Genomic DNA, 288358 nt, shown 5'->3' on the forward strand with positions numbered 1-288358 from the left:
ATTACCAAAATATCACGCTACCTACGAAACCCCGCAATGGGTTATCCTTGAATCTGTAGAGTGTGACCCCTTATCTACAGCTAACCTTCTCTGGTTGAGACCTATTGATCGCCATTCGGTTACAAACCCCATTACTTCTCACTTTTTGCTTCTTTGGGATAAATTGAAATCCCGCTACCTTCTTCAGTCCCCACATAACCCCAGCCTGGTCCTCACCACACACCTTTAAACACTGGTCCTCAGCAGATCTTATCCGGACCCATCACTTCGTGCTCAGGAACAAGTTTAGACCCTTTACCTCATTATGTGAAACCCACGGACTCCCAACTTCTGAAATATTTCGGTACCTACAATTGAAACATTTCTACGCTCCATACACTACAGCTACCAATCCGGTAACCACCATTTCCTTCCGCCTAACTTTGATGACTCACTTCTCAACCCATAACAAATACTTCAAGCTACGTTGGTACCACCCCCCACCAATCTCGCGTTCTTCTCCTTCTTTTGCTTTTAACCGTGGAGTCACTTACCTCTCTCGATCCCTCCCCTCCTTCTCTTCCCTTTCCTATAAGGTTTCATTTGTTATTGTTACTGATACCTAATCTTTTACCTATGCAATTTTTTGTATGAGAATTGTATACCTCCATTGTCCCGTTTATTCTTTCTTTTTTAAAACCAGTACAATATTTGAACAAGAAAACCTCCATATACACTATCCTATACCCACAGTTGATCCAGAGGATCAATATAACCATGGCCTCCCACTCTGTGGAGAGATTTCTAGTCTCTTGCAATGCGGATAGAATCCTTTCTTCCCTGAGTCTCAAAATCAACATGGATACTGGTAAGGTTACCCAACTCTTTCATTCTTAGCAGATGGACACGCCAACCCTGACAGTTGTTCTCTGGGAAGAGGGGATCCAGTAATATATTCTCCTGGTTATTTCAGCTAGGGATAGATTTGTTCAGCTAAAATTCCTCCATTGGGTAAACGACCCCCCCCTCCACCCCAGTACCTCTCTATAATTTACCAAACACATGACGCTAACTGTCCTAAGTGTACACAGGGAACTGCATGTTCTTGCATGTGGTTTGGTGCTGCCTCTTCATCCAACAATTCTGGAGTGCGGTCATGGTGGATATTAACACAGTGAGGGAGCCTGACCATAGCAGTGGACTTGCAGTGGAGGAGCAGGATCCTCCTAACCCTCTTGTATTGAATTGTATTGTTGCTGTATTGTCTCCCATTATATTGTAAAGCGCTGAGCAAACTGTTGGTGCTATATAAACCCTGTATAATAAAAATAATATTCATACATACACATACTAGGGCCAGTTTAGACAGGAGCCGATTAACCTTCCAGCATGTCTTTGGAGTGTGGGAGGAAACTGGAGTATCCAGGGGAAACCCACGCAGACAACGGGAGAACATGAAGATTCCAGGCAGGTAGTGCCTGTGCCAGAAAGGCCATTCTCTCTAAATGGAAATTACAGGACTCTCCTACTTTTAATCAGTGGAGATCATTGATGAATTTAGCTTTACCTTTGTACAAACTTACATACATGGGCCGGAAATGCCCTAAAAAAATTGACAAAATCTGAGCTGATTGGGTAGAAGCTAGAACAGGGTTCCTCCAGAGGTTGCTAGGGGTTCCTCAAGCAATAAACAATTGTATCATCTAAGATGAGTAAATACTGACACCAATGGTCTTTTTAGCTATCATAAATGGAAATTCTTCCCAATGACCACAAGGAGACCATGTATGGGGAATTTGTCACACACTGACCATCACACGAATATACTGAGAGCTGTAAATATAGAGTAATTATTAGTAGGGGTCCCTGAAAAAAATATTTCAAGGGTTCCTTTATGTTGAAAAGGTTGAGAAAGGCTGAGCTAGAGATCTAACACGATGATATTTTGTTGCTGGACTATACTGTATGCAGAGATGTAAAGTTCGGTTATTTATAGGGGTACAGATGGTTGGAGGCTGAGTAGTTACTCATATTTATGGTTCACCTTTACATGTATGACAACCCCTTCATTTTTCCCTTCTCCCATTTTCATCCCTCATAGGCTCCTTCTTACCTTGACCTCTTCCTCCCAACCCCCCCCCCCCCACATCTGTATCTACACCTTTTCTGATTATTGGGTGCCGCCATTTGATCTGATGTAGGCTCTTTCAATTTGTACTGTGGAATTATATGATATTATGAATTTGAATTTTATATGTACGTATTCTACTATGTACCAATAAGGTTTTGTGCCACAAATGTTTACTACTGTTTGTATTTTGTTTGCTCTCTAAAGATGAATAAAACTATTCTGTTAAATAAAAGGCATCAATTATAAACGTTTCTTCATTTGGGAAGTATAAACCATAAGGAAATAATAAAAAAAAAAATATCATCACTTTTGGCAATGGAACATGCACATGCTCAGACTTTCAAGGTAAAGTTATAAAGTTAACCAAGTAGACAAACAACATGTGTCTATCAGTTCAGTCTTTGATCATCAGCAGTTTATGGTCCAAAGAGAAATCAGTTCCTTTATGACCCCAGAGAAGCAATGCAATCATTTCAGAATTCTCATACCATTCTGTTCCCCCTTCTTGATGAGGCTGAAACAAATCCCAATGCCTGAACATAGTTTTACAACTTTGAAATGTGGTAGTAAAACTGTAGATATCATCATAGCAACTTCGTGTATCCAGGTGGATTATACCTTGTTATTTTTCAGGACAAATTGGGCTTTCAATTGGTGGTAAATGGTAATGAATAGCTCCTGATTTTTTTATTATCAAAGAAATACAAGCACAACAGTCAAAAAGTATATATTCACAAGTGTGTGATTTCTCGGTGGCATATACAAAGTCTGATTTATCTGCCACCACCTGATATGGATGGAAAAGGTGGTCCAATGTACATTCTAATTATGGACGGTGTCCACAGAAAAATAGATAAGAAAAGATACACCAACCATGACCTTTGATCCTGACAATGACCTTTGATCCTAACTCTAACCCTGACACTGACTTAGATCAAATCTCTATTTTTTTTTTACATACACTGCATTTTGTATTTACATTTTTCTCCTATGGCAAGAAGAAAAGATACAACATATCTTTGTCTCCGTTCAAGAGAAGAAAAAAAACTAGGGGTGGGATGTACAGTGATTGAACACTGTGATAGCCAGGCGATAGCCAGAGGCTATCATAGTGATCAGGTGATTGATAACAGAGCCTCCTGGGTCCCAATCATTAGTAGTAGACCTGGAGCTCTCGGTGAGGGACTAACAGCAGCACAAACACAATGGCGCACGCAGTATGCTGCCCCATGGAAGAAGACGCACTTCCAGAAGGCTGCATATATGTGTATGATGATCGGGAAGGGGGTGATGTATATAGCTATGGAATCTATTAGCTTGCAGAAAAGCATTACGAGTACACTTAAAGCTGAACTCCAGTCTTGCTTACTCTGATTTCACCGCACACTGTGATCTTCCCATAGTCTACATTAAAAGTTGAAGCAACTCAGATACTGTAGATCCCACGTCATTTCCTGGCTGGGGAATATCCAGTGACATCTAGTCCTTTCCTTTCTAGCCTTATTGTCCCAGATTTGTCCCTTCCATTCATTGGATTTGAGTTCTTTGACTCAAGAAGGCTCAGCATCACATCAAGACTGGACAACAAAGACCTTTTTCCTTCCTTTAGAAATTACAACACAATGGGGTTGATTTACTAACAACAAATAGACTGTGCACTTTTCAAGTGCAGTTGTAGAGCTTAGTAAATGTGGTAAAGCTCTCTTGATTTCCATCATCCAATCATGTGCAAAATGCTGTTTGTTTTATTTTCCTTGCAGCTGAATGGATAGATTTTACAAAGTAAAGCTTCACCACATTTACATTTATCAAAAAAAATGAGTGCAACTGCACTTGCAAAGTTCACAGTCTATTTGCCTTTAGTAAATCAACCCCTCTGTGTTGTAATTTCTAAATGAAGGAGAATGGTCTTTTTTGTTTAGTCCTCTCTGCAGTCAGAGCTTACAGTGGTACTCTGTGGGACCAGATACATAAGGTTTAGCCCAATAGAGGTGCATTTAGAGGGATTGTTGGTATATATAGGCACATTCAATGGGACTTGTCATCATAGCTCCCCACAACCCACCATTTCACCACAAGCCCCGTGTGCTACAGTAGTTGACTTGGTGAAATTTGAGTGCTCCCAAAGGACATCGTTCCCAGCATCAGCTTTCTTTGAACCTCTTGGCATTTGGTCACATCCCATTTCAGAGCTACAAAGGAAGTTGGTGCTGGAAGACTTCTCTCTGCCAGGGGCCATTGTCACATGTCTGGACAGGCAGTTAGCTATTGTTCAGCATGAGTTTATGGCTATGGGTCCTGCTTCAACTGATATCTGAATTGGTGACATATCTGTACTCAGGGTCACCAGCCCAACCTATCCTATCAGTACTGTCTTGGGGGAGTTGAAGCTTTCTTGTCCCGTCCTACCTTGCACCTCTCTACACTAAACAGGCCTTTAGCAGGCAAAGATCTGGGGGCATTCAAGGCAATCTGGACATTTTCCTGTACACAGAAAAATAGATTTCTCCCTAAGAGGATAGAATATTACAATGAGGTTACAATACAACAATCTTCACCTTCATCTAAAATTGTTGTGCTGCGTGTGTGATGATCCAAACCATGCAAACAATTATCAATTAACTTTAAATGCAACCAAACAGTGATCACCAAAATTGTGAAGACAATAAAGTCCACAAAAAACAAAAGCCCATGCACTTACAGTATATGTTCAATAAAAGAAAATGGAATCAGCAGTAAACAGAATCCGTACACCTATGTGTAATAAAAGGAGATAGTGTCCATCAAATCTTTATAGCCCAATACTGTGTAATCAGTGCGCCCACCACCACTAATCATGCAGCCTCTTACCAAATCATTAGACCCCAAATTATAGGTGGTCTAAATAAGCGTGGAGCTGCATGGGTCTGTTCATATGGGGGACACATGCAATTTCCTGATGCTATAGCCCACTTTAGTCTCCCTTCCTGCTCTGTATAATGGCTCAGCCAAAAAAGAAGAGACTCCAATAGTGAGATACCATTGATTGTTTAATAAAATCAAAGTAAAATACTACTTACAAAACTCCAAAATTTGTATGCACACAATCTTAAAAACGCCACTGATGCCAGCTCCAGACCTCCCCGAGGTATGCACCGTCTAAACAGAGGTTGTTAAGGGGATTGGTCTGTTATGCTGACGTGCTAAAAAAGAAAAGTAGTCCAGACCTCTGATGTGTGAAGCCTAGTACACACAATCAGAAAATCGTACGAAAAATAGCGCTTTCGAAGCTACCGTATGATAGTGTGATTGTTAGTACACAGCATTCATCCGAAATTATTCAAAGGGACAAGCACGAAAATTTTTCTGATTCAGATTGTGCAATTTTTGTTTAACCACTTGCCATCTGCCTGCTGTTTATAAACGGCAGGACAGTGGCACTCCAGGGGCGGGTTGACGTTCATAAACGGCACCCGCCATTTGTAGCTGTGCACGCTCCCTGGGAGCGCGCAGCACCACGATCCGGTGCCCGCTGTGTCCTCCGGACACAGTGAAACACCGATCGTCGGACGGGACCTCTGTACGAGGTCCCGATCATGTGATCACTGATTGGCCAATCAGTGATCAGATGCAAAGTAGTAAGCAAGATGTCACTTGTGACATCATTGCTTACTGCGTGTGAAATCTGTGAACGATCACAGAGGTCACATGGTACAGGGCTATTCACAACAGCCTTGTACCATGTGACAAGCTGTGACCAATCACAGCTCACTCAGTAGTTCTCAATGGCTGCAAGAATGCAGACAGAGAGAAAGAGAAATGATTGCTTTTACATCCTATATGGGTGTAAAAGCAATCAGTGTAAAAAAAAAAAAATCTTCATCACCCCCAACAAGTAGTACAGTGTCACCATGGTGACAGTATGTAAAAAAAACCCCCAAAAAACAAATAATAATATAAAAAATAAAATAAAAATGTAAAAACAAATGTTTAAAAATTATTATTTTTGGTTATAAACTAATTTGGCTTTTTTTTTTTTACTAAAAAGATAACGGAATAAATTTTGGACAAGATTTATGATGAAAGATTATTTATTTGCAAAATTTTATAAGAAAAACACTTTTTTTCAAAATTTTTGGACATTTTCATTTACATAGCAAAAAAAATAAAAATCCCAGCGGTGAATAAATACCAGCAAAATAAAGCTTTATCTGTCTCAAAAAAATGGTAAAAAATTCATATGGGTACAGTGTTGCATGACCGCGCAATTGTCATTCAAAGTGTGATAGCGCTGAAAGCTGAAAATTGCCCTGGACAGATAGGCGGTAAAAGTGTCCAGACTGGAAGTGGCTAATCAATACAGTTTTCGTCCAAAAATACAATACAATCACATTACATAACTTCCGAATTTTAATTCTGTCATACAAGAATTTTCGTAACTTTAGTAACCTCTTCACTTTCGATATCAGACTAGCATGCAAAAAATGGGGTCAGTAGGGGGCCCCATGAGATGCCCCTGGTACCTTTCATAGGCTTTTTTGGGAGTGGTTTGAGTGTGGGCAAGGACACAGGGGCCCCATGATCCCCTATTGTCCGGGGGCCCCATGAATTGTCAGTCCGCCCCTGCCATTGCAATCAGCATTTTCAGAAGGAGAGGTCAGCAATGACAGGCTACGTATATCTCTCATGACAGGTTTTCTTACCATGTTGACATTTGTTAAGATTGTACTGCAAGCTGTTAGGATCAATCATTTTACACGGCATTACTTTTAGTACATGATGCTTTGTCTCTTTAAGAACACTGCAAGCACAGAAATACCTATCAGAAATCTGGTGAGCTCCTAACTTCTTGTTTGAACTGATAGCACAGTGCCTTTTGCTAGCCTAAAATCCCAACCAGCATTGCCAGTCCTGCCTGCTGGAATATAGAATGCAATTTTTCCTCCTTTCTGTTTTACCCCACATGTATAGATTTTTTTCTCCAGCAAAACAATGCTGCTGCCTTGCCTACCAAGAGCCCCCAAAAAGTGTGAGGAGGAAAGAGCTCTTGGGAGATGCAGTTCTGGGGGTGTGCCTTCATTAATGTAAAGTGACCTCCTAGGAGTTGCTTCTGTTGTTAGCAAGAGATGATGTCAAATGGGAAACAATAATGCTGGGACATGCTATAGAGGGGAGTGGGAGGTTTGGGATTACATTTGGGTAATGTCTAGATGTACTAAAATTCGCTATATCAATCCTTGTAATGTACAGTATATCTCCTTGTACTACATCATTTTGATTGTGTTCCATTTACAGATACTTTGATTTATATCCTTTACAGGTCCTTTGCTATATACATGCCGACACTATAAGAATAAAAGTTAAGTTGACAGTCCCTTTATATCCGAAGTTTGATAGACCTTTGCATTGCATCATTCTGTGCCCATACATCAAGAATGGGAAGAAACAACTCAGCTTTGCTTCTGCTTGATGTTGCATTATTTATGATTGTGAAATATCGTTTAGCTGGTTGGTAACTTGAAGTTGTTGGTGCCATGGATGCTTTTATCTGTTCAGGTTTAGTAGGGGGTTTCCACCATTTCACATGCCCTGCATAGGTAAAAAGAAACTTAATTACAAATTGAAATTTTACAAATGATGGAAATGTCTGTCATCATTAACTATTTAGAGTTATCCTGCTGAAACCAAAGACATTTAAATGAACAATGATTTTATGGCACACTTTGCTCACTTCAGGTTCAGCAAAATGTAAACAAGCAATAAAATTCCCTGAACCTGATTTCAAGAGAGTAAGGCCATTGGTGTACTATTCTATTAGTAATTCAGCTCTCAAGTAACTTGTGCCCAGACTATGCACAATAAAGTATCTAAATATTCTGAGCAAGCAGTAAAATCACTTTAATAAAGGCCCTCATTCACATCTGTAGCTATTGGCAATGAGAAGAAATGAATCTTCAAAGTCAACAACAGAAGTACTGAAAGTAATTGTAAAGCTTCAAGTGTTTTTATTTATAATAAACATGTCATACTTAGCAGCCCCAATCCTTCTCCCCCCTGCCAAGTGCCTCCATAAGAAGCTGCTTCCTATGGGGACACCTATGCAGGCTTGATCTCAAGCCTCATAGTGTGTCTATTGATACACACAGTGCAGCTTGGCCCCTTCTCCCTCGTCAATGGATTTGATTGACAGCAGCAGGAGCCAGTGGCTCCCGCTGCCCTCACCGAGTACAGTGAGGGGGAGACGGAAAGCAGAGACGTTGCTCTTGGGCACAGTGCTGAATTGAGATTTGGGCTCAGGTAGGTATAGGGGGGCGGGGGGTTTACCTTAATGCAGAGAATACATTAAGATAAAAACAACCTTTACAATCACTTTATTATTATTATTATTATTATTATACAGGATTTACTGTATACTGCAACTCCCTCCTTACTGGCCTGCCCCACCGCTGGCTATCCCTGCTTCAGTCGATCATGAATACGGCTGCCAGACTCATTCACCTTTCCAACCGCTCCGTTTACGCCACCCCCCTCTGCCAATCCCTCCACTGGCTTCCGATTGCGCAATGGATCAAATTCAAAATCCTAACACTGACGTACAAAGCCGTCCACCATACTGCCCCGTACTACATCACTGACCTAATATCCAATTACCACCCAACACGCACACTCCGCTCCTCACAAGACCTCCTTCTCTCTAGTTCCCTGGTCTCCTCCTCGCATGCCCGCCTCCAGGACTCCTCCAGGGTGTCACCCATCCTCTGGAACTCCCTGCCCCAACCCATCAGATTATCACCTACTCTTCTGTCCTTTAGGCGCACCCTGAAAACCCACCTCTTCAGGGAAGCCTACCCCACCCCCTGCTAACTTGCTGACCTCCTCCACTCTTCCTACCACTCCATCCCCCACAGCTTTCTCCTCCTGTGCCACCACCCCCTCCCTCCTAGATTGTAAGCTCGAAAGAGCAGGGACCTCGATCCCCTCATGTTTTGCATTGTATTGTATTGTTATTGTTCTGTCCCCCTTTGTAATGTACAGCGCTGAGCACACTATTGGCGCTTTATAAATACTGTATAATAATAATAATAATAATAATACAGCTCCAACAGTTTGCGCAGCGCTTTACTTTAAATCTTACCTGTTTCCTATTTGTTCTGGTAGTACAAGAATCTTGGCTATCTGTCATAGTGGATAATTCTAGATCTGTTCTGGGTATCAAATACTCTAAGTAAGCCATACTCCCTATCTTTAATTTGTTATTATATCTTGCTGATCACAATAATGTACTGCAAATTCTAGATATATTTTTTATTTTAGTGGAGGTTTTTAGAGACCTGAAAATTATTCCAAGTCTTCCCTTGTGGTAATAAGGTTGAGAAAGGCTATTCTACATGGTTCTGGTCAAGGCAATCTTCTCCTGCTTTTATGAAAGTTACTGCACAACAGGTATGTACTTGTTTTTCAAACATTTTATATACAATTTTAGGCACTTTTATATAAAGGTGGGCACTTTTTGATATATTCAGGGAAAACCACAACCCAACCTAATCCCAATGAACTGTAGACCTGGATGGAATTGAATAAGAAGGAATTTTAGCAAATGAATGAAAAATGACTTGCCTTTTGCAAGCTGTCCCTGTAAGTGTGCCAAGTCTGGGAAGAAACCTGAAGAAGTCTTCTGAAGAGACTGTTGCCTTCTTGTCCTGGTCATTGTGCCATTGCCAGACAGTGGAGGTAACTGTCTCCTCTCTTTCCATCCATTCTCCTGCTTCTTTTGCATAGTAATCAGTTTGTTGCTCTTACACAAGAAGGGCTCAATTTCTCCATTCTTTAATTTCATTTCAAGTTCTTGTCTTGTAAATTGTGGGTGGGAGGCAGACAGGAGAACTGATCTGCAGACCACTGGAACCAGTTCATTAAAATATTCTGGAGGAATGGCCGGTGATGGACACGGAGATGCAGGAACACCACATACAAAACAGCTAGAACCACGTAGCCTGACAAAATTTTCCATTCTAATACACTTTTTATAAAAAAAGATTTTGTTTTAGATTCACATTTCTCAATCAGAAAATGAAAACGTTTGTAAGCCTACCTAGAGGAGCCTGCAGGAAATGTCTACAAGTTCTTGTTGCTGGGCTGGTTTGTATTTAGCACTTGCTACCTAAATAGTATCATGGCAACATAAGCTGAAAAGCTCCTTTGTAACCTGTTTACGACTATTGTGTCATCACTCAATAACAGTCACACATTCCTTTAACATTGATCCACATTTGCAGGCTTAGTGAAAACTCAGCCAACTTGAATTTTTTTTTTTGTAGATAGAATGGGAAAGGGTTAACACTGCTGTCCTTGCCTTCCCTGAGATTGTTTTTTAGTCTTTAAATGCTGTTGGTGACCCTTCCTGTGCTTACACTGGTCTCCTATATAGGAAATGAGGAGATATTGCTCTCCAGTGGACACAGACAACAATAAATCCAGAAGGAGGTTCAGAACTCTCTTCACTCTACCAGACATAATAATGTTTATTGCTGCCTGCTTGTTCCCTTCACTTTCTGTAATGTCTGATCCTGTCAAATACAGGAAGTATGAAGATTTTTCATTACATTCTGACAAATAGGACACAAAGTTGGGCAAAATGGGAACAAAGATAGCAAAAAAAAAAAACCTGGCATAAGTTATATTGCTACATGATATTCAATACTAAAAAAAATAATAATAAAGCAGTTTGATATCTAGTGATATTTATTTTGCAGTAACACATAGCGACCATTCAAATTTACATTGACCAAGGTTAATTTACCAGAAATGAAATGATGTTACTTATTAATAAATTAGCCTATAGTTTGTGTCACTGATTTGCCCTAAAGGGCACCTGTGCTTCACTAACTCAGAAAGCAATAAGTACGCTCTGACACCATCCTAAACCAGAGCTAAGGCTGGACATACATTATACCATTTTCTTGAGAATTTTGCTTTAGATTTATCAAAAACCTTATAATATGAGGTCAAACCTAAACAACACTTTCAGTTGTATCCAATTAGGCAGGCCCTTGCACTATATAGTTGAAGGTAAATCTAAGGAAAATTGTATAATGTATGGCCAGCCTTACCTAGGAAGTATTCCTGCAACTTGGACGTGGTGGAGTAAGGTGGATGGGTGAGTATGCTATCAGTGGTGGGTTGTAAGAAGACAACCCACCGCTGATAGCATTTCTCTGAAATAACTTGAAATTAACAAAAGTAGTTGCCATCCATCATTGTTTATTCTATATTTAATAAAAATATAATTTTGCTTTAAATTTCTGATTGATTAAATGATAGGACTCTTAGCCTAAATTTTTGTTGCACAACCTTTAGAGGCAATCACTGCACACAAGTGATTTCTGTAGTTCTCAAAGAAATTTCTGCACCATTCCTATTTAGCAAACTGCTCCAGCTGTCTCGGGTTTAAAGGGCGCCTTCTCCAAACTGCATGTATCAGCAATTTCCTTGGAGTTCAACAGGGTTCAGACCAGGCCTCGTAGAAGGTCACTTCAGAATTTTCCAGTGTTATGTTCCTAGTCATTCCTTGGTGCTTTCGTCAGCAGAGACAGGGGGCTTTCTGACACTGGGCAGCATGTTTTACTTCAGAAAATTGATAGTGTTGAGTTTTTATTGTGCCCTGCACAAATACAGGGCACCCTGTGCCAGTTGCAATGAAACTAGTCTCAAAATATAACTGAGCCTCCTCCATGTTTCACAGTAGGTAACACTTTTTTTGTAAAAGCTTCATTTTTTTGTCTAGAGGATAGAGAGAAAACAGGTGGCGCACACACCTAGTGCATTATCCAAAGTTTGTTGTAGGAATGAAATAATAAAAACATACTCACAGATGAAGCATGTATCTAAAAAGCATAGAAAAATGACAATGGCCACAACGGCGGGCAAGGTGTTCTCACTGTCAGTGCGGTCAAATGGCTGACGCGTTTCGGGGACGAATCCCTTTCCTCAGAGCTGATGACCAACCTCTGATGCTGATGTATGATGTATGGACACTATGCACACTATGATACCAAACAGCAGGGTCACTACCTTCCTCCATTTAAAAAGGCTCACTGACTGAAGACACATCTTATACTAATTTTACAGAACATTGTTTGAAATATCACTATGCTCCAGTTATTTATAAACCTTTCTTGGAGTACCAACAAGAGCTGCGAAGTCCAGACGTCACGCCGCCGAGTCCCATGTGGGCCGGCGGCTATCTTTGACACTTCTCATGGTCAGTTGTTTTGTTTTTACTATATCTATCTTTTTGGATCAATAAATTATCCTTTAAACGGTATTACACCATTCTGGCATCCTTTCTTGGGACTCGTGCTGAGCCCACCACCCGCAGAGCCACCAGGGAAGGTAGTTGAGAGGTGCTTTATCCTATCAGATGATCCAAAGGGAACCCCAGACGGACTGAGGTGCCCAGAGGGAAGCCCAGAGATGTTAGACAAGTCCTTAAGAGGATTCCATTTGAGACCAATATGCATATTGGAATTATGCATCTGGTGAGTGTATAATTCGAATATTTGCTCACCGGAAGACACACGAAGGATCACTATATCATATATTTAATATATAGACTTTGGCACTTTTTTCTAACACTAATCAGTCACTCATATTACTGTTGTCTTGTTTATCTGATATCATTTATTCTATAGGTTTATGCTCATATTTACCTTCTTGAATATATTAGTTTGATAACATTTTCTTTTAGCGCTGCGCCTTTTTGATCTATTAGTCGTTGAAGGTTTATTGGTACCTTTCAGTATACAGCAGCTTTAATCTAGCGCTCACTTTTATCCTTTGCATTATTGTTACCAACACAACTGGTTATATTAGAATATTTTCGTAGAATAAGCAAAAATGTATATCTTTGCACACTTCTTTATTTTAAACATATCAAAGGCATTCAGGTATACATGAGAAAATTGGTTTTAATTTCATCACTTTTCAAGAGCAATTAATTTTTGTTTCAACGAGGTGCAGAGGAGACAATAAGTTGTCCATGGCTGTATATTACATACTGTATATCACAATGTTCAGAGTAGAGCAGTACAAAGTATATAACAGGGGTCTCCAAACTTTCTAAATAAAGGCCCAGTTTACTGTTCTTAAGAATTTGAGGGGGCCGGACTTTGGCCAGTGTGGGTAGACAATGCCCTGGCGTCAATGGGAGTAATCAGTGCCACATCATTGGTATTAGAGGGAGAAATACTGCCCCATTGTTGGTATCAGGGGAAGGAATCATGCCCCATTGTTGGTGTCAGTGGGAGGAATAGCGCCCTATTGTTGGTGTCAGTGGAAAAAATAGTGCCTCCGGGTAGGAAAAGAACCCTATTCTCAGTATCAGTGACAGGAATTATGTGCCATTGTTGGTGTCAGTGGGAAGAATAATGCCACATTGTTGGGGTCATTGGTAGAAATAGTGCCCCTATTGTTGGTATCAGTGATAGGAATTATGCCCCATCACTAGTGTCAGTGGGAGAAATAGTGCCCCAAGGGCCGGATCTGGTCCCCAGGCCACAGTTTGGAGACCACTGGTATATAACACACAGCACACCAGGTTCAGCAAGTCATCAAGCCACCTCAGAGGGGCGGCATTCAATTTTGTCAATGCCTGGCTGTTTTTTTTTTCTTTGTTTGTAGTCTGTTATTAATGCTTGAAAAAAATACTACACTATGTGGTTCCTTCTGCCTCATTCCATATGTGAGACCCAAGTTTTAGTGTATGCAGTATCCTGCCATCCATCCTTCTGTGAGATATTTAAAGTGGTTTAAGACCTCCTGTCCAAGGAGGTCTTGGGCTCTCGTAAGCAATTTTATGTGGTGGTGGCTGGAACACTGAAGTTGGTGAAGGTGATTCAAAATGCTGAGCTTCACAGTGGATGCACTTTCTGAGATTATTTTGGGACTTTTATTGTGGACGTTTTTCAAATTTTGAGTTTGTTATAATGTTAATTAGGGATATATAACAGCACAACACACTGTATGTAGTATTTCTGTAGTATTTCTGATATCACAGTATTATGATAACTGTGAATGCTGCTGTTATTTTTCAAATTTTACACTGATTGGCTAAGTGCAGTTTTTGTTTTTTTGTTTTGTATGTGGAAAAACTAGAAATGTCTCCAATAGTGTGGATAATACTGCAGAGAAAAATGTTGAGATTCTTGTATTTATTACAGGTACTTTTATAGCACAGGCAATTTATGCAGCTCTTTACTTACATTATATTGTCAAAAGTATTAGGACGCCTGCCTTTGTGCCTGCATGCATCTGAACTTTAATGGCATCCCAGTCTTAGTCCATAGGGTTCAATGTTGAGTTGGCCCCGCCCTTTGCTGCTATAACAGCTTCAATTCTTCTGGGAAGGCTGTCCACAAGGTTTAGGAGGGTGTCTATGGGAATGTTTGACCATTCTTCCAGAAGCGCATTTGTGAGGTCAGGCACTGATGTCAGACAAGAAGGCCTGGCTCACAGTCTCTGCTCTAATTCATCCCATAGGTGTTCTATTGGGTCTTATATGTCCATATGGGCCTTGCTTTGTGCACTGTTGCATAGTCATGTTGGTACAGGAAGGGGCCATCCCCAAACTGTTCCCACAAAGTTGGGAGCATGAAATTGTCCAAAATGTCTTGGTATGCTGATGCCTTAAGAGTTCCCTTCACTGAAACTAAGGGGCCAAACCCAACCCCTGAAAAGCAACCCCACTCCATAATCCCCCCTCCACCAAACTTTGCACTTGGCACAATGCACTCAGGCAAGTACCGTTCTTCTGGCAACCGCCGAAACTCAGACAAATCCATCAGATTGCCAGACAGAGAAGCATGATTTGTCACTCCAGAAAATGCATCTCCACTGCTCTAGAGTCCAGTGGTGGCATGCTTTACACTACTGCATCCAACACTTTGCATTGCACTTGGTGATGTAAGGCTTGGATGCAGCTGCTTGGCCATGGAAACCCATTCCATGAAGCTCTCTACATACTGTTGTTGTGCTAATCTTAAGGCCACATGAAGTTACATAGTCTAGCTGAAAAAAAAACAAAGGTCCACCCAGTTCTACCATAAAAAAAGTTATAATCCTACACCCACAGTTGATCCAGAGGAAGGCAAAAGAACAAATGAGGCTTAATGTTGATAAATGTAAAGTTCTGCACTTGGGGGGGGCTAAGAATATGCATGCATCATACATACTAGGGGGGTATAACTGGGGGAATCAATGGTGGAGAAGGATCTGGGAGTTCTGGTAGATCACAAGCTTAACAATGGCATGCAATGGCAAGTTTCTAAAGTGAGCAAAATCCTCTCTTGCAGTAAAAGAGGTATAGACTCCAGTGAGAGAGATTTCATTTCCCCCGTACAAATCATTAGTAATACCTCATCTGGAATATGCAGTTCAGTTTTGGGCATCAATTCACAAAAAGAACATTGGGGAACTGGAGAAAGTACAGAGAAGGGCAACCAAACTGATAAGAGGCATGGAGGAGCTCAGCTATGAGGAAAGATTAGAGGAACTGAATTTATTCTCTCTTGAGAAGAGGAGATTAAGGAGGATATAATCACCATGTATAAATACATCAGTGGCTCATATAGTGAACTCGGTGTATAGTTATTCACCCTGAGGTCATCACAGAGGACAAGGGGGTGCTCTTTACATCTGGAGAATAAGAAATTTAATCTCCAAACACGGAAAGGTTTCTTCACAGTGAGAGCTGTGAAAATGTGGAATAGACTCCCTCAAGAGTTGGTTCTGGCCAGCTCAGTGGATTGCTTTAAAAAAAGTCCTGGATGCTTTCTTGGATACACAGAATATACAGTGGGGCAAAAAAGTATTTAGTCAGCCACCAATTGTGCAAGTTCTTCCACTTAAAAAGATGAGAGACGCCTGTAATTGGCATCATAGGTAGACCTCAACTATGAGAGACAAAATGAGAAAATAAATCCAGGCAATCACATTGGCTGATTTGGAAAGAATTTATTTGCAAATAATGGTGGAAAATAATTATTATTATGAAACACTCATCTCAATACTTTGTTATATATCCTTTGTTGGCAATGACAGAGGTCAAACGTTTCCTGTAAGTCTTCACAAGGTTGGCACACACTGTTGCTGGTATGTTGGCCCATTCCTCTATGCAGATCTCCTCTAGAACAGTGATGTTTTGGGGCTGTCGCTGGGCAACACGGACTTTCAACTCCCTCCAAAGGTTTTCTATGGGGTTGAGATCTGGAGACTGGCTAGGCCACTCCAGGACCTTGAAATGCTTCTTACGAAGCCACTCCTTCTTTGCCCGGGTGGTATGTTTGGGATCATTGTCATGTTGGAAGACCCAGCCATGTTTCATCTTCAATGCCCTTGCTGATAGAAGGAGGTTTGCACTCAAAATCTCACGATACATGGCCCCATTCATTCTGTCCTGTACATGGATCAGTCGTCCTGGTCCCTTTGTGCAGAAACAGCCCCAAAGCATGATGTTGCCACCCCCATGCTTCACAGTAGGTATGGTGATCTTTGGATGCAACTCAGCATTCTCTCTCCTCCAAACACGACGAGTTGTGTTTCTACCAAATAGTTCTATTTTGGTTTCATCTGACCATATGACATTCTCCCAATCCTCTTCTGGATCATCCAAATGCTCTCTAGCAAACTTCAGACGGGCCCGGACATGTACTGGCTTAAGCAGGGGAACATGTCTAGCACTGCAGGATCTGAGTCCCTGGCGGCGTAGTGTGATACTGATGTTAGCCTTTGTTACGTTGGTCCCAGCTCTCTGCAGGTCATTCACTAGGTCCCCCGTGTGGTCCTGGGATTTTTGCTCACCATTCTTGTGATCATTTTGACCCCACGGGGTGAGATCTTGCGTGGAGCCCCAGATCGAGGGAGATTATCAGTGGTCTTGTATGTCTTCCATTTTCTAATTATTGCTCCCACAGTTGATTTGTTCACACTAAGCTGCTTGCCTATTGCAGATTCAGTCTTCCCAGCCTGGTGCAGGTCTACAATTTTGTTTCTGGTGTCCTTTGACAGCTCTTTGGTCTTCACCATAGTGGAGTTTCGAGTGTTTGAGGTTGTGGACAGGTGTCTTTTATACTGATAACAAGTTCAAACAGGTGCCATTGATACAGGTAATGAGTGCAGGACAGAGGAGCCTCTTAAAGTAGAAGGTACAGGTCTGTGAGAGCCAGAAATCTTGCTTGTTTGTAGGTGACCAAATACTTATTTTCCACCATAATTTGCAAATAAATTCTTTCCAAATCAGCCAATGTGATTGTCTGGATTTTTTTTCTCATTTTGTCTCTCATAGTTGAGGTCTACCTATGATGCCAATTACAGGCCTCTCTCATCTTTTTAAGTGGGAGAACATGCACAATTGGTGGCTGACTAAATACTTTTTTGCCCCACTGTAACTGGATACTAACATTTATAGGCAACGTTGATCCAGGGAATATCCGATTGCCTGTCAGGGGATCAGGCAGGAATTTTTTCCCTGCAGGAGCAAATTAGATCATGCTTTGTTGGGTTTTGTTTACCTTACTCTGGATCAACTGTGGGTGTAGGATTATAACTTTTTTTTTTTTAATGGTTGAACTGGATGGACGTTTGTCTTTTTTCAGCCAGAGTAACTATGTAACAATTCTGAGTTTGAAAGTCAAAATTCTGAGATCAGAAGTCAGAATTCTGTTTGAAAGTCAAAATTCTGAGTTTAACGTCAGAATTCTGGGATTAAAAGTCAGAATTCTGAGATTATAAATAGAGTAGAATGGTTATAGAAAAATACCAACCTACTTAAAAAGTTAAATAGTTATTTTCTTACACTTGTGAAACTTGTAAATCATCCTGCACTATAACCTCATTTAGCCCTTCTATACACAACTGTGGAGTGATCTCTATCACACATGTAGTTTTAATAACTAATAGTACTCATCAACAAACAGGAACTGGAAAAAAACATGCAAAACAATTTGACAGCAGCCATGCAAATCTGAAATATCAGCGTTGGTGGGTTTTGTTGGTACATAATAACATAAGTATTCAGGCACCTTTAAGCCTTCTAATAAAAATAGTTTTTTTTTGTCATTGGGGACATTGTAGGGCACCAGATATGTACACAGAAATACAAACTCTGCTCAGCAGCATATAAGCAAGCTCAGACTATATTTTAAGCAATATTTGAGCATTACTATTCTTCAGTACTACATGACATGAAAGCCACTGATGATATCTCATCAACAAGAGCTTTGCTAGTAAGTTGACATCACAAAGAAGGATGTTGTGGTTTAGCTGCGGCTCCTTGGGGTACAGTCATGTGATAGCTGCCCCTGATACTGAGCTGGGTTTGTGATGTTCCCCTGCGTGGTTAGAACACAGCGTCTGGAGAACAAATGTCTGCAATCACATAAAAGTACAGCTTGTGTCTTATGTCTCTGCTACAAAGAGAAAAATACATAGTTCTGGTCAATAACCCTTGTTCTGATACGGAAAACACAAGTTTAATATAGAGTAGCTGTTACCTGCTCAGCCTCACTACTTAATTGTTGTCATGTCTGCATTCAACAGAAAGACACATAGGAAGCAATTTCTGAAAACTGGAGCAAGAAAGGCTTTTGTCCAGAGCAGCCAGATTCCAGATGTCAATATTCTAACATAGGTTAGAAATAGAAAAGCCTACATATGATTGGTTGGAGTTGTTAACACAGATTTATTTCAGAATTAACAAAAAGAAATAAATTCTAGCACACTTACCAGCTAGTCAGAAAACAATTGTACACTTTGTCATAAATTTGTAGGTTTGGTTGCGTATTTTTGCACATGTACTGTATGTGGAGGTCACCTGGCTTCCAATTCCATTTTGACCCGTCTCTATCTCTTTACCCCTCAGCTCACTCCATCAGTCTCCACATGCATCACTAATTTATTAAGGGACATATCAGTCTGGATGTCACAGCACTTCCTCAAACTCAATCTACCCAAAACTGAGCTCATAATATTAACTCCTCAACATGCCCCTTCTCCTGACTTCTCTGTCAAGTTGGATGGCTCAACTATCAACCCGTCCCAGCATGCCAGGGTGCTAGGTGTTATCCTGGACTTCGAACATTCTTTTTGGGTCCATGTTCAAAGTCCAAAGTTTGCCGCTTCAACCTCCGCAATGGCCGGCCCTGTATATTCTCCAGCAGCCCACGAGAGGAAGTAGAGGGCTTTGCCGTCCACTCTCCTCTCTTATGGTTTATTTCCATCTTACTCTGTTGCTGGCATTTGCCAGTCTGCTGGAATTGTGCACTGACAGGGCGGCGATGCGTGACGTCATCTCGTCTGTAGGTGCAGGGGGGCACCGCGCAATCTACGCCTTGGGGGGGTCGCCATGACAGTGAAATTGTGCATGCGCAGTGTGTAGGACATACTGCGCAAGTGCGGGCATCTAGATACCATGTTTAAACCGCTACTAATGCAATAAATAGTGGACCCTTTGATACACAGGCTGCTACACCATGACAGGCTTGGTTATTGATATTTACTCTGGGATTTAGTAAGAACGGGCTGCTTTTCTCTTGTCTTCCATTTTGCAATATGAATAACTAGTTAATTTGTTCAATATTATCTATCTACAGTTTTGACCTTTTTGATTAATAGGGAACATGATGTAGTAAATGTCTATGTTCCTCCTTTAGATTTGTTTCCGGGTTTATAGCCTCTTATCTGGTTCCGATGTCTCATTTTGTAGTGATCCCAGTGTGAGAGATCCTCCTGGGGGGTGTACCTTCCCCCTCTCCCCTAAGTCAATTGAGCCCTGGTGTATCAAGGAGTCATTGGTGAGCACATTAATAGGAGACTACTCTTCTCCTTTCATATAATTGTGGCAAGTCAAATTATAAAAGAAAATTGCATGCTATGTAGTGTGGATATCATTTTTCTGTTTTTGCTGTTAACAATGATGTTATTGTAAATTCTTATCAATGTCCACTATATTCTATAGAATGTTTCTCGGCCATCCTTCCTCTTCCGCTTACCCCTGAAGAAAGACTTTGATCTGAAACGCTTTGGGTTTTTCAGCTGAAGTTTACTCGCCCCTTTCTCTTGGCTCACAGAAAAGGGTGAAAAACATTTCTCAACCTACAGCAAGTTTACTGGCTTTTTTGCCTTCATTTCTATGTATGATTTCTGTATTTAATGCTTGCACAATGTGTTAAATCAATGATGTTGTACAATGTTTTTGTAATAAAATTATTCATATGTTTATACTACTGTTTGAGTTGCCTTAAAAATCCCAGTACAAATTGCAGGGGAACATATCTTTTGGTATTCTTTGTCAAGTTGGACGGCTCAACTATCAACCCGTCCCCGCATGCCACGGTGCTAGGTGTTATCCTGGACTCTGAATTCTCTTTTTGGGCTCACGTTCAAAATCCAAGGTTTGCAGCTTCAGCCTCTGCAACAGCTCTAAAACGTGCCCCTTCTTAACCAATGACACCACAAATCTCCTAATTGACTTCCAGGTCATCTCTCGCCTTGACTACTGCAACACCCTCCTCGTTGACTTACCTTTACATAGGCTCTCCCCCCTTTAGTCCATCATGAATGCTGCTGCCAGACCACCTTACCAACCGCTCAGCGTCTGCTACCCCTCTCATCCCTCCATTGGCTGCCACTCAAACAAGAAATTAAATTCAAAATACTAACAACAACTTACAAAGTCATCCACAACTCACCAGGACTTCTCCCATCCTCTAGAACTCCTTACCTCATTCTGTCCGACTATCTCCTTCACTGTTACCTTTTAGACATTCCCTAAAAACCCTTAGAGGCTACCCTGCCCCCACCTAACCACTGTACTTTTATTTTCTTCATCAGCTCACCCCCCCACAGCTATTACCTTTTGTATCTCTTGACCCTCCCTCTTAGATTGTAAGCTCTAATGAGCAGGGTCCTCCAATTCCCACTGTATTCAATTGTAATGTAATTGTACTGTCTGCCCTTATATTGTAAAGCGCTGTGTAAACTGTTGGCGCTATATAAATCCTGTATAATAATAATAATTCTTCTGTATAATGTGTTCTCTAACTCTAATCTAACAGAGCTTCCATCTTGGGACATATATTGCAATTAATAAATTGAGTCCACCATTCTAACCATGTTTCATGTTACAATATTTAGACGCTAATATGAAACATGGCACAGTCAGCAGACCCCCCACCCCAAAACTGCCCCCTTCCTTATGGAATGAAGGGGATCTTTTCCTTGAGGGGGATTCTGTTATTTTTTAAATTCAGTGTGGCTCTGCCCACCCAGCTGTGTCATCCATACACAGAGCTTAGTGAATGGAGAGACTATGGTGTCCGTTTATGAACCAGCAGTAATAGATCGCTGCTCAGTTCTCCGGCATTCTCAGGAGAACACAGTTCACCTGTGAATGCAGTTTATGAAGCATATGTAGATCAGTTCTCCAAACGAAGGGAGAACGGTCTACAAACGCTGGAAAATGGCTGATTTTACTATAATCTCGCGAGATTACAGTAAAAGATCAGTTTACTAAACAGAGGTAAATTATCTCTGCTTAGTTTGCGGTCCCTCCGATTCTCCAGCTCTGGGCTGGAGAATCTGGAGGGAGAACACAGATCTCCAGCGAAGAGCTGAACATGTTCTCCTGGGTGTCATAAACTGTGAATGACCATAGAATAGCTGTGATCCTCTGAATCGCAGCTATTCTGTGTGTCATAAACGGACACCTATAAGTCCAATCTTGCATAATTAAAAAGTGGTCAAGATCAGGTTTAACTCAATGTGCACTTTAGAGCAGCCAAAGGAGGAATTTATGACTTAGTCTGTAACCTTGTAATAAATCAGTTTCACAATGCGTCTCATTACTCCTGTTTAGCCTTGCCTTGCCTTTCCACAAGATTTAGGCCACTTTACATCTGGCATTTTGTGATCTCGGGCAGAATCGCTGTGATTCTGCTCGTGATCCCAAATAGCACTGCAATAATGATAGAATGCACCATGCATGTTCAGGTGCCATTCATTTTCAAAGTTCCACCACAGTAGAGGAACTCTTAGATCTCAGCAGAGCACAGGTGCAGTGATGTCATCACACTTGCAGTCAATTGATATTTCCTCCAGTCCTGTAACCTAACCAAAGTACGGAACAGCAGCTGGAGGAATAGACTGCAATTGATTGTGGTTATAATGCTTTCCAGGCTCTGTCAGGGCTCCCGGGTATGACCAGAGGTATGTGACTACGCAGGGAAACGCAGACTTCAGATATGTTATAAACAATATAATTTATTAACACTAACAATACAAACATAAACGCAGTGCAATACTAAAACATAACACAGTGCAAACAAACCAAACCAAACCACCCACAGATAACAGTACATACAATGCAAGCGTCGTCAGGCAGGCCGGGTCAATATCAATCGGGCAGGTAGGTACAGGGGGAGCAAGCGGAGAATGGTCGGGGTCACAAGCCAGGTTCAGCAGGTAGCGGGCAGCGTGGTACAGAGGGTCAGGCAGAGGGATGGTCAGGAACGAGCCGGGGTCAGAGCAGGAGAGGGTCAGCGTAATCAGAACAGGCAGAGTTTGGCAACAAGGAAACATACTAGCAGGAACACAGGAACAGGAACAAGAATGCAGGATTACAAGATACAGGGCCCAGGAAAAACACACACACCAAGGCAAGGCCTGCAGGTCTGGCCATCACTTAAATACACCTGCCTAAGCAGTTTCAGGTGTTTGGCTGGCTGCAGGGTTGAGTCTCTGATTGCTGGGAGCACCCGCTGGCCAGCCTTGGTACTGCAGCCCACAAGGCAGGTGAGTCCCACCACTACTGGCAAGTCCATTCCTAACAGGTTCCATGCAATAAATGATAGAATGCATCATGCATGTTAAGGTGCCATTCATTTTCAAAGTTCCACCACAGTAGAGGAACTCGTAGATCTCAACAGAGCACAGGTGCAGTAATGACAACACCGTAGACAATTGACACTGCAGCTTAACCAAGGTACAGACCTGGGGCTGGAGGGGTATACTTTGATAGTGACTGCAATGCTTTGCAGGCTCCATACATTTTTTAAATCAATATGTATACATTTATTAAATGTTTTTTGAAAAAGTTGGAATTAGCCTTTAACCACTTGAGCTCCAGAGGGTTTACCCCCCTTAATGACCAGGCCTCTTTTTGCTACTCGGCGCTGCACTAATTCAACTGATAATTGCGCGGTCATGCAATGCTGCACCCAAACAAAATTTACATCCTTTTTTTCACACAAATAGAGCTTTCTTTTGGTGTAATTTGATCACCTGTGCGCTTTTTATTTTTCACGCTATAAACAAAAAAAGGCCAAACATTTTGAAGAAAAACAATATTTTTTACTTTCAGCTATAAAAAATATATAGTAAACTCAAAGTTGGTTATAAATTTAGGCCAAAATGTATTCTGCTACATGTTTTTGGTAAAAAAATCCCAATAAGTGTATATTGATTGCTTTGTGTGGAAGTTATAGCGTCTACAAACTATGGTATAAATACTGCAACTTACGCCATTTTTCTGCTATACAGCACTGTGCTAGTTTAACGGACAATTGCGCGGTCATGCAATACGGTACATAAATTAAATTTACATCCTTTTTTTCCCCACAAATTGAGCTTTCTTTTGGTGGTATTTGATTGCCTGTGCGGTTTTTATTTTTTGCGCTATAAAAAAAAAGGCTGACAATTGTGAGGAAAAAAAAAACAATATTTTGGACTTTTTGTTATAAAACATGTCCAGTAAAATAAAAATGCAAAAATCAAATTAATCATAAATTTCTGCCAAAATGCATTCTGCGACATCTTTGCTAAAAAAAAACACCCAATACGTGTAAATTAATTGGTTTTACGTGAAAGTTATAGCGTTTACAAATGGCGGGAAAGATACTGGGATTTTTAGGGTTTTTTTATACTAATAATGGCGGCGATCAGCGAATTATGGCGGCGATCAGGGACTTATGGCAGCGACCAGCGACTTATGGCGGGACTGCGGGACTGCGGCGGACATTCTGACATTGGGGGGTACTGACTTGGGGTCACTGACATCCCCAAAAACACTAATACAGTGATCAGTGCAAAAAAAAAACACTGACACTGTACTAATGGCAATGGGGAGGAAGGGGTTAACTTTATTTTGCAGGGAAGGGTTATCTGAGTGAGGGGAGTGTTTTACTAGGGGGCGGGGGGGTGTGCTGTACGGGACAAGGCTGATCGAGAAAGAGAAACTGTTCTTTCTCGATCAGCTCATCCTCGAGCTGACAGGGAAGTGACAGACAGCACAGCTACTGCAGCTGTGCTGTCTGTCACTGTTTGCCGTTGATCGCCGGGAAACAGCTGCTAAGGAGCGGCTGTGACCCGGCGACTCACATCTGCGGCGGTGATCGGTGGGACAGATAGGGCGGCGGCGCGCCTTGCGCGCGCCCCCTATTTGTTTACAAAACACACGCTTTAAAACGTGGTTTTGCCTGCGAGTGCCGCCCTGCCGCCGTATTTCTACAGTGGCTGGGCGGCATGCGGTTAAAGGTGCAGGGATCTACCAGAAGCCAGCTCAGTACAATGGCAGCTTCAGACTTCCAGCTTATCTCTACACCAAATCCAGCCACTAACAACACTGGCAACTGCTCCAATCAATTCATTACCAGACTTTTAAAGCAGTGTGCACATGGACAGAGTATTTCACAGAATGACATAAAGCAGATATTTCCCAGCACACTTACCAGCTAGTCAGCAAAAAAATATGAATTGCTACACTTTTTCAGCAATTTGCATTAAAAACAGAGATTTTGGTTGCATCATACATCTGCAACTGAAACCTGTTTTAAATGCAGATTGCTAAAACGGTGTAGGATTTTTTTTTTTGCTGACTAGCTGATACAGAGCCTTGAAAGAGTACTCATACCCCTTGAAATTGTCAACATTTTGTCATGTTACAACCAAAAATGTAAATGTATTTTATTTGGCTTTTATAGTGCATCCAGAAAGTATTTACAACGCTTAACTTTTGCCACATTTTATGATACAGCCTTATTCCAAAATGGATTAAATTAATTTTTTCCTCAACATTCTACAAACAATACCCCATAATGACAACATGAAATAAATCTTTTCAATTTATTAAAAATAAAAAAAAACATGTACATAAGTATTCACAGCCTTTGCTTAATACTTTGTTGAAGCACCTTTAGCACCAATTGCAGCCTCAAGTCGTTTTGAGTATGATGCTACAAGCTTGGCACACCTATCTTTGGACAATTTCTCACATTCTTCTTTGCAGTACCTCTCAAGCTCCATCAGGTTGGATGGGGAGTTTTGGTGCACAGCCATTTTCAGATCTCTCTAGAGATGTTCAATCCACTTCAAGTCTGGGTTCTGGCTGGGCCACTCCAGAACGTTCACAGAGTTGGCCCGTAGCCACTCCTTTGTTATGTGGGCTGTGTGCTTAGGGTCGTTGTCCTGTTGAGAGATGAACCGTCGCCTCAGTCTAAGGTCCAGAGCGCTCTGGAACAGGTTTTCATCAAGGATGACTCTGTACATTGCTGCATTCGTTTTTCCCTTTATCCTGACCAGTCTCCCAGTTCCTGCCACTGAAAAACATCCCCACAGCATGATGCTGCCACCACCATGCTTCACTCTAGGGATGGTATTGGCCAGGTGGTGAGCGGTGCCTGGTTTCCTCCAGACATGATGCTTGGCATTCAGGCCAAAGAGTTCAATCTTTGTTTCATCAGACCAGAGAGTTTTGTTTCTCGTGGTCTGAGAGTCCCTCAGGTGCCTTTTGGCAAACTCCAGGCGGGCTGCCATTTGCCTTTGAGGAGTGGCTTCCGTCTGGCCAGTCAACCATACAGGCCTGTTTGGTGGAGGGCTGCAGACATGGTTGTTCTTCTGGAAGGTTCTCCTCTCTCCACAGAGAAATGCTGGAGCTCTTTCAGAGTGACCATCGGGTGCTTGTTTATCTCCCTGGCTAAGGCTTTTCTCTCTCGATCGCTCATTTTGGCCGGGCGGCCTGCTTTAAGAAGATTTCTGGTGGTTCAAAATTCTACCATTTATGGATGATGGAGGCCACTGTGCTCATTGGGACCTTCAATGCTGCAGACATTTTTCTGTACCCTTCTCGAGATCTGTGCCTTGATACAATCCTGTCTCGGAGGTCTATGGACAATTCCTTGGACTTCATGGCTTGGTTTGTGCTCTGACATGCACTGTTAACTGTGGGACCTTATATAGACAGGTTTATGCCTTTTCTAATCATGTCCAATCAACAGAATTTCCTACAGGTGGACTCCAATCAAGTTGTGGAAGCATCTCAAGGATGATCAGTGGGAAACGGATGCACCAGAGCTAAAGTTTGAGTGTCATGGCAAAGGCTGTGAATACTTATGTACATGTGGTTTTTTATTTTTAATAAATTGCAAAGATTTCAAAACGAACTTCTTTCATGTTGTCATTATGGGGTATTGTTTGTAGAATGTTGAGGAAAAAAAATTTATTTAATCCATTTTGGAATAAGGCTGTAACTAGAGATGAGCGAATTATTCAAAAATTCGATTCGGCTGATTCGCCGAATTTCAGGAAGAAATTCGATTCGATGCGAATTAATTCGCTACGAAGTTAACTTATAAAAAGGGTTTCTAGGCTTCAGAGAGCCTTTAAATTAGTGCAGAACACTATACCTTTAATTTAAATGCCCTTGGAGATGAGGAAGGAGAAGGATGAGAAGAAGGAGAAGGATGAGAAGAAGGAGAAGGATGAGAAGAAGGAGAAGGATGAGAAGAAGGAGAAGGATGAGAAGAAGGAGAAGGATGAGAAGAAGGAGAAGGATGAGAAGAAAGAGAAGGATGAGAAGAAAGAGAAGGATGAGAAGAAGGAGAAGGAGAAGGATGAGAAGAAGGAGAAGGAGAAGGATGAGAAGAAGGAGAAGGAGAAGGATGAGAAGAAGGAGAAGGAGAAGGATGAGAAGAAGGATGAGAAGAAGGAGAAGGATGAGAAGAAGGAGAAGGATGAGAAGAAGGAGAAGGAGAAGGATGAGAAGATGGAGAAGGAGAAGGATGAGAAGAAGGAGAAGGAGAAGGATGAGAAGAAGGAGAAGGATGAGAAGAAGGAGAAGGATGAGAAGAAGGAGAAGGAGAAGGATGAGAAGAAGGAGAAGGATGAGAAGAAGGAGAAGGATGAGAAGAAGGATGAGAAGAAGGATGAGAAGAAGGAGAAGGATGAGAAGAAGGATGAGAAGAAGGAGAAGGATGAGAAGAAGGAGAAGGATGAGAAGAAGGAGAAGGATGAGAAGAAGGATGAGAAGAAGGAGAAGGATGAGAAGAAGGAGAAGGAGAAGGATGAGAAGAAGGAGAAGGAGAAGGATGAGAAGAAGGAGAAGGAGAAGGATGAGAAGAAGGAGAAGGAGAAGGATGAGAAGAAGGAGAAGGATGAGAAGAAGGAGAAGGATGAGAAGAAGGAGAAGGAGAAGGATGAGAAGAAGGATGAGAAGAAGGATGAGAAGAAGGAGAAGGATGAGAAGAAGGAGAAGGATGAGAAGAAGGAGAAGGAGAAGGATGAGAAGAAGGAGAAGGATGAGAAGAAGGAGAAGGATGAGAAGAAGGATGAGAAGAAGGAGAAGGATGAGAAGAAGGACAGTTCTGTGACAGTTTCTGTCTATTTCTGACAGTTCTGTGACATTCACTCCATACAGCGGTTTCAACCGCTGTATGGAGTGAATGTCACAGAACTGTCAGAAATAGGCTATTTCTGACAGTTCTGGGACATTCACTCCATACAGCGGTTGAAACATTGTATCTATTTGTTTCCATAAATGGATCCATTTATGGAAACAAATAGATACAATGTTTCAACCGCTGTATGGAGTGAATGTCACAGAACTGTCAGAAATAGCGGAGCTCTGCAGATACACTTAGAGGAGCTCTGCAGATACACTTTTTGCCGGCTTGGAATTATTCTTATTTTCATCCTACTTCTTCTTCTTCTTCTTCATCCTCATCCTCTTCTTCTTCTTCTGAGGATGAAGAAGAAGAACAAGTAGGATGAAAATAAGATTAATTCCAAGCCGGCAAAAAGTGTATCTGCAGAGCTCCTCTAAGTGTATCTGCAGAATAGAGGAGCTCTGCAGATACACTTTTTGCCGGCTTGGAATTATTCTTATTTTCATCCTACTTCTTCTTCTTCTTCTTCTTTATCCTCATCCTCTTCTTCTGAGGATGAGGATGAGGATGAAGAAGAAGAAGTAGGATGAAAATAAGATTAATTCCAAGCCGGCAAAAAGTGTATCTGCAGAGCTCCTCTAAGTGTATCTGCAGAGCTCCTCTAAGTGTATCTGCAGAATAGAGGAGCTCTGCAGATACACTTTTTGCCGGCTTGGAATTATTCTTATTTTCATCCTACTTCTTCTTCTTCTTCTTCTTCATCCTCATCCTCTTCTTCTTCTTCTGAGGATGAGGATGAAGAAGAAGAAGAAGAAGAAGAAGTAGGATGAAAATAAGATTAATTCCAAGCCGGCAAAAAGTGTATCTGCAGAGCTCCTCTAAGTGTATCTGCAGAGCTCCTCTAAGTGTATCTGCAGAATAGAGGAGCTCTGCAGATACACTTTTTGCCGGCTTGGAATTATTCTTATTTTCATCCTACTTCTTCTTCTTCTTCTTCTTCCTCATCCTCATCCTCTTCTTCTTCTTCTGAGGATGAGGATGAAGAAGAAGAAGAAGAAGAAGTAGGATGAAAATAAGATTAATTCCAAGCCGGCAAAAAGTGTATCTGCAGAGCTCCTCTAAGTGTATCTGCAGAGCTCCTCTAAGTGTATCTGCAGAATAGAGGAGCTCTGCAGATACACTTTTTGCCGGCTTGGAATTCTTCTTATTTTCACCCTACTTCTTCTTCTTCTTCTTCTTCCTCCTCATCCTCATCCTCTTCTTCTTCTTCTGAGGATGAGGATGAAGAAGAAGAAGAAGAAGAAGTAGGATGAAAATAAGAATTCCAAACCGGCAAAAAGTGTATGTGCAGAGTTCCTCTATTTCTGACAGTTCTCTGACAGCTTCTTCACATGTACAGCGGTTGAAACATCTGTATCCTAAATGGAAACTAATAGATACAATGTTTCAACCGCTGTACATGTGAAGGAACTGTCAGAGAAATGTCAGAAATAGCGGAGCTCTCTGCAGGGACACTTTTGCCGGCTGATCGGGAAAAATCCGATTCGCGCACCCGAAGTAGGCAAATATTCGGATTCGACGCGAATCGAATTTTTCCTGAAATTCGTATCGAATTCCGGTTCGCTTGGTTCGATTCGCTCATCTCTAGCTGTAACATAAGAAAATGTGGCAAAACTTAAGCGCTGTGAATACTTTCTGGATGCACTGTATGTGATAGACCAACACAAAGTGGTATATAATTGTGAAGTGGAAGGAAAATTATAAATGGTTTTCAACTTTTTACAACTAAATATGTGAAAAGTGTGGCGTGCATTTGTATTCGGCCCTCCTGAGTCAGTATTATTATTATACATTATTTATATAGCGCCAAAAGGTTTGCTCACAATACAGTAACTAGACAAAACACGAGGGGTTCCTACTCTTTTGAGCTTACAATCTAGGAGGGAGGGGATAGTGGTACAGGAGGAAGTGGCTGTGGGGGATGGAGTAGTAGGAGGAGTGTAGAGTGTAGATCAGCAATTAGGTGAGGGTGGGGTAGGCTTCCCTGAAGAGATGGGTTTTCAGGGTGCACCTAAAGGTGAGGAGGGCAGGTGACAGTCTGATGGATTGGGATAGAGAGTTCCAGAGGATGGGGGAAGTCCTGGAGAAGTCCTGCAGTTGGGCGTGGGAGGTGGAGACCAGGGAGCTAGAAAGTAGGTCTTGCGAAGAGCGAAGATTATGGGTAGGGTGGTATTTGCGTATCAGGTCGGTGAGGTAGTTTGGGGCAGCGTTATGAATGGCTTTGTATGTCAGTGTTAGTAGTTTGAATTTAATGCATTGGGCAATCGGAAGCCAGTGGAGGGAATGACAGAGGGGGTGGCAGAAGAGGAGCGGTTGGTGAGGTGTGAGTCTGGCCGCTGAGTTCAGGATAGACTGAAGCGGGGATAGTCTTTGATGAGGTAAGCCGGTGAGGAGGGAGTTGCAGTAGTTGAGTCGTGAGATAATAAGGATGTTTAGTAGTGTCTGGGGTTAGGAACGTGCGTATTTTGGAGATGTTGCGGAGGTGGAGCCTGCATGAGTTTGCCAACGATTGGACATGGGGTTGGAAGGACAGGTTTGAGTCAAGAGTGACACCTAGGACTTTGGCTTGCGGGCTGGGACTGATGGTGGTGTTGTTGGTCATGGAGAGGGTGGGGCATGGGCTGGGGGGAAAATTAGGAGCTCAGTTTTGGAAAGGTTCAATTTGAGGAAATGGAGCGACATCCAGTCTGATATGTCGTTCAGTAGGTGGGTGATACGGGCAGAGACTGAGGGGGTGAGGTGAGGGGTGGAGAGGTAAATTTGCGTGTCATCGGCGTAGAAGTGGTAGTTGAAGCCATGGGAGTGTATCAGTTTGCAGAGGGAGGAGGTGTAGATGGAGAAGAGAAGGGGCCCAAGGACAGAGCCTTGGGGGACCCCAACAGAGAGGGGGAGGTGGTGGCATTATAGGTAAAGCTGAAGGAGCGTTGGGATAGATAGGAGGAGAGCCAGGAGAGAGCAGAGTCTCTGATGCCGAGGGAATGTAGTTTATTAAGGAGGAGGGGGTGGTCAACTGTGTCGAAGGCTGCGGAAAGGTCAAGGAGTAAGAGGACTGAGTAGTGGCCATTAGCTTTGGCGGTTAGCAGGTCATTGGTGATTTTGAGTAGGGCAGTTTCGGTGGAGTGTAGGGGACAGAAGCCAGATTGTAGTGGATCAAGGAGGTTGTTGTCAGTGAGGTGGGCGCTTAGGCGATTGTAGACCAAGCGCTCAAGGAGCTTGGAAGTAAATGGCAGCAGGGAGATGGGTCTAAGGTTGTTCAGGTCGGTGGGGTCCAGGGAGGGTTTTTTGAGTATAGGAGTGATGTGCGTGTGCTTTAGGGGGGAGGGGAATGCGCCAGTGGAGAGGGAGAGATTGAAGATGTGGGTGAGGGAACGTAGGATGGAGGAGGAGGGAGACCGGAGGAGTTCTGTGGGGACAGGGTCAAGGGGGCAAGTGGTGAGGCGGGCTTCTGAGAAGACCTTAGTGACCTCCTCAGTGGTAGCAGTGCTGAAGGAGCGGAGTGTTGGGGAGGATAAGGTGTGCGGAATGTTAGGTGTGGTGGGGGGCAGGGCGGTTGCGAGGTCAGAGGAGGAGAGAGTTGATGGGGTTATAGTGGGAGGGAGGCTAGATGGGGGGGTAGGTTGAGCATTGGCGATGTCCTTACGAATTGCATCAATCTTGTTTTGTAAGTGATTGGCAATCTCATGAGCGGTGAGCGAGGTACTGGGTGGGGGAGGGGGGAGAGAGTAGGGAGTTGAAAGTGGAGAAGAGCCGGCGTGGAGAGGGTGTTGATGAGAGTAACGAAGTAGGCTTGCTTGGCGGCATGGAGGGAGGAGGTGTAGGTGAGGAAGGTGGATTTGTAGAGGGAGAAAGCTCGAGGGGATCTGGTTTTACGCCATAATCGCTCCAGCACACGACTGCGTCGTTTAAGATTTTTAGTGTGTTCGTTCTGCCAGGGTTGAAGTGGTCGGGGTCTAATGCTACGTGTGGTCAGGGGTGCTAAGGAGTCTAGGGCAGCTGATAGCGAATCGTTGTACGCAGTAGTGGCCAGGTCAGGACATGACAGTGGGAGGATACTGTCGTACAGATGGTCAGCTGTAGAGTGGAGAGGGGCTGGGTTCAGGTTGCAGAGGTTACGGCTGGTGATGGTTTGAGGTTCGGGGGGGGGGTGTTAGAGGACAGGGAGATGGAGAACGTAATGAGGTTGTGGTCAGAGAGAGGGAAAGGGGTGTTTGTGAGGTCGTGGAGGGTGCAGAGATGGAAGAAAACAAGGTCCAGGGTGTTCCCGTCGGTGTGGGTGGAGGACTGTGTGCACTGAGTGAGTGAAAAAGAAGAGGTTAGGTGGAGTAGTTGGGATGTAGCCAGGTTGTTGACATTGATAGGGATATTGAAGTCTCCAAGGATGATGGTGGGTAGCTCAGAGGAGAGGAAGAAGGGTAGCCAGGCGGAAAAGTGGTCAAGGAAGCGGGATACGGGTCCAGGAGGCCGATAGATTACTGCAATCCTCAGAGGGGTGGGGGAGAAGAGTCGGATGCAGTGGGCCTCGAAGGAGGAGAAGGATAGAGGGGGGGGTTTGGGAGGACCTGGAAGGTGCTCAGCGGTGACAAGAGCATGCCGACCCCACCACTTCTACGGCCGCTTGGTTTGGGTGAATGGGACCAGATGAGACCTCCATAGGAGAGTGCAGCAGGGGAGGTGGAGTCAGTGGCTTGGATCCAGGTTTCGGTGACTGCTAGGAGGTTCAGGGAGTGGGAGATAAAGAGGTCGTGGATGGCGGTGAGCTTGTTGCAAACCGATCGGACGTTCAGGAGTGCAACTGAGAGTGGAGGGGTGGATGCGGGGAGTACTTTGTAGAACCACCTTTCTCTGCAATTACAGCTGCAAGTCTTTTTGGGGATGTCTCTACCAGCTTTGCACATCTAGAGAGTGAAATGTTTGCCCATTCTTCTTTGCAAAATTGCTTCCGCTCTGTCAGATTGGATTGGATTGCAATTTTCAAGTCTTGCCACAGATTCTCAGTTGGATTTAGGTATGGACTTTGACTTGGCCATTCTAACACATGAATATACTTTGATCTAAACCATTCCATTATAGCTCTTGCTGTATGTATAGAGTCGTTGTCCTGCTGGAAGGTGAACCTCCGCCCCAGTCTCAACAGGCTTTATTCTAAGATTGCCCTGTATTTGGCTCCATCCATCTTTCCATCAACTCTGATTAGCTTTCCTGTCCCTGATGAGGAAAAGCATCCGCACATGATTTAGCCACCACCATGTATCACGGTGGGGATGGTGTGTTCAGGGTGATGTGCAGTGTTAGTTTTTGGCCACAGTGTTTTGCTTTTAGGCCAAAAAGTTAAATTCTGGTCTCCTCTGACCAGAGCACCTTCTTCCACGTTTGCTGTGTCCCCCACATGGCTTCTCGCAAACTGCAAATGGGACTTCTTAAGGCCTTCTTTCAACAATGGCTTTCTTCTTGCCACTCCATTCCATAAAGGCCAGGTTTGTGGAGTGCACAACTAATAGTTATCCTAGATTCTCCCACCTGAGCTGTGGATCTCTGCAGCTCATCCAGAGCTCCATGGGCCTCTTGACTGCTTCTCTGAATAATGCTCTCCTTGCTGGGCCTGTCAGATTTAGGTGGACGGACATGTCTTGGTAGGTTTTCAGTTGTGCCATACTCTTTCCATTTTCGGAGGATGGATTGAACAGTGCTCAATAAGTTGTTCAAAGTTTATGATATTTGTTATAACCTAACCCTGCTTTAAACTTCTCCACAACTTTATCCCTGACCTGTCCAGTGTGTTCCTTGGCCTTCATGATGTTGTTTGTTCACTAATGTTCTCTAACAAACCTCTGAAGGTTTCACAGAACAGCTGTATTTATACTGAGATTAAATTACACACAGGTGGACTCTATCTACAAATTAGGTGACTTCCGAAGGCAATTAATTCCACTAGATTTTAGTTAGAGATATCAGAGTAAAGGGGGCTGAATAGAAATAGAAAACTTTTCAGATATTTATTTGTAAAAAAAAATGTGAAAACCATTTATCATTTTCCTTCCACTTTACAATTATATGCCACTTTGTGTTGGTCTATCACAGTGGTCGGCAAGCCGCGGCTCGCGAGCCACATGCGGCTCTTTACACATTTTAATGCGGCTCTTCTGTGTGCTGGGCGCCCGTTCCCCTCCCTCCTCTCAGGCGGCCGCCCCAAAAGTCAGGACTCTGCAGCTAGCCCAGCAATGGGCAAACTACGGCCCGGCGGACCTTTTAATCTGGCCCGCGGAGCGTGGCAAACATTGGCTGTCAGGGTGTAGGCGGAGCAGCGTGACGAACTCCTCTCCTCTCACAGTCCGCCCTGAAGACCGGAACAGCGCGGGAACACGGCGAGAGGAACGCGCGGAGCAAAGGTAAGTGAATTGACACAATATGGGGAATTAATTACTATATGGGGGATTAATTACTATGGGGGATGAATTACTATATGGGGGATTAATTACTATATTAGGGATTAATTACTATGCGGGATGAATTACTATATGGGGGATGAATTACTATGGGGGATGAATTACTATGGGGGATGAATTACTATGGGGGATGAATTACTATATGGGGGATGAATTACTATGGGGGATGAATTACTATATGGGGGATGAATTACTATATGGGGGATGAATTACTATGGGGGATGAATTACTATATGGGGGATGAATTACTATGGGGGATGAATTACTATATGGGGGATGAATTACTATATGGGGGATGAATTACTATATGGGGGATGAATTACTATGGGGGATGAATTACTATAGGGGATGAATTACTATATGGGGGATGTATTTTCAGTTTTAAAAATGTGGCTCTCAAAATAAATTTCAATCGTGGTTTTGGCAAGATTTGGCTTAGTTGAAAAAAAAGGTTGCCCACCACTGGTCTATCACATACAATCCCAAAAATACACATTTACGTTTTACGTTGGTTGTAACACGACAAAATGTGGAAAATTTCAAGTGGTATGATTACTTTTCAAGGCACTGTAACATAATACAAACCATAACACATAATTAAGGTGTTTGATGCTGCCCCCCCCCCCCCCACAAAAAAAAAGAAATAAATGTCAGGTTTAAATTATAAAAAAAATGCAAGCTTTCAAGCTGCTGATACTACATTTCTATAAAGTCTGAAGAAGGGATCTAGGTTTTAACCTTAACAGTAGACTAGAATGTTTACTAACTTAAAGAGTAACTCCATTCAACACTGCGCTACTTTAACTGGCAATTGCTCAGTTGTGCAACACTGTATGCAAATTCAATTTTTATCACTTTTCTCACACAAACACAGCTTCCTTTTGGTGGTATTTGATCATCATGGGTTATTTTTTGCTATCTAAACAAAAAATGACTGAAGATGTTGACAAAAAAAAAAAGATATTTTCTACTTTCTGTTATAAAACATATCCAATAAAATCAAACTTCACCATAAATTTAGGCCAAAATGTATTCTGCTTAAAGTCTTTCGGAAACAGTATCCCGATAAGTATACACTGCTCAAAAAAATTAAAGGAACACTTTGAAAACACATCAGATGTCAATGGGGAAAAATATCATGCTGGATATCTAAACTGATATGGACTGGGTAATGTGTTAGGAATGTAAGAACACCCCATTGTTTGATGGAAATGAAAATTATCCACCTACAGAGCACTGAATTCAAAGACACCCCAAAAATCAAAGTCAAAAACTGATGCAGCAGGCTAGTCCACTTTGCTGAAATTTCATTGCAACAACTCAAAATGGTACTCAGTAGTTTGTATGGCCCCCACGTGCTTGTATGCATGCCTGACAACATTGGGGCATGCTCCTAATGAGACAACGGATGGTGCCCTGGGGTATTTCCTCCCAGATCTGGACCAGGGCATCACTGAGCTCCTGTACAGTCTGAGGTGCAACCTGGTGGCGGCGGATGGACCGAAACATGATATCCTAGAGGTGTTCTATTTGATTTAGGTCAGGTAAGCATGGGGGCCATTCAGTGGTATCAATTCCTTCATCCACCAGGAACTGCCTGCATACTCTCACCATATGAGGCCGGGCATTGTTGTGCACGAGAAGGAACCCAGGACCCACTGCACCAGCAGAGGGTCTGACAATAGGTCCAAGGATTTTATCCTGATACCTAATGGCAGTCAGGGTGCCGCTGTCTAGCCTGTAGAGGTCTGTGCATCCCTCCATGGATATGCCTCCCCAGACCATCACTGACCCACCACCAAAACAGTCATGCTGAACAATATTACAGGCAGCATAACATTCTCCACGGCTTCTCCAGACCCTTTCATGTCTGTCACATGTACTCAGGGAAAACCTGCTCTCATCTGTGAAAAACACAGGGCGCCAGTGGCGGATCTGCCAATTCTGGTGTTCAATGGCAAATGCCAACTGGGCTCTATGGTGCCGGGCACTGAGCACAGGGCCCACTAGAGGACGTCGGGCCCTCAGATGAAGTCTGTTTCGGATTGTTTGGTCAGAGACATTCACACCAGTGGCCTGCTGGAGGTCATTTTGTAGGGCTCTGGCAGTGCTCATCCTGTTGCTCTCTGCACAAAGAAGCACATATCGGTCCTGCTGATGGGTTAAGGACCTTCTACAGCCCTGTCCAGCTCTCCTAGAGGAACTGCCTGTTTCCTGGAATCTCCTCCATGCTCTTGAGACTGTGCTGGGAGACACTGCAAACCTTCTGGCAATGGCACGTATTGATGTACCATCCTGGAGGAGTTGGACTGCCTGCGCAACCTCTGTAGGGTCCAGGTATCACCTCATGCTACCTGTAGTGACACTGACCCGAGCCAAATGCAAAACTAGTGAAAAAGTCAGAAAAGATGAATAGGGAAAAAAATATCAGTGGCTTCCACCTGTAAAACCATTCCTGTTTTGGGGATCGTCTCATTGTTGCCCATCTATTGCACCTGTTGTTAATTTCATTAACATCAAAGCAGCTGAAACTGATTAACAACCCCCTCTGCTACTTAACTGACCAGATCAATATCCCAGGAGTTTAATTGACTCTGATTAAAAAGTGTTTTTATTTTTTTGAGCAGTGTATATTATTAATTGGTTTGTATGAAAGGTATAGCGTCTACAAATTATGGTAAATATATTTGAAATTGATTAATTCTAATGTATTGATGGACGATCTCATTTCTTAAGTCCCTAAAATGCCAGGACAGTAAAAATACCTCCGAAATGACCTCTTTTTGGAAAGTAGAAAGTCTGAGGTGTTTAGTAAGAAGCATGACAAGGTATTTGAAGTTGTAATTTTTTGTCACAATTTTTTGAAAATAGAGAAATTACATTTTTTAATTATTTCTTTAACATTTTTTTAACATACTGTCACCAGTGCAGTACAGCATCATCATGTGACTGATGTGGTGGTGATCAGGGAAACTGACTTGTGACAATTTGTTAAAAAAATAAAATAAAAAAAATAATAATTTGTTATTCAATTTCTGCAAACTTTTGTTTCCATGGTTTGGATTTGTAAATTTTTTTTACATGCTTTCATCAAAGTAGTTAAGTGCCACCATAGTAACACTGTACTACTCTGGGGGGTTGTGATCAAGGATTTTTTTTTACACTTTGCTGTTACAATGAATATCATTGTAACAGCAAATTTTTCAACTGTCACGAATGGGTTAATCATTCATGACAGCTAAGATCGCTAGTGATCTGTGATTGGTTACAGGTAATCACATGACACAGGGTGCTGCGTGATCACATGATCATTGGTTTCCAAGTAACGGAATCTGCAATCTGCAGTGCGCTCCTAAACCCGGAGCAGACACAAGATGTACTTTATGATGCCTGCATATGCCACTCCGTCACAGTATATGTATGTGGCAGGAGGATATTTACTAACTCATATACATGCGGAGACATTTATTAAGTAAATTGGCGACACAATTAGATGCAAATCATCTTTGCCACAGGTTTATAGGTTTGTGTGTCTGTATTCCTGGGCAGTCAACGCAACAATTTTATTACTGAAGGTAAGAAAGATTTCCACTCTAAAGAAGTGCATAATTAAAAGGTGGTCAGGGTCAAGTTTAACTAAATTTGCACTTTAGAGCAGCAAAAGGAGGAATTTATGACTCAATTTGTAACCTTGTAATAAATCTGTCCTTAGCTGGCCATACACGGTTAGAAAATTGTTCAAAAAAGCATTTGATACACTCGATCGTTCTACTTTCGAAACATTAGTGGGGTCATTTCTATTAGTAGTGGAATTGATTGAAAATTGTTCAAAAAAATCTACAGTGCATACAAGTGTTGTAACCCCATAAATGTAATCGATAACCAAAGAATTTACCATTTATGTTGATATCGATCGATAATATGTCAATAATTGGGGGATATATATTGATACAATGATGAGTTATTGCATGCACATTCGGCAGATCTTTGTAAATCCGACCATTTTTTTTTCGATGATGCATCTCGTTACTCCTGTTTAGCATTGCCTTGCCTTGCAACAAGCAGCTTAATAAATGTCCCCATTGATCAAAGATGGGCAAATTATGTTTATCTTGTAAAGAACATTATACACCTCATAACTGTAAGGTTTCATGCAGACTGAAGTTACTGTCAAACATTGCCCTTTACATTTGAACGTAGTGCTGCTTAAAGGCATGCATTTGAACGCACACAGGAAAAGACTATTTGCTTGCTTAGCCTACAATGAAAATGTATCTCAATAGGACCTACTACATCCAAAAAACACAAGGCAAAGTAGGTTGAACGCAGCCTCAGAACTATCATCCACAATGTAGCGTTGAATTCTCACACATATCAAATGTAGGACCTATGTGCATGAGTCCTAATGGTCATTAGACCTCACAACCATAAAACACTTACACTTTTATAAGGGCTCATGGATACGTGAAATATGCATGTATCAAAAGACTTTATTTTCCTCTATTTGACTTCACCTGTCCTGATCCTTATTCGTAACCACTGTTCACCACCAACAAAGATAGCACTGACAGAAAATAATTCAAACTGACCAGTATTATCTGTTAAATGTATCTCTGGCTCTTTATTTTAGTTTTGGATAGGGTAGGGAAAGGGTAACCGTGACCTTTTTTTTAAAGCCTGGATGCCCAGACCAAGCTTAGCTGGGTCAGTATGCTTTGATCAACTTGGCAACTCTGTGACTAATTTTTCAGTTGCACATTGGGCCTGAGAGCTAGGAACACATACAGCTGTGCACTCCTAGTTCTCTGCTTAGAGCTTTAATAACGTTCTCACAGCAAGGGAAATGTTTCATGTAGTCTAAAAAACACATCTCTACTTGTCATAGAATGGAAAATGATGATGAATACAAAACTTTACAGTGTCCCTAGAACGGGAGATAAATTACATTTTTCAATGAGGACACCTATTCCAGTGACAACCAAGAGGTTTGCTTTCACGTTTTTTTTGTTTAGAACAGGAATGGAAGAGAATTGCCCAAACAGGACACCGACAGCATAAAAAACTGGCATGAGTCTTAACCATTCCCTGCTCTATCCAAAACAATGAAAACACTTTTATGCTTAGGTGAGTGGTGATTTGCTCTAATGTGTACATGTCTAGTTGGGAACGCTTAATTTATAAGATACTGTTTAAAGTTACAAATTCAGACACATATTTTTTAAATATTTTATTGAAGAGAACCAAAAGGATCAGCCTGTCTAAACTGAGGTTTACATCTGGATCTGGAGTCTGCTACATTCCCACTACCAGGACCAGCTATGGCCCCAGTGCAGAGCACGCCTGCACATTACTGTACCAGGACTAGCACTGCTGCCAAGAGTCAGATATTGGCAACTCCTAACACAGGATAGAAGTTTTGGCTTAGGTAAGAGGCTGATATGACAATCCTAGAAAATCCAAATACATTTTCAGATAGAATTATGAAAATAAATTTCAGCACTAAGAAATATTGTTGCTGGTAAAATCCTTGAAGAAAGTGTTTATATATTTTATGCATTGTGTATTATACTCCAGTGAAGCTGGATGTTAAGTTGTCTCCTTCACTTGAGTGTGTCACTTTGGATTTCTGTAGTATGGTCTGGATGTCCTGTAACACAATAAAGACAAACTTCTGGGTATTGGTTTCTATAAAAGGAAACACAGGATATGCTTGAACAGAAATTGTCTTAAACCTAAAAGAAAAAAATTGCTGTAGGAACAATGTGGAGGTATCTAGAGGTGCCTGTGTGTGAAAGTCACCCAAACCCTTCAGTCATGGCACAATCCCATACTGTTTTGACAGGCAAAGCTCTTGCTTGCCCCTTCCTGCTTCCAGAACATTCCTACTGGTCATTGTCCATCATGGTAAAGGGTCTGTAGGAATGCATGGGGGTAGGGCTTAGCAACAAATGCCAACACTACCCAGAAATGTTCGAGCTCTAGGTGCCTGCAGTTTTACCTGGGAAGTGATAGCAAACTGACCCTGTTTGACAGTTAGGTCTTAGGCAGGCCGTAGGCAGTGCAAATTTCTTTCCTGCAACCATTGTGTTCTGCCAGGGGAGGGGTGGGGGCAGCAGTCCCTGCCAGTAGAAGACAATGATTATTGCTAGTGATAATTGCTTTTAAAATCCAGCAGGCTGGTTGTACCTGAGTTAATCAATCAACTTGGGTACATTCAGCCTGCCCATATATGGTTCGAATTTTGGTTGGTTCCTGCTGAACTGGCCGAGATTCAAACCGTCTATGGCTTTAGTATGGACTGAGATGCCCTTGGGTTACCACAAGCAAAAGACTCCTCTTTCCAACTGATCTCAGGATGAAAAGACTATTAGGTGGGATGAATTTCTGAGTGATAGCTCATTGTTCATGAGTCTGTTGTTTAAAGGAAACATCTTCTACTAGTTGCATCATTTGTAAATATCGATGTAATGTCTAAAGCAGGCCATACATGAGTCAGTGGGTTGAAAAAAAATTACTTGATTCCCCCATCCACACATTCGCGGTGGATGGTGGAATCCTCTCTGCTGACTTCCCTGTCTTCAGAATACACTGATCAGCACTGCTGGCTATAGCTAACATGTTGATCGCACGGGGAAAATCCAACTGACTGATTGTACAGAAGTCGATCTGTATACTGAATACTGTACAGCCAGCCTGCCCATGCAGGGATTGAAATTCGCCCAGTCCCTGCTGAACTGCCAAATTACAATCCATGTATGGCTGGCTTAAAGCGGAGTTTCACTCACACTATAAAAAAATAAAAGACTTTTAAAAAAACAGCCACTCACCTGTCCCACGATCCTGTGGTGTCCTCCCCGTAGCCTGTTTCACCAGCCGTCTGGTGTTCCAGGCGCCGGCATCTTCAGTGTGGGCACCCGGCTGTGACAGCTTGTGGCTTCACAGCCGGGTGCCCTCTGCGCATGCGCGAGTAGCGCTGCGCTTCCTGAATACCGTGTCGTCTTCTGGGGCCTGTCACGTGTACCAGAAGACTACGGGGAGGGAGGGTAGGAGGACAACTTCCACTTCCAATCACCTAGGCAATCGCAGCGGAAGTGGGAGCGGGTACCTGTCAATTTCGATTATCCGCTCCCCCCCCTGCTCCCCAAAGTTGCCAATCCTTAATGGGCAGTGGGGAACCAGTCTTTAAAGTGGAACTTCCCTTTTTGGGTGGAGCTCCACTTTAAGGATACCCTTAAAGAACTACTATACCTTTTAAATTATAGCTTAAAAATCTTTTATGGATATTCAATACAATAGCATTGAGAAGTCGAAAGGTTACATATGCATCTTTATAACTTACAAATGTTGTCAAGATTTGTGACAAGAACACCTTCTCAGTGTCCTCAAGGTGTGTGACAAGATGGCTGTTTTCTTAACATTGAGGGTTTAGGTATCCCCATATCTTTTTGTTTTAATAACACACTTGGGCACAGGAAGGAAATGTAGAAACACTATTCACTTTAGGTAGCTTCAAATTGATTAGACAATCCTTCATCCCCTCACTAGGAAAGAAAGGAATTTCTTTCTCAGTCCACTGTGATAATTAACTGACAACTGTCTAGCAATGCTTTTGCTTTGCCTTCTTCTTCATTAAATAGGATCTTTATTGCATGGGCAAAGTGACAGGTACTGTTGTTAGGACACTTTTCCTCCCTCCCACTGAAACTTATCTTTCCTGTAGTGCCCCAACACTCTTTTAGCCTGCAGAGACCTAAAATGATTTCATGCCATAGGTGACCCTGTACTGAGCTGGGTGGAAAATTATTGGTTGAACAGTGACTGGAACCCCTGAGTGGTTCTTCCCATTGACCCCTTCTGCAGTGATGCCTGGCAGAAGGAACCACAACCATTGGGCGAGACCAGGAATCCACCTCGCTTGGAGGGTGATGAATGAAGCTTTTAAAAAGAGAGAAGATCTGCAACATAGGCGTGGCACGGGTTCGTCTCTTCTGTACAGGTGAATATTTGTATCAACCCCTTAATTGTATGACAGGGTCACTGTAACAACCCCACATGACAGTGATCATAATTGGCTGCTCTTTCCTAAGCACTGCATTCTGGGAAAAAAAGGGGAAACGGAGTACCAGGAATTTTTAAGACTACTGACAGATGAAGAGAGCTGTGGGAAAGCAAAGGAAAGTTATTAGCAGTTGGGGGTGCCCTATCAAGACAAACTGAATGGGCAAAGTGACAGATGTCTTGTGGTAAGAATACAACTGAACTGAAGGAAAACAGCTACATACACAGTCCATTCAGTTCTTAGATTTACAAAGCTGTCTCAAAAAGCAGCACTGTCTGGAATGGCAGGAGGTCTAATTTTATTCTGTTGCAGTCCAGTAAGACTTACAAGTCTTGTCCCTCTGTCAGCCTGTGAATGCACAGTGAAGGAGAAGCAGCATGCTGATGAGCTCATTCCTCTGTGACTCTCTGAAAACAGAGCTGCATTAAATTGCGTCTTGTATACCTACCTGGAGTTTAAGCTTTAAAGCATTTGCAAAGTCCGCTTTTTTCATTTGTACCTACAGGTACCCCGATAATATGCCTTACCTATAGGTAAAGCAAATGTCTCCCAAACGTGCACCATTTAGGAGATATTTACATTTATAGCAGCCTGTGATGTTACCAAGGCATGCGCACTTTGCTTTGAATGGGTGGCACACCCAAAGCGCTGCACTGCAGTCGTGAATCCTGTGCGCATACATAGGAGTGATGTCATTGCGGCCAGGCTATGAACCTGGAAGGAAAACCCTATCAGCATGCCGCTGGAGGAATCCGCTGTCCGTAGTGCACATTAGCACATTATGACATTCACCTGCATTTTATAGTAAAAGAGACTTTACTACGGATTCATAAGAATATCAAAAACATAGAATCGTTTAGCTCTGAGGGGGAAAAAAGCAAAATCCATATCTAGAAAATGTACTTACAGAAAGTTTATAGTGTTGACAGCTTTCAACAAGATCACAAAAAGCAGGGTGTTTCAGGAGAGACGTGACAGACACTGTGCCTCCATCTGGGTTTATTTCACTGAAAATGCGATGGATACTCTGTAGAGGAAAGCAAATGAATTAGTGATGCTGAGACCAGTCACATACACTGCTATACTGATTAGAAGGGTTTATCTTCTCTGGCTGTGTTCCTTTGCTTAGTTAACATTTAACAAGTAATTACACTCTTGTTTTAATTAAGATTGGGCAAAATGACCTGCCCTTTGAAATATACCTAAGAATTTTTTCAGCTTTTGGAGTATTGTTTACTTTTCACCTTTTTTTTGTGATTTGAATAAAAACTCTTAACCTTTTTGCTGCCAGGTCTGTACAGCATACGGATTTACAGCACTGCTTCCAGCTGGCCAGGTCCATCCGCCCCTTTGGACCTGAACTCTTCCTCTGCTATAAGCTGATGGTTGAACTTATACCAAAACTGTTCAGCAGACACTTCTGAACAAAATAATAGATTTGATCAGCAGATAACCTAAAATGTGGTGAATCCACTCCCATCACCCCCCCCAATTGCTCTGAAATTTCTCCATCCCCCCTCACTGTCACCTACAATTCACGATTTCTACTTTCTTTTTCCCCTTCCCCACCTAACTAAACCCTGCAGCATTGGTTCACATCAGTGGAGAGATGAGTATTGTAGCCAGAGCTTCTTTTTTATAACACTGGCTGGTGTTTTTTTTAAGTGTCCACTGTTGAGCTTTATAGTAATTAAATAACAATATTGCCAGCACTGTACCCATAAAACATAATCATTTTACCAACCAGGTAATTACTGCTTGCTTCTTTTTCACGTGAGTAAAATCTATGGCTTTCCCCATCATCTCCAGATCCATGCTCAAACACCTGCAGGATTTCCTGCAGTGTAACAATGACCTCTTCCGTGTTCTGCAGCATGTCGTCCTCGTTACCCATAATCCCATCTTTACCATCTTCAAAAATACCCATATTTGGAACAGACTGCAGATGAAAAAAATTACATAATACTAATACTCAAAACATACATGCATATTTCTAGGAAATACCTAATTACTAAAAATAACATTAAAATGAAATATACAGTGGGGCAAAAAAGTATTTAGTCAGCCACCAATTGTTCAAGTTCTCCCACTTAAAAAGATGAGAGAGGCCTGTAATTGGCATCATAGGTAGACCTCAACTATGAGAGACAAAATGAGAAAAAAATCCAGACAATCACATTGGCTGATTTGGAAAGAATTTATTTGCAAATTATGGTGGAAAATAAGTATTTGGTCAATATCAAAAGTTCATCTCAATACTTTGTTATATATCCTTTGCTGGCAATGACAGAGGTCAAACGTTTCCTGTAAGTCTTCACAAGGTTGGCACACACTGTTGCTGGTATGTTGGCCCATTCCTCCATGCAGATCTCCGCTAGAGCAGTGATGCTTTGGGGCTGTCGCTGGGCAACACGGACTTTCAACTCCCTCCAAAGGTTTTCTATGGGGTTGAGATCTGGAGACTGGCTGGGCCACTCCAGGACCTTGAAATGCTTCTTACAAAGCCACTCCTTCGTTGCCTGGACAGTATGTTTGGGATCATTGTCATGTTGGAAGACCCAGCCACATTTCATCTTCAATGCCCTTGCTGATGGAAGGAGGTTTGCACTCCAGGTTTGCAATTACAGGCCTCTCTCATCTTTTTAAGTGGAAGAACTTGCACAATTGGTGGCTGACTAAATACTTTTTTGCCCCACTGTAATGAATGATATAAAATGCAGAGTAGTTCACTGACCATATAAATGCATCAGTTCACAAATATTTATAAAGGGCAAAGGACTCCAAGGGGAATCCTACTAACTTCACAAATATATTGCAGGGGGTACAAAGATTATTGTAACGTGTCAAAAATAACACCCACCCATAAACATTGGCACACATAGACTGTGAAAGGAGAATGCAGACATTTATTCCCAACATGTGGGAATTTGATTGTATAGGGCAGGGCTTACCATTATATCCAAAGCCAAACATTTGTTTTTTGGTGGACAGTATAGGGTTAAAATCTGATCTGTGTTCCACTGAGAAAATTTCTCTTCAGTTCCTGTCCTGGAGACACAACTGGAAGTTATAGGAAATGTGGAGAAATTGCTGGGACAAATGTCGCCATCAGAAGATTTACCCTCCATTTCCATCTGGGTAATGAATAAGCGCTGTCCTTAGTGTGAAATGCGTTTACCTGTTACTCCCCCACTGTATTTCCACTATCTGTATTGGTTTTATCCTGTTCAATAAAGTGGAGTTTTTAGAGTGGAGCTGATTGGACCTTTCTTGTCTTCATTTCTTGTCCTCATGCACTTTAACCACTTGAGCTCCGGAAGTTTTTACCCCGTTCATGACCAGAGTATTTTTTTTTTCTGCTATTCAGCACTGCACTACTTTAACTGTGCGGTTATGCAATACTTTACGCAAATTAAGTTTTTATAATTTTTTTTACACAAATAGAGCTTTCTTTTGGTGGTATTTGATCACCACTGGGTTTTTTCTATTTTTTGCGAAAAATCAAAAATTTTGAAAGAAAAAAAAAACATGCTTTCTATTTTCTGCCATAAAACATATTTAATAAAATCAAATTTCTTCATAAATGTAGGCCAAAATGTATTGTGCTACATGTCTTTAGTTAAAAAATCCCAATAATTGCATATTAATTGTTTTGTGTTAGAGTGTCTACAAACTATGGTATATACTGTATATTTGAAAATTGATCAATCCGGATGGAGGCCTATCTCATTTTTTGAGGCCCTAAAATGCCAGGAAAGTACAGATACCCCCCTTTTTTGGAAAGCAGACAGTCTGAGGCATTTAGTAAGAGGCATGGTGAGTTTTTTGAAGTTGTAATTTTCTTGTCACAATATTTTTGAAAATGAAGAAATTGAATAAAAATGTTTTTTCACACTGTCACTAGTGCAGTACAGTGTCATCATATGACTGATGTGACAGTGATAAGGAATACTGACTGGTGACAGTATGTTAAAAAATGTTAATGTAATATCCTGGGAAATGCTGGTTACAATCAATATCAATATAATAAACAGCAATTAATTAAGAACAAACTATCAATGACAAGATGCATAATAAGAACTTCATACAGGGGTATATTAAGAAAGGTGAAAGGCTCTCTACCTTCACAAGCGAGGGGTCTTCTGTTTTAACCACTATTGGTTTTCCTGCGACTACACTGAGTGCTCTATAGAATCCCTCTGTGGGATCTGGATGGGAAGCGAAGTATAACAACATATCCACATAGCGAAGCTGAGCAGGTTGTGTTTCCTGGTTGGCGAACAAGTCAAAGAAAAACTGAAAACAGAAAACATGGAAAAATTAGAAAGTAGGTTAATTGGTTTATCTACAAAATTGGTTCTAGTATTGCAAAAACTGGATATGTACTCTATAACACTGGGGTATGCTGTATGTATCTGTATGGTCCTCTTTGTAAAGAGGGGAGTATGGAAGAAAGCTCATAGGATCACAGTTTAGCAATCAACGTAGACTTTGATTTGAATTGTTTTATTAGTAATTTTTAGTTTAGTTTTATATGGTAATATCTGGCTTTTTTACAAACTGTATATTTTACATCTAATTATTTATTTATATATTGTATTTATCCAATGTCGTGTAATATATTTATCAGAATAGTTTTTAACTTTAGTGATCTGTTTGAGTATTTATGAGTTTGTTTTATATGGTATATATGATTGTAAACTCATGCTATCGGTGGTTATATGGGTATTTATTTATTCACATTGAGATTATTCTTATTAATTAATATTATGTATCTCCCTTTAATTTAATTTGCCTATGGGTTTCATTTGGTATAACTGGGTATTTCATTTTATTCTAGTAATTAAATAATTATTATGGAGGGTATTGGGTATTGTGGGTGGTGATTAGGATAATAGGGGGTATGGGTGATTTATGTATTTATTTATTTGTTTATTTAGTTATGCCCACCGTTAAGGGATATATATGTGGGTGCCCCTACTTGTTATTTATTGATTTATTTATTTATACTTGGGGACCAGAGTTATTAATACTGTTAATGGAGAGTTATTCAGGGGACACAGTAGTGGTTAGGTCCGTGAGTGAGGCCCGTTGCTTTACCCGTTTGTTGTATTATTGTCACCGCGGTATTTGATATTATCCCGGATAAGGGAGCGGACTCCAAGAAAATGGCCGCTCGGGTCCGCCTCTTGTCTGTGATTGGTGCCAGGGATCTATTTATTGGGTCCCTGCCTCCGTAGGCGTTTACCCTGAGGATGTCACGTGTCCAGCATGACGCAATGCGTCGGTATGCGAGGAGGATTTCCGGGTGCGTGGTGACGTCACTTCCGGCGTGGGGGCCATATTTGAAATCCCTGTATTAATACCCATGCAATGCATTTATAGCATGAGGTATAGAGCCATGTGAAAGGAGAATATACATGTGAGTGGGCACATTTTATATTGGTTTTATTCAAATAAATTGCGGTTTTACACTGTGGAGGCTCTTTATTTGTATATGATCCGGAGAGGAGGTTGCTGACAGAGTGGTACATGCAAGGGTTGGAGGACTCTGGAGAGGATCCTGTTACCTATCAGAGGGGTTTACATCCTAAGCGAGCTGACCCTGTAGGGTCGATTTAAGGAGGTGAGGGGCCACTTTAGCCACCTAAGGATTTGCACAGTGTGAACACCTAGCATCACCTGCATGAATATTGTGTTTGGATCACCGTATATGGACATTTTATATTGTGCGTTTGCATATATCACATTTGAGCGACTTTAGATTTATTGAGTTTTGGCATACCACTTTGGCACTTTTATTATTCCCGCAGGGAATACACGTGTTGCACTTTATAGGAGTTTTACCCCTTTGCACATTGGGGGGTTGTTTGCACTAATTTATATTATTTATTCTAATGTTTATGCATTTATATTATTTTTAGCGCTGCACTGTTTATATATATATATATATATAGTTTAGCAGATTGGTTGTTTTCAGTGTTGACACTTACTGAAGTTCTGCTGATTGTCCTCTTCACCCCCTCCTTTGCCTTTATTGGATTTTTTCTTTTTTTAGGGAGCAGGTAGCTCTTTCTGACAGGTACCTGCTCCTCACTGCCTACAATCTCCTGGGACACGTCACAGGTCCCAGGAGACTGCAGGATCATTCAAAAAATGCAGCGCTGCTCACACATGCACAGTGGGAAGCTGGTTGTAAAATCGCAGCTAGATTTCTACAGTTAACCTGGTGCTGCCCTGGATCTGAAGATAGGTGAATAACAGCGCTGGATCCCTGGGCTGCTAAGTGTCTTTTTATTAAAAGTCAGCAGCTACAGTGTTTGTAGCTGCTGACAATTAATATTTTTCTTTTTTTTTAATGAAATTCCTCTTTGGGCACACTAGTTCAAAAAATTGCTTCTCCTAGAGGAGTTTAGCATTGTGCTTGTAGCAGTAACTAATGTTGTCCTATGTGTTCATGTACATTAGGTAGTCTAGAGGCATTTTTTATGCTCAGAGTTTAGAGGCAGAAAAAAAAACACTTCTGTGTTGCGTTTTGAATGCGTTTTTCTGGCAGAAAAAAAAAGCTAAACGTTCCTAAATGCTAGTACAAAGAAATGCACATTTTTTTTCTGCCAAAAGCACTAGCATTTTTTAAGCTAGTGCGCATGAGCCTAAATGTATGATCTGTCAGTGACAAGCATTTGTTTAACAGAATAGTTTAGGAACATTTAATATTGGCACAAATATTAACACCAATAAGAGGAATTTTCACTGTAATTATTAGCAGCAAGAGGATTTTACTTAAGCAATTTTTAGGCATTTTGCCGAGATACCATTGGAGAACCCAGAAGGCACTTTAGGGTACCACAGCACCCTGGTTGAAAAAGGCTGGGATAGACATCAAGGCTGAGTGTTAGGTTTAGGTGTCAGGTTAAAGTTTATGAAGAGGGGTTAGCATAAGGTTATTAGTTAGAGTTAGGAATTACCGTATTTTTCGCTCCATAAGACGCACAAAAAAAGGGGGGAAAATGTCAGTGCGTCTTATGGAGCGAATATAAAGTGGCCGGTCCGGTATTTTTGCGGCCACCATGTCAGAATACCGGGCCGGCCGCTCAGCTGTTGTCTCCTGCAGGGCCTTACCTGTTCCTCGCTCCAGCGCTGCACAGTCTTCCCGCGCTGGCTTCTGTGACAGCCGGGTGCCCACTGCGCATGTGCTGCACTTTGTGAATGATTCGGTGTCTTCTGGGACACATGAAAGGTCCCAGAAGGCGCCGGGCCATTCACAAAGCGCAGCGCTTCTCGCACATGCGCAGTAGGCACCCGGCTGTCACAGAAGCCGGCCCGGGAAGAAGAGGGAAGGACAACTCCGCGGAAGTGGGAGCGGGTACCTGTCAAATTCAGGTACCCGCTCCCCCTCCCTCCCCAAAGGTCAGCAGTCTCTGGTCATTCCCTTCACTGTCTGCAGTCTCTGGTCATTCCCTGTACTGTCTGCAGTCTCTGGTCATTCCCTGCACTGTGTCCGCAGTCTCTGGTCATCTCCTGCACTGTGTCCGCAGTCTCTGGTCATCTCTGTACTGTGTCCGCAGTCTCTGGTCATCTCCTGCACTGTGTCCGCAGTCTCTGGTCATCTCCTGTACTGTGTCCGCAGTCTCTGGTCATCTCCTGTACTGTGTCCGCAGTCTCTGGTCATCTCCTGCACTGTGTCCGCAGTCTCTGGTCATCCCCTGTACTGTATCTGCAGTCCATTGGTTCAGAATATTTTTTTTTCTTGTTTTTCACCTCTAAAACCTAGGTTCGTCTTATGGTCAGGTGCGTCTTATGGAGCGAAAAATACGGTAGGTTTAAGTTAATGGCTAGGGGTCAGAGTCAGTAGTTGAGTCCAAGTGCTTAGGCTGCGGCTGAGTGTTAGGTTAAGGGGTTAAAGCGTTATTAAACTCTTTCAACTATTAAATAAAAAGACTTCTCCCTGAAAGTTAAAAGGAATAATGTGCTGGTGTGCATCACATACTAATACATTATGAAATACTTAGTGTAAAAAGAGGCCCTCCATCAACACACTATCACAGCTGACAGGGCTTCCATTTTCACTCTGAGTTTGTAGGCTCCAACCATTTGAACGGCCGAGCCGTGATGACGTCACTCCAACTCATGGGTACGGGAGTCCCGGCCATGGCACAAAGCTCTGAAGGGGTGTGTGCACGTTTAGGAGATATTCCTTCTACCTATAGGTAAGCTGTATTATACGCTTACCTGTAGGTATAAGTGTCCCAATGGTGTTTAATTTCTAAAATCAATTGCCTTCCATAGACTATATTTTTCCTACATGCACAAAATATGGTTTCCCTCACACACCAGCAACTAATCAATATTGCTAGTCCACAACTGGCTTTAAAAGCTTTAGAACAGACCATGGTAGGAAACGGAGGTGGACATATACAATATTGCAGGTATCAAATGCTGCTTAAAGCTTCTCTTTTTTAAAACATATATGCAGTATTATAATGTGTTCATTATGTCACATCTGTATTTTAAAAGAAAACAAAAAAAAGGTGAACTCTCACATCAAAGTGCGTCTAGATTCAGACACGGGAGGATTTTTAAGCTGATACAGTAAATGCAGGCACCTTAGGGAATCTTCTCTCCAGCAGGACATTTAATTTGAAATGTTTTAATGGCCAACAAATTCACTGTTTGGAATGGCTTCTCATACACCACTGAGTTAGAGAAAACCTTTTATATCTCTTGTGCATTAAAATAGTGAAGCGCTCCCAAATTATCTAAAAAAATTATTCAATAAGTGAAGAATAACATAGACACTTCTCATAAATACCCATATACTATTAACTCTTAATAGATCTGTGATAAAAAATACCAAAATATACAATTCATAATATATGCCCAAATAACAGTGATAAAACCAATTGACATGATACTACTAATTCATAATAATGTGACAAATCGTGATACTTGTGACACAACTGAATATCAAAAAAAGGTATATATAGTGATACTACGATAGGTAAATACATATATCTGTGGTGAATCCTATAACAAATTAGAAAAAATTGCTTCTTAAATCCAAAAATATATAAATAAATAAATAAATAAACTCGGTGTTTCAAAAAAAACTCAGATAATCCATGCAAAAAAATTGTGAAACACTCTGTGATCTTCACTTCTAGTGCTCAAGAAAGGAATCCTCCAACGGCAGAAATGCCTGCTCACCTCCCCTCCTCGACCCACACAGGGCCAAAAGGCAAAAAGGCTCTCCTTAAAGGCAATCTTTTCCTCCAAGCACCTCAGGCAGGAACCTCAGGACTTCCACTCCACCTCCTCTCACCACGTCATATAGGGCACAAACAGAAACTTCCCATAGTATAACACCGTTTTATTGTGAATAATAAAGCATAACAAACTTTCCAACTCACATGGTAACTTTGGATACAGCGCTTTTTCACCTCACATCATGGGTGTACTCTCATGCAGGGAGGGAAACCAATATGGCCGCTGCGTCCGGACAAAAACGTCCCCACGTGACCGGAAGTGACGTAATAACGTGCTGGGAACGGCGTTCCCAGCACGTTATTACGTCACTTCCGGTCACGTGGGGACGTTTTTGTCCGGACGCAGCGGCCATATTGGTTTCCCTCCCTGCATGAGAGTACACCCATGATGTGAGGTGAAAAAGCGCTGTATCCAAAGTTACCATGTGAGTTGGAAAGTTTGTTATGCTTTATTATTCACAATAAAACGGTGTTATACTATGGGAAGTTTCTGTTTGTGCCCTATATGACGTGGTGAGAGGAGGTGGAGTGGAAGTCCTGAGGTTCCTGCCTGAGGTGCTTGGAGGAAAAGATTGCCTTTAAGGAGAGCCTTTTTGCCTTTTGGCCCTGTGTGGGTCGAGGAGGGGAGGTGAGCAGGCATTTCTGCCGTTGGAGGATTCCTTTCTTGAGCACTAGAAGTGAAGATCACAGAGTGTTTCACAATTTTTTTGCATGGATTATCTGAGTTTTTTTTGAAACACCGAGTTTATTTATTTATTTATTTATATATTTTTGGATTTAAGAAGCAATTTTTTCTAATTTGTTATAGGATTCACCACAGATATATGTATTTACCTATCGTAGTATCACTATATATACCTTTTTTTGATATTCAGTTGTGTCACAAGTATCACGATTTGTCACATTATTATGAATTAGTAGTATCATGTCAATTGGTTTTATCACTGTTATTTGGGCATATATTATGAATTGTATATTTTGGTATTTTTTATCACAGATCTATTAAGAGTTAATAGTATATGGGTATTTATGAGAAGTGTCTATGTTATTCTTCACTTATTGAATAATTTTTTTAGATAATTTGGGAGCGCTTCACTATTTTAATGCACGGGATTTTTGACTTGTTGGTTGAGTTTGAGTGATTGCAGCTAGTAGATAGGGTCCTACCCATATTAAGCGCAGGAGGATATCCCCCCCTTTTTTTCTTTTATATCTCTTGCTGCAGGAGAAGACTTAGCTCAGACATACTGCCATCAATGTATTTATAAGTACATCTCCAATGAATTAACTGAGAAGTATAGCCAAAGCTCTTTTCGCTATACTTCTCCTATGGATCACAGGAGTTCACTCCTGTGACCGAGTTTTCTGCCAATAGCGGGCTAAAGCCTGCTGTCGACTGACATCATCAGCAGGTCCAGCCTCTGGAAAGTTCCTGACTTTAAAGTCGGAATCCACTGCTGAGAGCCTGAGCCAGCCACTCCCACCCCCTCTTCAACCTGGCACTGCAGTGAGCGCTGGAGGGGCAGAGCAGAGAGCCAGTGACTGACAATCACTGGCTCTCTACAAACTGAAGACAGAGAATTGAGCGATCAGTGGTGTTTGATCGCTCAGTTTTCAGTCTTAGAGGTGTTGAGAGACTGATGCAGCATCATGCCGATGCTGCATCCACCTAGGTGAGTATGAATGTTTGCTTTTTTTGAGGCCCAAGTTTCTCTTTAACATACCTTTATAAGATGTTCCAGCCTATTAAAAGGCAGAGGTTCTGTTGGGTCTTCAGGAACCATTTCTTCAGCTTTGCCTGTAAACCACAGTTCTACCTTTTGGGAAAAAGTAAAATTATAACCATATGCATAGATGACTTCAAGAGAAAATATTATTAATGCACCCATGATGTATCTTCACAACAACGCAGATACTGGTTACAGTGACGGAAACCAAATTGATTGGTTACTATTGGTTACTATGCACAACTGCACTAGATTCTGTGTGCAACAATGTTAGTAAATCTCCCCCTATGTGTACTATATGCTTCATTTTTTTGGATGGATCAAAAATACAAGACTGCTTTGATAAAACACTTTGCTGAAATAATACCAAAATGTAAATAAAAAGGTCTGTATTGACACAGTACACTGAAGTCCCAGGTACTAGAAGTGTATTTCCAAAACTCAGTACACTAAAAGCAACAGTTTTTGAGTGGAAAATGTATTTAGTTCCAGAAGCTCTGTTTACAAAAAGCTGCCCTTTTGGAAACACGGGCTGGTCTCTACAAAACAGATTGCTGTTTTAGGACCACTTCCCACTACATGTGTTTCAGTTGCTTTTTTTCTGCATCCAAAACGCACAGAAAGTAGGTTATATGGTTGTCAATGACACAGTTCACAGTGCATTCTGGTTACAGAAAAAAAGTAGAACAGGCTGCATTTACTGTAGAACTGTACTGGAATGTGGTAAAACACATCAAAAACACACCGGAACATACAAAAAAATGCATTGGAATGCACATGTCCCTATTTAAATTGAAGAAAAAGACGGGAAAAAATGAACCGGAATACATCAAAAACACGCCAGAACACTTAAAAAACGCATCAAAAATGCACTGGAACTCACCAAAAACGCGTATACAGAAATGCATCTGGAACGCATTTAGATTGCATTTCTATGGTGTGACCGGCCCTAAAACCTACTTTCTGTGCATTTTGGATGCAGAAAAAAAGCACACCGAAACGCATGTAGTGGGAACTAGCCCACTAAAAAAAAAAAAAAAAAAATAGCTGTTTCAGTTCCAGGAGCTCAATACGCTAAACCTTCTTTTCTGAGGAAAATGAAAGTTCTACTTGATAATATTTTTACATTGAAATGGCTAATAGTTCATTTCTTAGATATGCCAATAGCAGGGTGGAGTTGTTCTGCTGGAGCGAGTCTTGGACATAAAATCTGCGAAATTGCCAGTGGAGTTCGTTTTGCAAGACTTGCTCATCTTTAAACCCTAACATGTAACCTAAGACAAATGATCCCTGACTCCTTGAACCTAACTCTGAAAGCTGAATTCAGGTATGCTTTTATTGCATAGTCACATTAGTCCAGGGTGGACCAATGTGAGCATATATAGGACTGCTGTGGAAGCAGAGAATAGGTGACTACTACAGTGATTGTTTACTTCGACAACAATTGTTCAGGTATGAAATATGTATACTTATATTGGTCCAAGCTGGACTAATGTAACTGTGATAAAAACCATACCTTAGTCCAGCTTTAACCAAAGTAAAGAAGTAAAGGCTCAAGGTTTTTTACCTTCATGCATTCTATGTAAAAAACCTTCAATGTGCAGCTGTGCCCCCCTCCCCCCAAAACTTACCTGAGCCCCCTCTCGCTCTAGCGATGTGCAAGAAAGCAGAGGACTCTTCCTCCTCACTGGCTGAGACCGCAGCACGAACCATTGGTTCCCGCTACTGTCAATCACAACAAGTGAGCCAATTATAAGAAAGTGGGAGGTGAAGCCCAGCCACGCTAGTGTGTGAATGGACACACAGAGCACTGGCTCAGGAGCGAGCCTACTCAGATGCCCCTATAGCAAACAGATTGCTATGGGGGCACTCAGCAGAAAGGAGGAGCCAGGAGTGCCGTTCAGGGATCCAAGAAGAGGAAGATCAGGACTGCTCTCTGCAAAACCTTGACGTATGACATATTTGCTATTAAAAAAAAATCTGCCTTTAATATCACTTTAAAATTTAACCTTGAAAATTAAATATTAGCCAGAATTGTAAAACTTAACCTATCACTTAACATGGAAAAAAATTATATTAAGGATAGGCAAATCCTTCCATGTTTTGCTGGCTTATCAAGGCTCCAACAGTCTCATCAGTAGTTCAGGAATGTACCATGAAACTGATCATGCAAATAATACAATTAAAAGAAAATGCAGTCATAGTGTTTGAACTAAAAGTTGCATAATATGGAGGATACTATGAACACAATAAGGTCACTTATTGCGGATCGGTCTGCTCAGTGGGGGATATGTCCGCTGATCCCCGCTGAGCAGGTGGATGACAGGTCCGTATCCGTTCTGCTTATGCAGAGCGGACACAAATACAGTCCGCTCTTCTCAGTCGGAAGTCAGATGCAAATGGACTGCCCGTTTGTTTACATCAGACTGTCACCACTCTGCTAGATGGATGGGGAACAGATCCCCATCTGTCTGTTTTTAGTGGACCGGATCAAAACGGATGCAGATGGGTGGAAACTGACACATGTCCGTTCACATTCGCCACTCTATAGAGGGCAATGGATGATCCGATCGTATCCGCCTGAAAAACGAACAGTGTGAAAGGGGCCTAAAACGTCTAAGTAGACAAAAATGCATATAAAAGTATTTTTTTCTTAAATTCTCAAAGATATATTTCATTTTTTGTGACTAGAGTTACCGTACTTTTTAAACATAAACTGCATCCGTCCATCAAACCATTCTATGAATTAACACCAAAGAGCTCCTCCCATAATATCTAAATTTTATAAGAAAGCCTCTTATAAATCTATAAAACTATCAGTACCACCATCATAAATGCAACTGAAATCAATAACCATAAATGTGAATTACCTGACTGTAAGTTTCTTCATCAACTATGCCACACATATCAGGATCTGTAGCCTGAAATCTCTGCAGTGTCTCCAGAAGTTGGAGCAATGAGGGGTACGGCCAAGGCAAGGATGCAGATAACAGGAACCTACGCCAGTTCATCATGTCCGAGCCCAGGGACAAGGATGAGGTTATTTCTTGTATCTAGAATGTAAAGTTTTCAAGTAACAATAAACTGTAAATATACTGTATACAAGACATATGTTACAATTTTTATATATACACACACGCTTTTTATTTTTAATTTATTAAACATTTAATATATGAAAATGATTTACAGGGATATGGGTTATCTAAAGAGACTCCACAGCAATCATTATCTCCTTTTAGGCATGATGACTCCTGGAAAGCTGTACGGAGTAAGGAGGTAGAGTCACTATTTAGCTTGAGCTGTTTAGCTCTGTAAATAACAGGAGGTAGTGGGAGGATAGAAGAACAACAATTACTCATTTGTAATTTGTCAGATTTATCTTACTAAAACATTTTTGTAATCCGGATTATATATAAAAAGAAAATATATACCAAACCACAAAAACATTGAAATAAATTAACGTAGAACTATAGGCAAAACTTTTTTTTTTTCGTTTTGGATAGAGTAAGGAAGTGTTATAACCCCTATCGGTTCATTTTTTGCCATCTGTGCCCCATTGGGGAGATTTCCCTTCACTTCCTGTCTCATAGCCAAAACAGGAAGTGAGAGGAAATCCCTGCAAATTAGGGACCCCCAGACCAACAGAACCGGTACCCCAAGAAGATTTCCCCTCTATTACTTTTCTGGGGACAACCCAAAATTTGTGATTTTCTTTTACTTTCACTTTCCATGCTAATGATAAACAGAGCACAAAAAGAGGGTGAATCTGCCCAATGGGGACACAGACAGCAATAAAAACTGATAGGTGTTCTAATCCATCTCGACTCTGTCCAAAACAAAAGAAAACGTTTGCCTTTAGTTATACTTTAATTTTCTTTACTTTTACATGTGCTCACTGTACAATATCTCCTTTACTATGCTTTATAAACAGATTTTTAAATTGACTTTTTTTTTTACTTGCAAACACATCTGATTTAGTTGTGGAAATAAATGTTAGAAATGAAGGGCATTATTTCAATAAGTAAGGTCCTAATGGTAGAAGTTTAGAGAAGAACTGTAAAGCATCACCACTGTGTATCACTACTAAGGAAGAAGCAGAGCCTGCATATGTAATGTCCAAATTTGAATTCCCCCATGTACATATACTATATACAGAAACAAGCTCTTTAAAGTGATTGGGCCAGCACTGTCATGTGATGGGGGTGGGTGCAGTCCTAAGCCTTGTGTAACAACTCTAAATCCATACAAACTGTCCTTTCTTGTGCCAAACTGTCTCACTTAGTGTAGTAGGCAGCACTGTGGCTAAGTGGTTAGCACTTCCGCCTAGCAGCACTAAGGTCACTGGTTCAAATTCCAACCACGACACTACCTGCACAGAGTTTGCATGTTCTCCCTGTGCCTGTGTGGGTTTCCTCTGGGTACTGCAGCTTCCTCCCACACTCCAAATACATGCTGGTAGGTTAATTGGCTCCTGTCCAAACTGATGGAACTGAATGTAGTATTTGGCCTCAGTTGAGATAAACAGAGAATATACAGGAGGAGAAGTTCAGAGGCACATGAGGAAATTTTGGTTGCCACAAGCTAGATTACAACAAATCTTAACATACCTCAGGCAGAGTAAGATGCATCCATACATCTGGAAGAGTATCATCTCCAAGATTCATTGTAGTGAGATCCATGAGGATTTCTGTAAATTTCTTACTCGATATTATACCTACAAAAGGGAGACAGTCATTTCAGTCCTTTTAAACAACATACTGTATGTATCTACGAGGGGAGTTCAAGTCAAACCAGGACTTTTAATTTTACAGGTATAAAAAGGGATGCTAGCGTGGCAATAATACACACAATAGTAAGTGATAAGTGTGTCTTATTACTGATAGGTGGACAAAAGGGTTAGTGTGTGAATGGAACAGCGTGTGGTGAGGAGGTTTCTTGTGAATGAAGGCGTAAAACCAGTGGATATCTACAGAAACTTCAAGCACAGTATGCTCAGCCATAGTAAAACATTTGAATGGTGTAAACATTTCAAAGATGGCCATATGTCCGTCAGTGATGATCCCGGCCATGGTGGTTCCCAGCCCACAGCGGTCATCCTGAACATAGAGTGCCTGGAATGCCTGATCCTGGATAATCAACGCATAACCTGTCATGAAATTACACAAGAGACAAATCTTTCTATGGGGTGAACACAATGATGACGAAGTGAAGCCGGTTGTCCTGGGATGGTTCAAGCATACTGACCAAACTTTAAATGCTGAAGCTTTCCAGACATTGGTTAAACGCTGGGATAAGTGTATAAATGTAGCAGGGGAGTATGTAAAAAAATAAATTCAGTTTCAACGTCTTGAAATTTGCTCTTTTATTATATATTATTATTTATTTCTGGTACTTATATAGCGCCATCAATTTACGCAGCGCTTTACATATATATTATACATTCACATCAGTCCCTAACCCTCAAGGGGTGTACAATATAAACGCAAAAGTCCTGGTTTGACTTGAACACCCCTCATACATGAACAGATAAGCAGGCTGATATTCCAAATATGTAAGATCTTTTCCATAAAATGTAGAGTCTTCCCTATTTGAAATGAGTTAGACTTGTCTCTCTGTAGTACTCTACAGTAAACAAACTTCAGCAGATAAATCCAAGAGTCGTTTCACATTGCTGCGCTGAGGTTCAGCTGCATCGCGGTTGGTCCCACAGTTCTCTTGCAGGTTACCAGCGGTTGCCCATGGACTTATGTCAGCCATTTTTGGTACGTTATCTGAAAGCGCACTAAAAGTCCTACGTGCTGCATCTTTGCTGTGCCCTCAGAAAATGTGCCAAAAATGTGAGAAAAATAGAATGTCTATGTGAAACTGCAGATAACCAGCAAGAAAACCACGGGTACATCTGTGCTGCAGCCAAACCACAGCACAGCAGTGTGAAACAGCAAAACTAAATATTATTTATTAAAGGATTACTGAAGTATGACATTTAGTGGTTTAATTATGTTTTCAACCAATATTCAATCAAATTTCATCCAAGATTTATCCATTTTGTTACAATGGAATCTTATGTGAAAATGGATGAATTTTGTGTTAAAGTTGTGTGAATCTTGGGTGAAATCATTGATTAAAAGACCCCTTAAAATGAAACTAGAAGTCTGTAGATTGTGTGCAATATAACAGCATCTACTTTAACAAATGTACTTGCCTCTCACATTTTACTTACTTGTTACTGTTACACTTCTATTTCAGTAATTTATATACAGATATACAGATCTATAAATGTTCCCACTAGTTGTCATCTGTATGTCACTGATTGTGATTAGTATCCCTGGCTAAAGTCAAAATTGTTTTTTGCATTTGAAAAATGGTTAAATCCCCTGTTTTTCTTTTCTTTCTCCCATTGGGGAGATTTTCTCACATTTCCTGTCCTGGAGGCACAACAGGATGCAAGAGAATACCCCATCTCAGACAGCTGTTACCAGAACAGATGTCACCATTGGAGAATTTCTCTCATTTACTGTTGCGATGACAACTGTAAAACTTTGCATTCCTATCACTACTGCCCCATTGACAATGGTCATCAGAACAAACAGAGAGAGAGGAATCTCCCCAGTAAGGACACGGAGCATAAAAAAACCCCTAAGATTTCAATACATCTTCATTCTGTGCATAACTAAAAAACTTTTGGCTTTAGATATATTTTAAGAATTGTAGAGATAAGCTCAGTTAGTTTTACAAGTATATTTCCTTCTGTATAGGTGTACAATTCCATTGAAATGTAACAGATGGTTGCAGTGTTGTTTTTACATCTCTCAAATTGCTTAATTATTTACATTTATTAGTCTTGCTAACTTGCCCACTAGCTCTGTGCATTACTGCTATTTTGTAAATTAGCAAAGAGCTTAGCTATACCTTCAGGAGCCATCTGCAGAAACTGACGATGTAATCTGTGAAGCTGGGATATGGTCAGTGTGCTGTTGCTGGACGCTTCCACTGGAGGAGGTCTGGGAGGTGGGACAGGATCTGGGAAGACTTTGACATCAGAGCTGATATAGAAATCAGTTTGCTCCAGGACTAGTTCATACTGTATCTTGGTGCTTGTTTCAATGTGGTAACGAGCAGTCTGAATCAACTTGTCAATACTGCAAAAAGATATAAAGAAAGGCAATCCTCACTGAAATATTTGGTTTATGACTATAGTGTTACTAAACCCAGGACCCTGCATTCACTATATCTGGTCTCCCCGGACCCTGCATTCACTATATCTGGTCTCCTTGGACCCTGCATTCACTATGTCTGGTCTCCTTGGACCCTGCATTCACTATATCTGGTCTCCCAGGATCCTGCATTCACTATATCTGGTCTCCCCGGACCCTGCATTCACTATATCTGGTTTCCCAGGACCCTGCATTCACTATGTCTGGTCTCCCCGGACCCTGCATTCACTGTATCTGGTCTCCTCGGACCCTGCATTCACTATATCTGGTCTCCCAGGACCCTGCATTCACTATATCTGGTCTCCCCGGACCCTGCATTCACTATATCTGGTCTCCCCGGACCCTGCATTCACTATATCTGGTCTCCACGGACCCTGCATTCATTATATCTGGTCTCCCAGGACCCTGCATTCACTATATCTGGTCTCCCCGGACCCTGCATTCACTATATCTGATCTCCCCGGACCCTGCATTCACTATATCAGTGTTCAGAAGAGCACTAGTTAAAGCTTGTAGGTGGAGTTTTCATTCTCCTCTGACTGTCCTATGAGGCTGCATAACCCCTGGCCCTCTGTCTGGACAGCGCTGGTTGGCCCTGTGCTGATCACATGCATCCTTCCAAAAAAAACCTATCTAGCCATACACACCAAACTGAGCATGTGCAGAGAGACACCTACGGCACTGTACTATCAGCAGATGCATTGGGGACAGTAGAAGAAGAGGAGGATCAGAGAAGATAGGATCAAACAGCCTTTTAACACAATCTGGAGGATTAAGCCCTTAGGTTCCACAGTGAGTAAAACAAGCATGCTTTGCTGCATATACAAACCAATTTTACTGTTTTGGGTTTAGTAACACTTTAAGTTATAATTTAGCTGGAAGCTTTATTGTGATAAAAGAAGAAAAGTAGAAGTAAAGTGCCCTTTGTGCCCCTTTTGATCAATATGTACTGTAGTACCCTGTATGAACTAAAATATACTGCAACTAGAAAAGCTACAATTTCTGGGGAAATTGTGTGAAGTGTTCTTGCCTCCACCAGTAGTCTACAACTGGAGTGGGCGGAGTAACTGGGTGGAGTAACTGTTGTGTGGTTGGAGTGGCTGGAGTAACTGTGAAAAGGTTGGACTGGGCAGAGTAACTTTATGGAGTGGGCAGAGTAACTGTGTGGAGTGTCTGGAGTAAAGATAGTAAACATTACCCTAACCAATTGATTGATCAAATTTAAAAAGTGCACATGGCAAGCGTGATAGAGTGAGAAATGCATTTCAACTTTTAATTATTTATATAGCACATTTAATTGCAATGTTGTTGCCCAAAGTGCTTCAGAGTTACATTAAAACATTTTTCCTCAAAAATTTAGGCCACAACCTATTCTGCTACATCCCAACAAGTGTATATTAATGGATTTGCATGATAATTATAGTGTCTACAAACGATGTTATAGATACTGTAATTTTTTTTTTCTTCTAGTAATGGTGGCGATCAGCGACTTATAATGGGACTGTGATAGTACGGCAGGCATTCACTGGGTGGGAACTGACTAACTGCTACTGACATCTCCAGTGACACTAATATTGTGATCAGTGCTAATAAAAAACACTGTTACTGTACTAGTGACACTGGGTGCCAGGGATTGTTATTGCTTGTGCTGTTTTATTAGGGGATGTGCTGGTTTTTATTCCCTACTTTGCAGGGAGATAAAAGCCAACACATTACTGCTGACAGGAGACAGATCTGTGTTGTTTACATACGCAGATCTCTCTCCTGTCACTCGCTCTGCCGATCACCAGCCAGGACTCAGTGATTGACATGTAAAGGAGCCAATGACGATGCGGGTAGGTGGGTGCACGTGCATGCGCCCACTACACGGAAGAGCAGAATCATGTATATATATATACATATACACATTTGATTTTAAAGCTACAGTAAAGCTACAGTGTGTTGTCAGGAAATAGTTGAAGTGTTCTGGGCAATGCTCCCCAAGAGATAAGGGACACTGGGCTCCATTCACTAAAGCAGATCGCATGCGGTATTTAGGTGTCTGGACACATTTTCCCTAAATATTGCATGCAATCCTGAAATTTTCAATTCACTATGCTGCTTTGTGATACTAGCCGCAAAACGCTCAAAACGATCAGTAAATACTGCATAAAAAGGGGTTAAAGTCAATGTACAGAAGGAAATAAATATTTAAATGCATGCGGTATTCAAGAAGTGGTCCAGGCATGTGGTATGTAACATAAACATAAAATAAAAATATAATAACCAATTTGGAGCAGTTTATGCTTTTTTAGATCAGTTCTCTCAAATGTTCAAGAATATAGAAAACTAAATAAGGAAAGATGGAAATCATTGGGGTTGATTTACACAGGGCACACCACATGTGTCCTGTGAAAGCAGCTACCCTTTCACTGGTATTCTAGTCACCTTTTTCTTTTGTATTAATACATACACTGCAGGGACTTCACTGAGTTGGCATATTTCTATGATTTAAACCATTTTACCTCTTTATTAGTAATAAAAACTGACATGGGTTTTAATTCTTCCCAACTGTATCCATCCCATTGGATATCGCATGAGATAAAATACAGCATGGTTTCATGAGATAAATACCGCATATTTTAAAAAAAATACAGCATGCGATTTTTAATTCATTCTAAAAAAATTATTTAAAAACGTTAAGCGGTATTTTAACACATTTCTAAAAGTGGTAGATACCGCTTCGTGAATGGAGCTCACTATGTTGCTCATGTGGATCTGGAAAGAACACAGTACTATGGTTACTTACCTTGACATCTCAGCAAGGAAGCGAGCCCCCAGCCACATGTTCATATCTTTATAAGCCTGCTGTGCTTTTGATAACACGTCCTGGTACACTGCCAAGGCTTTTGTTTTTATCAGTTCAAGCCGAGCATTCACAGCTGCCTCTGGAGGAAAAAACAGTTTAATCACAATGTATGAAGAAATGTGTAATTGTACACAATGGCTCCTGCTGCTGTCAATCACAGCGTTTGAGATGGGGGGGGGGGGGGACTGAACTGTGCTGTGTGTGTCAAAGGACTCAGGGCTCAGTAGCGAACCCAAATGAGTGCCCCCGTAGCAAGCAACTTGCTATGGGGGCACTCAGAAGGGAAGAGGAGCCAAGAGCACTGGAGGGGGACCAGAGAAGAGGAGGTTTGGGGCTGCTCTGTGCAAAACCACTGCACAGAGCAGGTAAGTATAACATGTTTGTTATTTTAAAAAAATACTTTTACAATCACTTTAAGTATTATCATGACGATTCACAGAAAAATACTTTATATTAAGCTCCTTACTCTGCAGAATTTTGTGAACAATTTTTTAGAGAAAAATACAGAAAAACATAGGAAAATATTTTTTGATCAGACCAAATACATTGTTTTATGTGAATCAAAACTATCAGAATGGTAAAATTGAACAAGCCATAGCAATAAACAAAATAATACAATGGTCCTGTTCAAAAGTTAGTATATCCTTAATTCTTAAAGTGGTTTTAAAGTCTATTTTTTTTTTTTTACCTTATAGTATTCTCTGCATTAAGGTAAAAAAAAAAACACCCACTACCTATCCTACCCAGCCCCATCGCTAAACACTTACCTGACTCCTCTGCCCTGGCTACAGCACCCGTCCGCTCACTTCCTTGATTCACAGGAAACACTGACAGCAGCGGGAGCCGTGGGCTCCCACTGCTGTCAGTCAAACCCCTGTGAGGACAGAGTGGAGCTATGGTTTGATGGTGTGGTGTATGAGATTGTAATGGCCACTCCGGAACTCACTAAAGGCTTGGGTTTTCATTTTGAATCATTGTCATCTTGAAAAATCCCATTTATGGCTTTAAGGATAATAAATACAATTTTCCTTGTTTCTCAAACTATGCTCCATTCATCTTACTATCAATTTTGATTATGGTAGTGATGGTGTGATTCTCTTCACAGACTTTGTTGACTGTTCTCCAATATGGCATTTATGGTTCTGAAATAAAGTTCAAATGATTTCATTCCATACATTATGAGGCTTCTCTAGTTGCTATTTAGCATACTGTATGCCAGTTAAAAATGGCTAACACTTTACAAATATGACAGGGGTATAAAAACATATGAACACAATTGTATATGGGAGGAAAGAGGTATCTTCCAGTGAAAACCACCTTCAGGATTATTGCCAATAAAAAATATTTTTTTATTTAAAGTCCATATATGGTAGAATAAGCTTTGCCACCTGCTGTAACAATGAATGTATGTTTGCACACAAACTTGGCTGGTGTTATTTTATAATGCACATGGCTCATTCTATACTTTATGGATTTGAAGTAAAAGTTGGGTTATAAATGTCAACAACCCTAGAAGGGGTGTTTACTGGGGGGATCCTTTTGTATTTACATTTATGCTGGCAGAAATAGTGGAGCTGGCTTTCATTTAAGGATTACATACCGTATTTTTATGTGACCTTAAAGTGGAAGAAACCCTAATTATATTGTAACTATCCTGCAGCTCTGATGTAAGGGAGGACTCAGCAATAGCTGTTTATTCTGAAAGTGGTGATATCACCCATAAGTTGCCATAGCCCAGAAGTTGTCAGCACTCCCTCCTTTCCGCTGCAGCAGCTGCTCACTGACACAAGGGAGCTGGAGCAGAGGGAATCAGGTGACTGGACCAGAGTGGAATGAAAATAGAAAGTACACATATCTTTTTTATAGAGGTTAGGCAAGACAGGCAGGAGGATAAGGGAGGGAACATTTTTAAGAATAGGTATAGTTAGGCTTTTCTTACACTTTAATATTTTATCTGTTTGCTATTCCATACTAATTAGATTTGCACTCTAGTGGATACCTCTATGTCTAATTAGGAACTCCAGGCTGAACTACTGACATAAAACCAATTACATAATGCGTTACCTTGAGATTTTACTGTTTTCAGCGAGTCTGAGCTGAGCTATAATAGATTGCACTAAGAAAAACGTTGCACTAAAGAAAGATTGATGTATTGCACTACTAAATAAAATTTATAGTGTGTAAATGTAGTTATGTATACTTTACAATAAACATGTGGGTCTATCTTAGCTTTTAAGGTGGTACTAGGTTCTTACAGCAGTCATTTAACGCCCTTTATGGATCTTCGATCACCTACTGTAAGAAGGTTAAGTAAGCCTATTACTTAAACTGTTGTCTGTGGATTTGCCCTTTAACATGTTCTCTGTATTGATTAAAGCAGATCTGCACATTTCACATACTCACCCACCCAGTGGATCCAGCGTAGTCCTGCTGAGATCCTCTTCTCCTCTGTCCTCACTGCACCACCATCTTTTTATGTAATGTCATTGGGAGGTTGCTGCCTCTTCCAGGTTTAGCAGGCGGGCATACTCTTCCTTTATCAATGAAGGACTATGCCTCCTGAGATATGTGACATGCATATCCCAGGAGGTACAGCGGGCATAGTGCACATAATTCACCTAGGGGAGCGACATGCAAGGATAGGAGCAAAAGTCTTTTATTTAAATGAAAAAAGTGGCCTATTTGTCTAGTGGAGGGGAGGATAGGGGTGAACTTTCATTTCAGGGAGAAGATCAACTTTAAAGTGTTACTAAGCCCAGGACCCTGCATTCACTATATCTGGTCTCCCACAGTACACAGAACATGGAAATACAATTATTTTGCTAAATACCTTTTCTCATCAGCAGTTAGAGCAGTCTTGTGACTTCTATCAGTGTCCAGCCGAGCACTGGTTAAAGCTTGTAAGAGGAGTTTTCTTTCTACTCTAGGAGGATGCAGAACCCCTAACCTCTGTCTGGACAGTGCTGATTGGCCCTGTGCTGATCACATGCACTCTCGCAAGAAAAAAAATACCTCTCTAGCAATATACACCAAACTGAGCATGTGTAGAGTGTCTCCACACGATATGTCTTATCAGGGATAAGAAGGGTCAATGGAATAAGGGAAGGATCAAACGGCCTTTTTACACAATGCAGAGGATTAACCCCTTAGGTTCCACAGTGAGTATAACAAGCATGCTTTACTGCATATACAGACTGATTTTACTGTTGTGGGTTTAGTAACATTTAAATATCAAAGTTTGCAATGACACATTGTAACTGGATTATAATTGCAACACAATAATACCTTCACATTCCAGTGCAGTGAAATATTCTTGCTTCATTTTCATTTGCATTTCCTGTTGTCCTTGCAGCTCTGTGTTGTCCTCAGGAGCTGAAGGGGGAGGTGAAGGGGCTGAAGGTCCAGGAGATTTTCCTCCTGTAAGAAAAGTAAAATGCTCAGAATTTCCTTTATTTTATATCTGGACATGTACAATTTATCTCAGTGTGAGTTTGCAGTACTTAGCTGATGTGTTCCCTTTAGAGGTACTGCTTTTTCTCATTTAGCGATCTGGTGAACGGCTGGCTGGATCCTATTTACCACTACATCTTCAATCTGGCCTATGGTTTGCAGGCCTATCGGCTGGCCAGAGTATGGTAACAAAGGGGTTGGAGATGGAAATTGATGATACTGCTAATGCTTTCAGAAACGTCAGTATTTACATACAATAGCATTTCATGGGGCTGTAATGGCAGACTGGGGTAATGGCGGCTGCAGCGTCACTTTACTGTGAGAAACACAAGGTTTACTTTAACCTCCCTAGCGGTCTGATTATGTCCATATTTCTGTGCTCAAAGCGGTACATTTTTTTGCATGGAGATATGTATTTTTTTTATTGTAGGCTTGTAATTTTTAGGAATAACTCACTGAAATCTGTCCGAACAAGAGTCTAGTAAACATCCCGGGTATGATAAAATTTGAAACACGAAATCATAAATTATAATTTAATAAATAATCATAAAAAATAATAATATAATAATAATACATTTAATTCAATAATATAATCAAACCAAAAAACCTGAAATTTTAAATATAGCGCCAAGTTCGCACATCACTGAGCAAAGTTGCAAAATTGTTTTCAGTGTCTGATGACGAATTTCCCCCACGAATCATTATCACTCAATTCTGCAAGTAGTTCTAATTTACTATCGCTGTTCTCTAGCTGATCTAAAGCCGCTTTTGACCTAAAGGGACGCTTTTTGGACGCCATGGACATTTCTCAGTTTCCAGGCAGAAAGAACAGTAAAAATGCAGGCAGGGCGCAGGACAAAGCACTCGGGACAAAATGTATGTGAAATGGTTTGATACAGGAATGTTTTACTATGTGATTTTAGTGTATTTAGTGAATGTCACTTTTTGTCATTTTCAAATTTCCCGCCGTTCCATCTCCGTACGTCCCGACGTCACAGGGGATGGAACCCAGAAGACAGATGCCGGCATCCGCCGGAGCACATTACAGGGGACACTGCAGGAGGGACATCACGGGAGCGCAGGACAAGGTAAGAGAAGAACAGATCCCGGAGCAGCGCCGCATGGTAAGCCGAGTGTAGCTCGGGGTTACCGCTTGTGGTACTGAAAGTTTACCCCAAGCTACACTCGGGAAACCGCCAGGGAGGCTACCTGCTAACTCAAAAACCATAAAAACCTGCAATATTTTCCCTAGTGAAATATTACTTTAACTGCTAAGCCAGTAACATTTTATTCCAATGGCCAAAAGGGTACTTATCTTTGCCCAGAATGAGTGAAGGGGGGTGCAAACTATTACATCATGATAATGGGTACTTAAAGCGGAACTGTGTTCAGACTGTGGATATTCAACTATTTACATCAGGGGTGTCCAACCTTTTGACTCTCCTGGGCCACATTGGAAGAAGAGGAATTGTCTTGGGCCACACATAAAATACACTAACAATAAGGATAGCTGATGAGCAGAAAAGGTCGGGCACATCACAAGTTAATGGTCACTGATATAGATAATTTACCTATCTAATATGATATGATAATAGAGTAATAAAACTTTATTTTTTTGTAATATTTATTATTATAAAAGAAGAAGTGGTCAACATAAAATTAGTGCGATATATGACCCTGTTTTTGATAAACTAACTCATCAATATATGGTTGGATGGATGGATGGAGAAGCAATTCTCCATGCATTCTCAAGGTGGTTGTCAGATACTTTGGTTCTAATTCTGCCCTTCGAATGCTTCCTCCTTGAAAACAGTTGCTAACAAATATAGGTGCGGCTGAAAACTGATGACATGAATAAGACGTTACTGTGAAGAGTGGGAGATTTTTCTTTGGGAAGATAAAACTTAGAAAAGTCCAGTAACAAGACTATCAAATTTTTTCTTCGGCCGTGTGTGTTCACTAACAGTAAACACATATTTTACAAAAAATTAACTAAATTTTTTTAAGTAAGTTTACGTTTTTGTGTTGGGCCGCATTCATAGCTGTCTTGGGTTGGACAAGCCTAATTAACAGGTTCTTAATAAAAAGTAAAACTGCTTAAAATAAGCACTCACTGACCTGAGTCTGTTAGCCTTTTACTCTGTAATCTAAACGTGGAGTATAAGCACAGGAGGAGGACAGAGCAGGGTGCTCAGACCCCACTAAAACTACTTCACTTGATTTATTGTGAATTATGATGAATTTCTTAACAGTGCTGCAGTTACAGAGGTCAGTGAGGGAATGTATTAGAGCTTATTTTTTGCTTGTTATGAATTTGTAATTTTCCAAATATCCATAGCCTAGCCTCAGTTCTACTTTAAAACCGAGAAAAAAAACTCCTTCTTTTAAAAGGAAAGCCAAATGCTGAGTCCACATTACAGAGCATTTTTATTACATAACAAATAAATATCTTATGTGCAGGGCCTTATTAACCCTCTTGTTTTGATTGTATTGTAGCTGTACTGTCTCCCTTTATATTGTAAAACGCTGCGTAAACTGTTGCCACTATATAAGTCCTGTATAATATTAATAATAATAACTACACTAGACCTTAAAGCTGAACTCCATGCACAAAAACATTAATTGAAATAAATTTAATAAATAATAGCCATAGAAGATATAAACCTATTTTGTATGCAGCATATGCAAACCCAGATTTTATAAAAGTTAATGACATTTTCACCATGCTATATATGGCCTGTGAAGACATCAGACCAGTCTGGTTCAGGATGTCACATATAATACAAGTTTCTCTTAGAGAACATGTACGCATTAATAGTACCTTTTTTTCTGTTAGGTGATTTTGGAGGCTTCTTTTTTGCCCCTTTCACGCTTTCTCTGGAAGCTGCCTGGGAGGCTTTAGCACGTTCCCTTTCCCTAGCTTCCATCATTTGTTGTTCCTTCTCCTCTTCTGCTTCTATTGATTCTTTTTCAAGAGTCATCTGCAGTCATGACAGGACAGTTATTAAATATTACTTACTGCATTAGTCGTCAACTATAGAAATAAGAGCTATCTACAAATGCAGATACTACAGGCGAGCCATTCTCAACAATAACTTGGAGGATCCCTAGGTTTGCTCTAGAACGGGGGTCAGCAACCCGTAGATCATGATCTACCAGTAGATCGCGGTCAGGTGACTGGTAGATCACGATCTGGGCTTGCTGACCCGCCAATACAGAGCATCAAACAGAGTGCAATGCAGAGGGAATGCTTGTAAAGTTGGAGCTGCAACAGAACCGTATAAGCCGATGCCTCCCCTGTACTGCTGGCTCCTGTTCCATGTCGAGTGATACCAACTGCATTCCACCTCATTCACAAGTGTAGCAGACACTGCTACTCCTCTGAAAAGTGATCAGAGTGTGTTTGACAGGTGGTAGGAAGGTGATACTCTATGGTGCAGCATGGTAGTACAACAATTAGAGGTTTTAATCAGGTGTGAGGAGACAACGCTGTGCCCAGTGATCTTTGACTTTACTCATATTGTTCAGGTAGATCTCCACTTGCCTACACCTGATCTAGAATATGCCAGAGGGTTCCTTGAGCAGTGACAGACTGACCTCCTATCTAATGGTCAGCACATAGTTCCAGGGCCCACATGACCCACATGACTTGAGAGAACCAGTGAAATAACAACTATGATCTTTAAAAGGGTGGCATTCTTCCGCCAACCACTACTGTCGAAGAGGAAAAGAAATTTAATCTCCAAACACAGAAAGGTAAGAGCTGTGAAAATGTGGAATAGACTCCCTCAAGAGTTGGTTCTGGCCAGCTCAGTGGATTGCTTTAAAAAAGGCCTGGATTATTTCCTAGATATACAGAATTTAACTGGATACTAACATTTATAGGTAAAGTTGATCCAGGGAATATCTGAAAGCCTCTCGGGGGATCAGGAAGGAATGGTTTCCCCTGCAGGAGCAAACTGGATCATGCTTTGCTGGGTTTGTTTGCCTTCCTCTGGATCAACTGTGGGTATAGGATAACTTTTTTTTTTTTGGCTGAACTGGATGGACTTTTGTCTTTTTCAGCTAGACTAACTATGTAACTATATGCAATATTTGTTATTCTTTTATTTATTATTATATCTAAACTTACTGATCTTGCTAATTTACCGTGAGCAGTAGATATAATTTAAAGTTCCTGACACCCAAAAATGATTGCCTTTGGGGTAAAAAATTTTGGAAATGCTGCCTTGGGCTCCATCCACTAAACTGTTTTTTTTCTTGTGTATTTTCTTGATACCATGCCCTAGAGAGCTCTAAATGCTTAGGGTGTATAATATTCTTTATTTAAAAAGTATGTAAACCTCAATAATTAACATCTCTCTTTTGATCTGTTGTTTATTTGTTCTTGTGTTTAGATATGCTTTTAGTTTAACCACATGTATAAAATAAACTCACTGAATTCTGCACTCATTGTCTGTATTTCCCCTGTCTGAAAACAGCTGTATAAATATCCCAAAAAGGTATTAGCAAGATTTCATGTATGAAATACAGCATGCACATGAAATTGTGTTAATACCCTTCTGAAATATTTATACACATTGGTGCTGTATTTCATACATGAAATCTTATCCACATACTGTATATCTTTACCAGCCTTACGCTTGCCATATTCTGAGCTGAACAAAAAACCCTAAATGATTCCTCCATCCATCCAGTGTCAATAGAGAAATCCAGGTACAGATAAAAGGATCTCTCACTGCGGTTATTATATTCTGTAATCTTCCTCTATGCCTATTGTATTCTTACAGCCGCTGTTGATGGATGTCACAATAACTGAACATCTGCTGAACCTGATTGGATGCAGATGCTCTTCTTGAAATTTTCTGTTTGGCTCCTTTCGACTTTTCAATCATAGGATGTCATACATGAGGATGGCGACAGGACCACCCACAGATTGAATTTTGACCGGTTCATTAGGAACCAGCCAAAAATCACATAGTGTATGGCCAGCTTAGGTTGGCTACACACTCTTAGAATACTCTTGTTCAGCGATGCGGGCTAAACTGTTGATTTCCCCATGCAAGCTAAACAGTGTAGATAGAGGTATCTTCCTTACTGGCTTTTGTATTCTGACCTGCAGATCTCAGAATCCCTGAACACTGGCTACAGATGATTGACTGCAGTCACTATTCAGTCAACAATTTTTCACTCAGCTCCTGCAATTTTCAGAACAAAGGATGTTGGGTGGAGGGTTGCTGACAGGGTCACCCACAGCTTGCATTTTTTGTCACTTCATCAGGAGCCAGCCGAAATGAGTTGTGGTATGACCAAATGTAATATACAGTATTTACAGCTCAACTATCAATCATGTTGTCTATACTATTTATTGATCATAACCAATGTATGCTTGCTTTTGACTTGTCTTGACTTGGAGATGAAGATGTTCAACAGTGTGCTATGAAGTGAAATTACCATATTTGTGATAGCAGATAATGCTGTTTGCAATGTGTCGTAAATAATTTTCTGATCAGTTTCAGAGATGTGCCCACTGCTCTCCATGGAGGGATCATATTTTCCTTTTGTTGCAGCATGCTTATTTCTCTGTTTGGCAGAACTCTGCTCCGGGGACTGAGTTCTTCGATGAACAAGTGGAATCCTTCAAGCAGGAAACATATTTATCAAGCACAATCATCAAAGTAGAATAACATTCCTATAATAATGTAAGCCTTGCAATCTCTCCAGTATAAGTAAAGAAATCACAATAGCACTGCTCTTAATAACTATAATACAGACACATTACAGAGGAACTATCGTACAAGCTGAAGTTTATGTATGGCAATTTTTACATAGTTACATTGGTCCAGCTTGGAAAAATGAAGTATATATGTGCCATACCTATGGGATCCCCATGGAAGCTGGAAAACACTCTCATCACTATAACAGTGATCTCCACTAGCTTTCGGGTCCCAAGCCAAGGGGTTTCCCTGCTGTATTGTGAGGTCCCTTGCTCAGCTTGAGAGCCGTTCAAGGGACATGTTGCATTTTTATCAATGATTGCAAAGTGTTCGCTGGTTTGATGAGGTGGGGAGGCGGGTGACCAGGTGACCTCCACCTCCAGCTACTACTGATATCTGAAGAAGTCAGTAAAAGTTTTTGCTGCTGATTTCCCAGAAAAAATGGCCAACTTTGATTAGAAAAGGTGTAGTTGGTAGGGTGCTAAGATGAAAATGAAGAGTGTCACTTCATACACAAGGCTCATTCTATGGGAATGTATAGAAACTTTTTGTACCTTTTGGGCTGTTCAGGTTCCTCCTGTACAGTGGATTTAATGATATCAAGCAAAGGAATACGGGAGAATTCCTGGATGTTTTCAGATGGAATTTTGTTCTCCATTCCTTGATAATAATCATGAAGAAATCTCATTGTATCTTGAAATCGGTCAACTTCTGCCTGTGTATAAACATCCCAATGATATACCAAGAACAACAAATATATAGAACATTCAAGCCTATAAATATCAAATGTGCATTAGCTGCCCTTCCATAGGGGGAACCATAAATGGCAAATGGTATCAGGCTGATGTATATATAATGTGTGTTTGCCTCAATATCCAACCATGACTAAATACATAAAATCCCAAAAATATTTTGGATGACACAGCTGGAAATGCTACTGGATCTCCTTTGTCCCAGCAAACAACAAGCTGACTGAAGGCTTCCTGTCTTGACCATTAACTGAATTGACAGAGCTGTCATTAAAAATGTCTAGGGGGTGCGACTACTTGCATATAAATAATAGTGATGGGTCAGGATCATCACCTGTATTTTAAAAATAGTGATGGTTCAGGATTTCTACAGCCAGTGTGTAAACTGTAGGGAGAGGAGAAATGTAATATTTATTTATTTATTTCAGGTACTTATATACCACTGTCAATTTACTCTTTACATATGTATTATACACATCAGTCCCTTCCCTCAAGGAGCTTACAATCTAAGGTCCCTAACTCACATTTATACATAAATATAATAGGGCCAATTTAGACAGGAGCCATTTAACCTACCAGTATGGTTTACAGTGAAGTGAAGTTGCTTGAAGTGGCATTTAAAACTTGCTGCTTTATCCTTTGCACAGTTCTCACTTAAAGAAGATACAGGTTATACTGGAGCAAATTACTGCACTCCACAGACAAACCTCAGTATGCTGGGCATGCTTGGTATTAATTATATTAGCATACAGGGGTATTTTTTTGCAATGAGAATAAGCCCCATTGACTCAAGACAGCCCATCAGAATTTGTTTTTCCATCATCTGACTTCAGGAAATAGCTATATAGCTCGCAGAGTTAATGCCCTGAAATTCAGCATTGCTCCTTGCATTGTCTTAAGTGAATAAGCTTAGTAATAGGAATAGCAGCACCTGCCATAAAGATTTATGAAGGCAGCAATGAAAATAGTAACTGACAAAACGACAGCGCCTAAGCCTGGGAACATGAGAAAAACCACATTCACAAGCAGCCCACACTAGGAAATACAATGCACAAAAGGCACACTAGTTCCTTTTCATGTTGGGAAGACTGTCACCTGCACAGTCAGAGTTTCTTGGCGGCCTTGGTATTGGAATACACCGATCAGCCAAAACATTATGACAATCCACCCTAATATTATGATCACCCTCCATAACATTATGACCACCCACTTAATATTGTGTAGGTTCTCCCCCTTTTGCCAACAAAACAGCCCTGACCCATCAAGACATGGACTCCAGTAGACAAAGTATCACACGGCCTCCATCAGCTTGCCTTCTTCCCATAGTGCATCCTGATGCTATCTCATCCCCAGGTAAGTGCCAAATATGCACCCGGCCGTTCTCTTGATGTAAAAGAAAACATGATTCTTCACACCAGGCCACATTCTTCCATTGTTCTGTGGTCCAGTTCTGATGCTCACGTGCCCATTGTAGGTGCTTGGCTGTGGACCCGGGTCAACATGGGCACCCTGACCAGTCTGCAGCTACGCAACCCTATTTGTAACAAACTGTAATGCACTGTGTGTTTGAACAGCTTTCTATCCAAACCAGTATTAACTTTTCAAGCAATTTGAGCTACAGTAGCTCTATTGGATTGGACTACATGGGCCAGCCTTAACTCCCTATGAGCATCAATAAGCCTTGGCCACCCATAATGCTGTCGCCAGTTCTCCTTCCTTGGACCACTTTTGGTAGGTTCTTACTACTATAGACTGAAAACATTCTGCAAGAACTTTGGAGTTCCTCTGACCCAGTCATCTAGACATTACAATTTATCCCTAGTCACAGTCGCTCAAATCCTTACACTTGCCCATTTTTTATGCTTTCAACACCATGTTCAATAGCTGCCTAATTTATCCCACCAACTCTCAACCAACGAACGCTATTACCCTCTATTCACTAAAGCAGATTGCATGCAGTATTTAGGTGATCTGTCATGTTTTTCCCAAATATCGCATGCAATGCTGAAAATGTCAATCCACTATCCCTTTATGCGGTATTTACCTTAAAAAGCGAAAACACTTAGTGGTCCAGGCATGCAATAGTTAAGGTATCTGTTTCATTTTAGCCAGGGGCCGCTGGCATCCTTAACAATCAGTAAATATCATGGTTGTTAAGGAGCGGTGTCCGCCGCATCCTTAACAACCATGACTCGTCTTTAAACAAAATAATTACTGGCATTTAAAAATAAAACAGCAGAGAGGCCCCACCACTCCTTTATGCTGCCAAATGTATCTAAACCCAAGAAGGAAATGTAATATGTTGCCAGTCCTTAGATGTGGTGGGTGCATTCCTTTTTCATTTTTATAATTCTCCCTTATTTTCACCTGGTGATCTTGCTATTAACAAACTTCTTATCTTGGGTTGACTATTCTCAATGAACGATATCTATGGAGGTGAAGCATTGTCATACTAGGCAGCTCTTTTGGTTTGGACTACAAACACCTCCACCTCTTCTCCACTCCACGACATTGGTGATGGTGGTAGTGGGGTGTTATAGCTTAAAGAAGATAATTGGGAAGGATGATAACATTGCCTGAGATTTCAGTACAGTCCATGGAATTTACAAGGACACAGGATTTCTGGCAGGATCAGAGGGTATTTTCTCTACCTGTGGAAAATTAACTTAGCCTACAAAAGAAATCAGGGGCGGAGCTCAGACGTGCTGTCTGTGTCTACAAAGCCAACACAAGTGCCCCCATAAGAAGAGGCTTCCTATGGGACACTCACCTCGTCATGTCATGAGCACCAGAGGGGGACCCCAGAAAAGGAGGTTCGAGGCCGCTTTGTGCAAACCCATCGCGAAGAGCAGGTAAGTATAACATGTTTAACTTATACTGGTCCTGTAAAGATTCCTCATATCTTTCACTAGAATATAAAAATAAAAAAGTCTTCCTTCCTCCATTTACCTGCATCAAAGAAAAGAAGTGGTTCATGAGGATTCCTAGGTGATCCTGCAGCCAGCCTTCATTCATGATGTCCGCTTGCTCCTGCTCAGCTTCCTCTTTTCTATTGTCACATATGTCCCACAGGCAATCTCTTAGATCCTGTTAACAAACAATACATCAGAATTTTATGCATACAGTTCATTCATTTTAATATCAGTTGTTTTGTATCACAAGATAGGATGACTGAGGCTAGATAACGTAATAATACTTTTTTTAAAGAGGTTCTCTAGTCTGACGAAAAAAATATAAAAGTCAGCAACTACAATAACCATTCGAGCTCTGGAAGGTTTCACCCTCTTCATGACCAGGCAATTTTTTGCTATTTAGCACTGTGTTACTAACTGATGTGTGGTGATACAATGCTGTAAACAAACAAAATTTATATAATTCTTTCTACTTTCTGAGTAAAACATACTCAATAAAAAAAATTAAAAAAATACTAGTAACTATACTATTACAAGTAATGGTGGTGATCAGCGACTTATAGTGGGACTGTGATAGTATGGGGGGCAATCTGACACTGATGCTGAGGAGAAACTGACTAACTGACACTGACATCACCAGTGACACTAATAAAGTGATCATTGCTAATAATATATACTTTACTAAAAGTAAATATACTGTGCACTGCAAGTGCAATTCAAGTGTACTGCAAGTGCAGCTGCTTTAGATCTGAGGGGAAGCTCCAAAATGAGGCTCTGCTGTTTTCTTTCATCCAATCATGTGCAAGCAAAAATGCTGCTTATTTACCTTGCATGTTCCCTTCAGATCTAGAGCAACTGCATTTTCAGAGCACTTGCAGTGCACAGCCTATTTGCCTTTAGTAAACCAACCCCTATGTGTAATGTGTGCTGATTTTACTAAGCAATGTGCCAGTTTTTATTGCCTGTTTTGCAGGGATAAATTTAATGGCACATCATTTCTGTCTGTAAAAATCCCTGTGCTGTTTACCAACAAAGGGCTATCGTCTGTCATTTGCTCAGTTGATCAGTGGGTCTTAGCCATAAATCATTGGCTGGGACCTGCTGATCAGCTTGTGCTACAGCAAATGGCAGCTCAAGTGTTGGGGTACGCACGCACATGCGCGAGCGGACCTGGAAGAAAGCCACAATGTACAGGTATGGTGCCCGTAAGAGCTCACCTGTCACAGTACATACAATGTGGCTGGTCAGCACACAGATAATGTTGAAAATACTGAGAAAAAAAAGGTTTTTTTGCTTTACATAAAACCTGGAAGCTGATTGTGTTCTATGCAGAAGTGCACCTGATTTTGCACTCTTCAGCTTTAGTAAATATACTGGAGAGTGTCAATTAGCAGCCCTGAACTCAGGCAGGAGACAAGCAAGCATCTCTGGATAGCTTACAGCTTGTAACTAAGTTATTCCATTCAACAGATTTTACCTTCTGGCATTTAAAAAGCACTTGGGAGCTAAAATAAATGTCTTCCTTTTTTCTTATACATAACAAAGGTGTTTTTAAGATTAAATGAAATAAAATATTGGCTTTTCTGTTTGACAGTTTACTCCACTGTGGTAGTTAAGACAGAAGAGAAGATTTACTAAAACTGATTTACTCAGAATCTGGCACACCTCTGCATGGTAGCCAATCAGCTTCTAACTTCAGCTTGTTCAATTAAACTTTGGCAATAAAACCTGGAAGCTGATTGGTTTCTATGCAGTGCCTGTATGGTATGGTGCCTGTAAGAGCTCACCTGTCACAGTACATATAATGCGGCTGGTCAGCACACAGATAATGTTGAACATACTGAGAAAAAAAAGTTTTTTTGCTTTACATAAAACCTGGAAGCTGATTGTTTTCTATGCAGAAGTGCAACTGATTTTGCACTCCAGCTTTAGTAAATACACCTGAGAGTGTCAATTAGCAGCCCCAAACTCAGGAAAGAGACAAGCAAACCTCTCTGGATAGCTTACAGCTTGTTAGTGAATTGATATCTCTCTGACAGGGAGAGTATACAACCGAATAACAGTACACAAAGCTGTTCCTGAGTGGTAAGGCTGCACTATTATAACAATTTATGTGGAGATTCAACTTCTTACAAGTTCCTTCTCTTAATTATAAATACATAAAAGTGCAGTGCTTAAAAAGTTACAAATAAACCATTCAAGATAAGGCTTGGACTCTTAGTGGAGTTTTCCACTAGGAGTCCAAGCCTTATCCTGAATGGTTTAGCTATCCTAATTAAGATCCATTATTTGGAAGATCCTTATCTGCTGTTCTGGTGATCTGGAGGAGGATTCCAGTGACTGGCTTTCTGGATTGTTTAACAAAGTGTGATTGACCACTCTTAACAGGGGGTCATGCCTTTCTGGTAAGCCTTCTGTAGTAGTGGTTGGTGACAAGACAATCGTCCTTGGATTTCTTATTTATTTTTGGAAGGACTATTTTTTTGACACATTTTTCACTGTTTTATTATGATTATTTGTAACTCAAGAGCTGCACTTTTATGTAGTTATTGTTGATTACCTAGTATCAGGGTTTTGTGTTCAGCTGCTGTTTTACACCTCATTTTTGATTATTGATTATCTATTATGGTTTTTATTAGCGCAGGTTTATATATATATATATATATATATATATATATATATATATCTCCAAATTCCTACTCCTGACTGGTTATCTTTAAAGTGGAGCTCCAGTCTCCTTGGCTATCTTTTTAAAAAATCACCCCATGATTGTCTTTGCTGTTACCATCTAAAAAGCATACTTTTATATTTCTATTAATTTATGTGGCTTTGAATCTTGACATACTCACTGCATCCCGGGTCCCACGGCCATTGAAACTGTGGGCATCTGAGGCCTGGGAGTAGTTATTTCCAGGACTAGATGCAGCTGGCTACCCAGCATGCACAGTGGCTGGCTACCGATCCAGCATGCACAGTGGGAACACATTGCGGAGTACTGTGTTGATTGCAGGTTGCCATAGCAATGGCAACTTCGGTGGAAGTTCCATCCCTGTTGTTATGGCAACCTGTCAATCAATCATTCAACCTGGAAGGAAGGCAGGTGCAGGCGGGCAAAGCAACAAGCCTCACACAATACAGTAATAATAATCGGCAAATGTTTATTCAAATGAGATTCAGAGGTGGTTTAAAAAAGTATGAATTTTTTTGTGACTTTACAAATAAAATAGCAAAGACAGGCACCTAACTCCACCTGACATTGCATCATTTCCGCTTCTGAAATAACGCGATGCCAGAAACAGAGGCTGCCCATTGATTCATGGGATTGGTGACAATTCTATCCCAGGAGCTAACGGGAGAGTGGAAATGAAGTACCTTGCCATGGCGAGGTGGGCTGGAAGTGGCAAGATTTTTGAACAAAAAAGGTAGTGCGCCCCCTACTCAGAAATGCAAATCATGTACTGTATATATATGTGATTTTTGTGCAGCCCTGCCGCCCTGTAGCAGTACTTCTACTATAGGGCGGTGGACAAGCAGCTAAACAACACCGAAAAAACCCAAAACAAAACAAAGATTAATGGCACAGGGATCAGCTACCGGTGGGACCGTGGTTGCTAAATAGGGTGGAACTCTGCTTTAAGGGAACCTGTCACAATAAAAAATTGGAGTTGCAATTGCTGGACATGTGTTTAAAATACTTCGCTATGCGATCACTTGATCCACGGTCCACTCAAAGCAGCACGGTCACATGAGCTGCAATCCTCTGTGTCCGGTGGGGAGGGCGCGCTGTGTGCCCATCGCATTCCTAAGCCCATGCAGGTACAATGTACGTGATTGTGCCTGTAGGTGCCGATCGCCCGCAGTAAATGTACTGTGGGTGGTTGGCAAGTGGTTAAAACATTTTTTAGACAGGTGTTCAACTAAAGTAAGCAAATAAACAGCAGCAGTTAAAGGCAGGGACTCATGGAAAGTTTTTAAAAAACAAATGAATTTCTAATCAATCATGGGAGAATTGTGTGAAAAATGTAACTGAAGAAGAAATGAGCATGAGCTGTGACTTGCAAAGAAGAGAAAATTCTTGTCCACGAAAATTCTTTTCTGTAGCAACATGAGGTAAAATGAAAGGCTTGGTTGGTCGAATTTAGATATCAATGGTGGCACCATCAGACTACAAAACGCACAACATTTCTGATTTTCTAAAGAAATTTGATCCATGTATGGCCTTCATTATCCTTGATTTACTACTTTTAAGGAGAAGGCACCTGTACATACAGAGGTTTATTTACTAAAGCTGGTTCACTCAGAATCTTGTGCACTTATGCAAGGAAATCAATCAGCTTCCAGGTTTTATTGTTTAATGGAACAAGCTGTGGTAAGAAGCTGATTGGCTACCATACACAGGTGCACAAGATTCTGAGTGAACAGGCTTTAGTACATTTCCCCAAGTCTTAGGTGGCTGGGCTGCTCCAAGAGCCACAAAACCTGAAGCTCTATTGTGCAAATATCAACTTCACCTCCTGAAGTCACACCTGGGCCAGCACTCACCCACAACCCACCGAAGAACATTTATTTTCTTGCTATGTGTGGGGATATTGCAGAAAATATCCCAATTATGAAAATGAAATAACTTTCTAGAGTGTTTTTTGACTGTTACTTACATCCAGCCTTTGATGCAGTTCTGCTTTTGTCTCCTCGTCTTCCCACAGATCTTCTGGTATAGAATTAAAGTCAGATTGCCACTGGGAGACAAACTCCTGTTTATGGTCTGGACGTTTTAAATAATATTTAAATTTATTCCTAAAAAGAACAATATTTTTAATTAATAACTTTGTCAATTGCAATAAATAATAATTTCATTACTCATTTATCTAGCTCAATGAGGCACTGTTACCTTGCCAATGAAGAGCCAAGTCACAGTGGGGTTGATTTACTAAAATTGGAGAGTGCAAAATCTGGTGCAGCTGTGCATCTTAGCAATCAACTTCTGACTTCAGCTTGTTCAATTAAAGAATAAGTTCACCTTTTGACAAAAAATAAATGCACATTTGTTGCAAGTAAAAAAAAAGTGCATTTGTTCATTTTTGCTGCATGAGCCTGTAAAGCACTAGACCAGTGATCAGCAGATTACTAGTGCCATGCAGGTCACCTGAAGACCATTCAGTATATTTGCTTGCTCGTAGCAGATATACTGACAGGAAGAATCAATAAACTACCATGACACTCCACAATGCCATGGTAGTTAATTGAGAATGACAAGCAGGCAGCTGCTAAGGCTGTCAGGACTTGTAGTTCATTTATTCACAGAACTCTGTGAATTAACGATGCGGCCGTGTGGGCGGAGCCCCACACAGCTGCGCTGTTTTTAAAATGTGACAGCTAGTACATGAAACTTCTTCCTGTATTGCTGTCATGGGGAAGGGGGGCCACGGGGATTGGGCAGTGGCTGCAGCACTGGGAACATGTTACATATTCCACCCTAAAAACGGATGGAACATGTTCCCAAAGGTGAACTTATCCTTTAAGCTTTGAGAAAAAAAAAATGGAAGCTGATTGGTTTCTATGCAGAGCTGCACCGGATTTTACACTCTCCAGTTTTAATAAATCAATCCCAATGTCTCTGGAAAGGCATCCCAAGACCCCTATATATCTACCTTACCCGCAAACCCTTGCAGCTCATTTTTCCACCATAGTCAGCAACCCTACTTTATTCTACCCAGTATGGCAATGCATAAGACCTGCTCCCCTGTGATGTTGCCTAGGCCTTGCATGGGATTAGGTTGTAGGGAGGGGCCTATATAGAGGGGCCTATATAAGCAAAACTTTGCTTTTAAGCACTTCAGCATGCTTTCTCGGCACACTCTGGCTGTGCCAGAATGACTGACTCCAGTGTGCATGTGTGGGATGGTGTCATTCCCCACCAGCCAATCAACAGACCAAAAACCCAGGAACCCAGAAGCATCCAAGGAAAAAGATGAGAGCAGCTGCTGAGTGATGTACGTGTTGCATCGCTGGAAGGCGGAGGTAACTATTTTCATGAGATTAGTCCCGCTCTAAGTGTAAATTAAAAAAAAAACCTTTTCTAACATTTTGGCTTTTATTAACCCTCACTGAACCCAAAATTAGTTTTTATTAACTTCCGTTCTTCCCTTAATATATTATTTTGATATTTTTTTGTGTATGTAAACTTTCCAAATTTGTGTGCTTTCGTTGGCAGCTGTACTAGAAACATGACTCTTGCCTTTATGACAAGCACAAGTTGCAGAATAACATTTGTTAGTTTTTAACCCTATAATTTGAAATGAAAAATGTCAACCATCATTATTTTTATTGATTCTTTATTTCCCTTTATCTTTTTTTTTTAATTTGTGTTATTTTTTGCTGCACTGAATTAAAAAGCCAGGGAAGTGTACTAGGGCAGCCTTGCCACCCTATTAAAAAAAAATTGCCTGGAGTTGGGCTTTAAACATGTTTGTGGGCAGTGGTTTTCCAAACTAAATCCTCAAGAACACTCAAAAGGACCTGTGTTTGGAATTTCGCTTTGATAAAATAGCTGTCATGAATACCAAAATCTCATTATTCTGATGAAGATATAAACCAAGGTATACAGTGCTCACATAAAAAGTGCAAAACAAATAAAGTGCAAAACAATAAATGTCCACATGTGATTCCTAAAAATATGGTGCAAACCAACAAATGTCCACATGTGATTCCTATTATTATAATACAATAACATTTATGGGAAACTACATATATTATAAATATGTCCATCATCCATAAAGTGCAACCATTCTTCCACAACGGATTGAAATAATATAAAACTTCTGAAAAATAAAGTGCTTCATTCAAAATCAACCACTTCCAGATTCTTGTGTTCCACTCAACCTGCGTGTACCACCACCAGCACAGAGAACGCACCAGAGAGCCATGACCTTCTCAATTAGGAATCACATGTGGACATTTATTGTTTTGCACTTTTTATCTAAGCGCTGTATATCTTGGTTTATATTTATTTTTGCACATTATTGTGTATATCACAGCAGTTATAGTGTAACGGGGTCAATAGAGGTGTTTTGGTTATATCTATTCTGATGAAGATATTCTGCTTTTGGGAAACTAAGGGGCTTTCAGTTTAGTGAGCTAGAGGATATAGCCTATTTACATTCCTTTTCCCCATTGACACAAAACAAATTTACAGTACATAAAACTTTCACTTGTGAATGTCTATAGAAATTCTTTATAAATCTACCCCTTAGTATCGGATCAGTTATTTATAGCCACAACCTGATAGCATTTATAGTAACTGTATAGTTTAGTCATAACAGTTTATTCTGAAGCTACAGTTCCTTGATAATAGATTGTGAAGAGCTAGAAAAGTGTTAATGGAAATAATATATTGTACTTAAAGCAAAACTAAACCCTCCCATCTTTTTCAGCCAAGGAAGTGGCCATCTTAGCCTGTTTGATCTGTAACTGCCATAGTGCTGCACATGTGATCAAGTATGACACCAGCCATTTGATGGTTTGACAGTCTGGCTGAGAGCACAACCAACTGTGACAGTTAGCATCCCTGGCATGCCTGGAGTCTAACTCTTCTTTGAAACCATTAAATTGATGGGTTCAGTTCCGCTTTAATACTGGCAGTGTAACTTTGGACAAAATTTAAAACCAAATATATGGTGCAGACTGCCAGTAGGATTAACAGAGCAGTTTATATTCTCCCTGTAACATTGTTTTATTACCTGTTGATCCTAACAGTAGGTCCATTAATATTAAATAGAAGAATACTAATGTTCCATAATGATAATTAATTAATAGTAGAAAAAAGAATAAACTGCTGTGCTAATACTATTAACAAACTGCATCATATCATTTATAATGTTGCCCATAATCCCACGTTAGTATAACAAAAGCCAAAACTTCTTTTTTTTGGGATTTTGGATAGAGAGGGATTGGGTTAGAGTCTTTCTTAAAGTGGTAGCAAAGCATAAAAAACCAAACAAATAAAACAAACATTTTCCCTCTGTATTGCATACTAGCACATTATGAAAAATGTACCTTAAAACGAAGCCCCTTCTTGAACTAGCGATCTGCAGAAGAGCCTCTGCTGTCCCGGGACACACACTCCTCATTGGCTGAGACAGCAGCAGAAGCCATTGGCTCCCACTACTGTCAATCATAGCCAGTGAGCCAATGAGGAGAGAGCAAGGGGGGTTGCTGTGGGCTCTTGGCAGGAGCGAGGGGCAAGGAGCATCAGCAGGGGACTTGAGAAGAAGAGGATAAGGGCTGCTCTGTGCAAAACCACTGCACAGAGGAGGTAAGTATGACATGTTTATTTTGAAAAAAAAAAATCTGTCTTTACAATCACTTTAAGGCCCATCTTTGTAGATTTATTCTCTCTGTTTGTCCTGGTAACCATTTTTACTGGAAAATTTGAGTTTTCACAAGAACAGGGGATTGGGTGACATATTCTAGTAAAGATTTGTATTCTTACTTTGGAGATATATCTCCTTACTTCCTGTTGTGTGTACAAGACAGGAAGTGAAGGGAAATAAGACAAAGATTATAAAAGAAACCTGCCAGGGGTTTTAACTCTTCCCTACCCTTTTCAAAATGAAAAACAATAAAAGCTTTGCTTTGGATATAATTTAATCATTTAGGTTTCATAATATATAACGGGGTTCGGCAAAAAATGGAAACACTACATGATTTGCAGGTGTGAAAGTGACGACATATTTCATGTTGAAAGCGGAAGTGATGTGACATTCTTTTGCTTACGCTGAGTGATGAGACACCTAGCTAACAGGTGGGAAGCCTCACTTTCGTCGTTCACTCCGTGTGCTGCTAGTAATAGAGTCATGTCAGAGCTTACTGAGCTTCAAAGATGGAGAATTGTTGGTGCCGCTTAGCTGGTGCCTCTGTGTCTGAAGTTGCCAATTTATTTGCCGTGTCGTGAGGTACAGTATCAAAGGTTATGATGGCATATACAGTTTCTGGGAAAAACTTCATCAGATAGGCATAAGTGCGGTCGACATGTTCAACTGACCGAAAGAGACAAAAGGACATTGCCAGGATTGTGACCTGGAATAAGAAAACAACTGCTGCAAAACTGACTGCAGAGCTCAATCTCAGTCTTCACGGGACTGAGATCGAGCTCTGCAGTCAGTTGTTTTCTTATTCCGGGTCACAATCCTGGCAATGTCCTTTTGTCTCTTTCGGTCAGTTGAACATGTCGACCATGCTTATGCTGACCAGACGACGTTTTCCCAAAAACTGTGTATGCCCTCATAACCTTTGATACTGTACCACCCAACACATCAAATAAATTGGCAACATCAGACACAGAGGAACTAACAATTTGCCCTCTTTAAAGCTCAGTAAGCTCTGACATGACTCCGTATTACTAGTAGTGAAGCTTCCTGCCTGTTAGCTAGGTGTCTCATAACACATCGGCAGCAAAAGAATGTTACATCACTTCCACTTTCAACGCGAATCATGTTGTCACATTCGAACCTGCAAATCATGTAGTGTTTCCATTTTTTGTGTCACCGCTGTATATAGTAAGTGATATATAAATATTACCACTTACCTTATATCATAAAGATAATGAATTACAATGAAGCGTTCTTGTCTCATACTCTTTAATCCAGCTTTGATAGCAATCTCGTACGTCTTTTCTATAGTCTCCCAGTATGGTACCAGGAACTCTGGAACGTCCTAATGAGTAGAGGTTGAGAAGATTAACATTCAAAACGATTTCCATTTTCTGTGGAGGCCACATAACCTTTCGGGCATTTCACATTTTAGAAAGTAAACAACTGTATTTGTACAGAGTGATAACATAAAACTATCCAACCCAAGAATTAGCTGCCAATACTATATTTAGTTGGCAGGTGTACTTTAACTGACTTAAGTACTGTACTTGTGCATTTAAATACTATATCTGAAAATTATTTACATTATTATTTTTATACATTTACTAAACAACAGGTATTGAAAAATAAGCATCCTTTATGAGGCAGTTGTTTTAATTACAGGTCTGGCCACTAATAGATCATGCTTCGGACTGTGGGCCCTCAAGCCTTTCAGAGGACTGGTGTGAATGCTATGAACTTATTCTATTCGTAAAGGCTCATTCACAGATGCAGCTAACATAGCCGCTCCTCTGAAAAATGATACATGGTGGATCGTTTTTTAGAGGACATTTGACAGGCAGCAAGGAGGCAATATGTCACCTATTCACTGCCTGTTTAACATACATGTAATCCCTCACCTTGTAAAACAACCTATTCAGTTTAAAATAGAAATGAAAGGCAAAACATTTGTGTAGTAATAACATTTTAAACACCTTGTTTCCCCTTTTTTTTATAAGCAATCACATACCCTCTGTTCTCAGCTGCATAAGGAGATTAGAGAGGTGAGGGTGGAGAAACAGCAGAACATTGAACTTCCCAGTGAATAGCTGAGGGGGTGCATGTCAGCACAAGCCTGTTCATTGGAGGAGAACAGGCTGAGTTCCCACCACAGCTAGAAAACTGACTACGCTGTGCTCTCATTCCTAGTGTGGTGAGTTTTTAATAGGAAAGCAGAGGTACTGTCAGAAACACCAGGGATTTCACACAAAAGAAACAATACACAGAGAACAGGATACTTTTTGATACATGGTACAGCAGGCACATATCAGGAATAAGAAATGTTGGGTTTACATATTCTTTAACATTCAACATGCCGCAGCACAACGCCACAGCTATTGCTAGGCAGGTATGGCATGACCCCATTCGTTTTAATGGGCCACGTTTGTGGCAATCCTGATGTCTGCTATCAACATTGCTGGACTGAAGTTCATGAAAGACACTAAATGTGAGCTGAACCCCACACTTTCCATGTAAGATTGTCATGCAGTACAGTATCCCAGTCATTGTGTATGTTTATAATACTCCTTTAATGGTGGCAATGCACGCTTTGATAAATGATCGATTTTGTTTACTGACTGATCTCTTTTTAGGAATGGAATCATCAATATATAGTTGACAACCCAAATCCAAAGAGACAGGAAGTGATGTCAGATACTGACAGGAAGTGATGTTAGGTACAGACAGGAAGTCCCATGTGGTATGAAGTAGAGAGGAGACATTGCTGGAAGTGGCAGCAGGGGAGCTGTTTCCTCCTATGAAGTGTGGTGATCATATGACTATCACATTGCCTCCACCACTCTCCCTAATAGAACAGAGACATAAAAAGAAGATTCTAGAAGTCACCAGAGAGATCACTGAGCTGCTTACAGGAGAGATTTTATATACCGTATAATCAGGATCGTCTGAGGAGTGACTTAGAGTCTATGTGGTCTGGTTTGACGATATGAATTCCGGACTGGGTCTATGTTATAAAGCAGATGCTGACCTCTCTTAATTAGAGGTCAGCATATATGGAAGGATCTGGTGAATGGTGGACTTTATATTTTGAAGTTGAAATCGAAGGAAGTGAAGTGTGTGGAATCAGATCCCCAACCTCCCATGAGATATTATTGGATCTGTTCTTTGCAGAGCCATATGCAATTTATTTATAGAGCCCTTCATGATCAAGCCAACCTTAAACATCCAGAGAAGGGAGTTCCTTAAAGCAGGCTTCTACACCCGTCCATCCCTTAAAGGGATCTCTGGCCAGCTGGATCCTGTTGCTACCTGTGAGCTCCTGACAAGCACCACCATACCAAGAAGGAGGATTAGCCCGGATTAGGATTTTATCCAATTCCTAAAGGGGACCTCTGCAGTGTTATCTAATGTTTATTTACATTACGCATCTGGTGAGTGCGTAATTTTACCACACGTTTTGGAGCACTATTTGCGGATTCTACAGCCTATTTGCACCTAAACCTGCACAGACTGTCACTTTATTGGCATACTCACGAACATTATTATAGTATTTCTGTAGCGCTGCACCTATTTATTTACTAATACTTGACAACCCATTTGCTTGATATGCCACATATGGGGAGGTGGATTTCATTCAATAGCTAAGATATAATTGTAACTTGTGATTGTAAGTTATCAATCACACTGCTGTTACCACCATGTAATCTCATGATCTGAACGAACAAATTGCGATCATATCATATCATACCTCTTCATGCCGGCCGCACACAAATGTGCAGCCTCCCGGCGTCTGGGCCTAGACACCGAGCGGCCGCATATCTGCGTTCTATTAAAAAGGACATATGTGCCAAAAGCGCGCAAGCTGCACACGTCTGTACTCATGGAAAGGTCCGATCTCCTCTTTCGATAGGGACCTTTCCCGATCATGTGACCGCCGTGACGGCGCATCACGGCGGTCACATGACTCTAAACCCCCCCCCCCGGCTTCTGGAACCCTTAAAGGGCCGGGAGGCGCCAGCGTGAAGGGGTTAATAAACCAAGTATCTCGATGCTGCCAAATCATTATACATTTTTTACCCTAGCCAATCATCTTTGATCTAATGCGATCTAAATGTAATCTAAATTGATAAGAAGGGAAGTTCTGGCTATTCGTTTGTTTGCAGATTTGATCATTTTGATCTAAACTAATATTAAAATTGAAGCTTGTATGGTCACCATTAAACTCCAAAAATAAAATAAAAAAAGTCAATAGGTCCCAGCACATACCTTAGAAAGCGGCTCGTTTACATACACCCATTCCGCAGATCCAGGCTGAATGGGTGGAGGACCCACAGGTGTGGGGGCTGAAGGCTCAGGAGTAGTTGGGACTGACTTGTTTTTCTTTCCAGGTGAACGACCCCTTGGGGATCCTTACAGATGCACAAAAGAAAAGTAAGAAATGAATTGGAAAACAAGTCTATATTTCTGATGAAACTAAAATGTGATTATGGATTTTTGACTATAGAGTTGTTAAGCTAACAACATTTTCAATGTGTGTATGTTTGGAGGAGCTATTTTGATCCAAATTTTAATTTGATTTGGTGTTCTGCATGTATTCTACTAGTATTTATGGGGTATTCCAAGGTCTTTCCAGGACAACAATTACTTAAACATCTCTCTAGCATACCAGGCCAACTTTCCAGCTGCAAGTGCCAGGAACAGCTCCTGTTTCCAGTGTAAGTCTCCATGCACACTGTTTTTTTTTTTTTTAAGCTCACAAAACGCTGGTAATCGCGTTTTTAGTAGCATTTTAGTAGCTTTTAGGAGCGTTAGCATTTTATTAGCGTTTTTCCAGTACATGTAGAGGAAATTTAAAAAAAAGAAAAGAAAGAAAAAAGCTAATTTAGTAACATTTAGCGTTTTTTTCTGCTGGAAAAACGTTCCAAAAAAAACTCTACAGAAACCATATTTTTTAGGCTCTGAAGCTAAAAAAATGCGAATAGCTTAAACTAGTGTACCTGGACACATAGGATAACACTTCTAGGAGCAGAAAGAAATATGCTAACTAGCTTCTTGGAGCTTAAAAAAATGCTAGTGTGCATGGAGCCTTATAAAAGCATTTTTTGGGCTTGGAATAGGGCACTAGAGACAGCCTCTTTAACAAGAGTGTCAGGTATCACAGGGTCCAGGATAATAAATATGCAAGACAAAGGGTCTACAGAAAGCTCTGAAATGCCTTGTTAAGAGTATGGATATCGGTATCCCATTATCTTTGCAGCTTGGGACAATACCACCAACCTATGGATCATGTCCCGATGATCTCTGCTGCATTTAGGACATAGTAGGGTAGATTTACTAGAACTGTAGCACTCAGAATCCGGCGCAGCTGCTGTGCAAGGCAGCCAATCAACTTCTAACTTCAGCTTGTTCAGTTAAGTTTTGGCAATAAAACCTGGAAGCTGATTGGTTTCTATGAAGAGTTGCACCAGATTTTGCACTCTCCAGTTTTAGTAAATAACCCCCATAGGGTTTGTCACTAAGCCCATTTTATACAGTTTGAAAGGGATCATTCTTTGTTGCTATCATTGAATCAACTAATTTCCTTCAAAAGCCCTTAAAGTTTCATCCAGACCTGCGATTTGAATGGAATCCCAGATGTATTAAAAAGCTTTCATTACAATTTTTTTTCCCCAAACCAAAACCACATTCACAGTTAGAATTTCATTTGAGAAAAATTTTCCATCCTGCTCCTTTAAATTTTCACATCATTATGGTCAAGAACAAACCCCAATTTGACTCCACCAACCATTATAAAATTGAATGAGCGTTCCAAAATGAAAATTGTCAAACAAAATTCTACTAATGAATCCGGATTTGCTATGCCGATGATCGTGTTCAGCTCGCAGACTTATTTTCACCAAAATATGTTCTAACAAGTAATTTTGAAGTTAGTTAACACAGATATGATTCGTGTTTTAGTAAAAAAGAATGAGTGTGTGACCTGTGTGGTAGATGACAGAATAAGAATACCGCTTACATAAGCACTTTCATGGGAATTCAAAAAAGTTTATGCTTATGCTAGAGGAAATTGTAAGTATTACATAGGTAAAGGTTCACTAAACAATATCCTTGTTCTTCAACAATAATCCATACACATCGACTACTTAATGGTCATGTAAACTGTTTTTCATGAAATCCATTCTTACTGTTTCTTTATCGTACATCACAGGACACAGAGCAGACTATAATAATGACTATGTGGGTTATATGCCGCCTACAGGTGAATGGACACTGGCCGACCAATCAGAGAGGAAGTCCTCCCCTATATAACTCCTCCTACACAGGAAGTACCTCAGTTTTTTTGCTAGTGTCTGTAATTTGGATGGTCACTGAATCAGGGACTTTAATCGGATCTACTCGGAAAGTTGTTAGCCAAAATGGATGGTACCCGAGCCTCACTGGATAAGAATCTTCGGGGTTTTGCCTGTAATGCAGCCTTACGGCGCTGGGCCCTGCATAACGAAACTCTGTGCAGTATAATACTGACCAAGGGTGCTCTACAGGTCTCTGGCAGTGGCCCCACATTATTGGGACCAAGTCCTTGAAGGTCTGCATGACAAAGCTCGCCGTGATGGGTGAAGGTTGGACTTCTGTTATGATTCAGAGTCCTGTGGTCGGGAATGGTAAGTTTACATTTGCAGCATTTCTTTGAAAAATCTGACTGTCTGGTCATTCTCCCAGTGGCCACTGGGGGCAGTGTGCTGTTGGTCTGGCCAGGCCATACTCTGTGTGTCTCTAAAGGAGTAGTGGGCTGCAGTTTCTCCTCCAGCCACAAGACGTCTTGGGTCCGCTCTCTCTTGTGTAGTGGAGGCGGGAAGTAGATTGGTGGCCTTTTTAGCTTGTGTTTTTAGTCCCATGTGGCTGCTAGTTTCAATCTATGGCTGGATGACTCATTTGGGGAGTCGCATGACCAGACAGGACATGATTTTACATTGCAATATCCTGCATAATCCTGGAGGGTTTGTACAACTGTTTCTTGATACACCCCTGCTAGGGTATCGGTGCACTTAAAGGAGTTGAGTCTCCAGAGTAGCTTGGTATTGATCGGCAAGAGCTTACATTTAGCTGCACTGAAGTAGCATGGAGGCTGCATTCAGGCCTAGTTTGATACAAGCATGTTTTCCTAGTATGGAACCAAGTGCAGTTAATTTTGACACCGTTCATTAAAACAATATGCTTCAAGAAAGCGGGACAGGAGCAGCATTGTATTACATTATTGCATGCATACCTGCATAATTTGTTTAACTGTATATTGCATAAACTTTATTTGTACATGCATACTTAATTCATAAATTACATTTGTACATATACATAAACTGCATTTGTACATGCATGCTTAATACATGGACTACATTCGTACATGCATACTTAATGCATGGGCTGCATTTCATACATACATAATACATAAGCAGCATTTGTACATGCATACTTAATGCATGGGTTGCATTTCGTACATGCATCCTTATTGCATGGGCTGAATTCATACATATATACTTCACAATTCACAGGCTGCATTCGTGCATGCATACTTGATGCCTAAAACTTGCATACTTGATGTTTAAATTGCATACTTAATGCATAAATTGCGTACATACATGCATAACTAAGGCATAAATTACAGACATGCATAAATTACAAGGCATAAATTACAGACCTGCATACCTAAAGCATAAATTAAGTACATACATACAGTACATATGCATAAACTGCATACATACATGCATACCTAAAGCATAAAATATGTACATACATGCATACTTAATGCACTAAACTGTGTATATACAGTGGATATATAAAGTCTACACACCCCTATTAAAATGTCAGGTTTCTGTGATGTAAAAAAATGAGACAAAGATAAATCATTGCAGAACTTTTTCCACCTTTAATGTAACCTATAAACTGTACAACTCAGTTGTCCACCATGCTTCACTGTGGGTATGGTGTTCTTTTGGTGATGTGTTGTTTTTGCACCAAACATATCTTTTGGAATTATGGCCAAAACGTTCAACCTTGATTTCATCAGACCATAACACAGTTTCCCACATGCTTTTGGGAGACTTCAGATGTGTTTTTGCAAAATTTAACCGGGCTTGGATGTTTTTCTTCATAAGAAAAGGATTCCGTCTTGTCACTCTACCCCATAGCCCAGACATATGAAGAATACGGGAGATTGTTGTCACATGTACCACACAGTCAGTACTTGCCGGATATTCCTGCAGCTCCTTTAATGTTGCTGTAGGCCTGTTGGCAGCCTCCCAGACCAGTTTTCTTCTTGTCTTTTCATCAATTTTGAAGGGATGTCCAGTTCTTGGTAAAGTCACTGTTGCGCCATATTTTCTCCACTTGATGACTGTCTTCACTGTGTTCCATGGTATATCTAATGCCTTGAAAATTCTTTTGTATCCTTCTCCAGACTGATACCTTTTAACAATGAGATCCCTCTGATGCTTTGGAAGCTCTCTGCGGACCATGGCTTTTACTGTAGGATGCAACTAAGAAAATGTCAGGAAAGACCTGCTAGAACAGCTGAACTTTATTTGGGTTTAATCAGAGGCACTTTAAATGATGGCAGGTGTGTACTGACTCCTATTTAACATGATTTTGACACTGATTTCTTAATTCTGAACACAACTACATCCCCAGTTATAAGAGGGTGTGCACACTTATGCAACCACATTATTTTAGTTTTTTTATGTTTACTCCCCCCCTACCATAAAACTGCATATGTACATGCATACATAAGCTGCATACTTAAATGCATAAACTACATACATGCATACTTGCATGAACTGCATACTTACATAAACTGCATATTTGTACTCGCTTAAGATTGCGTACTTACATGTGTACTTGTGTAAACTATGTATTGTATAATCTGCATATTTACATACCTGAGGACCTGCATGGCTGCAGGCTTGCATGCCTGTGTGATTACATAACTGTAGACCAACATGGCTATGAACCTGCTTCCCTGTGGGACTGCAGTTAGGTGACAATTTAGTTGCTACATTATTAACCTAGAGGGGGGAGGCAGCCGTGAAGCAGGTGCACCGCCCTCAGTCCAATGGACCCGGGGGTTTGATCTTGCAAAATTTGCATTTCATGGTAGACCAAGTGATGTCAGGTCTATCTGGGTTTTATCAGCTATTCCTGCTGGTGGGGCTGCAATGGACTGTGGCTGCATCATCATAAACGTGCCTGATCTCATCTGAACTTGGAAGCTAAGCAGGGTCAGCCCTGATTAGTACTTGGAGGAGAGACTACTTGGAAATACTAGGTGTTGTAAGCTTTTCCCCTCCAGAATCTGAGATGGCTGTGTTTTGAGAAGTATCTCGGGCAGAGGATGCTAGGGTCTCTGAGGTGATTCGAGACACTCGACAGGTTTGCAGGCCCAAAACCAAATTGGGTCGTGAGGTCTATCTTAGATCTCAAGGCACTAGACATACATCTAGCCATCCTATTTCTGATGGAATCAGTCCATCAGTGGTGGCTTCTCTGCAAAAGTTAGATTTCGGGTGTCCATTTTTTTTGTTTTGGGGCTCTGCCCTATGGGCTGGCCGCAGCCTCCCGAGTTTTCACAAAACTTCTATTCCTGGTGTTGTGCTTGTTGAGGATGCAGGGGAGTCTCGGTCTCAGAATACCTCAATGTTCCTTGCTCAGGGAGCAGTTGGTTCCAAGTTTAAAGTGGAATATAAGTAGCAAAGGGGTATCCTTCGATATGTATCTGCATGAGAAAATGGTATCTATGTTGAAGTGCTTTCCTGCATGTGGTTCCACTCCAGGTCTTTGTAGAGGAACATTCTGTCATGAAGATCCAAGCAGTGGGTGTTGTAGGGCTTTGTTCCCAGGGTATTGCAGAGTCTGAATTGGTGTTTTTTTTTGTTCGAAACCTGGAGCATAGGTAATTTTCCTTCCAGTGATATGGAAAATAGTAATCACTGGTGCCAGTCTCTCTGGGTAGGGGTTAGTGTAAAGGTGGCTGCAGTTCAGGGAACTTTTTATCCACAGGATTGAATAATGCCCATCAATATCTTGGAATTCTGGTAAGTACAACTTGCTCTGGATTACTGGACGAACAAGTTACACAGGTTTTTTTTTTTTTCTTGTAATGCTTGTCTATCCACTTTCGGCATATTAATATCTAAGATCTCAGATTTTGTAAGATTTATTTTAAAATTGATAATTCTTCATACCATTTTAACGTTTGTATTAAATTTGGCAGCGTTGTTTTAGGATTAACCACATAAAATAGCATATCGTTTGCATACGCTGACACTTTATGTTCTACCTCCCCTATCCGGATCTCTTTTAAGTCTACACTTTTCCTTATCGTTACTAACAGTGGTTCCAAAGTTAACACAAACAAAAAAGAGGTGAAAGTGGACAATCCTACCTTGTTCCGTTGTACATTTCGAAAACGTCCGACAATGTACCACTGACCTTTACTGCTGCTGACGGGTGACAATACAAACATTTTATCCATTGAAACATTTTGGGCCCAAACCCTATTGCCTCTAGGGTACTCATCATAAATCCCCAATCCACCCTGTTGAAAGCTTTTTCAGCATCTATCGACAGGAATACCACTGGGGACTTCTATTTCTTGCTTTTTTGTAAGAGTAATAACTATCTCAGTCTATTATCTCTACCTTCCCTCCCCGGTATAAACCCAACTTGATCTAAATGTATCAGTTCTGGCATTAAACCCTTCAGCCTATTAGCAATAATTTTAGCATATAATTTCATATCTACATTTAATAATGAGATTGGTCTGTAGCTGGCGTTTTGCTACAGATCTTTACCTTCTTTTGGTAAAATTGTAATATGTGCCATCAATGACTCTTTCCTCATTTGTCCTCCTTCTCCCAGTGCGTTCATATAAATACCCATTTTTGGTACTAATGGTTCTTTAAATTTCCTATAATATCTCACTATGAATCCATCTGGTCCCAAGCTCTTTCCTGCTGCTGTACTCCTTAGTGCAACTTGCATTTCCTCTTGTGTTATCGGTCTCTCTAACCTTTCCCAACCTCCTTTATCTAATCTAGGTATTCCTGCCTCTTTTAAACATGTCTGGATTTGTTTAATTTCTTTCTCCTTCCAGCTCATTCTTTTTGGGTTTAACTGTATATAGGGAATTATAATATTTTTGAAATACACTAGCAATTATTTTAATTGGGTACACCAATTCTCCTGTTTCATTTCTGATTTTCTGATTTATTATTGATTTCTTTTTTCTCACTAACCTTGCCAAGAATTTTTCCAGTCTATTTCCCATTGATATCTTTCTCTAAGCACCCTATTATAGACCTTATTTGTTTCTTGTTCTAGTAAATGACTTAATTCTTCTCTTTTTATAACAATCTTATGTTGTACATCTATTTCTGTTCTTTTTTTTTTATGCGATTGCACCAGTGTAAATAATTTCTCTATTAAACTATTTATGCTTTCTGACCTCTTTTTCTTATTTTCTGCTCCTATAGCAATCAGAATGCCCCTTATTTATGCCTTATGTGCCTCCCATACGGTGGCTCCATTTCATTTGCTAGGATAAATTGTTCTATCTCCTCTCGTATACTCTTTTCTGTCTCTTGATCTTGAATGAGTGTCTCATTTAATTTCAATGCATATGCTTTATTTTGCACCCCACTCACTTTCAATCTAATCGTGACAACAGCATGATCAGATAAAGATACAATTTCTATATTGCAATCCATAACCGACTCCAGCAATCGATGTTCTACCATTATATAATCCAACCTAGAATATGTTGCATGTGCAGAGGAATAGAATATATAATCTCTCACTCCTGCGTGCTTAATTCTTCATACATCCACCAATTGATATTGGTACAGTTTCTTTTTAATAGCTCTCAGGCCTCTACCGTCCCTCTGCCCACGCGATGATGTATCAATCTGAGGGTTCATATAAAAATTAAAATCTGCTACAATCAGTACCTCTTTCTTAGAATCCATCAGTTCCCTCAGGGTTTCTTCTAGGTAAATCACTGGATTCTTATTAGGCAATATATATTAGCAAGAGTACATTATATTTCATACAGTTTGCCCCTTAAGAATAAGAACCGACCCTCTGGATCCACCCTCCTATGTTCTATTGTGAATCTGACATTTTTCGCCAATCCTATTGCTACTCCTTTAGCCCATTTTATTGGGTAATCGGCATAATACCAAACTGGATAATTTCTTGATTGTAACATAATTCTTAAATCCTGGGCTAAATGTGTCTCTTGTACAAAGACTACATCTGCTGATTATTGATACATTTCCCTGAGAACTTGTGTCTTTTTACTGGGGTATTCAGACCCTTTACATTATATGTCATTAAATTTACAGCATTTCCATCAACCATCCTATACTTTTACTCTCCACCCAATTTCCTTCCTTCCTCCGTCAGCTCCTTGTATCTGGAGATCTAAATATAATACATCTGAAACACTAGAGTTCTCCCAGGTGGTCCATTTTCCTTTCCCCTCCCATCCCACTCTCCCCCTTTCCAAACCTCCCTTCTTCCCTCACCCCTACCTACACTAAAAACCCTTTGGCCTATTTCTAGTCCTGGAATCAAATGTGGTTCAATTCCCACTGTCGATTCCTCTTTAAAGGTGGGTCTCACAACATGTACACTGACAGAACCCCCATTCCTTTTTCTAGGTCACAAAATCGGTCCCTGATACTCCTCTTAGTACCCCATCATTATTCTATTTAACACCTCTCTACTTATTTTCCACATAGCACTCCCCCCACCCAACACACCTGTCCGCAGTCCCTGTATTCATTCCTTATCTCATTCTCTTATTTTTGGGAACTGACTGCCACCTCTCTTTTCTTAACTCTATACAGTCCTTTGCTCCTTCAGACCATGCTGATATTTCTATCATCTGTAAATCTAGTCTTTCACAGAAGTCCCGCATATCCTCTGGGAATCTCAATTTCACAGGATGGCCATATTTCCAACCTATCAGACATGAAGGAAACCCCCAGTTATATCAGATGTTTTTATTACGCATCTGCTCCATCATATGACATCATCCCAGAACGAGAGAACCACCTTGCACCCATCATTGTACTATATGGCGGGCGGCAGGTGGTTAAAGAATTGAGCTCTGTCATTTCAAAGCCATTGTTTCTAATTTTTAGGGACTCTTTAATGACTGGCATAGTACCACTGGATTGGCGTAAGGCCAATGTGGTGCCAATATTTAAAAAGGGATCAAAATCTTTACCAAGTAATTATAGACCTGTTAGTGTAACTTCTATAGTTGGGAAGATTCTGGAGAGTTTAATAAAAGACCACATCGATGAGTTCTTGCTGGAAAAAAATATTTGAAGCAACAGACAGCATGGATTCATGAAAGACAAAAGTTGTCAAACAAATCTCATTTCTTTTTATGAGGAGGTGAGCAAAACCTTGGACAGAGGGGTGGCAATGGATGTGGTATACTTGGACAGAGGGGTGGCAGTGGACATGGTATACTTGGACAGAGGGGTGGCTGTGGACGTGGTATACTTGGATTTTGCAAAAGCATTTGACACAGTTCCCCACACACGTCTAATGTGTAAGGTAAAGTCTGCAGACTTGGAAAAATCTGTATGTAAATGGACAGAAAACTGGCTAAAAGACTGAATTCAGAGAGTAGTGGTTAATGATTCATACTCTGAATGGTCTAGAATTGTCAGTGGTGTACCCCAAGGTTCAGTGTTGGGACCCTTACTTTTTAATATATTTATAAACAATATAGGGTCTGGGATTATAAATCCCATTTCAGTCTTTGCAGATGACACCAAGCTGTGCAGTGGAATAACGTCCCTACAGGATGTCTTCAATTTACAAGCCGACCTCAATGCACTGTTTAATTGGGCAATTATGTGGCAAATGAGGTTTAATATTGATAAATGTAAGGTTATGCACTTGGGGGCTAAGAATATGCATGCATCATACATACTAGGGGGAGTACAACTGGGGGAATCAATGGTGGAGAAGGATCTGGGAGTTCTTGTAGATCACAAGCTTAATAATGGCATGCAATGCCAAGCTGCGGTTTCTAAAGCGAGCAAAATCCTCTCTTGTATTAAAAGAGGTATAGACTCGAGAGAGAGAGATATCATTTCCCCCGGTACATATCATTAGTAAGACCTCATCTGGAATATGCAGTTCAGTTTTGGGCACCATTTCACAAAAAAAACATTGGGGAACTGGAGAAAGTACAGAGAAGGGCAACCAAACTGATAAGAGGAATGGAGGAGCTCAGCTATGAGGAAAGATTAGAGGAACTGAATTTATTCTCTCTTGAGAAGAGGAGATTAAGGGGGCATATGATCTCCATGTATAAATACATCAGTGGTTAATATAGTGAACTCGGTGTAGAGCTATTCACCCTGAGGTCATCACAGAGGACAAGGGGGCACTCTTTACGTCTGGAGGAAAAGAAATTTAATCTCCAAATACAGAAAGGTTTCTTCGCAGTGAGAGCTGTGAAAATGTGGAATAGACTCCCCCAAGAGTTGGTTCTGGCCAGCTCAGTGGATTGCTTTAAAAAAGCACTATGTTGTCAGCTCTATATTGTTTCTGTGCTGTCATCTTTCTCCTGTGTGTTTGTCTTCCTATGCTTCCTCTCCTCCTTCAGACTGAGATCACACTGATGCAGTGTGGAATTCGCAGCGGTCTCTGTGAGAATTCTGCACCACATCACAATTGCACCCCTTTCATGCGAACTGCTATGGGTGTGTATATTAAGTGAACAACACCCTGAAATCAGTCCGCAAAATGTGGTGCAATGTGCAGAATCGTATCACATAAGTGAGAATACCCATGTGATCCGATTATAGTGCGGACCAAAAAAAGGGTCCTGCACCTTTTTGGTGCGGATACGGTGCGATTTGAGGCATATAAAATGTATGGCTCAAATTGCACTCCACAGAATTCGCATGTGATTTGTACAGAAATGCGGGGAGGTTCCTGTACGAATCAAATGCGATATGCCGCACCGCACAACTGTGAACCCAGGCTCAATGTGTCCACCCCTGGCTGCATCTACTACAGGCTTACACTATACCACTGCTTTAGGTGATGAATGAATTAGTCACATTGCTTAAAATGATCTAATGTATTGCCATCCTTATGACTAAAAATTCTGGATGAAACCTCTGCACATTGATATTTACCCTTTCTAACAAACCTTGCAATAAAATACATGGATTTTTAGTTGCAATACATGTTTAACCACTTGCCAACTGTGCTATAGCCAAGTGACAGCTACAGTGTGGTTGTCTAGTTCTGGGAGGGCGTCATATGACGTCCTCCCAGAATGCGCCCTCCACGCACCTGGTGATCTCCGTGATCGCTGTGTCCTATGGACACAGCTGATCATGTGATGAGGTAAAAGGCCTATCACAGTGGCCTTTTACCACGCAAATGCTACAGTGGATACAATGCCAATATATGGCAGATAGACACAAGTCGTAGGAGAGCTACAAGCTCCAGGTATGGCCACTGACCTACAATGCAACAGAAGTAAGATACACCTGTGCTCAAATCCCTAAAGCTTCTATGTGCATATATTACATGTAGAAGCTCTTGGGATATGAGCACAAGTATATCTTACTTCTATTGTCATCCTCATGGTCTCACAAAACACAAAGTTTTCAGCTTGCCTTAAGACTTTTTTTTAAAGCAGATGCAATAGAATTTTGTTATTTGGAAACTCTTACTGAGAGCCTTTCGTATAACACACAGAAACATTGTCACTACAAAAAAAGAACTATCGTTAAATGCGTTTTCACTGTTCTGTTCCCTGTGGGACAAAGTGCACGTAGTACTTTGTCCTGTGATGCTAGGTACTTCCTAACCCTAACTATGAGCTTAGGCTGGGCTCTTGAATCCCCCAAAAGCCCAGAACATAGCTAGGAAGGAGATAAGAGTTTTATAACAATAGCTCTGAGTACTTTCCTGATACAAGTTTCAGCAGGAGGAATACAGATGAAGGGGGGGGGGCATGTCAATCTCCTTTCCCTCCTTGCCATTGCTGCTCAGCCGAAGATGTTCCACAGAGAACAGAATAGTGAGAAAATAATTCATTGTACACAATACCTGATGTCAAAGAAGCACTTAGCCTCCAAGTAGTGTTGTCACCAGTATTCAATAGCCTGGGAAAACAGGAGTCCAACGTATCTCTAGGTGTATGGCTAGATATACAGTAAATACAACCACTCACATAAGTGAATAAAAAAGACAAAATCTGTACGACTATAGAGCATGTAGTCCATAACTTAAACATGATCAACTGCTGCCAATAGGTATGCTGCTGCCTGTCATGGAGGAGAAACTCCACCTGTACATAAAACACAAAAGGAGGAAGGAGGAGAGACACAACGCAAAGACCATAGTGCAGTGTCACCGTAAAACAATCTTTATTAGGTATTGATGGTACTACTTCCAATGTGTGAACATCAAGGAGCATGAAAAGATATAGGGACAAGGAGCTGCTGAATCACCTATGTATGCCAAGACTGCAGGAATAAGGAAGGCTCCTTAAAAAGTGTCCTGCTACAGTGCATGATCCATTGCTGACGTCATCAGGGGGACAAGAACAATTGGGGTTGAGCATATCAAGCAGCTCATCCGCCACCATACTTGGCCGGTTTGCATAACAGCTGTCTGGACACTGTTCATCTGTCTTATCCATTCCTGCAGTCTTGGCAATCAGTAGAGATTCATCGGGTCCCTGCCCCTGTATCTTTCCATGCTCCTTGATGGTCAAACATTGTGAGTAGTACCAATGATACTAAATAAAAATTGTTTTATGGTGACACTGCACTATGGTCTTTGCACTGTCTCTCCCCTTCCTCCTTTTGTATTTTAGGAAAAGAATTAATGACAGTTCTTTAATTTAAAAATTGTATTCTACCTGCTTTTGGTGATTTCGGTGCCGAGTCTTTTCCTCGAGGTGTATCTGCCTTCTTTTCTTTTTTATCTAGTGAACTATCTATGAGGATAAACAAGACAAATTAGCTCACAACTGGCATTTTTACAAAAATACAGTCTTACAACAACTTTAGCTCAGAAAAAAAAAGAATGGATAAATTAATATATAAGCAACAATAAAGGAAAGACGATGCAATCAGAAGCTGCCTTGTGAGACTTACATAAATCTATCTATACATAAACAAACTACACACATAGTATGTATTGAACAAATACATTAATTAATACATTTATTATTATTTTTATTATTATTATTATTATTCATATAAGATCAGCGAGAGATTGTCAGATCTTGCAATATCATAAAATAGTTATTTATTATCTGTGTTGTCCAAGAGTTTAATATAGAACTTCACCTAAACGTTTTCCCTAGTGTTGGATAGAGTTTGAAATAGCAAAAATCTCTTCAGGTGTATATTGACAGTGTTAGGGAAATGTCCCCTCATTTACTGACCAGGTACACAACAGCAAGTAAAGAAAGAAATCCCATTTTTGACAGTTGCCACCGAAACAAGGGTTCACACTGGGAAACCTCTTTTCTACTTCTGTTTCAGTGACAACAGTAACACTGTACATTTCACCTCTCTTTTTGTCCCAGGGACTACGGTCATCAGGGAATTTACGGAGGGTGGATATCAGAAATGGGGCCACAGACAGAGATAAAATCCTGACAGATTATTATTATTATTATACAGGATGTATATCGCTCCAACACTTTGCACTGTGCTTTACAATATAAAGGGCGACAGTAGTTACAATACAGTAAAAACAATAGAATGAAGCGGGCCCTACTCATAAGATTCTAACACTTCAGCAATCTACTCAAAACTACAGATATAAGCTTTGGCTTGAATTCTGCTTGAAACCACAAACATATCCATGCCTATGTACAACTATTTACATTTTTTGCATCATGAGAGAATATGCTATATATAATGCAAACAACATTTTTAGAAAACACGTTAATATTAATAGGACCATATACAGTTGATTTCATTTTTAAAAAATCCCTTAAAACATACATTAACTCTCTATCAAGCAAACCCTGTCACTGCACTTCATTATTAATAAAATAAAGCTTTTTAATTCTGGGTAATGAAAGGCTTTGAATTGTGGAGAGTTATTAACATGTTCTCTTTATCACTTATGATCAGGACTTTTTTTCTCAGAAAATAAGTGCAGAAACTCAATTATAACACCCCAACCAACCCCTCTCCCCACCACCACACACAAACACACACACGCACGCACACACACACAAACACCCCCTCCAAACCGCATCTAATAATGGGTGTGCATTAAGCACCAAGTGCAGAGTTGGGGGGTAGTTACACACAGAGTGCAGAGTTCAGCCCTCTTCCACAGCTGCTTACCTCTGCATCCCCCATCCATATCTCACTTTCATCCCTCTTCAGCTCTGACCTCTGCATACAACCCCCTTCCATTGCCCCTACCCCCCCCCCCTCCTTAAAATCTCCACCACCATATTCCACATATCTTACTTTTGTTTCTGTATCTCCCCACACATTGTAGGTGGCTCCATCCATTTGGGGTGTCAGCATCTGCGCTGCACCCCAGACACCGGTATCACCCTTGTCTCCATCCTGCACTCAGTGGGAACTGCTCAGGAGATCAGATCTGTGGGAGCCATTGGGAGAAAAGCTATCACTTCTAAACACACAAGTCAGACTCCTGTGTTTACAAGTGATAGTGGTGAGCAGGGAGCAGAAGGCCTGAGCTTGAGGTGGTGGAACTCAGTTCCACAAAGTACCAGCTGAAAAAAAGCCCGGTTTATCATAGGGATTAAAAATAGTCACTGTTGATTAAAAGAATGAAGTTCCGCTTTAAGTCTATTTAACGGGTGAGATGTGTGAGAGGTGAAGTTGAGACCGGTGGGGATCGCCATTTGCATTTTCCATAAATAGTTTGCATAACAACACTGGCAACAGTCGCGCTGTTCACTACTTCCTTACTGTGCATAGATGAGAGAGAAATGGAACGCTGCAGGCATGGCACCTGGAGCAGCAGTTGCAGCTACAAAGCAGTGAGCAGTGGCTCACTCCCTTCTCAATGGCTCAGAGACATTAGCTCCTGCCAATACAGCCAGTGAAGAGGGAGCTGGACATGGGGCCAAGCCGTGCTTAGTGTGTCAATCGACACACAGTCAGCATGAGTGCCCCCATAGCAAGTGGCTTGCTATGGGGGAACTCAACAGAGGGGAGGAGCCAGGAGCACCATCAGGGGTCCCGAGAGGAGGAGGATCGGGGCTGTCCTTTGCAAAACCATTACAGAACAGGTAAGTATGACATGTTTGTTATTAAAAAAAAAAAAGGGTTACAATCACTTTAAGGTATAACAAAAAAACCCCAATGAGCCTTCATAAGTGAAAGAAGACTATTTTCTCAATGGTTTGGTCCAAACAAATTTTATATTCTGCAATACCCCCTATGCTGTAGCACTTCTTCTAAATCCTTGTGCAAGCACTGTATTCAGCCACAAAGATCAATAAACCATGCTATATGCAGTTCAAGCACTCTTCTTTATTGGCTAACACCTCATAAAGACTTTGGGCTTTAGATATAGGAGTTTAATGTTAAAAAAGGCAGGGATTTTAGGTAAAACATGGTTGACACTTAACTAAAAAAGCATCCCCCCCTTCCTCTGCAATACCATTGGTATGAGATAAATTATGTCTGTATGATGATTTCCATGGAAAAAAATATTTCTACATTTCCCTGCCAGCTTACTTCATAGCCTATTGTCGTTTTCCAAAGCTACAGGTTCTCTTGTGCATAATATGACCTCAAATAAAGCCATTTACACTGTTCCAGCAAAAGTACATTGTGCAGAAAGGTATTTTATTTTACAATGTAGGAAATCAGTCAGCTTTTAGAAAACTGAGCACATCACTAAATACAGCATTGCCAACTGTTGTAAACACTGAACAAGACATGACAATGTGTACGCTCAAACGACTGTTGCTTTCAAAAGTGCAATTAGTCCAATTAACAAAATTAATACTTCTGATCCTTAAGCTCATTTTCCTTATCAGATAAACGTTTCTAAAAGCCTAAAATGCTGCACCCCTGTCTTCCCAAGACTTGATCCTGTGCAATCTTCTTTGAGCGAAGCTTCTTTTCCATTCCTGCCTATATAGGGTTTAAAAGGTTTTTATCGATTTTTCGCAAATATAGCACAGTATACGCCTCCTAACATGATTTCATCTATCTATTTCTTACTTAATTACTAACAGTTATTTTTAACTTCCAATTAAAGTCACAGGACAGGTTATCTACATATATACACTATATTCAAGTTAACATATAATCATAAATAAAAACATAAAAGCCGTACAAAAAATCACTTGCAGAAGTTTTTAGTATAAGGCAACAGGCAATATAATTTAAAGTGGTTGTAATCCTCAGCCATGAAATCCAGAGCACTAAGTGTCATTTCTGCCTGCTACCTCATTCCTGTACACCAAGAGAAAAATGATGACAGGGAGGAACCTCCAGCCTCAGAGCCTCAGCTCTGTTCCTGTGAGCTGTGTAAAGTGTGTGTGTGTGTGTGTGTGTGGGGGGGGGGGGTCGATTTCCTCCTATCACCTCTCAGAGCTCTTCTCACTGAGCTGTGCAGAGTAGTTTCAGCTCTCCACCCCCTTTTTCTGAACTCTCAGCCAGGCTTTATAACTTCAGTACTTTGAACAGATGTAGAGAAGAGAACACCGCAGATAAAGGGGTACAACTTATGTAGGATATGTTCCATCTCTATGTATCATCTGAGGCCAGTCACTTCACTGGGTTTACAACCACTTTAGTAGATACAAGACCTCTATAAATGCAAAAGTCTTATAAAAACTGACTAGGAGAGTGGAAATAAGTCTGCCATGGTAGAGAATTCTGTAGTAGAGCTGCAGCAGAAAATAGATGTGAAAATAAATTAGAAAAGAAAAAGATATTTTTTGATCTCTCAGGCTATACAGGAGAACACAGAAGTAATATTAGCAATGTAAAGCAGTTTCATTATACAGTCATTTTCTGAAGAATATCAGGACCCAGTGTGTAGAGAAGTACAGAGAAGAGCATAGATGATGCACCTGTAGGTGGATTTCAGGAAAGAATGAGAAGGATAGGAAATTCCCCAATAGTCTTTTTGGAAAGAAATACAGTTCTTAGGAAGTGTCCCATGTTCTACTGGGTAAATCACAACCCCAGTAAGTTATGATATATTGCATGAAAAATAAACCACTATGCTGAACTTCAAACTTTGACAAGACAGCAGCAGACGTGGTAATGTGAAGTTGTTAATTTTAAAAAGAAGGTCGGAAAGAAAAACATTTCCAGAGATAAATCTTCAATTAATTAAGAGAAGTTGTAAATTGATGGCGTTATATAAGTACCTGAAATAAATAAATAAAATAAATAAGTCACATGACCTTTTGGGTGACTTAGATCTCCCCTTTCCTTTGAAAGGGGAAGTCTGCCATGGCAGAGAGTTCTGTAGTAGAGCTGCAGCAGAAAATAGATGTAAAAATAAATTAGACAAGAAAGATATTTTTTGATCTCTGAGGTTATACAGGAGAACACAGAAGTAATATTAGCAATGTAAAGCAGTTTCATTAAACAGTCATTTTCTGAAGAATATCAGTATGTAGAGAAGTATAGAGAGAAGCATGGATGGTGCACCTATAGGTGGATTTTAGGAAAGAATGGAAAGGATAGGAAATTCAAAAATAGTCTTTTAGAAAGTAAAGAAATACAGTTCTTAGGGAGTATCCCATGTTCTACTGGAAATATCACAACCCCAGTAAGTTATGATATATTGCATGAAAAATAAACCACTATGCTGAGCTTGAAACTTTGTTAAGACAGCAGCAGATGTGGTAATGTGAAATTGTTAATTTTAAAAGGAAGGTTTGGAAGGAAAAACATTTCCAGAGATAAATCTTCAATTATTTAAGAGAAATCACAGGACCTTTGGGTGACTTAGATCTTCCCTTTCCTTTTTTTGCAGATTTCTGTTTTTCAGAAGACGAAGGATGTAGTTCTTTGGTAGTCTCTGGAGGAGGAGTGGGAGGTGGAGGTGGAGAGGGAGCTGGTGGTGTGACTGGTAATGGCGGAATCTCTTCCTTCTTCTCAGCCTCTTTATCTGTAGATCACATGCAATAAATAAAAACAGGATAACACAAATAAAATTGAATTAGATTGCTAAAGAGAGGAGACAATAAATGCCCTGACATGTGCAGTGGGTCTCCTAAAAGGAGAGCCTACGGGCCTGTTCCAATCATGAATTTGTGGTGCACATCCGCTAAACTGCAACACTGCTACAGGTGCCATATGGGCCATGGGCTAGGTAAACGTACAATATAGTTATACATGACATTGGTTTATGTGATTGACAGTTGACAGTTGTCAATTCATAACGTTAATGTGACTTTCAGCAAATGTTATCAAAGGTATTATAACACATGGGCAACAAGCGGAGAAGCTGGGAGTAAAATAGGAATTATGTACTCACTGGAATTATACTCACTCATTGACCACGTTTTGTGCCAAGGTTTTGGCTATTACCTAATAACATTATCCTTGTGTCACCCAGATGCACATATTTTTATATGTAATGTTATCTGTAACTGTATTCAGCTTAAAAACCTAATAAAAGTAATCGAAACAGGAATATGCTCACCGTAAATTCTAATCTTGCAGTGCACAGGACTTCTGTGTCTCATGATGTACTCCAAGAAATGGATTTTACAGGAAAGTATGTAGAAAAAAATCCAAATTTCTTTATCGTACATTATGGGACACAGAGCAGGATATTCATGATTATTTGAGATGTCCCAAAGCAATAAGAAATTTGCGGGGAGGTGACACCATGATAGCCACCATCAATAATCCCTCAGGGACTACTCAGCCATCTATAAAACACTGCAGCTAAAGGCAGAATCCTCTGTGGCTCTGACATCCACCTGGTAGAATCTTGTGAATGTTTAAACCAAACACCATGTAGTGGCCTTGCAAACCTGAGCCACGGACGCCTGATGGTGGATTGCCCAAGATGCCCTCACAATCCTGGTGAAGTGTGCCTTCACCAGAAAGTGTGGGACTTTTCCGTTTAAATTATAGGCTTGCATGATCAATTGGCGGATCCAATGAGAAATAATCACCTTGGATGCCACCTGCCCTTTCCTAGGGCCCTTTGGCAGCACAAATAGAGCATCTGACCTCCTGACCTGTGCTGTCGCCTTTGAGAAGACCCTTACAGCATGAACCACATACAAGGTATGGAGAGATCTTTCTCTTGCTGACTGAGGCCTAGGATAGAATGAATGGAGAACTATGTCCTGATTGAGATGAAAACCAGAAACCACCTTTGGTAAAAAGCAAGGATGAGGTCGCAACACTACCCTATCATGATGCAAAACCAGAAATGGTTCTCTGCAAGATAGAGCGGCCAGCTCCGAAACCCTTCTCGCAGAAGTGATTGCCACTAGAAACAACACCTTACGAGTCAATATGATCAGTGGAATGTCTCTAATAAGTTCAAATGGTGGCTTTTGCAAAACCTCCAAAACCAAGTTCAGGTCACAAGGAGACAAAGGCAACCTGACGCTAGAAGCCATATGCATCAATCATTGTAAAAAAGTGTGGACCAAAGAGTGAGATGCAATGGGCCTCTGGAAAAAAATAGCTAATGCTGAAACTTGGCTCTTAATTGTACCGGCATCCAAATTGTTCTGCAACCCTGTTTGAAGAAATAACAGAATCCTGCCAATCACATACTTTCATGGGTGCCATTTGTGAACCTCACACCAGGCAATGTAAGCCTTCCAGGTTCTGTAATAAATGTTCCTAGAAACTTCCTTTCTAGCACCCAACATAATGGAGATGATAGAATCCGACACTCCCTTATCATTCTGGGTTTCAATAGCCACACCATTAAATTTAGTGACCGTAAAGCAGGGTGCAATATAGGACCTTGAGACAACAGGTCTGGCTGATATGGCAGGGCCCACGGCCCGTCTACTGCCATCTTCACTATGTCCACGTACCAGGCCCTCTTGGGCCAGGCCGGAGCAATCAGACTCCTTCCGAATCCTGCGTAAGAGACACGGCAGCAGCTGGATCGGAGGAAAGGCATAAATCAGTGACAACTGGTTCCAAGGAATCACTAAGGCGTCTACCCCTGCCATGCAAGGGTCCGATCTTGTTGTTAAACCTGGATGCCAATAGATCCACATCCAGGTAACAACATCGCTGGCAGATTTCCTTGAAAACATCGGGATGCAAAACCCATTCCCCTGAGATAATCCGCCTGCCAATTTTCCCCCCTTAAATCTTTTGGATATATTTGTCCAAATCTTCCCCACACAGCCATTTCCCATGAAAGGGAAAATCTGTCAACAATTTTTGCATGGTAGTTCTGCTGACTAATTCTTCAGCCACAAAACCCTGTGCATGTGCACTGATCAGAGGGCCATGTAAGAAATTTGTTGAATTAAATCCTTAAGAGCAAGCTAATAGCTACCACAGCTGGCTGTGAAGCAGAACCTGCTAGGGAGAAGGAGGCCTTAAGAAGAGATTCCAGCTTTTTTATCTTCTGGGTCCTTGAAAACCTGTACATTATCTACAGGACATGTTAAAGATTTATTCAGGGATGAAACAGCTGCATCCACTAATGGCAACCCCCATTTCTTGAACTTTTGTTCCATGGGGTACAAAATAGAAAACCTCTTTGGTGGAACAAAAACCCTGTCTGGGTGGTCCCAGTCAATATACATAATTTGCTTCAGAAGAGGATGCACTGGAAAGGCCTGAGTACTCTATGAAGGCTTCAAAGAGCCCAGGGAAGAATAAATAACCTCAGAGGTTTCTATCAGAGGTAGCCTGAATCCAGACTGTACCAGATCAGTGAGGTCTAAAATCTTTGAGACTGGGAGGCAGAGAGCTCCTGCATCTCCTCAGGCTGTGACTCCTGAAACAAAAATTCTACTGCCTGACCTTCCTCATCCTCATGCTCCACCCATTCCTGCTCCAGGATTGGTGGTTCTAGTAATGGGGATCTACCCTGCTTCTTAGTCCGCTGAGAAACTGATGCAATCATCCCAGCGATCTTATCTTCTAAACTTCAGCTAAGGCTGAAGCAAGATCATCTTTGGTTACATATGCTGAGGCAGAAGCCCCAGTAGAAGCTACAAGGCCAGATAGACGCAGCGGCTCAGACTGCCCAGTCATGTCTGGCCTGTTAGGAGAGGATATCACAATGGACCTTAAGCTAGGTTCCTCAGGACCTGGCGGTGATACATTAGTGTCCTTTCCTGCTGCACCTCGCCCGCTCCACTTTCTGGAAGACATCACTTCAGATAGCGCAAACCTGTGCACTAGTAACACAGATCACAATGATATGGCTATGCAAGCAGAGTGCTGAAATAAAAACAGTCAATGTAAATGCTGCCGTATGAGCTACCTAGGGTGGCTCCTGAATGACTGGTCCATGCTTCCCCCACAGGGTAGTACTTGCGTGCCCCTACTGAATAGCCTGCAGAACCCATATAGCACCCCGCTGAAAGTGCCTTGGTCAGATTTAAAACTGCATGGGGTTCCATCTGCGTGAAGTCCAGCGCCAGAAAGGCAAAACCTCAAGAATTCTTCTCCTTATCCAGCGAGGCTAGGGAACCATCCATTTTAGCTCATAGCCTGTTAAATGGATTAAAGTCCATGATTCTCTACTGGAACCATTCTGGTCTTTCAGGTATGCTCCAAGAGCACAGTAACACTTTCAGTGACCATCCACCTTACTGACATTGGTGAAAAAACAGAGGTATTTCCTGTATAGGAGGGATTATATAGAGGAGGACCTCCTCTCTGATTGGTCGGCCAATGTCCATTCACCTATAGGTGGCCTATAACCCACAATAGTCATGAACAGCCTGCTCTGTGTCCCGTGATGTACGATAAAGAAAACTGTAGCTGCTAACTTTTAAAAAACAGCCACTCACCTGTCCCAGGATGCAGTGGTGTACTCACTGCAGCCGGTTTCACCAGCCATGCTCCCTCCCCGGCACCAGCATCTTAAGTGTGGGCACCTGGCTGTGAATGCTTGTGGCTTTACAGCCAGGTGTCCACTGTGCATGCACGAGTAGCATTGCGCCTTTTGAATGGTCCCGTAATCTTCTGTAACACGTGACAGGTCCAAGAAGACTACAAAGAGGGAGGGGTGGAGGACAACTTCCAATTGCCTAGGTGATAACAGTGGAAGTGGGAGCAGGCACCTGTCAAAATCAGGTACCCACTCACCAAAGGTGCCAATTTCTCACGCGAGCGGGGAACCAGTACTTAAAGTGGAACTTACCTTATCAGGCTCTTCCTTTCCCCCTCATCAGTATGCTAAAGAAAATTGTAAATATAACCTTCCCAATTTCATTAAATACCCATGGCATCACTAGGTCTCTGTGCTTCTCTATGCACTGCATGCAGATCAAAATTGATGGAAGGGACTGGCAGGATGTTTGTACATAGTTTCCTAAAAAAAAAAAAAATCACAGCACCCTGCCTTAGTGCCCCTATCAAGAGTCCTTATTCCTGGTGCAAGCAGGAGGAGTAGTCATGCAAAAATGAAAACACCTTGATGGATAGATACCAGTCTGGAGGAGTGGATATACTAGGCAGGCTGAATTTGCATGTAATGTGAGGTTAAGTATCCATGATTGAAAGAACAAAAACTGAACACATGAAAAAAAAGTGGCAGGCCAGGGACAGAAAGATTGTGGAGGAAAGCTCTAGGTGATGCTAGATGTCCCTCAGCTAGGAAATGAGGTGAGCTGTATCTGACTGTACACTCTGAGAAAATACTGTTTTCATGAAAGAGTAAACAGTTTTAGTACATGAGAGGAGCCTATATAATGGTGCAAGACTGAAGGTAATGCTGGAGTTCAGCTTTAAACATTGTACCTTTATTCTGCTTATTGTAGAGAGCCGTTAAAAACACATTCTCCATGGTCTGGTATAAAGTGTCCTCCTCCACTTCTCCATCTACTTTGACTAAGATATTCTGCAGTGAAAACCATGCCTCCAGTTTCTGCCAGTTGTCAAGGAATCCTGTAATTCTAAAAAATTAATAACAATATTTCAGTTTGCTGCCACAAAAAGACATAACTGTAATCATCTCCCTATGGCACACCTGTATGTATTATTATGTAGGGCAAAATATAGAAACATATTAAAATGGATTATGTACAAAACAGTAGGGGTCCATTCACACCAGCCACCGCTTTAAAATGCAGAGGCTGGTGGGCGGTGCGGTCTGACGGGTATCACCGCTCTGTACTGCGCCGTTTCTTCTTTTTATTTATTTTTTTTATGCAAACGAACTGAAAAAAAGTAGTGCATGCACTGCTCTTTTTCTGTTTCAGTACACCAAAAAAAACACACAAACAAAAAAACAAAAACAAAACAAAACAAAAAAAAAACGGGAGGACTCGATGGACCACTGGGTCTTTTTCTGCCATCACTTTTCTATGTTTCTATGTTTTACTTTTCTATCTGGTGTGAATGGGCCCTATGGTGTAGTCAACCAAAAGCTGGGCTTTTCAATCTTTTTAAAATAACCAAGTAAATGTCCTTACCATTGACAGCTAAGAACTGCCTGCTATGGGCTGGGGGACCAGAGCATTTCTGGGATCTAAACAACAGTCACAGAGTTTTACAGATATCAACAGTGGTAGGTGTGGGAACCTGAGCAGTGAAGTGCCTGGTTTTTTACTTGAAATTCAACAAGGAGGTTTGGGTTTCACTTCAAGACACTCCCAGATTGAAAAGCTCAGGTTTGCTTTATCAGCAAACATTGGAGAGGTGATAGACCAGAGAAGAGGAACTACAGAATTGTAAGGCTCCTTTCACATGGGGCAGACTCCAATTAGATCAGCAGAGGATCTAACTGCTGATCCCCTTCTGATCAGAGCAGAGTGGGCAGATGACATGGACCAAGCCCACCCTGCTCTATGGACTGTCCGTTCACACCCAACTGCCCACCGATCTGATCCCAGGTGGGGGGGGACAAATCCCCTTCCATTTTTTTTATTGGATTGGAGGTAGGCACAAATCTGCTTACACTCACTGGTCCATAGGAGTGAATGCAGAGTCCGATCAGGTCCACCTGAAAAACTGACAGGCAGACCTGATTGGACCCTTCGTGTGAAAGGGGCCTAAGTCAACAACATATACCACAAAAAAGGTCAGGGCAGGTGCCATTCAGGTAGAGGGGTAACACAAGTGCAAAATGGGTAGCAGACACATGAACAACAGGACCCTTGACAGAATTTGTTTGGATTATTGTACTTACCAGAAATTTTTTTTCTTGGAGACCATAGAGGGAAGTCTAAAAATTCTAAGAAGTCCTGTGTCCCTCAGTTGTATTTATTTATTACAGGTACATATATAGCACCATCAATTTACGCATCACTTTACATATATATTGTACATTCACATCATCCTCCTAGATTGTAAGCTCGAAAGAGCAGGGCCCTCAATCCCCTCATGTTTTGCATTGTTTTGGTATTGTTCTGTCACATGTTCTGTCCCCCTTTGTAATGTACAGCGCTGAGCGAACTATTGGCGCTTTATAAATACTGTATAATAATAATAATAATAACATCAACCCCTGCCCTCAAGGAGCTTACAATCTAAGGTCCCTAACTCACATTCATACATACACATACTAGGGCCAATTTACACAAGAGCCAATTAACCTACCAGCATGTCTTTGGACTGTGTGGGGAAACCAGAGTACCTAGAGGAAACCAACACAGGCACAGGGAGAACATGCAAACGTGCAGATAGTGTCGTGTTTGGGATTTGGACGAACAACCCTAGTGCCAATGGACAATAAAGAAAATAATTGGATTCAGGATAGAAAGCAGAATCCAAAAATGAGGCTGTAGGCGCCACTGTGGGCAGTTTTTTATTTTTTATATATTCCATTTGCACTGGAGCATAACTAAGCTGTAATGTGCTCTCTGCCTGGATGAACTATAAACATATGGGGCAGAAAACTGAGCACCCTTCCAATACCCCCCTGCCTTCACCAAAAAGAAAAAATGTTTGGAGGTGTGGGAGAGTATCTACAGCAGAGGGTATATAACATACTCTATAACATACTCTCAGCTACAGTCAGGTCCATAAATATTGGGACATCGACGCAATTCTAACATTTTTGGCTCTATACACCACCACAATGGATTGGAAATGAAACCAACAAGATGTGCTTTAACTGCAGACTGTCAGCTTTAATTTGAGGGTATTTACATCCAAATCAGGTAAACGGTGTAGGAATTACAACAGCTTGCATATGTGCCTCCCACTTGTTAAGGGACCAAAAGTAATGGGACAATTGGCTTCTGAGCTGTTCCATGGCCAGGTGTGTGTTATTCCCTCATTATCCCAATTACAATGAGCAGATAAAAGGTCCAGAGTTCATTTCAAGTGTGCTATTTGCATTTGGAATCTGTTGCTGTGAACTCTCAAGATGAGATCCAAAGAGCTGTCACTATCAGTGAAGCAAGCCATCATTAGGCTGAAAAAACAAAACAAACCCATCAGAGAGATAGCAAAAACATTAGGTGTGGCCAAAACAACTGTTTGGAACATTCTTAAAAAGAAGGAACGCACCGTTGAGCTCAGCAACACCAAAAGACCTGGAAGACCACGGAAAACAACTGTGGTGGATGACCAAAGAATTCTTTCCCTGGTGAAGAAAACACCCTTCACAACAGTTGGCCAGATCAAGAACACTCTCCAGGAGGTAGGTGTATGTGTGTCAAAGTCAACAATCAAGAGAAGACTTCAACAGAGTGAATGCAGAGGGTTCATCACAAGATGTAAACCATTGGTGAGCCTCAAAAGCAGGAAGGCCAGATTAGAGTTTGCCAAAGGACATCTAAAAAAGCCTTCACAGTTCTGGAACAACATCCTATGGACAGATGAGTCCAAGATCAACTTGTACCAGAGTGATGGGAAGAGAAGAGTATGGAGAAGGAAAGGAACTGCTCATGATCCTAAGCATACCACCTCATCAGCATGGTGGTGGTAGTGTCATGGCGTGGGCATGTATGGCTGCCAATGGAACTGGTTCTCTTGTATTTATTGATGATGTGACTGCTGACAAAAGCAGCAGGATGAATTCTGAAGTGTTTCAGGCAATATTATCTGCTCATATTCAGCCAAATGCTTCAGAACTCATTGGACGCCGCTTCACAGTGCAGATGGACAATGACCCAAAGCATACTGCAAAAGCAACCAAAGAGTTTTTTAAGGGAAAGAAGTGGAATGTTATGCAATGGCCAAGTCAATCACCTGACCTGAATCGGATTGAGCATGCATTTCACTTGCTGAAGACAAAACTGAAGGGAAAATGCCCAAGAACAAGCAGGAACTGAAGACATTTGCAGTAGAGGCCTGGCAGAGCATCACCAGGGATGAAACCCAGCGTCTGGTGATGTCTATGCGTTCCAGACTTCAGGCTGTAATTGACTGCAAAGGATTTGCAACCAAGTATTAAAAAGTGAAAGTTTGATTTATGATTATTATTCTGTCCCATTACTCTTGGTCCCTTAACAAGTGGGAGGCACATATGCAAACCGTTGTAATTCCTACACCGTTCACCTGATTTGGATGTAAATACCCTCAAATTAAAGCTGACAGTCTGCAGTTAAAGCACATCTTGTTCGTTTCATTTCAAATCCATTGTGGTGGTGTATAGAGCCAAAAGTGTTAGAATTGTGTCGATGTCCCAATATTTATGGACCTGACTGTACCTGCTGTTAGCATTGCACTTTTACTTTAGAGAAGGGTTGTACACTTGTGCATCATCTTACCCCGGGTTCACATCTGTGAGGGTGATGCCTCTGAGGATCTGCAGAAAAAAAGATCTGCGCACAGAGGAATGTGGACCCGCGGGTGGGTGCCATTAATTCTAATGGCACGCCGCCCGCACTGGAAATTGTAGCTGTACTGAGAACTGAGGTTCCCATGCAGGCTACGTTTTCCGAAGAAGTGCAGGGACTTCTTCCCTGCGTGTCCCTGGGCACGGGAGTCAATTCAAATGAATGGGTTCTCGTGCCTGTGCAAAACGCGTCCCGCAGGAACGAGGAGATGTGAACCTAGCCTAAATGCTTTCAGGCCCAGCTTGAGTGTCCTTTCCATAGAGTCTGCGTTCCCGGGGGATGGGAAGGATCAGTGACCATGTGACCACTGTGATTGGCTGTCACATGATTGGGAGCCACTCCTGCCAGCTATTGATTGTTAATGGGGACCAACAGTTGTCTTTGTCAGCTGGGCCTCTGTGCCAGAAGCTCGCTCTGAACACTGAAACATTGGCTGCCCAGTGATGTATATATGCGGTGTGTGGGCATTAAAGTGGTTGTAAACCCCTGCATATACCCAGTGAAGTGAGTAGCCTCAGGTGATACACAGAGATGAAACAAATCCTCCTACATACGTTGTCCCTGTTTATCTGCAGTCTTCTTTTCTCTACATCCACTCAAATTACAGAATTTATAAAGTTTGTCTGAACTGTCAGAAAAAAGGGGGGCAAAGAGCTGAAATTACCCACTGCAGAGCTCAGTGAGGGGATATCTGTTTGGAGGGAAGAGACACACCCCTTCCACACAGCTCACAGGAACAGAGATGAGGCTGTCAATCACAAGCTGTGCTCTCCCGTTACCATTTTTCTCTTGGTGTCAGAAAAACTTGTCAGAAGTGACTCGTGCACATAGCACAGAAAGAAATGACACAGTGCTTTGGACTAAGACAAGTACACTCTGTAGAGGTTTATGCTTTGTTTCATATTTCATGTCTGAGGTTTACAACCATTTTGAAGCCGATCTTTTGCTGCCGTACATATATGGTACATGGATGGCAAAAGGTTAACCTTCCCCATCTTCAAAGGTGTACGCTTTATTGTTCTTTACTGCCATATGGAGGCACATAAGTCTGACTACGGGGGGGGGGGGGGGGGGGGGGAGTGTCTTCTTACCTGTGCTGGATCTGATCCAGTTTCTGATCATGGTCATCCCCTTTAGAACCTTCTGCATTGCGTGGGTCATCTCTTTGACCTGTGGAGATGTTATCAAATCTAAATTAAAAAATACTAAGAAAGAAGATAAATCAATCACAAGCTCTCCAGAAAGCTACAAAAATATTTGTGGAAGGGCAAGCTGGAACTCACAAATTCTCTTTCTTCCGCAATATACAAAAACAGTCTGTTAGAACCTCATACAGTTTTGCTCTTTTTTCAGTCCTACGTAGAATCTACTCAAGACTGGTGACCATAACACTGGCTCCCTAGACAAGTATCCACAGAATTATAAGCAGTTTGCAAACCAGAGAAGAGAGATCATGAAGTTCATCCCATGGTATTGCCTTGCTGGTTACCAGGACAGAGATACATCCATATAAATTGAGTTCATGAGTGGGATGAGAACCTGGAGGTTTACTGAAGAAAGTGCAAAATTGGAATCAAAAGCGGTACAGAGAAAAGTCTTAAGCCCTTGTGACCAAGCGCCAAAGCACAAAACCCATTACGGTACTATTAATTACTGTTATATGCTTTCTTCAATAACCCTCTTCAATCTCATCTCTGCTCATGGTCTCCTTTTGTATGCATGTATTAGCTTGGAAAATCTATGGAGTCTATGGAGTGTTTCTACATATTGGTCTTCATAAAACAAAAGCTAAGGACACATTTACATGGACTCAGAGGCCTGTACAGCAAACAACAGCCATTTGTTTATGTTTCTGGAGCATTGTGCAGGCATTCTATGTTAGTCCATGGATTCCCAGAAGTTGTACAGACTGACCCGCACATCAGACTTTGACAAGCGTGCAAAGACGGTAAATTTAGTTTGTCTCACTGTAATCAGTGCAGTTGCATGTGATTGTTTAGGTCTGTTCTGTAATTCACAGGCTGCAGGTTTAATTGTTCTCCCTGCAATTCAGAATCCTCTGGGTGATTCTGGAACATAGGTGTGGAGTAAGGCAAATAGGCAGCATGAATATTCACAGCGGGTATAGAAAATAACCCCCCCCTCCTTTAAAATAATCATTTTGTTGCCAGAAATGAAGACAGATACCATTTTGTTTTAGCAAGCTATATTTACTCAGTGCAACGTATAACATCCAAGTGAAAGATATAACACCAGCATGTCAGAAAAAAAAAGTACAAAAAAAGGCACTGGACCACCTTTTGCTTTCATTACAGCTTTTAGTCTGTTGGGATCTGTCTCTACTGACTTCGCACATCAAGACTGCAATATTTGCCCACTCTTCTTTGCAGAACTGCTCAAGTTCATTTAAATTTGATAATGACCGTTTGTGGACTGCAGTTTTCAAGTCATTACACAGAATTTTTAACGGGGTTTAAATCTGGGCTCTAACTTGGCCATGCAAGTACATTCACCTTTTTCTCCTTCAACCACTGCATTGCCATTTTTGCTCTGTGCTTTGGGTCACTGTCATGTTGGAAAGTAAACCTTCTTCCCATTGACAAAATTCTTCAAGAATTTGATGGTGTTTTGCCCCATCCATTTTCCTTCTATCTTGACAAGTGCTCTGGTCCCTGCTGCAGAGAAACCCCCCATAACCGGATATTATCATTTCCATGCTTTACTGTAGGAATGGTGTTATTTGGATGGTGAGCTGTATTGGATTTCCGCCAGACATACCGTATAGTGTTGAGGCCAAATCATTCAATTTCAGTCTCATCTGACCAGAACACATTTTTCCATTTGGCCTCAAAATCTTCAAGGTGCGTTTTGGCAAAGCTTAGTCGTGACTGTATGTGGCCTTTCTTGAGGAGTGCTTTTTTTCTTGTAAACCTCCCATACAAGCCACATTTTTGAGGATTTGTGATATTGTTGTCACACAATGACCACTTTTTGCTATAAATTGCTGCTTCTGTGTTGCTGTAGGCCTCTTGGTAGCCTCTCTAATCAGTTTTCTGCTGGCTCTTTAATCCAGTTTGGAGTGACGTTCTCATCCAAGGAGGGTCTATGTTGTTTTAAATACCTTCCACTTCCTGATAATAGACTTCACTGTGCTTCTAGGCATTGATAAAGCCTTTGAAATTTTTTGGTATCCATCTCCTGACTTGTGCCTGTCTGACATGTTGTTGTATCTTTCACTTGGATGCTATAAGTTGCAGCAAATACAGCTGGTTAAAACAAAAACTGAATCTGTTTTTATTTCATGCTGCAAAGCAACAAATTGTGATTATTTTAAAGGGGGTGTTTATTTTCTATACACATTGTATATTGTGTCAGCCAATCCCTGTGGGAGACTGCACAGATGGTTGCTGGGAAGGTGTACAAATAGTCTGAAACCTGGAACAGAGTTGTCTTGTTCCTAAGGAGGAGATCACAGCCTAGGGGGGGCTGATTGCCTCCTAGGCAATTTTGACATGTGATTGCGGTTTGCTGACACCTCAGTTGGCCTGATTGAGGGGCCTAGTTGCTAAAAGTGTCTGGAGCTGACCGAGGGGCTTTTCATCGGAGGATCTAGTCTGATGTCACTGGGAGAAGGTGTCTGGAAGATACTGGCAGGAGGCAACCAACATCTGAAGAAATATGTGAGTACAGACTGGCGAGAAAGATCCTATAGACTGTCCACGGTTGCACCCCTCTAGTGCTAAAAAGTCAGCTGTGTGTAAAGGAGACATAGTTTCTGATGTTCTGAAGAGCTCAGTATTTAATTCTTAGTAATAGGACTTTGCCCGAGTGGAAGATCTATATATCCTCAAGTTACTACTACAAAGCTCAGTCAGTCTACTTTTACAAGGACTTTGCTCACAGTTCTAAAGAGGGAAGCTTACTGTTCTCAAAACTGCCACTATAGGTTACTGGAGTATCCCACAGTTACCCTACCTCTATCCAAGTTCAAGTTCTTCTTTAGAACATCAGAAAAGCATACCCCTAGACCAGGGGTATCAAACTGGCGGCCCTCCAGCTGTTGCAAAACTACAAGTCCCATCATGCCTCAGCCTTTGGGAGTCATGCTTGTATCTGTCAATCTTGCAATGCCTCTTGGGACTTGTAGCTTGACGACAGCTGTAGGGCCGCCAGTTTGACACCCGTGCACTAGACTGTTCATTGAGCCAATGGAGTGACTGTGTGCCTGGCTGTGGGGCAATTTCAGGAAAATATCTAAGGGACGTTTAAATACAGCTGGCTTCTACAGGGAGTATCGCTACATAGAGATGAGGAGAGGCGGTTGTTTTTTTAGTTCAAACACAGTTCCTTTCCTAGGATGGCAGAGTTGATACAATACAGTTTAGTGAGTTAGGAAATGTATTATTGGCCGGATCACCAAGGAAAATTAGCAAAAAAGCCTGCAATAAATGAATGCAGCCACCACATTTAAGGATAGATTAGTTGCAATATATATATATATATTTTTCTTGGTTTTAGATATACAGTAAAATTGCATGGGACCCCTGCACCACAGATACATTAAAGACCTCAGGTAGAGATTTTACCACCTATCAGTTTTGGTTAGACATCTGCCCATTGTGCCCAATCTTATTTTTATTCTTACCAGCCATCTTACCATATAATGCTGCAGCACGCTCTAATACTACATTATCTGAAATCTCTATTAAGGCAACAAAGTCTAATGCTGGAGGAGGTGCTGGAGGATCCTGTGGGGCATTTGGATCTTTCACTAGAGTTGACGTCTTCTTCTTGTTTCTTGTTTCCATTTTGTCTGGGTCGCATCCTGTGAGAGCTTTCTCTACCAGTTTTGCCTGACTCAAAGTAGCTGGAAAGCTGTCTATGACCCATCCAGAGTTTGCTGGAATATTACTAAAACAAAAAGCAACAATTTACATACTTAAAGTGAACCTGTAAGCCATTTTACACATTCAAAAGTAAAATGCAGTCTAAAAAAGTAAAATAGTGCTACCAACTGTCAAACAAGAAGCCATCTTTTCTGTGCCTCCCTGACCTTGCCTTCTCTTAGTGGCTAATGCCTACTGGCAGGCTTTGGCAATGGCCAGACCAGATTCATACCAAATCTTTCAAAAGGGACCTCAGTTATAGGCAAAGGTACCAGGGGATTTCGAAAATGTGGTTGGGATGCATTAATTTGACACACAGGGCAATATTTACAATACTGCTAAAAGGTTTTGTAAATTGTGGGACAAAAAAACACTGCTCAATCCACACTTTTGTTTTTCTACCCCAAATAACCACCCAACATACGAGAATGGGCCATATCCAACATCATCTTCATGTGAGATTACTTGCTCCCATTATTTCTTTGCCAAATATATTAAGTTAAGGTATATACTGCAAAATATGGATATACATGACCAACCTCTGGTTCATAGGATACCCAGAATAACATTTCCATTTTTTCCATGCACTTGCCAAATTCTGACCCATTAATTGTGTGGTTCCAGAATTTTCCCCTGGCCACAAGTATATCTGTTAAATCCGATACTGATGCCTGTTGATCTGACTCCCCAACCATAACTGCTAGAGGGACATTTTCACATACCTTTGAAGTAGGATAATCAAAATTCCCTCTTACGTTCAACCAAAATATTAATCTTATTTACTTCAGATGCACTTTCAGAACTGGCGACCTATTGTTTCCCCCACAGTTCCAAAACAGCAAAAAATCAGATCCCATTATTACACTGTGTAACTGTAGTAGTTCCTAACCAAACCCATGACATGTTTTACAGTTCCACTAGGTATTCTACTGTGAGCACCCCAGTAGGAATGTCTTTAGCATCACCGTGTGTACAGAGTACTCCCATACTGCCTGAGCCAAGCTTGGCAGAGTACTTTTTTAGTGTAGTCAGCAGTCAACCCAGCAGCAGGCTCTAACATCAAAGAAAATGAAAGAGAGCCTCTAGCATCAGTAAACTCAGATACAAAAAGGCCCATGGATGGCTGAAACTAATTAGCATGGTCTGGCAAACAGGTTAGATATGGACCTGGAGGCTTTATCCTACCAAAACATCTACAGCCCCTCCGGCCTCCAGGATCCAAACAAGAACTTAATAACTGCTAAGAAAACAACAGTTTGTTTCCTCCATAGCAGATAACATACATGGATCCTCTCACCATATGTGGTTGGAAACCTAGGTGATGCATAAATAACAATATTACTTAGTCTAACAATAATCGTTCTTTCAGATACAGCAGTAAAAAAAACAATAATTTTGGTTCCTAATCATGCAATCACTATGATTTTATAGTAACAACATAAAGTTGTAAGTTATATTGAAGCCAGAGCCAGCCAAATGAATTGTTACTGTGCCTCTCACAAAAAAGAGGCACTTTGGCAGAAGCAGTTGACAGGCTGCAGCTGTTAAAAGTGAAAGGCAAACCATAAAAAAAAGAAAAGAAAAGAAAAATACATTAATTCATCCTAAAAAGATTACTATAAGCTTTTAAAATAAAAAAAAAATAAAATCCACATTTTTGTCCATAGGTTAATACTGATCCTCAGCTTTTAGTTAAGTTTAAAGTGGTTCTAAAGGCTTAAGGTTTTTAACTTTTATGCATTAAAGTATAAAACCTTTAGTGTGCAAGTCCTGCCCGATCTCGATCCGGTGCTACGCATGAGAGCAGTGGCTCTCTCAGCTCACTCTATCTTCAAAGGGCCACTAAAAGAAGGGGATCTGGGCTGCTTTGTGCAAAACCATTGCAAAGAGCAGATAAGTATAACATGTTTGGTATTAAACAAGATAAAAAAAGGTTTAAAATCACTTTAAATAGTTCACATGGACAAAGCTGATCCAGACGAACTGTTTACTTCACTAAGCCTAGAATTACACTGATGCAGTGCAATTTCGATCTGTTTTTCAGTGCAATTTCAAGGAGACGTTTCAGTGTGAATTTATGTAGTTCCAAAGCAGTTCTGATGTAATTTGGATGTGATTTGGACGCATTTTGAATACACTGCGTTTTCTATGCTGTGTGAGGAGAGCAAAGACTAGAGGGGAAAAAAACGGGCTTGAGTTCAGATAAGTGATCTGAAAGCATTTCCATTGATGTCTATGGACCTCAGAATCGGACTGCAATGCGCCAAACTTGAACAGGACCCTTCAAAATCAGATTGCAGCTGCACTGCATGTATGTGAATGGGCTCCATGCAAACTCATGTTATTTCACTTGTCATACAGTTTAATGTGATCTGAATCACATTAGAAAATGCATCAGTGTGAACCAGGGCTAAGACATGAAGAGGCTTTCAGAGCTGTATGGACTGTGTGTAGCCTCAGCTACATACAGTCCCACACCTGGAACAAATTTGAGTTAGGCTTAGCTTTGCTCAGTTCTACACAGGGAGCTTTCAATTTTCTGAATAAATACAAAGTTTCCTCTGACTGGCTGAGATGGAGATCGTTATGTCATCGTTTTTTTTATTAAAGTGAGTATTATAGCGATAACAGAAGAGCGGGCAGCACAGTGGCTAAATGGTTAGCACTTCCGCCTGGCAGTAGTAGGGTCGTTGGTTTGAATCTCAGCCACGGCACCACCTGCCTGGAGTTTGCATGTTCTCCCTGTGCCTGTGTGGGTTTCCTCCGGGTACTCTGGTTTCCTCCTACACTCCAAAGACATGCTGGTAGGTGAATTGGCTCCTGTCTAAATTGGCCATAGTATGTGTATGTATGAATGCAAGTTAGGGACCTTAGATTGTACGCACCTTGAGGGTTAGGGACTGATGTGAATGTACAATATATATGTAAATTGATGGCGCTATATAAGTACCTGAAATAAATAAATGTCATCAACCCGCCTCTCTGCCTTGACCAAGGAAGAGGCAGCTTTGTATTCATTCAGAAAATTCAAAGCTCCCTGTGAATTCAAAACAGCCTATTTTGTTCTGGGTGTTGGAAGGGAAGTCTTCATTCCACTGCCAGAACACAGCGCTGTATACTGTAGGAAGCTGAGGCTGCTGCATGTCTTAGTGAAGTAAATAGTTTGGACATGCTTGGTTCAAATAAACTATTTAAATATAACTAAAAGCTGGAGATCGGCTTTAACATATAAAACAAATTGAATCAGGTATTTATTAAAACAATGTACCAACTAAAAGTTGTTAAACAAAGTATACATTTTTAGGTATGCCAATTAATCAGCGTTTTAGTTAACTTCTGCATATGGACCTAGATAATTTTCGCTTGGATGTTTAGGTACCGATGACCCTCACTCACAAAATGGTCAACAATAGGAAACCTTTTCATAGGAGAAGACTCCACTGCTGACACCTCCCTATGAAGATACAAGCTTGGTGGCTGTCATGCTGATCTGTTGTGCAAGTATGTAGTATGAGAAGCTCCAAACAGGCATGCTTGTCCTTGGTTCTGACCAAGGACCAAGTATTGAAGCCAAAAACAGCCAGGCAATTATTATTCTCAAAGTAGGTAGCAATGGAAGCCCCCATATTTTTTTCAAAACAGGTTTCCTTTAAAATTAGAAATAGTATACACGTAAAAGACCAATATGGAGCCCATAACTGTTTACTTGCCACTTAAATAAGCAACTTAAGGAATATACAATAGACAGAGTGTCCTGATTAGGGAAAAAGAGAGAAAATATATTTCCTTACTTGATGGCTGTGACAAGGATATCAACAAGTAACTCATCTGGCACAGCTTTCCCCTTCTTCAGATACGTCTCCATCAATCTGCCCAGCTGGGCCCTGGCTGACAGCTGTATAAGTAGTAAGCCAGAAGGATTAAACTTGTATGACTTTGTACGAAATGAAACTTGTATTGCATGAACAGAATACAGATGGTTGTCTCATTGAAAAGATTATATATATATACACACACAGTTGTGTTCAAAAGTTTGCATATCCTGGCAGACATCATGACATTTTGGCAATTGATACTGAAAATATGACTGATCATGGAAAAAAACTGTCTTTTATTTAGGAATAGTGATCATATGAAGCCATTTATTATCCTATAGTGCCAATGCCTGCCACAAAAAAGACCAGTTACAGTATGCCCAACAACACCTTGACATGCCTTCCTAGGTTTTTGTGTCATTGGTGCAGTAAAGATTTCTTTCTGGCAACTCAACCATGCAGCTCATTTCTGTTCAAGTATCTTATTGTGCTCCTTGAAACAACCATACAGTCTTTTTCCACAGCAGGCTGTATTTCTCCTGAGGTTATCTGTGGGTTTTTCTTTTTATCATGAACAATTCTTCTGGCAGTTGTGGCTGTAATCTTTGCTTGGTCTACTTGACCTTGCTTGGTATCAAGAGATCCCAGAATTTTCCACTTCTTAATAAGTGATTGAATAGTACTCACTGGCATATTCAAGAGTTTGGATATCTTTTTATATCCTTTTTCCATCTTTATGGAATTCCATTACCTTGTTATGCATGTCTTTTGACAGTTCTTTTCTGCTTTTGGCTCAGTATCTAGCCTGCTCAGTGCATCCAAGTAAGAGCTAACAAACACATTGACTATTTAAATACAGATTTGAATTGCAATTTAAAATGCCACAGATGTGGGAAATTAACCTTTATTGCCAGTTTAACCTGTGTGTGTCACCTTGTGTGTCTGTGCCAAGACCAAACATTCCAGGGTATGTAAACTTTTGATCAGGGCCATTTGGGTGACTTCTGTTCACATTATGATTTAAAAAGGAGTAAAACAACTATGTGATAATTAATGGCTTCATATGATCACTATCCTTAAATAAAAGACAGTTTTTGGGCATATTTTCAATATCAATTCCACGATTTCTGCCACGGTATGCAAACTTTTGAGCACAAATGTACAGTTGTGTTCAAAATAATTGCAGCTGTGTTGAAAAAAGTGAATAAAACTCAAAATCCTTCTAATAGCTTTTATTTCCATACACACAAATGCATTGGGAACACTACACATTCTATTCCAAATCAAAACATGAAGAAAAATATATCAAATTTGTGTTGTTCCTCTAAAAAAATTGAAGAAAAGTGAATATTAGACTGTTCAAAAAAAATAGCAGTGTTTGTATTCTTCTTTACAAATTCAAACATTCACTATATAAACTGAAAAATGTTTGAAGATTTTGCTTTCCTTTGAATCACTTAATGAATATTTGGTTGTAGTCGCACTGTTTCTGAGAACTGCTGTACATCTGTGTTGCATGGAGTCAACCAACTTCTGGCCCCTGTGAACAGGTATTCCAGCCCAGGATGATTGGACTACATTCCACAGTTCTTCTCTATTTCTTGGTTTTGCCTCAGAAACTGCATTTTTGATGTCACCCCACAAGTTTTCTATTGGATTAAGATCCGGGGATTGGGCTGGCCACTCCATAACGTCAATCTTGTTGGTCTGGAACCAAGATGTTGCATGTTTACTGGTGTGTTTGGGGTCGTTGTTTTGTTGGAACATCCATTTGAAGGGCATTTCCTCTTCAGCATAAGGCAGCATGACCTCTTCAAGTATTCTGATGTATTCAAACTGATCCATGATCCCTGGTATGTGATAAATAGGCCCAACACCGTAGTATGAGAAACATCCCCATATCATGATGCTTGCACCACCATGCTTCACTGTCTTCACAGTGTACTGTGGCTTGAATTCAGTGTTTGGGGGTCATCTGACAAACTGTCTCCGGCCACTAGACCCAAAAAGAACAATCTTACTTTCATCAGTCCACAAAATGTTGCGCCATTTCTCTTTAGGCCAGTCAATATGCTCTTTGGCAAATTGTAACCTCTTCAGCACATGTCTTTTTTTCAACCGTGGGACTTTGCGGGGGCTTCTTGCAGATAGCTTGGCTTCACATAGGCGTCTTCTAATTGTAACAGTACTCACAGGGAACTTTACACCTTCTTTGATCTTCCTGGAGCTGATTGTTGGCTGAGTCCTTGCCATTTTGGCTATCTTCTATCCATTTGAATGGTAGTTTTTTGCTTTCTTCCACGTCTTTCAGGTTTTGGTTGCCATTTTAAAGCATTTGCGATCATTTTAGCTGAGCAGCCTATCATTTTCTGCACTTCTTTATATGTTTTCCCCTCTCCAATCAACTTTTTAATCAAGGTACGCTGTTCTTCTGAACAATGTCTGGAACGACCCATTTTCTCAGAATTTCAGAGAGAAATGCACTGTAACCAGCATGTACAACATTTGCTGCCTTCCTTCCTTAAATAAGGGCAATAATTGCCACCTGTTTTTCAAAGAATGAATGACCTCACTAATAGAACTCCACACTGCTATTATTTTGAACATGCCCCTTTCAATTAGTGATTCAATTACACAGAATCAGCAGCATGCATGTCATGACTGTTGGGTCTGTTGGATTTCTATTACTCTACTACACCTGCTAGTAAATTATTTGCCATGTAGAAATATCACTTCTACCAAAAACAGTGATTGATCAGGTTAGTGATGTCTGACTGCTATTATTTTGAACACAACTGTATATTCCTATAGAGAATTCACTATAAGCACAGACAACAGAAATAATGTCCCAAAGTAGTCCCAGGTTGTGATACAGGTATCTCCAATTTTTAAAGAGCTTGTTACAATCATGATAGGGATAAGGAAAATCATCACTTTTTAGGGGTGGCAAATCATGTGCATCCCTATCCAAAATCATAAATCTGTCCTGAAGATATTATGAAGTGTTTGCCAATTGGTAGTTAGCTACAGTATGCGGTCGATTTACTAAAAGTGAGTAGACTGTGCATTTTACACCCCAACCCCCGATCCACTGATGCTCCCACTGAGCTACCACTAGCACCTGACATCAGCCAACACAGAAAATTTTAGTGCTGGCTGCTAAGGAGGAAGGAGTGATGGAGGAACACTGGCAAGGTGAAGATCGGTGGGTTAGGGGGGGCACTATTGCAAGGGTTCTATGACATTTCCCTGAATGGGAAAGGTGACCACTTTTTTTTAAGAAATGCAGAGCTGTCACTTCTGCCTCAGTCTGCTGATTGAACAGTGAAGGAGTAACAGCACACTAATGAGTCATAAATATGAACTCCCCTCTTGGAAGCATGGTGCCTTTGTTAGATTGACATCACTGTGCAATGCCAAATAGCCTGTATGACTGACATGGCTGGCCATCAGTCTTTGAGTTTCATAGAGTTCTGTTGTGTTGGAAATTAGGGAAATAAAAAACACAGCTAGGTCAGGCAGTTACACAAACTGTTAATATGTTATGATTTACAAAAAATATGCAAACACCTTAAAGTGACACAAAAACAATATTCTTGTTCTAAAATAATCCAGACACAGCCATTACTTAATGATCCTGTATACTAATTTTCATGATATTGTTTCTTACTGTGTTTTCTGAATCCTTGTAATGTGAGCTTCCAAACATCTCATTTTCCCTGTCACTTCTGCTTTTTGAACAAGCTGTGTACATTAATTGCGGTCATGTGCACTGCTCTATGCACACTACAAATCACATAGGTGTCCGTTTATGACACACAGAATAGCTGAGATTCAGAGGATCACAGCTATTCTCTTGTCATTCACAGTTTATGACACCCAGGAGAACATGTTCAGCTCTTTGCTGGAGATCTGTGTTCTCCCTCCAGATGCTCCAGCCCAGAGCTGGAGAATTGGAGGGACCGAAAACTAAGCAGAGATAATTTACCTCTGCTTAGTAAACTGATCTTTTACTGTAATCTCGCGAGATTATAATAAAATCAGCCGTTTTCCAGCGTTTGTAGACCGTTCTCCCTTCGTTTGGAGAACTGATCTACATATGCTTCATAAACGGCATTCACAGGAGAACTGTGTTCTACGAGAATGCCGGAGAACTGAGCAGCGATCTATTACTGCTGGTTCATAAACGGACACCATAGTCCTTAATTCACAGTCCACCTTGGGAGTGAGCAAGAGAAGGTGGCTATGTTCCTAAATACACTGGGACCATGGAGAACCAATGCAGAAACTCTTTAACAGGAAGTCAGATCACAGCTTCAAGCAAAAGGAAATAGGACGTTTGTGGGAGGCGGAGAGTAATAGAAGGGGCTTTTTTTTTTAGATAGGCCCCTTTAAGATTTGAGATCTGATGAGGTCCGCCTATCAGTTTTTCAGGCGGACCTAATTGGAAGGTCCATTCATCCCTATGGACAGATGGGTGTAAACCTTAGATTGTACGCCCCTTGAGGATTAGGGACTGATGTGAATGTACAATATATATGTAAAGCGCTGCATAAATTGATATAAGTACCTGAAATAAATAATAATAAATAAATAAATAAACGGACTAGTGTCTGTTTACACCTGCCTACCTCTGGGTCAGGCATGCTAAGAAAAACAGGAGAGTACTCTTGTCTTCCGTTTAGGCGAAGTGGATTGGAGGTAGCTGGGTGTAAAGGGACAGCAGAGTCCATTTACTCCCGGCCACCTATAAAGCAGCGCAGGCTTTGTTGGTGTTTGCTCTGCAGATATTGAGAGGACACAGAAGTGTCATCCGCCTGCTTTGCTCTGATCAGCAGGGGATCAGTTCATAGATTCCCTGCTAATTGAAACAGAATGTGCCCCGTGTGAAAGGGCCTTGAAAATACATACCTGAATTGAATTTTATTTTTTAAACCAGAATTTTGTGTCAATTTAGCTGTGTGTGCATGTGCATGAAGTTTGGCCTTAAAGGTAGAAAAACTCAAAAAAGCATACCACCTTCAAAAGTTAAAGTGATTGTAAACCTCAGACAAGAAATATGAACAAAGTATATTCCTCTATAGTGTGTACTTGTCTCAATCCAGAGTGTTAACTGTAATTTTTGTTTGCTGCTTCATTCCTCTGCTATCAGAATTAAACACTTCTGATGAGTTTTCCTGACACCAAGAGAAAAAATGGTTACAGGGGAGGGCCCAGCCTGTGATTGACAGCCTCAGCTCTGTTCCTATGTGCTGTGTGATATGTTAATTCCTTCCAATCAGCTATCAGAGCTCTTCTCACTGAGCGTAACTTCAGCTCTCTGCCCCCTGCTTTTCAGAGCTGACAGATTCTGTGTAATTTCTGCATTTTAAATGGGTGTAGGCAGTGGTGTATTTTGTTTTTGTGCTTTCCTAGGCAACACACACACTCTAAAAAAGGAGAGAGAGAGGAGAAAGAAATGATCCTCCAGCTCCTCTGGATTGAAAGCAGCCAGCCATCCCCAGAGACATGGTCAGGAAAGCCCAGTGTTTTCCTTGCGTGGGAACAAGAGTCAGCCTCTACCTACACAATGCAGTAGCCCACAGCCTCTCTCAGATTCCAAGGCACAGCTCAGGCAGTCTCACATGGTCCCCATCCTCTGTCACCTGCCAAGTGTGTCCCTTCTTTCGGGGGGTGGAGCTGCCCCCTTGAAAAATGCTGCCCAAGGCAAACGCCTTGTTTGTCTCGCGGTAAATACGCCCCTGGGTGTAGAGGAAAGACTGTAGATAAACAGGTACAACTTTATTTAGGATGATTTGTTTCATCTCTGTGTATCACCCGAGGCTAATCACTTCACTGGGTATATGTAAAGGTTTACAAACACTTTAAAAACAATAATGAAAAAATATGTCATTTTGATGTATGCTTGGAAAGATGATTAATACTAGTAGCAGAGGGTTTGCAAACCACTAATGGTCAAGTGGCGAGTGGTTTAGAGCCTCTGTATGTGAGAAGTCCAAGAAAGAATTCAAGTGAAAGTCACAATTATAAATGCAAAACCAAGAGTGGTTTATAGATGGAGTGACGATAAACCATTTTTAGTCAGTGGTTGCAGGACTTACAGTCATATACACTATAAGTCACTGGGAAGACACTATCTTCATTTCCTGTGCTACACCTTTCTATTTTAAGTAAACCAAACCTAATCATAATGACTTAAGGTCATTGAGGGTCATGTTATCTCAAAATTGTATTTGCAGAAGTAAAAAGCTTAAGATGTGCTTAAAGCGGAACTTCAGCCAAAAGGAGAAATTGCATTTTTCCTCCTCCTCCCCCCTCCACATTTGGAAGAATTTTTTTTTGTGGGGGGAACGGGTACCTGGTTTTGACAGGCACCTGCCCCCACTTCCGGTCGGATCACAGGGGTGGATCCACCAGACGTTTTGCTCCTTCCAGCCTGCAACCATTTAGAACCTGTGATGTGTCCTGCTGGACCATTCATGAGGCTTGCGCAGGGGCAGTGGCAAGCTGGCTGTGAAGCCATAAGGAGTCACAGCTGGCTTCCCACAGTTAACATGTCCAATGGGGAAAGAACAAAGAGAGGGCGCACAGGCCTAGTGCATTACCATAAAAAATGTTTAATAAAAAATAAAATAGGTGTTGTACTCACAAACGACAATATAGTCAAGGCACATCATAAAAGAACAGCTGGGTCAACACCGCGCTGAGTAACTGTCCGCAATAGGGAGTTTAGACATCCAAACCTGACGCGTTTCGAGGACTTGCCTCTTCCTCGGTCAACACCGCGCTGAGTACCAGTCCGCAATAGGGAGTTTAGACATCCAAAAGGTTGACGCGTTTCGAGGACTTGCCTCTTCCTCTTCGAGGAAGAGGCAAGTCCTCGAAACGCGTCAGCCTTTTGGATGTCTAAACTCCCTATTGCGGACTGTTACTCAGCGCGGTGTTGACCCAGCTGTTCTTTTATGATGTGCCTTGACTATATTGTCGTTTGTGAGTACAACACCTACTTTATTTATTATTAAACATTTTTTATGGTAATGCACTAGGCCTGTGCGCCCTCTCTTTGTTCTTTCCCCATTCAGTATATTTGGATTCCCCCGGTCCATTTGAGGGCAGCAAGGTGTGCATGTTCCAGGACATTCTTAATGTGGTTGTAGCCTGCATCGAGTCCATCCCCAAGCGCAGGAGCATTTGTGTTTGCTGGTTCTTAGTTAACATGTCCGCCTGGGGACCCAAAGGTTATTAACCGCACCTGCACTGCTCCTGTCCGGCCATTTATGTACATGGGCCGGACGGGAGCAGTGCAGGAGCAGCTGCCGTTTATAAACGGCCTCCGCATTCCCTGCCCTGGAACACAGATCGCTGTACGGGATCTCTGTGCGAGGTCCCGATCATGTGATCACCGATTGGCCAATCAGTGATCACATGAATAGTAGTAAGCAAGATGTCACTTGCTGATATTTTTGCTTATTACTAGTGAAATCTGTGAAAGATCACAGAGGTCACATGGTACAAAGCTATTCACAACAGCCTTGTACCATGTGACAAGCTGTGACCAATCACAGCTCTCATAGTATTTCTCAATGGATGCAAGAATGCAGCCAGAGAGAATGAGAAATGATTGCTTTTACAGCCTTTATGGGTGTAAAAGCAATCAGTGTAAAAAAAAAAAAAATCTTCATCACCCCCCACAAGTATTAGTGTCACTATGGTGACACTGTACTGCTAGGGTGACAGTATGTTAAAAAATAAATAAATAAATAATAATATAAAAAAATAAAATAAAAATGTAAAAAAAAATGTTTGAAGAATTATAATTTTTGGTTATAAACTAATCTGGGTTATTTTTTTTTTTACCAAAAAGATAGCTGAATACATTTTGGCCAAGATTTATTTGCAAAACTTTTTTTTCAAAATGTTTGGACTTTTTCATTTATATAGCAAAAAAATAAAACTCCCAGTGGTGAATAAATACCACCAAAATAAAGTTTTATCTGTCTCAAAAAAATGCTAAAAAATTCATATGGGTACAGTGTTGCATGACCGCGCAATTGTCATTCAAAATGTGATAGCACTGAAAGCTGAAAATTGGCCTGGACAGAAAGGGGAAAAAGTGTCCGGACTTGAAGTGGTTAAATAACCGGCCCAGGTGAGGATAGCGCTGGATCCTTGGACAGATGAATGTCTGTTTATTAAAAGTCTGCAGCTACAGTTTTTTTAGCTGCTGACTTTTAATTTTTGCACAAGGAACTAAAGCTCCTCTTTATAGTACCTCTAAAGACTCCTAAGTGACAATCTAAACAGGTTCCAAATCCAAGTACTATGTACAACCCTCTTAAATCCTACATGCAGCCAAAATCATATTTAGAAAAATCAGCACAAGGGACATAACTTAGTCAGTAGGATGTGTCCCCTGCTGATATCACTTCTGTTCCTAAACATCTTCCTCCATCCTGCTCCCCACTCCTGCTGCCAAAATCTTCCAGTGGGGGAGGGTTAATACAAATAAGGGTCTGTCACAGGCTGTCATCAAGAGCGTCTGGCAATAACTGCCCTTTCTGTCCAGATCCACCATTCATAGAAGCCGTGCTACAGCTTCTAAGAATGAAAAACGATCTAAGAGTGGAGGACAGGCAGATTATGGATAACTCCATTCACAATACCTGTAGTACAGCTTCTGTGAATGATGGATCTGGGCAGAAAAGGCAGGTATAGTCAGGCTCTCTTGATGACAGCCTTTGACAGCCCCTTGGTTGTAATAACCCCCGCTGAACCAGAAGTCTACAGGAGCAGGGGTTGGGATCAGGACGGACAAATATTTTCACTAACAGAAGAGCAATCAGCACAAGGGGCACATTCTGACATAGGTTATGTCCCTTGTGCTGATTTTTCTGTTTGTGGTTTTGGCTGCACTTAGCCTTTAGGCCTCATACAAAATGGATGTTTTGGCCATCTCTTTTTAGGTGCGCATTAAGGTGCGTCAAGCACTTGGGAGTCAATTAATTTCATTGGTCGTAATAATGACCATTTGAAGCTCAAGCACTCAAGGTGGTTAGTGTTCTGGGGGGGGGGGTGTTAAAGGTATTTGGTTTAGCCATGGTTTTACCACCCCCAACAAATTAGGGCATGCAGCCATTAAGGCAAAAATGAAACAGCATGTAGCAGGAATTACCGCCGCCAAATGCAATCAAGTAAATGGAGCCATGCTGCAAATGCAAGCAATGCAGATGGTTGTGTTACTGTGGGCCAGCATTTTGAGTTTTAAAACAGGAGGTGAGAAAGTGACATAAGTCACTGCCTGAAAAGCGATCCACCACAAGTTGCTTTTAAGGGTGGCAGCAGTAATAGCAGCACATGTGAAAAAGCCTTTAATAAACTCCAAGAAGTAGATTTCACAGTAATTAAAAAAATACTGTTTTCTTTCTTGTTCATTAAGGGACACAGAAATCAGTTATTGTGAGACCACTGAGACATCCAAAAGCAGTCGAATAGGATGGTGGGCAAAAGTAACAAATAACTAACAGGCCCACATAACAAAACAGTAAAACAGGGGAGCAGCCTGCAGCATAAAGCGTTGCCTGAAGGACCTTACTCCTGAAGATGGCATCAGATGAGACCTGAACATCCACCTGGTAAGTCTTAGAAGACATGTGAACAGAAGACCAGGTTGCATTCTTGTGAATCTGGCAAACAGTTGCCTCATGCCCATGAATCACTCACAGATCTAATAGAGTGCACTTTGAGAGGAAAAGGTGTAATCTTGTTCTTAAGACCATATGCTTGAACACTTTGCCTAAGCCACAGAGAAATGATGGAGTGAGAAGCTAGTTCCCCTTTCCGGAAACCATCAGGAAAGACAAAAAGTAAGTCAGACTTTTTAATGGAAGCAGTGGATGAGAGGTAAACCCACAGAGCACAAACTACATCTGGGAAGTGAAAGGAAATTTCCTTCTGATGTACTGGAGCAGGAGGGAGAGACGGAGGAACAATGTCCTGGTTGAGGTGAAAGGCCAAAACCACCTTAGGAAAGAAGGCTCTAAGCCTCAATACTACCTTGTCCTTGTGTAGGGTCAAGTAGGGTTCTTACATTATAAACAAAATAGAGATAGTGAGCGCTCCTAAAAAAAAAGCTGCTAAAACACCAAAAGGCACCAATAAAACCTTCAAAATAGACCAGAAATAAAATAATGAGGTGTAGCGCTATGAATGATGGTATTATAGTATATAATGATAAGCCATAATAGGTATGCAATAATGTCCTCTAATAAAGTTCAAATACAGATGGATATGAGAACAGCTCCTTAAGATGGTAAAACGACAGCAGACAAGCTTGTGACACCGACCAATAGATAAAGTGCGCACTCACCGGAGGCGCATAAGGAAAGCGCATGTGATATAACCATCAAGGTATCTGTAGATGGGCAGGTCAATCCAGGTGAGCTTATCCCCATCAAGCTGCGGTGAGTTGTCTGTTGAATCCAGAGGTCCCCTTAAAAGGTAGGTATGGTGCTCAGCCTATATGCTCCTGTTCCTCTAGAGATGATGAGTCGCTGGGGTAACCTGCAGGCTTAATAGCTCCATATAGGAGCCAAAAAACAGGTACCCATAGTGTAGTAGGTTCAAAGCTTTATTCACATAAAGTGCAGTATGCAGAGTGTAATGACATCCAGTAATGTATCACACTGACCAGAGTTAAGATGGGCTTCCTCCAGGCTCCGGCGGCAGTGTCACGTACTGTCTGGTTCCTCCTGAGGCCTTTCGTGCAATGGCACTTCATCAGAGGCTTATCATTATATACTATAATACCATCATTCATAGCGCTACACCTCATTATATTATTGCTGGTCTATTTTGAAGGGTTCTTACATAACAAGGCTGCTAGCTCAGATACACGGCTCGAAAAGGCAATGCAAACAAAGAAAGCAACATTGTGTGTGAGAATGCAAAGGGGAATATCTTTAAGGGGATCAAAAGGATGTTTAGCATGCCTAAACAAAGATGGCTCCATCCTTTGGAGAAAAAAAAAGCAGATTAAAAGAGAAGGTCAGGGTTACAAAAAAAACAAACATTTATACTCAGCTAAGTAGATTCAGTATTGATCCAATGCTGTGTCTGTCTCGCCCCGTCTCTACACGTCTCTGAGTGTAGAAAGACTGTTGATTGCCGGTTCTCAGTCTTCAGTAAGCAGAAAGCTGGTGACTGTCCTTACCCGCTCTCTGCTCTGCCCCTCCAGCTCTCACTGGAGTGCTGGGCTGTGGAGGGGGCAGGAGCAGCTGGATCAGGCTCTCAGCAGCTTGCTGAGAGGCTGAGCCAGCTGCTGATCCAGACATCTCGGTGGATCCCGATATTAAAGTCAGGATCTCTCTAGAGTCTGGACGAGTTATGTCAGCTGACAGTAGGCTTTAGCTGAATATGGGTCACAGTGCAGAACGAAGTGCACTCCCATGATCCCCAGGAGAAATAGAGCCACATGGGCTTTGTAGTCTGGCTGGTTGTACTGAAGTCGAGTACAACCAGCCTGATTTTTTGTATGCAATTACTGCCGATGGCTATAGCCACTAGCCATAGTCGTGTTCTGCTAGCATGGAAGTTTCCCCGTTACCAAAACACAAAAGCGCTGCAGGAGGGATTATCCCATCAACATTGACTATGTGGTTGCAGGAAAGAAAATCACATCATCTATGGCCTGCCAATAGACACAACATAGTTCAGCCTCTTTCCAAACTGCATATTTAACAGGCTCAAAACATATAGCAGCTTTACCTTATTTTCCTTCTGAACAGAATTTTCTTTAGTCAAGCTTTGCACTGTATGATGAGATGTTTCAATTATAGGTTCATCATTTTCTAAAAATGGCAGGAAAAGAAATATATTAACAATGGAAAACTTTACTAGACTGAGAAACAAATCACAGTTTATATGTTTCCCTTTAAAGTATGTCTAAACCCAACAACAAATGAAATATATATATATATATGTGTATACACACACCTACCAGTCCTTAGATGTGGAGGCTGCCTTAGTTTTTTCTCTTTTCCCTTTATTTTCACCTGGTGATCCTGCCAGTAACATCTTTTCTGCCCTGGGGGGCCACTACTTAGTCCCTGTAGTGTATGTATGAAGGAGCAGTGTTGTCGCCATAGCCTGCACTCTTGATTTGGACCACAGACACCTCTTCCTCTCCTCAATCAACATAGGGGAAGGTGTTCTTAAAGTGGAACTTTAGTTAGAATATTAAGTCCTGCTAGATCACTTCAGGCTGGCCCCTTTTGCAGGTATCGCTATGTAAAACATTAAAAATAAATCCCTCTACTGTTTAAAATCCAGTAATACACTGTCTCACCCTGCTCTACACATGCTCAGTTGCTCTCTATCTTTGGCACAGTGACCAAAATGTAGAGGTTGATCTGTAGACAGATTTACTGCTGCTCAGGGGCTCTGGGCTTCAGCAAAATGGCAGCCTCCAGCAAAAAGAAATAGGAGCAAAGCTGGAGGCAATTTGCAGGACACACTTTTGGTAGCATAATTATTAATGTGGAATGTATATTTTTTGCTAAAGAACATTTTTTTGATCAAGTTGTTATGGGTAAAGTTCCACTTTAAGTTTAAATTATTTATTTCAGGTACTTATATAGTGCCGTCAATTTACGCAGCGCTTTACATACATTTATTGTACATTCACCTCAATCCTTAACCCTCAAGGGGCATACAATCTAAAGTCCCTAGCTCACATTCATACATACACATACTAGGGACAATTTAGACAGGAGCCAATTAACCTACCAGCATGTCTTTGGAGTGTGGGAGGAAACCAGAGTACCTGTAGGAAACCCACGCAGTCACAGGGAGAACATGCCAACTCCGGCCAGGTGGTGCCGTGGGTGGGATTCAAACCAATGACCCTAGTACTGCCAGGTGGAAGTGCTAACCATTTAGCCACTGTGCTGCCCATTTAACTGAGAGTGCTGATAACATTGTATGAGTTTTCAGTTCTGTGCACAGAAAGTTACAATGACACTAGATTTCTGGCAGAATCAACAGGTATTACAAAATATACTTAAAATAAAAAAAGAAACCTAATGCGGCAACCAAATCTAAAGGTTGGTAAGCTACAATATTACATTTATTTCCTTAGGTTAAGATATACTTAAAAATAGATTTTATGATAACAAGTGAATATCACTGTGATATTGTGAAACTGTTGCAATCAAAGGAGCTGTGACTGATGCAGTAAAGCCCTTGAGGCCTATGGCTACATTTTTTAAATACTGAAAGAAAGTTGGGGAATCTGATCTTTGGAGTCCTAGCCAGGTATCCTACAGTACATGCTTTTCAGAAATGAGATTTGTCAGGACTTACTTTCTTAAGCCTGAGTTCACATATGTGTGGGCCGGTTTTGACAACGCGATTTCAGCCCCGTCCAGTGTGGCTTTGTTCAGCGGTTCAGGTGGAAATCGCACCTGAACCAGGCTGAAAATCACACCTTTTTTTTAACTCACACATATGTGAACCAGCTCCATGGAAAAGGCTGCAGGTTCCCATGTTATGCGAATCAGATTTTGTCCAAAGCACATCCAATTCGCATATATGTGAACCGGGTCTATGACTTCCACAGACATAATGGCAGAGGAAGATGCAACTACTAGATTGTTCTTAAAAGCTGAACTCTGGGTATTTTTATTTGTTTGGGGGAATCGAAAGGGCACAGTACTTACTTTATTCCTTGCCACCTGACACTCTATTCCATATTCCAATGCTCTTGGGATGTGGATGGGCCCTCGTCATTCTAAGGTACAATGCTGCTGGTCCTTCATTTTACATGATGACTGACAGGTGCGACCAGTTGAACACTAGAGAAGAGCAGCTTCGAGGAACTGATCATACACAACGGAAACTTATGGGAGTGAGGAAGAAGGTGAGTATACCTCCTTATTCCTGATCCCCCTACATAAAACAAGCATTTGACCTTTACGTGTATGGGAGAGGTCTACTAGGTGAAATTTTAGAGATACCTGGAGTTCAGCTTTAAAAAGAACCAGTGTGTCAGCCAAACATACATAGTTATTCACAGTACAGGCAACTCTAAGGCTAGGCTATTCGGAAAAGAAAATGAACAAAATTAGGGAGGGGGAGTGCTAGGCTGCCAAGAACACAGCCTAGATACGGCCATCTCCCAGTCCGGTTACCTGGACTGTGCTACGCCCTTTCATGTTCCTCTAATGTAAACATAAAACAGGCCAAATTTCGATCCATGTATAGCCGTTTCTGTTCATGAAAAATTGATCTATCAATCAACTTCTCCTGAATGGGACTGCTGGGAAAATTTCAGTTTGATCAGCACTGCAGCCAGAAGGCTGCGACGCTGATCAGTGTATTCTGACAGCAGGGTGGCGGGGGAGTCTCCCTGCTGTCAGAATACAATGACACAGTGGGGAAGATTCCCACATCCACACCAAACGTGTGGATGGGGGAATCAGTTCAGTACATCGGACAGTTTTTTCATTCAGCCAGCCGAACGAAAACACTGACCCATGTACGGGCAGCTTAAGCAAAACCAACTGAAGCCCAACTTTAGAGTCTTTGTTGTGATCTTTGAGGAAATAACTTCATAATAAAAGCAGCTAGAGAGGTCAGGGATAACTTGTGTTTAAGGAGCTTTGCTATGTGTCAAAATGTGTAAATAGTTTAAAGTGGTTGTAAACCATTACATATGCCCAGTGAAGGGACTAGCCTCAGATAAGACACAGATATGAAACAAATCATCCTACATACGTTGTACCTGTTTATCTGCAGTCTTCTCTTTTCTACATCTGTTCAAAGTTCAGATTTTATAAAGCTTGCCTGAGATGTCATAAAAAAGAGAATAGGGAGCTCTGAGAGCTGATTGGAAAGAAGGGACATGCCTCCCCTTCACACAGCACACAGGACAGAGCTGAGGATGTCATTCTGCTGGAGGTCCCTCCCTGTCACCTTTTTTTCTCTTGATGTCAGGAAAACCTGTCAGAAGTGATTGATGCTGATAGCAGAGAAATGAAGCAGCAGACAGAAATTATGCTTAGTGTTCTTAAAGCAGTAAAAAAAGTCTTGTTTGTTTATACCTACAGGTAAGTCTATAATAAGGTTTATCTATAGGTACAGTAAGAATCTCCTAAACATGAACCATTTAGGAGATATTTACTTCAGTAGCACCGGTGACATCACTGGCGCATGCGTACTGAGCGACCAGAGGATGGCATGCCGTCTATAGAGAGAGATGTGCAATGACTGGTAGGCTTTGTTTTATGGTAAGTTTTTCATAATGTGCTTGTATGTAATAACTTAAAGTGTTACTAAACGCAGGACCTGCATTCACTATATCTGGTCTCCCAGGACCCTGCATTCACTCTATCTGGTCTCCCACAGAACTACATGGAAATGCAATTATTTTAGTAAATATAAACTGCGAAATACCTTTTCTCATCAGCAGTTAGAGCAGTCTTGTGACTTCTATCAGTGTCCAGCAGAGCACATGTTAAAGCTTGTAGAAGGAGTTTTCTTTCTGCTCTAGAAGCATGCAAAACCCCTGACCTCTGTCTGGACATTGCTGATTGGCCGTGTGGTGATCACATGCACTCTCTCAAGCTAAAAAAACACCCTCTCTAGTAATACACACCAAACTGAGTATGTGCAGAGTGTCTCCACACGATGTCTTATTAGGAGATAGAGGAAGACATTGGAAGAAGGGGAGGATCAGAGAAGTTAGGATCAAACAGCATTTTTACACAATGCAGAGGATTAACCCCTTAGGTTCCACAGTGAGTATAACAAGCATGCTTTACTGCATACACAGACTTATTTTACTGTTGTGGGTTTAGTAACACTATACCTTGCAAGGTGAAGAATTTTTTTGTGGTTTACCACCGCTTTAATTGAGACAAGGACACAAATTTCTTCATATTTGTTATGTTTTGTTCATATTTCATGTCTGAGGTTTACAACCACTTTAATGTCTATAATCGGGCACAAATGCATAGTCTGGGCACAGAGAGATATCCTCACCATCCGACACATCTGCTACCTCTCATCACTGGGTCAATGACCAAACTACAGGGGTTAGGCAAAAAAATGGAAATACTACATGATTTGCAGGTGTGAAAGTGACAAAATATTTGAAAGCCCATGAAGACTGAGATTGAGCTCTGCAGTCACTTTTGCAGCAGTTGTTTTCTTATTTTAGGACAGAATCCTATGCAATGTCCTTTTGGCTCTTTATGTCAGTTGACCATGTTGACCGTGCTTATGCTTATCAGACGACATTCTCCTGGACAACAAACACTTTACTCCTGCACTAGGAAAGGACTCAGTAGACCCAATAGGAATGTTCTGGAATTTTCTGGAATATGCACTGCTTGCTGCCCTCAACAGACCGGGGTGGTCCAAATACACTGGATACAAATGGAGAAGCAGAAAAAGGGCAAAGAGGTTGTGTCCTCGAAACGCGTTAGAAGTTGGTCATCCAGGGTTCCATCGTATGGACTCAGATGTTGTTTGGATCATACATCTTGTTCAGTTTGACATGCCTGTGTTAATATGTCCATTGTGAGTATGATACCTATTTTGTTTCTTCAATAAATTATTTTAAACGATAATGCACTAGGTCGGTGTGCCCTTTTTCTGCTTTTCCATTTGACATTCTCCTGGAAACTGTATATGCCGTCATAACCTTTGATACTGTACCTTGCAACACGGCAAATAAATTAACAACTTCGGTCACAGAGGCACCAGCTAAGCTGCACCAGCAATGTGCCCTCTCTGAACCTCCGTAAGCTCTGACATGATTCTGTATTACTAGCAGCGCACGCAGTGAATGACGGAAGTGAGGCTTCCCACCTGTTAGCTAGGTGTCTCATCACACAGCAGAAGCATAGGAATGTTACATCACTTCTGCTTTCAATGCAAAACATGCTGTCACTTTCACACATGTAGTGTTTCCATTTTTTTGGCCAACCCCTGTATAATTTTTAACTGCAGATGAGAAAGCCAAGGTGACTGATCTGATTATGCTGTCTTGCAGAGGTGCCTGGATCACAAGGCTAGCTGAAGAAAATACAACATTTCTTTAGCAGGTAACGCAGGTCACACCAACGTATTTTATGAGTGTTCAGGTTGTTTGCCCGTGTTCAACTTTGAAGGAAAAAGCACTGCACCACTTTGTATGCATATATTACCGCCATCCACGACCTCTTTGTTTCCCGTTCCCTCAACCTCCTAGCGATCACGGAAACCTGGATCCAGCCCACTGACTCTACCTCCCCTGCTGCACTCTCCTATGGAGGTCTCACCTGGACCCACTCACCCAGGCCTAACGGTCGTAAAGGTGGTGGGGTTGGTCTGCTCCTGTCACCGCAGAGCACCTTCCGAGTCCTCCCAAACCCCCCCTCCCTATCCTTCTCCTCCTTCGAGGCCCACTGCGTCCGACTATTCTCCCCAACCCCCATGAAGATTGCTGTGATATACCGGCCTCCTAGATCCATACCCCACTTCCTGGATGACTTCTCCTCCTGGCTACCCTTCTTCCTCTCCTCTGAGCTACCCACCATCATCCTTGGGGATTTCAACATCCCTGTCAACCTCGACAACCCAGACACAGCCCGTCTCCTCCACTTAACCTCCTCCTTTACACTTGCACAGTGCATACAATCCACCACCCACTCCAACGGTAATATCCTTGATCTTGTCTTCTCCAACCACTGCGCTCCCCACAACCTCACTAACACCCCCTTCCCTCTCTCTGACCACAACCTGATTACCTTCTCTATCTCCTCGTCCTCCAATGCCTACCCCTCCAAATGTCACACTACTACCAGCCGTAACCTCCGCAACCTTAACCCTGCCCCCCTCCACTCTGCAGCTGATCATCTCTATGACAGCATCCTCCCCCTGTTCTGCCCCGACTTGGCTACGACCGCCTACAACAACGCGCTCTCAACAGCCCTTGACTCACTAGCGCCTTTAACCACACGCAACATCAGACCCCGGCCGCTCCAGCCCTGGCAGACTGATCACACCAAAACCCTCAAACGACACAGTCGTGCCCTGGAGCGACTATGGCGCAAAACCAAATCCCAACAAGCCTTCACCCGTTACAAATCTTCCTTCCACACCTACACCTCCTCCCTCCGTGCTGCCAAACAAGCCTACTTCTTGACCCTCATCAAGGCCCTCTCCTCCAATCCTCGCCGACTCTTCTCCACCTTCAACTCTCTACTCTCTCCACCCCCACCTCCACCCAGCACCTCACTCACTGCCCTTGAGATTGCCAATCACTTCAAAAACAAGATTGACACAATTCGCAAGGACATTGCCGCAACTCACACGCCCTCTCAACCCGTCCCCTCTCACACAGCTACCCCCTTATCCCCTCGACATAACCCGCAGGGACTTCGTCGCTGCTCAAACTCTCTCCAACCCCCTTCACCCTCACTCAGCTACCCCCTCATCACCCCTCTCCCACGGCCCCACCACTGCTCTGACCTCCTCTTCCACCCCACCCTACATTCCTCATACTGAAGCTCCCCCAACACTCCGCACCTTTGACCTTACTACCATCGAGGAAGTCTCCAAGATCCTCTCTGATGCCCGCCTCACCACCTGCCCCCTCGACCCTATCCCCTCACAACTCCTACGACCTCCTTCCCCCTCCATCCTACGCTCCCTCACCCACATCTTCAATCTCTCCCTCTCCTCCGGCACTTTCCCCTCCCCTCTGAAACATGCACACATCACCCCCATACTTAAAAAGCCCTCCCTGGACCCCAATGACCCGAACAACCTCAGACCCATCTCCCTGCTCCCATTTACATCTAAACTCCTCGAGCGCCTAGTCTACACCCGCCTATGCTCTCACCTCAACGACAACAACCTCCTCGATCCCCTACAGTCCGGCTTCCGTCCACTACACTCCACCGAAACTGCCTTATTCAAACTCTCCAACGACCTGCTAACCGCCAAAGCTAATGGCCACTATTCAGTGCTCCTTCTCCTTGACCTCTCTGCGGCCTTCGACACAGTCGACCACCCCCTCCTCCTCAAAAAACTACACTCCCTCGGCCTCAGAGATTCTGCTCTCTCCTGGCTCTCATCCTACCTGTCACAACGCTCCTTCAGCGTTACCTATAATGCTACCACCTCCCCCTCACTCCCCCTCTCTGTTGGGGTCCCTCAAGGCTCTGTCCTTGGGCCCCTTCTCTTCTCCATCTATGCCTCCTCCCTTGGCCAACTCATACACTCTCATGGCTTCAACTACCACCTCTATGCCGACGACACACAAATCTATCTCTCAACCCCCCACCTACCCCCTTGGTCTCAGCCCGAATCACACACCTACTGAGCGACATATCAGACTGGATGTCACTCCACTTCCTTAAATTGAACCTCTCCAAAACCAAGTTTCTTGTCTTCCCCCCAGCCCGGACACCACCCCCCATTGACTTCTCCGTCACATCCAACAATGCTACCATCAAACCCGCCCTGCAGGCCAGAGTACTTGGTGTCATTCTGGACTCCAACCTATCCTTTCAACCCCAAGTCCAATCTTTAACAAACTCGTGCAGACTCCACCTCCGCAACATCACCAAACTCCGCACGTTCCTAACCCCAGAAACCACTAAACAACTCATCCACTCCCTCATCATATCACGACTCGACTACTGCAACTCCCTCCTCACTGGCCTGCCTCGCCGCTGGCTATCCCCGCTTCAGTCCATCCTGAATACGGCTGCCAGACTCATTCACCTTTCCAACCGCTCTGTATCCGCCACCCCCCTCTGCCAATCCCTCCACTGGCTTCCGATTGCGCAACGGATCAAATTCAAAATCCTAACGCTGACGTACAAAGCTGTCCACCATACTGCCCCGAACTACATCACCGACCTAATATCCAAGTACCGCCCAGCACGCACACTCCGCTCCTCACAAGACCTCCTTCTCTCTAGTTCCCTGGTCTCCTCCTCCCATGCCCGCCTCCAGGACTTCTCCAGGGTGTCACCCATCCTCTGGAACTCCCTGCCCCAACCCATCAGATTATCACCTACTCTCCTCTCCTTTAGGCGCACCCTGAAAACCCATCTCTTCAGGGAAGCCTACCCCACCCTCTGCTAACTTGCCGACCTCCTCCACTCTTTCTACCACTCCATCCCCCACAGCTATCTCCTCCTGTGCCACCATCCCCTCCCTCCTAGATTGTAAGCTCGAAAGAGCAGGGCCCTCGATCCCCTCATGTTTTGCATTGTATTGGTATTGTTCTGTCACATGTTCTGTCCCCCTTTGTAATGTACAGCGCTGAGCGAACTATTGGCGCTTTATAATTACTGTATAATAATAATAATAATAAATAATGTAGTGTTTCCATTTTTTTGGCCAACCCCTGTATAATTTTTAACTGCAGAGGAGAAAGCCAAGGTGACTGATCTGATTATGCTGTCTTGCAGAGGTGCCTGGATCACAAGGCTAGCTGAAGAAAATGCTAAATTTCTTTAGCAGGTAACACAGGTCACACCAACGTATTTTAAGAGTGTACAGGTTGTTTGCCTGTGTTCAACTTTGAAGGAAAAAGCACTGGACTACTTTGTATGCATATATTATAATAGGTGAAAACTCACCTGTAATTGCAGGAATACTTTCAGCAGATTGTACCTCTGGGCCATTCGATTCAGCAGGAACATTATCAGTCGTTTGCTTTCAGAAAAGAAAGAAAACATATTTTGAAATCTTTGAAGTAAAACACCAGTTCTCTCCAGATTCACAACACAGTCAGTAACTAATTCAAAGATCTAAATTATGATCCTACCATCCACAGTTTTCTCAAGACAGAACTTCTCCTAGTACAGGCCAGCAATTGTGATGGCGACATGGGAAGCTAAAAAACTACTAACTAGGGTGTCTCTCCTCAATGTGAGATAGCAGAATTACACATATAGTATTTGGCAGGTAAAACATTTCAATGGATGTACGGTATGTCAACTGTTAGGATGTTAACCTTGGAATCTGTTGGATGCATTAGTTTTCTTTTTTTCCAGGCCAAGAACATTTTCAGTAAGTGCAGAAAATTATTACTCATCTTGGCAGAAATGCAAGGTCCTTGGTATGTCATGTGAACTGAGCTGGTATAAAAATTAATGTTATCCTTCGTCTGTATTATGGCTTGTTTACACTTGAGGTTGGCAGCCCCCCCCCCCCCCACTGCTTCCCCTTAACCCTTTGACACCGACGGCACACAAATATGCGGCCTCACAGAACTGGGCTTTTTTCCGTGGGGCCTCATATTTGCGTACCTGTCTTTGTGCTGGGAGCGCGCTGCTCGGTGCACTCCCAGCACAGAGACTGCAGTGTCACTGAGAGCCCCGGGTCCCGTTCTAACAATCGGGACACGGGACTCCTGATTCCGGGTCATGTGATCTCTGTGATAGCCTCTGATTGGCTATCGCAGTGATCAGTCACTGTGCAGTCCGGCCCCCTTGTTTTTTCTCTCTCTATGAATGGAGACATAGAGAGATAAAAAAAATGTTTGTAAAAAAAAGAAAGAAAAAAAAAAAGAAGATAAATAAATATTAGAAAAGAAAAAATAAAGCAAAATACCTAGATCAAGGTTTGATCTAGTTAAGTACCAGGGTTAGTGTTTGGGTCAAGGTCAGGTCCAAAGGTCAGGATTTAAAAAAATGGTATCAGTGTCAGTTAGCGTTAATGTCAGTGTCAGTGTGTTTTAGGTAAAAAAAAAGACAAAAACAAAATGCGCACTATTGATTCTGGGCTGTACTATGGGTACAAACAACAAATAACATACACATATATGGTATCGCTGCGATCGTCAAGAGCTGGAGAATTTATTTTGGGTTGTTCTGTGGAGGTAGGTTATGGTCGTAACAAGAAACACACAGCAAAATAAAAAAAATGATTTTTTTTTTACTATTTTGGGCCAGTTTTCCTTTGATAATAAAAAAAAATTAGGAGATATCCATTACTATTTACCACCAATTTGTCCTGAAAAAAACGTGGTATAATCCCCCTGGATGTACAAAGTAGTTGTGATGATATGTACGGTTTTACTAACACATGTCAACATTGCAGAATTGTGCTTAGGCATTTAGATTTGTTTTACCCTTAGGCATGAAGGGGTTAAGCTGCAAAGGCAGCCATGATGCTTTGCAGCAGGAATTAAATCCCCCCTCGCATTCGATAGGCACTATCACCAGGTAAGCACGACCCATTCACATAAGCGTGGTTGTGGTAATTAGAGGGTCGAAGCAAGCGATGAGGAAGCAACCTTTCTTATCGCTTGTTTTGACTCTCTGAAAACTCATCCCAGTGTGAATTGCTTTTTAGAGAAACTGATCTCTTTTCAGAGGAGCGGCAGACCTTGCTGCATGTATAAACAAGCTCCTAATCTGGTTTCAGGCTTTGCTGTGAATACAATCATTATGCAAAGTTCAACCAGGTTTAGTACCTTATTTTCCTGAGGTTCCTCTTGATCTATAGCAGCAGATGTAATGACCTCTTGCTCCATCTCATCGTTTTCATAGGCTTGTAAGGCTTCTTTCACTAAGGTATCCACACACAGCACCTGAATGCTGAGAGCTAAGTATAATAATAAAAAAAGCTTTAAATAGAGTCCATGGGGTACAAAAGTCTACAATGAAGAACAAGTAATTTCACAAGACTAAAAAACAACTACAATATGTAAATCTTAAAGCTGAAATCTGGCCTAAACACAGATTGTATAAGGCCTCATGCACACTAGGCTCTTCGGAACATCCTTCTCATGATAGGAGAAAGCAGCATGAAAAACACACCAAAAGCTGCATTTTTCAAATGCATTTAGGTGCATTTAGACATGTTCAGATGCATCATGTGTTTGAGCATTCAATCAGTTCATTGACCAGAATATTAATTTAGTCTGACCAGTGAAATGAATGACTACTCAAATACTAAATGCACGGTTAGGCGCATTTAGACGTGTTTCCATGTGTTTAGGCACATCAGGTGTTTTTTTTTTACCCAAAAAGCTCCTCTTCTGAATGCGAGTTTGGTGTGATTGGATTTTCTGCCCCTAAACACCACAGCCTTTAAACGCCTCCATATCCACATAGGCTGATAGAATGGCATTTAGGAGCAGCAAAAAAAAAAGTAAAATGCCTGTGAAACATCTGAAATGCGCATGAGGCCATATATATATATATATATATATATATATATATATATATATATATATATATAAATATTTATATATATATATATATATATATATATATACACACATATATACACAGTTGTGTTCAAAATAATAGCAGTCAGACATCACTAACCTGATCAATCACTGTTTTTGGTAGAAGTGATATTTCTACATGGCAAATAATTTACTAGCAGGTGTAGTAGAGTAATAGAAATCCAACAGACCCAACAGTCATGACATGCATGCTGCTGATTCTGTGTAATTGAATCACTAATTGAAAGGGGCATGTTCAAAATAATAGCAGTGTGGAGTTCTATTAGTGAGGTCATTCATTCTTTGAAAAACAGGTGGAAATTATTGCCCTTATTTAAGAAAGGAAGGCAGCAAATGTTGTACATGCTGGATACAGTGCATTTCTCTCTGAAATTCTGAGGAAAATGGGTCGTTCCAGACATTGTTCAGAAGAACAGCGTACCTTGATTGAAAAGTTGATTGGAGAGGGGAAAACATATAAAGAAGTGCAGAAAATGATAGGCTGCTCAGCTAAAATGATCGCAAATGCTTTAAAATGGCAACCAAAACCTGAAAGACGTGGAAGAAAGCGAAAAACTACCATTCAAATGGATAGAAGAATAGCCAAAATGGCAAGGACTCAGCCAACAATCAGCTCCAGGAAGATCAAAGAAAGTCTAAAGTTACCTGTGAGGACTGTTACAATTAGAAGACGCCTATGTGAAGCCAAGCTATCTGCAAGAAGCCCCCGCAAAGTCCCACTGTTGGGAAAAAGACATGTGCTGAAGAGGTTACAATTTGCCAAAGAGCACATTGACTGGCCTAAAGAGAAATGGCAGAACATTTTGTGGACTGATGAAAGTAAGATTGTTCTTTTTGGGTCTAGTGGCCGGAGACAGTTTGTCAGACGACCCCCAAACACTGAATTCAAGCCACAGTACACTGTGAAGACAGTGAAGCATGGTTGCTCAAGCATCATGATATGGGGATGTTTCTCATACTACGGTGTTGGGCCTATTTATCACGTGCAACATCTTGGTTCCAGACCAACAAGATTGACGTTATGGAGTGGCCAGCCCAATCCCCGGATCTTAATCCAATAGAAAACTTGTGGGGTGACATCAAAAATGCAGTTTCTGAAGCAAAACCAAGAAATAGAGAAGAACTGTGGAATGTAGTCCAATCATCCTGGGCTGGAATACCTGTTCACAGGTGCCAGAAGTTGGTTGACTCCATGCAACACAGATGTACAGCAGTTCTCAGAACAGTGCTTATACAACGAAAAATATTAATTAAGTGATTCAAAGGAAAGCAAAATCTTCAAACATTTTTCAGTTTATATAGTGAATGTTTGAGTTTGTAAAGAAGAATACAAACACTGCTATATTTTTTGAACCGTCTAATATTCACTTTTCTTCAAATTTTTTAGAGGAACAACACAAATTTGATATATTTTTCTTCATGTTTTGATTTGGAATAGAATGTGTCGTGTTCCCAATGCATTTGTGTGTATGGAAATAAAAGCTATTAGAAGGATTTTGAGCTTTATTCACTTTTTTCAACACACTGCTATTATTTTGAACACAACTGTGTATACATAATATATATATCTTGTAGAGGGAGGACCTGAGTCCCCCCAGAGCTCTACTCTTTTGCACAGGCTATGTGCAGCCCAGTGATGATGTCACCACCGCTGTTACAAGCTAATATGTATGTGGTGCATTCCAAATTACTTTATACCTTTTGTGGCAGTGATGAACACAGTGCCCGATGTCTGCCCTTCTCACCAACTTGTAACAAAGGACTGGCCAATCCAACATGGCGCTGTTACTTACGTAACAATGACACTCTCAGCTGCACCCTGCACAAAGGTTTTCCACCTTTAATAATGAAAAGTTCAAAATAGTGCAAATAAAATCTTTACAGAAAAAGGGTGTTACGCAGAAACAAAAAGGAGCAGCAACACCAAAACAAAGAGGTGAAACAGGTAAATAGTTGCCAACTCTTTTTTTAGCAGAGTCCATTCGATCAAGCAAAAAAAAAGTACAATGGCTCCCTTAAGTCCAGTTAGGTGTGCCTTGGTTTGATGTTAAAACAAGAGCTGTCAAAGGGTCCTGGCATTCCCCTTATCTGTGGTATCAAAAAGGTGTTGACAGAGGCCATCCGACCAATCATCTGGTGTAAGGGGTGGTTTCTGGGAGGTCACCACGTGTATGACCAAGTCCCAACTACGGTTTTCTGTAAGTATTCATATTTCTGAATACCTACCTAACATGCAGATTATTGTCCAGCATGAAATAACCTTCGCAATGGATATAAATATGACAGGTCTCTGATAACTATTTCTCTATTTCTCATAGGAGGGGTGTGGAGGCGTGTGTGTTTATTAAAAGTCAGCAGCTACAGTTTTTGTATCTGCTGACTTTTAAAAAACACAAAACTGACTGGAACTTCCCTTTAAGGTATTTATGACCCAATGTCTGTTTAACTTTCTAGTCACTGAATCAGCCAAGTCAGACACTTTTATGGGCCCTGTGAAGTTTATTGGGGGTTAGATCCTGCTAGTCCTTTTAACAGACTGATAAGGGTTGTCTGGCAGCAGCTAAGAGTTTGTGGGTTGTATGAGCTGAAAGGAGAAGGGAATGTCACTGTGCTATGCCTTATTATGACAAAATGGCATAGGTGAATTGTGACATGAACAAATGGCTGCTACCAGGGGCGGACTGACAACTCATGGGGCCCCCCGAGCAATAGGGGATCATGGGGCCCCTGTGTCCTTGCCCAAACTCAAAAAAGCCTATGAAAAAGGTACCAGGGGCATCTCATGGGGCCCCTACTGACCCCGGGCCGAAGGGCAGTGCCCAAGTTTCCAAATGGTCAGTCCGCCCCTGGCTGCTACTCACACAGCTATTTGGGTGCCCAGTACGCACAACCATTACAGTGGCTATTGACTCAAACTAGGCATGTCGTGAAAAATGCATAAGCAGAGGTTACCCTCAGTGAAACACATATTGACTAGCAGTCAGTTCATAGATTAGCAGCTGAAATTGTCAGCAAATTTTTACTTTTTTCTTGTAAAAGTCAGAATTGCACTAGACCCCTCCTACTTATTGAACCCCTTAATCCATCAGGGAGATCACCTATCACTTGCCGCCTGGTCACAGTAGATTTAATGTGACCGGGTGGCAATGTAAAAAAGGTTGCGTGCCTGCTTCCGGGTTTGGTGCGTGCGCACCCCCTGCTGCTGTCAGCCAATGATTTAAAGTTGACACCTGCTGATCGGCTGTGTCCAATCACAGCACAGAGTCCTGTGTCTACAAACACACAAGGGTTTGTACACAGAGCACCAATCTGGCTGTTTTCTCTTCCTACAAAGCATGGGGAAAAAAAGTCAGATTAATTAGCAAAAGCAGCATATACAGTATTATACACATTACACTTGTTAGACACATATTTAATCCCTTGATTGCCCTAGAAGTTAATCCCTTCCCAGACAGTGTGATTGGTACAGTGACAGTGTACAGTATTATATCTGATCACTGTATTATGGTCCCTATACACTAGACAAAAAAAAATTGTTCAAAAATCTGTCATTTGGACCATTCATTCATTTTTTGTCCAGTTAATAGACACAAATAGAAAATCGTTTTTTGACTTTTCAGAGCCAAAAAAATTAAATGGTACAGGTTCAAAAACTTAAGCCAAATGAACAATAAATTGAAAGGTTAATGTGTTTCTCCCCCTTTAAAAATCAAACTGTTCATACTGCACATATGTGACAAAACGAACAAAAACTGATTCATTTATATCTATTGAATGATTTACCATTCAAAATTCAGTCATGATGGCATTATCGTTTGCTCTTACAACTGAGTATTCGAAAATGAGTTTGAACGATTTTTTGGCTAGTGATGGTTAGCATTGGTGTCACTATTGATGCCAGCATCAGTTAGTGTACCTCCCAGCAAGGGTCTGTTAGAGCTAGATTGTCCGCCACACTATCACAGTCTCACTATAAGTCCCTGATCACCTCCATTACCAGTATAGTTGCATAAATTCCAGTATACTGTATATACCATAGTTTTAAAACGCTATAACTTTTGCACAAACCAAATAATATACATGTAATGTTTCTTTTTCTTTACCAAAAACATGTATTAAAATACACTTTAGCCTAAATTTACGAAGAAATATGATTTTTGATTGTTTATATTTATACATATTTTTCAAAATGTTTGGTCTTTTTTTTATTTATATAATACAAAATAAAAAACCCAATGGTGATCCAATGCCACCAATAGAAAGCAATTTGTGTGAAAAAAATAATATAAAGGTCAGGATTTGCATACAACTAGATAAATGACCTATTTAACAAAAACAATAAAACAAAAAGAAAGTAGGAAAAAAAATTGAAGAGGGGGAAATAGAAAGCAGGGTTAAGGTAAGGAGACATCACTGTAGTAAGACATTGGAAAGTAAAAAGACATGTATTCACAGGTGCCTGCCCCTCTTAGACATCTTGGGCTTATTCTCATAGTAAAGCCTATAGTAAAATAACCAGAAACTAAAGATTAATTGCTGCATCTGTAATGTTTCATCCTATGCCTAGCTTGTAGCTTGGTAGGTTACTCTGTCATACACAGAGGAATGTTTTCTGTTAAAGCAGAACTTTACTCACAGCAATTTATAAAAAATAATGTTCTCTAGCAGGGAATTCTTGCTGAAGGCTGCCATTTTGTTGAAGCCCACAACCCTGAACGGCAGTTAAAGAACTAAACCCTCCTATCCATTTCAGCCAATGAAGCTGCATCTGTTTGATCTGCAACTGCCATGCTGCTGCACATATGATCAGTTATAACACCGGTCATATGATGGTTTGACAGTTTGGTTGAGAATACAAGCAAATGTGACAGTTTGCATTCCTGGCATTACAGGAATGTAACTGTTTTTTGAAATTGTTAAATCAATTTATTTCAGCTTTAACCTTTAAACTGTCAGCAGATCGACCTCTACAAATTCGACCAGTGCCTAAAAATGGAGAGCAACTGAGCATGAGCAGAGCAGGGTGAGACAGTGTATTACTGAATTTTATGTACAGTATAGGCACTTATTTTTAATGTTTTACATAGCTATACCTGCAAAAGGGGCCAGCCTGAAGTAATCTAGCAGGACTTAATTTTCTGACTAACGTTCCAATTTAATTTGGCAGTAAACTGGAATAAAAAAAAAAGCAGGCCTGGTGAATAGAGCCAGAATGGCATGGCAAACTTATTCTTATTGTAGGCACTTAGGTGCCCTGTATAATTCAGAAAATACAGACCACATGGCCTTGGAGCAAACAGACCTTTCTCAGCACCTGGCGGTGTCAACTGTGACAATACCTGCCACTGATCTCAGCATAAAGTATACCTTAAAGTGTATCTAAACCCAAAACCAAAAATGTAATATACTGTAGATTACTAGTCCTTAGTGTGGTGACTTCATGTGTTTTCTTTTTTTTCAAGCCTCTTTTGCTTTAGTTGTACCTAGTAATCCTGAAATTAATACTCTTCTTGTGGGATTTGTAGTCTCTCCATTCCCACATCTCTGTGACAAGTTTACGTGGTTGTGTGGAGCGGAGCCACTCACAGCAGAATCACATTCAAGATTTAACAGAATCTTGCAGGAAGAAGCACCCCACAATTCAGGTAAGTGGGGGGTGGTTTGAGGATGGTGGCTTAGTAACGGCACCATGTTACACCCCAGGGGCGGACTGACAACTCATGGGGCCCCCGGGCAATAGGGGATCATGGGGCCCGTGTCCTAGCCCACACCCAAAAATGCCTATGAAAAAGCCAATGAAAGGTACCAGGGGCATCTCATGGGGCCCCCTACTGACCCCGGGCCCTCGGGCAGTGCCCGAGTTTCCAAATGGTCAGTCCGCCTCTGTTACACCCTAAACATGGGCATAACATAAAACACAATGTGAAAGGTGAACGAGACTTTAAATAAAACATGTACCACTTTGTGGGTAAGATTCCTAGCTTTGTCCGTAAGATCACCTGTCAGGAAAGACCTGCCCATAGTGCAGCTGAAGTTCCACGGCACACAAATATGCGCAGAGTCCTTGCAAGCCGAACAGATGTGTAGACACTTGGACATAGGCGCGCACACGCGCATGCGCACTCGCGCATACAGGCACGCGCCTGTCACTGATGCTGGCGTCAAAGGGGCTATTTAAACTGGCTGCAGTAGTTGTCCCATTGCCGTATGGTCTTTTCCCTGCTTGTGTTCCCTGATTCCTGTGATTGTCTCCTGATACCGAACCTGCCCTGACCTCTGGCTTGTCTTGGATTATTTTTCTGTCGCCACTCCTGTCTGATTGATCCTCTATTGCTGACCTGGCCTGTAACCTGACTACTCTTCCTCCTGCCGCTTTAAGCCTGATCTGCCTGACCGATACCGAACCCGGCTCGTCTGACCCTGCATCGTCAGCACACAGCTCTTGAGTATCCATCCATCCAGCACGCCTACATCAGAACCCTGCTCCCTGCCTACAACTCATCAGCTATTACTGGACTGATCACAGGCACTCATACCCCACTGTGCCACTCCGACCGCTGTCCTATCATCAGCGGTCCTTGAGCTGGAGTTGTACGGGAGGCCTGCCTCTTCACGTCAGGCTCACTATCCAGGTACGTGACATCACCAGGCCATGAAAGGCACAAAAATCCTAAACACTTCTACTACAGAAGGAGATGATATTTTATTTACCGTTTGCTAAATGCTTGAGGCAGTTGGTCTTTCCAGAGAAGATCTTTCCAAGAACGCAGCCTTTGATTGGAAACGAAGGAAATGCAGGTGGTGGTGTGTTGGCTGGGGGTGGATTGACAATATCCAACAGTCTATGAACCACATGGCCTAGGATGTTGTTGTTGGGTGCAGGTGTCTTCACCTCAGAGTCATCAGATAAAATCCACTCTCCTGACATGGTCTGTGAAGAATCAGGGAAAATGTTATACCACATGGACCCACCAAGACAAGGTGTACATGCAGTGCTTCTTAAATGTATACAGATATTAATCTGTGGGAGGAAAACAATGCACTAACCATAATCACAGATGTGGTAGACTTATTTTTAGAGTAGAGCAGATCTTTTATTTAACCCCTTGCCCTCCAGAGAATTTCCCCCCCCCCCCCTCCTTCCTGACCAGGCCATTTTTTTGCATTATGGCACTGCGTTACTTTAACTGACAATTGCACGGTCATGCATTATTATTATTATACAGCATGCTGTACAGATATGAAATTTATGTCCTTTTTTCCCACAAATAGAGCTTTATTTTGGTGGTATTTGGTCACCTCTGCGGTTTTTTATTTTTTGCGCTATAAACCAAAAAAGACCAACAATTTTGAAAAAAAAACAATATTTTTGACTTTTTGCTATAAAACATACTCTGTAAAAAAAATGTTAACAATAAAATTCCTTCATCAATTTAGGTTAAAATGTATTCTGCGACATGTCTTTGCTAAAAAAAAAATCCCAATACGTGTAAATTAATGATTTACGTGAAAGTTATAGTGTCTACAAATGGCGGTATATATACTGGAATTTTTATTTTTTTTACTAGTAATGACGGCGATCAGCAACCTATTGCGGGACTGCGCTGGGCCTTCTGACACTGGGTGGGAACTGACTGAATGCCACTGACATCCACAGTGACACTAATACAGTGATCAGTGCTAATAAGAAGCACTGTGACTGTACTAATGACACTGGGTAGGAAGGGATTAACATCTGGGGCGATCAAAGGGTTAACAGTGTGTTGTGTTTTACATAGTGTGCTGTGTGTGTTTTACTATGTAGACATGCTGCTTTGTATTGCTCTGCCTTGCAGAGCAATACAAAGCAGCATGTTCATGTTGACAGGGTAGAGATCTGTGTTGTTTACACACAGACTTCTCCCGTCAGCTCCACCGACCATCACCAAGTCCCGGTCGAGAATCAATGGCTGGGACCTGGTGATTGACATGCTGAGGAGCCAATAGTGGCACGGGTAGGGAGCGCACACACACGCCCCCTACCTGGAAATGCGAATCACCTATATATACATGATTTTGTACATCCCTGCTGCCCTGTAGCAGTACTTCTGCTTTAGGGTGGTCGGGAAGCTGTTAAAATACTTATGATGGCTGCACTAAGGAGGTTAAGTATATGTAAACCCAAAACTTTTTGATTTGAATAGCCACTTGCTGATCAGCGACGAACCTGTAAATCACTGGACTTCAAGTGGTTATACTGGGATGATGCCTGCAGGCATCATCGCAGTACCGTTTTTTATAGCTGATGGTCGGCTATCTTCTCAAAACAATATGAACGTCTAACTAGATACTGGATTGCTATTACAGGCAGTGTGAGGGAACGTCCCCTTCCACCACCTCCTGTGGCTTTAACAAGCTGTTCCATCCAACCGGAGTCTGCCGGCTGAATATAGAGACGAACAAAGAACGGAGCTGCTCCATTCGGCACTATGATATAGTGATGCCCTTACATGATGACCTTACATCACTTCTGGTTTAGCCAGATGTAAACGGCGCCACTTTTAAAAAATTAAAAGCATTTGATCACACCGATCTTGGTATAATCAAATGCTTTTAAGGGCAGAGGAGGAATTTGGGGTCTTATCGACCCCAGCTCTCACCATTAAAAATAACTGGCACATGCCTATTGCTTTCCTAAGGGATGATTACATTGCTTGTGACAGCAATAAGAGTGATATAAAAAAAAAATGTAAGCAATGGTGTAAAAAAAAAAAAAGTTGTGCCCCCGTCCTCCCACGCAAAGGCGAATGCATATGTCGGTCTTGCACACATGCAAGCAGTGATCGGCCCAGACTTGTGAGGTATCACCACGAATGTCAGGTCATGGGCAGTAATTCTAGCACCAGACCTCCCCTGTAAATCTAAAAGTGGTAACCAAAAATGGGTTATATATCGTGTTTTTTTGCATTAAAATGCAAAAAAAATGTATTTAAAAAAAAGTGAAAAAACGCTGCAAATACCGTGTGCAACACCCACCAAATTATTCTCTAGGGCCTCTGCTTTAAAAAAAAAAATATAATGTTTGGGGATTCTAAAAAATTGTCTAGCAAAAAGTACTGATTGTTACATATAAATAAAAAGTGCCAGGAATGGCTTAGTCTTCAAGTGGATAGAGCAGTGTTTCTCAACCTTTTTTTTCAGTCAAGACAACCTTTAAAATGATGCACAATCTTAAGGCACTCCAATCTAAAATGTAAAAAACTAAGCTTAAAGTCTTTCATAATGCAGCAGCATCTACACATGAAGGCAAACGTACATATTCACCAGCACACCATGGATCTCCATACGGTCCAAAAAGATTGCATCACAAAGAAAAGTGTAAAGTTTCGGAGCCGCGCAGGACCCCTTCGTCAGGCATATTATGAACACACACACATCACCTGCCTGACGAAGGGGCCCTGCGCGGCTCTGAAACGTAGCACTTTTCTTTGTGATGCAATCTTTTTGGAATAAAACCTTTTTTTGGACCATATCGAGATCCGTGGTGTGCTGGTGAATATGTATGTTTGCCTATGATGTTTCCAGTCTCAGCTGGTAGTTGCTACAGCACCCTCTATTTATTTATTTATTTCAGGTACTTATATAGCGCCCTCAATTTACGCAGCGCTTTACATATATATTGTATATTCACATCAGTCCCTAACCCTCAAGGGGCGTACAATCTAAGGTCCCTAACTCACAGTCATACATATACTACGGCCAATTTAGACAGGAGCCAATTCACCTACCAGCATGTCTTTGGAGTGTGGGGGGAAACTGGAGTACCCGGAGGAAACCCATGCAGGCACAGGGGGAGCATGCAAACTCCAGGCAGATGGTGCCGTGGTTGGGATTCGAACCAATGACCCTAGTACTGCCAGGCGGAAGTGCTAACCATTTAGCCACTGTGCTGCCCCCTCTATTGATAAGAGATCAGAAATATTATTTTATTTTTGTGTTGTTTTGTTGAAATCAACAAGTGTGTCAAGCAGTCAGCTTGTCTGCTTAATTAAATCTTGGAGCCCCTGTGCCCCGCAGGGGGTGGGAGATAAGGTTGATCTCAGCGGGAAGCACAGACACTTGCCCTACATCTGGGAAAAGCACCAGGTAAAGACGTATCAGCACCAGGTGTTTGGTTTGTTAGAATTGAAAGGACAATATAATGTCCCTATTCTGGGAGAAAACTCTCAGAATGTGCAGAGCTTGAGTCAGTATGGACAGAGCAGCTCATGGCTGCAGGTCTCGCTAGCAAATGCACTGAACTGTGCTTTGCTTTTTGCAAAACTAGGACTTGTAGTTCTAGACTATCTGTGTGGCTGTCCAGACACCGGGACTTTATTCTACCCTCTGTTTTGCCTGTGTGGTCTGGAAGCTGTGGCCAGGACACACAGCCCTCCAAAGACCCATGAAGAGTTGTTGAAGGACCTCTGCCCGGAACCTTTTGCCCTTGTGTGCTGGACTTAACCTCATTCTGATTAGCTTCTGATCATTAAACTACTCATGACGAAGCCCAAGCCCATACACATCAGTCTCAACCCCATTCAAAACTGATTTTAAATTTTAAACAGAATAGGGAAGGCTCTGTGTGAGGTTTCTCCAACTTCTCATCACCCTATTATATCAGCTGGCTGACTGGGCAGCTGTAATCATTTCTAGCAGAAAGTGGACAATCACTTCCACACATCTTCAGGCCTAAAATGTGAATCTTAACATGTGTGGAAAAAAAATCTGTTAGTGAAAGGGTTAAATCACAGCAGCCAGGGCAAGCCAGAATAGGCCACAAGCAGAGCCTGAACCATAGCCCATGGACTATTGGTTATCCAGACTGTACAACTGGCTTGCACAGTAGCCGATGGAACTTGCCCTGCAGCCAGTGTGCGGCCTTAGAGGGCCTTCAGTACAGCAGCAGATTTTTTACAGAGAGATAAATCCACCTATCCCCTGACAGGGTGGACTGGATCACTTTTGTTAAATGAACTAAAAGAACTTCCAGTGATTTTTAATACCCTCTCTTGCTAATTTCAAAATAAAACCTGCCTCCTCTTTCCCCCTTTTATTTCTTACAGTAGCAAGCTGCTTACATACCAGCCACAGAACAATATTTATGGTTAGTGTCTCTCAGATAATACATTTTGATATCTATGTCAAGATAAAACCAGCCCCATCTTTCCCTCTCACATTGCAGCTATTACAAGGTACTTACATTATGTGCAGCCACTGTGCAATATTTGTTGCTATTTTTTCTCAAATAATACACGTTAATATCTATTTCAAGATAAAGCATGCCTTGTATGTACCTCTTATTTTCTCAGATCTGCAGCTTTGCTGCTCATCTGGCACCTCAATTGCCCATGTGATTTCATAGCGTTAAACTGATTGTCAAGGTAAAAGTTTTTTTTTACCTTAATGCATTCTCAGTCCAATCTCAGTCCAGCACTGTTCACATCTGCAACAGCTCTTCTACCCTCTCCCAGCTCTCACAGGCTTCGCTGAGAGCAGCTGGAGCCATTGGCTCCTGCTGCTGTCAGTCAAAACCTGTGAGCAGAGATCAGGGGGCGGGACTGAACTGGGCTGTATGTTTGAATAGCGACTTCCTATGTTGGGTACTTGGCAGGCGACTCAAGAGGAGGAGGATTGAGGCTGCTCTGTGCAAAACCATTGCACAGAGCAAGTAAGTATGACATGTTTGTTATTTTAACGAAAAAAGTATCCTTTAACAGCACTTTAATTTGCAAAGTCCTGTTGTTACTTGTTATCCCAATAGAATTGTGTTCAAGGCCTTCACCTGCTGTGGATTCAGTTAGCTACATGCCCAGCCCAGCCTGGTATTCTTCCTTTCTTTTGAAGTTGGGCTCATTCCCTCATGCATGGCCTGGACAAACTGTGACATTTGGTTGGTGATTATGTACCTTCTGCGCAGCCTGCACGATGGATGGCGGTGTGCTCAGGAAGCTCAGCCATGCAAGCTGCAGCCGATTAGGTACAGGAAGGAAAAAAAGATGAGGCTCTGGGAAAGAATGGAATACTGACTCGAAAGAAGGAAAGCACTGGGATGCCAGATTAAAAAGGGAGTCAGCCTGGTTGGGCTGGGTGTATATCTAACTAAATCAACAGCAGGTGAATATCAGTCTTAAACACAAGTCCTTTGAGATAACAGGCATCAATAGTACCTTGCGAGTTAAAGGTATGAAACTACATGTGCCAGTATGTCTGCAGGTTTTGGGTAATAGAGGGGACAAATCAGCAGCAAACCTGCACATTTGTGAAACTTATATTAGTAACCAAGCTACTTATATTGTGTCCAATCACTGAACAATTATTATGGCTAGTGTCTCTTAGACAATACACATTCATTTTAATTGCAAGATAAACCTACCCTGCCTCTTTCTACTTCCATGCCAAGTAATGTTCTGTCAATGCGCTAGCTTATTTTTACTATTTTTTTACTATAGTTACTATATTTTAGCATAATTTTACCATATTTTGATTTTTTTTTTTTGGTGAAGAACTGGGGATACAGGGAAGGGGTTCAGGGGAATGTGGGTTTGTGGTACTGATTTGTTTTTGTGCAGTCAGATATTGCAGTCAAAACTACCTATGAAAGCCTTTTTCTCAAGTTGAAAAATTGGATTGGGATGCTGCTGTATTTAATCCAAGATACATACTAGAGTTAAAAAATTAAATGCACATCCAAAATATTTGATACCAGAACATGGTGTTGCTGACACTGTGAAAATCGTACTGTTTAATAACTTGATGTACAGCTTAAGCCCATCTCCCAATCATGTAATTTAAAGGATTGTTTTTTTTACCATGTTTCACTTCAAGTTGCATTAAAAGGACTTGTACAGTATTTATCACAATTTTTGCTATCTTGATGCCCCCCATGACAGTGTCAAGCTACCCTGTCTTTTTTGATAGTATCTCACTTATTATCCTTGAAAATGGCCAGAATTTATTATCAAGATTTTCCCCCAAAAAATTCAGGGTTTGATGCTCAATTGGAAATTAAGGTTTCACAGACTTCAAGCATTCGATGATGCCCCCCATGAATCATAATTGGGCAGATTTACTCATGCCTTTTTATATCAGAACAAAAACCTTCATAACTTCTTAATTTTTTCGTTAATTTCTTTTTATCATAAGCATAGTTAAACAAGAAGAAGATTTACCTGTTTAGAAAAAAAATCAGAAAGAAAGTAAGATGTCTTTGATGACAGTCCCGTACTACCTCCAGCCTGAGTAAGTTAATTTAGTGGCTTCCTGCTAGAAGAGTTGCAGACCTGCAATGTCAGGAAGTGGGCCTCATAGCACGATTGTTGTGGTAAGTATTTTCCAAACCAGACAAAAAAAACCCCCCAAAAAACAAAAATGGTGAAATGAGGTACGAATGTCAAATTAAGAATACAAGCCCTCAATACGTGTAGAGATACTTCCTTGCTTATATTCTATAATAGTCAGTGAACTACCCACCATCACCGCAAAAGTCTGTCAGTCTCTATACACTTCAGTATTAAACTACGATACAGCTGTGCATTGATAACACCTACAGAATGCAGACTAAAGCCTAAGCAGAAACAGTTCATTGAGAAGAATGGCTCAGCAACAGGGGCTCTCTACTTGGCCTAATAAAATTCTAAGGTAACAATTCTGCTGAAGAGCAAGCAGGTCATGGTTCATAGAAACACCTTTGTTGGTCTGAAAACTTATCCTTGCATTACTGTGTAGCCTCTTGGATTCTAGGCCCAGGCTGTTCACTGAGGCCTTTAACTTCAAACTTTAACATTAACTTCACCCAAGTCAAAATGTAACCCCCCCCCCCAGCTAAGTTTCATCCTGACACTTCAACTGGCAAATGCCAGAACGTCTGCTGACCACTAGGAGCCTGGCTTTTATGAGCTGAATAAAGCAGCATTTCCACTGGCACTGTCAGGTAGTAAAATCAGGTCTATGGGACACAGTTTTAATTCACTATAGCTGCCTGTCAAACCCAGGCAATGGTTACTGGACAGCCCCATACACATTGTAGCTGTGCTTTGTTGTGCAAAAATACTGCTCACCATCGCACCCCATAGAGATGAATAGAGATGTGCCGCAACCATGTCCAATGGACGCAGTTGCAGCATGGTGAAGAGGGATTTACATGTAAAACAGGTGAGTGTGAGGTGGCATATCCCCTCCTAATTGCATGCAGGCCAGCCACTCCTGACAACACGATCCACAGCGATTGCAAGTCAGCAGCTAGACTTATGCACAAGAGGCCTAAGAGGGTCAGGGCTTAGCACTAGGGGTGGCGGGATTCAACTTCAACTTGTAGAGCAGCCCTGTGGCCAGTCCTCTTCAACAGTTAGGAATCAAGTAAATGAAAGCTCTCCTTTTAGCAAACAATCCTGTTGGGTACAATCACTGCACACCACACTATCTTCCACAGATTTTAGTAGATAAGTGGAAATACATCCTTTTTCTGGAACTGATAAACAATAATAGAAAGGCTGAAATACAGTGCCTTGAAAAAGTATTCATACCCCTGGAAATTTTCCACATTTTGTCATGTTACAATCAAAAACATCAATGTATTTTATTGGGACTTTATGTGATAGACCAACGCAAAGTGGCACATAATTGTGAAGTGGAGGGAAAATAATAAATGGTTTTCAAAATGTTTTAGAAATAAATATCTGAAAAGTGTGGCGTGCATTTGTATTCAGCCCCCTTTACTCTGATACTCCTAACTAAAATCTAGTGGAACCAATTGCTTTCAGAAGTCACCTAATTAGTAAATAGAGTCCACCTGTGTGTACTTTAATCTCAGTACAAATACAGCTGTTCTATGAAGCCCTCAGAGGTTTGTTGGAGAACGTTAGTGAACAAACAGCATCACGAAGGCCAAGGAACACAACAGACAGGTCAGGGATAAAGTTGTGGAGAAGTTTAAAGCAGGGTTAGGTTATAAAAAAAATAACAAGTCTTAAAAATCTCACGGAGCACTGTTCAATCCATCATCCGAAAATGTAAAGAGTATGGCACAACTGCAAACCTATCAAGACATGGACTTTATTGTGACCTGTCTGGTGTGTTCTTTGGCCTTCATGATGCTGTTTGTTCACTAATGTTCTCTAACAAACTTCTGAGGGCTTCACAGAACAACTGTATTTATACTGAGATTAAATTACACACAGGTGGACTCTATTTACTACTTAGGTGACTTAGGCCCATGGTAACTCTGGAGGAGCTGCAGAGATCCACAGCTCAGGTGTGAGAATCTGTCCACAGGACAACTATTAGCCATGCACTCCACAAATCTGGCCTTTATGGAAGAGTGGCAAGAAGAAAGCCATTGTTGAAATAAAGCCATAAGAGGACCCGTTTGCAGTTTGCGAGAAGCCATGTGGGGGACACAGCAAATATGTGGAAGAAGGTGCTCTGGTCAGATGAGACCAAAATTGAACTTTTGGGCCTAAAAGCAAAACGCTATGTGTGTGGTGGAAGACTAACACTGCACATCACCCTGAACACACCATCCCCACCATGAAACATGGTGGTGGCAGCATCCTGTTGTGGGGATGCTTTTCTTCAGCAGGGACAGGGAAGCTGGTCAGAGTTGATGGGAAGATGGATGGAGCCAAATACAGGGCAATCTTAGAAGAAAACCTGTTAGAGCCTGCAAAAGACTTGAGACTGGGGCGGAGGTTCCCCTTCCAGCAGGACAACGACCCGAAACATCCAGCCAGAGCTACAATGGAATGGTTTAGATCAAATCATATTCATGTGTTAGAATGGCCCAGTCAAAGTCCAGACCTAAATCCAACTGAAAATCTGTTGCAAGGCTTGAAAATTGCTGTTCCCAGACACTCTCCATCCAAGCTGACAGAGCTTGAGCTATTTTGCAAAGAAGAATGGGCAAAAATGTAACTCTCTAGATATGCAAAGCTAATAGACATACCCGAAAAGACTTGCAGCTGTGATTGCAGCGAAAGATGGTTCTACAAAGTTTTGACTCGGGGGGGCTGAATACAAATGCACGCCACACTTTTCAGATATTTATTTGTAAAAAAATTTGAAGACCATTTATCATTTTCCTTCCACTTCTCAATTATGTTCCACTTGTTGTGTTGGTCTATCACATAAAAATCCAATAAAATACATTTACGTTTTTGGTTGTAACATGGCAAAATGTCAAAACTTTCAAGGGGTATAAATACTTCTTCAAGGCACTGACATAGGAGTCTAACCCACAGGAAAGCTGCAGGTGCACTGCACCCACAGATCATTGTAAAAGCAGTCTAACAGTTGTTTACCATTTTATAGGTGCTAATTTGCCCATTGCAAAAGCACAGTGCATGTGTTGTTTAATACACTGACCTTCTTTTCCTCTTCCAGATTCTGCTGGCATTGCTCTCTAGGCCACTAGAAAGGTCCCAGGAGAAGTGCACTTCGCCTGGGACAGGAGCCAGCTCTACAGAGCAAGCATCAGCTTATGCGGCTCCTGCTCCCTCTGTGGCCAGTGCACTCTGATGATCTGGGATGGTGGGCCAGCAAGTCCAGATAACTATCGAGAGTTTGCTGACCCCGTGCATATGCTTCCAAGGTTCCACATCAGAGGACTCCGGGTGTGCCTCGGGTTGAGCACCTCTCCAGCCAAACAAATGAGGTGGATAGTGGAATCCCCCCTGCTGGGGCATTGCATTCTGACAGCGACAGAATACACTGATCAGCGGCTGCAGCTGATTGGCTGTAGCTGTGTATCGAGGAAAATTTTCCACATCCATCCCTTACACAGAATTCAATCAAATTTCTGTCATGCAGGCACTGCCACACAGTGATTGAAATTCAGCTGATTCCTGCTGAACCAGTTGAATTTTTAACAGTTTATAGCCAGCTTGGAGCTCCATTGCACATAGCAGGCAAGTATACCATGTTTGTTATTTTAATTAAAAAAATTAAAGGTTAAATGTCACTTTCACCAACCTTCTTTACTAACAAACACACAGATCTATTAGGTGTCCTAGTCTAACCTCAGTTACGTGTGTTACTTTTCCTGTGCAAGGTGTCTCAAGGTACAACATCAAAGATTACAATCAAGCTAGATTTATGAATGTGATAAATGAGCCATATGAGCTAGGTATAATCCTGCAAATTGTCTGCTTCTTTTCACAACACAACCAGCTCAATTTTATTTTGTAAAAGAAAAAAAAAAAAAAGAACTGTATAGAAGCAAGGTCCAGGAAAAGAGAAGAAAGAGTAGAAAAAGTAAATTTAGTTCAAGGGTAACTCCACTATCATAGTGATGGAAGAACAAATGCCCTTTAGGCTTACTCACTACAAAGCAAAGCTGCCAGGAGGTGGTGCCTCTCTCATCTACTGCTGGATCATTTGCATTGGCTGATAATATAGCGCAGTTAATGAGACAGAATTTGTACTTCTGTTTATTGGTTCTTGTTACTCAAGCATTCCTGCCAGACAGCACAATCAGGTTCTCCACAGCAGCAGCCTGCTGATTGGACAGAAATGAAGTAGCAGGAGAGTGATGAGTCACTGGTACTAGTAATTGTGTACTTTCTCCTGTTAGCATTTAAAGTATATGTAAACCCTTACCTTGTAAAACCACCTATTCTGTTTAACCGCTTCCCGCCCACCATATAAAGAAAATGACGGGCACTGATGATTAGTGTAGCCCCATCATTGCCACCTGTCAGTGCCCATCAATGCCATATACCAGTACACATCAATGCCACATATCAGTGCCCATCAGAACTGCCTTTCAGTGCCACCTATCAGTGCCAGTCAGTGCCGACAATCAGTGCCACCTATCAGTGCCCATCAGTGCCGCCTAACAGTTCCAATCAGTGCTTCCTATCAGTGCTGCCTATCAGTGCCCATCAGTGCCACCTATCAGTGCCATATATGAGTGCTGCCTTTCAGTGCCCATCAGTGCAGCCTCATTAGCGCACATCAGTGAAGGCGAAAAATAACCTATTTACAAAATTTTAGAACAGAAACTAAGAAAAAAATGTTAAGTCTTTTTAGTTTGTTTAGCAAAAAATAAAAAACCCCAGTGGTGAACAAATACCAGCAAACGAAAGCTCTGTCTAAAAAAAATGATAACATTTTTGTTTTGAGTACAGTGTTGCATGACCGCATAATTTCATTTAAAGTGCGACAGCACTGAAAGGTGAAAATTGGCCTGGGCAGGAAGGGCCTAAAAGTGCCCAGTAGGCAAGTGGTTAAAATAGAAATGAAAGTCAAAACGTTTTTGTATACACATAAAAAAATGTTATAAATCCCATGTTTTCCCTTTTTTATAAGAGATCACATACCCTCTGTTCTCAGCTGCATAAGGAGCTAGGGGAGGAGAAACAGCATCACACTGATCTTACCAATGAAGAATGGCTGTGTGGGTGGGGGGAGGCATGTCAGCACAATCCTGATCATTGGATTAGTTCCCAGCACAGCCAAAAAACTGACCACGTTTTGCTCTCATGCTTAGTGTGGTCAGATTTTATTAGGAAAGCAGGGGAACAGGGATTTCACACAAAGGAAGAAATACAAAGAGAACAGGATACTTTTTTTATACAAGCACACAGTACAGCAGGCACATATCAGGAATGTGAAATGTTGGGTTTCCATATTCTCTAAAGGATTGGCATATGAGCACTAAAAACAGATTTTATTGTCTCTTAGTGCTAGCCCTCTTTACTCCAGCCTGCCGCTGAGCAAGAGCTTAGTGCGGTGTCTTTTTTACAGTGAAAAATAAAAACAAGAAGTCAATGATCTGATGGTATAAAAGGAAAAACATTAATGCAGTGCGTTTCTAATTCTGTATGCTCACCCTCCTGCCACACTAGCTGCTTGGTAAAAAAGAGCCACAAAAACACTCTAAAGAAGAAAATTCTGGTTTAATCTTCAGTCGATCCTGAATACTGCGGCCAGACTCATCCACCTTACCAACCGCTCCGTATCCGCCACCCCCCTCTGCCAATCCCTCCACTGGCTTCCAATTGCCCAATGGATCAAATTCAAAATGCTAACACTGACGTACAAAGCTGTCCATAATACTGCCCCAAGCTACATCACAGACCTAATATCCAAATACCACCCAAAACGCACTCTCCATTCCTCACAAGACCTCCTTCTCTCTAGTTCTCTGGTTTCCTCCTCCCATGCCCGCCTCCAGGACTTCTCCAGGGCTTCCCCCATCCTCTGGAACTCCCTACCCCAATCCATCAGACTTTCACCTACTCTCCTCTCGGTGCACCCTGAAAACCCACCTCTTCAGGGAAGCCTACCCCGCCCTCAGCTAATTGCCGATCTCCTCCACTCTTCCTACCACTCCATCCCCCACAGCTATTTCCTCCTGTACCACTATCCCCTCCCTCCTAGATTGTAAGCTCCAAGGAGCAGGGCCCTTGAACCCCTCGTGTATCGCATTGTATTGTTATTGTACTGTCTCGTGTATTGTCTCCCATTGTAATGTACAGCGCTGAGCGAACTGTTGGCGCTATATAAATACTGTATAATAATAATAATAATAATCCTCCTTTGACAGTTATGTCTCCAAATGCCAAATCATAGATCATGTGATCTCTCTTAGCCGACAGAGAGGATCAGACAGAACTTTTGGCTGACATGCTCTGTCAGATTATGAGTGCAAAATATGCTGCTACTCTGCATAGAAAGCAATCTGCATCCAGAGTTTATTGCAAAAGTTTAAATGAACAAGTTGAGGTTAGAAGCTGATTGACTACCATGCAAAGCTGCACCAGATTCTGAGTGCTCCAGTTTTAGTAAATCTCACTCTATGTGTCTCAGAAGTATTTTGCTCTTCTTTTATCATGTGTGTATTTGGTGTGATAAGACGGGCAGGTCAGAGAGAGAGGGCCTTGTAATATGTCAACTGTAATCTGCCTAAATCTCATCAAATTATTTGGCACAGTGTAATAAATAGGAGGAGATCCAGGGCCTGGATCAGTAAAAATCTGTATCTGAATCACTCTTCACTCACAGGACTGGACTGCGGGATTGTTTTACCATATATTCAAAGCATGCTGATGCTGAAACAAAATTTAATTTAATGATCAGATTGTTTAGCTTCATGCAGTGTGTGAGGAAAGCCCAAATCTGTATTTAAAAGTGAACATCAGGCAAAAAAAAAAAAAACTAAATTAAATTAAAAAAAATTTCCTTAATGGCCACAAAGGGTATAAATCTACCTTCTCTGCTTCATATACCTTTGCAAACCCAGATATTCCACCTTGTAAATGTAGTGGTGACATCATTGCCATATTTGTTTAGCCTGGACTTAAAGTAGTTGTAAAGGCTGAAGGATTATTTACTTTAATACATTCTCTGCTTTAAAGGATAAGTTCACCCTTGGGAACATGTTACATGTTCCACCTATTTTTATGGTGGAAAATATAACATGTTCTTAGTGTTGCAGCTGCTGCCCAATCCCCCCCCCCATGACAGCAGTACAGGGAGAAGTTCCTCATACTAGTTGTCACTTTTTAAAAACAGTGCAGCTGCACAGGGCTCCGTCCCACACGATCTCATCTTCATTTACAGTGTTCTGAATGAACTACAAGTCCTGGCAGCCTTAGCAGCTGTTGGCTTGTAGTACATCCTGTACAGGCAAGCAGATATACTGACAGGTCTGCAGGAGACCTGCATGGCACCAGTGATCTGCTGATCACTGGTGAAATGCCTTACAGGCTCCTGCAACCAAAATAATAAATGCACACTTTTTTACCTGCAAAAAAATGTGCATTTATTATTTTGGGTCAAAAGGTGAACTTATCCTTTTATGGTAAAAAACCTTACAGCAGCTATGCCCCCAGCCCCCTCCCTAATACTTACCTGAGTCTGTATAGATCTAGCGCTGTGCCCAGCTTCAGTTCTTCTCTCCCCTCTCATTGCTTTCACAAGGTTGACTGGGAACAGCAGAAGTCATTGCCTCCTGATGCTGTCAGTCAAATCATGGGGGGGGGGGGGGGACACAGGGGGCGGAGTTGAGCCATGCTGCATGTGTCAATAGATGCAAACAGCCAGCTCAGGATCGAAACTGCACATTTTCCACCATAGGAAGCAGCTTCCTATGGTGGCACAAGGAGAAAAGGAGGAGCCAGCAGCACTGGTGGGGGATCCCAGAAGAGGAGGTTTGAGGCTGCTCTGTGCAAAACCATTGCACAGAGCAGGTACATGATATAACATTTGTGTAACCTTGAATTAGTGAAGCGCTAAAATAATAAATCTATATACATATTAAAGTGCCATCAATAAATAATAGTGCTTAGTAAACAATAATAATTAGACCTTTCTAAAGATCAATGAAACACTATAAACAATATATAACTGATTGGCATTAAAAGCTCCCAGCGATGTAAATTAAACGAATCCTTCCATATAAATTAGTGATACATAATATAATCCGTGATAAAAAATATATATATCTCCAATTAATTCATACTTCAAATCAAAAGAGTGATGAATAATTTAAGTGAAAAATATATATCCTAATTAATTCATAAAAAATCATTAGATATATTAATCTTTGTGATTAATACACGTATACTTTCAATGTGCATATACAAAAAATATATAACCAAAAGTCCATGCAGGTGTAACTTGTGACAAAACGAACAGTGATCTTCACTTCTAGTGCTCAAAAGAATCCTCAAATGGCAGCAATGCCTGCTCACCTCCCCACCTTGACCCACACAGGGCCACAAGGCTATAGCTCTCCTCAAAGGCAATCCTTTAATCCAGGCAGCTCAGCAAGGGATCACAGGACTTCCACTCCACCTCTTCTCAAACGTCATATAGGACACAAACAGAACTTCCCATAGTGTAATACTGTTTAATTGGACACTTAGTACAACATATTGTTTCCACTCACATTTGTTTCCTGTTACAAAACGCTTTCCACCTCATTCCATAAGTGTATTCACATGCAGGAAGGGAAACCAATATGGCCGCTGCGTCCGGACATGCGTCCCCACGTGACCGGAAGTGACGTATCTCTAAACTGGGAATGGCGTTCCGACGCGTTGCGTCACGTGCGTCGTGACTTCATTAGGGTTAACCCTGATATATATATATTTTTTGTATATGCACATTGAAAGTATACGTGTATTAATCACAAAGATTAGTATATCTAATGATTTTTTATGAATTAATTAGGATATATATTTTTCACTTAAATTATTCATCACTCTTTTGATTTGAAGTATGAATTAATTGGAGATATATATATTTTTTATCACGGATTATATTATGTATCACTAATTTATATGGAAGGATTAGTTTAATTTACATCACTGGGAGCTTTTAATGCCAATCAGTTATATATTGTTTATAGTGTTTCATTGATCTTTAGAAAGGTCTAATTATTATTGTTTACTAAGCACTATCATTTATTGATGGCACTTTAATATGTATATAGATTTATTATTTTAGCGCTTCACTAATTCAAGGTTACACAATTGGTAACTTAATGGTTTAAGGCAGAGTGACAGCAGCTGTTAGTTTAGGGACCTTACCTGTATTAAGCGCAGGAGGATACTTCCATTTTACATGATATAACATGTTTGTTATTAAAAAAAACAAACAATCACTTTTAGATTTAGAAGAAACCACAAGAAAGACTGACTAAACCGTAGACGGTAGCGGACCAACTACAAGGGTCAAGGTCTCTTAATTCAAAATGATGTAGAAATCATAACACAACAATTATAACTGAACCTATTAAAGTTGCCATTTTCTTCACAAACCTGTTACAAGAGAAAGTGAATTATTTCAGAGCTCGGGAACTGTCAGCAGTACCTTGTACTCTTCAAAGTCTTTGTCATTGAGTATATTCTCTTTCTCCAGTTCCACAAGTTGTTCAGGAGTTGGTTCAGTAGGTAAAGGATCTACTGAAGCTTCTTCATACAGGGGGAGTCCAGAAATAAAAATCTCTTTCCACTCTCGCATAACTTTGTTGGGTATCAACCTGAAGAAGACAAGTCTTTTAGTGTTTATACACACCGAGCAGTCACTGAACACTTCTAGGGAATATCTTTATTATCTTTTGCGCCAGACTTTTCAAAGAACATGCTGACATTATTGTAATATCTTACTTTATAATACTACTAAGCTGAGTATTTATAAATCAAAGACACCAAAAGCCAAAAAAGCACACATTCACTGAGAAAAAGCTCTCACCTGTTCGTTAATTCTCTGTATTCTCCATTCTTTGTCACCAGATCCACAATCTGGTTCACTATTTCCTGGCAAATGTCATAGTGCTTCTTGTATCGTGCTTGCGCTCGTTCTGCTGCTATCTGGTCATGTAGTTCCTGAACCTTCCGCCTTTGTTCCTCGGCATCCAGCTTGGCTTGATGCAGCAAGGCCTGTAACAGTACACAGGTATACACTATAATTATACAACATTTAATTATTATACAACAAGCTTGGCTGAGTTGCTCATTCTTACTTTACTGATAGAAAAGTAGATTTCTTATTATGAATAGCAGGTGATGGGAGATTTTGAATTAGCGAATTAATCAGAAATTTTCTTTTTTTTTTTTTTAGATAATGAGAACTTCAAACTCTTTTTTCTTCTCAATATCACTTGGTTGGTATCTCCTACATTGTCAGATTATTGAATGAATGCTTAGATTGGACAACATTGCTTCTGACATCTGTCATTGAGTGTCCATACAGGTATCAATGCTCTTTTCATTAAACAGGTATCAGATATTAGAGCTATGACGGTCACTGCTAGGACCTGTGTTGAGCTTTTGTTTGCTTCAAGCGGGTTTTGCATTCCTATACAAATCTAAGGGAAAGCAATACCCCACTTGAAGAATGTCAAATGCAGATCAGAATGAGGCCAAATGCATGTCAAATGCACCTGTCATGAAATTCTGAAAAATTCCAGAGCTGGCTGAAACTGATGTCAAACTAGTGCTTATAACTATTGACAGCCAGCATTAAAAGTGGCTTAATAAGGCAGAAATGTATAGGAAAATATATATGTCTAGAAACAGAAAGAAGGCTAGAACAGTGAAGCAAAACTTGGTGACCTAGGGATCCCTTGAAAAAAAGAAGAAAATACTTCATATTACTACTTTCTTGTATGACACCCACATTTTCTTTAAAGAAGAACTCTGGGAAAGGCAAAACAATCTCCCATTAGTACACCCCCCTACACAAAACACTAAACAGTTAAAAAAAAATTGAAAATCCTTACCATTTAGAAGAAAAATCTAATTGAATTTTCATGACCTCATCTCTGTAATTCAAAAGATAACAGCATTTGCTCTGCTGAGGAGGAGGTGTAACAGCAGGAATTACATCGTATCCTCTCCTCTCTCTGCAGTAAAAGGAAACTACAGTTCCCATCAACACAGGGAATTGTAGTGAATGTGGGCGAGTACACTAGGCCTGTACATGTTGAATGCATCTGAGAGCCTCGGTCTGCCAACCACTGCAAGTGGGATTGAATTACATCACTTCTTCCTGGAGAAGGAACTACAGAAGGGGTTAGCTAGGCTAGGGGAATAGGAGACATAGCAGCCACTGGTCTTACAAACAGGAAACCAAAAAGAATTATCGGGTTGATATGAAAATGAATAGGCTATTTCAGAGCAAGTACTGAGTGAACCAGAAGATGGATGACATATTCAGTGAAGGTAAGAAATCAGCAACAAGAACATGTAAAGAAGTTTTTGCCCGGAGTTATGCTTTAAAATGAGATGGAGAATTTTAGAACCTTTAACTACTTCCCGGCCAGAGAAATACCCATACGCTGCTGGACTTTCGTGCTTATACTGGGCTGATGCCTGCAACCGCAGGCATCACTCCGTTATTGTTTTTTAGAGCCAGTGTTTGGCTTTCTTGTAATAGCAATCGGAGTGGCTAACTAGCTGCTCACTTGCTTTTAGAAGCAGCGGTAGGGGATGTCCCCCCCTCCTGCTGCCTTCCGTGGCTTACTCGGAAGTAAACGGCGCATTTTATTAAAAAATAAAAGCATTCAAAACACATATCTTGGTGTTTTTAATGCTTTTAAGTGCAGAAGATGGATCTCTCTCTAAAGAGTACCTGTCACAAGGATGTTTACATTTCTTGTGACAGCAATAAAAGTGTTAAAAAAAATGAAAGTGTGCAAATAAAAATAAAAATAAACAAATAATAAAAAAAAATTTTGAGAGCCCCCATCCTCCCGAACAGAGGTGAATGAATGCGCAGGTCAAGCAAGCACGCAAACAGCAATCGCCCCACATGTGTGAGGTATCAATGCGAAGATCAGATCATGAGCGGTATTTCTAGCACAAGAACTCCTCTGTAAATCTAAAGTAGTAACCTGTAAAGGCTTTTAAAGTGTCATGTATGGATAGTAAAATTTACATAGATTGTCACCGTTGCACGGGCACACGCAGTTTTAAAGCATGACATGTTTGGTATCTATTTACGCTGCGTAACATCATCTTTTATATTTTACAAATAAATTGTATTATGTATTGTGTTTGTTTGCAATAGAATTTGAAAAGTGTATTTTTTCCCAAAAAATTAGTTTAAAAAACCACTGCGCATATACTGTGTGACATAAAAAATTGCAAAACCCACCAACTTATTCTCAAGGGCCTCTGCCTTAAAAAAATATATGTTTTGGGGTACTGATTGTTATATGTGAACAAAAAGTGCCAGAACGGACTGGCTGGAAAAAGCCCGGACTGGAGGTGGTTAATAGTGGTGCTTTGTACACAGCTGTTTAGTCTTACTGCACAAATTAACTGCAGTTTAGCCACTAGTTACATTAAAATAATCCTTTTCATGGTTTCTGTATTGATAAGCAAACTGAAACAATATTAGGGGTCAACTTTTGATGTCTTCAAAAGTAAACCGCAAAGCACAGCTATGCTACCAAGAGACCAAATTGATGTACAGTGAGGAACAGAAGTATTTGAACACCCTGCGATTTTGCAAGTTCTCCCACTTAGAAATCATGGAGGGGTCTGAAATTCACATTGTAGGTGCCATCCGACTCTGAGAGTCAGAATTTAAAAAACATTCAGGAAATCACATTGTATGATTTTTAAAGAATTTATTTGTCTTGCACTGCTGAACATAAGTATTTGAACACCTGAGAAAATCAGTGTTAATATTTGGTACAGACGCCTTTGTTTGCAATTACAGAGGTCAAACGTTTCCTGTAGTTCTTGACCAGGTTTGCACACACTGCAACAGGGATTTTGGCCCACTCCTCCACACAGATCTCCTCTAGATCTGCCAGGTTTCGGTGCTGTCACTGAGCAACACAGAGTTTCAGCTCCCTCCAAAGATGTTCTATTGGATTTAGGTCTGGAGACTGGCTAGGCCACTCCAGAACCTTGATATGCTTCTTACGGAGCCACTTCTTGGTTATCCTGGCTGTGTGCTTCGGGTCGTTGTCATGTTGGAAGACCCAGCCACGATCCATCTTCAATGCTCTGACTGAGGGAAGGAGGTTGTTGCTCAAAATCTCACAATAAATGGCCCCATTCATCTTCTCCTTAATACAGTGCAGTCGTCCTGTCCCCTTCACAGAAAAGCACCCCCAAAGCATCATGTTGCCACCCACATGCTTCACAGTAGGGATGGTGTTCTTGGGATGCAACTCATCCTTCTTTTTCCTCCAAACACAACGAGTGAAGTTTAGACCAAAAAGTTCTACTTTGGTCTCATCTGACCACATGACTTTCTCCCATGTCTCCTCTGGATGATCCAGATGGTCATTGGCAAACTTCAGACGGGCCTGGACATGTGATGACTTGAGCAGGGGAACCTTCCGTGCAATGCATGATTTGAAACCATGACGGCGTAGTGTTCTACCGACAGTGACCTTTGAAACTGTGGTCCCAGCTCTCTTCATGTCATTGGTCAGCTCCTCCCTTGTAGTTCTGGGCTGATTCCTCACCTTTCTTATCATCAGTGATATCCCACGAACTGAGATCTTGCATGGAGCCCCAGTCCGAGGGAGACTGACAGTCGTCTTTAGCCTCTTCCATTTTCTAACAATTGCTCCAACAGTTGATCTATTTTCACCAAGCTGCTTGGCAATTGCCCCGTAGCCCTTTCCAGCCTTGTGGAGGTCCACAATTTTGTCTCTGGTGTCTTTTGACAGCTCTTTGGTCTTGCCCATGGTAGTAGTTGGCGTCTGACTGACTGTGGAATGGACAGGTGTCTTTAAAGAGCTCAGACAGGTGCTACTAAGTTAGATTAATGAGTGGAGTAGAAGTGGACTTTTTAAAGGCACAGTAACAGGTCTTTGAGAGCCAGAATTCTTTCTGTTTCTTAGGTGTTCAAATACTTATGTTCAGCAGTGCAAGACAAATAAATTCTTTAAAAATCATACAATATGATTTCCTGATTTTTTTTTTTAATTCTGTCTCTCAGAGTGGGAATGCACCTACAATGTGAATTTCAGACAACTCCATGATTTTTAAGTGGGAGAACTTACAAAATCGCAGGGTCTTCAAATGCTTCTGTTCCTCACTGTATAGTAGGCACACTATGAATCTTTATTGTACCTTCGTGTTTCTGGTCAACACAATCTTTGCTGTAACAGTTTCCCCCCCCCAAAATCATAGAAACATATCAACTTTCTGAACTCGATAATTGCAAATGGCTAGGCAGACCCCTCATCCCCATCAAATATAAGCCAATATTATTATTATTATTATTATACAGTATTTATAAAGCGCCGATAGTTCGCTCAGCGCTGTACATTACAAAGGGGGACAGAACATGTGACAGAACAATAACAATACAATGCAAAACATGAGGGGATTGAGGGCCCTGCTCTTTCGAGCTTACAATCTAGGAGGGAGGGGATAGTGGTACAGGAGGAGATAGCTGTGGGGGATGGAGTGGTAGGAAGAGTGGAGGGGGTCGGCAAGTTAGCAGGGGGTGGGGTAGGCTTTCCTGAAGAGATGGGTTTTCAGGGTACGCCTAAAGGAGAGGAGAATAAGTGATAATCTGATGCGTTGGGGCAGGGAGTTCCAGAGGATGGGTGACACCCTGGAGAAGTCCTGGAGGCGGGCATGGGAGGAGGAGACCAGGGAACTAAAGGGAAGGAGGTCTTGTGAAGAGTGGAGTGTGCCTGCTGGGCGGTACTTGGATATTAGGTCAGTGATGTAGTTCGGGGCAGTGTGGTGGACGGCTTTGTACGTCAGTGTTAGGATTTTGAATTTGATCCGTTGCGCAATCGGAAGCCAGTGGAGGGATTGGCAGGGGGGTGGCGGAGATGGAGCGGTTGGAAAGGTGAATGAGTCTGGCTGCCGTATTCAGGATCGACTGAAGCAGGGATAGCCAGCGGTGAGGAAGGCCAGTAAGGAGGGAGTTGCAGTAATCGAGTCGTGATATGATGAGGGAGTGGATGAGCTGTTTAGTGGTTTCTGGGGTTAGGAACGTGCTGAATTTGGCGATGTTGCGGAGGTGGAGTCTGCACGAGCTTGGTAAAGATTGGACTTGGGGCTGGAAGGATAGGTTGGAGTACAGAATGACACCAAGTACTCTGGCCTGCGGGGCGGGTTTGATGGTGGCGTTGTTGGACATGATGGAGAAGTCAATGGGGGGTGGTGTCGGGGCTGGGGGGAAGACAAGAAACTCGGTCTTGGAGAGGTTCAGTTTAAGAAAGTGGAGCGACATCCAGTCTGATATGTCGCTCAGTAGGTGTGTGATTCGGGCAGAGACTGAGGGGGTGAGGTGGGGAGTTGAGAGATAGATTTGTGTGTCGTCGGCATATAGGTGGTAGTTGAAGCCATGAGAGTGTATGAGTTGGCCAAGGGAGGAGGTGTAGATGGAGAAGAGAAGGGACCCGAGGAAGGAGCCTTGAGGGATCCCAACAGAGAGTGGGAGTGAGGGGGAGGTGGTAGCATTATAGGTAACGCTGAAAGAGCGTTGTGACAGGTAGGAGGAGAGCCAGGAGAGAGCAAAATCTCTGAGGCCGAGGGAGTGTAGTTTTTTGAGGAGGAGGGGGTGGTCGACTGTGTCGAAGGCCGCAGAGAGGTCAAGGAGTAGGAGCACTGAAAAGTGGCCATTAGCTTTGGTGGTTAGCAGGTCGTTGGAGAGTTTGAGTAAGGCAGTTTCGGTGGAGTGTAGGGGACGGAAGCCGGACTGTAGGGGGTCGAGGAGGTTGTTGTCGTTGAGGTGAGAGCATAGGCGGGTGTAGACTAGGCGCTCGAGGAGTTTGGATGTAAATGGGAGCAGGGAGATGGGTCTGAGGTTGTTCGGGTCATTGGGGTCCAGGGAGGGCTTTTTAAGTATGGGGGTGACGTGTGCATGTTTCAGAGGGGAGGGGAAAGTGCCGGAGGAGAGGGAGAGATTAAAGTGGAGCGACATCCAGTCAGATATGTTGTTTAGTAGGTGTGTGATTCGGGCAGAGACTGAGGGGGTGAGGTGGGGAGTTGAGAGATAGATTTGTGTGTCGTCGGCATATAGGTGGTAGTTGAAGCCATGAGAGTGTATGAGTTGGCCAAGGGAGGAGGTGTAGATGGAGAAGAGAAGGGACCCGAGGAAGGAGCCTTGAGGGATCCCAACAGAGAGGGGGAGTGAGGGGGAGGTGGTAGCATTATAGGTAACGCTGAAAGAGCGTTGTGACAGGTAGGAGGAGAGCCAGGAGAGAGCAAAATCTCTGAGGCCGAGGGAGTGTAGTTTTTTGAGGAGGAGGGGGTGGTCGACTGTGTCGAAGGCCGCAGAGAGGTCAAGGAGTAGGAGCACTGAATAGTGGCCATTAGCTTTGGTGGTTAGCAGGTCGTTGGAGAGTTTGAGTAAGGCAGTTTCGGTGGAGTGTAGGGGACGGAAGCCGGACTGTAGGGGGTCGAGGAGGTTGTTGTCGTTGAGGTGAGAGCATAGGCGGGTGTAGACTAGGCGCTCGAGGAGTTTGGATGTAAATGGGAGCAGGGAGATGGGTCTGAGGTTGTTCGGGTCATTGGGGTCCAGGGAGGGCTTTTTAAGTATGGGGGTGACGTGTGCATGTTTCAGAGGGGAGGGGAAAGTGCCGGAGGAGAGGGAGAGATTAAAGATGTGGGTGAGGGAGCGTAGGATGGAGGGGGAGGGAGGTCGTAGGAGTTGTGAGGGGATAGGGCCAATAAGGAAATATGAGTCACTTTCATACCGCTTCTCTATCAAGCGCCTCCTGGAAATCCTTCTCACAGCGTTCCTGATACTGCTTCTCTCTAAAGATTCTGTTCTGTCTTATAATTTCCTTTTCATGGCGATTGTGCATGAGCTGGACAGCGATTCTCCGCTCCTGCTGAGATTGTCTCATCAAACGGTTAATAAGTTGTTCCTCCCGAAATGCTTCCTGTAAAGAGGACAACATCATGACTATACTGGCAGCAATGTGCTTATTTGATTTTCCAGTACACGCCATTGCATGCTGCTCAACATGATAGACTACAATGTGCTATGGAGGCAGTATTGTAACATCCCTAACAGCAAACCTGGTGTGAGGTATAAACGTTGAACTTAGTTTGTCTAATGAAGAAGAGTTTAGTTTAATTTGAAATTATCACATTTAAAGCACAACTCCATGAAAATGTTTTTGTTCCCATGCAGTAGGGCTGTGCCCTCACTGCATACTGCAGGTTGACTGCACAGCCCTGACTGCATACTGCAGGTTGACTGCACAGCCCTGACTGCATACTGCAGGTTGACTGCACAGCCCTGACTGCATACTGCAGGTTGACTGCACAGCCCTGACTGCATACTGCAGGTTGACTGCTTGTTTTGTCCAGGGGCGCACAGAAAAGCTATACTTACCCAGTCTTTCGATCCTCTCAAAAAAAACCCCACATCCAGCAGTGGAGTGTTCCTGCCATCCTCACATCTAGAGCCAGTCTATGGGTGTGATAACATCAGGAACAGTCCATGCACAACACCGCTAGTGAGCGGGGGAGGGTCCAGAAACGGCAGGGACCGGTCTTGCACTCGGAGGATCAGCAGATTAGGTGAGTATATCTCTGGTTTGCAAACCCCTAGACAAAAACAAGCAGTTAGCCCATGCAGCGCAGACACAGCCCCACTGCATGGGGAATTCTTTTTTCCCCGGAGTTCAGCTTTAAGGTGTACATTAGTTTTGTGGGCATCAATACTGTTAGTCTTTTACAATTGCACTGCTATAAGGTCTGGCTGAGTAAGTCCTCATGCACACGGGGTGTTTTGATAACGCTGGTAACGTTAACTGTGTAAAATCACGTTAGAAATGTGAGTTTTTCAGCTTTTTTAGCGTTTTTGCATTAGCGTTTAGCAGGGTTTTGCCGCGATTAGAGGCATCTTCCAGCATTTTTCCACGTTTGCCTTTTTTAGCGTTTTTTTGCAAAAAAAAATGGGGGGGGTCAATAAAAGTCCAAAAATGCTGGTTTGCGGCGTTTTACCACATTTTTCAGCGTTAGAGTGTTTTTACAGCTAAAAAACTCCTCTAGATACCCACTAGTTCTGGGTTTTTTCTCCAGCCAAAAAATGTCCCAGCCATAAAATGTTGATTACAGTCTATGTGTGCATGGTCACATGGGATAACATGCTGGGGGTTTACTGGCTTTAGAAAAATGTCAAAAGCGAAAAACAGCCGCTGTAAAAACGTCAAGCGTACATGAGGACTAAAAGCTCTGAGATGTATCATGCTCAGCTGATTTTCAGTATTATAGCGCATTCAATTGAAAATGTTAAGAAGGCTTAAGGGCCCGGTGTAAAATAAACCTGTGAAAGACTCAAAAGCAGATAGCTGATGTCAGTTGATCCCAAATTCAATCCTCAAGTATTCAACTCATGTTTTCAGGATTTCCTACACCATGTGCAGGTGCTTTAAATCAATGTTAAAGGCTTGATATTTTGGATAGCTACTTTATCAAAGGGAAATTCCCAAAACATGACTTGTTGGTACTATGTTGGTTCCATGTTGGGGTACCTAAGAACTAAAACTGGGAACCACTGGACTACACAAAACTAAACTTTGATTTGATTGTCAATGACTGCGCTTCCACTCAGAGAAGTTATTATTTGCATAAGCACTGGAACACATCTCCCCCATTTGTTTTCCGTACACACACACACGTGCACACACGCACGGACACACACGCACGTACACACACACACGTACACATACACACAACATGGCAGTGTCCGAGTCGGGAGACAGGTCCAGGCAGCAGATTTGAATGTTATGAGTGTGGGGGACGTGCCTATTCACAGCACTTCATAGAAGAGAAGATGTTTCAGGGGTGCTCTAGACTGAGTTGAAATGGCTGATCAACAAATGTCTTGAAAGCTTATTTCCTTAGCTGTCTGTTTACATTTCTAATCTAGATGCGGTTTCCAGAGCTTTACTTCAAGTCCGCAAACTCGTGTTACGAGTCTGGAAATTTAAAAAAAAAACCTGACCCCAGAGGAATGGATATGTTGTATAGGTACAATATTATGCTATGAGCATCTAATTTATCAGGATTAAGTGTACCCAACCAAATTTGAGAGAATCTAGGATGGTTGGCTGCAATCCCTGGTCTCACCCCAATTAATGTAGTATTATATAGTCTTATGTAAAGAGTCTTCTATTTGGATTTTCAATATTATTGCTCCTGTTGTGGTATGATTATGGCTGCAGAATTTTTTGATACTGTACTCTTTTTGTACCACTGTATTATGCTGAAATCGGGCCTTGAGGCTGACCTACGTGAATATTGTGATAAGTATTCTTTAAATAATGAACACAGTGAAGTGAAATGATGTTCCTTTTGGGTGACTGTATACACTTTACTTCCTTGTTTTTCTTTTTTGTTCAATAAACTTCTTTCTGATTTAACAAAAAAAATGTTTACTCTACTAATCATCAAGCAAGATGATGGCTGTTTGGTCGTTGCATGTCTCTACCCCCTGTGCAATGCTATTTGTCCAACTGAATAAGGACCCTTGTTGCAGTTGGAATATAATATGTCATTACCTCCTGTGACCCATGAGCGACAAGTTGCTCTATTAGGACTCTGCGCCTTCTTTTTTCTCGCTGCTCACGTGCCATGGTATCCTCTTCAAGCCGTTTCTGAATTTTTCTTACATAATCATCAGTAGATTCTATTTTGACAACACCACTGCCAATGCTGCCGTTTGACTTTATTCTTTGCAATGTGGGACTCCTAAAAGAAAGTTTAATATTTTACCACCTGGATATTTTTTTCAGTCAATTCAGAGTCTCTTTTAAAGTCCACCTCCATGTTAGGCCCCCTTGCCCCCCAAAACCCCCTTGGCCTTAGAGCAACAAGATCCTCCCCTTCTTCCACGGTCCTCATTTCATCTCCTGATAGAACAGAGCCTCGGGGCAAGCTGGACACGCTCAGTTTGGTGTGTATTGCTAGAGAGTTTTTTTGTTTTCTTAGGAGAGTGCATGTGATCAGTACAGCGCCAAACATTGCTGTCCAAACAGAGGGTCAGGGGTTATGCAATCTCATAGGGCAGTGAGAGGAGAATGAAAACTCCTACTACAAGCTTTAACCAGTGCTCAGCTGAACACTGATAGAAATCACAAGACTGCTATAATTGCTGATGATAAAAGGTATTTAGCAGTTTAATTTTACTAAAATATTAGCATTTCCATGTTATGTGTTCTGTGGAAGACCAGATATAGTGAATGCAGGGCCCTGGGTTTAGTAGCACTTTAATTTGATTGTAAAGGCACAGTTTTATTTTTCAAAAAGAGGAAACATGTTACACTTACCTACTCTGTGTAATGGTTTTACACAAAGCAACCCTGATCCTTCTCTTCTTGGATCCCCAGCCATTGATCCTGGCTCCTCCCTCCTGCCAAGTGCCCTCATAGCAAGGTATGGGGGTTCTCATGTGGGCTCACCCCGGAGCTGGCCCTGTGTGTCTTATGGCTTGGTCACTGGCTGTGACTGACAGCAGCAGGAGCCAATGGCTTCCACTGCTGTGTCTGAGCCAATAAGGACAGAGAGAGCCAAGAGAGCCTCTGGTGTTGTGCACATTGCTGCATCGAGATTGGGCTCAGATGAGTATGAGGGGGTTGCTTGTAGGTTTTTTACCTTAATGCATTAAATGCATTAAGGGAAAAAAACCTTCTGCCCTTAGAACCACTTTGAAAGGGAAGGGAAAGAGAGAATACATGGAAGTCTACTGAGGGGAATAGAAGTTAACTGCAACCAGTATAAAAAAGAGGTAGTGACATTTGTTGGAGTGAGCAATCCCCACTCACTCAACTCCAGATACCAGAAGTTTCCCTTCCTGAGAGTTTAAGAACAGGCGTCAGAGTGGCCATATTTTATGGAAGATATCCAAGATATTTTTTGTGATAGAATTAATTTTTCCATCCTCTGTATGTTTTCCACATTATTAAGCCACATATGGATGTAGGGAGTCTTTTCACCAGCAGGCAGGGATGCGTTTATAAGCTGTCTAATTATCAACTTTCGAAATATATTTTTGCAGGAGTGGAATTGTGGTGGAGGAGAAAAAAGGAAGGATCCAACGGAATCTAGAAATCTGTGAGTTTCTGGGAGATTAGTCTAACATTCTCCAGAGCTCTGAGAGTTTGGGCCATTTCCAGAAAATATGAATCAGAGACCTAGTTCACTTCTATGGATGAGTCTACACTCTTAACCCAAATGGAGTACATAGTAATCCATATTAATCTATAGTAGTGCATGGGTGTCACAACTGGTCCTTCCACTGACACCAGTATTGGGGAAAATTTTCTTTCATTAACCAGTGTTGGGGAATCATTCCTTCCACTGACACCAATGTTGGGGCACTATTCCTCTCAATGATACCAACAATAGGGCGCTATTTCTTCTACTGACACCAATGATTGGGCACAATTTCTGCAGCATTTTCCACTCCAACTGGTTACAGTCCAGCCCCCCTAAAGTCAGAAGACCAGAAAACTGGCCCTTTATTCACAAAGTTTGGAGACCCCTCTTTTAAATGCCCCCAATATGTGAAATTAAAAGTGAACAAAATGCAACTGTAAACAAAGTATCTAAGAAAAAACCTTTCAATTAGTCCCAAATCATAAAATAAGAGTCTACCACATATATACATCTTAGTATATAACTTAGGACTAATTTAAAGCTTTTTTAAAGATAATTTTTTTATGGTTTCATTTTTTTCACTATTAATTTCACATATTGGGTGCATTTGTTTTATTTTAATCTTTATTTATCCTTAATCCATATACAAACAGGAAGTACCCTACACAGTTACAAATCCTCATACAATCATTAACCTAAATCACAAAACATATAACAATTAATATATTGGGTGCATTTAAAACCTATGCACTTTTAGAGAGTAGTGCCACCTTGAGTTTGTATATTTTTGTCCTTTTCAGACACCGTTTGGAATTGATTAATTTTTTTAAAGGGGCATTTTGTATGACCACTTATTGTATATATATTTTCACAACTGATATGACAGTTTGAGTTTATTTCACATTTTGGGTGTGGTGTAATTGGTTGTTAGACATCTCAAACGCTGTTGGAGATCAAGGAGTGCTGCCACAGAACTGATTGCTATGCATTTTATAAAAACGCAGCCTTTTACCAACTATAATGTCAGGAAGAGGAGGTATTGACATTGTACACACATATATTAATAACTGTGATACTATTAACTAAAGTAGTGTTTATTCAATTATATTCATATAATAAATGTTTAGGGGTTGATGAACAATCTGAAACTTCACAAAGGAGTCAATGAGATAAAGAGTTTTGGGACCCTTGCTACACAGCTTATTCATTTTCAGAACATCTTGTTTATAACAGTCAATGAAACTAAAGGCAGCCATAGATGGATCAAAATTCTTCCTGTCCGGGCCAGACAAATTTCAATCCATGTGTGGGCAGGCTGGTTGTACGTAAGTGGATCTATCAATCTGTCAGGTTTCTGCCAAATAAACAGTTTGGCCGGCTATAGCCAGGAACACTGATCACTGTATTCTGATGGCGGGGAAGAAAAAAAAGAATCATGTATGGCCAGCTTAAAGCTTTCCATAGAAAAAAGTCTACTAAATGGACAGTAATGTTTATATATTTCCACAGGTACAGTGCAGTACAGAATGTCGGTATACACTGATGTGAACTCTGTTATCACTGCTTGGTACAACAATCTCAGACTAGCTCACATTCACTTTTCAGACACATCAGGACTTATAAAAAAGAGCCAGCTCTGTCAATCTAGATCAGGATGGTTAGAAATGCTGGACAGTAGAACAGTACAACATCCAGACATACCTTCCATTTGGTGTGATGCTGTTAATCATTGCATCTTTCTTCACTGATTTTTCAAATCTTGCTAGTTCTTGGTAAACCTCCTGAAGAAAAACAAAGTGCTTGTGCTGTTTTATAGTGCCATCTTGTGTTCATATTACCATTGTACATATAATAAAATGATCAGATCACAGGATTAAACAAGGCATGTATTAGAGAAAAAAAAGCTAAAGAAAGGTTGTGTTGCTGAATCGAAAATTTTCTTTTTTATTTGACATTATAGCTACATCATTTTCAGATTATTTTATCGATGCTGAAGAAGAACTGCATTGATCCTTGGTTAAATGTGAATGTTTAATATATATATGTGTAAAGCGCTGCGTAAATTGGCAGCGCTATATAAGTACCTGAAATAAAATAAAAAATAAATAAAATGCTTTTCACTAGAAAGAGATGCCCTTGCAAGCGGCTTACTGTAAGTAAATGAGGGTAAAAAAGCAACACAAACTCACACAGATGCAAGAATGTTATAAACATGTGATCTATGGGGTTCACATATTTGCATTACTGTAAAGCACACAGTAACACATGAACTGCAGCACACTGCTTTATGGTGGAATTTGTTTGGAATGGTACCCCAACAAACCTATCATTTGGGCACCACAATGCATAAATGTGAACCAACCATGTATTTCGGTGCACTAGAATAAAAGCACAAGTACCTATTTTGGGCAGTGGTGATGCTTTAACAGGCCATTCAACATGAATGGTTATAAAAATATATTTATAGTGCCGCGCTCCTATTTGTGTATATATATAACTAGATCCAATCTACTCTCATTCTAATAAATACATATATTGATAACTGAATGAAATACATAAATCACTGTAACTAGTGAATAAAAAATAAATCAATTGTAAATCACTGTGACTTGAGAATCAATAAAAAATGGATAATTATAAATAAATCAAAAACCTTAATTAATGTGACTGATATCAATCAAAAAAACCTTAATTAGATGTGACTAATAAAAAAATAGGGTATATAAATACCTGGTGCCACTCAAATCATATGTGATCAGTCCATCAATTTTGTGCAAAAACATATATAAATGTGCAAGTGCAATCAATATAATACATAAATAAATAAAGCCTTTCAAAATAAGTGCAATGTGCAGGTGAATTCCTTATTCCCTCTCGCCAGGTGCCTTGTGGTCTCCCTATGCGCTCACATTAGTATTTGCCTAAATAAATTCAGGCAAATAGACTTTTAATCCTTCCAGGATTGATGGGATAATAGTCATGTATAAGATGTTCCAAGAGGTGGGTGTAGATCTATTGGGATCCTCCTGTGCTCTCCTCTTTCTCCTTGTGCAGCTGCTCCTAGATGGGTGTTTAGACCAGCTCTATAGGAATCACCTAGTTCCCCTCCTGGGGTCACCTCCTTCTCATATCCTCCTTTCACCAGTGTGGGGAATGTGGGTCAAATGAAGAAAAGAAGAAAAAAGACCTTGCACAAAATTGATGGACTGATCACATATGATTAGAGTGGCACCAGGTATTTATATACCCTATTTTTTTATTAGTCACATCTAATTAAGGTTTTTTTGATTGATATCAGTCACATTAATTAAGGTTTTTGATTTATTTATAATTATCCATTTTTTATTGATTCTCAAGTCACAGTGATTTACAATTGATTTATTTTTTATTCACTAGTTACAGTGATTTATGTATTTCATTCAGTTATCAATATATGTATTTATTAGAATGAGAGTAGATTGGATCTAGTTATATATATACACAAATAGGAGCGCGGCACTATAAATATATTTTTATTACTGAATAAACACTAGTAAGTGAGTCTGTGTAAGTGCCAGCGCACCAAGCACATTATATCAGGAGATAATTATTTATAACCCACTGAATGCCTCATTCATAATAGCTCACAAGTATTCACTATTTACAACATGAATGGTTACTGCACTGTGCATTGATCCATAACATAACATACAGTAAAGCCAGCCATATATGGTTCCAATCTCGGCCAGTTCAGCAGGAACCGGCCGAGATTCAAACCATGTATAGGCAGGCTGAATGTATCCAAGTGTTCGACCGATCAACTTGGGTACAACCAGCCTGCCGGTTTTTACATGCGATTATCCCTAGCGGCTGTTATAGCCGCTAGCAATAATAACTGTTTTCTCCTGGCGAGAGGGCGGGGGGAGCCCCCAACCGGAAGAACACAATGGCTTGACGGGAGGGATTCCCCTCTCAACACTATCTGTGTTTAAGGGGGAGTCGAGTGAATTTCTTTCTTGCAACCCATGGTTGCAGGAGAGAAATTTGCACCACCTATGGCCTGCCTAACAGACTTAAATATGCACCTCTTTTTTGTTTCTACTGCACCAAAACAGTAACATGTGTGTGGTTTTGTAGCACAAATAGATGGAACGGGCCTTAGACTTTTTGTAGAATCAGGATAAAACAGTAATACTGGCCTAGACTACTTGCTGCTACTACAGTGATTGCATGAGTTTTCTGGTCCAGTTCCAAGTGGCAGCCCTTCAACAAAATAACCATGGGGATTTGCTCATTTGGCACTGCCACCATACACAGAACACCTAGTATTTTTTCATTGAATACAAGGTGTTTTCTGATTGGATCAGTTGGCGAGGCAACGAAGGATAGTCTTTTGGCACTGGACTGAGAAGACTGCTGCTATCACTGCAGTAGAGGAGAAAACTAGTGGATAGTACACCTTCCAGAAGGATCACTCAGGTATCAGATATGCTTACTTACATTGATTCAAGCTGGACCAATGTTACTATGCAAAACAAAAAACAAATCATACCTACACTTCAACTTGAATAACAATAAATGTACCTCTGCTTCTTTCTTCTTCCTGAGGATCTTCTGTGCTTCTATGGCTCTTAATGTTCGGTTTGCTGGAGGTTTAGGAATCTGCACGATTGCAGCCTGAATTCTGGCCATTATTTCATTTTGTTTCCTTCTTGCTCGGCGAAGCTAGTGAAGGAAAACATAAGCAAACTTATATTACTTTATTTAATTGAAAGTGTATTTCATGGCATTACTCAACTTTAATTCCAAACCTCCCTTTCCCTCAACCAGGGCATTTCTCAGCATTATTCTTTTCTTTCAACCTGTTACTGTAGAGAGAATTAGCTTTTGTTACCTCCCCTAACAACATCACCTGGCTTATACAATTAAGAAAAATAAACCTATGAATGGAAAGGTCAGATCTTTCAATTATCTGCCTGTCTTTCATTATTAGATCCTATTTCATTTATAGAAGCTGTAGTACCGCCTTCTATGAATGTAAAAGCTATGCAGAAAAGGAGGACATAGTCAGCACTCTTGATGATAGCCTGTGACAGCTTCCACATTTCAATTAACCCCCCCCAAAAAAACACATGATCGTGGTGGTGGGGATGGGGTGGGGCATGGATGGAGAAGGATTTCACCTAACAGAAAAGGCATCAGCAGAAGGGACACATCCTACTAATTGTGAGTTATGTTCCTTGTGCTAGTTTGTGTGTTTTTAATTTTGGTGGCACTTAGGCTTTTAAGGATAAGTTCACCTTTTGTAAAACACATCTTTTTGTATGTGCATTTCTTATTTTGTCATTATTGCAGCCTGTAAAACCATTGCACCAATGATCAGAAGATCATGGGTGCAGTGCCAGGATCCTGCTGACTCTCAGTTAGCTGAGTTATTGAACTGCAGGAAGAATCAATGAACTATGAGTGTTCACCAGCACCCTCACAGTTCATTGAGAACTACAAACCATCTGCTGCAATGGCAGACAGTAGTTATACTTCATTCATTCATTCACAGAAATCTGTGAATGAATGACACGGATGTGTGGGTGGGGTCCCGCACGGCTGCACTGTTTCTGAACCAGCTGTCACAATGGAGGATCGGGAGGATGTGGGCAAGCGCTCTTTGGTAACATGTTACATCCTAAACATGGGTGTAACATGTAACATGCTACCAAAGGTGACCTTATCTTTTAGGTAAAAATATATGTATCACAATACGGCAGTTCTGACATATTTGTCTCATTTAAAAGAATAACAGTATTAACTGAAATTCCATCACTGTGAACTATAAAACCTATTAACCTCATCCACATTCATGCTACCTTTTCAATATCCTGCATTCTTAGTTCCTCTTGTATCTTCTGGATTTTCTTCAATTCATCATTTTGTATTTGGGCCGTCTTCTCATCCATCTCTTTTGCTTTTAGATCAAACTGTTCGGTCAGTTGCTGTAAATTTAAATCTGTCTGTCGAGGGACCAATGTTTTAAGTCGCTAGAGGAGAACACATAAAGCAAAATTACACAAATTCTAAAAGGTGTCAAGGTGATCAAATAGAGGACTAGCGTATAGCGTATAGTACTACAGTATAGAGTACTAGCCTCATGAAGTACACTGCCAATTAAATTTTGAAATGCATTCTAGATTCTGGCAGCAGTAGACAACACAAATTTCAGATTTAGGCAAACTGAGTGAACTGATTTTAGCAGCTTTAGTAATGGTAAATAGCAGTGGTGCATGCATTCAGGTACAGTATTTGTAAAAAATTTTGAAAACCATTTATCATTTTCCTTCCACTTCACAATTACTGTATGTGCCACTTGGTGTTGGTCTATCACATAAAATCCCACTAAAATACATTTACATGTTTGGTTGTAACATGACAAAATGTGGAAAATTTCAAGGGGTATGAAGACTTTTTAAGGCCCTGTAATGTGACCTCAGTGCAGATGGAAAGGAGCAGGAGAGGGGCAAGCAAATATGCTGTACATTGGCCTGATGCCCTTTTTATCAACTGATGACATCATTGCACAATGGGTAGAAAGACACTGAAAATTGCACACGTGCAGTAGCTGCCAACACTGCTCTGAAAAATACCCAACTGCATCGGGGACATGGACAAAAGGGGAAGATAGAGAATAGCACGAGCAATCAGTTTTTTTTGCAGAATACAGAGTGAGTATGAACAGCATGTAATACAGCATTTATTGACAGCTTTTAATGATGTTGGTTTAGTGAAACTTTAAGAATCAGCACCCATTGGTGAATAAAGTCACACATCACTGTAACTGTCACACAGGGATCTTGGAGGTGTAGAATTGCAATTAAGTATTAGGTTTAATAAGTGACATCAGATTTCCTTAAATCTATACTTGTTCAAGGACATCAATTTAGAAAGTATTGGAGTCCAAGCGTGAGCAAGCAGCTAAACTACTAACATTCATACAGAACGGTGAGCAATGGCAGCCTGTACACTTTTCTAATGCCAGGTTTGCTTTATTGTTACAAGTGAACTTGTAGCATCAAAATAAATAAATAAATATAACCTAATAAAATGAGGCATTAAAAGGTGCTTGTATGTGCAATAGGATTTAAGTAAACAGTTTTTTCTTCTGCAAACACAGGCCCACTATAAACAAGATCTGAAACAGGTGGAGCTCTAGCAAGCCAACATCTCAGAATGTAATACTGTTTCCTCATAGGACAACAGAGGGGCACCTACATTGCACTGGAGGATTCCTGGGGTTGTATTAGAGTTCTGATCTCACTACTTTCCATGGCAGCTAAGCAAATCAGCTGACTGGTTGGATAATGAAGCAGCAGAACACTGCTGAGGTCATCATTCTGCTCTTTAAGCAAGTACCCAGCAGTGTGGAATGGCAGAGTACCTAACTGACTAATATGGCTATCCCTTAGCTTTTTAGGTCATATGTGCTGCAGTGCATGACATTACATGAAGCTAATATAAAGACAAATTCATGCACTTCTACTATTTGTATGTACAACAATTTCAACTATTTGTATGTGTAATAAAAAATAAGTAAAATAATAAAAATGCAATTATGTTGTATATTTAATACATGACAGAGATTCGGCTGTAATTGCTCTTAATATGTAATGGTAATCGTTACTAGCTTACCTCTCTATACATTTCTGTGCCAATACTCTGCAGCTTTGCTGGGGCGGCTGGTCTTAAGGTCTCCAGAGCAACTCCTGTTAGACCAGCTTTCTTCTTCTTCTGCAAAGCAATGTATAACTGGTAGAGAAGTCTTGTGGCAGCTCCATATTGCTCCGAGATGATATTCTGGGCCACATTCTGGTCAAATGGGATGCCTAATAGTTGCAAAGTGGGCTCCACTCTGGTAAAGTTGTTTAGCTTGGCACTGGCTGCTCTGAGGTGAACAGAAATGTGCAAGTGAATACAACCATACATATGTAGATACTGTGAAAAATGGGGAAGATTTACTAAAACTGGTGCACTCATAATCTGGTGCACTGTGCATGGTAGCCAATCCGCTTCTACCTTTAGCTTGTTCAATTAAGCTTTGACAGTAAAACCCAAAGCTGATTGGTTTCTGTGCAGAGTTACACCAGATTTTCCACCATGCAGTTTTAGTAAACAACCTTCAATATATTTTAGAACAAGATAATGCTAATGATAATTATTGAATTGATTTACAAAAATGTACAGTTACAAAATGTACAGAAAAATGAAGCAAATTCGAAGTGATTACCCATAAAATCAATCTAACAAGCAATATGGTTCCTATCACAAACAGTTTTATTTGCTACAAGTCTTATAAAATTAGCCATATGAAAAAATAACAGGAAAATATTGAAAACCTGGTATGGCCTATAAAAATACTACTAAATTGCAAGTGCCATGGCTGCCAATTCTTGTGCCAATGGAACCCAATGGCAGCAAAAAATTTGTTTAGTATTCAGTAGGATGATAAAGGAAACTGTTGACAGAGTACTCGTTTGGGAGATTTTCCCTCTCATTTGTTTAAAGGTATGGTGGAATGTCATAAAGCAATGAAATGAGGGAAATTCTACCCAATGGCAACGCATACAGTAATTATGGTTATAACCTTTCTGTATTTCAGACATATACAGAACACAATGATACAAGGAAGCCTTATGTTAATTAATGAGAATATTTCTCACCCCCCTTAACCATACCCTATCATTGTGATCAAGCCAGGATGGGCTTCTTTGAGCTAGCACCCTGTTTTTCTGTGGAGACATGAGAAGAGCTACGGGTTTGGGATGTTTCAACTACACGGAAGCCTTGTTTAATTTTTATGTACAGATAAAATGGAACTGAGCTCAAAAAGTGAAGGTTTTGCTATGTTATAAGGGTACTTGTCTGTTAATTCACCGGATTTATTTATATATATATATATATATATATATTTTTTTTTTATATATATATATGATATATATATATATATATATATATATATATATATATATATATATAAATAAATCCGGTTAATTAACAGACAAGTACCGCTATAAGTATGCTGTCCTACTAATGGATAGCCAACAGCTAGCTAACAAAACTGACAGAAGCAGCGTTGTGTTTTATTCCAAAACTGAATTTACTTCTGTGAATAGTTCTTCACTGAGTTTCTCTTTCTGGCTAGAGTCCCAGTCACATTGATCTATTGAGAGCTCTCTAACTAAGGCTTTGCCTTGCATAGTGATCAGGGCTGCAAACCTGAGAGGATTGTAAAGACTGTTTACTGTGGTTAGGATACCTCTCCGAGTGTTTGACTTGACCTCTCAGGACACTTGAAAAGGTAAAACTGTCCGTCTGGAGATTCCAACTTACTCCTAAACTCCATTGAAGGGGCAGAGGATCGACACCTAGAACAAGGTCTTTTAACTCTTTAGCTCTGTCATCTGCAGGAAAAGCTTTCATTACTGAGCTTCTATTGGACGCCACCTTGTGTAGCTTGAGATTCGATCCTGCAAGCATCTCCCTAGCTCTCTGCAGGAGACTGACTGCTTTGGCTTCAGTACGACAGCATAATAAGACATACTGAAAGATGTTAAATGTGCCTAATCACTACCCTAAAAAAAAAAATCAACTTTTTGTTTTAAATCCATTTTGAAAAATGGCAGTGTACTTCCTGTACAGCCTCAAATCTGTATATCAGCAACTTTAGATAACCTAAGGAACTGACACTTCTCACTGCTAGCCTCACTGGTAGCTTTGATATGAGAGCAAATCCCTGTTCCTCAAGATAGCTGCCTCCAGACGGAGAAACGGTGCAGAACAAGGCATGGTGTGTCAGTACTGGGGAAAAGCTCTGCTGCAGGGAGCCTACATACAATACTAATGACTAATTATTGGCCTTCCACTTGTCTTTTTTTTCTGCACAGCTTCCACAGTTTAGATCCTCTTTAAAGTGGTGTCAAGCTAAAACCAGTTAAAATTTTACAGTTCTCTTGAATATTTCCTTCCACATACTGTCATTGTAACGAATTTCACCAAACAAGAAGTGAGATAAAATCTGCACAGGCAGCAAATAAAAATGTTCCTTTCCTGGCACCAATCTGCACCAATCCATGGCAGCATAAATGTGGCGATACGTACCACATGTATAATGCCATGTTGGCACCAGGAAAACAATTTAATTCCTGTCTGTGTTGACTATGGTCTGAACACAATCAGGGACCCCAAGTTAGTAGACTGATAACAGAACTACCATTATGACAATTAATAGGCTGATATCATTTCATTCGTACAGAAAACAAAACTCACTTGCTCTGTGAAAATTGGTCAAAGTCATCTTGTAACTGATATTTGTGCAACACTTCTCCAATAAGATATCCCGTAGCAAACTCTTTGGCAAAACCCTTAGGTTCTAGAAAAAAAACAAATTAAAGACCAATTAAAGAGAACAGGTACAAGCAATTAGTGAGGTGCAAGGACTATCTACCAAACAGTGCAAACTCTGTAACTGTGCTAAACTAAAATGGTCCACTCACCTATTCCACGTCACCCACTACATCTAGATTTCACAGAGCTTAGAAGATGTGGCCTGGAGTGTCTGCATCGTGAAGTTTGCATAGTCTTTCTCTTATCACCTACAGTCATGGCCGAAATTGTTGGCACCCTTGATATTTTTCCTGAAAATCAAGTATTTCACACAAAAAAGGTATTGCATTAACACATGTTTTGCTATACACATGTTTATTCCCTTTGTATGTATTGGAACAAATATAAAACAGAGGCAGAAAAGCAAATATGACATAATGTCACACAAAACCCCAAAAATGGGCTGGACAAAAGTATTGGCACCCTTAACTTAATATTTGGTTGCACACCCTTTGGAAAACATAACTGAAATCAGTCGCTTCCTATAACCATCAATAAGCTTCTGACACCTCTCACCCGGAATTTTGGACCACTCTTCCTTTGCAAACAGCTCCAGGTCTCTCTTATTGGAAGGACACCTTTTCCCAACAGCAATTTTAAGATCTCTCCACAGGTGTTCAATGGGATTTAGATCTGGGCTCATTGCTGGCCACTTCAGAACTCTCCAGCGCTTCTTTGCCATCCATTTCTGAGTGCTTTTTGACGTATGTTTGGGGTCATTGTCCTGCTGGAAGACCCAGGATCTTGGACGCAAACCCAGCTTTCTGACACTGGGCCCTACAGTGCGACCCAAAATCCTTTGGTAATCCTCAGATTTCATGATGCCTTGCACACAGTCAAGGCACCCAGTGCCAGAGGCAGCAAAACAACCCCAAAACATCATTGAACCTCCACCATATTTTACCGTAGGTACTGTGTTTTGTTCTTTGTAGGCCTCATTCCGTTTTCGGTAAACAGTAGAATGATGTGCTTTACCGAAAAGCTCTATCTTGGTCTCATCTGTCCACAAGACGTTTTCCCAGAAGGCTTTTGGCTTACTCAAGTACATTTTGGCAAACTGTAGTCTTGCTTTTTTATGTCTCTGTGTCAGCAGTGGGGTCCTCCTGGGTCTCCTGCCATAGCGTTTCATTTCATTTAAATGTCGACGGATAGTTCGCGCTGACACTGATGCTCCCTGAGCCTGCAGGACAGCTTGAATGTCTTTGGAACATGTTTGGGGCTGCTTATCCACCATCCGGACTATTCTGCGTTGCAATCTTTCATCAATTTTCCTCATCCGTCCACGACCAGGGAGATTAGCTACAGTGCCATGGGTTGCAAACTTCTTGATAATGTTGCGCACTGTGGACAAAGGCAAATCTAGTTCTCTGGAGATGGACTTGTAACCTTGAGATTGTTGATATTTTGCCACAATTTTGGTTCTCAGGTCCTCAGACAGTTCTCGTCTCCTCTTTCTGTTGTCCATGCTTAGTGTGGCACAGACAGACACACAATGCAAAGGTTAAGTGAACGTCTCTCCTTTTTATCTGCTTTCAGGTGTGATTTCTATATTGCCCACACCTGTTACTTGCCCCAGGTGAGTTTACAGGAGCATCACATGCTTGTAACATTCTTATTTATCCGCAGTTGTGAAAGGGTGCCAATACTTTTGTCCAGCCCATTTTTGGAGGTTTGTGTGACATTATGTCGAATTTGCTTTCTTTCCTCCCTTTTTTTGTTTTGTCCCAATACACACAAAGGGAATAAACATGTGTATAGCAAAACATGTGTTAATGCAATACGTTTCGTGAGAAATACATGATTTCCTGGAGAAATATCAAGGGTGCCAACAATTTCGGCCATGACTGTATATCATATCATACCGAATCTGACTAATAGTTGTAAAATATATCATGGATCAGGCTTTCTGTATATGAAACACAACAAGGAACAAGCAGTAAAAGGGGTTCTCGGTTTACCACATGAGCTGCAGCACAGGGAATAACCTGACCTACAGCACACTGGAGTAAGAAAGTGGAAGTTTGGTGTTCATGGTTTGAGTTGAATTTGAAGAATGCCCATGTGCATCTAATCACCAGATTAGATTGGTATACCACATCCATGCCTGGATGAACGACTGCAGCCCTGATTAGGTAGACTGTGCTCCCTGTATGCATCTCAATACAATTTCATATAGCAAGGAATTGTGTGCTTTTACAGGGGGGCATGTTGAGGGCATGTGGCCTGGTATGGTTCAGGGGGCACTTGCTTGTCTCCCCTCCCCCTTTACTGGCCTGCTGGGCTGCATGCTTGAATAAGTGTCTGGTGTTGATTTTGGTGGGGGGCCCATAGAATTCTTTTTTCGTGTGGGGTTCCCCTTTAAATTCACACCAGGCCGAAGGGTTTTACATGGATTTTGGGGGGAACCCCACAAATTTTTTTTTTGCATTAGGTCCCCCCTTAAAATTCCTACTGGACCCAAAGGGCCTGGAATGGATTGGGGAGAAGACTCACACGCTGTTTGACTTCTGGCTGGCAGTCACAGAAGCAGAAAACGCATTTAAAAATGTAGAAAAAATGTAGAAAGTCTGCACTACAAAGGCGCATTGAAAATTGGATCAAAATCACATTGCACTAATGTGAACCTAGCCTTCAGGAATAGATGAATGAGAGCTGCACTCCAATCTCCGGAAGGAGGCAACTAATGATCCTGTGGCATTGTGAGCACTGGCCTAAATTCTGTGTCTGGGTGACTGTATGCGAACTCCCTTATCCTCAGAGGATTTTAATAATTGCTCGGTCTGCAACAGTCCTTTTGAGAATTCAGTTCTGCCCTTATGCTCAGAGACTGTTAAGTAGTGAAGTGTCCTCTGGTTGTTCAGTGCTCTTGGAGTATCCCATGCTTCCATTCACCGCATCCAAGTTTTCTACAAGCAATAAAATGCACAAAAGACGTTCCCTAGACTGTTTAATGAACCAAAGAGAGAAAATACTGTGTGCCTGACCACGTCTGTACTAAAATAGGGGAAGGAACCAGCAATTGCAGCAATTCCCTTTTGGAGGGGATGAGCTACATTTAATTTCATTATCAATATTGAAAATTATTTTATCTGTTGGTACCTATAATACTCTAAACACAGCACATTCCTTGTTCTTTTATTTATTTTAATATCTACCACCTACGGTTTAGGCCAGGGCAAGCTGTAGATGTAGAAGCTGTAGGTATAGTAATTATTAGCAAGAGACCTCTCAGGTCTGAAAGTTATTTCCAGGGTTTCTCTATTCTAAAATGGTTTGGAAAAGTATGTTTAGATGGAGTTAAAAGATATGTTTTTTTTTCTTTTAAGAAATCATACTTTTACCTATGTGGATGCAGTATCAGTGTGATGCTGCACCTGTCCCTCGCCGGCTCTAAGACACCGCTGATCGCTCAGTTCCCAGTGCTCCGTGAGCAGAGAGCTGGAGACTGTCAGTAACTGCTCCCTGCTTTGCCTCCTGCCCCCCGCGCTCACTGGAGCGCTGGGCTGTGAAGGGAGGGAAGTTGCTGGCTCAGGCTGTCAGTGGATCGCTGAGAGGCTGAACCAGCTGCCGGACCAGACATCTGGGTGGATCTTGAATTTAACCCGACTTTAGCCCGCTGTTGGCTGAAAACAAGTCACAGGAGTGCAAATGTATGGATATTCACACCTATGCGATCCGATTCTGCACATTGCATCGCATTTTGCAAACCGATTTCGCAGTGTTGTTAACATATACACCCGCAGCAGTTCGCATGAACGGGGTGTGACTGTGATGTGGTGCGGAATTAGCGCAGAAACTGGTGCGAATTCCGCACCGCATCAGTGTGAACCCATGCTTAATGTACTTTTCCTTCAAGCCATGTCCATGCTTCACCAACAATCAGCTAATCAATCAGCTTTCAGTTAGTCTGACACTGGCAATTGTGCTAAATAAATTTGCTTCAGCCAAAAAAAAATCAGTTTGGCAAAGAAAAAAAAAAAAAACCCCAAAGTTGATTTTTTACCTGCATGTACCGGTATTTACCATTGTCACTGCCCCAATATGGGTTTGTTGTAGTAGTATAGGGTTAAATCACTATAGAACAAATTACAGGGCTTCATTTCCGTCTGGCATTATGAGCAGAACATAAACAGCGCAAGCATGTGAAGAGCAAGTCTTCTGGGACAGAAATGTTTGTTCTCCCTCGCAACTCAATCTTGTTTGTTGGCTGCAGGTGAATCAGAACATTGCTGAGTGCGTTCCAAGATCACATACAGGATGGTGCGTTAGAAACCAGACCGTCTTCAGATGAAGAAAGCTTGCCACAGAAAAAGGGAAGAGCAATTATTTTTTTATATATATATATGTAAAAAACATATACTATATTTATTTTTTATTTTTATATATTTCAGGTATTTATATAGCGCCGCCAATTACGCAACGCTTTGCATATATTGTGTACATTCATATCAGTCCCTAATCCTCAAGGGGAATACAATCTGAGGTCCCTAACATACATTCATTCATATGCATACTAGGGCCAATTTAGACAGGATCCAATTAACCTACCAGCATGTCTTTGGAGTGTAGGAGGAAACCGGAGTACCCGGAGGAAACCCACGGAGGCACAGAGAGAATAAGAAAACTCCAGGCAGGAGGTGCCGTGTTTGGGATTCGAACCAACGACCCCAGTACTGCCAGGTGGAAGTGCTAACCATTTACCCACTGTGTATAAATTATATTATCTATAAACTAATCATTTTTATCACAACAGTTTTTTTTAGTGCAGCTTTAATACACTGGCACAAAAATTTTCTGTGCGTCAAATAATAGTTTCTGCAATGACGATGGTTAGGTTTATGTTTAGGGTTATTGGGACAGGTTGCATTCAAATCATATCTAAACCCAACATGTTGTAGCTTACCACTATTTCTTTTTCTCTTTTTTAGGGTTTTTTGTGCACATATCCAACAGATATAATAAAACACTTTTGAAAGTTTGCGGTTAGGCTGGATTCATACAATTCAGTCCATAGTGGATTGATTTACAGAGCAATTTTGCATTGAGCTAATGTGCCGCAACCACAAGCCAAGTGTTTGGCCCATGATTCCTGCATGTTTTCATTGATTTTAAATGGGCAAGTCTGACAGATGATGTCCCCTATCAAACTCAACAAACCGAGTTAAACTTGTCCTGCAGCATGGGTATGATCCCTTCCTGCTGCCTTCCTGCTACCTTCATAGGCTTTTGGTTGGTGGTGAAAAAAAAAACAAGGCTAAATTACCTGCTTCACCTATCTAAACAAGGTCTACACTTCAAAAATCAATTTAAAAACGTTTTATTCTCAAGTTTAAATAAAGTTAGGAAGAGTTAGAACAGCCTTTCTCGGGTTTTTTACTTGAGAGGAACCCTTAAAACAATTTTCAGCTCTCAGGGAACCCTTACTGAGATTACTTTTTCCAAGGAAAATAAAGTCTCCTTACATTGGTGGCCATGGGAAGAATGACCCTGACTGCCGGTTCACATATATGCAGATTGGATATGGTTTGAACTGCACCCAATCCACATGACATGTGAAATACCATTGCTTCCTATGGTGCCTGTTTATATATGTCCAGTGCACTAGTGGTGCTGAGGCTTTAAAAAGAGTCCTGTACGATGTACGATGAGCAGTGCCTCCAGGTTCAGGTGCAGATTATAGGCTATTGACTTCCTTGGGAACTGTTTCTAAACTGCACATGTGTGAACAGGATAAAATCCTGAGCTAATCCTGTCCTGAACCTGATGTAAACCTGACATGAACCGCTGAACAACTCGTGTGTCAATTAGCTGTGAAACCTGAGCTTCAATCCACACCGCACATGTGTGAACCAGATCTTACAGTGGTGGTCAGAATACCATCCTAAACTAATTCACACATGTGCGGTGCAGATTGAAGCTCAGGTTTCACAACTAATTGACACAGGAGTTGTTCAGCAGTTCATGTCAGGTTTACATCAGGTTCAGGACAGGATTAGCTCAGGATTGTATCCTGTTCACACATATGTGGTTTAGAAACTGTTCCCATAGAAGTCAATAGCCTGTAATCCGCACCTGAACCTGACGGCACTGCTCAGAAATTGTACAGGACTCTTTCATATCACACAAATCTGCACCGCCAGTGCACCAGACATACTGTATGTGAACAAGCACCACAGGAAGCAATGTTATTTCACATGTCATGCAGATTGGATGCTTTTCAGACTGCTTCCAATCTTTATATATGTGAACTGGCACTTACAGACAGCTAAAAAGATCACTGGTGCCATGCTGGTGGCTTTGCTAAGCGGTACTGGACCTGAAAGTATCAGGCACCATCAGATGGAAGGTCAATCATCCACAGATCAAAGAACCCCCAGCAACCTCTGGAGGAACTCTAGTTGAGTTAGAATTTTTACTTATCTGTGTGTTTTTGTTTGTGACTCCATCTGGGAGATGCCCTTCTCATTCCGTTTGGCACCAGTATGAGAAATGAGTGGAATAAGATTCACCAGGCCAGGAAGGCAAAAGAACAGGAATTTAAATGAAGATCTAGCCATTCCCAAACAAACTATAAGAATATAAATATGGCAGTTGTTATTACTTTAAGGCTTCTTACACTGCAGCTTGAAAAATCTCAATAAAGTGTTTTGGTTTTTTTTGCTAAGGTAAAATGTTGCCCATTATTTACAATGTGTCCTTGCACACAGGCCAGTAATTACATATTGCTCAGTTTAAAAAAAAAAAAGAAAATTCTACATTTTGGTCCATAATTTATGTCTTACGTTTACGTGAATACGGGCATATGAGCATAAATATCAATTAGCTTTGACCTAAGAATATAGCTCTTCTCAACATTTTCAATACAAAGGAAACCTTCAAATAACTTTCCAGTCCCAGGGAACCTCTGCTAAAAGTTACTATATCTACAACTCTTGATACAAAGTCTAAAAGAGTCTTAACGCAGAACTCAAGGCAAAAAACTTCTTTACATGTCCTTGTTGCTAATTTCCAACCTACACTGAATATGCCATTCATCTACTGCTTCTTTCAGTTGTTGCTCTGAAAAAGCCAATTCATTTTCAAATCAAACTGGTAATTCTCTTTGGTTTCCTGTTTCTAAGACCAGTGGCTGCTATGCCTCCTATTCTCCCAATGTTTCTTTATTAAAAGTCTTACAATAAAAAAACATAATATCCATATACAGAATATACATAAGTAAATGATTATATACATATTTACACAAAAAGGAAAATAAATAGCGCAAAATCTGCTGTCAATCAAAAGATGTCTTTATAGCAAAACCAAAACTCTCATAAATGAACATGTTGGTACTGGGTAAAATAAATCTTACTAAGACTCACACTACCACAACACACATCAAACCTGTGAGTTCAAGAAACCAACCCGTACCCATTATGCAAGCAGTCCTTCTTCAAAAAGAAGATCTTAACCAACAAAAACTAAAGGAGTGAAAAGAACAGTATAAGAAAAGAGCCCCACTCCGAGAGATGGACAGTTCACCAAAGGCAGGTCTGATATTTCTCCACGCCCTTATCCAGACCACCTGAGGCCCCCTGCCCTTCTCAAGACCCTGAAATCTTCCCAACTTCACCCAGAATATCGTGCACCACCACCTCAACAGGGAGGACTTTCTTCTGTAGGGTAATCTGGCACTGTGCATTCCATGTGAAGTAAAGAACAACTATACTAACTAGAAAAAGTGTATCCAAATCAAAATCCCAGCGAGCCGGGAATGCCCTGTACACCCACTCCACATAACTCATGCGATAGAGAAAGGGGATGTCTACAGCCCTCCTCACCCTTTTATACACCTTTCTGTTAAAGCGACACTGGAGCAGAAAGTGGTCCATAGACTCTACTGTACCAACACACTCCGCTTTAGGACAGCTCATAAATGAACATGTTGGTACTGGGTAAAATAAATCTTACTAAGACTCACACTACCACAACACACATCAAACCTGTGAGTTCAAGAAACCAACCCGTACCCATTATGCAAGCAGTCCTTCTTCAAAAAGAAGATCTTAACCATCAAAAACTAAAGGAGTGAAAAGAACAGTATAAGAAAAGAGCCCTACTCCGAGAGATGGACAGTTCACCAAAGGCAGGTCTGATATTTCTCCACGCCCTTATCCAGACCACCTGAGGCCCCCTGCCCTTCTCAAGACCCTGAAATCTTCCCAACTTCACCCAGAATATCGTGCACCACCATAGGTCTGATATTTCTCCACGCCCTTATCCAGACCACCTGAGGCCCCCTGCCCTTCTCAAGACCCTGAAATCTTCCCAACTTCACCCAGAATATCGTGCACCACCACCTCAACAGGGAGGACTTTCTTCCGTAGGGTAATCTGGCACCGTGCATTCCATGTGAAGTAAAGGACAACTATACTAACTAGAAAAAGTGTATCCAAATCAAAATCCCAGCAAGCCGGGAATGCCCTTTGCACCCACTCCACATAACTCATGCGATAGAGAAAGGGAATATCTACAGCCCTCCTCACCCTTTTATACACCTTTCTGTTAAAGGGACACCGGCGCAGAAAGTGGTCCATAGACTCCACTGTACCAACACACTCCGCTCTAGGACAATCCCGATCATCTACAGGGTGATGCTTCAGGTTCTCTTTCACATAGAGTCTTCCATGGAAACCGAGACAGGCTTGATCCCTAAACTTCAAAGGGATTCTCTCCAAGTTAATTAAACGCAAGCCCTCCTTCATTACAGAGCCTGAGCAATCCTTTAAGGCCAGTGACACACTGAAAGCAAAAGCCAAAATCTTCTCCTCCAAAAGCTTTCTAGGAAGGGATCTGATATCCTCCACTGTCACCTGCTACTGCTGAAGTATTTTCACACATAGCGCAACATAAGCCATGTCAGACTCTCAGACTTTCCACTGGCCTGCCATCTTCCCAGCATCGCAGGAAAGGCTTAAACCAAGATTGAAGAATACCCATCCATCCTGGCGGGGTCTCTGTTAACATATTACCAAGATTATAATTTAAAAAGAGCAGAGAAAACTATCGGATTGACCATTTCTAGGCCACCTTCCCCCCTGCACAGGTAAGTTACATTTGATCAGGATCCGCCTATTTCCCGATAATTGTTGGAAAAAACAGCTGTAGACGCTTGCATAGAGAGATTTCAGCAAGATACAGACAAAGCTGACATATAAAAAGATCGAGATCAGGTAAGTTTTGATCAAGTCAACCCTCTCCCTCAAGGAAAACCTCCATTTCTTCCAGCTTGCTACTTTGGCATGGCACCCACCAACCTGCTTTCCCAATTTCAATGGCCATAGTCACAAGGACCAAATTTGATGCCCAGCACTTTAATTTCCTGCTAGGGCTCTGGGAAGGCATGCGGAAGTTTGAAGCTTTCATCCTCCTCACCAATCCAGAAAACTTCACTCTTTTCATGATTGACTTTAAAGCCAGAAGGCTCCATGTACTGCTCTTTCACAGGAACCACCTCCTGCAGATCCTCTGCCTCCTATTCTCCTAGCTGCTGGTCTTGGCATCCCTTCTGTAGTTCTTTCTTCAGGAAGCAGTGATATAATTTGCCCCATTTGCAGTGGTGGGTGGACCGAGACTCTCAAGCACATTCAACATGTACAGGCCTATTGTACCCGCCCACATTCACTTCAATTCCAAGAGGTTGATGGGAACTGCAGTTTCTTTTTATTGCAGAGAGAGATGAGAGGATATGATGATCCCTCCTCCTTGGCAGAGCAGATGTTATCATCTTTTGAACTACAGAGATGAGGTCATGAAAATTCAATTAGACTTTTTTCCTTTAGACTTTTGTGTAGGGGGTGTACTTATGGGTGATTTTTTTTTTGCCTACCCAGAGCTCTTCTTTAATGCCTGTCCTGTGTACTTGTTCTCACTAACTTGCTAAATAGTGAAGCCAAAGTCAAAATAACAGCTTCGGAGTCTGAACTTTCAGAAATGAAGTCAACAATCGCTGCCTCCATACTTATGTTACCACGGGTTTTCTATAAGTGGTACTTTGAGGGCTCATTCATACTAGAATGTGGTAATGGTCCGCCTTTCCGCACCGCATTCCAATCGTAATGCCCTTGTGATCTGCTGTTGAAGTTAACGACATCCCAAGTACCATGTGATGCCGTGCATGCACTACTTTTAGTGCGGTGCAATTTCAGCCCATTCCAATGAATGGGCTTTAAATCTCACCGCAGAGACCCGCATATGAATCACACAGCAATGTACAGTGTGTTCCTGTGCAATTCAGATCAGGACATAGTGTGAACCGGCCTTTAGGGATTAATTAACGTTAGATTAAAGCTGAACTCCAGACTTGCCTTCAGCTTTGCACAGTTGTACAGGCTCCTTTCTAGTACTGAACTTGCTTATTCTGATTTTACTGCACATTATAAGCTTCTCACAGTCTGCATTAGAAACTGCAGCAAGTCTCACAGGGCCCACCTCATTTCCTGGCTGGAGTACACCAAGCATCATCTAGCCTTTTCCTCCCCAGCCTTATTGCCCCTTTCACTCCTTGGATTTCAGTTCTTTCAAACATGGAGGCTCAGCATTACATTTTGGTGATACCTAGGGCAGCGTGGATGCAAATGAAGCCTGTCCAGGTATACTTACACCTCACACTAATGCCCACACATGAAGGCATTTTGATATTTGCATAACTCCACCAAAACAAGAATAAGGATACTGCCTGCATCAGGGCTGGAGGTTCTTGTGATGTTTTCAGGAAGCTATGTACAGCATCCTGCTGGCCCTTCCTTCCAGTCATGATCTGCCTGCATTGCAAATAGAAGCACAGAGACCCAATGATATCATTGAGTATAAAAAAGATTATGTAATGAAAATGGGAAGGTTGTAATAAAATTAAAAAAAACATGTGGATAAGAGGGGAAGGAGGAACCAGGGAAGATGAAATATAAGTAGACTAAACTTCAACTTTCAGGGTAACTTGTTTCAGGCATATCAGATTTTAGACTAAAAATGTACATATTTGGATGTCTACTAGCTACTTCAAAAGAAAATAATGAAGAAGCATCAACACACATCAAAGTCATACTTCTGCTCAATTTGCTGTTTTCTCCTGTCAGCAAGCACCCAATGTTAAACTGACAGCGCTGTGCAATGTAACTTGGCTAACTCACACTGCTGGCCCAGCCTCCCTAAGTTTTGGCCTTGCTGCTCAAGGAATTAAAAAAAACAAAGCTAAAGACAATTATCGGTGCATATACTAATTGCATTTAACAGTATAAATAATATGACAATATAAAAACAATTTAAATTGTACTTAATGATACATTTTTAATAAACACATAACTAAATTAAATGGTGCTTTTGTCATCAATCGACCTTCTATCTATTCCACAATAACACAGTTCCTATGACGTGCCTCTGGTAATAACCGAGTCTTGCTCTTGTGTACAGGAAAGTCTCTTCCACATATTCTCTGGGGATCCATTAGGGAAACACACAAGGTCCACTAAGGTAAAACACATCTGTAACTAAAGCAAAGGTACAGAGGCTGCCAAAAGTGCGGTACTTTGAACAAAATGTGAATGTGTGGGTTGTAAAGGGATGTGAACTAAAGCAGTGGTCCTCGTTTACACTTGCGGTTGGGGGCGGTAAAAATATTGGCTGAGCTGAGTTGGCTGAGCCTCCTAAACAATCAGGTTTATACTTACCTGCTTTGTGCCAACCACCTTTTCCCGGGTACCCCCGCTGCTACCTATGGGGGACACTTATCCAGGCTCGCTCCCGGACCCCGCTGCCTGCATTATAGAGTGGGGGCTCCTTCGTCACTGGCTTTGATTGACATTGGCTCCTGCTGCCTCAGAAAAGCCTGTGAGACCAGGAAGTGAAGAGAGAGAGTGCTGGATTGAATGAAGACTCAAGTAAGTATAAAGGGGTGAGGGGGAATACTACTACCAAAACATATGTAGCTCAGCCAATATTTTTACCGCCCCCAACCGCAAGTGTAAATGAGGCCCACTGCTTTTGGCAGCCTCTGTACCTTTGCTTTAGTTACAGATGTGTTTTACCTTAGTGCAAGGAATGTGCTAAAGTGATATTAAAGGCAGATCTAAAAAAAAAACCCAAACATGTCATATTTACCTGCTCTGTGCAGTAGTTTTGCACAATGCGGCCCCGATCCTCCTTTTCTTGGGTCTCCTATTGGCGCTCCTGGCCCCTCCCTCCTGCCTAGTACCCCAAAGCAAGCAGATTACTATGGGGGGCACCCGAACAGGCTCACTGTCGAGCCACTGCTCTGCATATCTACTCACACACTAGCGTGGCTTGGCCCCGCCCTCCTGTCTCTCATCTTTGGCTCACTGGCTGTGATTGACAGTAGTGGGAGCCAATGGCTCCTGCTTCTGACTAAGACAATGAGGAGGAAGAGTCCCAGTAGAGATGCTGCTCTTGTGCACATCTGGATTGCAGTAGGGCTCAGGTAAGTATTGGGGAGGGGGGGCTGCTGCACACAGAATGTTTTGTACCTTCACTTTGAGCCTTTATAACTAATTTAAGGTAAAAAAATATTCAGGCTTTATAAACACTTTAAGCTGCAAAGCGGATGTACATATGCCACAGCCATGATGCTATACTCCATGGCAGTGACAACAATTTGGCGGGCAGTACCATCAGCTGGACATGACCCAGTCAAATTAGACTCATTTAAATATGTGACAGTCCTTGCCTCCCCTCTGAAAATCGATCTACAGTGGACTACTTTTCAGAAAATGGTTGACAGATGATGAAGAGGTGACATGTCAATGTTAATGCTCCACCACCGTGCTGCAATCGTAAGCACTGCACATGGTCGTGGGACAGTTGTGGCGAAGCCACACAAATTTGCATTGGTCACGTTTGGCAAGGGTAACGCCTGCCAAATGTAACATGCTGTTTATTGTTGCTGCGTTCGTGAAGTACTGTATCGCATATGTACAGCCCCAGTGCTCACCTATGTACAAGGACCTTATGATGACTAAAGCCTTGTCCAGTGAAGGGACATAGTTCACATTCATGCTCTGAGGATAAATATACGTCAAAGGATACCAACCTACGTGTAGACAAAACCTCAAGGGAGATGTGGAAGGAAAACTGTAATTCTTTCAAAAATGGTGAAGAAGAAATCTGTTTCTAGCTTGTCTATTGGTCATGGAGACTGAAGATGTAGGTGAACACCATCAGTCACCCAAGTCTGCTGCATGTATATATCCAAAATACTACGCAGGAGATCCAGAGCATATCCAGGCCTGGTGTTACCCTCGCTAGTGTGGGGTATTCAGAAAGTACACAAGACTACAAAACAATTATTGAGCAGCATTTAAATTTTAATAAAAAGTACAGCTCATTCTTTCTAGAAAACCTCCATGACACCTCCTCAGTCTGCAGGTCTTCTAGCTGAAGGGTGGTAGCTGCTTCATCTGCAGGGCACAATGAGCCTCTTGTATCTGGGTGAACCCATCCAAATACCAAGTTTGATTTGTCAGATCAAAACAATTTACCAACAACTATGCAGTGCTGGGGCCTACCTAAACAGTCCATTCAAAATAAGTCCAATGAAGTATGACGTATATCCGTCCTTCTGATACAACCTGTTCATCTGAGGTAAGCCATAGATGATATGATTTTCCACAAATTGCAGGAAAGAAAATCGCTCGATTCCCTCATCAACACACTCAATATTGATGGAGGAATGCCTCCCACAGCGCTATTGTGTTCTGCCGGTGGGGAGCGGTACCGGCTGGCAGAACACGCTTGCTGCCTGCACCTATAGCCACCGGCACTAATAACATGCAAGAAAAAATCCAACAGGCTGGTTGAACCCAAGTCAATCATTGGATTAATTTCAGTACAACCAGCCTGCCCATAGATGGATCGAATCTTGGCTGGTCCCTGCTGACGCGGCCCAGATTCTATCCATTTATGGCAGTTTAACAACAGCAGTATGTGATTTGTGGCTACCCTATGTGACAACATCCCAAAATATCACAGGCATGTGGAACGTTTAGCCCCCGTTCACACCAATGCGATTTGGCATGCAATTTCACAGTTCAAAAATCGCATGACGAGTAACACCCTATTTGTGCCTCTGGAACAGTTTAATTCGGTGCGACTCTGACTTGCACCGATTTTGAATAAGGTTCATGCACTATTTTTGTCAATTTCATGTGCAACTTGCATTGACATCTTTGGATGGGAATCTGCTGCTCTTGCCCCCCTGCACGCTAGCGGTCTTGTGCATGGACTGTTCCTGATGTCATCATGCCCAAAGACTGGGTCTGAACACAAGGATGGTGGGAACAGTCTACCACTGGATATGGGGGAGTGCTATTTTCCAAAGGATCAAAGGATTGGGTAAGTAATCTCTCCAGTGGCGTATTCATTGAAGAAGAGAGATGGCCGACCACGGCTGCAAATACCTGTGCGGTGACGTCACACATAGGCTTATTATGGGGCGTTCATTGCTGACTGCCCCTCCTCTAAACTGAAGTTGATCATGTGACTGTAGCACAGCGCTTTCAGAATAGAAGAGTATACAGATCTTTCCTGTAGTTAAAATAGACTTAGAATGGGGTAGGAGTAGATTTCACTCCTTGGTGTCGGCTGCATATATGCGGCCTCTTGGCAGGTTGTCCTTATTACCGAGGCTGCATATACCTGATGTTGTCATGGAGGAGTGGAAGAGGACTCCAGTTGGAACCTGTGAAGCTCTGGTGAACTCCATGCCCAACAGGGTTAAGGCAGTGCTGGGAAATAATGGTGTCCACACAAAATATTGACACTTTGGGCCCAATTTGGACATTTTCACTTAGGGATTTACTCACTTTTGTTGCCAGAGGTTTAGACATTAATGGCTGTGTGTTGAGTTATTTTGAGGGGACAGCAAATTTACATGTTATACAAGCTGTACACTCACTACGTCACATTGTAGCAAAGTGCTATTTCTCCAGTGTTGTCACATGAAAAGATAGAATAAAATATTTACAAAAATGTGAGATACTGTATATATATATATATATATACAGTTGCAAGAAAAAGTATGTGAACCCCTTGGGATTACGTGGAGTTTTGCATGAATTGGGCATAAAATGTGCTCTGAACGTCATCTAAGTCACAACAATAGGAGAACACAGTCTGCTGAACATAATACTACACAAATATTAGATGTTGCCATGGTTTAATTGCACATAACAAATAAACATTCACAGTGCAGGGAGGAAAAAGTATGTGAACCTTTGGACTTAATAACTGGTTGACCCTCCTTTGGCAGCAATAACCTCAACCAAACGTTTCCTGTAGTTGCAGATCAGACCTGCACAACGATCTGGAGTAATTTTGGACCACTCCTCCTCACAAAACTGTTTCAGTGTAGCAATATTCTTCGGATGTCTGGTGTGAATCGCTCTCTTAAGGTCATGCCACAGCATTTCAATCGGGTTGAGGTCAGGACTCTGACTGGGCCACTCAAGAAGGCGTATTCTGTGCTGTTGCAGCCATTGTTTTGTTGAATTACTTGTATGCTTTGGGTCATTGTCCTGTTGCATCACCCATCCTCTGCGGAGCTTCAGTTGGCGGACAGATGGTCGTATGTTTTCCTGCAAAATGTCTTGATAAACTCTGGAATTCATTTTCCCATCAATGACAACAACCCGTCCAGGCCCTGAGGCAGCAAAGCAGCCCCAAACCATGATGCTCCCTCCGCCATGTTTCACAGTGGGGATGAGGTTTTTATGTTGGTGTGCTGTGCCTTTTTTTCTCCACACATCGTGTTGTGTGTTCTTCCCAAACAACTCAATCTTGGTTTCATCTGTCCACAGTATATTTTGCCAGTAGTGCTGTGGAACATCCAGGTGCTCTTTTGCAAACTTCAAGCATGCTGCAATATTCTTTTTGGACAGCAATGGCTTCCTCCGTGGTGTCCTCTCATGTACTCCATTCTTGTTTAATGTTTTCCTTATTGTAGATGTGTCAACAAAAATGTTAGCATGTGCCAGAGATTTCTGTAGGTCTTTAGCTGACACTCTGGGATTCTTCTTTACCTCATGCAGCATTCTGCGCTGTGCTCTTGCAGTCATTTTTACAGGACGACCACGCCTAGGGAGAGTAGCAACAGTGCTAAACTTTCTCCATTTGTAGACAGTCTGTCTTACCGTGGACACATGAACATCAAGGCTTTTGGAGATACTTTTGTAACCCTTTCCAGCTTCATGCAAGTCAACAATTCTTGATTGTAGGTCTTCTGAGAGCTCTTTTCTGCGAGGCATGGTTCACATCAGACAGTGCTTCTTGAAACCAGTAAACCCAAAACAGGTGTGTGTTTTTTAAGGGCAGGACAGCTGTCAGCAACACATCCAATATCATCACACTGATTGGAGTCAAGGTTGGCTCCCTCCTGTCTCCAATTAGCTCTGGGAGAAGTCATTAAGCTAGGGCTTCACATACTTTTTCCTCCCTGCACTGTGAATGTTTACATGTTATGTGCAATTAAACCATGGCAACATCTAATGTTTGTGTAGTATTATGTTCAGCAGACTGTGTTCTTCTATTGTTGTGACTTAGATGACGTTCAGAGCACATTTTATGCCCAATTCATGCAAAACTCCACGTAATCCCAAGGGGTTCACATACTTTTTCTTGCAACTGTATATATATATATATATATACAGTGGGGATTGAAAGTTTGGGCACCCCAGCTAAAAATTTGTATTAATGTGCATAAAGAAGCCAAGGAAAGATGGAAAAATCTCCAAAAGGCATCAAATTACAGATTAGACATTCTTATAATATATATAATATATTATAATATATATACAAAAGTTCGATTTTATTTCCATCATTTACACTTTCAAAATAACAGAAAACAAAAAAATGGCGTCTGCAAAAGTTTGGGCACCCTGCAGAATTTATAGCATGCACTGCCCCCTTTGCAAAGCTGAGACCTGCCAGTGTCATGGATTGTTCTCAATCATTGTCTGGGAAGACCAGGTGATGTCAAGCTCAAAGGTTTTAAATGTCCAGACTCATCTGACCTTGCCCCAACAATCAGCACCATGGGTTCTTCTAAGCAGTTGTCTAGAAAACTGAAACTGAAAATAGTTGACGCTCACAAAGCTGGAGAAGGCTATAAGAAGATAGCAAAGCGTTTTCAGATGTCAATATCCTCTGTTCGGAATGTAATTAAGAAATGGCAGTCATCAGGAACAGTGGAAGTTAAAGCAAGATCTGGAAGACCAAGAAAAATATCAGACAGAACAGCTCGCAGGATTGTGAGAAAAACAATTCAAAACCCACGTTTGACTGCACGATCCCTCCAGAAAGATCTGGCAGACACTGGAGTTGTGGTACACTATTCCACTATAAAGAGATACTTGTACAAATATGGTCTTCATGGAAGAGTCATCAGAAGAAAACCTCTTCTACGTCCTCACCACAAAAATCATCGTTTGAACTTTGCAAACGAACATATAGACAAGCCTGATGCATTTTGGAAACAAGTTCTGTGGACCGATGAGGTTAAAATGGAACTTTTTGGCTGGAATGAGCAAAGGTACGTTTGGAGAAGAAGGGGCACAGAATTGAATGAAAAGAACCTCTGTCCAACTGTTAAGCATGGGGTTGGATCAATCATGCTTTGGGGTTGTGTTGCAGCCAGTGGCACAGGGAACATCTCACGAGTAGAAGGAAAAATGGATTCAATAAAATTTCAGCAAATTTTGGATGGTAACTTGATGCCATCTGTGACAAAGCTGAAGTTAAAGAGAGGATGGCTTCAACAAATGGATAATGATCCTAAACACACCTCGAAATCCACGGGGGATTACATCAAGAGGCATAAACTGAAGGTTTTGCCATGGCCTTCACAATCTCCTGACCTCAACATAATTGAAAATCTATGGATAGACCTTAAAAGAGCAGTGCGTGACAGACAGCCCAGAAATCTCAAAGAACTGGAAGACTTTTGTAAGGCAGAATGGGCAAAGATACCTCAAACAAGAATTGAAAGACTCTTGGCTGGCTACAAAAAGCGTTTACAAGCTGTGATACTTGCCAAAGGGGGCAGTACAAGATATTAACTCTGCAGGGTGCCCAAACTTTTGCAGATGCCATTTTTTTGTTTTCTGTTATTTTGAAAGTGTAAATGATGGAAATAAAATCTAACTTTTGTTGACATATTATAAGAATGTCTAATCTGTAATTTGATGCCTTTTAGAGATTTTTCCATCTTTCCTTGGCTTCTTTATGCACATTAATACAAATTTTTAGCTGGGGTGCCCAAACTTTCGATCCCCACTGTATATATATACACATACATACACACACTATATTGCCAAAAGTATTGGGACACCTGTCTTTACACGCACATGAACTTTAATGGCATCCCAGTCTTAGTCCAATATTGGCTGTCCTTTGCAGCTATAACAGCTTCAGCTCTTATGGGAAGGCTGTCCACAAGGTCTAGGAAGGTGTCTATGGGAATGTTTGACCATTCTTCCAGAAGCGCATTTGTGAGGTCAGGCACTGATGTCGGATGAGAAGGCCTGGCTCGCAGTCTCCACTCTAATTCATCCCAAAGGTGTTCTATCGGGTTGAGGTCAGGACTCTATGCAGGCCAGTCAAGTTCTTCCACCCCAAACTCGCTCATCCATGTCTTTATGGCCCTTGCTTTGTGCACTGGTGCGCAGTCATGTTGGAACAGGAAGGGGCCATCTCCAAACTGTTCCCACAAAGTTGGGAGCATGAAATTGGCCAAAATGTCTTGGTATGCTGACACATTAAGAGTTCCCTTGACTGGAACTAAGGGGCCAAGCCCAACAACTGAAAGACAACCCCACACCATAATCCCCCCTCCACCAAACTTTGCACATGGCACAATGCACTCAGGCAAGTACCGTTCTCCTGGGAACCACCAAACCCAGATTAACAGAGAAGCGTGATTCGTCACTCCAGAGAACATGTCTCCACTGCTCTAGAGTCCAGTGGTGGTGTGCTCTACACCACTGCATCTGATGCTTTGCATTGCACTTGGTGATGTAAGGCTTGGATGCAGCTACTCGGGCATGGAAACCCATTCCATGAAGCTCTCTATGCACTGTTGTGCTAATCTGAAGGCCACATGAAGTTTGGAGGTCTTTAGCTATTGACTCTGCAGACAGTTGGCGACTTCTGCGCTCTGTGCTCTTCAGCATGCACTGGCCCCACTCTGTCATTTTACATTGCTGTTGTTCCCAGTTGCTTCCACTTATTGTTATAATACCACTAACAGTTGATCGTGGAATATTTAACCCATCACAATATCATGCTTGAATTCACTGAGCTCCTGAGAGCGACCCATTCTTTCACAAATGTTTGTAGAAGCAGTCTGCATGCCTAGGTGCTTGATTGTATACATCTGTGGCCATGGAGGTGATTAGAACACCTGAATCCAATGATTTGGAGGGCTGGCCCAATACTTTTGGAAATAGTGTGTGTGTGTGTGTGGTGTGTGTATACAGTATCTCACAGAAGTGAGTACACCCCTCACATTTTTGTAAATATTTTATTCTATCTTTTCATGTGACAACACTGGAGAAATAGCACTTTGCTACAATGTGACATAGTGAGTGTACAGCTTGTATAACATGTAAATTTGCTGTCCCCTCAAAATAACTCAACACACAGCCATTAATGTCTAAACCGCTGGCAACAAAAGTGAGTACACCCCTAAGTGACAATGTCCAAATTGGGCCCAAAGTGTCAATATTTTGTGTGGCCACCATAATTTTCCAGCACTGCCTTAACCCTGTTGGGCATGGAGTTCACCAGAGCTTCACAGGTTCCAACTGGAGTCCTGTTCCACTCCTCCATGATGACATCACAGAGCTGGTGGATGTTAGAGACCTTGCGCTCCTCCAACTTCCATTTGAGGATGCCCCACAGATGCTCATTAGGGTTTAGGTCTGGAGACATGCTTGACCAGTCCATCACCTTTACCCTCAGCTTCTTTAGCAAGGCAGTGGTCTTGGAGGTGTGTTTGGGGTAAAGTCTCCAAAGGGAGGGTATCATGCTCTGCTTCAGTATGTCACAGGACATTTTGGATTTCATGGTTCCCTCAATGAACTGTAGCTCCCCAGTGCCGGCAGCACTCATGCAGCCCCAGACCATGACACTCCCACCACCATGATTGACTGTAGGCAAGAAACGCTTGTCTTTGTAATCCTCACCTGGTTGCCACCAAACACGCTTGACACCATCTGAACCAAATAAGTTTATCTTGGTCTCATCAGACCACAAGACATGGTTCCAGTAATCCATGTCCTTAGTCTGCATGTCTTCAGCAAACTGTTTGCGGGCTTTCTAGTGCATCATCTTTAGAAGGGGCTTCCTTCTGGGGCGACAGCCATGTTGACCAATTTGATGCAGTGTGCGGCGTATGGTCTGAGCACTGATAGGCTGACCCCCCACCTCTTTACCTCTGCATCAATGCTGGCAGCACTCATACATCTATTTTCCAAAGACAACCTCTGGATATGACGCTGAGCATTTGCACTCAACTCCTTTGGTCGTCCATGGCGAGGCCTGTTCTGAGTGGAACCTGTCCTGTTAAACCGCTGTATGGTCTTGACCACCATGCTGCACCTCAGTTTCAGGGTCTTGGCAATCTTCTTATACCCTAGGCCATCTTTATGTAGAGCAACAATTCTTTTTTTCAGGTCCTCAGAGGGTTCTTTGCCATGAGGTGCCATGTTAAAATTCCAGTGACCAGTATGAGAGAGTGAGAGCGATAACACCAAATTTAACACATCTGCTCCTCATTCACACTTTTTGTCCCATATGTGATTTAAAAAAAAAAGATTTTTTTTTTAAATGGAAGTTACACACAATCATATAATACCCCCAACATTTTTAGGGCCCCCACCCCCACATATGTACGCATGCACAAACGTAAAAGCACATCATCGGGTGCCTACACATGAAAACGTGGCTTGAGATACACGTTACATATCGCCGCGCATGTCAGAATGAGAGCAATAATTGTAGCACTAGACCTCCTCCATACACTATACTGATGACTTATAAGGGGCTTTAAAAGCGTCGCCTATAGAAAATATAGGGTACTAAAGTTTGTTGCCGTTTCACAAGTGTATGCAAATTTAAGGTTTGACATGTTGGATATCTATTTACTCGATGCAACCTCGTCTTTTATATTTTTCAAAAAAATTGGATAATATATTGCTTTATGTGCCCTAAAATTAACTTAAGTGTATTATTTACTGAAATTTTGTGTTTCCTAGACTTTTGTGATAATATCATGTGACATAAAAAATTGGAACTACCACTATTTTATTCTCTAGGATCTCTGATTTCACAAAATATATAATTTTTGGGGGGGTTTGTGTAATCTTCAGCCCTAAAACGATTTTTTAAACGTGTGCAAATAATGCAAAAACAGCTTTGGCAGCAAAATGGGTAAAGGATAAGCCGGACACTTCCCTTTCCTGACAAGCAGCCAGTCGGTGCTCACTACACTGCAAGGGGAGGATGAGATATACAGCGCGATGCTAAAAATATTAAACGTTTAAGTCGCCATAAAACCCCTTTTTTTTTTTAAAAGCCCCAGAAATTACTTAAAATTTATTTAAATAAAGTTTTGGTTAAAATTTGTTTTTTTATCAGGACAAGTAGATTGGGACAACGATTTAGTCCCCGGACAAGTAGTTTTTTCAAAAATTTCTACACCCCTTGGGTGTACTCACTTTTGTTGGCAGCGGTTTAGACATTAATCACTTGCCGATAGCCAAATGATGGCTTCACCGCGGACGAATGATGGCTTCATATGACGTCCTCCCAGAACGCACCTTCCCGTACGCCCCCAGGGGTGTGCACCTGGCGATCTCTGTGATCGCTGTGTCCTACAGACACAGGTGATAACATGATGTGGTAAAAGGCCAATCACAGCGGCCTTTTACCACGTGATCAGCTGTGTCCAATGACACAGCAGATCACTGGTAAATGCAGTTGCCAGTTATCGGCTGCACTTTCCTCACGCTGTCACAGTGTAAGGAAAGTACTGCCGATAACTGGCAATTGCCAGAGGACAGATCGGCACCGATCATCAGGGCACTGATGATCAGTGCCCAGCAGTGCCACCCACCAGTGCCGCCCACCTGTGCCCAGCAGTGCCGCCCACACGTGCCGAGCAGTGCCACCCACCTGTGCCCAGCAGTGCCACCCACCTGTGCCCAGCAGTGCCTAGTGCCACCCACCTGTGCCCTGCAGTGCCACCCACCAGTGCCCAGTGTCGCCCATCAGTGCCACCAATCAGTTCCCCGCAGTGTCACCTATCAGTGCTGCCCATCAGTGCCCATCATTGCAGCATCATCAGTGTCAGCTCAGCAATGCCACCTATCAATGCTGCCTATCCGTGCCACCTTATCAGTGCCGCCTATTAGTGCAGCCTCATCAACGCACATCAGTGAAGGAGAAAAATTACCTGTTTGCAAAATTTTATAATAGAAACAAAGGACTGAATTCAAAGACACCCCGAAAATCAAAGTGAAAAAATTATGCAGCAGGCTAGTGCATTTTGCTGAAATTTCATTGCAGCAACTCAAAATGGTACTCAGTAGTTTGTATGGCCCCCACGTGCTTGTATGTATGCCTGACAATGTCGGGGCATGCTCCTAATGAGACGACGGATGGTGTCCTGGGGTATTTCCTCCCAGATCTGGACCAGGGTGTCACTGAGCTTCTGGACAGTCTGAGGTGCAACCTGGTGGCATTGGATGGACCGAAACATGATATCCCAGAGGTGTTCTATTGGATTTAGGTCAGGCGAGCGTGGGGGCCATTCAATGGTATCAATTCCTTCATCCTCCAGGAACTGCCTACATACTCACGCCGCATGAGGCCAGGCATTGTAGTGCACCAGGAGGAACCCAGGACCCACTGCACCAGGGTAGGGTCTGACAATGGGTCCAAGGATTTCATCCCAATATCTAATGGCAGTCAGGATGCCATTGTCTAGCCTGTAGATGTCTGTGCGTCCCTCCATGGATATGCCTCCCCAGACCATCACTGACCCACCACCAAAACGGTCTTGCTGAACGATGTTACAAAAATGTCATTGATCTCCACCTGTAAAGCCATTCCTGTTTTGGGGGTTGTCTCATTGTTGCCCATCTAGTGCACCTGTTGTTAATTTCATTAATACCAAATAAGCTGAAACTGATTAACAACCCCCTCTGCTACTTAACTGACCAGATCAATATCCCAGGAATGTCATTGACTTGATGCTGCACTCTGATTAAAAAGTGTTCCTATAATTTTTTGAAGTGCGTGTGATAATTTTTTAGAGGGGGGGGGGGGGCACACCTATGGTCTATAGGTATTTGCAATATATATGATGGAAGCTAGATTGTATTGTATCATTGGTCCCTATTTCCAGCATGCAGCCAGTGTTGCTTTGTACACACTCCATGCAGATCACTCACCCACACGCCTGGACAGCCCCAGCTCGTCGTTGAGCCACTGGCAGATAATATCTGACATGCTGGCGGTATCAGAGACCCTCTCTCCCCGGAATCATCACGGTGACCAGCTCTCTTCTCTCCCTTCACATATACAGCACCCTTGCCAGGCCGCGTCCCGTCTCCATGGCAACCGGTAGTCAGGCAGCTGTTACCAGGGCCGCGCTTTGCACTATAGAGATGGGCGCTCTGCCGAACGGGACCCGCTGCGCTGGAGCGCCACCTGGCGAGGGACTGTAGAAACGACCAAGCCTGCAGTTGTAGGGAAATGCATTGCTAAGGAGTTCTGAGTGTCATGTTCTTTCCTTCTTCTTCAATAAAGTTTATCTAAACCCAAGAGCAAAACATTGCAATGTATCACAGCTCAGCAGTTGTTAGGCTACATTCACGTGCTGTGTGTGTGTGTTGGGAAAGCATACAAAATGGCGCACTTTCACAAACCGCACTTTAGCAGATGCGCAGCCGTGCCACCCACGCATCTCTCCACGCATGCAGGATTTAGCAGAAGGGTCAAGGACTGTGTCTCTCACACGTAGGGCAGCCCATTTTGGGCGGCTATTCCAGCACAGTCCCACCGCAAGGGATGACACAATGCTTTGTCTCCTACATGCAGGCCTGGTGCTAGATGATTCTGCATCCTAGGCAAGACCAGCTACTTGCAGCTCCCCCCCCCCCAAAAAAAAATGTTTTCTTAAAACAGTACAAAATATTAAATCAACAAAACATGAAACTGCTAAATTTCTTTTAACCGCTTAAGGACTGCCATATAGCAGATATACCGCTACAGGGAGGCATTTGTGCACAGAATCACGTATATATACGTGATTTAGCATTTCTGAGTAGGGGGCGTGCATGAGCTGCGCATGCGCTGTACCCATGCTGCCATTTGCGGTCGAGGATGCCAATCCCCGGGTCCCGGACACTAATTACTTGCTGACGCCCGGTAATTATCGAGCATCTCCAACAGGGAGGAAGATTGTTTTGTTTACAAACAATCTTCCTCCCTGTCAGCTCAGTACAGCCATCCCGATCAGTGTGCTTATAGTGAAGCACACACCCCCACCCCCTAGTAAAACACACACAGCACACAGTTAACCCTTTGATCGCCCTTCACATTAACCCCTTCCTGCCCAGTGTCATCAGTACAGTGTCAGTGCTTTTTTTTTTAGCACTGATCATTGTATTGGTGTTACTGGGGGTGTCAGTGATACCAAGTTAGTTCCCCCCCAGTGTCAGAATCACTGCAATTAGTAGTAGAGAAAAAAATCCCAGTATCTATACCGCCATTTGTTAACGCTATAACTTTCACGTAAACCAATTAATTTACACGTATTGGGAGTTGTTTAGCAAAGACATGGAGCAGAATACATTTTGGCCGAAATTTATGATGAAATTTGATTTTCTAATTTTTTTTACTGGACATGTTTAATAGCAAAAAGTCCAAAATATTGTTTTTTTTCTGAAAATTGTCGGTCATTTTTTGCTGATAGCGCGCATGCAAGCAAATACCACCAAAAGAAAGCTCAATTCGTGGGAAAAAAGGACATAAATTTCATTTGGGTGCAGCGTTGCATGACCATGCAGTTGTCAAAGTAATGCAGCGCCGTAACGCAAAAAATGGCCTGGTCAGGAAGGGGGGGAAATCCTCAGGAGGGCAGGTGGTTAATTTGCAAAAATAAGTGCCATAAGATGCCACCAATACCAATATTAAAGACACAATCAGTGTCACGGACGGACTGTATCTGTGGCTGGCAGTGGCAGGGTGACAGCTGCAGTGAGTGGAAGATGATGGATCCACACTCTGACAGATCCCAGGCTGGAATTCTCCAGGCAATGGGGGGAGATAAAATGCTGGGACAGCAGGCAGCTGAACTGAGCGATCCCACACAGTGACAGATTCGACACAACACACCAACACTGACTGTGACGGGAGTGACTTTTGGGGGTGAGGCTCCTCATGTTTCTCTTATGTGTAGGCACCCTGTGCCTGTTAGGGGTGCAGGGTGATCTGTCCTAATATTGTGTGTTTTGGTTTGGTGGGGTGTGGGGGTTGTTCATTGTTTAATGCCATGTGGTTGTCCCCAGGGGCAGACTGACCATTTGGAAACTCGGGCACTGCCCGAATGCCCGGGCTCAGTAGGGGGCCCCATGAGATACCCTTAGTACCTTTTTCATAGGCGTTTTTGAGTTTAGGCAAGGACACAGGGGCCCCATGATCCCCTATTACCCGGGGGCCCCATGAGTTGTCAGTCCGCCCCTGGTTGTCCCATTGTTCTATTGTGTGTCTGGCTTGGAAGCAAACTATTATGGGTTGTATGTGTTTGTGTATTGGTTTGGTGGGGGTTGTCTGCTGATGTCTCTGGTTGCTAGATTTGGTTTGCCCCGCCCTGTGTCCATATGCAGGGAGGTGGGTTGTTCCCTTGAATGTATATAGTTTTTGTTAAAATAAAGCAGTTGTTTTCCTGTCTTAAGAAAGAATCTGGACCTGTCTTATTTCCTGCATGATCGGCGGTGGTGTCCGTGGATTTGATTTCGGACAGGAAAGCGGGAGTCTAACGGAAATACCCTAGTGCAGTCGGGGTTTGGTTCCGTTACACTGACACAGATCATCAAGCCCAGCAGGCGCTAGAAGAGCAGGCTGTGGGATCGTGATGATGTCATCACTCACTGACACATTGCACATGTGATGGATGTCTGGATGACAGGTCACACTCACGCAGACACGAGACATCAGAGTCAAACAACACCTTCTCCCATAGGCACAGCTCCGCCTCCACTGATGAATGGGAAGAGAAGGGCTGGAACTCCACAGTGATCAGCAGCAGTCAGCCGGCTTTCAATAAGGGACTGATTCTGAGTGGAACACTGGAAGGATCGGCAGCTCAGCTGCTGCACTGGCCCCAGACACTAGGCATCTTCCTTTGTCCTTTCTTCCTCCACTCTGCTGCCCCTCCCCTCAGCTGAAGAATCATTCATGGTGTGGTGGCATCCCACACACAGAGAGTGCTAGCCTGTGCTGTGCCCAGGTGCCCCTAGGTGGCAGTGTGCCCTAGGCGGCTGCCTAGTTTGCCTAGTGGAAGCACCAGCCCTGCCTACATGGCTGGTTTACACCACATTGTCGTGGTTGTGCACACTACAAAAAAGTACAGCCGGCCTTATTTTTTTCCAGCGCAGAGCCTTACAATAAAACTTAATGTCACAGTGTGACATTTCAATAAGGTTTGTTTTAAAAACACGGAAAAGTGCACTGCGCTGTGATTGGCACTGCAGTCATCCCGCTTCGTCACACCACAGCCAGAGGCTGGCGTGAATAGAAGCTGCATGGGACGCATGTAAACATGCACATTCCAATTATACCTGCGTGGGGTGAATGGAGTTGTCCAGTTCCCACTCTGATACATCACGTTTGTGTGCGTTTTCTGATGCATCACGTTTGTGCGCATTTTCTGATACATCACGTTTGTGTGCGTTTTCTGATGCATCACGTTTGTGCGCGTTTTCTGATGCATCACATTTGTGCGCATTTTCTGATACATCAAGTTTGTGCACGTTTTCTGATGCATCACGTTTGTGCGCATTTTCTGATGCATCGCGTTTGTGCGCATTTTCTGATGCATCACGTTTGTGCGCATTTTCTGATACATCATGTTTGTGTGCATTTTCTGATGCTTCACATTTGTGCGCATTTTTTGATGCATCACGCTCGTGCACTTTTTCTGATGCATCACGTTTGTGCGCATTTTCTGATGCATCACATTTGTGCGCATTTTCTGATACATCACATTTGTGCGCATATGTCACGTTCGTGTGCGTTTTCTGATGCATCACGTTCGTGTGCGTTTTCTGATGCATCACGTTCGTATGCGTTTTCTGATGCATCATGTTTGTGCGCATTTTCTGATACATCACGTTTGTGCGTGTTTTCTGATACATCACGTTTGTGCACATTTTCTGATGCATCACGTTTGTGCGCATTTTCTGATACATCACGCTTGTGCGCATTTTCTGATGCATCACGTTTGTGCGCATTTTCTGATGCATCACGTTTGTGAAATCAGAAAGAGAGACCCCGATTCTTCTGTACGCTGCCCGTGTGTACCTGGCTGCAGGGCGAACAAGGGGAGACTTGGGCAAAAATACAAGCTAAGTTTTGGTTGAACTGGATGGACTTTTGTCTTTTTTCAGCCAGACAATGTAACTATGAAATTAAAAAAAACATGCAATAGTATGAATAAAAAAACTAAAGCAAATGTTTCCTTCCACCGAACATTGCCGATTCATTGCTTCTTCCTTGACATTTCCTAATCCCCAATTGTGGCTATCCAATATGTCATGCTGTACATTGATATGGTCTTGAGAGTCTTTACTCCCTCCTAGAAGTCACACGTTCTCTTTTCCCTTCTTCTATTCCTTCTTCAGTCTCTCTACCTCCCCCCCCATCCTACTCCCTCTTGTCCCATTTTTACTGCCTCATATGGAACCCTCATATGGTTACTGGGAGCAGAGCCCCCTATCTGATGCATATCCGGATCCTGCCTTCCTTTATAACTTTGTATCTCTCCATGTTTTTCTGTGGTTCCATGTAACATGGTTTTATATGTTTACCCCCCATTTCTATAGGACAACATTTTTGCCTGTTCTCATTTATATCTGTATACGTATATGGATTGTCCTAAACCTGTCTTTCTTTGCCTTTGAAAAACAATAAAATGTTTGAACAAGAAAAAACGCAAACACAAAAAGATGATATCCTCTCCAATCAGCAAATCAATAAATACCCAGTGTTGCGCTAAATAAATGCTAAACTATGTGAACAAACATATAAATTTTAAAATAATCTAATTAATATACCACTAAGAATCAAGTCATGTTAAGTAAATTACATAAAAGTGCAAAATATGTGAACCAAACACCCAATAAAGGTGCACAAATAATTTTTAAAATATATAACAGTCCCCATCAAATCCTATAACAATCCCATTCATGTGAATGATGCAAATTCTTCATCTCAATATTCGTGGAGACCAAGGTGATTAAACACCATGTGAAAGCAAGTTGGGTGTTTACCAGATGTGCCAACCCCTTAATTACAGGAGGTCAGAGAACGCTTTAGTGTGAATCCAAGCTCCAGACTCTTAGGCATCTATTCAGACCACACATATCTTAATTGCTCCACAGACCCTCAAGATATGTTCACATGTGAAGATTAAAAAGTGCCTCTCATAGTGCAAATTGTATAAAAGCAATTTATTAAAAAGAGAAATCGTACTTACAAACGAGAGAAGTGTCACAGCGTTATACAAGTCATCTAACCGCTATATGCTGATGACACCCAGATCTATCTCTCCACTCCCCAGCTCATCCCCTCAATCTCCTCACGTATCACAAATCTACTAAGCGACATATCAGCATGGATGTCACATCACTACCTCAAACTCAATCTTTCCAAAACTGAGCTTGTAATATTCCCTCCTCCCTGATCCCCCACTCATGACTTTACCATTAAGATCAACAACACAACCATTGGTCCTTCCCCTCATGCCAAGGTGCTAGGCGTAATCCTAGACTCTGACCTCTCCTTTGGGCCCCACATCCATTCACTGGCTAAATCCTGCCACCTCAACCTCCGGAACATTTCCAAAATCCGCCCCTTCCTGACCAATGACACCACAAAACAACTTATCCACGCCTTGGTTATATCCCGCCTCAGTTACTGCAACTCTCTCCTCACTGGTCTACCGTGACACAGGCTATCCCCCCTTCAGTCTATTATGAATGCTGCTGCTAGACTCATACACCTTACCAACTGATCAGCGACTGCTGCCCCTCTCTGCCAATCCCTTCATTGGTTTCCACTAACCCAACATATAAAATTCACAGTACTAGCCACAGCTTACAAAGCCATCCACAACACTGCCCCTAGCTACATCACCGACCTCATCCACGGATATTGTCCAAATCGCCCACTCTGCTCCTCCCAGCTCCCTCGTCACCTCCTCCCATGCTCGCCTCCACGACTTTTCCAGAGCCTCTCCCATCCTCTGTAACTCCATACCACAGTATGTCCGGTCAGCCCCCACCCTGTCTTCCTTTAGGCGATCTTTGAAAACTCACTTCTTCAGGGAAGCCTACCCCCTCTCCGCCTAAGAACTGTACTTGAATCACCTCCACCAGATCATCCCCCGCAGCTATAACCTTTTGTATCACCTCCCCCTTCCTTTAGGTTGTATGCTCCCCAAGCAGGGCCCTCCTATTCCTTCTGTATGTATTGTAATTGTACTGTCCCCCTTACATTGTAAAGCGCTGAACAAACTGTTGGCACTATATAAATCCTGTATAATAATAATAAGGATAGTAGTTCTGGATAATCTTTACGCGATGATGTCACAAGGGAGGCTCCACCCTTTAGTATTTATTTAGTGCAACACTGGGTATTTATAAAAAATACAAGCGGCTCCTACAGGGGAAGTGCTACACAAGGAGCACATTGAGGTGAAAAAAGTTTCGCTTTTATAACCACTTTATTCCTGAAATAGACTGCAAAAAAAATATTTGCTTACTTTTACACCAGTGGCTGTTTTCACCTTCAAAGTAGTCCCCTTCTGAATCAATGCACTTGTCTAGGTGACTGTGCCACTGCTGGAAATAGTCGTGGAATTTGTTATCTGGAACACTGCAGTATCTTTGTTGTGAGGAACTGAATGTCCAGAATGTCATCAAATTTGTGTCCTTTCAATACATTTTTTAGTTTTGGAAACCAGGGTTCTAATTCAGGAGATTAAGGTGATTGGTGGAGTTTCAGAATTGATTTTTGAGCCAGGAACTCATAAACACTTAATGCATCATGTGCAGGAGCATTGTCATGCTGGAGAATTTAGCTTACAGGCCAGAGTTTCAGTGCTTTCTTCCTAACAAATCCCCATAACCTTTTCAGAATTGCCAATTAGCAATATTGGTTGACTTGTACAATGTTCTTTGAACTAGTAGTGATCAAAAAAACATACCAGCATGGTTTTGAACTGAGAACGAGACGTGTGCTTTCTTCTGGCGAGCTGCATTCTTTGTTTACCATTGCATGCTTTGACGTTTTGTTTCCATATCATACTGGACATACCATATTTCATCACCGGTAATAACCCTATCAAACACCTCTGCATTCTTCAAAAGATCAGATGAAATCTGAAGACGGTGGTCATTCTGACCTTCTGTGAAAATTCTAGGCACCATCTTTGCGGAAATCTTTCCCATTCCCAAATCCTCCATTAGAATTTGCCTCACTGTTTCCCTGTTCATGTTCAATTCTTCTGCCATCATTCGCACACTCAATCTTTGTTCCGAGCTTACGAGGGTTCATACACATTTCTATCCGTCCTGTACGTTTTTGGTTGCCCACTTTTTGTACCATGGTGGCCATGCCCCCCGCATAAAACCGCATATGTCATCCAAAAACATTTGATTTCTTCATGGAATATCATGATAAGCCTGTTGTAACAGAGTCATAGCTTCTTTCACACTTTTGTCAAATTTCACCCAAAATTTGATGTTAATCCCCTGCTCCAGAGTCACTCATTTTCCACCAATGCACACATGTATTATTTCTTCTACTACTCCATAAAGTCAACTTGTCTGTGACGCAGGCTAGTGCAAGTTAGAACATATCAGAACACGCTCAAGTGCGAATGGCTGTGTGACCAGGGGCGTATTTATCACAAGGCAAATAAGGCATTTGCCTAGGGTAGCATTTTTCAGGGGGGCAGCACCTCCCTCTGGAAAAAGGGATGGAAGAAGGGACACACATGCCATGGGAACCAGGTGGGATGCGAAAGAAGCTGCAGTCTGCTTGATGGTGTATGCAGAACTTGACTCTCATTCCTGGGGATGTCTGCTGTTGGTCAATGTCAGGCTCTCTCCACGGGAGGGGAGGGGGGGCAGATGATTTTTCTGTTGCCTAGGGCAGCACAAAACCTAAATACACCACTGTGTGTGACTCACCACCATAGTGCTACACCACAGCCAGGAATTAAATTGTCACACAACAGTATTAAAAACAATTCACAAAAGGATATAAGTAAATGCACAAGTTAAATAAGTTGTGGTCCAGGCATGAGGTATTTAAGGAATGTAAAAATATAATAGACAATTTGGGGTAGTCTCTACCTTTTTGGAGCAGTTCTCTCAAAAGTAATGCACAGAAACCTAAATATGGAAAAACACAGAATCATTGGGGCTGATTTACTTAAAGCATAACTATAGGCAAATTTTTTTTATTTCATTTTGTCTAGAGTGCAGAAGAGATAGACCCCCTGTCCAATTTTTATTGCTGACTGTGCCCCCATTGCAGAAATTCACTCTCCATCTGTCCTGTTTACCATTATCATTGACTGTAAAACTAAACGAAAATCCATAATTTTGGGTTGTCCCCAGAAAAGTACTAGAGGGGAAATCTTCCAATGGGGACACTAATTCTGGTGACCTGGGGGTCCCCAAGGGATTCTTTTAATTCTTGGGATTTCCTCTCACTTTCTGTTTTGGCTATGGGACAGGGGGTACAATTCACTAAAGGGTATCACATTCAATCTGTCAGTCACGTGACCACATAACGCATGTGATACTGAAAATGTCAAGACACTATTACTACTATGCGGTATTTACCGTAAATAGCAATAATGCTCAGTAAGTACCTCATAAAAAGATGTTAAAGTCAATTTACAGAAGGAATAAATACTTTAATTAAATGCGAGCAGTGATTAAGTAGTGGTCGATGCATGTGGTGTTAAGGAGTGGGCTGCTGCTAGTGTACCTAACAACCAGTAATTGTCATGGTTGTTAAGGAGCAGGCAGCTGCTGTGTCCTTAACAACCGATGAGTCATAAGCTGGCAGCTGAATATAGAAAAAAGATTTCCCGGCAATTAAAAATTAAGAAAAAAAAGGCGTGGGGTCCCCCCTCAATCTATACCAGGCCCTTCCGGGGGGGAGGGCGCTTGCTCGTTTCTCCCCTTTTCTGACCTGCCGGGCTACATGCTCGGATAAGGGTCTGCTATGGATTTTGGGGGGGGCCCCATGCCTTTTTTTTATTTTGGTGTAGGGGTTCCCCTGAAAATCCCTACCAGACACGAAGGGTCTGGTATGGATTTGGACCCCACGCTGTTTTTTTTTTAATTGCCAGCAATTTATATTTAACTGTCAGCGGGGAACCTGCTGACAGCTGATAACTCATTACATTGCCACATGTTTTCACTACTAAAATACCACATGACTTCATAAAATAACGCAGGCGTTTTTTTAGTGAATGCCAACAAACCTTTTTTCAAAACACTGTGCGGTATCTCAATGCATACTTGGATGCGGTAAGATACCACTTTGTGAATTGTTCCCAGGAAGTGAAGGGAAATCTCAATGACAACGTTGTCTTTTTTTATTGGTGGAAGAAAGGCATGTATATGTGTGTGATTTTTGATACTATTTTCATTCAATATTTGACATTTATAAAACTATTTGTTGTTTTGATACACTGCGTGTGTCCTGCAAATGCAGCTTCCCTTTGACTGGTATTCCAGTCTCTTTTTTCTTTCGTATTAATACTATACATATGCTGCAGGGATCGCACTGAATTAGTAAATTGGCACATTTGCATGATTTAAACCATTTTACCTCTTTATTAGTAAAAAAAACTGCCAGGGGTCTTAATCCTTCTCTGTATCCATTTCAGTGGATATCACATGAGATAAAATACTGCATGATTTCAGGAGTAAAAAACCCTAAATTTTGATGAAATATTATTTTTAAACTTTACTGTATTTTAGTAGTGTTTTTTTGTGAATTGCAAAAAAAATTTTGAAAAATGCTTTGATGTATTTTATCTCAGATTTTATTAGGAAAATAACTCTTTGTGAAATGAGCCCACAGTCCCCTGCCTTTGCTCACCCGGTTAGGTGTTGGTAAACTGAACAAGAACCCAGCAGTGTTCAGGAATGAGCACTTTCAGGTTCAACGAACAAAGGAGATCAATGAATGGGAATTTACTACTCGCCTCCATGCTGTCTTCCAACTCTGCTCTCAACCCTGATCCGGGCTGAGGATGGCAGCTGCAGAGTTGTCAGTGAGAACAGCAGCAGCAGGACAGCAGCAAGCCAAAGCAGGGGGATGCATCCAGAGCACGTACCGCTGGAAAGGTAAGGTGATCAGGCTCTGGAGAGTTTTCAGACATGTTATGGAGGCATTTTTGTTACAGGCTAGGCTCCTGGGACCTTACGATGTGCATTTATGGTTGCTGAATTGACTATGGACTTACACTTTGAGAAAATCCAGCTGACATACATTTTACTGACTTGGCATCCTGCAAAAAATCCTCTTCCAACGTTATGTAGAGGTATCAGCCAAATGAGCAGACAAACAAACAATCATGAGCAACTTGAAGTTTACTGTTAGGGTTCCTTTACACGTGGCGTTGGACACACTTTTTTTTTTAAGTGCTCTGAATGCCAGTCAAAGCCCCCATCACTAAATAAAATGGTTAGCTTACAGTCCTGTTTACACATTGTGTTTGCTTTGCTTCAAAAATTATACCCTGTGTTGCTTTCTTGGTGCTTCAAAGTGTCTGCAAAGCCTATTTGTCTATGACAAAGCTCACTTACGGCATTTGACAGGCTTCAATTGGCTTTAGCTTCACTCTGTTTTGGAGGTATTGCAGGTATGAGATATCCCAGGATGCACTGGGAAACAGACAAATGAACCAGAAAGATGTCATCAGCAGTCACTTCCAGTTCATATGTATGCATTCTGAGAGTGTCTGGTGCAGATGTCACATCTGGTGTGCAGTGTGGAGCAGCAGGAAGGTGAGCGGGGTCCAGACTGGAGCGGAGAAACTAGCTGATGGCACATGTGAGTGGAGACAAGGTGAGTGGGGACTGGGGAGAGAGGACTGAGTGGCTGAAAATCAGCAGAGCTGGGGGACCGGAGCAGGAGAAACTAGCAGATGCCACACATGGTGCACAGCAATATAGTGGGAGGTGAGCAGGGACTGGAGAGAGAAGAGGATCAGCCACCCAGAGGATCAACAGAGTTGGGGGTTACCACTGAGTGTAGGATCAGCAGAGCTGGGGGTACTACTGAGCAGGGGATCTGCTGCACGAGGGTACTAATAAGCTGGGGATCTGCTGAATGAGCATACAAATAAGCCTGGGATCTGCTGAGCGATGGTACCAATGAGCTGGGGATCTGCTGAGCAAGGGTACCAATGAGCTGGGGATCTGCTGATTAGGGGTACTAATGAGCTGGGGATCTGCTGAGTGGGGGTACTACTAAACAGGGGATCTACTGGGCCCCTTAAAAAAATCGAAAATCAACACATGCACAGGGCATTTGCCAAACTTCATTAAAGCTTTAAAAAGCATAATCGAAGCACTGCCAAAGCATCACTGAAGCATCACAGAAGCATCAAAAACACATAAAAAGCATGTTGAAATGGTAGGAGCTTTAATGTGTGTTAAAGCTGAAGCAAGTCTAAATGAGCCCTTACTGTAAAATGGTAAAGAGTATAAAGGTAACAAGCATAACACATAATACAGGTGAAACTCAAAAAATTAGAATATCGTGCAAAAGTTAATTTATTTCAGTAATGCAACTTAAAAGGTGAAACTAATATATGAGATAGACTCATTACATGCAAAGCAAGATAGTTCAAGCCGTGATTTGTCATAATTGTGATGATTATGGCTTACAGCTCATGAAAACCCCAAATCCACAATCTCAGAAAATGAGAATATTACATGCAATCAATAAAACAAGGATTGTACATAGAACAATATCGGACCTCTGAAAAGTATAAGCATGCATATGTACTCAGTACTTGGTTTGGGCCCCTTTTGCAGCAATTACTGCCTCAATGCGGCGTTGCATGGAAGCTATCAGCCTGTGGCACTGCTGAGGTGTTATGGAAGACCAGGATGCTTCAATAGCGGCCTTCAGCTCTTCTGCGTTGTTTTGTCTCATGACTCTCATTTTTTTCTTGGCAATGCCAAGTAATCCCACGGTCATTGAACCAGGTTTTGGTGCTTTTGGCAGTGTGGGCAGGTGCCAAGTCCTGCTGGAAAATTATGTCAGCATCTCCATAAAGTTCATCTGCAGAAGGAAGCATGAAGTGCTCCAAAATCTCCTGGTAGACGGCTGCGTTGACCCTGGACTTAATGAAGCACAGTGGACCAACACCAGCAGATGACATGGCTCCCCAAATCAACACAGACTGTGGAAACTTCACACTGGACTTCAAGCATCTTGCAGTGTGTGCCTCTCCATTCTTCCTCCATACTCTGGGTTCTTGGTTTTCAAATGAGATGCAAAAGTTGCTCTCATCAGAAAAGAGGACTTTGGACCAATGAGCAACAGACCAGGTCTGGTTTTCTTTAGCCCAGGTAAGACACTTCTGACGTTGTTTGTTGTTCAGGAGCGGCTTGACAAGAGGAATATGACATTTGAAGCCCATGTCCAGGATCAGTCTGTGTGTGGTGGCTCTTGATGCACTGACTTCAGCCTCAGTCCACACCTTGTGAAAGTCCCCAACACTTTTGAATGGCCTTTTCCTGACAATCCTCTCCAGCCTGCGGTCATCCCTGCTGCTTGTGCACCTTTTCTTCCACACTTTTCCCTTCCACATAACTTTCTATTAATGTGCTTTGATACAGCACTTTGTGAACATCCAACTTCTTTTACAATTACCTTTTGAGGCTTTCCCTCCTTATGGAGGGTGTCAATGATGGTTTTCTGCACAACTGTCAGGTCAGCAGTCTTTCCCATGATTGTGATTCCTACTGAACCAGACTGAGAGGCCATTTAAAGGCTCAGGAACCCTTTGCAGGTGTTATGGCTTAATTAGCTGATTAGAGTGGGACACTTTGAGCGGAGAATATTGCACCTTTTCACAATATTCAAATTTTCTGAGATTGGGGTTTTCATGAGCTGTAAGCCATAATCATCACAATTATGACAAATCACGGCTTGAACTATCTTGCTTTGCATGTAATGAGTCTATCTCATATATTAGTTTCACCTTTTAAGTTGCATTACTGAAATAAATGAACTTTTGCACAATATTCAAATTTTTTGAGTTTCACCTGTATACCAGGCAGTAGAGCAATGGTAGTACAGGGCTGCCTAGAGGTAGTTCCCACAAAGGCCACTAGGGGAAGCACAATACAGAATAACAAAATCTAAGAGAATCGAGTATATGAAGAAATCACTAATCACTAATAAACAACACAATACAGTTCAGCCCAGTAAACACAGTAACGTGCGGTTCCTGGGAGTAACCCCTCTCAGAAGGAGGCTGGCTGTAACTGATAACCCAGGTGGTTGACCACAGAATTCTCCATGCAGGCCTTCAGGGAGGTAGGGAAGGTAGAAGTAGTCTCTGGTCTGGATGTCCAGATAGTGGCAAAAGTCCCAGGGACAGGAGTACAAGGAGGTGCCTGAAGATACAGGGCCACCCCACTGGAAAGGCATTTCCATGTTGTGTGTACTGTGGGAGACCAGATATAGTGAATGCAGGGTCCTTGGAGACCAGATATAGTGAATGCAGGGTCTGGGGTTTAGTAAGTCCTTAAGAAGAAGTTATGTTCTCTTGCACTCTCATTCAGCAGCCCACATGCTGGGAACAAGGAAGGAGGACCCCCCACCTAGTGACAGCTACCATGCCCAGTCACTGCTGTCCCATCAGATGCAATCTCTCTGAGCACCTGAGGGCGGAATATGGAATTTATATCCCCCGAGCATGTCCGAGGTCCTGGGAATCATAGGGACCCATGGGTTTGTTGGAAAAGGAATTAAAGGGGCCCGCCCCCACACTGCTTAAAAAGGAATTTCAGTCTGCTTGATTGTGGCTCCACCCCCTCCAACGATGCTGCCATCTTTGATTGTCGGGCATGTGAGCAGTTGTACCGAAGGGCTATTGCTGGCCTTCATGACTTGTTAGAGCCCTGCGGTACATCTGCAAATGGAAACCTATGTGTGCACAGATGTATTCAAAGTCTCTGCCGGATCCCGAAACCCGGCAGACCCTTCAGCACATTTATTTATTTGAATAAAAAAGTGCAGCGCTAAAATCACAATGAAAAAGTAAATGTATCAAGTGGAACGGTAAAGTGCAACACATAAATGTGACCTCTCCATCACGACCAACAACGCCACCATCAGTCCCACCCCGCAAGCCAAAGTCCTATGTGTCACTCTAGACTCAAACCCCATGTCCAATCGTTGGCAAACTCATGCAGGCTCCACCTCCGCAACATCTCCAAAATACGTTCGTTCATAACCCCAGACACTACTAAACAACTCGTTCACTCCCTTATTATCTCACGTCTGGACTACTGCAACTCCCTCCTCACCGGCCTACCCCATCACAGACTATCCCCGCTTCAGTCTATCCTGAACTCAGCGGCCAGACTCATCCACCTTACCAACCGCTCCGTATCCGCCACTCCCCTCTGTCATTACCTCCACTGGCTCCCTATTGCCCAACGCATTAAATTCAAACTACTAACACTGACGTACAAAGCTATTCATAACGCTGCCCCAAACTATCTCACCGACCTGATACCCAAATACCACCCTACCCGTAATCTTTGCTCCTCACAAGATCTCCTACTTTCTAGCTCCCTGGTCTCCACCTCCCACGCCCGACTGCAGGACTTATCCAGGACTTCCCCCATCCTCTGGAACTCACTACCCCAATCCATCAGACTGTCACCTACCCTCCTCACCGTTAGGCGCACCCTGAAAACCCATCTCTTTAGGGAAGCTTACTCCGCCCTCACCTAACAGCCGATCTCCTCCACTCCTCCTACCACTCCATTCCCCACAGCCACTTCCTCCTGTACCACTATCCCCTCTCTCCTAGATTGTAAGTTCGAAAGAGCAGGGCCCTTGACCCCCTCGTGTTTTGTTTTGTTATTGTATTGTCTCATGTTCTGTCGCTCACTATAATGTACAGCGCTGAGCAAACCTTTCTGGCGCTATATAAACACTGTATAATAATAATAATAAGAATAAATATATGTAAAACTTGTATATAATAGACAGGAAATCAGCAAACGGTAAGGAAATTATGTCCATGAGCAAAGGTGATGATAAGTGCACTACAAGTGCAATTAAAATAATCAATAAATAGTAATATTACTGATATTCACGATTGCATGTATGTAATTCGTGCAATATTAAAATTATAAGTCCACAAAGAAACTGAGTTTAAACAGTGTCCATAGATTCATAAAGTGCAGTATTCTAAAGTGCAGGATGTGAAATGAATCACACAGGGGAATCCACCAACTCGGACGGATGTACACTCACCAGAACGTTACTGATAACAGGCATATAGGTATATCACATCTGGAAGTGAAGAGGGAGCCAGGGGGTTAAACAAACTGCTCCATCAGAGGCATAGGTGGAAGAGGAACCCTTGTCCATTCCTTGTGGTGTCTGCATTTGTTTTCTTTAAGGCTGTTTTTATTTTCACCTGGTGATCAGGCCAGTAACACACTTCCTGTTTTAGGGTGGCTTCACTCGACAGATGAACAATGGAGACAACATTGGACAGCAGAAATATCAACCTGGTGTGGTCAGTATTGCTGGCTGGTTGATGCTTTGCCCACACACAGAAGCAAATTGTACTACCACATGACTGCTCTGTACAACCTTTATTTATTTATTGATTGATTGATTTCAGGTACTTATAAATAAATAATAAGCACATCTGCGCAATATCATTTTCGCCTAGGTGAGAAAGGAGGAAGTGCTGCCCTACCGCACAAAAAAATCAACGGGCAACATCCACTTCTGGGAGAGGACTGGAGCCAGGTACATACACATTCCGGGGAATGAACTAAGCTTCCTGCGCCAATAGAATGGCTCCAAAAATTGTCAGATGAGGCGTGCACCACATTAACTAAGCAGAAAGATTTGTTCAGGTCTATGTGCTCCAATTTCTATTTCAAAGTGAAACAGAACCTAGCGCAGGGTGTGCACATGATAAACAGAGGAAATGCAGCAGTTTTCCATATAGAAAACTGCCGCAGATCCCCCCCAGGTGTGACTTTGTCAGCTCAGTAGCAAGCTCACATAACTCTCTCTGCCCAAGCAGAACAGAGAACTGATTGCAATTTACTCAGATTAACAAAGGAGTTTGCACTGCTTTTGTGAACTAGGAGCAGCATCTGCTTCAATGTTATGTGCTTTCACGGCTCTTTGTTAATTGCCCCCATTGTCACCTAGAAGATCACAGCGGAAGTGGGAGTGGGTACCTGTCAAATTCAGATGCCCGCTCCCCAAAGGTGCCAATCCTTTATGGGGAGCGGGGGACAAAGGCTTAAAGCAGAACATCCCCTATTGAGTGGAGCTCCGCTTAAGGCCCCATGTACACGGGACACTTCTGAACGATGGAAACTGACTGCCGGAAAACGTAGGTTATAAAACGTCTGTTTAGCCATGTTTGCATACCGCGTTTAGAAGCGTTTTTTAAAGATAAGCACAGGAGAACCTCCCAAATGCCCAGAATGCACTGAAAAGCGGTAAATTATTAACTATTTCAGACTGTTTCAGAGAAATACAGAGAGTAGAAGCAGAGACACCAATATTTGTTGAGATTAGCTTAGGTGTGAGTTGATCATTAATATTTCTTTTGTTTCCAAGGGTGGGAAGGTATCTGGTTGAGTGAGTCAGTAAGGTCACCTGGCAGGGGGTCATCATGAGGAATGTGAGGTGTGAATGGTCATTAACATATCTTGTTTCCAAGGGTGGGAGAGGTGTGAATTGGTTATTACAATGTGTGACAAGCTTGGAAGGAACATCCTGTGTTCAGTGTTTTGTCCATCTGAGTTCCTTGAAAATGCTTTGCATGCATTTTTCATGCTGGAAAAAGGCTCTGAGAGCATCTGGAACTGGAAGAGTTAAAAAAAAAATGCAGACACAAACACTTATAAACGTGATTTGCCGCATTTACAAGCGTTTTGCGTTTGAAATACTGATAAAATCGACTACTCAACACAAGTTAAAAAAAACAACTGTAAATTCAAATGCCTGTAAATGAAGATGTGTACATGGACACATAGGAAAACATTAGGGTGAGTTCAGGGGCTGCTGAAAAAAACGCTAAACAGCTCCTAAATGTGAGTTTATCAGCTGCAGTGTACATGAGCCCTTAAAGAGATGAGCCCTTAAAGAGATTAATGTTTGTATCATCTGCTCCATCTAATGGCCATGATACAGTATACTTTTCTAAAATAACTTGGAGAAAACTACACTGCACTTTGTCCACTAGATGGAGATGAAAATACAGGCATTAATCTCTTGGAAAAAAATGCAGGACATATCATTATTATTATAATACAGGATTTATATAGCGCCAGCAGTTTGCTCAGCGCTTTACAATATAACGGGAGACAATACAGCAACAATACAGTTCAATACAAGAGGGATTTGAGGGCCTGATCCTTGGAGCTTACATTTACTTATACAAATGCTTCTAACATTTGTGCAAATAATATTTTAGAAATAGACCCCTTATAGTGTCTAATAAAAAAAAACCCTCACATGGGTGTGCAGTTAAAGCAAAATATGCTCTTTTGTAAAATGGACATTTGTTTTTATCAAACTGTTATGGATACAGTTCCGCTTTAAATACTCCTGTGTGAACAAGGCTCAGTTCTATTTTTATTATACAATAAATATGCTGTTATTTATAGTTTACATACAGCATCCTCTGGAGTTTTTTTCATTTTCTTTTTTATAAACTCTCATCTTTCATACTGAGGGCTTTTAGATCCATTCTTTCCTCTGAAGTAGGTGTTGGTGATGGTGTATTCATTTTCATATTTATTGGCTAATGGCAGTCAAATATTTTGAAAGCTTTGCATAGAATTTAAAAGAAGTGTTTTCTCAGGATAATATAGAAGTGTCTTCTTCATCATTATAGGTCCCATCCATTCTCTCTTCAGACTCAGATCTCAGCTAATTATGTATTTTGCTGGAAGAATGGAATGATTCCATTTCATTCACTTGCGGTGATAATGCTTTGAAAGGACTTTATTTCCTTACTAATTATCTGTATATTTCTTAGATAGGCAAAATGTATAAAATGAGACGATTAGAAATAATTATTTATCCTAAAACAGCATCATGCAAAAGCTGAAATACCTACAGTATTGTGAACTTTTTACCTGATTAAATATTTGCAGTTCTTTAATTCCATGACACTTAGGTACATGTAGAAGCAAGAGGATGGCACTAACATCAGGGGACATAGAAGTTTATATGGCTGGCATGGATCCATGAAGAATCGAGAACCCAGTCAGACATTCCATTTTCTGAATTTCTTTTCTGCATCCAAGGCATCCATTAATTCCAGATTCCTCATTAGCTGTTCCCTGTGTGTGGATTTGGCTCCTGACCGCCCTTTCATCACTAAGTCTATACTGATTATTCTATTTCATCACATGTCATATAGCACAGAGAAGAGGACAGTAAGGAAGAAAAGTATGTTTCTAATTGCTTCTGAGAGGTAATGGTGCTGTTACATATACAGATCCTGTAGTAGAGAACAAAAATACAAAGCGCACCAACCTTGCGCATTACCTCAGTAAACAATTCGTACATTTATTGATGAATTATACTCACAAGAGTAGCATTAAAAAAGGCATATAACATCAAAAACCAACACAGGGTTAGAAGACACATGCACGTTCCATCTGGAAGGGAGATAAACTCTTGGTCAAGCTGATGCGTTTCTAAGGGGGGGTCCTCAGAGCTGAGCTTGACCAGGAGTTTATCTCCCTTCCAGATGGAACTTGCACATGTCTTCTAACCCTGTGTTGGTTTTGGATGTTATATGCCTTTTTTAATGCTACTCTTGTGAGTATAATATATCAATAAATTTACAAATTGTTTACAGAGGTAATGCGCAAGGTTGGTGCACTTTGTATTTTGTTCTCTACTACAGTCTATATCGAGCTTCCTGCCAGCTTCCTGTTAGAGCTGCATAACCTTTGAGTATTGGATGAACATTTATCATTTTATTCGATTGTCCTTCCTCTGATCTGAGTCCCTGAGCGCAGCAGGTGGTGGATGTATATACAGATCCTGTCCTTTGGTAAAGTACTAGTTTCTTGCAACAACCAAGCCTGAGCAATTATTCTGCAAATTCAGACAATCAAGCAGTACATTTTATTTAACTTGGAGAACTAAATTTCATTGATGAATGGCTTAATTTTCATTAAAAATACGCTGCAGCTTTTTTGAGAATTGTTTGCCATATATTTCCAAGTGTATTCAGAATCAGAAAACAATTAACCCATGTAATGAGAACAAAAGAGGTCCAATCAACTGCACTCCAAGCAATCCAGTTTATTCAACCAGGATAAAACCAATACAGACAGTGGAAATACAGTGGGGGACTAGCAGGTAAACGTGTTTCACGCTAAGGACAGCTCTTATTCATTACCCAGTGGACCCATGTACAAAGTGCTGGTTTTAAACATTGACAACAGCTGTTCCACCTAATCAACACTGGGTCCACCTCCTGCTGCACCAGACCAAATTGAGGGTAAAGACGACTCTGGAACTAATAACAACCCATCGTACAACCAGGGGCGGACTGATCATTTGGAAACTCGGGCACTGCCCGAGGGCCCGGGGTCAGTAGGGGGACCTATGAGATGCCCCTGGTACCTTTTTCATAGGCTTTTTTGAGTTTGGGCAGGGACATAGGGGCCCCATGATCCCCTATTGCCCGGGGGCCCCATGAGTTGTCAGTCCGCCCCTGCGTACAACACACAAAATCCAATAAACTAACCCAAGGGGTAAGTGTAAGAATTACTGCGTCGCATAATGGGGATGACAGATGTAAACATAAAAATAAAACTATAAAACAAAAATGTATAGAAAAACAACATACCATGAAGAAAAAACACCACATCGTGTATAAATGTATACATTCTTGATCCACCCCAAATAAGAAAATATGCAAGTTTTAAAATTAAATGTATCTCAGATCAATAATCTCTAAAAAAAAACAGAAAACATGGCGGAGTTTTAAGAGTAACTACAAGTGCAGTATAGACTGCTGTCCCTGCTGTTCTTGTATAAGAAAAGGGGATGAATTTAAATCCACAGTTAGTGGGAAGGTTTACAAGATCAAACAAACTTTATTAATTATAATACCAAGCTTCTAATATATTTGATCAACTGTAGAATCTTTCAAGTGTAATATGTTGGTAGAACGACTAGGAGCTGATTGGAGTTGTGCTTGGAGACTGGGAGCCTCTCTACCTTGAGCAGCGGTAAAAATATGAATTAACCCATGTAAGTTACCATCAAACATTCTTTTTAAATCTATCAGTAATCTATAAAATCTATGTCAATAAGCAATCATTTCTACAATGTTACAAACTGCTGCTTGTATGACCTAAATAATCATTAACTCCTAACTGACTGCTTTTTTCACTGACTGCTATAACTACGTATCTGACTGCTGGCTATCACTATCTGACTGCTGGCTATCACTTCCTGATGGCTGACTATCACTATGTAACTGATTGCTATCACTATCCGGCTGCTGGCTATCACTGTCTGACTGACTGCTATTACTATCTGACTACTGACTGTCACTATCTGACTGACTGCTATTACTATCTGACTACTGACTGTCACTATCTGACTGACTGCTATTACTATCTGACTACTGACTGTCACTATCTGACTGACTGCTATTACTATCTGACTACTGACTGTCACTATCTGACTGACTGCTATTACTATCTGACTACTGACTGTCACTATCTGACTGACTGCTATTACTATCTGACTACTGACTGTCACTATCTGACTGACTGCTATTACTATCTGACTACTGACTGTCACTATCTGACTTACTGTTATCACTATCTGAATGCTGGCTATTACTCACTGACTGCTGGCTATCACTATCTGCCTGCTGGCTATCACTATCTGACTGCTGGCTATCACTATCTGACTGCTGGCTATCTCTATCTGAATGACTGCTATCGCTATCTGACTGCTGACTATCACTATCTGACTGCAGCTATCATTATCTGACTACTGACTATCACTATCTGACTGACTGCTATTACTATCTGACTACTGACTGTCACTATCTGACTTACTGTTATCACTATCTGCCTGCTGGCTATCACTTTCTGACTGCTGGCTATCACTATATGACAGCTGACCACCACTATGTGACTGACTGCTATCACAATCTGACTGATAGCTATTACTATCTGACTGACTGCTATCAATAAGTGACTGCTGACCATCACTATGTGACTGCTGACCATCACTATCTGACTACTGACTATCACTATCTGACTTACTGCTATCACTATCTGACTATCACTATCTGACTTACTGCTATCACTATCTGACTATCTGTATGTGACTACTGACTCTTGCTGACTACTGGCTATTACTTTCTGCAGGTTTCTTTACCAAAAACCCTCCCACCATGACATTAGGGTGAACTCGCCCTATCTGCCTCCCGGTAAATTCCTTTAGCAGCTCCTGAACTCCAGTATACTGGCTGCATGCACAAGGCTGTCATTGCACTGAAATTGGAACTAAACTTTTTTCTCCAATTCTTAATTTGTAGTACTTCCTATTTTTTAGCCCAGGCCAAAAGGATGTCATACATCCCAGGAGTCTTCAGGAAGGGAGGAGGGGTTTTCTCAGCTAAGTACACCCTTCTGCCTATATGCTTGAGCTAAGGGCAGATCGATTCTAGGAAGTCAATGTTACACAAATCATCTGTCCTTACTCAAGATGGCCACAGCTAAAAATGTTAGGGGGGTGTTTTTGAAAGTGATTTCTCAGCAAAATAAAGCATGGGGACATGGATGGATGGGGGAGTTTGTTTTGAATAATAAAAATGAATTATTTAGTGTTTTCAGTTTGTGGTGCTCAGATGCAGGTTAGTTCCACTTGAACATACAGTTCAGCATAATGGCTTGGTCACTGCCTTGTTACTCTTCAAGTCCTACTCCATGGTACCATTGGTTTCTTTCCCTGATGAGGACTAACTAAGGAGAAACTGCCACCTAGATGGCTGTAACTTTGACATTTGTATATCTGGCATAAAACAGTTTGGAATTTGCCATGTGCACATTAATAAGTTATGTCATTTTCATATGGTGCCACCAGAGGGAACTATATCACAATGATTCACATTGGTTGAACCAAGCTACTTAGCTGAACCATAATTTATCCATATTGTGGGAATTAGGAACATGATGTTACCAATAATCATGAAAATAAATTTCCCAGCGGTCCAGCTGGTCTTCCATCTCATTGTAACCACTGCTTTGCTGACAGTGTTGTATCCTTTATTTTTGATAACTGAGGTTGTGAGTTGAAAATACTGGTTAGTACTAAGCAGCTAAAAGCACACTCTACCTCAAACTTTCTCAACATTCCCCAGAGGAACCTTAAAATAATTGTCATGTCTCAGGGAACCCCTGCTAAGATTAGACCATTGGGGGTCAGATGGGAGGTCAGTTAACTACAGCTCAAGGAACTCCTAAAAACCTCTGGAGGAACTCTAGGGTTCTGTGGAATCCTGGTATACCTTATGAGTAAAGCAACCCATGCAGACAAAGGGCCCCAGTTACCGTTGCTTGTCCCTAACAGCTTCCAGGGACACAGCATAGGTTGGATAACCGGGGTAACTGATGATGTCACATGCCGATATTACATAGTCTTCTTTGTTTTTCCCCTCTTGCCTTGTGCAGACTTCATTGTGAGAGGTAAGGATACGGATCATTTTCCACCTTGACCTTGCTTGATGGTGACCTGCAATGCATACCTAGGCCTGCACCTTGACCAAGCGCAAAGTAGGCTCAGTTGTTAAACCATACCCCTTTAGGCCCCTCCAATTGTTAACACAATTTGTTGCTTTGCAAGCCGCTTTTTACCCCAACCCCTGCTCCTCCTTTGTCCCACCCCCCAATAAAGGAGGGCATGGTCAGTAGGGTGGCCTCAGACTTAATTTTGAAAATCTAGCCACCTTAACATACAGAACAAGAGATTATTCAGAATAATAATGGATACGAAGAATTAGTATACACAGTAGAAATATCAGATACTGCTTTGCATGTGTGTACCCAGGAAAAAGATCCATATACAAATAAATTTAACAGAATTAACGGGTTTATCAGCAGATCCCACAGACACCCCCACCCTTTCCTTCTGATATGATCTTCCTAATGTCTATTGTAAAACACAGATTTTTTTTTTTTTTTTTTTTTTAAGTCCGCAAACGTGCAACTATAACGAAAAAACCCGTAAGTGTTCACAAAAAAGTGCAAGTGCAAAACACGACACAAAAAGTGCACTTAAGGGTGTGCTTTGTCCTACCCCCGAAGGGGTTGGACCGCTACCCTGATCCCCCGGGGCACGAAGCTCCTGACAGGGACAGGGTTCCCATTTGGTCCTCCTGGCCAAAAGGCCTGGTGGACCACCGTTCCTTATGTCCAGCCAAAGCCGGACATCCAGTACTAGGCCAGGGGGTTCTCCCGAAGAGAAAACCCGCTAGGGACAGGGGAGGAAGGAACCGTATGGCCACACATCCTCCCCCTAGACTTCAGGGCAGGCCCGAGGACCCACACCCTCCATCCTGTGAAAAACACACACAAAAGTAAAAAGTGACAAACGTGGGGTGAAGGAAAAATAAATAAATAAATAATTAAATAAATCTATAAAAATAATAAAAAGTGTCGTGCCCAAATTGTGCACTGACCAGACCCTGAGGCCTGTAGCAAAATAATTGCCCAGAACTTGACCAAAAGGCCCGGTCCTAGAGGCGCAGTGCAAAAAGTGTTTAAACTCGGTGACCATGTGCTCATTCACAACGTGGGGTCCCACACCCAAGTGCTACTCAGAGCACCCCTGAGGCGACTACTCAGGGGGCACCTAGTTTGCGGACTCTCTGCCTTCCCAGCCCCTGGCCAGACCAAGGTAGATCCGTCCAAATCAGGAGGTACTGGGTCCTTCAGACGTTCCAAAGGGGAATTACTCCCAGGGCCCCAGCTTAACTTGTGGCGCTGTTTCTGTTCCCCCCGTAATAGCCATCCAGACCCCCATCATACCAGTGAGGGTACTATACAACAACCATCCCCGCAAAGCTAGAATGGTCGGGAGCACCCCCACTGGACACTGATAAGAACAGATACTACACTTGATCTTAGCCAAAAGGCCGAGATTGTAAAACACAGATTTTTTTTTTTTTTTTTTCTTTAAGTCCGCAAACGTGAGACTGTAACGAAAAAACCCGTAAGTGTCCGCAAAAAAGTGCAAGTGCAGAAACACACACACGAAAAACGTGCACTTAGGGGTGTGTTTGTCCTACCCCCGAAAGGGCTGGACCGTTCACCCGATCCCCCGGGGCACGAAGCTCCTGACAGGGACAAGGTTCCCATTTGGTCCTCCTGGCCAAAAGGCCTGGTGGACCACCGTTCCTTATGCCCAGCCGAAGCCGGACATCCAGTACTAGGCAAGGGGGTTCTCCCGAAGAGAAAACCCCCTAGGGATCAGGGGAGGAAGGAACCGTATGGCCACACATCCTCCCCCTAGACTTCAGGTAAGGCCCGAGGACCCACACCCTCCATCCGTGAAAAAACACACACATAAGAAAGCAAAAAGTGACAAAACGTGGGAGTGAATAAATAAATAGAATAAAAATAAAAAAGTGGTACCGTGCCTAATAGTGCACAGACCAGGCCCTGAGGCCCGTAGCAAAAATTGCCCTGGACTTAGCCAAAAGACCTGGTCCTTAGGGCGCTGTGCAAAAAAGAGTGTAAAAACAGTGGCCATGTGTCATCTTCACACCGTGGGGTCCCACACCCAAGTGTTACTAGTGACACCCCTGAGCGCGTCTCCTCAGGGGGCACTGAGTTTGCGGACTTTTTGCCTCCTCAGCCCCAGGCCAGACCAAGGTAGCATGCTCAAACCAGGAGGAACTGGGTCTTTCCGGTCTCCCCAGAGGAATTACTCCCAAGGCCCCAGAACGAATCATGGCGCTCCCTGGTTTCTGTCCCTCCGGTACTAGCCTTCCGGACCCCCATCATACCAGTGAGGGTACTGTACAACAACCATCCCCGTAAACTAGAATGGTCGGTAGCACCCCCACTGGACACTGATAAGAACAGATACTACACTTGATCTTAGCCAAAAGGTAAAACACAGATAACTAAGCTATACATGAGGTCTCTTTATTGCCTACTATATTGTCCAGCCAGGCAAGACAAATGAAACCACACTCTGCACAAACTGGAACACTCACAGTTTAACCTTTTGCTGAATAAGAAATAGCATAGACTTGGCATACTAAATTAGCATTTTTCATAACTGTGTAGTTTCCAGACATAAACTTACTTTGCTTTGTATTCTACAATATTTTGCATTCCTAAACTGTTGTCAATCCTACCACCAATTCTTACCAACAATACCACCAGCCTGTTTATCTCCTGAATGTGGGAGTGGATGACAGTAAAGGAAGTGACATCACAAATGGGAATATGATGAGCTGGGCTAGGAGGAGCACCATGCACTGCCCCTGCAGAGCTGAATGTTCTGACCTACAGAGGGAGATGGAGAAAACCCATGACCCCCTAGTTAGGCAGCTAGAACAGAGTAAGGCAGAGGTCATTACAGCTTACATGGTCCTCTGGGAAGGCAGTTTTGCATTAACATATAACTAAAGGCAAAACCTTTTTTTAGTTCTGGATAGAGTGGGGAGGGATTAGAACCTGTGTCAGATATGTATCCCAGCTAGTCAGATTTACCATCAATCGGAGATATTGTGCCAGCTGTAAGGTTTGTGCTCATTCGTATGCACTTAAATTTTCAAGTGAGCCTCACTCACCGGCCACTTTATTAGGTACACCTCTTCAGTTGCTTTGTAACACAAAGTGCTAATCAGCCAATCGCATGACAGCAACTCAATACATTTAGGCATGTAGATGTGGTGAAGATGGCTTGCTGAAGTTCAAACCGAGCATCAGAATGGGGAAGAAAGGGGATTTAAGTGACTTTGAACATTGCATGGTTGTTGGTGCCAAACGGACTGGTATGAGTATTTCAAAAACTGTGGATCTACTGGGAATTTTTACGCACAACCATCTTTCGGGTTTACGGAGAATGGTCCGAAAAAGAGAAAATATCCAGTGAGCGGCAGTTGTATGGATGAAAATGCCTTGTCAATGTCTGAGGTCAGAGGAGAATGGGCAGACTGGTTGATGCGACATTCAGATGGTAGGGTCACAATTTGGTGTAAACAACATGAAAGCATGGATCCCTCCTGTCTTGTATCAACGGTTCAGGCTGGTGGTGGTGTAATGGTGTGGGGGATATTTTCTTGGCACTAACAAGGTGTACCTAATAAAGTGGCCGGTCAGTGTGTGTATATATATATATATCTGCTAAGAAACATTATTTAGAGCAGTGGTATCAATCGCAATCCCATTAATACATCAATATTCTCAGTCCCCCTTTCATATGACCCTCCTCCCTTCACATTCCTGTCCTCAGCCCCCCCTTTATATTACTCCCCTTCTCCTTCACATTCCTGTCCTCAGCCCCCCTTTATATTACTCCCCATCTCCTTCACATTCCTGTCCTCAGCCCCCCCTTTATATTACTCCCCTTCTCCTTCACTATCCTGTCCTCAGCCCCCCTTTATATTACTCCCCTTCTCCTTCACATTCCTGTCCTCAGCCCCCCTTTATATTACTCCCCTTCTCCTTCACATTCCTGTCCTCAGCCCCCCTTTATATTACTCCCCATCTCCTTCACATTCCTGTCCTCAGCCCCCCTTTATATTACTCCCCTTCTCCTTCACATTCCTGTCCTCAGCCCCCCTTTATATTACTCCCCATCTCCTTCACATTCCTGTCCTCAGCCCCCCTTTATATCATCCCCTTCTCCTTCACATTCCTGTCCTTAGCCTCCCTTTATATCATCCCCCTTCTCCTTCACATTCCTGTCCTCAGCCCCCCTTTATATCATCCCCTTCTCCTTCACTTTCTTGTACTCAGCCTCCCTTTATATCATCCCCCTTCTCCTACACATTCCTGTCCTCAGCCCCCCTTTATATTACTCTGCTTCTCCTACACATTCCTGTCCTCAGCCCCCGATTATATCATCCCCCTTCTCCTACACATTCCTGTCCTCAGCCCCCGTTTATATCATCCCCCTTCTCCTACACATTCCTGTCCTCAGCCCCCGTTTATATCATCCCCCTTCTCCTACACATGCCTGTCCTCAGCCCCCCTTTATATTATCCCCCTTCTCCTTCACAATTCTGTCTTCAGCCGCCCCCCCTTCCTTTTTTTATATTGACCCTCTATTCTTCAAATTCCTGTTCTGGTTCCCCTTCATATCACCCCCTATGCCTTTACATTCCTGTCCTCAGCCCCCCTTTTATAACACCCACCTCCCTCATCCCCACTTTGATATCACCCCTGGCTTCCTCCCCATCCTTCACAGCGATGATATAGCCCTCTCCTCTGTATTTCCTTGAGAAGGGATACAAAACAAGTCTAGAGATGATGTCAGGAGGCAGAATAGTTCTGAATGGAGTACTGGAGCTGCACAACATCTCCTGTGATTGGTTGCTAGGATCACCCTGTGTCTTAGCAACCACCCACCTGCTTCTTAACTTGGAAAGTTAACATGGCAGCTCCCACCCTCATCCAGAACTGTCCTTCCTCCAGATGTCAGCCTGTGAGGATGTCAGTGGTGGCAATAGCTGAGGGGAAGAACCAGCTACTCAATGACTGGACTGCAGCGGTCCGGGTGGGACAGTGACTGGGTCTGGACTCGGACCGTGGTCTGACATTCAGTGATGCCTGATTTAGAGGTTGATGTCAAAACTGCAAAGATTTCAACAAACTTCAATGCAGATTCTTACCTTCTTCTGTTATATGGCTACCTACACAGGTCAGGGAGGAGGACTTTCTGCCATAATTACATGATCAGTCCCAGTGTAGTAAGAGAGACTTTGCATCCTTCGCACCCTTATATAGATGTTTACCCAAAATATCACCAAAGAAGACAACTCCCTGCAGTAAACCTGTAAAAAAGAGTGAGGGAAGGGGGCTTTAGGGTGGTTATATTTTACTGAAAGCATTTGGAGGACAAGCCACCCATCCCCAGTTGACCAAACATACTAAAAGAGATTTCTGAGGACATACACAAACTGGTATGCAAAGCTTTCCCGGAAATCTATTACTGTGGTTTGAAAAGAAAGAAAAATATGTGTTGTTAGGCAATTTAAAAAAATTATAGAAGTTCTATAATAGAACTTAAAAGTATGAGTAATCACGCCATGTTTTAAGCTGAACATTTCTTGTATTTAAATTGGTTCTAAAGGCACAAGGTTTTTTTACCTTGATGCATACTATGTCACCCTGCACAAGTAGACAGAGAGCAGCAGTGACCAGTCTTTATCACAGGAAGCTATTGCACAGAGATAGGGCCAGTTCACGCTACATGCGTTTCAGTTGCTTTTTTTTCTGCATCCAAAATGCACAGAAAGTAGGTTATATGTTTGTCAATGTCATAGTTCACATCAATGCTTGCAGTTCCAGTGAGTTCCAGTTGCAGAAAAAAAAGTAGAACAGGCTGCATTTTTTCTGCACAGAACTGTACTAGAACGTGGTAAAACACACCGGAACGTACTGGAATGCACATGTCCCTGGAATTGAAGAAAAAGGGGGAAAAATGAACTGGAATACATAAAAAATGCACTGGAACAGCTTAAAAATGCACCAGAACGTGTCAAAACCATGCATGCGGAAACGTATCTGGAACACATCTGGACCAGGGGCGGACTGACAACTCATGGGGCCCCCGGGCAATAGGGGATCATGGGACCCCTGTGTCCTTGCCCAAACTCAAAAAAGCCTATGAAAAAGGTACCAGGGGCATCTCATGGGGCCCCCTACTGACCCTGGGCCCTCAGGCAGTGCCCGAGTTTCCAAATGGTCAGTCCGCCCCTGATCTGGACTGCATTTCTATATTGTAAACTGGCCCTCACACTAGATTGCTGCACATGTCTGGAAGACACACACAAAGTTCACCAAGATTCAAGTAGGAATACACATGCCCCATGTATTTTGATGACATTTGCTTATCCCAGAGTTCAGCTTTAACATCAAGCAATTTCATCACATTTACATATAGAATGTTTTGGGGGTCGAAAAACTCCTACAGCTGGGGAAAAAGGGTGGGATACCCTTAGGATCCATTCACACTTGTGTGACTCCAAAGTCATGTGATCTCCATTCTTTGTTACAACTTTAGATGGGTGCAACTTGGATGCGACTTTAGCTTTGACTGTTGCATAACTGTCGTATTAATGACATTAAGATGCAACTTTCATGCGACTTTTGAGAGTTTACATTGCAGTCTATGGCACTAAAATCACATGAAAGTCGCATCAAAGTAGCGCATGAACTTTTTAAAAAGTCGCTGTGATTTTAAGCCTCATAGATTTGAATGCCTTTCATTGAAATTCATCGGTTGCAACTGGTCATGACACTTTCTGTGTCCAAAGTGGCAGGACAAGTCACAAGTATGAATGAAGCCTAATGGACCATTGAACCCCCGAAATGTTTTGTGTTTTTTTTTTCCACCAGTCTCTGTACCTGGTTTATACTGCTTTTTGCTGTATCTTTATACTTACTGATTTGAGTGTATCATTGTATGCAGGGACATAGATATATGTTGCTAAACCTATGGCAGATTCAGATGTTCTTCACACTACTGTGTATCTCTATGATAAATATATGTTACACCACTTTGGTGCATTCTATACATGTAAATAGGATGTGGTGTTAAAATACAAGAAATATGCAGGTTATAAAGTGGTGTACTTATACTCATATGTCTAAGATATAAATATATATACAGTGGGGCAAAAAAGTATTTAGTCAGCCACCAATTGTGCAAGTTCTCCCACTTAAAAAGATGAGAGAGACCTGTAATTGGCATCATAGGTAGACCTCAACTATGAGAGACAAAATGAGAAAAAAAATCCAGACAATCACATTGGCTGATTTGGAAAGAATTTATTTGCAAATTATGGTGGAAAATAAGTATTTGGTCACCTACAAACAAGCAAGATTTCTGGCTCTCACAGACCTGTACCTTCTTCTTTAAGAGGCTCCTCTGTCCTGCACTCATTACCTGTATCAATGGCACCTGTTTGAACTTGTTATCAGTATAAAAGACACCTGTCCACAACCTCAAACAGTCACACTCCAAACTCCACTATGGTGAAGACCAAAGAGCTGTCGAAGGACACCAGAAACAAAATTGTAGACCTGCACCAGGCTGGGAAGACTGAATCTGCAATAGGCAAGCAGCTTGGTGTGAACAAATCAACTGTGGGAGCAATAATTAGAAAATGGAAGACATACAAGACCACTGATAATCTCCCTCAATCTGGGGCTCCACGCAAGATCTCACCCAAAATGATCACAAGAACGGTGAGCAAAAATCGCAGAACCACACGGGGGGACCTAGTGAATGACCTGCAGAGAGCTGGGACCAACGTAACAAAGGCTACCATCAGTAACACACTACCCCGCCAGGGACTCAGATCCTGCAGTGCCAGACGTGTCCCCCTGCTTAAGCCAGAACATGTCCGGGCCCGTCTGAAGTTTGCTAGAGAGCATTTGGATGATCCAGAAGAGGATTGGGAGAATGTCATATGGTCAGATGAAACCAAAATAGAACTGTTTGGTAGAAACACAACTCGTTGTGTTTGGAGGAGAGAGAATGCTGAGTTGCATCCAAAGAACACCATACCTACTGTGAAGCATGGGGGTGGCAACATCATGCTTTGGGGCTGTTTCTCTGCAAAGGGACCAGGATGACTGATCCATGTACAGGACAGAATGAATGGGGCCATGTATTCTGAGATTTTGAGTGCAAACCTCCTTCCATCAGCAAGGGTATTGAAGATGAAATGTGGCTGGGTCTTCCAACATGACAATGATCCCAAACATACCACCCGGGCAACGAAGAAGTGGCTTCGTAAGAAGCATTTCAAGGTCCTGGAGTGGCCTAGCCAGTCTCCAGATCTCAACCCCATAGAAAACCTTTGGAGGGAGTTGAAAGTCCATGTTTCCCAGCGACAGCCCCAAAACATCACTGCTGTGCATGTATATCAATACATACTGTATATATGAATATCGATACAACTGATTAAATGTCCCAATCTTAAACCACAACGTACAAATTAAAAGTCCACTCATAAGCTGAGAACCAGCCATGCTTTGGAAAAGGACTACACCTCCATCAACTGCAGTACCCAACCGTCACCAGCTGAACTGTCACCTTAATAGTATGACCTCCCACTAAGTGTTCGGGCTAACAGCGCTTTTGGCTCCAGCTTTACACACGTATCTCCTCCTCAACCAAGCTCCGCTCCATAACATGCAAATAATATTGCAAATAGTGCCTTATCCTTAAAATACTTTATTGCCTCAAACATATACACTATATTGCCAAAAGTATCAGAACACCCCTCCAAATCATTGGATTCAGGTGTTCCAATCCATGGCCACAGGTGTATAAAATCAAACACCTAGGCATGCAGACTGCTTCTACGAACATTTGTGAAAGAATGGGTCAATCTCAGGAGCTCAGTGAATTCAAGCATGGTAACATGATAGGTTGCCACCTGTGCAATACATTTCCTTGCTACTAAATATTCCACGGTCAACTGTTAGTGGTATTATAACAAAGTGGAAGCAACTAGGAACAACAGCATCTCAGCCACCAAGTGGTAGGTCATGACAGAAGGGGATCAGCGCATGCTGAAGCACACAATGTACAGAAGTCGCCAACTATCTACAGAGTCAATAGCTAAAGACCTCCAAACTTCTTGTGGCCTTCAGATTAGCACAACTGACAGTGCGCAGGGATCTTCATGGAATGGGTTTCCATGGCCGAGAAGTTGCATCCAAGCCTTACATGACCAAGTGCAGTGCAAAGTGTCGGATGCAGTAGTGTAAAGCATGCCGCCACTGGACTCTGGAGCACTGGAGACGTATTCTCTGGAGTGACTAATAACACTTCTCTGATGGACATTTCTGGGTTTGGCGGTTGCCAGGAGAACGGTACTTGCCTGACTGCATTGTGCCAAGTGTAAAGTTTGGTGGATGGGGGTTATGGTGTGGGGTTGTTTTTCAGGGGTTGGGCTTGGCCCCTTAGTTCCAGTGAAGGGAACTCTTAAGGCATCAGCATACCAAGACATTTTGGACAATTTCATGCTCCCAACTTTGTGGGAACAGTTTGGGGATGGCCCCTTCCTGTTCCAACATGACTGCACACCAGTGCACAAAGCAAAGTCCATAAAGAAATGGATGAGCAAGTTTAGGGTGAAGGAACTTGACTGGCCTGCACCTCAACCTGATAGAACTCCTTTGGGATGAATTAGAGTGGAGACTGTGAGCCAGGCCTTCTTGTCCGACATCAGTGCCTGATCTCACAAATGCGCTTTTGGAATAATGGTCAAACATTCCCATAGACACACTCCTAAACATTGTGGACGGCCTTCCCAGAAGAGTTGCAGCTGTTATAGCAGCAAAGGGTGGGCCAACTTAATATTGAACCCTATGGACTAGGACTGAGATGCCATTAAAGTTCATGTGCGTGTAAAGGCAGGCCGACCAATACTTTTGGCAATATAGTGTATATTGCACTCATGTGCATAAGGTGGCAGCCCACACCAAGGTATACAGCTAATAAAACAGGTGTCACAATGTTCAGTGTACCGATGTATACTTTCAGACCACTTTCAGGGTTTCATGTGGATGTTGTGGCATCATCCAAGCCCTGCCTGGAGAGGAGGATCTGGTCCCGTTAGTAGGACCAAAAGCACTGTTAGACCGAACACATAGTGGGAGGTCATACTATTAAGGTGAGAGTTCACCTGGTGACTGTTGGCACTGCAGGTGATGCTGAATTTTTTTACACACGGAGGTATAGTCCTTTTCCGAAGCATGGCTGGTTCTCAGTTTACGATTGGACTTTTTATTTGCATGTTGTGGTTTAAGATTGGGACATTTAATCACTTGTATCTATATTTATATATATGTATTGATATACACACAGCAGTGGGTTAGGAATATAATTTTATTATCCCAGAAGGTGTGGTTTAATTTTTTTGGGATTTAGTATCACAATTATTATTGTCTGACTAACGCAGCACTAATTTTGATATATTGGACCTCCGAAGCTGTCAGCTACAGAGCAGAAGAAACACTTTTTGGGGTCCCTACTCCAGCTAGAGCTTGGGGACCTTTGTCCAGAGCACCCTGAAGCAGGACGGGAGGCATCCAGTACGGAGGCTGGCTGGTACTATAGGAAGCATTACAGTACCCAGGGCACAGTGAGTGCTAGCCTCAGGGATCCTAGAGGCTGCCCCTGGGGGAGCTCACTACAGTTTTCTTGACTCAGGTTATACCTCTACCAAGGAGTTCCCTGCATTGTAGCTTTCCTAAATATTGAATTTGAGGGTGACTGCACCCTGAAGAAACAGATTAGTTACAGGTGTCCTCTATTGCATTTCTGCGAGTTGTGGAGTATCCCAAGGCTCACTCCACACCCCGCCAAAGTTAAACCAGCAAATAAACTGCAAAGAGACGTGCATAGGCTGTTTTCTGACTTGTTTGACTGTGAACTGTTGTCTGCCTGGCTGCCATGTGCCTACCACGGAATGGAACCTGAGATCAACAGCCAGCCCAGTCTGGGGTCTGTGCTACATGAGTTTTGGAACTGAATCAAGGTCACTGCTAGGACACATAGAAAACAATTCTTTTCTCTTTGCCCTATTTTACACCACAATACTGGTATGATGTGTGGTGTAGTATGGAGTGAAAAAACTAACGCATGCTGTATTTTTCCACAGCACACTGCATGGCACCACATGTTATAGCACTGCAGCGCAATGCACCACACTGCGGTGCAGAGAAATAATTTAATCACTGTGTAAGACTTCAAATAAAAATAAAAGAACAAAAAGTACAGTGAAATGCAATGAAATGCATCCCGGGGGCACCATGCCAGAGTTCACACCAACTGTAATGTTGCATTTTACCATGCGGCTTGTGTGAACTAGCCCTAATAGCATGTATTAAAGTGCATGCAAACCATAAAATTATTTCATGTTAATTTACCTCTCTGCCATCTTCCTATTGTTTTAATTTTTTTTTTGCTGTTTGCTAATATCAGCCTTCTTGGTTCCTAGGATGACAATGCTGCCTTAGTAAGGGCACGTGTAGATGCAGCATTGGTACCCTAGCATGTGTGCCTCCACTGTGGTACAAGCTGATTGAGTGGTTGTGAGCTGCTGTCCAATGAGGCCACAGCATCAGGAATGCCTCTATGCTTGAATTTGTCCACCAACCAGCACAGATGGAGTGCACAGACCAGAAAGCCAGAAAATTAACCTTCAATGCCAAGTATAGTGTAGTATAGTGCAGTATAGTAATAGTAGTATAGTGCAGTATAGTAATAGTAGTATAGTGCAGTCAAGTATCAAAAAAACTGTTTTTAAAAGTCAAAAGTAAAAAAAAAAAACTGATATCTGTATTACCACTTCAGGGAATATTTCTTACAAAGCTTCAACTTAAGCTGGCCATCGACAGATAGGATATTGAATGAAAATTTTAGTGAACCGAACGGTCGTTTGATTTTTCCAGTGGTTACTTTGCTCAGTTTGACTATCAATATCCAATTCTTCATGGAAAAAACAAACAATCATGTTGGAAAATTTTGTTTGATCAAACGATTTTCTAAGCATGAGAAGTGAAATTGAAAAACAAGTTAAAAGCATAATACATATGAATCTGTCAAAACTTTCACCTGGATTGAACAAAAAATGTATACTTTAATGCTAAAAAGGAATGAAAAAATGTACATGATAGGTGGAAAATGTTCAGTCCAATGTCAGGTGAATCGTATCCACTATTAAACAATTGTTTCTATTTCTGAATGCTTTTTCATTCAACTTTCCAACTGTCTATGGCCAGTTTTAGTTTCTAAGATGTATCTCCTGTGTCCTGCTCCTCTTCCCCTGTTCCTGCTCTCACTGCCATTGTTAACAGCAACTACAGCTGTCAATTTGACAGCCTGGAATCACTAAGTGTTACATAGCAGGAGCATCTGTCATAACGCAGCCACTCCTGTGTAACATGACAGTTACAAATATTCTGCAAGTGTCTTTGAGTAACAGTGGAGTCACTACTCATTTGTATGTAAAACAAATGTTTGTTCTTTGATCTGCATACTGTGCTTCATCAGTTAAAAAAGCTTATAAGTAAAAACAAACATAAATAAAATAAAATGTATTTCTATTAAACCCCCTATTAACTTGTTAACTAACTACTATTTAACCCTAATCAGCTCTAATTAACTCTTTCCTTCCTTAGCTAATATTTTTCTACTTTTTTTTTTTCCTTCCTTTTTTTAATAATTATATGTATAAAATCTCTACCTTTTTTTTTTAATTTTTCAAGAAAATAAAATAATTTTTGAAAGGCAACATTACCAAAAAGCCTGTGAATATATTACTTTGAATAAACAGACTCCTGGTGTAAATGTATAAATTGCACTGGTATTTAAGTGATATAAAGGTACAGGAGCTAAAATGGTTTATGAAATAGTTTTTTTACATGCATAATTTTCATTATTTTTTTTACTTCAGTTATAATTTAATATATAGTGAAAGTGAACTGACGCATCTGCCAGAGTTTCCTTCCGTTTCCCTAAAAATTAATTCAGATCATGTAACATGTCCCCTACCTCCATCCCTGTGAGCCTACAGAGAGCTTGATGTCAAGAGAGATTCAATCCGTTTTTACTGCAGGTATAAATGATGAAATCAAATAAGACGACACAAACGGCAATCTTGTAAAGTGGAATCAAAGGCTAAAGCTGTCTGGTGTCACAGACTCTCCTTGCCACATTCTTAAACCATTCAGCAAAAACTTATATACACTCATGTAAAATAATGTTAAAGGATAAGTACTCTTATACTTTTCTCTGCTCTCTTTCCTCAAAGCCTTCGCTCTTTTTTTTACATTCTGCTGCCAATCCTCAGAGCGCTGACCATGCCTGCTTAATACGAGGACTGTATTGAATATAATGCCAAAGTGGGCATAACTTTTTTTATTAGCTTACAGTGTTTCAAATGGTTCGAATTTCACATGTTGGTAGGGTAACTCTTCCTCCTTTATAGTAACTCCTCCTATTCTTCTTTTTCAGTGAAGGCCAACAATGGATCCAAGCAGAAACAACATGCCATCATTGAGTTCTTGATGAAGGAGGGGTATGGACTATCCGGCATCCACAGGAGGCTACATAAAGTTTTCAGAGATGACACCATTGACAAGAACAATGTCTTGTCATTAGTGACTCTTGTCAGTGGTGTCATTTCAGTATTTATTATTATTATATTATTATACAGTATTTATAAAGCGCCAATGGTTCGCTGAGCGCTGTACATTACAAAGGGGGACAGAACATGTGACAGAACAATACCAATACAATGCAAAACATGAGGGGATTGAGGGCCCTGCTCTTTCGAGCTTACAATCTAGGAGGGAAGGGATTGTGGCACAGGAGGAGATAGCTGTGGGGGATGGAGTGGCAGGAAGAGTGGAGGAGGTTGGCAGGTTAGCAGGGGGTGGGGTAGGCTTCCCTGAAGAGGTGGGTTTTCAGGGTGCACCTAAAGGAGAGGAGAGTAGGTGATAATCTGATGGGTTGGGGCAGGGAGTTCCAGAGGATGGGTGACACCCTGGAGAAGTGCTGGAGGCGGGCATGGGAGGAGGAGACCAGGGAACTAGAGAGAAGGAGGTCTTGTGAGGAGCGGAGTGTGCGTGCTGGGCGGTACTTGGATATTAGGTCAGTGATGTAATACGGGGCAGTATGGTGGACAGCTTTGTACGTCAGTGTTAGGATTTTGAATTTGATCCGTTGCGCAATCGGAAGCCAGTGGAGGGATTGGCAGAGGGGGGTGGTGGAGACGGAGCGGTTGGAAAGGTGAATGAGTCTGGCAGCCGTATTCAGGATTGACTGAAGCGGGGATAGCCAGCGGTGAGGCAGGCCAGTGAGGAGGGAGTTGCAGTAGTCGAGTCGTGATATGATGAGGGAGTGGATGAGCTGTTTAGTGGTTTCTGGGGTTAGGAACGTGCGTAAACATTCTGTAGCCTTCTGTGGATGTCGGACAGCCTGCACCCCTCCTACATCAAGAACTCAATGATGGCATGCTGTTTCTGCTTGGAATTCATTATCAATTATCAACTTTCAATGAAAAAAAAGACAAAGCAGTAATACTATAGAGGAAGAGTTTCTCTACCAGCATGTGACATTTGGACCACCTATGTAAGTTACTAAAAAAGTTATGTCCACTTTTGCATTACTTTCAGTACAGCTCTTGTAGCTTAGTATAAGGTTTTCTGTGACTCCCAAGGGAAATGATGCTCAGGAGTGGGTCCCATGGATCATTATTGGGCAGATACAACCGATACACTGAGCACTGGTGGTAGAATGAAAACAGAGGGATCGTAAAGGACCGTACACACGATAAGAAAATCTGAAGAAAAATGTAGATCGGCCGATTATCTGATTGTTAGCATAGTGCTTTCGACAGCCGATTCCGACTTTTCGGACAACAGGCTAGAGAATTTTTATCGTAACACAGCATCTGATTTTCGTTGCTCTCCAGAAGATTTACCCCCCCTTACTGACCAGACCATTTTTTGCATTACGGCGCTGCATTACTTTAACTGACCATTGCGTGGTCATGCAACACTGCACCCAAATGAAATTTACGTCCTTTTTTCCCATGAATTGAGCTTTCTTTTGGTGGTATTTGATCGCCTGTGCATTCTTTACTATATTTTGACTTTTTGCTATTAAACATGTCCAGTTAAAATGAATTGGTTTACGTGAAAGTTATAGCGTTTACAAATGGCAGTATATATACTGGGATTTAAAAACTTTTTTTTACTAGTAATGGTGGCAATGAGTGACTTATAGCAGGACTGTGGAGAGCATTTTGACAGTGGGGGGGAGTGACATCCCCAGTGACACCAATACAGTGATCAGCGCTAATATAAAGCACTGTCATTGTACCAATGGCACTGGGCAGGAAGGGGTTAACATGTGGGGCAATCAAAGAGTTAACTGTGTGCTATGTATGTTTTACTAGGGGCTGTGTCTGTGTACTTCACTGTAAACACACTGCTTTGCATGGCTGTGCTGTGCAAATACATGCAAGGCAGTGTGCCGGAGCTGACGGGAGAAAACTGTTTGTTTACTAACAGTTCTCCCCACCATTGGAGATGCTTGGCAACCACCGGACGCCGTCGAGTATTCACCAGCCGAGACCCAGTGATTGACAGCCGCAGCTGCAAATAGCGTTGCGGGTAGGGCGCGCGCATCTCTCACGCGCCCCCTACCTGGAAATGCAAAACCACATATATACGTAATTTTGCGCACCTGTGCCACTCTATAGCAGTAATTCTGCTATAGGGTGGACGGGAAGCTGTTAATGTGTACAGTAATCCAGTAATCGTACACAAATAATCAAATAGAAAAAAATGCGCATACTCAGACGCATAGAACAACCCTACACTTTCTCACCTACTACGCTACTAAGTGTTTGCCTACGTTTGCCTTGGTCAGTCGTGAATTTTTGTATAAGTCAATTTTCTCATAGTGTGTACTAGGCTTTAGGAAAGTATGTATTTGGTGGAAGGGCCAGGTAGAAATAAGCTTCAGGTTTGGGTCAAGCTGACCAATCTGTTCACAGTCCTCCAAATGGACAAAATAAATGGCCAGATTTGGCAGCTTATCCAAACCTCAAGCTGCTGCCACCAAAAGTCATTCATTTGGTATTACCACCAGGGGCGGACTGACAACTCATGGGGCCCCCGGGCAATAGGGGATCATGGGGCCCCTGTGTCCTTGCCCAAACTCAAAGCCTATGAAAAAGGTACCAGGGGCATCTCATGGGGCCCCCTACTGACCCCGGGCCCTCGGGAAGTGCCCGCGTTTCCGAATGGTCAGTCCGCCCCTGATTACCACCACCGTTAAATGACAGTTTCCAGCCACCTGCCAGCTTGTTTCAAACTGAAAACATGCCAGTAGGCATCCTGGGTGATGGAATGCTTTACAAACATAGGCAGGCTGGGGATCAGAAATGTTATTTACTGGCTGTAAATCCTACAGATGCAGGGCCAAGGCATCCCCCAAGCATGGTATTGAAAGGAATTGTGTATTTTTAATATTACCCTTTAAGCCTTACTAAAGACCTGCTACACACCGAACTGTATTTTATTTGCATTGGTACATGTCCCTCATGGCAGTGCCCAGCTACCTGTATCCTTTTTTGCCAAACTTTGATAGGCTAGATTTGCAAAGCAGAGGACAGCAAAAAGGACATGTGCACTTTGTTTTTATTTTAAAGTGCAGTTATATATGCTTTAATTAACCACTTGCCCTCCTGAGGATTTACCCCCCTTAATGACCAGGCCTCTTTTTGCTATACAGCGCTGCACTATTTCAACTGATAATTGCACGGTCATGCAACGCTGCACCCAAAGGAAATGGATATCCTTTTTTAACACAAATAGAACTTTCTTTCAGTGGTATTTGATCGCCTGTGCGGTTTTTATTTTTCGCGCTATAAAGTTAGTCATACATTTAGGCCAAAATGTATTCTGCTACATGTCTTTGGTAAAAAAAAATTCCAATACATGTATGTTGATTGGTTTGTGTGAAAGTTATAGCGTCTACAAACTATGGTATAAATACTGCAATTTACGCCATTTTATGCTATACAGCACTGCACTAGTTTAACTGAAAATTGCGCGGTCATGCAATGCTGTACATAAATTAAATTATGTCTTTTTTTCCACACAAATAGAGCTTTCTTTTGGTGGTATTTGACCACCTGTGCACTTTTTATTTTTCACGCTATAAACAAAAACATTTTGAAAAAAAAACTGGTATTTTCTCATTTCTGTCATACAAAATATCCAAAAAACTAAAATTTCATCATAAATTTAGGCCAAAATGTATTCTGCTACATGTTTTTGGTAAAAAAATCCAAATAAGTGTATGTTGATTGCTTTGTGTGAAAGTTATAGCATCTACAAATATGGTATAGATAATGGAATTTACACAGCTTTTACTTTCTGACTGTGTATCACATTTCTTGAGGTGCTAAAATACCAGGACAGTACAAACACCCCAAAACGACCCCCTTTCGGAAAGTAGACACCCTAAGCTATCTGCTGAGAGGCATATTGAGCCAATGGAAGATTTCTTTTTTTATCCACAAGTCTTTGGAAAATGACAAAAACATTTTTTTTTTACACAAAGTTGTCACTTAAATGATATATTGCTCACACAAGCCATGGGTATATGTGGAATTACACCCCAAAATACATTCTGCTACTTCTACAGAGTATGGGGATTCCACATTTGTGGAAGGTATTGCTGGATAAAGTACAAAGTCTTTAAAGAAGAATTCTGAAGGAGGATCAGAGGACAGGGTAAGTACAGGTTTTCCCTGAGCCCCTGGACAAAACGAGCACTTAACCCATGCAGTGCGATCACAGCCCCACTGCATGGGAAAATAGAAGTTTTGACCGGAGTTCTGCTTTAATGATTATTCATTGGGAAATGCATTAAGAAAATATATCAAATGTTTATATGCAAGGAATATAAAAAAGCAGAGCAGCAATCCATATATCCATATCCATAGCTATCCATATACATTATATTACCACACGTATTGGGACACCCCTCCAAATCATTGGATTCAGGTGTTCAAATCACCTCCATGGCCACAGGTGTATACAATCAAGCACCTAGGGATGCAGACTGGTTCTATAAATATTTTTGAAAGAATGGTTCGCTCCCCGGAGCTCAGTGAATTCAAGCGTGGTACCGTGATAGGTGATAAGTCCATCTGTGAAATTTCCTTGCTACTAAATATTCTATGGTCAACTGTTAGTGGTATTATAACAAAGTGAAAGCATGTGGGAACAACAGCAACTCAGCCATGAAGTGGTAGGCCACGTAAAATAACAGAGCGGGGTCAGCGAATTCTGAAGCACACAGTGTGCAGGAGTAGCCAACTGTCTGCAGAGTCAATAGCTAAAGACCTCCAAACTTCGTGTGGCCTTCAGATTAGCACAGCAGTGCATAGAGAGCTTCATGGAATGGGTTTCCATGGCCGAGCAGCTGCATCCAAGCCTAACATCACCAAGTGCAATGCAAAGCGTCGGATGCAGTGGTGTAAAGCATGCTGCCACTGGACTCTAGAGCAGTGGAGACATGTTCTGTGGAGTGACCAATCACACTTCTTTGTCTGGCAATCCTATGGACGTGTCTGAGTTTGTCTGTAGCCAGAACGGTTTTTGCCTAACTGCATTGTGCCAAGTGTAAAGTTTGTTGGAGGGGGGATTATGGTGTGCGGTTGTTTTTCAGGGGTTGGGCTTGGCCCCTTAGTTCCAGTTAAGGGAACTCTTAAGGCGTCAGCATACCAAGACATTTTGGATAATTTCATGCTCCCAACTTTGTGGGAACAGTTTGTGAATGACCCCTTCCTGTTTCAACAAGACTTGTCACATTTCACATGACTGTCATATGCCTTTAAGTGTTCTCTATATTTGTCTCTGCTCATCCCTTTCCTTTGGTTTAGTTAATGCTGTATACATAGCCCACCCTTTTTCCCAGTAAGGCATTGTAGTTTCTAGCCTCATGTCATGAAGCAGGTCACATTATGATCTTTTGACCTATCTGATATTCATTGTTGTAAGATTCTCTCAGTTTATGGAATAAACTTCACCAGATTTACAAGATGTCATCTGTATTGAGTCACTGGCTATGTCATTCAACTAAGATTGGAGTTATCGCTATCTCATCACAACTGTAAGTTACAGAGATCACACTTTCAATGCTTGGATTGGAGAGACAGAACAAGACTGCACACCAGTGCACAAAGCAAGGTCCATAAAGACATGGATGAGCAAGTTGGGGTGGAGGAACTTGACTGGCCTGCACAGAGACCTGACCTCAACCAAATAGAACACCTTTGGGATGAATTAGAGAGGAAACTGCAAGCCAGGCCTTCTCGTCCGACATCAGTACCTGACCTCACAAGTGTCCTTCTGGAGGAATGATCAAACATTCCCATAGGCACACTCCTAAACCATGTGGTCAGCCTTCCCAAAAGAGTTGAAGCTGTTATAGATGCAAAGGGTGGGCCAACTCAATATTGAACCCTATGGACTAAGACTGGGATGCTATTAAAGTCCATGTGCTTGTAAAGGCAGGCGTCCCAATACTTTTGGTAATATAGTGTATATTTTTAAACAGCTAAATATGAAATATTTTATTTTTTTATTCTCTTTATTGTCTTTAAAGTCATATACTTAACATGAAAACATTCTAGCAATTAATTATTAATTTATTTTTTTACAGCAGTAACATCAACAAACCTCAGCGCAATATGGTGTTGATATGATTATACAGTGATGTGCTGCCCACATAGAATGTGTTCCCACATACAGTAAATAAATAAAAAAGTATATATGCAGCGCACAAATAATGCTCTAATATACTAGTGTTATAAGTAGATGTATACCATAAACATATATCATTCTGCGTAGTAAACAGATATACTCCAATAAATACCAAGTATACATACAAAAATGTGCAAAGCCTTGTGTCATAAGTGACACACACATGCGCCCAAACATGAGTTGAAATGATCCAAAATTAAACATATGTCCATTAAAAAAATTTAGAACATATTAAGTTCCAAATTCATCATAAATCACTCATACATCCACATGGTGAACTTGCTGTATGTGGTGTTTGAAATTCACCACACGCTATTAAACAAACAGTTTTTTAGTGAATTGTGGCTTTAATACTGCCATGCTTCATGTGATATCCAACTGAAGTGCAATAGTGTCCCTCTTCAGTGTTCACACCCCCCCCCCGACACACTATTGCGCTCACCTTAATGTCTGACCTGTATCCCAGGTCAAACTGTGCTTTTCCCTTTTGACCGGGTAGGTATATAGATGTAACTGCTCTTCCACTGTCAGCTTACTATCTCCTCCAACTCCACTCCATACATATGAAAAAGATACTCCTCATAGTGTAGTATTGTAAATAAAACACCTTTATTAAAATACAAAAATTTCCACTCACATTTGATAGTGTCCAACTGGGACACTGCAGGATATGTGCTTTGTGTGTTTGAATGCTGTTTTCCTATACCAAGATGGCGGCCTGTGTGCTTCCTGTATTGCAGATTTACGTCCCCAGAGTACTCTACGCGTTACATCACATGTCGTGACTCAGAGGCGTAGCTAGGATATTTTGCGCCCGAGGACGAACGGCCATCTCATGACACCCCCCCCACTTCATATGGTCCCTGTAGATACCCCCCCGATCACATTGCCCCCCCCCTTCATCCATGGCACTACTCACCCGGCTCGGCTCTCCCCTCGTCCCCTCCGGCACATGCCCGGCTCACTGCCCTCCTCTCCGCTCCTCTCCCGGCCGGCTTCTCTCTCCTCTCATAACTCACTGTGGACGGCAGATGTATCAGATGACACGTCTGCTGCAGTGATCTTGTGACCTCATTTTGGCGCCCTGTACCTTGGTGTCTGGGTACATATGTACCCCCCTGCCCCCCCCTAGCTATACCTCTGTCGTGACTTCATCAGGAGTCACGACATGTCATGTAACGTGTATAGTTTTTGTATATATATTTGATATTTATTGGAGCATATCTGTATCTGCACAATGATATATGTTTATGGTATACATCTACTTTTAACACTAATATATTAGAGCATTATTTGTGCACTGCATATACACTTTAACATCAATATCCCCCCCCCCCGCCAAAGAAAAATCTCCATTGCACTCCTTTACATGTTTTCCAATGTAATCCACTCATGATACACAGATATAATAAATACCTTATAGATCATTTACATGGACTTCTGCTTTAAATATTAATCATTCCTGCCATATGATTATGAATTTATCCAAAGCATCCTCATGCATTATTTCTTCTATACCACATGTATTCAGGAGCCATTCTTTCATGTTCGGAATATTTTGTGTACGCCAGTACTGTGGTATCAACCCTTTGGCACCATTTAATAGATGGAGCATAAGGGAGATCTTATACTCAGCCACTGTCATTTCTGTGCTATGGAACAAAAACCTCCAGAGTTCAATGGGTACTTGCTTACCTGTTCTGTCTTGAATTATGTTAGCTATTTTGTCCCAGAACACTTGTATTTTTCGGGTGGTTCCACCAAATATGCGCAAAGGTATTTTATATTAATATTATGCAGTCTTCATTCCAACCAGCTGGTGGAGTTTTATGCCGGCCATATACAGTATGGGTCGAAATTCGGACCTAAGGATAATTGGCAGCAGGGTGGATTTGATTTAAATCAAACTGATTTAAATCACGATTTAAATCACTAGTCAGTAAGGCTTGATTTAAATCATAGTTTTCTACATAAAGACTAATTCTTGCTGGTATAACTTTAATATGCAAGTAGATGAAGATTTTTAGAATAACAACTTTTCATATTAGTTTTTTTATCCCCAGTTTAATAGGTTAATCATTCATATTTGGACAACTTTTCTGTTGTACTTAGGAAGGAGAAAAATAATCATTACCTTAATAATAACAATTTAAATAGATTTATTCATCTGAAACAATAACATTCCAGCATATGTGATTTGCTTAAACATCCATGTTTGTTAACTAATTTGGCTAAACAAAATATATATATTTAAGAAACGTAGACTGTCAGCCCCTTCCTCCTCACACTTAGTTTCACTTTCTTCTTGTGCAGATCTATTCCACTCCAAACAATCAGAAAAATATTGTTTCTATTCTATTCACTGAACTTCTTGAAACTTAGCACTGAAGGGGTTGATTCTGTATTCATAGGTTTGTAGAAGTTAGGATGAAGGTCTTTTTCTTAACTCTGTTCATGTTATAACATTTTTGCTGTGAAGAAGAGGCATGTGATCTCCGCTGAGTCAAATTCAGTTTTGAGAACTGCAAAAGTAAACCAAGCACCTGTGATAATATCTTGTAGGCAGAGAAACTGCCCAATAATCTTACAAAAACCTCTGGAAGACCATGACATTGTGAATGGATTCATGGAATTTATTTACCAAAAAAATTAAACATATACAGCCTTATTCTACATAATTAAAAAACTAATCTTTATTTCATGATGGAATAACCTTTGGATGGTAATATATTTTCCTCAAAAAGCATTTTATTTAAAAAAAATCAGATTTAAATAAAAAAAATCAGATTTAAATAAAAACAATCTGTTTTTTTGATTTTTTTAAAAAAATCATTGATTTTTATCCACCCTGATTGGCAGATTTTCATTCTGTTAGTGGCTCAATGGATTTTCGTGGTTCCTCCCCTTTTCGGTGATCTGGCATGTTGGAAAATTCGTGAAAAACAACCGATTTTCGACTCAATGATGGTCAAATCGTACGATCATTTTTCCGAAAAGAATATACGCATGAGCCGTGACCTGGAAGGAACAGAAGTTTCACCTGTATGGGGTGAACTTTATGACTTAATCGGACGATTTTCTAAATCATTCATGGCACCATCGGATTACCGAGCGAACAGCGTTTTCTATTTTCATGCAAAAAATCGTTCAGAATTCAACCCATATATGACCTGCATTTTTCTCCTCTTGTGTGTACAATAGCCAGCAGGAAGATCCCTCCATCCACGCTGTACAGCATGGATGGGGCAATCTAAAAATTTCTTTAATTCAGTCTGCAGAGCTTAAAATGAAAAATCTCAATGTGTATGACTAGCCTTACCTATCAAAGTAGAACACATAACCTTTTAAACTGATTTATTTATAGAACCAAATTCACACCCATTTAGCAAATAGGTCTTTATAGCAGCTTTAATGTAATCCTCTGCATGGCAGGATCCTTGTTACGAGCAGCTTTACCGCTCAGAGTAGAGTTTGCTGTTATATAATTACATTTGCTTATTATTTTATCCACAACACCGCTGTCACCCTCAACCTCTACATAACCCCAGATAAATATTGTCAGGGACAGATTGTTTTCCCTGATTGGTATTATTCACATATGTTTATAATTGGGCATGGATTAATGCTTAGATGATACTTTCATTTAATTTTCCAAAGCAATGGCAGGATCAATTTTGTTAATGTGAAACTTCAGGCAGGGAAGAAACTTGATATTACATGATAATCGTTGTTTATATATACACATATAAAAATATAAGCCTGCTCCAAACCCCCCAGCACAATAATCATTTCAATGATTTCATCTTGTTTTCTGCCTTGTTGAACAATACTGAACCTGAGTGTCCGGTTAGATTAAAGAGCTTTTCTTATAAAATAAAATAAAATGCTAAGCCTTAGTAATGCAGGCCATAGACAGGTCGAAAATTGGCCGATTTTTCTTTAAAAAAACAAAAAACCGGTCGTTCAAGCGGCCGACGTTACCAGCAACGGTAAAAAAAATCGGCCGATTTTCATCCCGTCTACAGCCGGCAAAAAGTGTCCCTGCAGAGAGCTCCGCTATTTCTTTGACAGTTCCTTGACGTTTACAGCGGTTGCAACATTGTATTTGTATCCATTTAGGATACAGATGTTTTTATTTGGAAACAAATAGATACATTGTTGCAACCGCTATAAATGTCAAGGAAATGTCAAAGACATAGCGGAGCTCTCTGCAGGGACACTTTTTGCCACACTGGAATTCCTCTTCTTCTTCATCCTCTTCTTCTTCTTCCTCTTCTTCATCCTCTTCTTCTTCTTCATCCTCTTCTTCTTCTTCATCCTCTCCTTCTTCTTCATCCTCTTTTTCTTCTTCCTCTTCTTATTCTTCATCCTCTTCTTCTCCATCCTCTTCGTCTTCTTCATCCTCTTCTTCTCTTCCCCTTCTCCTTCTTCCTCTTCTTCTTCATCCTCTTCTTCATCCTCTTCCTCTTCTTTTTTCTTCTTTTTGTCTTCCTCTTGCAGGTCACTGCTCATGCGCAGATTTTTTTATCGGTAAAAGTTTGGCCGATTTGCCCATCATTGGTGTGAAAATCGGCCGATCGGCAAAATCGGCCGATTTTTTTCCAACTTTACCGATAAAAAAAATCTGCCAAAATACCGAAAAACGGCCGAACATTTAGCCCACTAACGATCGGAAAATCAGCCGATTTTATTTTCGGCCGAAAAATCGGCCGATTTTCGACCCATCTATGGCCTGCATTAGTGTAGTCTGTTTTAGTGTATTGCTCGATTTGTCTCCTATAGTCATATCTCCCACCGTCCCACCAATTCCCACCCTCTATCCTTTAACCATTTGCCCTCCAGAAGATTTAACCCCCTTCCTGACCAGGACATTTTTTGTGTTACGGCACTGTGTTACTTTAAAGTGAATAATCCCCCTGCGCTTTACAGATACAAAAATAAATATTCATAATAATACCAGTGCCAGCTGCTATCACCTCTTCCCTATACCACAGAAAAATACATAATGATCAATGATGGTGAAGCGCTATGTTTAATATCATAATAAAGTGCAATCAAAATTAAATGGAAATATTAATAGTAATAAATATGCACCAGGGGCGGACTGAGATCTCATGGGGCCCCCGGGCAATAGGGGATCATGGGGCCCCTGTGACCTTGCCCAGACTCAAAAAAGCCTATGAAAAAGGTACCAGGGGCATCTCATGGGGCCCCCTACTGACCCCGGGCCCTCGGGCAGTGCCCGAGTTTCCAAATGGTCAGTCCGCCCCTGCTATAGTATAGTGTTCAACCCTATAAATTCTGTGCCACACAATGCAAATATAAATTTAAATAAACATAATATATTCAAGTGCAAAAAAAATATAAAATGATACAAAATTAACAAATAAATGAATTAATGAATTTACACAGTGATTAAGTGTTATAAAACCACACTTGTGATAATGTGCAAATACTCATTGATATTTCTGATACGCCAATCTAGCAGCTAACCAGACCAATGATGTGATATAATTCAGTGATGTGTCACTCAATCTATTCACACAAAGTGACAGGTGCTGAGGATATAAAATTATATACAAAATTAAGTCCATAATAAAGTGCAAGCCAGTATGTGCAAACAATAATAGTAATGTGCAAAACGTGCTTCACTTCTCCACTCCACACTTGATGTGTGCTCAGGTGACACTCTAGTGTATCTATCCTTAAAGGGCTAGAGTGCCTCCTCACCTCCTTAACTCGACCCCTAGGGGCCACTGCTCATTTAGGTAATTGGAAATTCCACTCCTGGGGGGGTCTCTACTACCTGGCTCCACTGGCTTCACTGGCTCCACATAGACTCCACTGACAGTACTGGTACTCCTCTCAAGTAGTAATCAGTGTAGTAGGACTCACATATATGTAGTGAATACCAAGGCCATAAAAGGATACACAAAGAAGACCTCCATAGTGTAATGCTGTTTAATCCCAATATCAAAAAAACGCCAAAAAAATGCACACTCACATGTAATCAGGTACAGACCAGCGGTTTCCCATGTGCTATGGGTGTACTTGAGAGACGATGGGTGTATAAAGAGGTCTGAAGAAAAGGCTGGTTGCCTTGAAACGCATCACCGCCCCCTTGGACGACTCCCAGCAATGTCTTGACGTCACTTCCGCTCGGCGGCCAACTTGGATGCGCCTCAAGCTGGCCCCATCACCCACCCTGATGTGAGAGATCAGCAGTGCCCGCCCTGGATCACAGTTCTTCTCTGCGGTTACTGCGCCTGTGTCCTCGCTTCCTCCTGTGGGACCCGCCTAGAGCGCCAGCCGTTGAATACCCTGGCACTGCAGCCATTCGCCCGTGATGTGCACCACAGATGACGTCCTCCTCCTTATATTTGATGCCTGATACCTACCCATGTCTTGTGAGTTTTTAATATCTTGTGTGCAATAAACTGTTATAATGTTACTGCACTTAGTCTGGCCCACTTCTCTCTCTCTTCTACTCTTCTACTACAGAGTCCAGTTTACTCTAGAGAGTGCAAGCCTCACGACGGTGTCTACATTGCAGCTTTGTATATATATGTATACACATATATATATATATATATACCATCTATTCCAACCCAGTACTGTCTGTACTACAAGTCCTCTTCCCCCCTCCCCCCGCCCCTCCTCTTACCACTGAAGCTGCTCTATTCATTTTATTTATTATGTACTTCCACTACTACCATATACAATCATATGCCCCACCTCCCGTTTTTATTTTTATTTTTCGTCTTAAAACTGAACTTTTTTTATATTGCCTAAGACTTTCTGAGTGAACTCTATACCCACCACAACCTTTCTTGCACCAATTACATCTTCGTTTTGTATAAAGATGGCGTCTAGCCAGAACCGGAAATGCGTCCCCAACGCTCTGACCGGAAATACGTCACCGCGCTCTACGCGTTACTCCATGATAGTCACGTGGCTTCCTCACTTCCTGTGTTACTTTAATTGCGCAGTCATGCAATGCTGCACCCAAATGAAATTTATGTCCTTTTGTTCCCACAAATAGAGCTTTCTTTTTGTGGTATTTGATCACCTGTGCATTTTTTCATTTTGAGAAAAATTAAATCTTGAGCAAAAATAAACAATATTTTTTGACTTTTTGCTATTAAACATGTCCAGTAAAAAAATTTTAAAAAACAAATTTCGTCATAAATTTAGACCAAAATGTGTTCTGCTAAATGTCTTTGCTAAAAAAAAACCCCAATACATGTAAATGAATTGGTTTACGTGAAAGTTATAGGGTTTACAAATGGCGGTATATATATTGGGATATTTTTTACTAGTAATGGCGGCGATCAACGATTTATAGAGGGAATGCGGGGAGCATTCTGACATTGGGGGGAACTGACTTGGTGTCAGCAATCACCGGGCGCCGACAAGTAATCACCAGCCTGGACCCAGTTACTGACAGAATGGCAGTTTGGGTAGGACGTGTGTGCGCCCCTTATCCAGAAATGCGAAATCACATATACATACGTGACTTTGTGCACCTGTGCTGCCCTGTAGTAGTACTTCTGCTATAAGGCAGACGGGAAGCAATTAACAACTATCTTGCTTTAACTAATTTTTGGGTTTAGTAAAAAAATAAAATAACCATAAGAGCTCCATTTTCTTACCAGAATTAATGGTTACATGACCTAACATGTCCCAGGTCTTCACCCTTTCTAACTGCAGAGTGGGAGGGTCTTTATTTGGGTAACACCACCAATGCAGGGACGTGACAATTCCCATTGGTTTTCCAGTGGCGGGTCCCTCTCAAACTTCAGATGGCAGTGGCATGATGATATCTGGGGGTGACAACAACACCAGTTGGCAATATGTTTCTGCATTTACTACTTTTGGAACTGTTCTGTGGAGCTCTACCCCCATAGCCCAAAGTGGTATTAACCATTAGCCGCCCGGCCAATAGCCGTTTGGCGGCTTGAAAAGCGCTGCAGCTTTCCGGGTCCACGCCATTTGGCGTGCTCCCGCACATGCGCCGTTTGCGCTATTGCAGAGCGGCGCAGCAGCGGGATCTGTCACCGCCCGTGCACCTCGGACACGGCCGATGACAGATCCGAGTACCGGCTCCCGTTGCCGGTACCATGTGACCTGCCGCGACCAATCACAGCAGGTCACATGACAGTTGTATACAATGGATGGCTTCATTCATGATGCCATCCATTGTATACTAGTGCCTAGCTGTGAATGGTCACAGCTAATCACATGCACATGTCATGTGATTAGCTGTGACCAAATCACAGCTAAGCACAAAAAAAAAAAAAAAAAAAAAAGCTGAATGAATCGATTTCATTCAGCTAAATGCTTGCTTATAGCAAAGTAATTCTTTGCTATAAGCAAATTGTGTAAAAAAAAAAAAAAAAAAAAATACTGATCACTTCCCCAAAGTAGTACAATGTTACTATGGTAACATTGTACTATTTTGGTCATAGTAAAATATGAAAAAAAATCTTAAAAAAAATAAAAAAAAAATGTAATAAAAAATTAAATATAATAAAAAAATAAAAAAAAATTAAAAAAAAATATAATTTTTTTTTTTTTTCATACTGTCACCAGTCAGTGTCCCTGTTCACCGCCATGCCAGTTATATGATGACGCTGTACTGCACTGGTGACAGTATGTAAAAAAAAAAATAGTGAAAATAATATTTTTCATTTTTTCATTTTCGGAAAAATTATGACAAAAAAATACAACTTCAAAAAACTCGCCATGCCTCTTATGAAGTACGTCCGACTGTCTACTCAGCAAAAAGGGGTCATTTGGGGATATCTGTACTATTCTGACATTCTTGGACCTCAAGAAATTAGATTGGCTGTCAGTACTTCAGGATTGATCAATATTCAGATCTATACCATAGTTTGTGAACTCTATAACTTTCCTACAAACTAAATAATACATCCTAATTTGGGTTATTTTCACCAAAGACATGTAGCAGAATACATCTCGGCCTAAATTTATGAAGAACAATTATTTATTTGTAAACTTTTATAACAGAAACAAAGAAAAATGTGTTTTTTTTTCAAAATTTTTGGTCTTTTTTTGTTAATTTAGCAAAAAATAAAAACCCCAGCGGTGATTAAATACCACCAAAAGAAAGCTCTAGTTGTGTGAAGAAAATGATAAAATTTTAGTTTGGGTACAATGTTGTATGACTGCGCAATTGTCATTCAAAGTGTGAGAGCGCTGAAACCTGAAAAATGGCCTGGGCAGGAAGGTGTAAAATTGCACGGTATTGAAACGGTTAAACTCAAAACCAAAAATTTTATATATTGAAGCTTAGCAATCCCTAGATATGGTGGCTGCATTGGTTTTCTTTTTGTTAGGCTTTTTTCCTCTGTTTTTCACCTGGTGATCCGGCCAGTAACACACCTCCTGTATTATAGTGCCTCCGCTCTGGATGAATGAGCACAGAAGACACAGCAGACAGCAATGTCAATGTCAATCTGTGGGGAGGGGAGCATGAGATGTATTAGTAGATTTAGATACAATAACAGACAGAACTCAAACTCCAGCTAACACTTTTTAAGCAGTAAAGCCAGGTTCACACCGATTTTTATTAACATATAAAAAAAGTCATTTTAACATATATTTTTACATAAATTTGTAAATGCATTCCAAAAATGTAGATTTGTATTTTTAAAGACATACAGTATATTTGAAATGTATTTTAAAAAATATTTTTCATATATTTTGTAATAGAAACGCATTTCAACATGCAGTGTGTGTGTGTGTGTGTATATATATATATATATATATATATATATATATATACAGTGGGGATCGAAAGTTTGGGCACCCCAGCTAAAAATTTGTATTAATGCGCATAAAGAAGCCAAGGAAAGATGGAAAAATCTCCAAAAGGCATCAAATTACAGATTAGACATTCTTATAATATGTCAAAAAAAGTTAGATTTTATTTCCATCATTTACACTTTCAAAATAACAGAAAACAAAAAAATGGCGTCTGCAAAAGTTTGGGCACCCTGCAGAATTTATAGCATGCACTGCCCCCTTTGCCAAGCTGAGACCTGCCAGTGTCATGGATTGTTCTCATTCATCGTCTGGGAAGACCAGGTGATGTCAATCTCAAAGGTTTTAAATGCCCAGACTCATCTGACCTTGCCCCAACAATCAGCACCATGGGTTCTTCTAAGCAGTTGTCTTGAAAACTGAAACTGAAAATAGTTGATGCTCACAAAGCTGGAGAAGGCTATAAGAAGATAGCAAAGCGTTTTCAGATGTCAATATCCTCTGTTCGGAATGTAATTAAGAAATGGCAGTCATCAGAAACAGTGTCAGTTAAAGCAAGATCTGGAAGACCAAGAAAAATATCAGACAGAACAGCTCGCAGGATTGTGAGAAAAACAATTCAAAACCCACGTTTGACTGCACTATCCCTCCAGAAAGATCTGGCAGACACTGGAGTTGTGGTACACTATTCCACTATAAAATATGGTCTTCATGGAAGAGTCATCAGAAGAAAACCCCTTCTACGTCCTCACCACAAAAATCATCGTTTGAACTTTGCAAATGAACATATAGACAAGCCTGATGCATTTTGGAAACAAGTTCTGTGGACCGATGAGGTTAAAATTGAACTTTTTGGCAGGAATGAGCAAAGGTACGTTCGGAGAAGAAGGGGCACAGAATTTAATGAAAAGAACCTCTGTCCAACTGTTAAGCATGGGGTTGGATCAATCATGCTTTGGGGTTTTGTTGCAGCCAGTGGCACAGGGAACATCTCACGAGTAGAAAGAAAAATGGATTCAATAAAATTTCAGCAAATTTTGGATGGTAACTTGATGCCATCTGTGAAAAAGCTGAAGTTAAAGAGAGGATGGCTTCTACAAATGGATAATGATCCTAAACACACCTCGAAATCCACGGGGGATTACATCAAGAGGCGTAAACTGAAGGTTTTGCAATGGCCTTCACAATCTCCTGACCTCAACATAATTGAAAATCTATGGATAGACCTTAAAAGAGCAGTGCGTGACAGACAGCCCAGAAATCTCAAAGAACTGGAAGACTTTTGTAAGGAAGAATGGGCAAAGATACCTCAAACAAGAATTGAAAGACTCTTGGCTGGCTACAAAAAGCATTTACAAGCTGTGATACTTGCCAAAGGGGGCAGTACAAGATATTAACTCTGCAGGGTGCCCAAACTTTTGCAGACGCCATTTTTTTGTTTTCTGTTATATTGAAAGTGTAAATGATGGAAATAAAATCTAACTTTTGTTGACATATTATAAGAATGTCTAATCTGTAATTTGATGCCTTTTGGAGATTTTTCCATCTTTCCTTGGCTTCTTTGTGCACATTAATATAAAATTTTTAGCTGGGGTGCCCAAACTTTCGATCCCCACTGTATATATATATATAGAATACGGATAAAATTGTAGCATTTCAAATATATGGCAATATATTTGGGAAGAATATTTTACAAATATATATTTCAAATATATTTTTCTTCCATTTGGATTTACAATCACCTTAACCTCTTCCATACTGGGCACTTTTACCCCCTTCCTGCCCAGGCCATTTTTCAGGTTTCAGCGCTCTCACACTTTGAATGACAATTGCGCGGTCATACAACGCTGTACCCAAACTAAAATTTTATCATTTTCTTCACAAAACTAGAGCTTTCTTTTGGTGGTATTTAATCACCACTGGGGTTTTTATTTTTTGCTAAATTAACAAAAAAATTCTGAAAATTTTGAAAAAAAAACACGTTTTTCTTTGTTTCTGTTATAAAAGTTTGCAAATAAATAAATGTTCTTCATAAATTTAGGCCGAGATGTATTCTGCTACATGTCTTTGGTGAAAATAACCCAAATTAGGATGTATTTTTTAGTTTGTAGGAAAGTTATAGAGTTCACAAACTATGGTATAGATCTGAATATTGATCAATCCTGAAGTACTGACAGCCAATCTAATTTCTTGAGACCCAAAAATGTCAGAACAGTACAGATATCTGCCAAATTACAACTTTTTGCAGAGTAGACAGTCCGACGTACTTCATAAGAGGCATGGCGAGTTTTTTGAAGTTGTATTTTTTTTGTCATAATTTTTCGGAAAATTAAAAAAATAGTTTTCGCTTTTTTTATATACTGTCACCAGTGCAGTACAGCGTCATCATATATCTGGCATGGCGGTGATCAGGGACACTGACTGGTGACAGTACGAAAAAAAAAATTATAATTTTTTAAAAAATGTTTTCATATTTCACTATGACCAAAGTAGTACTGTGGGGAAGTGATCAGTATTTTTTTTTTACACAATTTGCTTATAGCAAAGAATTACTTTGCTATAAGCAAGCATTTACCTGAATGACATCGATTCGTTCAGGGTTTTTTTTTTTTTTGTGCTCTGCTGTGATTTGGCCACGGCTAATCACGACACAGCTGGGCTGTGATTGGCCCAGCTTGTGCATGTGATCGCAGTGACCATTCACAGCTAGACACACTAGTATACAATGGATGGCATGAATGAAGCCATCCATTGTATACAACTGTCATGTGACCTGCTGTGATTGGTCACAGCAGGTCACATGGTATCGGCAACGGGGCCAGTACTCAGATCTGTCATCGGCCGTGTCCAAGGTACACAGTCGGTGACAGATCACGCCGCTGCACGGCTCTGCAGGCACGCAAACTGCGCATGCCCAAAAGGACGCCATGTGGCGTCCACCCGGAAAGGTGAGTGTTTTTGCTGGCCACCATTTGGCCATAGGCCGGGTGGGAGGAGGTTAAAGACTCTATAGAGAAAATATTGTATTAATGGAATGTACCCATTTACAATTTAAAGTCCATAAAGCATAGACATCAAGTTCACATTACAGTTTGTCTCTTAAAAGTCTGTCTTCTTTCAGCTGTCAGTTTGTGTGTTGTGTTGTGTGTTTGGTGCAACCTACATACGTGTAATGTACAGTAGTGATGGTTATCTCTATATAGCAGCTGATGTGCACGCTACTTATAGTCAATGTTATCCCACTAGAGTGCGCACATGAGAAACCTCCAGAAACCTGCAAGGATGACTACAAGATTATGACTGCCTAAGAGCCTCCAGAGGCAACTCCCCATTTTATAGGAAAATACATGAAGATAGCCTAAAACATAAAAAGTGCACTTACCTACTTCCATGCTGCCTCTCCTTCTCCTTTTTAATATGTCTCTCTGTTGCCTGTACCCTCACTCCCGCACCCCCATTATGAAACTTCTTCTTGGGGTCAGCTCGTATGCGCAGGATGCAGCTTATCTTGAACTGTACAACATTACATGCAGGTGGTTTCACCACACATGAGTAAAAGCAATAATGCAAGGGCCATCATTCACAAATTAAGTGGATATAAAGGCTGAAGGTTTCTGTGTGCCGAATACTTACCTGAGCCCCTTCTGGATCCAGCGATGTGCTCCCAGGCCTTTCTCTCCTCACTGCCTGAGACAACAGTGACATTGGCTCCCGATACTGTCAATCACAGTCAGTGAGCCAATGAGGAGAGAGCGAAGGGTGGGGCTGTGTGGGAATAGTCACAAAGAACTGCGGCTCGGGGCCCCCCAAATAAAGCTGCTTGCTATGGCATGAGGGAGGGGCCAGAAGCGCTGGCAGAGGACCCAAGAAAAGGCAGATCAGTGCTGCTCTGTGCAAAACCATTGCACAGAGCAAGTATGACATGTTTGCTGTTGTTTTTTTTTTTATAGGCCTTACAGTCGCTTTAACTCTACATAGATTACCTCTAAAGGCTTTTAAAGCATCACCTATGAAACATTTTAGGTACCATAGTTTGTCACTTTTTCATAGGTGCACATAATGTGAAGTCTATACATGTTTGGTATCTATTTACTCGACACATCATCTTTTAAATGTTACAAAAAAGTGGGTATTATTATTATACTGTGCTTGTGTGCACTTAATATAACTTTAGTACATTTTTTCCTGAAAATTTGGGTTTGATAAAAGGCTGAGACAATATTGTGTGGCATAAAAAAAATTCATCTGCCACCATATTATTCTCAAGGGCCATTGTATTCAGACAGGGCCTCTGTGTTCACAAAATATATCATTTGTTTGGGGGTTCTAAGTGATATTCTGACAAAAACATTTTAATGTGTGTGAATAATGAAAAAAATGCCCTGGACAGCAAGTGGTTAATAAATAGTAAAATATAGATGCAGAATATCTAGCAAAGGTCTAAAAGTAATAGTTTTCCTATGGACACATGAACACAAACACAAATTGATTAAATTCATAAATATCACACAGTGGGTCTGTATATAACATTTACCAGTAATGTCCTTGCAACAGGTTCAGCTCTCTACACGACGCACAATACATCATGTTTCAGAGCTAATAGACCACATTGTAGAAGATAACACTGAAGATAATGGAACAAGGATATTGGAGATTACAAAGGAGCTCTGAATTTCACAGAATTACTTTAACAGCAGGTGGTAAGCTCTACACAACTGGTGATTTTCCTTTGATTCTAAAATATCCTTTTTCAGGTGCCTTTTCAAAAGTTTTGGTTTGTTTTGTACTTTTTATAAGAAATGTAATTTCTTCCAACTTAGAGAAATGTGAAATGCCAGCGCTCTTGCATATATAAAAAATATAACTGAATGTGCCCAGCTGCTGCTTCTTCCTACTTGTCTACAAAAATTCTGAAAATCAAAAAGCACCTGGCTTATAGACTTCCACTGACCTAAATACATTTGTAATCCACAATTTATAATAACAAATGAAAAGTTTTGGTTTCTTATTTTATTTGTTTTACAATATTTTTTGGGTTATGAATTTATTCATACCTTCTAACTATCTCTCATTTTGAGTAACTGTCCCTCTTTTGGAACTAAATCCCTCTATCCCTTTTTCCTCCTATGTTGCCCCTCTCTTTTGGGCTGATTTAGAGATCTCTATAAAAATGTATTAGTAAAAAAACAAACATAATTATTTGCACTAAACCTTCTATCTATCCTTTAAATCATTATTTTTTGAAGTTCCAAAATCCATAATTTTGGGTAACTCATTCATTTATTGTACATTAATCCTCACAGCCATTGTTTCTAATTTTTAGGGACACTTTCATGATTGGCATAATACCACTGGATTGGCGTAAGACCACTGTGGTGCCTATACAGTATTTAAAAAGGGGTCAAAATCTTTACCAAGTAATTATAGACCTGTTAGTTTAACTTCTATATTTGGGAAGATACTGGAGAGTTTAATAAAAGACCACATAGATGAGTTCTTGCTGGAAAAAAATATTTTAAGCAACAGACAGCATGGATTAATGAAAGACAAATTGTCAAAAAAATCTGATTTCGTTTTATGAGGAAGTGAGCAAAACCTTGGACAGAGGGGTGGCGGTGGACGTGGTATACTTGGATAGAGGGGTGGCGGTGGATGTGGTATACTTGGACAGAGGGGTGGCGGTGGATGTGGTATACTTGGACAGAGGGGTGGCGGTGGACGTGGTATACTTGGACAGAGGGGTGGCGGTGGATGTGGTATACTTGGACAGAGGGGTGGCGGTGGTATACTTGGACAGAGGGGTGGCAGTTGACATGGTATACTTGGACAGAGGGGTGGTGGTGGACGTGGTATACTTGGACAGAGGGGTGGCGGTGGACGTGGTATACTTGGACAGAGGGGTGGCAGTTGACATGGTATACTTGGACAGAGGGGTGGCGGTGGACGTGGTATACTTGGACAGAGGGTTGGTGGTGGACATGGTATACTTGGACAGGGGGGTGGCGGTGGACGTGGTATACTTGGACAGAGGGGTGGCGGTGGGCGTGGTATACTTTGACAGAGGGGTGGAGGTGGAAGTGGTATACTTGGATTTCGCAAAAGCGTTTGATACCGTTCCCCACACATGGCTAATGTGTAAGGTAAAGTCTACGGGCTTGGAAAAATCTGTATGTAAATGAATAGAAAACTGGCTAAAAGATTGTATTCAGAGAGTAGTGGTTAATGATTCATACTCTGAATGGTCTGGGGTCATCAGTGGTGTACCCCAAGGTTCAGTGTTGGGACCCTTACTTTTTAATATATTTATAAACAATATAGGGTCTGGGATTAAAAATCCCATTTCAGTCTTTGCAGATGACACCAAGCTGTGCAGTGGAATAACGTCCTTACAGGATGTCTCCGAATTACAAGCCGACCTCAAAAAGTTAACAAAAAAAACCAAAAAACAAAACAAACAAAAAAACAACCCCCCCCCCCCAAAAAATAAACAAAAAACGAATTAAAAATTCAGTTTTTTTTCTGATGTCACTATTCTATGTTTCTAAAAGCTTAAGATTTTTCACCTGCAGTGTGCAGTTCACCCTCAGCCCCTCAATACTTGATCTTGATCCAGCGATATGCACGAGAGCATCAGCTCTCCCGGGTCTCTCCCTTCTCATTGGCTGAGACAATGGCACCTGCTGCTGTCAATCACAAAGTGAGGAGTGAGCGAGGGTGGGACTGAGTCACACTCTGTGTGTCTTATGGACACACAGAGGTGATTCAGCATTGAGCAAGTGTGAGTGCCCCTAGAGCAAGCAGCTTGCTCTGAGGCGCTCAGCAGAGGTCAGGAGTCGGGAAAGCCAGCAAGGGACTCGAGAAGAGGAGGATCAGGGCTGCTTTGTTCAAAACCACTGCACAGAGCTGGTAAATATAACATGTTTGTTAAAACAAAAAAAACCCAGCTGGAGCTTTAGTAACTAAACTCGCTCAATCAACATCAACCATTTTTTAATAATGTTGCTAGCATTAACAAATAGATAAGTTATATTATATTTACTTGTTTAAAAAAATGTTTTTACATTTCTTCAGTTGACTCCTGTTTTCCGGCCTAGGCCAAAATGATGTCATACATTCCAGGAGTCTTCTTTTTCAGCTAAACACTCCCTCCTGCTTGCAAGCCTGAGGTAAGGTCAGATGGATTTCAGGAAATAAATGCTACTAGCTGTGGCCAGAAATGCTAGAGGGTGTTTTTCAAAGTGATTTCTCAACAAAGCATGGACACATGGAGGGATGGGTAAGTTGTGGTTTGAATGAAATAGTGTTTTCACTTTGTGGTGCCCAGATACAGTTTAGTTACATTTAAATTTTATCTAGTGGTCTTTTACAACACACTTACTAGAGGCTCTTTGTTGCCTTCATGACTGATCCACTACATGGTATGAATTTTGCAAACAAAAGAGGTGGTTGTATATAGATTCTAGGAAATTGTAGAGACTAAAATTCAAGCATTTTTCTCCTCTAAGACTAGATGTGAGTAACAATCTGACCTTGAAAGAAAAGAAAGCCTTGGATAGTCTCAAAAAAAGGAAAAAAACTTGATAAACGGGACATAAAAATGGGCAGTGTTGACGTTTTGGCTAAAGTATCACTGGGACTTGGAGACAGTTGGAGGACATGGCCGCGTATATCCATGACCTCTCTAAAGAATATAAATTGTTTAATAATAAAATCATAGATAAGGGGCAAACATAGGGACTCTTGTCTGAGAAAATGACCATGTTTCTTAGGGTAAATGAAAACCTCTTCTCTATATTCATTTTTTAGTTGGTCACAACTAGGGATCTTTTTCAGCTGCATCATGGTGGAACTCAGTTCCACCACCTTTGGCTCAGGCCTTCTGCTCTCTGCTCACCCCTATAACAGAATTCCGACTTGTGTGTTTACATGTGATGGCTTGTCTCCCAACAGCTCCCACAGATCTAATTTCCTGAGCAACTCCCTCTGAGTGCAGGATGGGAACAATGGAGATGCAGGTGCCCAGGGTGCAGTGTGGTCAGGGGAGGAAGGGGGGCATCATGTGGTCTCCATTTTTTTCCCTGGTGCTCAGATGCCGACACCTCCAAGTGAGAGAGGGTGATCTGCCTACAGTGTGTGGGGAGGTACTGCAGCCGGCTGTGTGCTTCAGCCTAATACTAAACTAACACATGTGGAAGGTGGCCGAGGTTTTAAGGGGGGGGGAGCAGTGGAGGGTGGGAGGTTTCATGCAGAGGTCAGAGATGAAGAGGGGTGAAAGTGAGATGTGCATCAGGATCCACAGGTAAACAGCTGTGGGAGAGAGCTGAACTCTACACTCTGTACGTAGAGCACCCCTGAACTATGCACTCTGTATTCAGTACATGCCAGAGCTCTGCATTCTGTGTGTAACCCCCCTGAAGTCTGCACTCTGTGTATAACCCCCCTGAAGTCTGCACTCTGCGCGTAGCGCACTCCTGAAGTCTGCACTCTGTATGCAATACACCCCTGAACTCTGCATTCTGTGTGTAACCCCCCTGAAGTCTGCACTCTGTGTGTAACCCCCCTGAAGTCTGCACTCTGCGCGTAGCGCACTCCTGAAGTCTGCACTCTGTATGCAATACACCCCTGAACTCTGCACTCTGTATGTGGTTCACCCCTGAACTCTGCATTCTGTGTGTAACCCCCCTGAAGTCTGCACTCTGCGCGTAGCGCACCCCTGAAGTCTGCACTCTGTATGCAATACACCCCTGAACTCTGCACTCTGTATGCAATACACCCCTGAACTCTGCATTCTGTGTGTAACCCCCCTGAACTCTGCATTCTGTGTGTAACCCCCCTGAACTCTGCATTCTGTGTGTAATCCCCCTGAACTCTGCATTCTGTGTGTAACCCCCCTGAACTCTGCATTCTGTGTGTAATCCCCCTGAACTCTGCATTCTGTGTGTAACCCACTGAACTCTGCATTCTGTGTATAACCCACTGAACTCTGCATTCTGTGTGTAACCCACTGAACTCTGCATTCTGTGTATAACCCACTGAACTCTGCATTCTGTGTGTAACCCCCCTGAAGTCTGCACTCTGCGCGTAGCGCACCCCTGAAGTCTGTACTCTGTATGCAATACACCCCTGAACTCTGCACTGTGTATCTGGTTCACCCCTGAACTCTGCATTCTGTGTGTAACCCCCCTGAACTCTGCATTCTGTGTGTAACTCCCCTGAACTCTGCATTCTGTGTATAACCCACTGAATTCTGCATTCTGTGTGTAACCCCCCTGAACTCTGCATTCTGTGTGTAACCCCCATGAACTCTGCATTCTGTGTGTAACCCCCATGAACTCTGCATTCTGTGTGTAACCCCCATGAACTCTGCACTCTGTGTGTAACCCCCATGAACTCTGCACTCTGTGTGTAATGCACTCCTGGTATATAATGCTCCTTTATGATCCTCCCACTGTTAATGAAATTTGACCATGCCCACTATAGAATGTGGTTTGGAGGATGTGTGTTGGGGGGGGAGGGAGGTTGCGGGATGTCATGGTTGAGTTCCTGCACCTATTTTCTGAGCAAAAAAGCCCTAATCACAACAAGTAACATTTTGGTCATGTGAAGAGGTAACTAGACCATGATGAATATTTTTGCATTATCTCAATGAAAATTATTGTAATTTTTTTTTTACACTGATCATGGTTATAAAAATATTTTTCTTATTTGACATTCTGGGGTTGATTTATTAACTGCTTGCCCGCCTCCCTATAGCATGGCTGCGCAAAATCACGTACAGTTGCAAGAAAAAGTATGTGAACCCCTTGGGATTACGTGGAGTTTTGCATGAATTGGGCATAAAATGTGCTCTGAACGTCAACTAAGTCACAACAATAGAAGAACACAGTCTGCTGAACATAATACTACACAAACATTAGATGTTGCCATGGTTTAATTGGACATAACATGTAAACATTCACAGTGCAGGGAGGAAACAGTATGTGAACCTTTGGACTTAATAACTGGTTGACCCTCTTTTGGCAGCAATAACCTCAACCAAACGTTTCCTGTAGTTGCAGATCAGACCTGCACAACGATCTGGAGTCATTTTGGACCACTCCTCTTCACAAAACTGTTTCAGTGTAGCAATATTCTTGGGATGTCTGGTGTGAATCACTCTCTTAAGGTCATGCCACAGCATTTTAATCGGGTTGAGGTCAGGATTCTGACTGGGCCACTCCAGAAGACGTATTCTGTGCTGTTGCAGCCATTGTTTTGTTGAATTACTTGTATGCTTTGGGTCATTGTCCTGTTGCATCACCCATCCTCTGCGGAGCTTCAGTTGGCAGACAGATGGTCGTATGTTTTCCTGCAAAATGTCTTGATAAACTCTGGAATTCATTTTCCCATCAATGACAACAATCCGTCCAGGCCCTGAGGCAGCAAAGCAGCCCCAAACCATGATGCTCCCTCCGCCATGTTTTACAGTGGGGATGAGGTTTTGATGTTGGTGTGCTGTGCCTTTTTTTCTCCACACATAGTGTTGTGTGTTCTTCCCAAACAACTCAATCTTGGTTTCATCTGTCCACAGTATATTTTGCCAGTAGTGCTGTGGAACATCCAGGTGCTCTTTTGCAAACTTCAAACGTGCTGCAATATTCTTTTTGGACAGCAATGGCTTCCTCCGTGGTGTCCTCCCATGTACTCCATTCTTGTTTAATGTTTTCCTTATTGTAGATGTGTCAACAAAACTGTTAGCATGTGCCAGAGATTTCTGTAGGTCTTTAGCTGACACTCTGGGATTCTTCTTTACCTCATGCAGCATTCTGCACTGTGCTCTTGCAGTCATTTTCACAGGACGACCGTACCTAGGGAGAGTAGCAACAGTGCTAAACTTTCTCCATTTGTAGATAGTCTGTCTTACTGTGGACACATGAACATCAAGGCTTTTGGACATACTTTTGTAACCCTTTCCAGCTTCATGCAAGTCAACAATTCTTGATCGTAGGTCTTCTGAGAGCTCTTTTCTGCGAGGCATGGTTCACATCAGACAGTGCTTCTTGAAACCAGTAAACCCAAAATAGGTGTGTGTTTTTTAAGGGCAGGACAGCTGTCAGCAACACATCCAATGTCATCACACTGATTGGAGTCAAGGTTGGCTCACTCCTGGCTCCAATTAGCTCTGGGAGAAGTCATTAAGCTAGGGCCTCACATGCTTTTTCCTCCCTGTACTGTGAATGTTTACATGTTATGTGCAAAGAAAACATGGCAACATCTAATGTTTGTGTAGTATTATGTTCAGCAGACTGTGTTCTTCTATTGTTGTGACTTAGATGATGTTCAGAGCACATTTTATGCCCAATTCATGCAAAACTCCACGTAATCCCAAGGGGTTCACATACTTTTTCTTGCAACTGTATATATACTTGATCTTGCATTTCCGGGTAGGGGGTGCATGCCGCCTCAGCCATCAATGCCCACCAGAACCCAGCAACCGCCAAGTATCACTGACGGGGGAGAGACCTGTATGTAAACAATACAGATTTCTTCCTTGTCAGCTCCTGCACACTGCTTTGTATTGCTCTACATAGCAGAGCAATACAAAGCAATGTGCTGACACAGTACAACACACACATACACAATAGTAAAACAGCATACAGTTAACCCTTTGATCGCCCCAGATATTAAGCCCTTCCTGCCCACTGCCATTAGTACATTGTCAGTGCTTTTTATTAGCACTGATCACTGTATTAGTGTCACTGGGGATGTCAATGACACTAAGTCAGTCCCTCCCCTAGTGTCAGAATGCTCTCCGCAGTCCCGCTATAAGTCGCTGATTGCCACCATTACTAGTATAAAAAAAAAACATTCCAGTATCTATACCGCCATTTGTAGACACTATAACTTTCATGTAAACCAGTTAATTTACACATATTGGGATTATTTTTTAGCAAAGACATGTCGCAGAATACATTTTGGCCTAAATTTAAGAAGAAATTTGATTTTTTAAAATTTTTTACTGGACATGTTTAAAAGCAAAAAGTCAAAAATATTGTTTTTTTCTCAATTTTATTTTTCTCAAAATGAAAAAACGCACAGGTGATCAAATACCACCAAAAGAAAGCTCTATTTGTGGGGAAAAAAGGACATAAATTTAATCTGGGTGCAGTGTTGCACGACCGCGCAATTGTCAGTTAAAGTAACTCAGTGCCGTATTGCAAAGAATGGCCTGGTCATAAAGGGGGGTAAATCCTCTGGAGGGCAAGTGGTTTAAAGGCAAATATTCTGCTCACTTTACAAGGGAATTTTCCCCAGAGCTTTGCTGGCTTCTATCATTCAATCATCTGCAAGCAAAAATGCAGTTTTTTATTTTCCTTGCTTGTGAAATTTCACCACATTCACTAGCTTCTGGGGAAAATTCCTTTGCGAAGTGAACAGCCTGTTTGCCTTTAGTAAACCAACCCCTGTGAACAGATGTGAGTCAGATACGTTTTAAGATATGGGGACTGCTTTACTTGGTACACAAGGAATGCAAACAATTTTAAACAGCCACAACAGAAAGAAAGTACAGCGATTATCACATTTTTTCATTCAATTACAAAAGCTTGAGTGTAAAAAATACAAACAGTACAACCCAGCCTATTAAAACACTTAAAACAAATCCACTTGGTTTTAACTACACCCCTAATCAGGAACCTGGTTTCACCACCAAAGCTGCAGTTATTAGAACTCAACCTCACCATTGATCAGAACCTCATGTTTATCACTAATCAGGAACCCAGGCAGAGCGATGATCAGTCAGTTCGGTTTGTCCTGCAGCATTTCTTTAGGTTTCGGGTTAAAGAATAGATTTTGTATGTCTACCATGATTGGAAAAGAGATTGATGATAAATATTAGTATCCAAGAATTTTAAGTAGCTGATAGATGACAGAATCCACTAAGGTTTAGTTCTAGGTAGACTCACATTTTGAATGTTACAGAATAGGAAAATGGTAGATGAGGACATAAAACTCTTACGAATTCAAAGTTTAGGAGGACTTTGCTTCAGTGTAATCTCAATACCAAGGAAATTGATGAAATTGACCATTGAAATTATGATGAAAAATCCATAACAGTCCTTGTGGCTATATACTGTATATTAAAGCCTATGTTTACACAAAAACATTTTTTCTTATTTTTTTTAATCAGCACAAGGGGATTACCGGTACTTACAGTCCACAAGAATTGTCTTGTTCTGCTGGCTGAGGTTTTTGTTAAAGTCTTCTGGTGCCTTATGGGGTTAATATTAGCCAGAAGCAGGGGCGGACTGACCATTTGGAAACTCGGGCACTGCCCGAGGGCCCTGGGTCAGTAGGGGGCCCCATGAGATGCCCCTGGTACCTTTTTTCATAGGCTTTTTTGAGTTTGGGCAAGGACACAGGGGCCCCATGATCCCCTATTGCCCGAGGGCCCCATGAGTTGTCAGTCCGCCCCTGGCCAGAAGACCTATCATATGCATTTGTTAAGAGAGCCAACTATGTCCACCCTTTCCACCCACCTCCTCCATTCATTGGAGCTGTACTATAGCTTCCATGAATGAAACATGGTCTATGAACGAAGAAAGCAGACCTTTCATTCATCTGTCCATCCTCCATTCATAGTTTGTTTTTCATTCGAATGGAGAAGGGTGGTGGAAAGGGCAGGCATAGTGGGCAATCTTTATGAATGCATAAAACAGGTCTCTCAGTTTGGATTAACTCACATGGCACCAGAGGATTATGCCTGCAGGTCTATGGGAGGATCAGAGGACTGGACAATTTAATTAAAACCTCAGCCGTAGTATTAGGGACATTTTTCACTGACAGTGAGTAACATCCCTTGTGCTAATTAAAAAAAAAAGAAAAAAAAAGCATTTTGAGTAAACCTAGGCTTTATTCTTCAATAATAATTACTGTATAATGTGCTGCTTACCTGCAGAGGATTCATAAAGCCCAATTGCAGGCGTTGCAGTAGTATGGCTAGGAAACTGGGGTGAATTTAGAATTTGTCAGTTACCTGGGGATGCAAACAATTTTTTTCTGCTCTTCAGGTTGCTTTCCAATGAGTCTAGGTGATCTATGAACAAAAGGTGTCGTGTCTAAGTGAGTTATTTTTAAATGCTCCTTGAAAGGCCGAGTATGATATTATGAGATGTGGTGCCCACATAAATGAATGAATCATATTAAAGTGTTTGTAAAGGCAGAATGATTTTTTTTTACCTTCATGCGTTCTATACATGCTAAAAAACCTTCTGTGTGCTGCCGCCCCCCTCAGCCCCCCAATACTTACCTGAGCCCCACCATGATCCAGCGATGTGCACAAAACCTTTCCCTCCTCATTGGATGAGACAGCAGCAGGAGTCATAGGCTCCCAATGCTGTCAATCACAGCCAGTGAGCCAATGAGGGGGAGGACACACAAAGCAGCAGCTCAGGAGTGAGCCTGCTTGGGTGCTCCCTTAGTAAGGGCTTGCTCTGGGGGCACTTGATGGGGGGGGGGCAGGAGCACCAGCGGGAGACCCCAGAAGAGGAGGATTTGGGCTGCTCTGTGCAAGTTACACAACTCAGCTGGCATTCATATTGCTGTTAGCTGCAAGGGTTTGCTTATCCTATATCTGATAATCTGGCCAATAAAATGCAGGGGGCACATGGGTTAAAGACAGAGTTCCTAACAAAAGTGACTACTAATTTTGTGCATGAGTGGTCATCTGGTTATAACAGGGCCTGACCTGTACTCATACTGTCAAGGATCCCGGTCTTCGCTGCGGCGCGCGAATCTGCGCATGCGCGGATCGCCCAGGCACATCAACTGTCGGGCAGTAGGACCTGGTTGTCCACGGCGGCAATTGCGGCCGTGCATGCGCACTCGCGCACACGGGCGCACGCCTGGCACCAATGACGGTGCAGGGCGCGCTATTTAAACCGGCCAGGCAATGTCCTCATTGCCGCAAGGTCTTGTTCCTGTTCCTGTGTTCCTGTTAGTACGTTTCCTTGTTGCCAAACTCTGCCTGTTCTGATTTATGCTGACCCTCTCCTGCTCTGACCCTTGTCCCTGACCATTCCTCTGCCTATAGTTACTATTGTTTTGGACCCTCTGTTACTGAACCCGGCGTGTGACCTGACTACTCTTTGCCTGCTGCTTGGTACCACACCTGTCCCCACTGTTACCGACCCGGCTAGTCTGAACTCGCTCACTCCTAGCAGTCATCCATCCAACTCGCTTGGATAGGGACCTGTCAGCCCCTTCACAGCAGGCTCATCCTGGGCACATACACTCAGTGGGACCCCTCTACCATCGCCGGGGGTGCCCAGGGGCGCGACCTGGTTCCAGTCTTGCACCAAGTCCATCCCCACCATCAGGGGCTCTGGTGAAAAGGCAGACTGGGACTTAGACTCCGCGTCCTGGGAAATCCCGTGCTGTGGACCACTAGAGATCCCGTTGGGCGGAGCCTGACACATACTAATATAAATACCTATGCTTAGCATAAAACTGTTAATTATTGTTTACATCTCTCTACGAAATTATATCCTACAAAATTAATCGAACATAGCAATGCTCAATATTTCATGAGTCAACTCTGGTTGGCAAGAACAAGCCTGATTTGCTTCCCAGTTCAATTGTTATCTTCCCACATGGCTCATTATTCTCAGCTTGTATAGTTCATCTCAACCCTAATCAATAATTGATTTCTTAAGAATTAATTTTATTTTATCATCTTTCCTGGGAAAATACCTTTCCATATTGAATTGAATTAATAAAGTTCTTGAGCAGCAATAAAAGAGAACATAGAACTGTGACACACCATACACACATCACTGGTAAAAGTAGGTCACCTATAAGACGTCATGGCCATTTTTCAGAAAAATTACAAGTCACTGTGGGTGTCATCCCATTATATGTTATTTGTTGTAATCATCCACTTATATACAGTACATGCTGCTCGAACCAATGGTGTATTGACTTGCGATAGTACTGATATCAGCAACAAATCTTGTGTCAGTTAGTACCACTAAGTAACATTGGGACTAATGGAGACCTTTTAGGCTTATTACAGGTTATATTTCTCTACAAATCACAGTAGGCATTATGAAGGCTCTAATATGACTAACTGTTCAGCTTACAACCTTTTGTACTGAGCTAGGTGTGCTTTGCAAAAACTGTCAGCAAGGGAAATGTATTAGAAACCTAGCTTTTACATTAATAACATACATATGTAGCATTTCCCTCCTCAGGGTCGCTGGATTTGTTTGGGTCTCCCTAAGCGCTGTATGGCCAGGCAACATGCATTTTTCCACACTTGTATGTTCAGAGTCAGTAAACAGTCCTTGGCTGGTTTTTAGTTATTTTTATTAAGGGGATAACAGCTTGGATGGGGTCTAGGGGTATATGGGATGCCCAAGGAACTGCAAACTTGAGGACAAATTTCTTAGCAACAATACTGTACAAAAATGTGGATCAAAAATATCAACTGTCTCTGTTAAGCAGCACTGAAGTCCCCTTGGTGTACCTCCTTAGACCGCTCCTCTTCACTTCACTGCACTAAGGGTATCCCTGAGCAAGGGATTCCAAGATCTAGAAGTTAAGTAGCCCCGGATGAGAACTAGTTGGGTATTGCACCTGAGTGCGCTCTCCCTTTATCTGGCCCTGGGAGTGTAGGAGTACTCACTGTCCTGTCCTGTCAGCATGGTGGGTTGGTAACTGCTTTCAGGCCTTTCACTGGTCTGGCTCCTTTCCTGCTGCTCAGGATGTCCTCTCTAAGAGACGGTGGAACAGTGAAGATCCTCCTGTCCAGCAGCCAGCCTGTACGTAGGCTTCCCTCCCTGGGGCCCCCTTCCAGGCTCCACACTCCAACCTTCTCTCAGTCCCTCTTCCACCTAATTCCCCTGCTGCTCAGGTTCTGCCACATTTAAGGGTTGTCCTTGGTCACCATGCCTCCTGCCGGGGGATTTGCCAAGGGCACTCAAACATGCAGATCCAAGCCCCACCTCTCCTCTGTCCTTCTTTCAGATATGTATCTGAGTTTATGGAAGGGTGGGAGGGCTCCAGACGCCCTAACTTGTAGAGCCTCCCAGTCTGCCTGAGGTGAACTCCTGCCTCACTCCTAGGCTGCTCCCCAGCCTGTATCCAATAAAAATCCTATCTAGCTAACCTAGAGGGCTTTACATATATATATATGGTAAGGTCAGATAAACACATCAGTCCATCCAGTTCAATGTGTGTGTATGTTCCTGTAAGTGTCATTGCCTGTATCCCTGTATACTGTGTTCGTAAAGATACCCATCCAAGAGTTTTTTAAAACTATCAATGCTCTCTGCTGACACAATCAACTGTGGAAGTTCCACATCCTTACTGGTCTGAAAAACCCCCTATGCAGTTTATGTTTTAACCGCTTCTCCTCCAGATTCATTGAGTGGCCGCGTGTCTTCTTAAGCTCCCTGAGACTATATAATGTATTCCTTATGCTAGAATCACCATTGATATATTTGTATATCGCTATCATATCTCCTCTCAAGTGTCTCTTCTCCAGGGAGAATAAGTTTAATGTTTGTAGTCGTTCCTCATAACTGAGGTCCTCCAGTCTCCTTATTAACTTTGTTGCCCTTCTCTGGGCTCTCTCCAGTTTCCGCACATCCTTCCTGAGGACTGGTGACCAGAACTGTATGGCATTCTTCAGATGTGGCTGAATCAGGGTTTTAAGTGGCAGGATTATAGTTTTATCCCTGGAGTAAATTCCTTTTTTAGTGCAATATTTTGCTAGCTTTGTTTTCTGCAGCTTGGCATTGCATTGCCATTGCTGAGCCTGGAATCTACAAGGGCCCTCAGATCTTTTTCCATCCTGTATTCCGCCAGAAGTTCTCCTCCTATCATGTAATTTTCATGTATATTTTTGGCCCCCAGGTGCATTCATTTACATTTTTCAACATTAAACTTAATTTGCCATGTTCTTGCCCACCCCTTTATGTTATTGAGACCTTCTTGTAAGGTTTCAATATCCTGCTGTGAAGTTATTGCCCTGCTTAGCTTTGTATTGTGAGCAAACACTGAGATTGAGCTATTTATACCAACCTCTATATCATTTATGAAAAGATTAAACAGAATTGGTCCCAGGACAGAGCCTTGTAGCACTCCACTTACCACTTCAGACCAGTCTGAATACTCGCTATTTATCTCCACCCATTGGCCATGTCCTTGTAACAAGTTTTCCATCCATGAACAAACCCTCTGGTCCATGGCTGCAGACCCCAGTTTGTAAATTAAGCATTTATGTGGAACTGTATTGAATGCTTTTGCAAAAATCCAGGTAAATGGATTTACAGGGGATTTGTTGCATGATCTCTTGTGCTATAGCCAAACTGCAGCCAAATTTTAGTTAATACACGAAGGAAAGGTTGGAGAACAATGGGGAAACAGCCAGCAACAAAAGTACTTTATAGTAGGCATGAGAAGGCTTAAAACCCCATCGTTTTATACTGTTATAAGCATCCACACATCCTGTAGAATCACTGGAACAGGAACTAAAGGTAAACTTCCCTGATGGGAGCACAGGTAAAAACTTAAGAGGTTTTACTCCTTAACCACGCCCTATCCGTCCCTAAAACAAAGATTTTAACTGGAGTTAAGCTGTCATCTTAGACAGGCTCATTGGCCAGGGCTGAGCCCCGGAACTGTGCGGGAGAGTAGGGGGGATTTTTTAGCAGTGTTGATTAGCTTTTGTTCACTGATTCATAGCTAAAACAAACCAAAGTAATGCCTCTCTGTTGGCCTCAGAGTCTGATGTGCTGAGTTGTAATATTGTAGGAAGGAGTTAAATTATTTCCTTAGTTTGGGCCCCTCCTCAGCAGTAGTGGTATGTTAACCCACTTTATATGGGGTAGTTGGAGTCTAGAGTGAGAGAAAGAATTTTGTACTTGACTGAAGAGCGATGTAGCAGAGAGCCAAGTGGAACCCTGCTAGGTTCCCCACGAGGACTTCCCTATTTATAAGCCATGAGATATGAGACACGCAGTACTGACGCTAAGGAAATAAGGACAAAACATTGAACCAGAAGATATGGGTTTGCTGGATTGAAAACAGAAGAGCCTTTATTGCCTTGCTAATGTTTGGATGTGTTCTTTAATTGCCAAGTTAAAGAAGAAGATTTTTGCTTCTGGCTCATGATGTGTTATTTCAAGATGATTCCTGGATACCTGAGTGGAAGTGTGTAACGTGGGCTAGTACATAGTTAAGCCACAGGCAGCTGGATGGGTGCCATGCATAATATACCACACAAATGCAGGTGTGCAAGATCTTAAGTATAAGGTAAACAGCGTAAACCTGGTTGGGTAGGGAGTGGTGGTTAGATGAAGAGACCTCCCACCTGGCAGTAAAGAGCAGACCCCTCTATGGAACATGCATCAGATGACCTGGGCCTCCATGTTTTCCCCTATGCTAGCATTGTGTCCACAGTAGCACTTGCGTAGGCAGGGCAGAGTAGGACTGGCCATAGAGGGATTACTTTGACGCAGTTGGCCAGCTTAAGCATGTATTGCAATATGTGTGAACTAAATATCCCTATTTATTGCATAGTCTGCTTGAAAGGGTATATACCAGTGTGCAGAGGGTTCTAGTGTTAATATGTGGTTACCAGGGGTGGACTGACCATTTGGGAACTCGGGCACTGCCTGGGGGCCCAGGGTCAGTAGAGGGCCCCATGAGATGCCTCTGGTACCTTTCAAAGGCTTTTTTGGGTGTGGTTTGAATGTGGGTGAGGACACAAGGGCCCCATGAACCCCTACTGCCCGGGGGCCCCATGAGTTGTCAGTCCGCCCCTGGTGGTTACACCCCTTTAGCACCTGATGGATAAAT

General features: G+C 41.8%; 1 protein-coding gene and 1 pseudogene across 1 annotated transcript; both read right to left on the minus strand.

Moving 5' to 3' along the window:
* Positions 1 to 39513: 39513 nt before the first annotated feature.
* SPEF2 (sperm flagellar and cilia associated 2) lies at positions 39514 to 216183 on the minus strand. The gene is made up of 37 exons (XM_089689433.1): positions 216029 to 216183; positions 192414 to 192516; positions 189780 to 190032; positions 187964 to 188134; positions 186684 to 186824; positions 183822 to 183901; positions 180524 to 180713; positions 177704 to 177892; positions 170767 to 170954; positions 170386 to 170554; positions 154261 to 154480; positions 146770 to 146900; positions 144929 to 145004; positions 136053 to 136135; positions 124266 to 124369; positions 120246 to 120499; positions 116680 to 116758; positions 111600 to 111754; positions 106624 to 106797; positions 101573 to 101650; positions 88876 to 89018; positions 85827 to 85954; positions 80899 to 81037; positions 76281 to 76418; positions 73137 to 73297; positions 72320 to 72503; positions 69687 to 69846; positions 66701 to 66832; positions 63356 to 63494; positions 60263 to 60492; positions 57961 to 58067; positions 56224 to 56406; positions 53351 to 53443; positions 46483 to 46656; positions 44105 to 44299; positions 43268 to 43387; positions 39514 to 39948 (listed from the first exon to the last, which is right to left on the minus strand). Exons 1-37 carry the CDS (start codon positions 216084 to 216086, stop codon positions 39865 to 39867), a joined length of 5406 nt encoding a protein of 1801 aa, XP_089545559.1. The 5' UTR covers positions 216087 to 216183; the 3' UTR covers positions 39514 to 39864.
* A 23981-nt stretch (positions 216184 to 240164) lies between these two features.
* LOC149452377 (U2 spliceosomal RNA) lies at positions 240165 to 240324 on the minus strand (annotated as a pseudogene).
* Positions 240325 to 288358: the final 48034 nt, after the last annotated feature.

The sequence above is a fragment of the Staurois parvus genome, unplaced genomic scaffold (genome assembly GCF_062004578.1).
Source record: "Staurois parvus isolate SC_StPar_1 unplaced genomic scaffold, SC_StPar_1.0 ptg000475l, whole genome shotgun sequence".
In the NCBI taxonomy this organism is placed as follows: Eukaryota; Metazoa; Chordata; class Amphibia; order Anura; family Ranidae; genus Staurois; species Staurois parvus.

What these genes read in the sequence shown, in the direction of transcription:
- SPEF2 (XM_089689433.1), bottom strand. Translation starts at nt 216,086, where the DNA reads ATGTCAGATATTATCTGCCAGTGGCTCAACGACGAGCTGGGGCTGTCC. An exon ending in AGCATCACACCAAATGGAAG is followed by an intron (nt 180,714 to 183,821) that starts GTATGTCTGGAT and finishes ACTTTCTTTTAG; the next exon opens with GAGTCCCACATTGCAAAGAA. An exon ending in AAGCAAGCAGTAATTACCTG is followed by an intron (nt 43,388 to 44,104) that starts GTTGGTAAAATG and finishes TTTCCTCTACAG; the next exon opens with AGTATCCATCGCATTTTCAG.